This window comes from Myodes glareolus, chromosome 7 (assembly GCF_982192425.1).
Source record: "Myodes glareolus chromosome 7, mMyoGla1.1, whole genome shotgun sequence".
NCBI classification, from domain to species: Eukaryota; Metazoa; Chordata; class Mammalia; order Rodentia; family Cricetidae; genus Myodes; species Myodes glareolus.
The window spans coordinates 87,925,795-88,214,152 of NC_142032.1; the positions used below are offsets into that span (position 1 = coordinate 87,925,795).

At 43.1% G+C, this 288,358-nt stretch overlaps 3 protein-coding genes, 2 long non-coding RNA genes and 1 other non-coding gene across 13 annotated transcripts in view; 5 read left to right on the plus strand and 1 right to left on the minus strand.

The window, feature by feature from the left end:
* Positions 1-33,400: 33,400 nt before the first annotated feature.
* On the plus strand, positions 33,401-44,831 carry LOC148121494 (uncharacterized). The gene is made up of 3 exons (XR_015738281.1): positions 33,401-33,479; positions 39,260-39,353; positions 41,920-44,831. It is a non-coding gene; the product is annotated as an uncharacterized LOC148121494 (long non-coding RNA).
* Positions 44,832-54,069: 9,238 nt separating this feature from the next.
* Pik3c2a (phosphatidylinositol-4-phosphate 3-kinase catalytic subunit type 2 alpha) lies at positions 54,070-163,939 on the plus strand. Its single transcript, XM_048460528.3, has 33 exons — positions 54,070-54,226; positions 74,142-75,273; positions 96,862-96,965; positions 103,072-103,229; positions 106,826-106,946; positions 107,742-107,853; positions 110,133-110,212; positions 110,334-110,397; positions 125,924-126,067; positions 128,092-128,137; positions 128,213-128,423; positions 130,428-130,550; positions 131,336-131,503; positions 133,924-134,035; positions 137,885-138,030; positions 140,218-140,406; positions 141,123-141,216; positions 142,104-142,198; positions 142,537-142,717; positions 144,590-144,694; positions 145,805-145,897; positions 147,870-147,999; positions 149,037-149,173; positions 151,371-151,540; positions 152,618-152,774; positions 153,385-153,494; positions 154,347-154,554; positions 155,796-155,920; positions 157,699-157,816; positions 157,903-157,975; positions 158,535-158,644; positions 158,729-158,854; positions 161,031-163,939. Exons 2-33 carry the CDS (start codon positions 74,197-74,199, stop codon positions 161,211-161,213), a joined length of 5,070 nt encoding a protein of 1,689 aa, XP_048316485.3. The 5' UTR covers positions 54,070-54,226; positions 74,142-74,196; the 3' UTR covers positions 161,214-163,939.
* Positions 163,940-166,583: 2,644 nt separating this feature from the next.
* Rps13 (ribosomal protein S13) lies at positions 166,584-169,042 on the plus strand. Its single transcript, XM_048460529.3, has 6 exons — positions 166,584-166,643; positions 166,797-166,845; positions 166,961-167,039; positions 167,651-167,820; positions 168,269-168,369; positions 168,963-169,042. Exons 1-6 carry the CDS (start codon positions 166,621-166,623, stop codon positions 168,994-168,996), a joined length of 456 nt encoding a protein of 151 aa, XP_048316486.1. The 5' UTR covers positions 166,584-166,620; the 3' UTR covers positions 168,997-169,042.
* Positions 167,464-167,552, plus strand: LOC125417245 (small nucleolar RNA SNORD14). Its single transcript, XR_007237093.2, has one exon. It is a non-coding gene; the product is annotated as a small nucleolar RNA SNORD14 (small nucleolar RNA).
* Positions 169,043-192,138: 23,096 nt separating the features above from the next.
* LOC125417045 (uncharacterized) lies at positions 192,139-203,131 on the minus strand. Its single transcript, XR_015738448.1, has 3 exons — positions 202,968-203,131; positions 200,488-200,561; positions 192,139-194,953 (listed from the first exon to the last, which is right to left on the minus strand). It is a non-coding gene; the product is annotated as an uncharacterized LOC125417045 (long non-coding RNA).
* The window catches only part of Plekha7 (pleckstrin homology domain containing A7), a 187,110-nt gene continuing 101,664 nt past the window's right edge, over positions 202,913-288,358 (plus strand). For 4 of the 8 annotated variants that reach the window (XM_085692974.2, XM_085692966.2, XM_085692967.2 and 1 more), the window contains exons 1-3: positions 202,913-203,019; positions 203,123-203,199; positions 203,289-203,346. In XM_085692974.2, the coding sequence (XP_085549100.2) occupies positions 202,937-203,019; positions 203,123-203,199; positions 203,289-203,346 (218 nt within the window). In that variant the 5' untranslated portion in view covers positions 202,913-202,936. Of the gene's footprint in view, positions 203,020-203,122; positions 203,200-203,288; positions 203,347-226,130; positions 226,202-275,076; positions 275,224-288,358 lie in introns of those variants that run through there. The other 4 variants (XM_085692970.2, XM_085692971.2, XM_048460267.3 and 1 more) reach the window with 4 other exon arrangements.

A 288,358-nucleotide genomic window follows, 5' to 3' on the forward strand; every position in this document is an offset into this window, starting at 1 on the left:
GAGTTCAATTCCCAGCAACCACATGGTGGTTCACAACCATCCGGTGCCCTCTTCTGATCTGCAGGCATACACTCAGACAGAATATTGTATACATAATAAATAATTAAATATTAAAAAAAGAAAGCAGGCCAATAAGCAACACCCTTCCATGGCCTCTACTTCAGCTCCTGCCTCTAGATTCCTGCCCTGTCTAAGTACCTGCCCTGACCACCTTCAGTGGTGAACAATAATGTGGAAGTGTAAACCAAATAAACCCTTTCCTCCCTAGTTTGCTTTTAGTCATGGTGTTTGATCCCTGCAATAGTAACCCTAAGACAGACCTGTGTGTACACACGCGCGCATACACACACACACACTCTCTCTACTAAAAACAATACCACAAATAATAAATAAATTCAATTTCTAAAATTTACAAAAATGAAATTGCCAAATGTGATGGTACATCCCTTTAATTACCAGCACATGGGAGGCAGAGACAGGCAGATCTCTGTGAGTTCAAAGTCAGCCTGGTCTACATAGCGAGTTCTAAACCTACCATAGTTACATGGTAAGACCCTGTCTTCAAAAAAATTGCAGAATAATTTACAGAACGGTTGAGACAATTCTCCTGCCTCATCCTCCTAAGTGCTAGGCATGAGCCACCACATTCAGATATTGTTTAACGTTTTTCATTAATTATTTTCAGTTATGCGTATGTGTGTTTCTGTTTGTGGGTATGTGTATATGCGTGCAGGTGTCCGTGGAAGGCAGAGGTGTTGGATTATCCTGTATCTGGAGTTGCGGAGAGGTGTGAACGTCCAGGGTGGGTGCTGGGAATCAAACTCTTGTACTCTGAAAGAGCAGGGCATGCTTTCTTTCCTTTTTAGACTTATTTATTTTATTTTAAGTGTATGGGTATTTTGTCTGCGTGTAAGCTTGGGTACCATGTGTGTCCCTGGTACCTGAAGAAGCAGGTGTCTGACTCACTGGAACTGAAGTTTGGGAATATTAAGAACTACCGTGTGGGTACCAGGAACCTAAACTTAAGCCTTTACCAGAGCAGTTCTTAAACACTGAGCCAGCCCTGCTAGTGTTCAAATTTATTCCAAAGTTTCTGTTGCGAGCCAGACCACTCCAAGGCTTTCCCTAAGCCGCCGAAGTATGGAGGAGGAACACAGCTCCCTGTCTAAAACCAGGAACATGCTAGTCAGAGCCAGTAATGGCCCGGGGCCAGGGCGTTGGGGGAGCTGGGATACGGAATCCTGGAAACCACACTCTTCCCTCCTGAGGGGCTGTGGTTATCAGTCCTAAGGCTGCTGTGTGCCTGGTCTGTCATGCGCTTGAGATACCCTGTGTTGCTTTTGTGAAGCATTGTTTGGTTACTTCCTGCTGACTTTATCCCGTGTGATGATAGATTTCTGCTGATTCTGTACTCTTTTCCCCTACAAATAGAATAAAAATGCTGTACTTCCTAATGAACTTGCTTGCATGAGCCACCAGCTTGTGTAAGACCTCCTGATTCAAATTTCCTGGTTTCCGTGTGTGTGTGTGTGTGTGTGTGTGTGTGTGTGTGTGTGTGTGTACATGTATTGTTTTGGCTTTTTGAAGCAGGGTTTCTCTGTGTAACAGCCCTGGCTGCCCTGAAACTTGCTCTGTAGATCAAGTTGGCGTCGAACTCACAGAGATCCACCTGCCTCTGCCTCCTGAGTTCTGGGATTAAAGGCGCGTGCCACCGCCTTCCAGCTTCCTGGCTTCCTTATTATTTCTCATCCCCAGGTCCTCCCTCTCAGGAACCTGTCACTGAAGAATGACGTGCTGGTCCAAGTCAGTTTCCATTTTCTATGGACATCCACACCCTTCTCTTACTCTGATTTTGTATACTCTGTCTTCCATAGTCACTTCTCCTCTGAAGCTGTTTCTTCGTAAGGTTGCCTTTAACTGGACATTTTCTATTTTCTTCTTCTGTCTCCTTCTTTTATTTTCTTTCCCTTTGTTTCTGAGCCACCATGATGTGAACTGTTCTGCTCTGCCTTGCCATGGAGAACTGACAGCTCTGAAGCGGTGATCCAGAATCAGCATCTTCTCTCTTAAGTTGGTCTCTCAGACACTTTGGTCACATTGACACACAGTCTGGGTAATACACTCGCCACGGGAAAGTTGGGGGCTTGCTTCTGGAGCCGAGCTGGGAGACACGCGCTTAGCTTGCAGCCTTCTGCTGTTACCTGCTTCAGAGTCCACCTCAGCCTGAGAGCCAAAGTCATGATTTCCCTCGGATGTAGCACTAGTTAGTTACTCTGCCAGGCAGTGAACGAGCAAGCCGGTAGCTCATGCACCCCCTCTGCCAGAACTCTCTAACTACGGCTGTTACTCCGGATCCTCCCTTGGCTGACAGAAGTGTGTTTTACCTCACCATCTGCCAACTCCCAACTCAGAATTCTCCTTCCGCCCTTTCCCTATTCCAGAAATTCCCACCTGCCAGATCTCTAACACCCAGCCCTGTCTCAGCATCTACTTCTCTGCAACCTACTCTGCATTATCTCAGTAATGAATGCACTCGGTTGCTCAGCTGAAACCCTGTGAGTCAGCTCTGATTCTCCTTCATCCCACATATCCAATACATTAGCAGGTTCTGTCACTTCTACCTCCAGAATCAGTCAGTCCCTCGGTCTCTCTCTGCCACCACCATCATTTCCCATGAGTGTCTGACTCCTGCGCTGGTCCACTATAGCCCTTCCTCCCAGCCCCTGGAGAGACAGCACCACTCCTTGGTCAGTAGCTTCTCATCTAAACCCTTTCAACTCCTCCCTGTGTCTACCAAAACCCTGCATGTCACTCTTCATTCTGCCTGACCTCCCGCTACTCTTTCTGAGTCACTACACTTTAGCCATGTTGGTTTGTCTGTCCTTTGAAAACCTTCCCACCTAAGACCTTTGACCAAGCTCGTCCTATTTCAGAAGAGTGACTAGTTCTTCTCATTCACTGGAATTCAAGTACTGTTATCTCAGGCTAGCCCACAAGCCACCAACCCAGTTTTCCTGTCTCCTTGATTATATACTCACTCACATGCATGGGGGAAGTAATTTTTTTTTTTGATACAGAGTTTCTCTATCTCTCCCTGGCTGTCCTAAAGTTGACTGTGTAAATCAGGCTGGCCTCAAATTCAAAGAGATATACCTGCCTCTATCTTCTGGGTGCTGGGACTCAGGTGTGTGCCAGCATGCTTGGCTCCTTAACTTTTTGTCTCTTTCTCACTAGTATAGTATATAAGGTTCATGAGGGTATAGACCATATTTGGTTTATCACACAGATCCCAGCTGACACGTTATTTGTTGAATATATAATGGATGCAAGAAATTTATCTCAGCTGGGCATGGTGGTGCACACCTTTAATCCCAGTACTCAGGAGGCAGAGGTAGGCGGATCTCTGTGAGTTCGAGGTCAGCCTGGTCTACAGAGCAAGTTCCAGGACAACCAGGAGAAATCCTGTCTCAAGAAAGAAAGGAAGGAAGAAGGAAGGAAGGAAGGAAGGAAGGAAGGAAGGAAGGAAGGAAGAAAACATTATCTCAGACAATGCTTTTTTTCTTTTTATAATATTTTGACAAAGAAATATCAACTTTTCTTTCTTTTCCCCTTTAGAAAGAAAACAGAAAATTCAACTTCTCCATTTTGCTACTATGAAGATTAACCTGTAGGAGATAAATATTCATAGCAATAAATCCTATTTAGATCTATTTACAGTGGACATAATTACAAGAGATCCTTTGAAAGTCATGTTATCCCTGCCAGAAAAGGTTGCTAACATATTAACAACAGCAATCCTGCTCCCTATTAGCAATCTTATCAAACCTGCTCCCCCTCAAAAGCAAAAAGCGACAATGACAACAGCATACTGGGCAGCCTTCCCACCTGTCCTGAGACCAGACTGACGGACTCGCTGGCAGTGGCGGCTGGAGCGCAGAGTTCCAACAGCGGTATCAAGACTCAAGTCAGGGCAAGCAGAGTGTTTCCTCCGCTGTTTGACCGAGCTTTGCTTAAAAGCAGGGCAGCTGAATCTGCAGTCGAAGATGATGTTATGCCCCTAGAAAAAGCTCCAGGAAAATTATTGCGAACAACCAAAGTAGCTGTGCCCAGAACGTTAGAGAGATTCAACCAGTTAGTGTGACAGTCAGAGACAAAGTTCTGCTCCCAGAATATGGAAACAACAAAGTTGTTGTAGATGGCAGGGTCTGCTTCTCGTTTAGAGCCAGTGGCATCCTGGGAAAGCGAAAACGTTGAACTGTTTCATCCTGTGAATCATCTCTTGCCTTCCTTTTATGATAAACCAATGATGTCTAAACTAATAGCATCCATTGCCTCAAAAGTTTAGTTTCTCTATATTGTTAAAACATTTCTAGATAAAACAATAAAAATTTAAAAATGTGTGCCCATAGAATAAATGAATCCCAGCATTTTGAGAGACTGAGACAGGAGAATTTAAAGTGTAAGGCCAGCCTCAGGCACAGAATGAGTTCAAGGTTGGCCTGGACAACTTAGTCTCAAAAAAAAATTAAGCCTATGAATATATCTGAGTGGCAGAATGAGCCTCTCCAGTGAAATACACAACACACACACACACACACACACACACACACACACACACACCTCAAAACAGAATCCTGAAGCATATTGTATTCACTACATTTCTCATTTTATGATACAACACCTGACAAGCAACTCAAGAAAGGAAAAATTTATTTTGGCTCACAGTTTACGAAGGGACCCAGCCCATCTTGATGGGGAAGGCATGGCGCAGGAGCCTGAGGTGGCTTCTCACACTGCATCCACAGCCAGGAAGCTGAGAACAGAAAGAGCCAGGCTATAAAACCTCAAGATCCAACCCCACCGACCCACTTTCTCCAACAAGGCCCCACCTCCTAAAGGTTCCACAACCTTCTGAAACAGCGTCATCAACCGGGAGTCAAGTATTCAAACACGTGCGCGTGAGTGGGAGCACTTCACATTCAAACCTCGATATAGATAGTTCTACCAATTATAAGGACTGCAACAATTTAGAATAAAGTCCAATCATGCAGTAAGAAACGTTACCCAATAAATCTTATATGTTACAGTCGTAACTTCTGTTTTATGCCAAGAAAAGACCACAGTGAGAATATACAACGATCAGCTTCATAAACCTTGATCCTAATCCCAGGATCTTCATTCCACAAGGTTAAAAACTATGATTTTCCTCTTCCCTTAGGAATAGACAGTATATCCAATGAGTCAGTTCATCAGAGAATGCCTGTCATTCTTCACTGTGATAGAAGCTGGGCACTGGGAAAGCAGAACAATTGGCAGAGGTTTTCCTAGTGTGCATGAAGCCCTGGGTTTGCTCTCCAGCCTGGCATAAACCGGGCATGCTGGCATGCTCCTGTGACCTTGGCATCAAGCATAAACCAGGCATGCTGACATGCTCCTGTGACCTCAGCATCAAAGAGGCAGAGGCAGAGAAATAAGAAATCCAAGACTAGCCTAGGTTACATGAAATCTTCCCTCCATCTGAAGTCAAGTGTGGTGGCCCATGCTTGTACTTCCCGGAGTCTGAGACAGGAAGACTGCCAAAAGGATGGTGCTGTCCAAGTTGGCATCTGGTTCAAAACTATGTTGGCCAACACACAAGATTTTGTGTTTCCTTTCTCCTAGTTAGTTGTCATGTTGGGGGTTTCTGGAATAAAAGCGAGGATTTTGGGGTTCTCTTGAAATGCTGGAATCCTAACAGCCGGTGGCCTTCATTCCTCAGGGCAACAGTTAGCTGGGACAGGGAGTAATGCCCATCTTTGCATAAGACAGGTTCTGTTAGTTTACCACCATCCACCCCGTAGCCTATACGCTATCTGACTAGTGGTAACAGGAGATCAGTGTTTGGAAATAAACAGAAGAAGAGGAAAGAAATCTATGAGGAAAGAAGGGAAGCCTAGATTAGAGCCCACTTTGGCTAGAGTGAGCCTGCAGCCTAGCCACAGATAACATCTTTCTGCCATTATGCTGAAGGAACACACGCCACCGCAAAAATGCATTGCTTCATCATACTGGCAATTTTGAATTGAAAACACTTAAAAATCCCAGTACTGGAGGCTGAAGAGCTGGCTCCGTGGTTAATAGCACTTGTTGCTCTTGCAGAGGATCTAGGTTCTGTTCCCAGCACCTACATGGTAGCTCACAACCATTTGTAACTCTAGTTTCAGGGAATCTAATGATTTCTCTGGCCTCCATAGGTATAAGGCACACATGTGATGCACATGTAAACACAAGGGCAAAAACAGTCATTCATATAAAATCTTAAAAAAAAAACAGCAGTACACTGAAGACTGGGACATGGAGAGTACCAAAAGTTGCCAGATAGTGGTGGTGCGTGCCCTTAATCCCAACACTTTAATCCCAGAGGCAGAGGGAGGCAGGTGGATTTCTGAGTTTGAGGCCAGCCTGGTCTACAGAGCAAGTTCCAGGACAGCCATTGCTACAGAGAGAAACCTTGTCTTGAAAAACAAACCAACAAATAACAAAAAAGAATACCACAAGTTTCAGGCAACCCTGGACTACACAGTAGATTCCAAGCCAGTCAGCATTACAGAGTGAGACCCAGGCTCAAAACACCAAACAGAATAAAAGTGCTTGGGACAATTCGTAGGTTAAAGATGACCCTGGTATGTTTCTTTAAGTCTTATTTATTATTTTCTATGTATAAGTGTTTGCCTGCATTTATGTGTACTGGCACTGGCATGCATTGCTCGTAGAAGCCTGAAGGGGGTGTCAGATCCCCTAGAACTGAAGTTAGAGGCAGTTGTGAGTCACCTTGTGAGTGCTGGGAACCAAGCCCTGGCTCTCCACAAGAGCAGCAAATTCTCTTAAACTGCTGAGCCTTCTCTGAAGTCCCCACATTCTTTTTCTTAAAAGCAGAGATGAAGTCATGATTTCTATAAGAAAATACCCTTTCTATAAAGTTTTTTTGTTTTTGTCATTTTGGTTTTTTTGCTTTTTGAGGCAGAATGTCTATGTGTAGCCCTAGCTATCCTGGAATTTGCTTTATAGACCAGGCTGACCTCATACTCAGAGATCCACCTGCCTCTGCCTCCCAAGTGCTAGGATTAATGGGGTGTCTCACCACTGACTGGCTTACTATTTTTTATTAATAATTTAATTAAAATACAATTATATTATTTCCCCCTTCCCTTTCCTCTTTTGAAGCCCTCCCATGTACCCTCTAGCTTTCTCTCAAACTCATGACCTCTTCTTCTTTAGCTTGATATATATATCAAGCTAAATATATATATATATATATATATATTGTGTATATATAAAATTAATAAATATAATTTGCTTAGTACATATAATGCTATATATATACATATATATGTATATATATAATTTCTGAGCTGACCGCTTGGCATTGGATAACCAATGGAGGGAGGACTTTTCTTGGAAGACTATTTCACCCTCTCTCAGCATTCCTTAGCTGCCTGTAGTTCTTTGCCTATGGTCGGGGGCCTGTGAGATTCCCCTTCCATGTTAGCATGTCTACTGTGTCATCCTTGTTGAGGTCTTGCTTGAGCAGCCATGGGCGTGAGACTCTATGAAGCTCATAATGAAAGATGGAAAGAGCATTCTGCACATCCATACTTCGGGAAACAAATCACCATCCTACTAGTCACTTAAATGGATTGACTCAAGAAACACCCAGAGTACTGAGTCACACCTTGGGGTCACACCTTGGGGTGTGACTCAGAGTGTGTTCATGAGGACTTCCAGTGAGAATTAACTGTGGAGGGAAAGTCTACCCTGAATACAGGGGTTTGCATCCCAGTCTGAATAATAAGGGAAAAGACAACCAGGTGGCATATGACTAGAATCCAGCACCTGGGAGGTAGAGACAGGAAGGTCAAGTTCAAGGCTAGCCTGGGCTACCTGAGAACTGTTTCCTAAGACAAATTCACTGTGTAGTTGAAGCTGGCTTCAAACTTACCATCATATTCTTTCTGCCTCTGCCTTCCAAATGCTGGGATGACAGGCACATGTTGCCACGCTGGCCCAAGAAACCATTCTTCCATCATGTATCCACTGAACTTTGAAGGTGCCTTTATTATAACTTTGTTGTACTTACAGTGATCTATTAATTTATTAATCTCCTTTCATAGAACTAAAGGCAGTACTTTTGTGCCTCCAAGGCCTCGCAATGTAAAGCTAGCTGGTAAATATTTGTTGAGTAATGACCACAGGCAGTATAGAAACCTACTAGGACATAGGTTATAGGGTGGGACCAAGCTGGGACATTTCATTACACAACCTAAAAATTGCATACGTGGATGAAGCAAAATATGTCATGAGAAAAAAATCTGTGATGTTATTTGATGACACAATTCTGGAAGTGTTGGTTTACTTTATTTAGGCACTTGGAAGATTCGAGCTTCGAGGAAATCCTCCCACGTCCAAGCCCCGGCAGCTACGACAGCATCCAGAGCACTGAGTGCTGGCAAATCAACTCATGAGTGTGAGAACAGATTAGCACATCCTAGAGTTTTGGACCACGCTAAGCCACGCCTTAGCTCTGATCGGGGTTAGTCTGAGGGAGTTTAGTGCTGTGCCAAGCTGCACAGGAGAGCGTGACTGTATCAGGCTGGTCTCTCAGTGGAAGTCAGGCAGTGTTGTCTGGACAGTGGATTTCTGTGGGACCGCCAGCCTATACCTGGATCAATAATGATCTCTTCTGAACCAATGTGCTTAGAATGATTTTCATAGGTCTGACCTTTAGTATGGGTTTCACTTTGAGCCATGGATTGGCTGGGCATTTTGCTCGGTTCTAGAATTAACTGAGATAGTGAGTAAGGACAAACCCCAGAAAATGGGCAGAATTCAAGGATAAAAGCATCACACACTATCTGCAGCCAGGGCTGACCTTAAACCTTCTGATCCTCCTGCCGCATTTATCAAGTGCTAGGATTATAGACATATGTCAGCATACTTATCTCTTGAACATGGCCTTTGGCAGACAGACAGACAGACAGACAGACACATACACACACACACACACTGCATAAAAGTCTAAAAACTTTTTTTTTAATATTTATTTATGTATTATGTATACAATATTCTGTCTGTGTGTATGCCTGCAGGCCAGAAGAGGGCACTAGACCCCATTACAGATGGTTGTGAGCCACCATGTGGTTGCTGGGAATTGAACTCAGGACCTTTGGAAGAGCAGACAATGCTCTTAACCTCTGAGCCATCTCTCCAGCCCCCAAGTCTAAAAACTTTTAAACAAACATTAAACTTGAGTTGATTTTTTTCATTGTTTTACATTTAACAACTAGTAATTCTGAAATGACTTTAGGTATCTTAGGGTAGAGAAAATAAATACATGTGAATTGTTTTTAGAGTCCTCACTGTCAGCAAAGGCATAGAAAGAAAGCACAGAATAAAGTCCTCAGTACTTACTGGAGGTATTGGAGAAATCAATAGAACATGTGTATTTTTATATAAATTGATGGGTAGACAGGTGGCAGGTTTTCCGAGGCCTCTAAAAGCAAGTTCTGTTTTTTGCTGGTTTCTTAATTTGTTTTAGGTTCGTTTTAGGGGGTTTTGGTTGTTGTTGTTTTGGTGTTTTGGTGCTTTTGTTTTGTTTTGTCCTGTTTGTTTTGTGTTTCAAGGCAGGGTTTATCTGTGTAGCCCTGGCTATTCTGGAACTCACTCTGTAGACCAGGTTTGTCATTGGTTTTTTTTGTTTGTTTGTTTGTTTGTTTCTCTTTGCTCTTTGGGCCCACTACCCAGATCCCAAGTAAATACATGGAGTCTTATTGTTACTTTAGAATGTCCGGCCTTAGCTTGGTCTGTTTCTCGCCAGCTTTTCTTAAATTATCCTGTCTACCTTTTGCCTCTGGGCTTTTACCTTTCTCTATTCTGTATACTTTTTCTTCCTTCTGACTCTGTGGCTGGCTCTGTGACTGTGTGGTTGGCCTCTCCTCCTTTTCTTGCTCCTCCCTCTTTGCTCTTCCCTCAGCCCAAGTTTCTCCTCCTGTGTGTTCTCTCTGCATGCTAGCCCGAACTATCCTTTCTCCTGCCTAGGTATTAGCTGTTCAACTCTTTATTAGACCACTCAGATATATTAGGCAGGCAAAGTAGCACAACTTCACAGAGTTAAACAAATGCAACATAAAAGGATGTAACATATCTTTGCATTGTTAAGCAAATATTCCACTGCATAAATAAATGTAACACATCTTAAACTAATATTCCACAACATAATCTGGCCTTGAACTCAGAGATCCACCTGCCTCTGTGTGCCAAGTGCTGGGATTAAGGGCTTGCACCACCACTGTCTGGCTCATTTTTGTTTTCCAAGACAGGGTCTCATGTAGCCTCAAACTTGTAATGTATTACCTTGAATTTCTGATCCTCCTGCCTCTACCTCCTGAATGAGATTGCTGCCACCAAGCCCACTGAATTCAAGACTTTGTGCATGCTAAGTACATACTCTACTAACTGAGCTATATGTCCATCCCCTGTTAAAAAAAGCTTTTAAGATTTATTTTTTGTTTAATGTGTATGCTTTTCTCACACACTCCGCCCTCTCTGTCTCTCTGTCTCTCTCTCTCTCTCTCTCTCTCTCTGTGTATGTGTGTGTGTGTGTGTGTGTGTGTGTGTGTATGTGTGTATCTGAGTGTCACGGAGGCCAGAAGAGGGATTTGGATTCCTGGAGCTAGCGTTAACAGGCAGTTGTGAGCCACCCAATGTAGGAGCTAGGGTTGCTTTTAACTGATGGGCCATCTCTCCAGCACTCCCACCCCTATTTAAAGATTGATGTGAAAAATATAAAGCAATTAAGGATTTTTTTCAGACTACATATTTGTTGCTTCTTTTTTTAAAAAAAATTAATTTAAACTTTGTTTTATATATTGTTATTATGGGGAGGGCATATATGTGCCACATCAACTTTCTTCTTCCGTCGTGGATTTTGGGAACTGAACTCAGGTCATCAGACTTGAGCAGCAAGCACCTTTATCCATCCCATCACCCCCTCATTTACTGGTTTGAGGTTGGGTCTCATGTAGCCCTGCCGAGCTTTAACTCTGTGTGTAGTGGAAGATGGCCCTGGATTCTCGATCCACCTGACTGTTCCGTGAGTGCTGGGACAAGGCCTGAACCACCATGTTGACCTTTTGACAGCATTTGGTGCTGTCGAGCTGATTTCCTTTTGGTGCTTTGACCTCCTGGCTTCCCTGATAGAGTATTCTTCTTTACTTTCTTTTTGTCTTTGTTTTTGTTTTTGTTTTGTTTTGAGGGTTTTTAGTGTCTTGCTTTATTTTGTTTTTCTGGACAGGGTTTCTTTTTGTAGACCTGGCTGTCCTGGAAGTCACTCTGTACACCAGGCTGGCCTCGAACTCATGGAGATCGACTTTCCTCTGCCTCCCAAGTGTTGGGACAAAAGGTATATGTCACCTATTCTTAACTTTTTCCTTCAACCCTGACTTTTCCTCCTGTCTCCTTCCCCATCTCCTGCCTATCACCTAAACATAGAGTTTTTCCAGTGTTCTTGGGCTAAACAGACATATTTATTAGCAATATCTGGGACTTTCCTCCCTCTCAGTCGTAGCATCAATTTCATTTGGCAAGGAGAAAGGTAATCCAACAGAAACAGATTTCTACACAACTTCTGAACCTGTAGATTGAGGCCTGCCCTGGAGGATGCTCAGGGCCACAATATGGGGTACATGACTAGTGGTAAAAGAAAAACCATTAAGGAACCTCCTGGTATTGCACAGCCCCCTAGAAATCTAATAACTCAAGCTGAGGAAGGCAGTGAATGACAATAATCCTAGCACTAGGGTGGTGGAGCCTGTATGTTACTGGCCCCTAGAACTCTAAGCCATCCCTAGAGGCAAATAAATGAGAAGGTACTAAGTATGACTTTTGTCAAATTTAGTTCCTTAAGTTCTAAAGTTCAACAGAGTTTGGCTAATTTGACGTTTTTCCTGTGTTAGAAAAAAAATCCATAGGTATTGCTTAATTCAAGACAGTATAATCAAGAGGGCGGTGTGTGGAGGCATCGTGGTACACACCAAGGACCCAGCACGCCTCAGGCAAAGTTTGAGGCCAGCCTACATTATGTAACAAGCACCAGGCTGGCCAGGGAGACACAACAAGACTGCCTCAAAAACAACAACCAGCGTGCTGGGGCTGGAGCTCTTACCTAGTGTGTGTGAAGCCAAGTTCAATGTCAGTCCCATAGAAACAAGAACGGCAGCAGTTAGAGTACAGACCTAGGTCCCTGGCATAGTTCCTATCCTTGGAGGAAGTCCCATCCATGAGCCCCAGGAAAGTCTACTTACAGGGCTGAGTGGCCTTGAGAGTTCCTACTGCAGGTTGAGCAACCCCTCCTGAGATGCCGTTCCAGTATGTTTGTCTCCCTAACTCTACCAGGCTATTCCTCTGCCTCAGACCTGCCCCACCCGCAGTACCAGTGGGAGAAGGCCCTAGGTACAGAACTCTGTCTTGCTGGTCTCACAAACAAACCAGGCAGAGCTTCTGCCCTCAGGTCATTTGCCTATTGCAAAGGTACTGTGTGGTCTCAACACTCCTTTTCACCACGCATGAGCACTTGGCCCACTTTGATGTGGCTCTGCAGCCTCATTAGGAAGAAGCCTGTGACCACAATAAGTTAGCTATGACTTAGATCAAGCCACCCAGAAAAATGACTATTTCCTTAAAGGAAGTTAATCTTTGCCCACGATCTTCTGTGGGTTTCTCCTGGTTTAATGTCGTGTTTAGAGTAGGGAAGTTATCTCTGAAGAGAATGCAGGCCTGCGTGACGCTGTGGAAAGCATCTCCAACTCGAAGCCAGACATCATAGCACTTAGTCCACAGCCTGCTGCTCTGACACCAGGCGTGGGTGGGTAACTGCTTCACATCCCTGGGTCTTGTCTGGTTTTCTGACAATTACAAACAAAAGTGGCTTTTCATGGCACCGATGGAACATCCAGGCTGTAAACCAGGATGCCCAATCCCTGTCTCGGCAGAGCAGGAAACCGAACTGAGTGTGGGTGAAGTGGTGTGAAAGGTCAGGCTTCTAGCAGGGATTAAAGTGGGTCAGAGTGGACTGTGGTGGAGAATTAAGCCAGGCTCCAAGCCCTGCCATGCCTGCGGGATGCGTTAGTAAACAACAATGTGCTTTGCCTAATACATGCTGTTCTTCCTTAATTTAGACAGTTCCCTTTGAAGAAAATAAAGTTCTTCCGTCGGTCGTGATTTGCCTTGAAGGAGTATAAGCTTTTATTTGAAGTTGCTGGTTGGCATAACTAAATCCCCACAGCTTTTAAGTGTTTTTTTTTTAATGGGAAACAAAACAAGTGAAACTTTCTAAAAGATGAAAATTAGCTAATTTTGTAATTCAGCAAGACGCTTAGCATGAAGCAGGGGAAAGGCTATTAAACTGCCTTGTTTTTAACTTAAGAGTTATAACAGACCCAGGTGTGGTTGTCCATGCGAGGAATCCCAGAAACTGGGAGTCAGAGGCAAGAGGATCAGGAGTTCAAAGTCAATCTTGGATACATGGAGAGCTTGAGAACAGCCCTAAGCTATATAAGACCCTGTCTCAAAAACAAACTTCTCTTAAAAGAAGAATAAAGAAAGAAATGGCTGGAGAGATGGCTCAGCGGTTAAGAACACATATTGCTCTTGCAGAGGACCCGTGTTGGCTTCCAGCACCCATGTTGGGCAGCTCCCAACCACCTGTAACTTCAAGGGGATGCAGTGTGTCTCTACTTCTGTGCACAAACCCACACAGACACACATAATTCATAATTCTAAATCAGAAAAAAGTAAAAAAAAAAAAGAAAGAAAAGAAAAGTTATAACATGATTTCCCTTGTGAGGAAATGTATAAGTACAGATCTTCAAAATTTGAAGATTTCCTAAATAACTAATAACTTACAAGAATACCACCATTTGTCTAAAGATTATAGGCAAATTTAATTTTGTCTGTGATTAATTTTTTATTTATTTATTTATTTATTTATTTATTTATTTATTTATTATGTATACAATATTCTGTCTGTGTGTATGTCTGCAGACCAGAAGAGGGCACCAGACCTCATTACAGATAGTTGTGAGCCACCATGTAACTGCCGGGAATTGAACTCAGGAACTCTGGAAGAACAATCAGTGCTCTTAACCTCTGAGTCATCTCTCCAGTCCCTGTGATTAAATTTTTTATAATTCATTTCTCTTAATTTCCAGATAAACCAGTAGGTTTTTGTTTGGTTGGTTTTGGTTTTGGTTTTTGTTTTCTTTTTTTAGGAATAAGCTCCTCCCTAAAACACAGGGGCTGAGTGTCTGTGTAGTTCAGCGGGAACTGTTTGTTTATTGTGTCCAAGGCCCCCTGGCTTCAATCCGTAGACTGACTTAAAGAAGAGAGCGAAAGCTCCACATTGCGGCATCCTTACTTCAAGTTGACAAAAGTTTGTAAAACCTGGTATGGTGGTGGATACTGTAATCTTGGTTTTTGAGAGGTAGAGATGGGAAGAACCCCCACTGCACATTCCAGACCGGCATGGTTTATAGAATGGGCTCCAGGCCAGCAAACATGGCCCTATCTCTAAATAAGGTTGATAAGAGGTTCCTAATGCAAATATCGCTTTCCATCTAAAAGAAATGAAGTCCGTGCCAGGTACTAGTCCAGGGCCTCCTAGACCCTTTCTTGATTTGGAGGTCTGGGGAGAAGGGAGTTGCATTTAAGAGAGGGTCTCATATATCCAAGCTGGCCTCAAACTCAGTATGTAGCTGAGGATAACCTTGGGCCCCCCCCATCCTCCTGATCTACCTCCCAAGTGCTGGGTTTACAGGTGCACACCACCTCTGCAGCTGGTCCCAGACCTTGTCTTTCTAAACTAAATAAGCAGAATTCTACAAACTCCAAAGACATCACCACCATTCATGGGCACCATTCCCACTCCCCTAGCTCCTGACCAGACTTTCCAGCCAGTTTCCACTCAACAGCCCGACTGTGGCTTTATGCCCCTCTCCCTCCCAGGACTGTGCTCAAGCACCTACCCACTCCCCCACCCCCATGCCTGCTTATCTCTACCTTGGGCAGGATCTCTGACTTAAGCAGCAGTTGTGAGTGCCCCTGCTTAATTAGCCTTGGACTAGAGAAAGGCAAAATGAGACAGACATCATTACCCTCTCCTGACCTTGGTCTAGGTCTAAAAGACAAAGGAAGCAAATCCCTGGATAAAGAATGTTTGGAGAGCTTGCTAGGATCTCAGCTGGAAACTTAGGACAATAAATACACATAAATTCCTGTTGAGAGCAGATGTGAGCAGGGTGTTATGGCACACACGTGTAATCTTGACACAGGAGGATCATTACAAGTTCAAGGCCAGCCTAGAATACATAAGGAGATTCTATTTAAATAAACAAATAGAAAGGAAGGGAGCAAGGAAAGTTGAGAGAGAAGAGAAAGATAGCAGCTGTATCACAGGGAGAAGTGGCAGTTGCCTATACTTTACACTTCCAATTGTGATCTTGGCAACAGTGGCATTGGTGTCACACGGGAGCACTTAGAAATCAAGTCACCCACCTCAGACCTAATAAATCTAAGTCTTCATCAATTTTTTTTAAATGTTTCAAGTTGTTTATTTGAGAGGTGGTTTTATTCCGCAGCTCAGGCCGGCCTTGAAACTCAACGCATTTAGCCTAGCCTGACCTTGAACTCACAGTAATCTTCTGTCTCATTCTCCCAAGTATTGGAACTATAGGTCTGCACTATCATACCTGGCATAAGCCTGCATTTTTATTTCATTTATTTATGGATGTCATGTGCATGTAGGCACACTCTTACCACAGCGTGAATGTCCAGGTCAGAGGAGAACTTTTGGGAGTTGGTTCTCTCCTGTCACCACAGGAAAGAATCCTTGGATCAGACTCAGGCCATCAGACTTGGTGGCAAGCATCTTTACCCACCAAGCTGTCTCAAGAGCCTAAATCTCCATTTTAACACCCCACCCCCCGGGAATCCTGGGCACGCATTCTGTATCTGTCTGCTAGGACTGTCACAACAACATATCACAGACTCAATTGTCAGGTCCGACTCCCAGCAGTTAGACAAAAGCCAGCATCCCACTGGAATCTATAAAGCTGGTTCCCCTGTGCCACAAAAGCCAGTTCTCTTATCCCTGGCAGGAGGGACAAATGGCTATCCTTGGTGCCTATTAGCATACCGAAGCACATGCTGACCTCTCGGCTCCCCAGATGGCCTCTGGGCTCCCTCAGTATCACAAGTACCTGTCACACATTTCAGAGCCCATGCAGGCATCTTGGTTCTTCTCACCCCACCCCTATCCTAAACTCCAGGGCTTGGACTTCCCTCCCCTCCGCTTCTCTTTGTCCTTATAGCCCTGCTAGTTCGGCTCTGCGCTCTCTCCTTTGTGCCTCTCTCTTCCTTGTCTCTTTCTCTTCCACCCTGGCTTCCCCTAATCCCAGACCTCATGGCCAAGTCCAGACTGATGGCGTGTTCAGTCTCCTGCTTTCTCTCTGGGCTCTGGACTCTCCCATATGCCTCTGCCAGTTCTCTCCTTTATACCCACGATAAAAGTTTCCCTCTTAACCATGCCTTCGAGTGGCCATGCCATTGTCAGCAGTTAATACGCAATGATCTGAGCAAGGGGAATTTTCTGGTGGAGGCTTTAGAGGCTGAAAAACCAAAGCTCACAGTGGGCAGGTTCAGCCTCTTGAGGCTTCCCTCCCTTCTTGGCAAATGGCTTTCTCTTTACCATGTCTCAAATAGGTCTAAGCCCCTCTTCTTATACAGTCATCAGCCAGACTGAGTGAGTGGCCTCGAACAGCCTCCTTTTATCCTAATCATGTTCTTGAAGACCTTCTTTCCAAACACAGATACTTGGGGAAAGGTCTTTAGCATGTGAAATTTGAGGATGATCCAGCACTCTGTCTACAACCACTAAGCTAAGTCTGTCTTGATTGGTCCTTTTCTTTGAAAGGGCTCAGAGTCACCATAGGTGGGGAAACAAGGCTCAGTCTTTCCAAAATGTGCTACAGAGATGGCTTAGTTGGTAGAGAGCTTGCCTTGCAAGTGTGAGGACCTGGGTTCAATCCCTAGCACCTAGATGTAATACATTAGCCAGGTGTGGTGGCATGCACCTTTAATTCCAGAACTTCGCAGACAGAAGCAGGTGGAGCTTCACAAGTTGGTGGTTAGTCTAGTCTACCACATAGTAAGTTCCAGGCCAGCCAGGGCTACATAGTAAGACCCTGTCTCAGGAAGTAAAGCCAAATAAATAAAATAAATAAAAGCCAGGTATGGTGGCATGAATTTTTTTAAAGTTAAAATGCAGTTTCTAAATTTCCCTCTTCCTTTCCTCCTTTCAACTCTTTCTATGTACACACACACACACACACACACACACACACACACACACACTTGCTTGCACACAAATTTATGGCTTCTGTGTCTTTTTAGGGGGAGGGTTGGTTTTTCGAGACAGGGTTTCTCTGAGTTTTGGAGTCTATCCTAGAACTCGATCTGTAGACCAAGCTGGCCTCAAACTCACAGAGATCCGCCTGTCTTTGCCTCCCAAGTGCTGGGAATAAAGGTGTGCGCCACCACTACCTGGCAGGCCTCTGTGTCTTTAATTACTGATGTGTGTATGTGTGTATCACAACAATGTTATTTTCATGTATTCTTTCAGGGCTGACCACTTGGCATTAGCTAACCAATTGTGTGGTGCTCTTCCCTGGGGAGACTATTTCTCCCACTCTCAGATCCCCTGCAGATCTTTGTCTAGGGCTAAGGTTCCATGAGATTCCAACCCCCTCCGTGTCAGCATGTCTTTGGTGTCCTTGATCAGGTCTTCGTTCGAGAGCCATGTTGATGAGACTTCATGGATATAGCTTCTCTGACATTTCTGGAAGACACAGTCTCACAGCAAACTTCCTATTACTCTGGTTCTGATCATCTTTCCACCCTCCTCTTCCATAATGATACCTGAGTCTTCAGGAGGAACTGTGTTATAGACGTGATTGTTGAGACCGGACACCCATGATCTCTTGTTCACTGAATTTTGATCAGTTGTAGTTTTCTGTAATGAATGGTTCCTGTTACAAAGAGAAGTTTTCTTGATGAAGAGTGAGAACTACACTGAACTGTGGATATAAGGACAAATACTTAGAGTGTAGTTAGGGTTTATACTGGTTTAGTAAAGTGTTGGTTGTAGATTCTCATCTAAGATCCGTGACTTCACTAGCTCTGGGTTATTGGCTAGATTTCCAGTACCCAGGATGGTTTCCTTCTTCTTGAGTTGGTCTTAAGTTCAGTTAGAGAATTATTGGTTACTGCCAATCACTGAGTGCCACTCTTGCACACTTGGGGATTTTGCACCAGAGCTGTAGTTTTTTTTTTTTTTTTTTTTTTTTTTTTTTTACCCCAACTACTGTAGAGCAGAGACAGGCGGAACTGTGGTACTTGTTGTCCACTCAGCCTTGCCTAAGCAGCAGGCACAAGGCCAATGAGACAATTTTGTCTCCAAAAAAAAGTGTCTAAGGAACAATATCAGAGTTTGTTAAGCAAACACACATGTTCTCATCCAGTCATAGACAGAGATTTGTCACTGTCACAGGGGTTACACACTGGAAGGCAGACGCCTCAGTTTCTCTGTCACCTTCCTTACCTGAAAGGCTGGCTCTTGTTCAGGGTAGCAAGTGTACCTGGAGTGTTTCCCCACTCCTAAATGACCACATTTCCCACTAGAGACTTAATGAAAGCATTTGAAGTATCTCCAACATTTCAACCTCTGCTCCGAAGCATGCCCATTTCTCCTGGTTTTTCCCCCAAGGCTGAGAACTTCTGCTAACTCCCAAATAATAGCTTATAACTTGGGCCAGCCCCATGATTTAATTCAATCCTCATAATACACCATAGACACCTTATCCCCACTTTACAAATGAGGAAATAGAACTGTAGTGGTGTTAGGTAACTTGTATAATGTAGAATATTTGGAAATAGGAGGTCTGAATATGAGCTGGCTCAAAAGCCTGTGGTGTTAGTTCCAACAATATGAAAATGATCTCCTTGGCTCTTTCCTCAGGCAAGCCCCAAAGCTGCCTTTCCCACTGTCATCGATGAACACAGGACTGACTCGTTCCTTCTGTATGTAGTTTATAGGTTACTTGTCAATCTCATCAATATGATTACTCTAAATTTTTCACTATCATCAATTAACTAACTTTGAAAGCTCTACGAATGCTAGGTGATTTAACGCCCCACAAGCAATGTCTGGTCTCATATTCTTCCTCTGACTCACTAGGACTAAGCAGAGTGTGGTGGCACTCATCTGTGATTCCAGCCCTTGAGAGGTAGAAACAGGAGAATGAGGAGTTCCGGGTCATCCTTGGTCACATAGTGAGTTGGAGGCTAGCTTTGACTGCATGAAATGAGATCCTTTCTTGAAAAAGATACATCAAAATGAAATAATTTTTGAAAGTGCGAGTGTGGTTACTATTGTCAACTTTACAAAGTTAGGATGCCCTGGGAGGTGGGACTCTGATCATCTGTGGGATTCTCTTGACTATGCTAATCGAAGTGAAAAGACCTGCCCACTGTGGGTGGCGCCATTCCCTGGGCAGGGGTTCCGGAGAGTACAAGTGGAGACAGGGAGCTCAGCCTGAGCATACACAAACTCTTCTGACTGGACTCAGCTACCCCTGATTCTGTGACTTCCCTCTGTGATTGACTGTAAACCTAGGACTTTGAGCAAAAGAAATTAAGAGACACTTGTCACTAGAAAGCAGCTGCCGGGCGGTCCCTTGAGATTCCACAGAGAGAGGAAGTGAAAAGAGAGAAGACCGCCGCGGCACAGGAAACGCTCTTCTTGGTCAACTCTCTGTGCCGGACTGCAGTCCTGTGGGAGCAATAGAGTGGTGGGACTTCCCCTGGTCGTCTTGAGTTTTAACACGAGGCTATCCGCCTTGACACTCTTGCAACCACCTCTGACCCCTCGAGCGTCCCAACACTATATAAGAAGCATCTCAACAAGGGGTTGGCAAGACGACTCACCTGACAGCTGGAGGACCCAAGTTCCATCCCTGAGACCACAGGGTGGGAGGGAGGACTGAGTTCCACATGTTAATCCCATCTGCAAGAATAAGACCACTCCCATATTTTTGAGCCAAATTTGAAGCAAGCTTTACTAAATACTGGCCAGGAAGATGGACCAGAGCCAGGTTCATACTCAAGATTCCCAGAGAATGGCCCCAAATTATACTAGCCAGAGGCTTATAAAGACAAAACCTACAAGGTTACATACTTCCCGCCTTTGTCCAATCAGGAATAAGCATACATCCTGTCATATTTCCTGTCTATGTACTTCCTTCCTACATGTGATCAAGCACATTCTGTACAGCTGAGACAAGCAACTTTGTTTACTGAAGTGAAAACACTTGGCCTGTTATCATACGTGAGCAACAGCCCCTGGCATTCTAGGAAGTTATCTGTCCTTGGACAAGTGGGTTTTTGTTTTACAGATCTCTTAAGCACAGTAATTAAAACTTAAAACACAACTTTAACCCTCACATACACATGCACACTGTGGAGCATGCCGGTACATATACCCATGTGAATGCGCATGCACAAGGACTCACACACACACATACACAAAATCAATCAATCAAAATTCAATAATTTTTTAGAAGAAACTTAGATAGAGAGATAGGAGTTGAGTATGGACTGTGAAAATATTGCTTTTGTACTGTTTGTAATGATTCAGCTGCAATATGGCTGACACTTCCTGGTTCCAGGACCACGCACGTGTGGACAAGCCGTCAAGCATAAGTGACTAATGGCCCCAAGGATGTTAAAGGGCCCCCGTGTGACCCACATGCGATGTGGTTGCATCATCCACGTATGACTCAGCTAAGCCCTTGAGTGCATGCATGAGCCCCGACATCCGCGTATGACATAGTCACGTCAACCCCCTGTGTGCATGCGCTAGGCAGCTTTTAAAAACTGGTCGCGCCACCTCTCTCTCTCTCTCTCTCTCTCTCTCTTTCTCTCTCTCTCTCTCTCTCTCTCTCTCTCTCTCTCTCTCTCTCTCTGCACACTGACTTCCCCAGGCCTGTACACGGCCCCTCTAATAAACTCATAAGCGTGTCTGTTGCATGTTCCATGTTTCCTTCTCACTTGCACCAGATAATTTCACTGTGGACTTCAAGGACTTATAAGGTGTAGGACCGACACTACTGTCTCAAAGTTGGGTGGTTAGTTTGGTTGGTTGATTGGTTGCTTAAAACTTTAGCTTAGTTTTCTTTTAGTCTTCTGAGACAGCATTTTACAATCCAGCTTGCCTCAAACTCCTCATGAACTGTATAGCCAAGAATGATCCAGAACTTCTAATCCTCCTGCCTCCACCTCCAGAGTGCTGGCATTACAGGCATTGCCAACACATTCAGTTTTATATGGTGTTGGAGACTGAAGCCAGGGCATCCTGTGTGCTAGGCAAGCCCTCTACCAACTGAGCCATGTCCCCTGGAAGCCAGTTTGAAGAAAGGAATGTGCTTGAGCCTCAATTTCATGTTCTCTGAACTAACAGAGGGAGGTTTAGAGTCGGTTCACTGAGCACTTCAAGTTCTTCCTTTCGCCGAGATCATTTTTTTCTTTCAGTTTTTTGGTTGCTGTTTTCTTGTTGGAGCTCTGTCTACTGAGCCCTTCAGCAGTGGTTGGAGGGCTGGCCTCCAGCAGCAACGAAGTCATCTGGGAGTGGGAAGGGCAACCTTGGATTTGTGTCATTTCCTCCACGGCAAATTATGCTGTATCGTCGAGTAGAGACCTGGGAGGAGATGTACACTTACAGCTTTATGTAGCATTTCTGTCCTGCACGTTCAGTAGCTCTAAATAACCTTAAGAACACAAATATCTGGATGTGGTGGCTCTGGCCTGTAATCCTAGCGCCCAGGATGCTGAGGCAGGAAGATTGGTGTAAGTTTAAGAATAGCCGAAGCTGTCTAGTGCATTCCAGGCCAATCTGGGCAACAGAGTGAGACCCTATCTCAAAACACAAACAAACTTAGAGACAATAATAAATTTGCCAAAAATAATTAAGAAATGATAATGAACTTCTTGTCTTTGTTCTTAATGTTAAGTAGTTTCCATTCTTCTCAGTTAGTTTGTGACACTGGTGTCACAGTAGGGTGACAAGTTTCCAAAAGTTCAGTAGTCAGCCCTGATGGATAGATGGAAACCATCTCCAGCAATGATGCTGAAACCACGAATCCTGCCAGCTCTCTATTAGTAAGCAACAACAAGTGGTTACCACCGGTAGATAGGTCAGCTTTCCACTACTGGAACAAGTACCTCCAACAATAAAGCAACTTTAAAAGAAGAAAGGTTTATTTTGGTTCACACTTTGGAGTTTTAGTTCATGATTATCCCCGTTGTATTGGAGCACAGCCCGTAGCAAGGGCATTGGCAGAAGAAGCAGTTCATCTCACGTCTGGGAACGAATGAGAGAAAGTGACAAGGGTCATAGAATCCCCTCAATACCAAGCCCCTAAACCTACCCTCCCACTAGGTACACTTCCTAATGTTTGGTTGGAGCCTCTGGCTCACCCCTGCACAGTCTGGGAAACCCCATCCCCACCTCCAACCCCGCCCCCATTTCTTTCTCTCTAAATCCCCGCCTGCCTAGAGAGTCTCAACAATGGAAAGGCACCAAAAGCCCAGTTCTGCATTCTTGGCAGTCACTGCAGCTTCCAGCCTTGATGCTGCCCATCACCTAAGTCCCTGCCTAAGTGCTCAGATTTGACCAGACTTGGACACAAACCCAGCTTCTGGCAGACAGGTCATCACCCCCATTCCTACAATCTATAAAACTTTCCTGCCCTGGTTCGGGCATGGGACATCTCTCTCTTTGAGACCAATGAGCCCACCCAAGAGTTGCTTTGCTCTCAATAAACCGGTTGTTATACTCTTTCAATTCGACTTGATCTGGCTTACTGCATCAGCAGAGAAACTTATCATTTGGGGCAGAAAACCTATTACCTAAAGATTCCATCACTGTCCAGTAGTGCCATAGGTTAAGGACCAGGTCTTTAGCATATGATCTTTAGGGAGACATTCCATATTTAAACCAGAGAACTAGTAAACCTTATTGACCTAAAAATTAGGAATTGGTCCAAAATGATTTTGCTGTAGATTGCATTACCCTCACAGCTTCCTAGATATCATTACCACAGAGAGGTGGGCTGTCAAAGCTTGGAGGTTGGGGATTTGTGAATTCAGACACGGATGACTCTAGAAAAAGATCATTCCTGCTCAGATCTAACAAGCCAATACTAAGTGAAAGCTCTGTAAACTATGCAGCCCACCTGAAGTGATTCATATAGTTTAGAGGAAAGAACTAGAAATACCATGATATGAAAAAATAGGACTGATCTTAGAGACAATGAAAAGACAAGCCACAGAAGATAATGGGGAAACGCTACACACAGAACTCTCTTTGGATTTTGTTTTAGGTTTCGTTGTTCTTACTATTGTTTTGTTTGTTTGTTTTGTGTGTTGTTTTGTTTTGTTTGTTTGTTTGTTTGGGGAGGATGTGTTTTACACACACACACACCCCAGGCTACCAGGAACTTGTCAAAATCCTTTTGCCTCACAAGCACCCGGATTACGTATCTACATCACACTCCCAGGCCAGCTCCTAACATCTGGAGTTCTTGAGTCAACTCCTATTTCTCTAACCACTTCCTCATACCCTCCAACACAGCTCAAGTCCTAACTGAGTCCCGTAATAAAGTGTTCTTAAACCAGAAGCCATGGTGCAGGCCTGTAATTCCAGCGCCTGGGAGGTAAAGGCAGGAAGCTCAGGAATTCAAGGTCACACTCAGCTCCAGAGGGAATTAGCCAGTGGAATTCAGGTGTCACCGAGGAAAGCATGGTTTTGACAGTTCGAAATGAAAGAGGCCTATCTACAGCCATGCTCAAGGAGGTTGGGATGAGTAGCAGACCGAGAGAACAGATTCCTCAGGTTGCAAAGGTGAGGTGGACACGGGCCGTTATGTCCAGAACGTATCCGGAAACTCTGAAACTGAAATCCAGGCAGCTTTTTCATTGCAAGTTGACTTAGGACTTCCTGGGGAAAATAAACTGCTTCCTTTGTTTGTTTGGTGGGTTGGGTCGATTATCTGGTTTTTGAAACAGGGTCTCATATAGCCCAGGCTGGTCTCAGACTCAGGATCTAATTGAGGACGATATTGAACTTGACCCTCTTGCCTCTCTAGCCAAGTACTCGGAATAGAGGTGGGAGCCACCATAGACAGGTGTTTCCTTTGGTACAATCTCAAACAAATTTTCTAATGTTTGTGATTTGAAAAGAAGTTGCCTGAGACAGGGAAAAGGCAGGGGTCGTTGGAAGGAGCTTCCTTAGGACGCTGCATGGCTGCATCACCCATCCCCTTGCTGATGATGCAGGGTGTCACTGCTCTCCCAGCTCAACGGATGACAGGACAGACTGCCTTCTCACACCCCACCTATGCCTCTCACAGGAGCAGCTTGATCACTGACACTTCTGCTATTTCAACCGAGCATGAGGGGTGCAGGCACCTACTATACCGAATCGTTGTAAGAACCGAACAAGATCATTTGTTAAGAGTCGTTATAACTTGCTGCATAAACACTGTTGGGGACAGGCGAAAAAGCACCTTGTCCTAAATACTGCCATTTTGACTGCGGACTCCATTTTACTTGTAAAATGAAAGGAAGTTCGAGTTCCCAGGCTCTTTGGGGTGCTGGGGACTTCCCAGTAGCTGACCACCCTCCTCCTTAAATAATAGAAACAGTCTGTTGTGTATCTTTAGTTCTCTAAAGATGTTCCGGCTATTCTTAACTATAGAAAGAACAAATGAGTCCGATTGGTTGGACTGAAAAGTTTACATTCTATGTCAATTGCCAATGAAGGAACATATAGGAAAAGCCCCTAACTTTTAACTCCTGATTGGTAGAAAAAATGTGACTGTAATTTGGCACAAATGTTTGTGGGTTTTTGTGCTCAAATACTTGCTGCAATAAATGTCCTGGGGCACATTGAGCTCTCAAGTCTATGCTGTAGTCTCTCTCTCTCTCTCTCTTTTTTTTAACTTTTTTATTACTGCTGTCCAATTCAATAAAATTTTGTTTTCTGTGGATTCTGGTGCCTGATTGGGTTATTTGGGATTCTTGCCTCCTAACGTGATGTGGGATTTCCCTCTGTATGGTAAAGAAGCAGGGAACACAACTAAACTGAATGCTGGGAGGACGAAGGTGGAGACAAGTAGAAGCCATGCTGGAGGCTGGAGCCAAAGGGAACTTTACCCGGTAAGCCACAGCCACATGGCGATACACAGATTACTAGAAACAGGTTACATTAAGATATAAGAGTTAGCCAGAAATACGCTTAAGCTATTGGCCAAACAGTATCGCAAATAATATGGTCTCTGAGTGATTATTTTGGGGATGAGCAGCTGGAACTAACTAGCGGCCTGCTTACAACAATAACAATACAATGAATTTTTAAAAGCTATACATGTGGAAATCCAGGAATCAAAATTCTCATCAGGAACACTTAAATATCCCGAGGGGTCTACAGCTGTTAGAAGTCCCACGTGGAGCAGGCATGGTGCATACAGCAATACTGCGACACAGAGAGAGAGAGAGAGAGAAAGAGAGAGAGAGAGGGAGAGAGGGAGGGAGGGAGAGAACCAAGCAGGGTGTGGTGGCACACAGCTTCACCTCTTGTATTTTGGAAATGGAAGCAGGAGGCTCAGTTCAAGATCATCCTCTGACACAGACAGAGCTTGAGGTCATTCTGTGCTGGCAACTATCTCAAGACAAAAACAAAACAGAAAACGAGCAGGGTGTGGTGGCACGTATTTAAAATGAGGACTTGAGTGGTAAAGGCAAACAAATATCTGAGTTCAAGGCCCACCTGGTCCACACAGCAAGCTCCAACCAAGTCAGCCAGAGATCTGTAATTAGGCCCTGTTTCAAAAAACAGGCGGGGGGGGGGGGGGCGGGGGGGGAGAAGATTGTGATTTCTCATGCACTGCTGTAATGATGTGGAATGTGGTGGTGCATTGTTGATTCGGAGACGGAGGCTGAGACCCAGAGCACGGGCTGTGTTCCTGGAGATGTACCAGAGGACAGCACTACAGATACATACATACAAGTATGGTCCTGCCTGGGCATCTTTGCGTCTTTTCAGCCTCACACTGAATTCTCCTTGTTAGTTATGAAAGTTTCCATCTCTAACTATGAAGACAAATTAGGCTTTGAAAAAAGTTCATAAACTTTGTTTTCAAAAAATTCTATCTGAAAGAAGGAATTCCAAATATGTAATGTTTTATGATGAAACATTGATAAAAACATTTTTTGTGTGTAGGGGCTGGAGAGATGGCTTAGCAATTAAAGTACAAACTGCTTCCCTAGAAAACCAGGGTTTGATTCCCAGAATTCATATCAGCAGGCTCACAACTGCCTGTGACTCCAGCTCTGGGCAATCTGACTCTTCTGACCTCTGCAGGCACCTGTACTCGTGTGTGTGAATGTGTGAACATGTGCGCGTGTGTGTGCGTGCGCATGCGCGCGCACACACACACACACGCACACACAGACCGGAGTGGGGTCAAATTGATACTTGCCTTTAATTCCAGCACTCAGGAAACATAAGCAGGCAGATCTCTGTGGGTTCAAAACGAGCCTGATCTTCAGAGCTAGTTCCAAGACCGCCAAGGCTACAGAGAGAGACCCTATCTCAAAACAAACAAACAAGCAAAAACTAATAAAATCTTAACCAAAACCAAAAACAATTTTTTCAAGTGTGGTTGTTCACAATTCTAATTCCAGAACTTGGGAGGCAGAAGCAGGTAGAGCCTGTAAATTAGTGACCATCCTGATCTACACACTGAATGCTAGGCCAGCCAGACTGCACAGTGAGACCCCGTCTCGAAAACAAAGCAAAAGATTATTGTTTTTTTTTCAGATAGGGTCTCATACAACAAAGCTGATCTTAAATTCTCTATGTAGCTGAATGACCTGGCATTCCTGATTCTCCTGCCTCTACCTCCCAAGTGCTAGAATTACAGGCGTGCGCCCCCAGAAAAACATTGGAAGGGTCATTAAGAAGCTTAAATTGCCATAGAGAAGGAACTACCAATTACGGCGTTCTCCTGGATGGGCTGTTTATGCAGTCATTTAAAGGCCGTTTCTGAATAACTTATAAGCCCCTAAAAAAAACACAGGGCAATGTTGTCAATGAGAGATGTAAAACTGGCTGCACACAGTGTCACAAGCACCCACAGACACGAGACACAAGATGGGGAGGAAATAGATCAAATCTCGACCTGCCTTCGCTGCTGTGGGGATGTGGGGGTGGAGACTGTCTTGCTTTGTTCTCGCCACAGTTTTGTCCTTCTCCATATCTGTAATGAGCATGCTGTGTGCTTGCCTAACGATGTCTCTTTGTTTTCATTATCCTGAGTAACTCAAAACCCTGCTCTCCGGCACCTTTGTGGAAACAGCTGTGCTGTGGAGGGATGAGAGTAAGACCAAACAAAAGGAGGCCACACCTCGCCCTTGTACAAACTCAGGTAGGACTGTTCCAAAGCTTACTGTGTCACACAGTGTTCAAAAGTTACTAGACGTCCCCAGTGAAGCACTTTCTAGCAGGCAGGCTGGTGGAGTCGCATGTGGGAGGTATGGGCAGGAGAATCAGAAATGTTAAATGTTTAAGGTCTCTTCAATATCGGTAGCCATCAGAGAAATACGAATAAAAACTAGACCAAGGGGCTGGAGAGTGGCTCAGAGCACGGCTGCTCTTCCGGAAGTCTAGAGTTCTTTTGCCAGCACGCACACAGCCGCTCACAACCACCTGTGACTTTAGGTCCAGTGGCTCCAATGCCCTCCTCTGACCTCTGCAGGCATTCACACATGCACATGCACACGCAAACATACATGCATAGGGATAAATAAACATAAAATAAATATTTTTAAAAAACTACAGTGAGATTCTACACAGTTTGCAAGGTATGGTAGCACTCACCTTTAATCCCAGCAGTCGGAGGGGGCAGAGGCAGGCGGATCTCTGTGAGTAAAGCCAGCCTGATCTGCATAGTAAGTCCTAGGCCAGTCAAGGTTACACTGTGAGATTTGAGGGGGTGGGATGGAGGGATGGAGGGAGGGGAGAGGAGAGAAATCCTCTTCCAATCAGAATGGCAGCCATCAAGAAAATAACAAGAAATGCTAGCAAGGATATGATCAAAAGGAAACCCCTATATACTGTTGGTGGGAATGTAAACCAATCCAGCCACTGTGGGAATTGGTGTGGACTTATCATACAGTCCAACTATGGTGTTCCTGGATAATTTGTTGTTGTTTTGTTTTTTTGGAAAAGGGTCTTATCTCGTGTACCCCAGGCTACCCTCAAACTCAAATTTGCTAGATGAGCCTGTGCTACCATGCCCAGATTTGGGATTATTTTGTTTTGCTGTTTTTGACTTAGTGTAGTGGGCATAGTGGTACACATCTGTAATCCTAGAGTTTAAGAAGTAGAAGCAGGAGAATCAAGAGTTCAAGGCCACCTTTGGGTACATAGCCAATTGAAGGCCAGTTGGACATATAAGACTGTACCTTAATAGAACGAACAAACAGGAAGACGTGTGTGTGTATGTGTGTGTGTGTGTGTGTGTGTGTGTGTGTGTGTGTGTGTGTGTATCCCAGCTTAGAACTCCCAGTTCTCCTGCCTCCACTTCCTGAATGGTGGGCTTACAGGCCTGTATAATGTGTATTTAATTACAATTTAAATATTTTGCAAACTAACAAAATAGCTGAATTTCAAACTGATTATGATGGTTTTATTGAGAATTACCTCCCCTCTTAAACTCATGTGTTTAGATACTTGGTCCCTCGTGAGTAAAGCTGTTTGGGAAGAATTAGGAAGTATGGCTTTGTTGGAGGAGGTGTGTCACTGGGGGGTAGACTTAAAGGTTTCAAAAGACTCTGCCATGTTCAATGTGTTCTCTAACTCCTAGTTTGAGATGTGAGAACTCCTAGTTCTCATGTTCCTGCTGCCATGTCTTTGCTCCACCATCGTGGGCTGATAAAATCCTCTGAAACCATAATCCCAATCAGACTCTTTTTTTATAAATTACCTTAGTTATGCTTAGTCATGGTTACAGCAATAGAAAGGTAACTATAACACTGCCTATAGTCTCTGACAGAAGCTCCCTCCAGCAACCACGATGTGATGGGTGTGCAATGCAGGCAAAGGGAAGGTCACATTCCTCGGTGACACCTGCCAGATAAAGCCTATGCGATGACCTGGAGCCATGCCTGAAAAATCACACAAGTTAGGGGCAAGAGTTGAAATCCTTCTTTACCTAAATATATCATCAACAGCCCAGTAGGAAAATGTCAAAACATTGTCATTGAGAGGCTAGAGAAAATAAGATGGAAATTACTTTTCATTACATTAATTTAAGAATAGATACATAATAAAAATAATTAAAAATAAATACATAAAAGTTATATTAATTTATTTTATATGTGTGCAGGCACTGGTGTGTTTGAGAATGGGTACACATGGAGCCCAGCACATGTGAAGTAGACGAAGGACTACTTTGGGAGTGAGTTCTCTCGTTTCACTGTGTGGGCCCAAGACTGAGCTCAGGTCATCAGGCTTAGAAGCAAGGGCCTTTATGTACCGAGCTATCTCTTTTTTGTTTTTGTTTTGCTTTGTTTGCTTTTGAGACAGGTTCTTATGGTTCAAACTTTCTGTGTAGCCGTGATAACCTTGAACCTTGATCCTTCTGCCTCAACCTCCCAAGTGCTAGGATTATAGGTGTGCACAGTCATACCAAGCTTGCATTCTTTCATACAATGCAAGGGTATATATTCATTACAGGCTCTACAGATTGCAAGTTTAAAAATCTTTACTAAAATTATATCCAGAACTGTATCTTTGTGCAGTGAACATATCCCAGGAAATTGTCTTACAGATAGGCTTTCACAGGTGAGAAATAACAGATCTGTCATAGTCTTTGATTGGAAGTGAGACCCCAGCTCCCTGATACCCTTATATCCAAGGATATAGGGATGACTGATTGAAAGCATCACCCCAGCCCCTGGCATTCATCCTTGGGGTGCCAACAGAGCAGGAATGGAGCAGGAAGCTCCATTTCAATCCCCTCCCCTGGGAGCTGCCTTGGTCTGGACTCCACCTCCAGGAAAGCCCATCAAGCAATGACCTCTCCCTAGGGAGGGTCAAAAAAAGCCTGCCAAATGGTGGACCACTCCCACAAGCTATTTAGCCTACTGCCCAAAAAAGGAACATGTGGTCTCAGGGTTTGCATGGTCTCCCATGCTCTCTCTTTCTCACCATGCTTTCTCGGTCGCCCGAGAGCACTGCATTAAATGTGGGCAATATTTGCATCTGTGGAGAGACTCATCTGAAGAAATATACCTAACAATCTTTAGTTGTTGCTATCTATTGTCTAAATAGAGGGTGATCAGAAACCACACATGGAGTCCCCATATAAAAATATGGAACAGAATAATAGAAGTTATGTCCTTAAGTTTTCAAAGCAAATGTAGAACACTGGGTGTAATATACTGCAGTTTGTGTGATAATAGGGAGATAACAGATGTGTGACGCTGTTGCTTATAAAATGTACATAAGAGGGGCTGGAGAGATGGCTCAGTGGTTAAGAGCATTGCCTGCTCTTCTAAAGGTCCTGAGTTCAATTCCCGGCAACCACATGGTGGCTCACAACCATCTGTAATGAGGTCTGGTGCCCTCTTCTGGCTTGCAGACATACACACAGACAGAATATTGTATTCATAATAAATAAATGAATATTTTTTAAAAAAATGTACATAAGATATTAATAACTTGCCTTGTGGGACAGAACAATGTATTGAATAATAGAAGTAGAAAACAACTGCTCATTTTGACCTTTAAAATTCTGAACCATTAAAAAAAATAATAAGGGGCTGGAGAGATGGATGGCTCAACAGTTAAGAGCGCTGACTGTTCTTCCACAGGACCTGGGTCTGATTCCCAGCACCCACTTGGCACTTTACAACTATGTGACTCCACTTCCAGAGGATTCGACACCCTCACACAGACATACATGAAAGCAAAAACAGTAATGTATTTAAAATAAAAATAAATTATTTAAAAAATAAAACCACAAATGTGGATGTGGCCCTTCACATCCATAATGCCAGTGTGCAGGATGCTGAAGGAGGAAGGTCACTGTTAAGTTCCAGGCTAGCCTGGCCTGCATAATAAGTACTCAGCCACCCAGATCTGCACATCAAGACTCTATCCCAATAAGACACAACAACTGAGCATGGTGCCTCACACCTGTAATCCCTGACACACTTCAGGGACTGACGCAGAGGTACCGTGGCAGGTTTTAGGACAGCCTGGCCACATAGTGAGTTCAAAAATAGTTTGTGCTATGTACAGCATGAAACCTGTCTCAAAACAGAAAAAAATTTTCTTTGAAATACTGAAGTTTTTAGTTTGTGTATACTTACCCTTCGTTTATTAGTTCAACAGTCCTTCCACTGACAATGCTAACATGCCTGACACTCTCTCCATGGACCAAGGAACATTGCAGAAGAAGGAGCAAAAAGACCGCACGAGCCAGAGACAGGGGAGAGCTATGAAATGTGATTTCTGGGTATGGCATGGCTGCTGCAATTATGAGCACACTTCAGCTGTGGCTGCCTGCACGAGACAGATGAGGATGGTGAGCTACGGTGCCTTATTTAGGATTTCTGTTGATGTGATGAAACCCATGACCAAAGCAACTTGAGAAGAAAAGTTCATTAAAGGAAGGCAGGAACCTGGAGGCAGGAGCTAATGAAGGAGAGCTGTTCTTGGCTTGCCCCTCAGGGCTTGCTCAACCTGCTTTCTTATAGAATCCAGGACCACCTGCCCAGGAATGGCCCCGCCCACCAAGGGCTGGGCCCTCCCCGTCACTCACTCACTAAGAAAATGCTCTACCGAGTTGTCTGCCTAGAGCTCTGGCTTGTGGAGGCATTGTCTCAATTGAGACCTCCACCTCTCAGATGACACAACTTGTGTCAATTTGACATGAAACTATCCAGCACATAGGAGAAACCTCCAGGAGATATAAATAACTATAAAGATCTTGCTCTTGGGTAGATGAGCAGCTTCCAAACTGCTCATTACCTTATGAAAAATAAGCAAAGCAAACTAAACTATTAGGAAGCTGTAATGGTTTCAGTGATTAATGTCCCCCGTAGGTTCATGTATTTATTTGAACACTTGGCCCCCGGTGGATGGTGCTGTTTGGGGAGGTTATGGGACTTTTAGGACATGCAGCCTTGCTGGAAGAAGTACATCACCACAGGTGGACTTTGAGAGTTTATTGCCCTGCCCTGCTTCCAGTTTGCCCCCTCTTTCCTGTGTGCAGTTTAGATGTGATCTTGCAGCTTCCTGCTCAGGCCACCTGTAGTTGTGCCTTCCCCACTATTATGGACTCTCATTCTGGAACTGCAAGTCAAAATAAACTTAAGTCACCTTCTGCCACGGTGTTTTATAACAGCAACCAAAAGTAACTAACATGGAAGGTGGATAGTCCCATTTCATGAGGGCCACAACCACCTGTAATTCCAGCTCTGATGCCCATGTCCAGTCTCTGTAAGCACCTGCACACACACACACACACACACACACACACACACACACACACACACACACATAATTCAAAATACATTTTAAAAAATGTTTTGAGACAGGATCTTGCTATGTGACCCTACCGATCTGGAAGTTGGTTCTTGTAGGACAGATTCACCTTCAACTCACAGAGATCTGTCCTGCCTCGACCTCCCTAGTTCTGGGATTAAAGGGAGTATACTAACATGTCTGACTCTAAAATAAAATCTTGGGGGAAGAAAGTACCTAATAATAGCCAAACCCTTGGAATAATGAAGATGACACATGCCATGACTCGAGAAACAGGACCTGGGTACTTATGTGACTCCCAGTTTCCGGTTTCACCTTCTTGATCAGTAGCAAAGAACACCACAAACAGAGACGTATGGTCCCTTTCCGCCAGCATGTTTCTTAGTGTTGGTTTTGGTTCGTTTTCTTTTTAATCAACACTGACCCAGCTCCCTCTGCTGGTTAGAAAACAGTGCAAAAACAATAAATCACTTCAGAAGCTAACCTGTGATACAGTGGTGAAGAAAGCAAAGGCTGTGGTAGCACTGAGAGTCTTACCAGTGTGACACAGTGTGACATGGTTGTGGCTATGACATTCTGGAATCTCTATGATGACCAAAAATGTAACAATCAGTCACCTCATGTATTTGGAGGCAGAGGTGTGACTTTGAAACCCGAGTTCAGGACTACAGGCCAGGAAACTCTGAGCTTAAATTCAGTCCTGGCGACAGCTGCAAAAGTAAGTGGCCTCTGACAATTCGACTGTGTTATCTCTTGACTAATTTCTGTTTTAATGTCTACACTGCAGGCACCAATATGTAGTAAGTTTCTCACTGCCATTGAATTTCTTGAATTAGGCCAGCAACCAGTGGCGTCTAGAGAATCTACACACCATACAACATACTCCCTTCCAGGTTTGGGGGGTGTTTGAAGGAATGTGGGGACTGTCTGTGTTGCTTTGCATGATGCTGACTTACTGTAAGTTCTCCACAAATACTCAAACACTTCGCTCTTCCACCACTGACTCTACCAGGGACTAGAGAGTTTTCCAAGTTTGATAAAAGGTATTTTTAGATATTCAGCTTCCACTGGATTGTCTGTAACAACAGAAGAACTAATTCTTCATTCCAAGTTCTTACCAACAGGCCTTGCAAGCAAAACCTGGGTTCTCAAGGGAATCCATTCTTCTCTTTAAAAAAATTTAAGCCGAGCTGGGGGCAGTGCCACGTGCCTTTAATCTCAGTACTTAGGAGGGAGAGGCAGGTGGATCTCTGAGTTCAAGGCCAGTCTGGTCTACAGAGAAAGTTCTAGAATGGCCAGGGATACACAGAGAAATTCTGCCTTGAAAAGAACAAACAAAAAATATTTAAACTCTCTCTCTCTCTCTCTCTCTCTCTCTCTCTCTCTCTCTCTCTCTCTGTGTGTGTGTGTGTGTGTGTGTGTGTGTGTGTCTGTGCATCTGTGTGCCTGTGTGTATATTTATACCATGGTATATGTGTAGGTCAGAAAACAGGACAATTTTCAGGAGCCAGTCAAACTTGACTCGTCAGACTTGGTGCCAAGTGCCTTTTCCCACTGGGTCATCTCACCGACCCTCCTCTACTCTTGAGTCTCTCCGTTACTTGTTTGCTTTGAAGTAAGCTTTGGGTCATAGCTCAGTTGATAAAATACTTGCCACACAACATGAGGATCAGGGTTCAATGTCCAAACCCATGTAAAAAGCCTACTGTGGCTGAGCAGTGGTGGTGCATGCCTTCAATCCCAGCACTCAGGAGGCAGAGGCAAGCAAATGTCTGTGAGTTCAAGTCCTGCCTGGTCTACAGAGTGAGTTTCAGGACAGCCAAAACTACACAAAGAGACTCTGCCTCGAATAACCGAACCAAAACAAAACAAAAAAGACCAGAGTGGTGACTTGTGCTTATAATCCCAGTGCTGGGGAAGAATACAGGAGCAGATTCTGGGGGTCTGCCAGCCAGCCTAGATAAATATGAGATCTCCAAGCCGGTAAGGAGAAACAGGTGGATGGCACATGGGGAATATACCTAGGTATAAAATGCACACACAGATATATACAAAAATACGCCATGAAGCCAGGTAAAGGGAGTATGAGCCTGTGTTCCCAGGGTGTGGTAGGTAGAGGCAGGAGAGTCAAAAATTCAAGACTAGTCTTATCATAGAGAAAATGTGAGACCAGCCTATTACACAAGATATTATCTCACAAAAAAAAGAGGAGGAAAATATACTTCCTATGACTCAAAATCACTGGTTCCCATGTTGCCTAATTAAGATTACTAGTAGCCCAGCTAATAAAAGTTAGCTCTGTCCTACTCCCTCAACTGCACTGTGTCTTGCCTTTGGAATAGGGGGGAAAAGGCTTCTGAACTCATGAAGAAAAAGCATAACTACATACAGAAATGCCCATTAATCAGAAGGGTGGTAGACCACTGTGAGCTTAAGGCCAGCCTGGTCAAATAGCCAGCTCCAGACTGGCCAGTACTTCATAGTGAGACCCTGTGTCAAAAAAAAGAAAGAAAGAAAGAAAGAGAAAGAACAAGAAAAGAAAAGAAAGAAAAAAAGAGAAAAGGTGGGGAATCGGGGGGAGAGCTAAAGAGGCTGCCAAGGAAAGAACATTCCAGCATTCCAGGCAGAGCAGCAAGTGCTGAGGTTCTTGGAAGATTTGGCAATGAGGAGCGGAAGGAGTGGGAAATAGCTTAGAAAGAAGCAGAAATGGGGGCCTGCACACGGGTGAAAGGAATGTTGGCAGCTATACAAACACAAATTCCGCTGTCAAACTGATTATTATGAGACACTCGGTGATAGTATTTGAAACAACTAGTTCAGTGTCTTTTGTTTAGGAGAGTCCAACAGTTTGCCTGAAATAAACCAATTGGTTCAAGTAATTGGGGTGGAAGCAAGAAGACAAATGGGAGTGGGGTAAGATCCTAGCTGTTGTGGTGATGCAGACATGTCTTTACACAGTCCTTAGTGATAGCTAGGCCTAGGCTGTATATTCCATTCTGATCTTCCAGGGAGGGTAAACGTGGAAAATCCCATCAATAATGAAATTCAGTGAACCCATAACAACAATGAAGTCATTCTTAAGGGAAATATAGCTTCCTGGTAATAAGATCCGAGAGAAATGGTCCCTAACTGTGAGTCACTCTGACACAATGGCCAAAGTCTCAAGAGCAGCCCTGTAATAAACACTACACTAATAGGCCACTTTCAGCTCCGGAGATGAATGCTACAAGATGCTGAGGGCCAGCTCTTATAGTTAATTTCATGCATAAAGCTTCCATGCACTAGCAAAAGCAATCCTACAAGAGGCAAGCTGGCTGCAGGGTTTATTCTAGTGGCTCTTGGAGGAACAGTGCTCTGAATATCCAGCAAACTCCCTAGGTTGGCTGCCTTTCAAATAACTTGCAAGGAATAGTGATTGAAGTACAGTAGAAAATCTGAACTTCTCTGTAAGAAAAGAATGTAGCTGATCCTGGCTGCCAAATAACCATTGGGTTGACAGGCAGTCCATGGAGATAAAGTCAGGACTGACAACGCTTCAGACAATGACAACCCTAACTGCGTGGTAGCTGGAAATCAAAGCCATTCTACTGCCATTTGGACACGGGTGTAAGAAGTTTATAAGTATAGTTGGGTATGGTGACTCACCACAGGTGTGAAAAAAACTGAATGGCAATAGGACTTCAGTTGGGTGTGTGGCACATGCATGTAACCCCAGTAGACAGGAAGCAGAGACTGGGGGATTGCCATACCTTCAAAACCAGTCTGGTCTGCATAGGTAGTTCCCAGTCAGCCAGAGTTATATAGCCAGACAATACATTGTCTCATAAATAAAAATTAGTCCTTCCCCTGCTATCGATAGCACAGAGACTAGAGAAGAGTTTCGCAGCATGTGTGAGGTGACCCAAGGGGTCCAGAGACATAGTGAAGCCCTACGATGAGAGTGCTCTGGGTCACAGCACTGCAGATAGCAGCATAAGTGTGAAATCATTTGAATCTAGAGTCCGACTAGTCAGAAGAAACAGTTTGCGTAGAACCCATTTGTCATCCCAGTGAGAGCGAACATTAGTTGAACATTCACTTTGTGCCAGGCACTGGCTGAAGCACTTCCTGTTCATTGTATTTATTTGTTTGTTTGTTTAATTCTTGAAGCTGAGGCATGAAGCAAGTACAATTAATTTCATTTCACAGGAAGGGAGTCTAAGAACCAGGAAGGTAAAAAATGCTTCCTGCATTTGTTTTTGCTTTCATGTGGTGTTGGGGATTGAACTCAGAGCCTCATGTAGAGTGCATATAGGCTATACAAGCACTCAGCACCAACCTGCTCCCCAGCCCTAATATTTTCTTGACTCTGTTGGTGTCCCCCTGTGTGCCAGCCGCTCTAATGAGAAGATTTGTTGTCTCAATGACTGGACACAACAGAAGTGTGTTTTTCTCATGTAGGCCTAATAAAAAGTTAGACCCAGGTTGCTGTCTCTAGTACTAAGGTTTCTAGTTTCTATCCTAAAGGTGAAATATATCTAGTTCCACTGGCCAGAATCACCTGTGCACACCTTGGCTGAAAACCACAGATTCACTATGGTCTCCAGGAAAAGAAAAATGGCTTTGTCACCAGCCAGACTATTTCTGTCATGCCAAGCGATCAGCTGGCTCAGAATGTGCTCATCCGTGAACTCGAAGCACCTCGAGATAGCTTTGTTCATGGCCTTTTGATAAAAGGGGAAAAAGAATTACTTGTCCTCATAGTAGAAGCATGGCATTATTTGCACTCAACAGGTACTGGGTTCTATGTAATTACTGTCAGAATGCATAGTGTGGCTTAGGTTTTGTTTTAGGGCTCCCCAGCCCACACAAGGTCTCCTTTATCCCAGGCTCTATGAATTTAAGTTCAGCCTGGGCTACATAGTGGTTTTATGGTAGTCTGAACTGCAGAGTGAAATAGATCCTGCCTCAAATCCCTAAGATAATGAAGTTTAAAAGAACAGGCATAGTGGTACATACATTTAATCCCAGCACTCAGGAGGCAGAGTTGGGCGGATCTCTGAGTTTGGGGCCAGCCTGGTCTATGTAGAAAGTTCCAGACCAGCCAGGGCTACATATAGAGGCCCTGTCTCAGAGAGGGAAGGGAGAGGGCAGGAAGAAAAAGTGTGTGTGTGTGTGTGTGTGTGTGTGTGTGTGTGTGTGTGTGTGTGAGAGAGAGAGAGAGAGAGAGAGAGAGAGAGAGAGAGAGAGGAGGAGGAGGAGATGGGAAGGAAAGGGGAGAAGAGAGGAGGGGAGGGGAGGGGAGGGGAGGGGAGGGGAGGGGAGGAGAGGAGAGGAGAGGAGAAGAGAAGAGAAGAGAAGAGAAGAGAAGAGAAGAGAAGAGAAGAGAAGAGAAGAGAGAAGAGAAAAAGAGAAGAGAGTGAAGGAGGAAGGGAGGGAGGGAGGGAGGGAGGAAGGGAGGGAGGGAGGGAGGGAGGAAGGGAGGGAGGGAAACAAAGAGGTTGGCTTTGATTTGCAGATTTACTTGTTGGCCCTGCTGATTTTAGGACGGTGACAAGGCACATATTATGCTTGTAGCACATCATAGAACAAAGACACTCAACTCCAGGACTCTATTCAATAAAGGAAGACAAAGGGACTGGGGACCCATAGTGCCCTCAAGACACCTGAAGATTCCCCATTCGCCTTTTCAACACAGGCTCTTAACGAACACTAAAGAGTCGAATGTAGGCACTGGCTTGTGGGATTTTATACTTAGGCCCTTACCTTGAGTTCTCCTGATTCATCCTCCTCTGAAGTCTCAAAGCACTAAAGCCGTGACAAATGCTCACGCCCACTGAAATGTCATTCACTAGGACAGTGTGATAAGGTGATTCAGGGTCCAAGCAATGGCATCAGCTTGCCTGCTCCGACTGACTGTGTAATCTGGGCACATTAATTACCTGCCCAGGGCCTCATATCTGAAAAACAGGTGTTACAATGACTCTTTATAAGTTTTTCATGAAGATAAAATGACTTAATCTAAAAAACTTGTCATATCCAGCACATGAGAAGCCTTCAGCAAGAGTTAGCTATTTTCCCAAGTGCCTCTTCCAGTGCTTTTATGATGTTTGGGAGGAAGACAGCAGAGGAGAGGAAAGTAGGTGGCCTGGGATAGCTGTTTCTCTTGTGAGTCACATCCCACATGTACTGCCACCTCTTTTCTTTTCTGCCCCTATCATTTGGCTTTGTTTAAAGACAGCGAATTCTCTAAACCTGGAACCGCACAAATAGGTTACTTTTCTTGTTGCTATACCAGCTTAAGAAAGAAAGGTTTAAAATAGGGAAAGGAATTACTTATTTTACCTCATAACTTGATATAGTTTATCAAGTTAGGGAAGGCATGGCAGTGGGAGTGGCCCGTGCCTGTGGTAGCAGAAGCATAAGGATGCTTGTGCACATTTGGGTAGATCGGGGAGAGGGGATGAATGGATGGATGGTAGTACTTATCAACCTTCTTTGTTTCCCTCTTTTATTCAGTCTAGGACCCAGGAGGGTACCACTCATACTCAAGGTGGATCTTCCCCCTCAGTTGAACCTCTCCAGAAACACATTCACAGATTCCCATCTACGGGTATGTTTCCTAGGTGATTCTAAATCCACTGAATTTGTCAATGAATAGTAACTATTACAAGACCACCTCGCCTCAACTTGTCATCTAGACATATCTCTTTTAAACCATAGCATTCTACCCCTAGTTCTCAAAGTCTCATGGTGAGCCCATTACACAAAATGCTTCTAATGTATCTTGAGGCGTTCACTAAGGTTTAAATTAATAGTTTCAACACTGTTCAAAAGCCCAAGTTGAAAGTCTGCCCTCAGACTCAAAGTAACCCCTTAATATTGAACTGTTGTAAAGTCAAAAACATATTTCCAATATACATGGCACAGAACAAATATTTCCATCCTAAAGGGAAGAATGGGGGTACAGAGAGGAAAGTTCAAACCTAAACAAGACAAAACCTGGGCAGGGCAAGCATGACACGCTGTCATCCATAGCTAGGATCTGACCTCCTTCCCCTCAACTCTGTAGTATACAACATCCATGGCTTCTCTCTAGGGCCGGCTTCACTCAGTGTCTGCAACTTCTTTGCTGGGCATCTGTGTTCCTGACATTTTCACTATCCCGTGATCACTGTAATTCAGGCATCATCTCCATAACGTGAGCCCCCTCAGGAGGCAGGGACTACAGCTACAACCCAGGACACGCTGCTTCCACGGCTTTCTAGAGTTTGACACAAGCTTCCATGATCCCCTCACTCCTGCATCTGTCCTGTTTGCAAAACCAGTATCATGTGGATGGTGGCAGGTTCTCCTGCCAGCCTACGACGTAGCCTGATCCCTTTGGACCACAGCTGCGGTAGATTCCGTGTGCCTTCATGGCTACACCTGGCCAAAACATTCCCTAAGCAGTGATTTTCCCTTTTAAAAACACAAGGGGTGTGTGTGTGTGTGTGTGTGTGTGTGTGTGTGTGTGTGTGTGTGTGTGTGTCCGTCCTCTACAATGCACATGTAGAGGTCAGTGAGAGTCAGTTTTCAACTTCAAACCTTGTTGTGAGGCAGGATCTCTTATTTCTTCCATTGTGCTCTATACTGGCCCTTCAGCTTCCAGATGATAATTCTGTCTGTCTATCTATCTATCTATCTATCTATCTGTCTGTCTGTCTGTCTATCTATCTATCTATCATCTGTCTATCTATCTATCATCTATCTATCTATCTATCTATCTATCATCTATCTATCTATCATCTATCTATCTATCTATCATCTATCTATCATCTGTCTATCATCTGTCTATCTATCTGTCTATCATCTATCTATCTATTCATCTATCTATCTATCTATATATCATCTATCATCTATCTATCTATCATCTATCTATCTATCATCTATCTATCTATCTATCATCTATCTATCTATCTATCATCTATCTATCTATCTATCTATCTATCTATCTATCTGTCATCTATCTCCTGGGTCTATCCAATAAGCAGTGGGATTACAGATGTAAGACACTGTATCTAGCTTTTTACATGGGTCCCAGGGATGTGAATTCTGGTCATGAGACTTGTACAGCAAGCACTTTTACCTACTAGGCTAGCTCCCTTTTGTTCTTTTCCTTCTTTCTTTTTGTCTTCGGGTTTTTTGTTTGTTTGTTTGTTTTGTCTTTGGTTTTGTTTTTTTAGCAAAGATTCACTATATATCTCAGTCTGGCTTCAAACACAATTCTCCTGCCTTACCTTGAGTATCAGGATTACACCATACCTTACTCAATATTCAGTTTTATTTAAAGTTTTGAGACAGGGTCTTCATATGTAGCCCCTATATAGCAAGTTCCAGGCTGGTTTGAATTCATGGCCTTTCTCCTGCCTTTGCTTCTCATGGTTCTGAAATTACGGGCATATGAACTGTCACACCCAGCTCCACTTTTTTAGTTGGGAAAAACAAAGCCAAGTGTGATGGTACAGGCCTGTAATCCCAGCACTTGGAAAGTAGAAGTAGGAAAAATCAGGAGTCCAAGGTCATCCTCAGATATATAGTAAGTTTGAAACCAGTCCAAACTACATGAGATTCTGTCTTTAAAAAAAAAAAATTAAGCAAACCAGGTATGGCGGGACATGCCTTTAATCCCAAACTCCAGAGGTAGAGAGAGGTGTATCTGTGTGAGTTTGAGGCCACCCTGGTCTACATAGCTGCAGAGTGAGACCTTGTCTCAAAATAAATAAATAAAAAATAATCAATAAATAAGAAAGAGCTGAAAAGATGACTTAGAGGTTAAGAGCGCTGACTGCGCCTCTAGAGGACCCTAATTCAATTCTTAGCATCTACTTAATGGCTAACAACCTTGAGTGCCAGGCACACGTGTGGTGCACAGATATACATGAAGGCAAAACATCCATATACATAAAAGTAAATGGGCCAGGCCTTCAATACACAGCTTGAATTCCAGTCTGATCTACTTAGAGTTTCAAGTCAGCCAGGGAAACCCAGGGAGGCTGTCTCAAAAAAACAAAACCAAATTAAGTTTTAAATAAATAAATAACACAGGCCGGTGAGATGGCTCAATCGGTAAAGGTACTTGCTTTGATGGAGCCTCCTCGCCCCAAGTAGTGTAATTGTTCCTGTTCCATTTCTTCCAGCTGTTCCTGAGCCTCACATGGTCTCTCTAAGCAGACAGAGAAAGTACGACGCCATGGCCCCACAACCCTCGTGCCTTCATGGTGGCTCCAAACGAGAAAGCTGCCTGCAAGGCAACCGCCAGGATGCTCTGTTGTCTGCATTTCGCTGCGTTAGCGACAAGGCTGCAGAAGCAGTCTGCCAGCTCTTCCACCTCCTCTTCCTCTTCTTCCTCCTCCTCTACTTCATCCTTTGCCCCCTCCCCCTCCCCCTCTCCCTCCTCCTACTTTGAGACAGGAGCTTGTTTTGTAGCCCAGGCTTGACTTGGACTATGGCTCCTCCTGCCTCAGACTCCCCAAGTATTACATTTGCAGCCACAGGCCCTACAAAACCACTTTCCTGACATACAGAGTTGCTATCCAAAAGCACGTAAACAGCGGACGCTTTCCAACTTAATTGTGTAGTAATTCAACTCAGTTTTTCTTTTTTAACATTTCAATTCAATACAGATGCTTCTCAGAACTGACTTACAAAGTTAGGCTTTGTGATTCTGACCAAGGTGGTGTCAAACAGAAAGAATATATTTCATTTATTCATTCAAGTATCAAGCTTTTTACTGAGTATGGTTGATCTTACCTGTAATTCCAGCACATACTTGGGAGGCAGAGGCAGGAGGATTGCTGGGAATCTGAGGCCACTCTGGGTTACAGAGTTAAGTTGTAGACCCACCGGCCTTGGCTAGAGAGTAAGACTGTCACAAATAAATAGCTTGTGCTCTGTGCCAGGCACTGCTCTAAATATTAAGGAATTAGCGATGGACAAGAGAAAGTCCCTGTTGTCATTGAGTTTACTTTCTCATGCAGAACGAGAAACAACTACAATTTGAAGACTGGAAGGAAATAGTTCTTCCCAGAGTGTTGAAGGTGTGTTGCACAGATAGGTCTTCCATGGCTATTTTAGACAGAGTGGTCAGGTGAGTTCTCAGAAAGGAACATTTAGGAGAGATGTGAAGGATAAAGACAGAGCCACCAAGCTCAAGGGAACAGCATTCCCAGCATGGAAATAACTAATACCAAACCATCATAGCAGGAATGGGAAGGAGGCTACTCTGGCTGGGACACTGTGGTCAGAGGTAAACCAGCTCTGTTTGCAAAAGACTTTGGGAGCAAAAGGGAGGGCTACTGTAGGTGGGATGGGAAGGTTCTGGAGAGTTTATCTTGTTTCTGCTTTTGTTTGAGATTGTGTCTTGCTATGTAGCCCAGCCTGACCTCGATTTCACAGCACCTCCTCCTTCCTTGGTGCTGCCATGCTCAGCTTATTGGGGAGTTTTAACCAGTTGGTGAGGAGGTTGGATTTGCTGTTTTGTTTGGTTGGTTCTTCGGTTGTCATTGTTTTTGGAACTAAATCTCATGTAGCCCAGCCTGGCTTCGAGCTCCCAGCAATCTCAAACTCACAGTATTCTGTGTGCTTCACTCTTCCCAGTGCTGGGATCACAGGTACGTACCACTATACTCACCTTTTCTGAATTCTGGGTGGCCAAGCATACAAATGCAAATGCAGGGTAGACAGTTACATAAGGGAGTTCAGAGATGTTAGGGACTAGTTATACAGATTTGAGCATCATTGATCCAGAAGTGTACGTCAAATCGTGGGACTCAATGAACCCCCAGGTGGAAGATATGAACAGAGAAAAAAAAGTTGTGATCTATGTTTTTAGAGCCCACCTACCATCAGAGATCTGATGAAGAAGAGGGAGCAGACAAATAACACAGGAGAGCAGAGAAGCTTAGTATGGTGGTGAATGCCTATAACCTGAGTTACCCAAGAGAGTAGTTGAGAATCATGAGTTCAAGGACAACCTGGGACATATAGGAAGATTCTGTCTCTGCATTTCCAAAAGGAGAACTGGGCAAGCTTATTGGCTGACTTCTCTAGCATGTGTGCCTCAGTTAGATTCCAAGTACAGAAAAACAAAACAGAATTAACTAGCCAGTGTGTAAGAAAGGGGAAGAATAGGAAAAGTTAGGTGACCCTAGAGTCCTGGAAGCCTTCAGAAGGAGTGGTCACAAAGTCAAAAACTGCTGAGAGGTCCAGAAAGCCAGGGTCTTAAAAACCATCTCAGGATATGTAGGGGATGAGGCCCACTAGGGTGAGAAAGCAGTCAGCCGGCATAGGTGATTTGTTTGAGTTTTGTTTTAATAGGAGTTGGAGAAGGCATGTTATGTCAAGAGAGAGCATGGCCCTGGAGGAACGACTTGCCAGTTAAGGACTCTTTCTGCTCTTGAAGAGGACCGGAGTTGTGTTCCAAGCACCCACAAGGAACAACTCACAACCCCTGCAACTCTAGCTTCAGGGGATCTAACACCCTTCACTGGCTCCGCCTGCACCTGCAGAAATGTGGCATATACTAATACAGACACTATAAATTAAAACATTTTCCAGAGAGACTGCGGGGGCTCAGCAGATAAGGGTGCTTGTCACAAAGCTGACAAACCTGAATTCAATCCTTAGGATCCAAATTGTGGAAGGAGAGGAGCAATTCCTACAAGCTCCTACAAGGAGCAATTCTCGTACCTTTGTGCTAGCACCATAGCTAAAATAAAAAAAGAAAATGGGACGGCATACATATGTGCAGGGTTTTGAATGAAGAGGGAAAATTAGGGAGTTTTGAGATGGGGAAGAGTTTGAACTTTGGTTCCTACTCTTAGAAAGGTTATGATAACATCTGGCAGAAACAATACTAATGACAAAAGCTTTATGCTTGACTGGGGCTGCTATTATTCTAGCATTAGGAAGGTGGAGCCGGAAGTCCAGGACAGCTAGGGAGGTAGCTCAGGTGGTAAAGTACTAGCATATAAGGTCCTGATTTTGAACCCCAGCACCATATCAAAACTTGGCATGGTGGCACAAGCCTATAATCACAACACTAGGGTAGTAGAGGCAGGAAAATCAAGGGTTCAGGATCATCCTTGGCTACATAACGATTCTAAAGCAAGCTTGGGAAACAGGAGACCTACCTATAAATAAATACACAAAATTTAGAAGTTCAAGGTCATCCATGGATGCATGAAGGCAGCAAGACCAGCCTGAGCTATATCACATAGTCTCAAAATAAAAACAATTTAGCTTTGAATGAAATCTGTATATATGATGCTGAACAGTCAGAACTCACTAGATGGAGGGAACAATAGTAATAAAACTAACTGAAAACATCAATAATGGAGTAATGGGGCTAGAGAGATAGTTCCGCAGGTAGTAGCACTGGTTACTCCTCCAGAAGTCCTGGGTTTAGTTCCCAGCACTCACATGGTGACCTGCAACAGTAACTCCAGTTCCAGGAGACCAAGGCCCTCTTCTGGCCCAGACACCAGGCATACAAGAAGTGCACTGACAATCATGCTAGCCAAACACCCAGTCATAGTTTTTAAAAGATGGGAGATTTTTTTTTAAGGATTAAATCGAGTAAAAAGAATCAGAACTTCAGAAAAATGGAGAGATTACAGTCAACCATAGTGACTGTACCTTCTTCCCATTAAAAATTAGGACCCATCATATGGGTTAAATTCTATAAACACGGTCATGTGAAAAATTGACAGACTTCAAGAGCTTTAACTAATTCAGGGGTAGGACACTTGCCTAACATACACAAGGCTTGGGAAATTTTTATCATTAATGAAAGAAGAATTTGCCATTTAGTTGAGGCTGACCTGGTGCTTATTTTAACACAGGCTGGCCTTGAACTTGTGGCCTACCTCAGCCTTCTAAGTTTTAGAATTAAGGCTCTTGGTTTGATCAGTAGTACCCCAAAACCATTAAACAACAAATAAAGAACTAGCCATCACAAATATTTAATTTTTTTAAAAAAATTTATTCATTTTATTTTATGTTTTGCCTGTATGTATGTATGTCATAAGGAAGTTAGAAGATCCCCTGGAACCGAAGCTATGGATAGCTGTGAGCCTCTACATTGGTGTTGGAAACCAAACCAGGGTCCTCTGAAAGAACAAGTACTCTTAGCCGCTGCGTCATCTCTCCATCTCCTATTGCAAATACTTTAATAGAGGCAATTCCAAATGTATTCCCTCTGCCTGGTGCAACAGTCTACATCTCTTCCTGTCCACTCGACCCCTTGCCCAGGGTACTTCCTCTAGACTCCTGCTTGCCCCATCCTTGCCTCCAGCTGACTTGGATGTTCCTCCTCTTCTGGAAAGTAGAACTCAATTTTTCTTTTCAGGTTTTATAATTCTATGTATGTGTATATGATGCGTTGATGTGTGTGTGTGTGAGTATGGGCTAGGTTTCCAGGAGTATGCCACCATCCTAGTGTATGGGGTGCTGGGGACTAACCCACTAGGGTTTTGTGCATGCTAGGAACACAAGCCCTCTACCAACAGCTCACAGCTCCAGCCCTCGGTCAACAATTACTGAATTTAACAGGGAGACTTTGTTGGAAACTCCTGGACTCAAGTCCTTGAAGGTCTGATAAAAATCCCACTGCAACTTTGTATCACACAAGAGTCCTGTACTGTTTGTGTTTTTTAATCTTCATTTTTGTTGATCAGTGAGCTTGTAGCCAAACATGTCCACTGTAATCTAAATATACTTCATCCCCAATTACTAAGCTCCCAGACTTTAAAATTTTAAAATATGTGTGTGTGTGTGTGTGTGTGTGTGTGTGCGCAAAGTCAGATAACTTTTGTGGATCCATTTCTCTCCCTCCCTTTACACGGGTTTCAGGGTTCCAACTCCAATCTTTAGACTTGTGCTGCAAGCATCTTTCCCCGAGAAAGCCATCTCACCAGCCTGAGAAGCGCATCTTTTAACATTATGTCATATTATTCTATTTCATAGCAGATTCAATCCATTTCCCTGTTGACAAACATTTAATTTGTCTATTAGGGTTTTCTAGATGAACAAAATCAATAGAATACATTTATCCTATATAACATATAATATGTGAAAAGGGGGATTTGAGCCGATGAGATGAATCATTAGGAAAAGGCACTTGCTACCAAGCTTGATAACCTGAGATTGAACTCCAGGACCCACACATTGTTCTCTGATGTCCACACATGCACCATACATGTGTGGGCACAAATATATACCACACAGTATAAAAAATGTTTCCTAAAACTTTTAAAATAAAAGATGATTATTAGGTTGGCTTAAATGATGTGGTTTGGGCAGTCTAACAATATATTGGGGAGGCTGAGACACTGGATGCTTCAGCGGTCCCAATCTAATGCTGAAAGCCAAGAGGATTCCTGAAGAGACACTGGTCTTCAGTCCGTGTCCGAAGGCTGAAGAAGCTGGGTTCCAATGTCTACAAAGGATGGCCGTGGCAGCAGCAGGGAACACGTGCTCAGCAGCAAGATGCACGGGGTAGATGAACTTGCCAGCACGGCAGGAAGGCAATGACCAGACAAGCAGGAAGAATGCAGCATTTCCCCTGGGACCTCTGTTTATCTGGCTGACGTCGGAAGGCGCAGCCCACGTTTAAGGTGGGCCTTCCCACTTCAAATACCCTAATGAAGAAAAATCCCTTTCAGAGCCTAGAGAGCGGGCTGAGCACTCAGGAGCAGGTGCTGTTCTTGCAGAGGGCTCAGATTCCATTCCCGGTACCCACATGGAAGCTCATAACCGTCTGAAACTCCAGTTCCAGGGGGTCAGGCAGCAAGCATACCGCTAGCTGGTACACAGGCAGACAAAACATACACAAAATCTTAAAAAGAAAAAAGAAAGAGAAAATCCCTTACAGACATGCCCATTGGTTTAGCTGATTTCAGACCTAGTGAAGTTGACAATGAAGATTTATCACAGATTTTTTTTTCCACTCTTTTCATGCCATACAGTCTATGAGTTGAATTGTGTCCCTTGTAGATTCATACATGCAATGCTAAAGGTCTTAGAATGCATACTTATTTGTGAATAGGACCTTTGTGGAGAGAGGTCAAGATAAACTGATATCCTTAAAGAAGAAATTGGGGAGACGGCCCAGTGGTTTAGAACACTGTTTGAATTCTAGTTGTTAAGTTGGGAGCTTAGGCCCCAGCCCCTTGCATCTATCCTAGCCCCCTGACCCTGAGAGTTAGCACTCTGGACTCCAAATTCCAGCAGGCCAGGTCCCTGGGTGGGGGGTGGGTCAGGACCACTCCCAAGAGTATTTAAATGAACTCCCAAAAGAGGAACTTGTGGTCTCTTTTTCTTCCTCCCGGTGGTTGTGTTTGCGGCCCCTTGGGGCCTCCCGAGAGTGCAGAACTCCCATTAAGCCTGGATTTTTTTTAATTTGGCTTGTTTTGATTTGGCTTGATTGGGATTTTGCATCAGCAGAGAGCTCGCGTTAGAAAATATTTCTAACACTAGAGATTCCTACATAGTCCCCTCCTGGTTTTCCCACCTTTGTGTGTTCTCCCTCTCTTAAGTATGGACCGTGCTTCTCCACTCGTAATATAAATACAGTATAGGAGAAGCGACGGGATACCATTAAAATACTGGTTTCTTCATGTCGTTTTATTCTCACATCTGGTTGTTTTTGAGACAACATCTTGATATGTATCCTCGGCTTTTCTAGAACTTGTTAGACAGTTCAGTGGCCTTAAACTTACTCCCAGAGGAGCCAGCACTCTTAAGGGGTCTTTTCATTGTCTCATGAAATAAACTTTGATATTATCTCCCCTACTATTTTTTTTTTGAGACAGGGTTCTCTGTATCTTTAGAGGTTTAGAGGAACTAGCTCTTGTAGACCAGGCTGGCCTTAAACTCACAGAGATCCGCCTGCCTCTGCCTCCCAAGTGTTGGGATTAAAGGCAAGTGTCACCGCCCTGCTTGTTTTGGTTTTTCAAAACAGGGTTTTCCCACCATTTTAAGCCACTTAATGAGATTGACAGCTGAGGTACCAGTTTGAACAGTATTTACATTCCTGACCCAAAGAAATATAAAAGCTTGTTCCTTCAAGCTGCTAAATTCAGGAGTAAACAAACATGAAGGCCACAGATAACTAACAAACCTCCATCTTCCCTGTGTATCCCTCTCGAGCTTCCAAAGTTATTTGCACAGATCTCTATTAATGATCATCCCATGCTACCCATCTGAGTCACTCTCTCCAACTCGATTGTCTCCAAAAAACAGAAACCCTGGCTCAGATGTAGAGTCCAAAGCACAGATATCCCAATTTCCAAGGTAAGCTACTTAAATCCTCTCCAGCCCCCGATTAGGGCATTTTCATACCACACTATGAAATCTTCAAAAAATATGACCCTGATCATTGGAAGCTTCACATCCACAGGGTCTTACTATGCCTGGTTGACTGGTAACTCATTATGTAGACCAGGCTGGCTTAAAACTCCGAGACCCACCTGGTTCTGCTTCCCTAGTGTTGAGAGTAAAGGCATGTGCCACCACTCCTAACTAACTTTTTTTTTAAATCTTGTTTCATTTTTATTTTTTTATTATTTATTTATTTATTAAAAATTTCCACCTCTTCCCCGCCTCCTTTTTCCTCCCCCTCCCCATCTCCCCCTCCCTCTCTTTTGTTTCATTTTTAAAAGTTTGAAATTACATGGTGTTTTGTTTTTGTTTCTTCATGAGCCTATGCTGTGTGTGTGTGTGGGGGGGGGATACACAAAGAGGCCAAAGGCATCAGATCTGGTGTTTGAGTTACAGGCAGTTGTGAGCTGCCTGATGGGCAATTGTGAGTGTCTGACACGGGTACAGAGGACCGAACTCAAGTCTTCTGGAAGAGTAATACCTATGCTTAACCACTGAGCCACCTCTCTGTCCCCAGATTGTCTTGAGACAAAGCTGGAAGTAACCCAGGCTGGCCTTTAGCTCCTGAGCCTTCTGCGTCCACTTCTCGCGTGCTGGGATTACAGGTGTGTACCACCATTTGACAAGACCTAAAATTTTAACACTGTCTTTGAGCTCCAGCATGAGATGCTTGCCTGTCTGTCTCACCAGGGAAACGTCATTTCCCTCTAATTCCCGCTGTAGCAATGACATTGGTCTTTCAGTTCCTCTGCTGAACCTTGCTCTCTCAGGCTCTTTGCACAGTTTCCTCTATGTGGATTTCTCTTTGTTCTCCTTCACTTTCTTTCTCTCCCCTCCCACCTTCTGAGATAGGGTCTCAGGCTGGAGAGATGGCCCAGCCGTTAAAGACTAGGCTCACAACCAAAACATGAGATCGGGTCCCATGTCACCCAGGCTGGTCTTTTTTTGTCCTCAAGACTGGCAGGGAACCTCTAGTTCTCCTGCCTCCATCTTCTGAGTGCTGAGATTACAGGTGAGTGCTGCCATGCCCAACCTCCTTAATTTCTACTTGGTCCAATGTCACTTCCTAGAGAAGGCCTTCCTGCTTTCCATGCTAAATCAGAGAACACTGTAATTTTCCTTCACATTGCTTATCACAATTAGGAGGAAATGATTGCTTAATTGGGTATTTTGTATTCGTTCCCCATGTACTCCAAACTCTGAGGACAGAGAAACACTGTCTTGCTGCCCAGTGTCTCCTCGGCACAGAGCTGTGCTTGACATATAATATAGAAGGTGAGGGCTCAGCATATCCTCCCTATGCTCCCTCAGCCCCAACCCTCCCCCCTTTTTTAATTAAGGCAAACATTTTTCATTACCTCCACAAACCGCATACACCTTTGTTATTTACAAATTTAATATTCTAAGTGTTACTGTGTCGATGTTATTTGCCATGGGTGATAATTTCTGTGTACAGACTTAATTAAAAAAAAAAATAGAGCTAGGATTGGAACCCAGAGTCTTGTACATGTAAGGCAAGTGATATGCCACTGAGTTACATCCCCAGCCCTTTTTTTTTTTTAAGATTTATTAAGTGACTGATCCTGTAGCAGAAGATCCATCAGAGGGATCACCATAGAACCTTCATCTGGCGATGGATGGAGATAGAGACAGAGATCCACATTGGAGCACTGGACTGAGCTCCCAAGGTCCAAATGAGGAGCAGAAGGAAGGAGAACATGAGCAAGGAAGTCAGGACCACGAGGGGTGTGTCCACCCACTGAGACGGTGGGACTGATCTAATGGGAGCTCACCAAGGCCAGCTGGACTGGGAGGGATGGAGCATGTGATCAAACTGGACACTCTGAATGTGACTGGCAATGAAGGCTGACTGAGAAGCCAAGGACAAAGGCACTGGGTTTTGATTCTACTGCATGGACTGACTTTGTGGGAGCCTGGTTTGTTTGGATGCTCACCTTTATAGACCTGGATGGAGGGGGAAGGACCTTGGACTTCCCACGGGGCAGGGAACCCTGACTGCTCTTAGGACTAGAGAGAAAGGGGGAGGTGGGGGGGGATGGAAAAGGGAGGCGGGGAGGAGGTGGAAATTTTTAATAAATAGATAAATAAATTTTTAAAAAAAGGTTTATTAAGTATATAGTGGTCTGCCTGCCTGCATGCTCGTAGGCCAGAAAAGGGCACCAGATCTCATTACAGGTGGTTGTGAACCACCATGTGGTTGCTGGGACTTGAACTCAGGACCTTTGGAAGAGCAGGCAGTGCTCTTAACCACTAAGCCATTTCTCTAACCCCATCCCCAGCCTAATACATATATATTATGTATATATATGTATATATTATGTATATATGTATTAGGCATTGAGCTCTAGCCTTTAGCCTCTATCTCCCAAGTACTAGGATCATAGGTGTGGGTCACCATTGCCCAGCAGGGGCCACAGCTTAAAAATTTTGCAGTACAGTCCCACAGTGGAATCTTCCTATGCGGTTGGAATATGGCATTATGGGAGGAACAGACAACAGAACTATTTATTAATGGCCTTGTTTATTTGAGGTAGGGTCTTCCTGTGCAGTCTAAGCTGGTCAGAATCTCTCTAGATAGACAAAGGGACTTCCAACTTGGTGATCCCTTTGCCTCTGTCTGCTGAGTGCTGGGCTTTGAGGTGTACACCACCACGCCTGGCTACCAGTGGCCTTTTAAAGCTCTTCGGTTAATTTTCAAGGACAGTGAGTTAAAGAGGTCGGGCTATGTTGTAAGATCTGGGTTTGGACTCTTCTTATTTAATGGCTGTGTGGCTTTGAGCAAGTTGGTGCTCAAAGTACTCCACCATAATTCAAGGATTGAATAATGGACCCTTTTCATTCAGCTTGTGGGAGGGATTCCGTAAGCACTGAGAACAGGGTCTGATTTCAGGAAATGTTCAATATCAGCCATTCTTTTCACACATGGCCAAAGAGAAAGATTCCCCATTTCTCATCATTTCTCATTTGGTACTGGAAGAAGTTTGTGGGTGCTATAAAATTCTCTGTGGGAAGTTAAGGTTGGAGCAGTTTAAAATGTATTGCTATCCCCTCAATTTTTATTTACTTTCTACTTTCCAGAGTCTTAAAACTGAAGCGGGGGGGGGGGGGGGAGTAGCTTCTAGCTAGTGTCTAACTGGTTTCAAATAACAGCAGCATGGGGGTCGCACTTTTCTTTCACAAGTCTGTGTTCAGATGGCTTAATCAGGTGCCATTGTCAGCCAGAGAAGGAAGGCTAAGAGAGGGCCAGGGCCACCAGCTCAGTTTCTTGACACCTAGCAATTTGCAATGCTGCCTTTTTTTTTTGGAAAGCACCTAAATCTTTGCCTTTTCAGTCTATTGGCACTTCCTAGGTGACAGAGCCTACCAGTAGGCCACACAAAAGCCATAATAAACCAGAAAGTCAGAACTTCACCAAGGATTTGATTCAGACCAGGGCCAGTTGCCAGAATCCAGAAGAACAATTTCTCCCTCCTTCCCTTCCAGAAAGAGAGAGAGAGAGAGAAAGAGAGAGATAAAAATGTCATTTTATCTTCCCACAAGGCACACTCCATTCCCCAGCAGAAGGTAAGAAGCCAGTCCTGAAAGATTCCTTTTCCTCACCCTTTTAAATCTTGAAGAAGAGCTGCCAAGTGTATAAATTCCTCCTTTGATCGGAAGATAAAGCAGAACAATGCTGTAGAGCTGAGCAGATTCCTGAGGGACATTCTTCTGGGGTGTGTAAGCTTCTGGTGGAAGTGCCAGTCTACAGAGGAAGGTGGGGTTTGTGGACAGCTAGGGGCTGGGAGGGTGGTACAGACATAAGATCCTCCTAGACTTCCCCATGGAATAGCCTTCTGCTTTGCTTAGTTGGTACTAGAGATTGAACCTAGACCTCACACATGCTAGTTAGGTGCACTACCACGGAGCTGGTCTCAGTCCTATTTCTAATTTTTTTGAGACAGGTTCCGAACTGCTGAGCTTAAGTAATCTCCTGCCTTAGACTCAGCTTGGACTACAGTAAGATGCCACATTCTCTATCTTGGCTTCCTTCCCCTTAATGTAGAACTTCATCCAAACTCCAGAAGTGCAGGCATGTTTATTGAAAAGAACAGATCAGAGATCTCCCGTTTCCTACTATAGGTAAGGAGAAAATGTTGGGAATAAGCTTCTAAATTCCAAAAGCCAAATCCAGTTTCTTTTGCCATCCTTCTCAATGGTTACCGGCTGTCCGTCCTCTTTTGCAATCCGTAAAACGGGAATAATTTTCCCATCTGCTTCACTTTTGAACCAGACAGCAGAGGACTAAACGCTTTACAAGCACAATTCCATTCGGTGCTCACGAGAAAGGTATGATTACTTCGGGGCCTGGGTGTGCTGTCTGACCGAGCGCTGTTATTACCAGGCTGCCTTCCTCACCTGGCCCGCGCAAGCTTGTCAGCAAAGAGCGACGTGAGGACGCCGCACACGTTCAGCCCTTTACGGGACCCACGTGACGAGCTGCTAATTACAAACTTCGAAGCACCTGAAAGTCCGCGATGAATGCTGGAGGGAATGAAAGATTTCGCCTTGACTGTTTACTTCTATCTTCCAATCCAAACTCATCTCCGGGCGGCCTGGGGCCAAGATCTCAAAGCCCGCAGCCTCAGGCCAGAGGTCGTCGGTGCGCAGGGCTGAGAGAGGACCCGGGAACAAAGGGCGCCTGGGAGTCCGAGGCGGGCCAGGGGGTCCCAGAAACCAGAGAGGCCCCAGGCCGCGACTTTACACCCACTCCCCGGGGCAACCAGTCCAGCCCGCAACCTCCCTGCCGCTGCCTTACGGCCCCGCCTGTGCCCCGCCCACCGCCCCAGGTAGGCCGTCTGCGCCAGCCAATCGTCAGGCGCCCAAGCCCGGGGGCGGTGCTTGTACCATCGGAAGTGACGTGCGGTGCTCGCCTGGCCGAGGAGTCAGTCGAAGCTCTCCTCGGCGGCCGGCTGAGCCAGCTGAGGCGGGGGCAAAACATGGCTTGGACCTTGGAAGGCGCTAAGGCTCGGGTTGCGGTGGAGACCTAAGCTCCCGCGGCGTGAGGTGAGGGGCGGCGGGTGCGTGTGGAGCCAGGCCTGGCGCTGTGCGGCCGCCGAGGGACCAGAGGGGAGGGACCGCGGCCGCGGTGCCCCTTGGTCGCTCCATCCTCTCTGGCTCGTTCCTCGGGGCCCCGTCCCCCACCCGGCGGTCGCCAGCGCCCCGCGCCAGGCCCCTTTGTCGCAGAGCCGCCGGGCGCCGCTGTCCCTCATGGGGAGGGGAAGCCACCCTACGGTCCCCGGGACAGTGAGGGAGCTGCGGCGGCGGGTCTCAGTCTCCGCTCCGGACTTTTCTGGAGAGTCGCTTGAACTTCTGCTATGGCCTCTTCCTCCTCGCCCAGCTCTGTCTTTGGAGCCTCGGGTGGTTCTTTTTCTTCTCCTGGGATCCTTCACCTCCTTACCTTAAAACAAAACTCCAGGACCTACTTGCTTTGGGAATGCAATAATATTTATGTGTATTTAACGCATCGTCTTTCTGGGAAGGCATTAGAGTAAGAATATTTAACTCTTCCTGAGTGACTGCGAACAAGAAATAATAGAAGTGGAGGGGAGTGCTTTCCCTGTGTTGTCCTGATAGAAGACGAAGTTCTAGTTATTGTCCTTTTATTTTAGACAGTACGTTTTTGAAGGAAACTTCCCTGTTTGAACGAGATTACTTGTTAAAGAGGTAGCCCAAAATCTTTCTAGGTGGGTGTCAGGAGGAAAACTGCCTTGGGGAAAATTATTGAATGCATGGGCTCATCACAAGCCACAAGGACAGGGAAAAAAAAAAAAGCTAGCCTTAGAGTGTTGGTGCAGTAGCATCCGGGAGGAGAGGCTGCACAGAGGTCCTGGAACACTGATTCCAAGGAAGACTTTGTACTCTTGCCTCCCTGATGATGGTTCGGTCTTCACGAGAAACTGTTCAGCAGCCGCGCCGGCGTTGGAGTCGGTGTGATCATGCAAGGTTACAAACCACACTGAAGTGCCTTGGTTGAAATTTTCAAATCTTTGTAGCCGTCTGCGGGTTTGACAGTCAGTGTTTTGAGCACTGAAAAGCACTGTGATCGATATAGAGATATTTGTTAACTCAAACGTAGTTCCAAAGTGATTTTAACGTAGGTACAAAATATAAACAGAGCTTCCACAAATTCCGTCTGCGTTGGCTAACTTAATTCAAAAGCAGTTTGTTTTGGGAAAACGTCTGTTGTCTTGGGCATGGTGGTGCATTCTGTAATTTGCAGTGCTTGCCTGTACCACAGAGCTGTGGTAGGAGGGTCAAATTTAAGGCCAGCCTAGGCTACCTAGTGAGACACTGTCAATAAATAATAATAATAGGAAATTTTCTGTTATAATTTGTTTTGTGTCCATGTTGCTTGCAATTTAATTTGCAGTCATACTTTAATGGTCTCAGTCTTTTTTCGATTTCAGAGAGCTTAAAGTTGGGCATATTTGCTTTCAGGATTTTAAAAACAACTTTCTGTAATCAGCTGTGTATTGAGTGTATGGTTCTTTGTTGCTTCTTCTATTTAGCGCTCCAAGTTTTCCATTCAGTTTAATGTTGCTGTGTATATTTCTGTGCCCAGAAGTAAGACTGGCACATTGTTTTGAATGTAATAAGTAGCACATTTAATTAGTAAATTTGTACCTCATGAGAGTCTGATTTCTAAGAGCTCAGAGTTCTTATCAGAGCATCAGACCAACCCCTGAGATCAGGAGAGGTGCAAAGCACGTTCTTAAAATGCTTTAGCAATGCACTAGGAGAGATGAGCCTGAGCTACAGGAGACCCTGTTTCCAAAGACAAAAACAAAGCAAAATGACAAAGTTTTGTGAGCTGGGCATGTAGCTAAGAGTTAGTGCTTGCTTACCACAAGGCCCTGAGTTTGGTTCTCAGTACTTTCAGAATAAGTTGAAATTTATCTTGCTTTGATAAGACAACTTAATCTTTTTTACTAATTAATCATATTCCCAAAAGAAATTTAAGACAAGCAAATGATGAAGGTGTTTTAGTATGCTGCATTTACAGAATTTGGTGATTTGTTTAATCTCAACAGTCCACCTCCCCAGTACTAGGGACTGAACCCAGGGCCTAAACAAGGCTCTACCACTGAGTCATATCTGCTTTAGTTTGGTGGTTTAATTTGATAGTTGTAACTGAGTTGGGCCACAAACCCACCCTAAGAAACTGGGGAATGAGGAGAGGAGAGAAGGTAGAAAGAAGTTGTTGTCTGTTCTCCCTGGGCAGACAGTTTAACAAGTTCTAACGCTTATAAGTTATAAGGACAGTGGTGGATTCAGCTGCTAAGAAGGATGTGATCAGGGTGGGGAGATGAAGGGATGAGTGGGGTCTGATGAGAAGACTGCTCAAATTGAGGCTTACAGAATGAGTTCTCTCTATTAATGAGGGCAGGATGGGTAAAAGTAAGGTAATTGAGAAAAGTCTCAATAATTCTGGTATTTATTTGATAGCATTCATATACAATGTTTTTTTTTTAGTGGGAATCATGGTTTCACTTGGGAATACTGCTCCAGATAGATGTCTTGTACGTTATTCATAGGATTGTGGTCGAGGCTAAAAGAAACCTCTTAGTTTTTCTTGCATATGTGGGAGTCACAGTTTTGTATGTTTGCTTGCTTGCTTGCTTTTGTTGTTGTTTTGAGACAGGGTCCCTCTGTATATACCTGGCTATCCTGGAACTCACTTTGTAGACCAGGCTGACCTTGAACTCATGGAGTGGAGCCTCCCAAGTGCTGAAATTAAAGGTGGCATGCACCGCCACGGTTTGTGCATTTATGTATGCCCTGTTTCTTTTTTTTTACAATGTTATTTCTTGATTTAAAATTTCAATATCTTGCCTGGCAGTGGTGGTGCACGCCTTTAATCCCAGCAGAGATAGGCAGATCTCTGTGAGTTCGAGGCCAGCCTGATCTACAAGAGCTAGTTCCAGGACAGACACCAAAAACTATGGAGAAACCCTGTCTCGAAAATCCAAAAAAAGAATTCTATTTCTTATATATATGTAATATACTTTGATATTTCCATCCCCTCCCCTTTTATTTACTCTTTTTATTTCTTCCCAGTGAACCTCTTCTTCCTCCTTTTTTGTAGTCCTTTTTTTGTGTAGTCCTTTTTCCCCTTTTGTGGAAAATTTTAATTAGGGTGTCTGCTTGAGCTTAGATGGATGGTTATTTACTTGAGTAAAGGCTGCTAGCCAGGGGTTGCACCACTGAGGAATATGACTTCCCCAACCCTAGCAACCATTTCTATAGCTCACTTGGGAGTGATCTTATGAGTCCCTTCCAAATCCATGATGGAATGTTAATGGACCCGGCCTTATGCAGGTCTTGTGGCATTGCTTCTGTGAGTAATGGGTGCAGCAGCCATGTCATGTTCCATGGCCTCTGAATCTGCTTCTGCCTCCAGGTTCCTTCCCTGTTTGAGTTCCTGTCCTGTCTTCTTTCAGTGGTGAACAGTGATTTGGAAACATAAGCTAAAACCCTTTCCTCCCCAGTTTGCTTATAGCAATAGTAACCCTAAGACAACAGCAATGCCACTATTGAACCAGTGGGCACATCTTAGCTGTAAGGTTGATATTAAACCTTACAGGATCCACAGCAGAGGAAGACTTTCTTTCTCTTCTGATAACCTGCATAACACCTCCTGACACAGTAAAAGAAAGGTAGGCAGCTCAGTTGTAGCTTGATTTCTGTATGTCCCGCAACCAGTTGTTTGGTGTCTTCAGCAATAGTGTCTTATTACCTAGTTCTGGTTGGTAACCAAGAGCAATAGCCTGAATGGGGGGTGTGGTGGAGACTTCCATATTCAACATACTTATTAAGGGTACTGTATACCATCCCTAGCACTAGGGTTTTTTGTTTTTAGTTTTTTGGAACATTACCCACTCAGGGTCTTTCTGTGTAGCCCTGGCCTGGAATTTGCCATGTAGAGAAGCTTCAAACTCACAGAGATCTGCCCTCCTCTGCCTCCTGATTGCTGGCTTTACAGGTGTGAGCTTCCATGCCCAGACTTTATGTTGTTTCTGATGAGATGTATACAGAGACATTTTGGCAGTTATAATGGAAATAAATGCAACTGTGAACTACTTTCTGAATCTCTTTTTGCTTTTGTAGGTAGTACCTCATGAGGCCTATGTTGGCTTTAGACTGTAACTGAGGAGGACCTTGAAGTCTGACTCCTCCTGCCTCTATCCACCAAGTGCTAGGATGGCAGGCACAACCATAGCCCACCTTAGATTTCTTAAAAATTTAAATTTAGCTATTTGAGTAAAAATACATGAAATTTTAAAATAATTTTTGAATAGATTTGAATGCAACTTTTTGACTTAGTTTTTGGTATTTTTCTCTTAACTTTGAGCATACATTAAAATATTATTTAATCAACATCTTTAGTGTTAAACAGTAATGCTTTCTGTAAGTCTTACTGTGAAATGGGGTCTTATAATTTAGTGCAGATTGGCCCAGAACTCACTATGTAGGCCAAATTGGTCTTGACCTCAGTGGTAGTTCTCCTGCCCCAGCCCTCCAAGTGCTGCATTATGAATATGAAGCACCATATCTATCTTTAGTATTGAGATCCAGTCTTGTTATGCAATAAAGAATGTCCTGAAACTTGCTGGCCTGCCTCAGCCTCCTAAGTGAATGGAATTACAGGCTTAACAGTTACATTATAGAAAGAATCAAATAGCATATAATATTGTTTAACTTTATTTGCTATACATTGAGATTTATTAGAAACAAATACTAGGAGATAGTTCAGAACAGTGCTTCTTAAACGACCCTATAACTGCGTTCACCTAAAACCATCACGTTACAATTTATATCTAGCGAAACTATAGTTATGAAATAGCAATGAAAATAATTTTATGGTTGGGGTCACCACCACATGAGGAATTGTATTAAAGGATCACAACATTAGGAACCACTGACTTAGACCAACAATAATTAAAAACCTATGTTTGCATTGATTGCTGATTATAGCTTAACTAATGTTTTTGTCCCTCAAGACCTACTATTATTCAAATAAATAGTAAGTATTCTTGTTTTCTCAGAGAAGAAAATAAGTCCTAAATATATTTTGACTTATATAACTTAGTGTCTAGAAGGCACTGCTTGAATCCAGGTCCTATAGTACTGGCCCAGTGTTCTTTTCACTGTGTTTCTTAAGTTGGTGTTTTAATGTTTACATGTGTAAAATGCAGCACAGTTTTGGAGTGTTTATTAAAAGATGAGCAACCCGATAGACCAGTTATAATCCATATGATAATATTTTTCTGAGATTGGGTCACAGAGCCCAGGCTGACTTCGTGTGTGTGTGTGTGTGTGTGTGTGTGTGTATACTATAAAGTCACAGAACACAGATGGTCTTGAACTCTTGATCTTACTACTACTTCCCAAGTACTGGCATTGCAGGTGTGCACACCTGCCTGTCTAGTTGGTTGGTTTTTCTCTCCCCCCCTTTCTTTTTCTCTCCCTCTTTTCCTTCCTTCCTTCCTTCCTTCCTTCCTTCCTTCCTTCCTTCCTTCCTTCCACCTACCTACATACCTACCTACCTACCTACCTACCAAGAAATCTTCTCATAGTGTAGCCTGTGCTGGGCTTGAACTTATAGTAATCCTACTGTTTCAGCCTCATGAATATTAAGAGTTAATGTGTATTGGACCACTACATATGTCTAAGAAATTGTTATTAAAGTTCCACTGTGTAATAAGCAAAACCACAACCTTCTTTCCAGGTGAAAGTATATGAAAATGAATCAGAGGAGATCAGTGCTAGTAATGCTTTCTGGTGAGGAGGGACTAGAGCATGAGTGGTTTTGTTTCAAAAAATGCAGTCTAATTAGGAATCAGGAAAATACTTTTTTCAAATGTTCTATTTTCAGTTTGGGAGAGTAAGTAAACATGTATGCTCTTCCTACAAGATAAGCTCTGACGGAGACCTAACTATTCTTAGAAACAAAACCACAGTGCTGTGAGTTACTGTAACTGCGTTGGTTTATTTATTAAGTCACCTTATCTATGTTTATAATAGAATTTATGACTGTTCTGATAAACACTTTATAGTTTAATGTATAAATCTGTTTTAGACTACAGTGCTAAGTGGAAAAGGGTGTTTTTTTAGTTCCAGGGAATACACAATTTGTCCTTTTTTTTTTTTTTTTTTGGAGGGTGTGAGAGACAGTAGACTTGAACTCCCTCAAATCCTTCTGCCCTAGTCTCCAAATGCTGGAATTGCAGGTATTTACCTGGCTTGGAATGACCCACTTTTGTCTGACTAACCCTCCTCCCCTTCCTCTTTTGCATGCTAGAATACTAGGGGAGTACTCTGCCATGGAGTTCTCAGACTAGAATTCTATGCATATTGAAATGCTTGACAGTGCTTGATTTTTTTTTTTTCAGTTTTTGCTTGCTCGTTTTTTGTTTGTTTTTTGAGTTGGCCTTGAACTCACAACACTCCTGCCTTGTAAGTGCTAGGATTACAGACGTGAACCACCAACACCTACTAACTGCAGCTGATTATCTTTTTCTGTTCATAGTTACTGGGGTATGTTTTAAATATAAAATCCGAAAACCCATCCAACCAGACATCTGTGCATAAATGAACACTTTATGGAATATGGAAAATAGCAGTCCCAGAACTAGCACCACAGCAGCTAGGACAAAGAAATGTAGGGCTGGGGTTCTGGCTCTTTCTAAAGTGCTTGCCTAGCATGCGTGAAGTTCTGGGATTAGGCTAGGTGGCTTACACCTGTGGTCTTAATGCTCAACAGATGGGGGAAGTAGATCAGAAGGAGTTCATGGTTATCCTTTGCTACTTAGTGTAGTGAGTCTGGGCAACCTGAGCTACATAAGGATCCTTTCAGCAAAAAGAGGAGAAAGAAAGGTTGTGTTTGTTTTGAATTAGAATCTAGTTTTGTAGATTAGGCTGGTCTTGAACTTCTTGATCCTCCTTCCTCAGCCTCTTGAGAGCTAGGATTAAAAGCATGTGGACGTAGACTCAGTGAGTCCATGGTACTGGGACTTGAACTCAGGAACTTGTACCTACTAGATAAGAATTCTGCCACTGAACTATACCCCTAAATCAGTCTCAATCTCTCTGTCTCTGTCTCTGTCTCTCTCTCTCACGCACACACACACAGAGGGAGAGAGTCTTTGCTCATTTGTAGTTTAGTAGGATTAGTTACAATGTTGTCTGTCACCACTGTCTACTTTAGAAGACTTTTATCACTGCAAAATGAAACTCTGAACATTAAGCAGTAACTATTCCATCCTCCCAGCCCCTGCTTTCCTTAATAACCATTACTCTACTTTTTGTCTGAATTTTCCTATTCCAGGTATTTCCTGTAAGTGGAATTATACCGTATTTGTTTGGTTGGTTAATTTCATTTAGTATAGTGTCTTTAAGGCTCATCCACAGTGCAGTATTTGTCATTTCTTTTTGTAATTAGATAATATTCTGTTCTATGTCTTTACCACATTTTGTATATCAGTTCATTGATAGATACTTGGTTATTTCCATCTATTTGATAATTGTAAATAATGGCACTTATACTAAGATTGCATACTGTTTGGTAAGCATAGTTTCCTTAACACAAACTGATGTGTAAATATAAGTGTCTTTCCAGTTCTTTTGAGTGGGAGTAGAATTGCTGGTTCAAACAATAATTATGTTTACATTTTAGATGAAACACACAAAAGTGTTTTTCAGTGTGGCTGCATCATTTCACATCACTTATTAGCAAAGTATGAGAGTTTCAGTTTCTTCATATATTTGCCACCACTTCGAATTTTCCATTAAAAATATTATAGTTGTCGAGTAGGTTTGAATTGTGACTGGTTGTGGTTTTGATTTACATCTCCCTTCTGAATATTATTACTCAGCATCTTTTCACGGGCTTGGACTTCTTAGTGTTGGGGGCATTTTGATGCTCGTTTCAGCATTTGAACACAAATACACACACACCTATATGCAAACATATTCATGCATGCTAGGTAAACACATTCTCAACTTGGCTCAGTTTTTTTACTTATTACTGTTCCTTCCTTTGTGATTCTTAGTTGTGTTTCTCAGTTTTAATTTTTCTTCTCTTAAGCCATGTTGAAAATGGAAGCATATACTACCAAAACACTTAGCACAAAAGATTTACTGTTATTTGTCGTGTTGAAATTTCAGTAACGTCAAGGTATATTTAATGATTCATGTCAAATGAATGAACAGAAAAGTAGTCCAAAGTTCAGCAATTATCTCCACCAAATACTTCTGTTGAGAAACCAAGTTAGAGTGCAGACTTTGTGGTCAGCATGTTGCCTTTTAGAATGAGCTTTTTTCTTCTATGACCTCTGTCTTCTCTTCATTGACCCCTTCCACTCATACGCAATAAGACTCCTGTCTAGAAACAGAAGGTTGTGGTGGCTGTATCCTGGATGTTTAGAATGTTGCTCTTAAGGGCTAAGAGTGGAGCAATGATTAATGCGTATTCGGTTGCTTTTTGCCAAGATAGAAGACTTTGGCTCTTTATTAATATAATTGTACAAAGCATTTTAAATATTAAAACTATGGACTGGCAAGATGACTTAGTAGGTAAAGGAACTTGCCACCAAACCTGACAACATGAGTTGAATCCTTAGGACCCTTGTGGTGGAAAGAGAGAACCAACTCAAAAAGTACTATGGCATGAGCTCCCCTACACACCTCATACACACAATAATAATAATAATATAATAATAATAATAACTTAAATAAAATAAAGTCAGGTAGGAATAGTTTCCTCTGACTCCATTCTTGAACTTCCGTGCTCCTCTCTTGACAGTTCATGTGACAAGCACTTTATCCACTGAGTCATCTCATTGACTCTGACCTGGCAGGTGCTGGAGCTCTGGAAATTCTTACCTGCTTTTTCTTCCTTTTGAGACAGTGTTACACTATGTAGGCCTGACTGGCCTGGAACTCTCTAGGTGGAGCAAACTGGCATTAAAATCATAGTGTGCCTCTTGAGTGCTGGAATTACAAGTGTGAGACACCCTGCCTGACTTTCCCTGCCTTTAAGATCATGAAGAATCTTGGGGAAGCTCTTCTTAGTTTTCCCATGCCTTATTTGTTTTCACTGACTAAAAATAACATGTTTCCCCAATCTAAATGATTTTTTGTTTTTCTATTTCACTTGCTAGCTAAACTTAGCATGTTCCATTTAAATCAAAGCACTTCTAATACTTCCACTGCCACCATCCTTACTCCAAACCATAGTTAATCCCCTAATTTTATTTATCTGCTTATTTGTCTCTTGGGTCTCCCTATTTTCCGCCCTCTTTTTGCCAAGACACCGACAGCCCTTTCCATGCTAGGCAAAGCTCTCTACTATTGAGCTACATTCCAAGCCCTCAATTATTTTATTTTTCATTCCATTTCTTACAGAACAGTAGGGGTTTTTTGAACAGTGTAAACTTGTGCATGGAGTCTTTCTCTGTCTTCCTGTTACACTGATAAGTACAGTAGATAAGTGCATCACACACTCTTATTGTCAGATTTTTCGAGGTTCTTTGAAGGAGGGCAGGGAGGTTTGATGTGTAGTCTTAGTGATTGAACTTTTTTTTCTTCTGTTTTGAGGCTAGGCCCAAAGCCTACAGCCTCAGCTAACTTATTCTCCCATCTTTTTCAAAAACATTTCACCAGATCTACAGAGTAAAATTAAGTTTGTTTCAAATGAAAATATACATTGTGTCAGACTGTAAGGCAGAAATACTACTACACATTTATATCAGTTTGGAGAAAAGAATTAAAATTTGCAAATCAAGTTTGATGTTGAATTGTTGATGTTTGAGTAAATCTTACTATTCAATATGTAACCACTTGATTTACTTGAGAAATAGGTTCCCTGAGAGGTGAAATGCCTAATCAAAGCTGACGTGCCACTAGGATAAGAACCCAGTAATCGTTCTCAGTGTCAGTCAGTTCCCTCCCCAGCCTCCCCTTTGCTCTCCTCTCACAGCATCCTACTTTCTCATTGGCATCTCATTCTGTTTCACTCTCTTGCCCAGGCTGACTTAGAGCTCCATATGTAAGTTTATGGGTAGCCTTGAAGTCATGGCAGTCCTCCTCTCTCAGCTTCCTCACTGCTGAGATTACACATGTGAGCCTCTATGCCAGTGGTTCTCAACCTTCCTAATGCTGCTATCCTTTAATCCTTTTCCTCACTTTGTAGTGGTCCTCAGCCATAAAATTATTTTGTTGATACTTTATAACTGTTATGTTGCTACTGTTGTGTCTTCGGCAACCCCTGTGAAAGGGTTGTTCAACACACCCATAAACACCTGCAAAGGGGTTGCTACCCATAGGTTGAGAACAATTGCTCTATGCCCTGCCGTCAGTGTTATTTGATTCTTTGTAGTTGTTGTAAGGGTTATATAATATATGAGCCGAGTACTGAATGCAGTAATATAGCTTATTATAAAAAATCTAGTACTATTCTGATTTATATTGATCTAGAGTATTTTTTTCTGATTCTCCATTTGATTTTATTTCTAACAAAGTTGAGTAAAGAATAATAGCCATATAATGCACTGTTCATATTTAAAATGTGCACTTTGGTATGCTTTGAAGTGAGACTGTCACCCCGATCTAGAGGATTTAAAAGTTACATAGATCTACTCAAACTGCAAATAAATAAATAGATAGAATAACTTTGGAGAAAAACCATGACATATCATCAGCAAAATATGAATTTTTTTCAAAATATGGATTCTGAACACTGACATGATTCTATACATCTCTGTTGTGAGCCTCACTAACCAGCTTATCCTGTCTCTAGAAAGTTCTTCAGTTCTGCTTCTTGTCTTTCTGTATTTCAGATCTGCCTTATTGTCTCTATTATTACCTCACCTCTGAAGACATAATGGACATAAGACTACCCTGTTAAACATGAACTGCACCTTGAAAAGCAGAGTTACCCAAACCACCCTTAGGCTTGACAATCTGTTAGGATACATAAAACTTACTGAATGCTGTTATACTTGTGGTTAATGGTTTATTATGGGGAAAGGATAGATTAAAATCAGTCAAGGAAAGGAACCTGTAGAACAAAGTCCAGGAGTGTTCCCAACGTGGAACTTCTGGTAGGTTTTTCCCCGTGACATCCAAATGTGTTGTGCTTCCAGTATTCATGTGTACAGTATACACGGAGTCTTGGTAGCCAGGACTCTCACATGAGTTGCAGGGACCATATTTTTTTTCTCAGTATGTCTTCATTACATTGTCGTGGTTGGTTGAACTCATTCTCCAGGTTGAATTCCAATCACACTATCAGCCATATTTTTCCTGTCATGTTGGTCATTTTTTTGTGGCCAGTTGCACTAAGCAATGACATTCCTATCAGATATGCCAAAATAAACTTCTTTTTGGACAATGCTAAATTATTTATACAGTGTATAAAATTACAGCTTACTTCCAGTCAGGCATGGTGACTAGTGCCTATAATCCACTCAGGAAGTGGAAGCAGGAGAATCAGGAGTTCAAGGCGAACCTGAAATACATGAGATAAACACACAACCCTTCACAAACAACCCTTTACTTCCTTAGTTAAAGAACGTACCATCTATATAATAAATTGATTTGATGCTAACTTCATACATATTATTAAGGGAGTTACAGGTAGTTGTGAGCTACTTGACATGGATGCATTGGATATCATAATTTCTCTTTAGGAACTGAATTCCAGCTCTTTGCAATAGTAGTGCATACCCTTAACTGCTAAGCCATCTCTCCAGCCCTGTAGATGTAATTTAATGTTTTTTTTTTTAAATAAGGACTCACTGTGTAGACCAGGTTGACCTTGAACTTACACAGCTCTGCTTCCTGAGTGCTGTATCAAAAACATGTGCCACTACACTTGGTCTGAGTGAATGTGTGTGTGTGTGACAGGTTGTGTTATGTAATCCTGGCTGTCTTAGAACTCTATATAGACTAGGCTGTCCTTCAACTCACAGAGATCCTTCTGCCTCCCAAGTGCTTTGATTAAAGGCATGAACTTTTAGCAGGATGTATTTCAATAAATATGTTTCTCAAAGTTGCTGAGGTGCTTTTAGATTTCCTTATGTGTTTTTTTTCCATTCCTTATCCTGTCTCTGTATTGTCCATTAGAGCATTCCTGTATTTCATTATCATTCTTTTCCTGTTTTTGTTTCCTACTTGGGTATTATTGATTTCTCCCTTTTCTTTCATGATTTCTCCCTTTTCATTCTCTACATTCTCTAAGAACAGCATCAATTGCTTTCATGTCTTTAGGTCTTTAGATGTATAAAGATGTCACCCCATTATTTATTTTTCTTACCTTACTGTACTGTTTAGAACTGGTTAAAATGTTGAATTAAGGTGATAGTTAACATTCTGCTTTTGTTTATGTTATGGCCATAAGGAAAATTTCAAGGTTTCCCATTAAGTGTGAGTTGCTGATACATTCACTAGAAGAAGGCGCTTCCCTTCTGCTCATCCCATATTAACTACCGTAATGAGCACATGTTTTATTTAAAATATTTATTTTGTTTTAAATGTTTTGCTTTGAGACAGGTTCTCATATAGCTCAGACTGGCCTTGGACTCTGTTGTATATAGTTGAGAATGCTGTGGTTTGAGTCCCAGCCCCCACATGGCAGTTAACAACTTTATATAATTCCCATGCCAGGGGGATCTGACGCTCTCTTCTGATTACCTACCATGAGTACTGCATGCATGTGGTTGGTACACAGACATGCATGCAGTCAAAATAACTCATACACATAAAATAAAATAAATACATAGCTGGAGGCGACCATGAACTCCTGACCTTCCCTCCACTTTCTGAGTTCTGGGTTTGTAGGTGTGTGCTACCACACCAATTTTAATTTTTTTTTTTCTGATCATTATTGCCAGATAGATTATCAGTTTCCTGATATATATATATATCCATGTTACTGTTTTCTTCTCTGGTCTTTATTAATCTCATCTATTTTACTGTAAATTTTTAAATTTTGTAAAATAGTTTCTTAGTTCATCGTTTCCTCATTCATAGGTTGGGGATATAATTTGGTATACAGGTTTAGTATAGTTTAATTGCTATTGTCTCAATAAGATGAAATGCATTGGGCATCTTTACTTTTTGGTGAACTGTTTATTCAAACTCTTTCATTTTACTACATTGTTATTGATTTTTCCCGGTAATGATTCTGTGTTATATATTAGGAGGATTGATTTCTGCTGTACGTTGTAAGTAGGAAATTCTTTCTTCTTGGGTTATTGCTTTCCATAGACATTTTATAATTAAACTCTTTATTTTGCTTTTCATCACTGAGAACAGTGCAGGGTACATAGTATACATCTAGGAAACATTGAAATGAACACATAGTGCTTTCCTTTGTCATGATATTTATTAAAACCAGACTGGAGAGATGACTGAGTGGTTAAGAGTATTTAGTATTCTTAAAGAGAATCTGCTTCAGTTTCCAGCATCTTTATGGCAACTTACAATCATCTATAACTCCAATGCCAAGAGATCAGATATCTTCTGGCCTCTGTGGATACCAGGCATACAAACAGTACACATACATGTATGTATGTATGTTGGCAAGCATTCACACACATGAATAAAAATAAACCTTTTTAAAAAAATGTATGTACTCCCAAAATTTTATATGGTTTATAGGTTTTGAACCAAGCTAGGGAGGCCTTCTGTATGCAGGGACTATACATAAACTCTATTCTTTTGTCTTTTCTTATATTTAAATATATATTTATTTTTTTGTTTTGTTTTTGTTTTTTGTTTTTCAAGACGGTTTCTCTGTATCCTTGGCCATCCTGGAAGTCACTCTGAAGACCAGACTAGCCTTGAACTCACAGAGATCTGCCTGCTTCTGCCTCCTAAGTGCTGGGATTTCAGTGTGCACCCCTACTGCCTAGCTTTAAAAAAAAAATTATGGCTGCGAGTTTTCATCTGTATGCCTCGTGCCCTCAAAGACCAGAAGAAAGCATTGGATCCCCTAGAACTAGCATTAGAGCTAGTTGTAAGTCACATGTGGGTTCTGGGAATTGAACCCAGGTCTTATGCAAGAGCTTTTAACTGCTAAATCATCTCTCCAGCCCCCACGTATAAAATGTGTTGATTGTGAATGCATTCTTTGTGTGGGGCTGTGTGTATTTGTGTATGCATATGCAAAGGCCAGAATGTGTCATGAGCTGCCTTCTTTTCTCACTTTCCCACCTTATTTTAAGGAATAGGATTTTTTACTGAGCCTGTATCGAGTACCTTGTTTATGCTAGGTTGGCTGGTTAGCAAGCTCCTGGTGTTTGCTTGTCTCCACCCCAATGTTCTGGTTATAGGCATATGCTACCATGCTCAGTTTTTGTTGTTGTTGTTTGGTTTTGGTTTTGTGAGGTAGGGTTTCTCTGTGTAGTCCTGGCTGCCCTGGAATTCACTTTGTAGATAAGGCTAGCCTCCAGCTCACAGAGATCAGCCTGCTTCTGCCTCCAAAGTGCTGGAGCTAAGGACATGTGCCACCATGCCCCACTCCGTGCTCAGTTTTTATGTGGATGCTAGGGATTTGAACTCAGGTACTCTTGCTGAGCAAGCACTCTTACCCACTGAGCCATATTTCCAGGCATAAATAATACATTGTTTATGGAATGTTAATTTTTACTTTAAAAATACAAAAGTTAGGAAGAGGGCTAGCAATATAGCTTGGTGATAGAGCAACTGCCTCACTTGTCTTTGGTTTGATTTCTTGTGCTACAAAAAATAGAATAAAATTTATGATAAGTTACAAAAGATAAGGTAGTTTTTATGTAAAGACCTAGATTATGGACTTAAATGAAAAGAAAATCTGTTCTCTTCTCAAATAATAAACAATTTAATTGCTTTTCTGACTTGAGGAAAGAGATGGCTGTTGGAAACTGTTTCATTATATTACATCCACTAGTGTGCAGAAGATATGATGCTTGTTTGCCTTTTTATTCCCTCGTTAAACCTTTCCTTCTAAACTGTGACCCTGGACTGTGTGCACATGTGACTAGTTTGTTGGGTACGGTGATGCAGTACTGTAATCACAGTAGCACTGACCTGTAATCTCAGCACCTGGGACAGAGAGGCAGGAGGATTAGAAATTCATCCTTAGCTACATAACATGTTCAAGTCCAGCCTCTACTACATGAAACTCTGTATCAAAGAACCTAAAATAAAGGTAAACTAGTTCATTTGTGATGAGTAAATATAAAATAAACATCAAATTTCAAAAATTCAGTACTTAAAATACTAAATACTAAATTTTATATTGATTATCTGTAATATGATAATTTAGATATGTTTGAATAAAATATACTGTTAAAGTGATTTCATCTATTTGTTATTATTAATAAAATTGTTGAAATATTAAGTTTTCATTTAAATTCTGTGCATTCTGTGTCTTCCATTTTATCTTTTTGTGTGTGTGTGTGACAAATTAGTGTTTAATATCAAAGTTCTTGGCTTCTCTTTTTAGATGAGTTCTCCCTTCCCATGAATCAGAGATAGAATATTCTCTTTTCGTCTTTTGATATTTCAGTCTTTAACAGAGATGTAACACTATTTTTAGTTCGCTGTTACCATATTCCTTCTAGTTTTCAAGATAATTGCCTCTCCCTACTTATTCTAAACCCAACCATGTGATTTTTTTTTTTCAGTAAAGGGCAAATTGTTAATAAATGAGCTCTTTTTGCTTGATTTCTGTTTTCCAATTTGAGTTTCTCTTTGATAAAAGGAAGAGTATGTCTGGTCATTAGAAAACTGATTGTAGAAGTGAGGAAAAATTCTTGCCCTCAGTGAAATTATAATGTGCCAGTCATTTGTTGGTAGTAAATTGTGTGTGTTATAACTAAATAGCAGTGTTGACTCCCTCATGATAGGACAGAAGCAGAATTTATCAGTGGAATAGCCCAAGATTGAGGAAGAAATTTGATATTTGTGATGGATAGGTTATGGTGATTTAAACCTATACTAATTCCAGGTAATTTAAAAGTGTGTCATGTAAATTAGTAGTGCTTGGATCCATTCCACACTTGCTACCTGCTATAAGTTTATTTTTATTTTACTTTTAAGATTTATTTTATGAGTATGAATGTTTTGTCTGTGTGTATGTATGCACACCTTGGAGATCAGAAGAGGGTGTTGGATCCCCTGGAACTGGAGATACAGATGGTTGTGAATCACTGTGTGAATTCTGGGAACCAAACCGAGGACTTCTGAAAGAGCAAGTGCTCTTAATTGCTGAGCCATTTTTCGAGCCCCTGCCTGCTCTAACTTTAGGCACATTATATAACTGCTTATGTTTCTTCATTTATGAACCAGAGATATTAGCAATAGGACTTTGTAAAAATTTCTAGTCGCTCGCTAGGAAGTTAGGCTGACTGACCAGTGAGCACCAGGGATCCGTCTACCTGCAACCACCTTCCCAATGCTGGGATCACAAGTCTGTGCAACCATACCTGGGTTTTCACATAGATGCTGGAGATCAAACTTAGGTCCTCATGAGGGGCAAACTCTTTACTGACTGAGCTGCCTTCCCAGGTTCATAATTTTATTTCTAATAATGGCATAATTGGTTCTATATTATTGTCATATTAGAATAGTGTCTAGATTTTTTAAAGTGATTTTATTGCTTGAGTATTTAAGACATATTTATGCTACTAGAGCAGAGGCCATGAATTACTCATACTCCAATTGAGAGGAGACCTGCTTAGTTTTATAATAACAAGCCAGTGAAATTTGTCTGTTTTTCACAGTCTGGCAGAATTTAACATTCCTATCCTTTCTGATCCTCAAGATGCTTTCTGACAGCGACTGCCTTCTTAATCAAATGGTAGAGACACTCAGGAATATCAGGGGACTTTGGATTTAAGAATTCTTAAAATTTTATTGCCAGTTACAAAAAAGACCTGTGACACATCATGAGCCTCTTGGGATCACACCAATTTTTGAGGGTTTCAGGCTTTTCTTGGCCAGTTTGTAAATCTGATCCTTGACACTGTCAGATAACACCATCAGCCAGGTTGGGGATCTAGGCAGTAGAGCAGAGCCTACTGGAACAGGCCCCTTCAAGGTGCATGCATGCAAACCATGACGGCACCTGATAGCAAAGAGATTGTGTCTGTTGTTGAACTACAACCATTGCTTCTTTATTTTCTTAGTTATCTTGTTACTTTAAGTTTTAAAAATTGTGTTTATATGTATGTGACAGAGTTAAGAAGACAACCTGTAAGAACTGGCTTTCTCTTCAGGAACTGACTATTTTTTTTCCTTTCAGTCTTATGGGTACTGATAACCTAACTCAGGTTGTCAGGTTTGGCTGTAGGTGCCTTTACCCACTGACCCTGTTTCTTACTGGGAACTCATAGCTGCTCCCCCATCCCCCCAAGCTCTCTGGAACATCATCCTCCTGTGTTTAGAGTCAACCACACTTGGCTAGGTATCTTGAATTGTTAAGATCAAAAAGCATTTAGATGAGTAACAAGACTGACCTGTATTATTTTTCCTGAAGTTTAAATTTAAATTGTAAATGAATGCACAGAATGATCAAGGAACTTTTAAATTAATTCCTTTGTTTTAGGGTATGCAAATGGTATCCAAAAGTTTGATTGACTAATATAATCACCCACTTTTAGAGAATTTTAAGTAGCTACAGCTTTTGTGATCAGCAAGGGGTTACCGTTAAAGTTAGTAATAAATAATTGCATTATGTCTTTAATCTGACTTTTAATTTTTTAACTTTAAAATTAAAGTGATTCTTATTGAAACATTTTCACTTACAAAAGATTATATATCTCCTTCCTTCCTTTTTAAATTAGGGGCTAGAGAGTTGGTGGCTCAGTAATTTTAAAGCACTTTTTCCTGCCAAGAACCTGGGTTCCATTCCCAGCACCTGCATGGCTCTAACAACCAACCATCTGTGACTCCAGTTCCAGAGGACCCAGTGTTTTTTCCCGAACTCCCCTGGGTACCAGATATGCATGTGGTACACAGATATACATGCAGGAAAAACACTCATTTGGATAAAAATGATGATGATGATAATAATAATAATAATAAAGTTAAAGAATTAAAAATTTTATTATATGTGTAAAGGTGTTTTTTATACATACATGTGTACGATTGTAGAACTTGATACATTCAGAGTGCCATAAAAGGGCGTTGGATCCTCTAGAACTAGAGTTACGCTTAGTTGTGAGTCATTGTGTTGGTGTTAGGAATTGAACCTGGGTCCTCTGGAAGAGCAGTCAACACTTTCAACCATTGAGCCATTACTCTAGTACTCCACCTCATCTTTTTTGACAGGGTCCCATGATTTTTGTTTTCAAAATCAATAAGAAAAGTAGATTTTTTTTCCTTAAATAATTTATCCTAATTAAAGTTTTTCCTCCCTCTATTCTTCTTGTTCCTCCCCACTCCCCTCTCACCTGGATCACTCCCTTTCTATCTCTTATTAGAAAAAAACATAAAATATGATAAGATAAAAACTGTCACATCAGAGTTGGACAAGACAAAGAAACAGAAGAAAAAGAGTACAAGAATCAGAGGACAGTCTCATGTTAACCCAGATGGGCCTTGAACTCATATGTAGCTGAGGATGATCTTGAATTCTTGATTCTTTTGCCTCTATCTGTAGTGTTTGTCTTAATCAGAAATGTATTTTTTTTCATTTACTGTTAAGGAGAAGGCTTAAAATAAACTAATTTTTTTACAGAATAAGTGTAGTATTGATTTAACTGCAAATAAATTGAATAAAAGTATAATCAAAACTGTAGACAGATTTTTCTTTGGACTGCCAGCTCACCAAAAACAGCACGGAGACATTAATTATGAAAGCTCAACCTTAGGCTTGTTTCTAACTTGCTCTTATAACTTAAATTGACCCATTTTTATTAATCTATATCCTCCCATGTGGCTCATGGCTTTTACTTCCTCCTGCATGTCATGTTTTCTCTGCCTTTGACTGGCCACTCCACCTTTCTTTTTCCCAGAACTCTCTCTGTCTAGAAGTCCTGCCTGTATGCCTCCTGTCTACCTTTTGGCCATTTAGCTTTTTATTAAACCAATCATAGTGACAGTGTAATCACATATCTCAAAACCCAAAACTATATGATGAATTGATTTATAATAAAATATTTGAGTAGAATATTACAGCTTTTTATAATTTTAAAACTTGTCCTACTCTTCTAAGCTATGATACTTTATACATTTTAAACATTTCTGGAGTATAAGAAGTTTCTATAAGTTTTTCATAGATTTTGATCAAGTAAGAGTTGTTTATTTTATTTTGACTGATAAAATTTGCTCTTGAGCAGTGTAATAGCAAGAAGATTATGACATTTTGACTTTTTAGCTACATAGTCATAAGCCCTGTCTTGGAAATATGTGAATGGTACTTAAGTCATTTCATGTCAGGAATAAAGCCAGAGTGTCAATGGGAAATGACAGGCATTATGACAGCTGATATGAAGCCTTGTTAACTTCACTTACTCTGCCAAGTATTTTGATAATTTAACAAGTGGGATAAAGTGTGTGTTTCAGTGTCTTCTGAACCCAACAGTGGATAAAATGTTAACATGCTTTTCCATTAGGATTTCATGAAACCTCTCATTGTGTTTTATTGGTGTGTATTTTTGTGAGTGGCTTCAAAACTTAATATAGGATAGGTTTTATTTAATTTATTTGTTTGTTTTTTGAAATGGCATGTTACTATGTATTCCTGGTTAACCTGGAATTCACTCTGTAGACCATGCTAGCCTTGAACTCAAAGAGATCTGCCTGCCTCTTCCTCTTAAGTGCTGGGATTAAATGTGTTTGTCACCACATTCAGCAGGGTTAGGTTTAAACAAAATTACTTTGTGTTTAGGAAATCTTAACAGAGTGTTATGTTTATTTTTATGTATAGGTCCTGGTATTTTGGAAGCTACAAGAAAAAAAGATTAAGAGGTTTGGTCTGTTTTATGGACATGGCTCAGATTTCCAACAGCAATGAATTTAAACAATGTTCATCTTCACATCCGGAACCAGTGAGAACCAAAGATGTGGACAAAGCAGAAGCATTACAGATGGAAGCAGAGGCCTTAGCAAAACTTCAGAAGGATAGACAAATGACTGACAGTCCTAGAAGCTTTGAGCTGTCTAGCAGCACTAGACAAAGACCACAAGGTTTTAACAAACAGGATTATGATCTCATGGTGTTTCCTGAGTCTGATTCCCAAAAAAAAGTGGTAGATATTGACGTAGAAAAGCTCACCCAAGCTGAACTTGAGAAGATATTGCTGGATGACAGTTTTGAGACTAAAAAAACCCCCGTGTTGCCAGTTACTCCTGTTCTGAGCCCTTCATTTTCAGCACAACTGTATCTTAGACCTACTGTTCAAAGAGAGCAGTGGCCCCCTGGATTATCCGGGCCTTCCACATATACTTTACCTTCTATTTATCCTTCAGCATACTGTAAGCAGGCCACATTCCAGAATGGCTTCAGTCCCAGGATGCCCACTTTTCCATCTACAGAACCTATATATTTAAGACTTCCAGGACAGTCTCCATATTTTTCATATCCTTTGACACCTTCCACATCATTTCATCCACAAGGAAATTTACCAGTCTATCGGCCAATAGTCAGTCCTGAGATGGCAAAACTGTTTGACAAAATAGCAAGTACATCAGAATTTTTAAAAAATGGGAAAGCAAGAACTGATTTGGAGATTGCAAATTCGAAAACTTCAGTCTGCGGTCTACAAGTATCTCCAAAGTCTGAAGACATCAGTAAATTTGACTGGTTAGACTTGGATCCTCTAAGTAAACCTAAAGTGGACAGTGTGGAGTTGTTAGAACATGATGGAGAGACAAAGAATCCAGTTTTGGTAGCAAAGGATCCTTGGGACGCTGTTCTTCTTGAAGAGAGATCTCCAGCAAGTTGTCACCTAGAAAGAAAGGTGAATGGAAAATACCTTTCTGGGGCAACTGTAACAAGAAGCCAGTCTTTAAACATTCGAACGGCTCAACTTCCAAAAGCCCAAGGCCAAGTATCTCAGGTATAGTCTCTGCTTGCTAGCTTCTTAAATTTGGTAGTAAAACGGAGTGCATCTTAGTGTGAATCACTTGCTTTAGGGGAAGGTAATCTTGCTTTTCTTTGCCTCCAAGGCTGCTGTTTTTTTTTGTTTGTTTGTTTTTTTAGTTTTGAGGCAAAAGATTAAATATGATTAAGTCAACTGAAAAATTGCATAATTTTTTTTGTAAGACTATAAATAAAAACCTAGGTAAGTCTATCTAGTCGCACTCACCTCTAATCCCAACCGCCAGGAGACAGAGGCAGGTGGATCACTGAGTTTGAGACTCCAGCCTGTTCATTCTACATAGCATTACCAGACTATCCAGGGCTACACAGAGAGACCTTGTCTCAAAACACAAACAAGCAAGCAAGATAAGCCTAGTTGAACATCTGTCATCACTGAGGTGAATTGAAGACTTGGTATTTCTGTCTTATCTTATAAGTGAACCTTTGTTTTTCTTCTCATTTTCAGGGCAAGCAAGGATTTTGTCTGTCACCCATTATACAAATTTGAACACTTTACTTTTGTTCTTAATCATGAAAGACACACAAAAAAGCATAACTTCAGAAAGTCAGGAAAAATGCCATTTAAAGGCTTTTCCTTAAATACCTGTATTGATAAAGGAGAAGAATGGAATGATAGTGTAAAGATTATTGATAGTTTATATGTTTTTTTTAATTCTTTGAATTTTTTTAAAATTGGGAACTTTTTTTAAAGATTTACTTTTATGTGTGGGTGTTTTGCCTGCTTGTATGTCTGTGCCCCACATGTTCAATGCATGTTGTAGAGGCCAGAAAAAGGCATCAGAATTACAGACAGTTGTAAGACACCATGTGGGTGCTGGGAACTGAACCTGTTCACCGGTTAAAAAAAAAAAAAAAAAAAAAAACCCGCCAGCGCTCTCCAGCTCCATTATTTGAGACAAGTCTCAAACTGACCTTGAATTTGGAATGGCTGTCCTACAAGAGCCTGCCAAAGTGCTGGTATTATAGGTATGAGACATTGTTAGTTAAGAGGTAACTAAAATAGTATGTCTTTACTCAGAAGAGAGTCAGGCACAGTTTAGAATTTTCCTTTACAAACATACCATTCCAAATATTATAATATCTGTAGATCTTGGAAATGTCTCAGAACTAAAAAAGAAAAGCACCCATGCATGATAGTTCATAGTACAAACACTTAGGAAGCAGAGACAGGTAAATCTCTGAGTTTGAGGCTAGCCTGGTCTTGAGTGATGATATAGTAATTTTGTGTATAGTTTGTTGCTTTGTTTTTGGTTATAGAGTCTCTCTCAATATGTAACACAAGCTAGCCTTGAACTCATGCTCTTCCTCCCTCAGCCTTCTACGGGCTGCTGTTTCAGACGGGTGCTGACATGCCCAACTATGCATGCTGTTTTCCGTAACATTTCACCATTTACATTCCTACCAGGGATATATGAAAGTTCAGGTTTCTCTACATTCTTTCTAACACTTACTATTTTCCAGTTTTTATATTGATGATGATTATTCTTTAATGGCTTTGCTTCTCTGGTACTGTGCATCAAACCCAGGGTCTTATGGAAGCTTAGCAAGCTTTCTTCCACTGAACTATACTCTAGCCCTCCATTTTATGCTTTTACTGGCATGACATAGTCTCATTCCATAGAACTCACTATGTATCTCATGCTGGCCTCAAACTGTTTGCAATCTTCCTGCTTTAGCTTCCCAAACATTAGGATTACAGGCTTAAGTCATCATGGCAGGCTGAGAAATATCTATTTTAAATCTGTCTACTTTTTAAAAAATGAATTATTCATAGCAACCTATTCATAAAGATTCAAAGTAGAAGCAGCCCAGATGTTGAACTGATGAATGGATTAACAAATGTTATGTAGCCATACAATGGAATACTTTTCCCTTAGAAAAAAAAGAATGAAATTTTGATACTTACGTACACCTTGAAAATATGCTGAGTGTGGAATTGAGGGTTTAGCTCAGTGGTAAAGTACTTGAACAAGGCTCTCTGGGTTTATTGACCACCAGCAGGAAAAACAAACAAACAAAAACCACACAAGTTGATTGAAAGAAACTAGATCTAAAAATTTCATACATAGCTTGGCCTGGTGCCAAATGTCTGTAATCTCAAAATTTAGGAGGCTGAGTCAGGAGGGTTGCCAAAAATTCTGAGGCCAGTTTGAATTACATAGTGAATGCTAGACCAACCAGAGCTTGACCTTGTTTCAGAATAAACAAAACTCCTCTGTGCATGTATTATATGAATGCTATTTATATGAAACATTCTTAAGAGGCAAATGAGTCTGGAGAAGTGACTCAGTGGTTAAGAACACTAGTTGCTCTTCCAGAGGACCTCAATTCCCAGCACCCATATGGAGACCCACAATGGCCTATAATTCCATTCCAGAGGACCTGGTGCCTTCTGACTTCTAGAGGTACCAGGCACGCACATGATGTACAATATATATGCATACAAAACACCCATATGCATTAAATGAATAAACAATTTTTGAAGGGGCAAATGTGTAGAAAAAGAAAGCAGATTAGTGTTTACATGGACTTAATTGCTATATGTGGGATAATACAGGCTCTTTAAAGTAATGAAACTGTTCTGAAATTGTTGGTCATTGCATCAAATTTTGAATGTCCTGCGGAATTATACAGTTTTAAATGATTTAAATTGTGACTTTTATGTTTTGTGAGTTTTACCTAATTTTTTTTTAAGTGAGGGGAGGGAAAGGAGGGAAGTTAGTCATCCCCAGACCTTCCACCTTGTACTGTAGGGCACTGATGAGTTCCTGCTTGTTCTAATAGGTTTAAACATGCTTTTTTGTAGGTTAAACATGATAGAAACTAATTCTGTGTATGATGCTACTAGTCAGGGCTCAAGATGTCAGATGTTTGTAGTTGGTTGTTTGAAAAGGGCAGCTGCCTAGAAAGTTGTAATGTCACTGTCAAAGAAAAAGTGAGCCTTTGATCTTAAAGGGGATTTAAATGGTTTATCATTTATGGTGAAAAAATTGAAATTCTTTCTTGACCTTTGGAAATATTACTACATTATCAGCTGTAGTACTCACTCTGCGTTTGTGAATTTACCCCTAGTTTAATTCCCATTATTCACCCTTTCTCCTCTTCCTCTCCCCCTTGTTAAAATACAATAATCAAGGCCTGGCATGGTGGCACTCTCCTTGAAGGTAGAGAAAGGAGAATCTTTGAGTTCAAGTTCAACCTGGTTGGTGATGTGAGTTTTAGGACAGCCATGGCTACAAAGTGAGCCATGTCTAAAAAATAAAATAAAATTTAGGCTGGACGGTTGGTGGCGCACACCTTTAATCTCAGCACTTGACAGCCAAAGGCAGGTGGATTTTTATGAGTTCGGAACCAGCCTGGTCTACACAACTAGTTCCAGGAGGTCCAGGGATACACAGAGAAACCCTGCCTCAACAACAACAACAACAAAAACAATAAAAAATAAAATTTAATAAATAAAATAAGATGTATATTCAAACTTTTTCATTAGGACTATCAACTCCCCAATAATGACCCAGAGACTTATTACTAGCTATGAAAGCTCAGTCAATAACTTAGACTTGTTTCTAACTAGCTCTTATAACTTAAATGAACCTTTTCTATTTATGTGCTGCCATGTAGCTCATGGCTTATTGCCTCATCTCCTGCATGTCATGCTTCCTCCATATCTTCTCATGAATTCATCCTTCTTCCTGGCATCTGTGGCAGGAAAGCCTGCCTAGCTATTGGCCATTCAACTTTTTATTAAACCAATCATTGACACATCTTCACAGTGTATACAAAGATTATTTCACACCAGGTGGTGGTGGTGCACACCTTTAATCCCAACACTCGGGAGGCAGAGGCAGGCAGATCTCTGTGAGTTCGAGGCCAGTCTGGTCTGCAAGAACTAGTTCCAGGACAGGCTCCAAATATGACAGTGAAACCCTGTCTCAAAAAAAAAATTATTTCACAACATTTGCCCCCTTTTTATCTAAATAAAAAAGGTTTAACTCTTAACACAGTAAAACTATACTATATACAATATGAACAATTATCAGTTAAAAATCACACCATTCACACAAAATGTCCAATCCATTTGTATTTGGCAAATTTCAGAGAAAATACCCCATTAACTAACTATCCTCAATGAGTCCAGAATTTTGTATCTAATTTACTTTTTATCATGACTAAGGAAAATTATATCTAGTCTTCAACTTCATCAGAGACCCAGGAAGCATATAATATTGCAAACAGGAAGTGCAGAGAAAACAATTTCCTAAACTATGACATGACAGAGAAATCTGATTACCCCAGGGTTTCTCTGTAACACTGTGACATTCATCCTTGGCCTACATGCCAAGAATATCTGACAGACTTTTCTGTGAAGCAGGAATTTTTGAAGAACTGTTCTACCCTGTCTTGGCAAAGTTTGGCACTCACTTTCTTTTGTGTCCTGCTTTTCCAATTTGGACAGCATACTGTCAGCATTTAAAGCAAGGGCAGTTTCTTTTCCAGTGACTAATTGCCACAAAGAAATTTAACTCCATATGGAGGTTCTTTGATGCCCATAATCTTTTTTGAAGTAAATTGATGCTGTCAGGAGCAGACATGTCTCATTGTTATAAAAAGCCTTATGTTATTAAGACATTTTAAATGTCATAATGAGATCTGGTGCCCTCTTCTGGGGTGCAGGTACACATGCAGGCAGAATACTGTATATATAATAAATAAATAAATCTTAAAAAAATAATAATAAACTGTATTTCTTTATTATTCTAAATAGTTTTCAAGGACTAAAACTTTACATTTTAAAATGAGCTGCATAGGTACAATAACTTAAGAATAGAAATATATAATATAGTATAACAAAAATATTAAATTTTTATCAGTATACAGAAATCCATGCCAATGTAAAATATTTGAGACTAGTAGTTGTTCAAAAGTAGACTCAACAATCCACCCTTTTATGCTATCATTTCTATATTATATCCCCCATTTTTCTCTTCAGGAGATCCCCAAGTCTAATCATTTTTGTTCAGGTTTTGTTTTTTTCTGACTGTTACCAATAACAGTTTGTAAACCCCCTAAACAATGGCAAATATCCGCAGCACACTGAATGACCAAACATCACCCACTCCTTCTCTTAGGAATGTGGGCATTGTGTTCTCTAGACTGCTTTCTGTTGTCTGGGTGCACTGGCAATCCCTTAAGGGACCCTGAACAAATTAAGATAATGGTCAAGTCTAGGAGCATTAGCTGTTGTCCAGTCTCAGTGTGACGAGATAATGAAAGGCTTATCTAAAGTTTTGACTAGAGAAGTCTGTGAGGCTAGATCATCTCAGCCAGCAATCTTTAAGCTGTTCTGGATACAGAACTTGAAGGAAACTGCAATAGAGGCATTCTGAGAGACTGAATTTCTGGGCTACCTGTTTTCATTGGTGTCTAGTCCTCTTGCTCTGAAAACACAAACTTTCAAAAGTAACATACATATGTGCATTAACACAAGTATGAACTGTGTGTTGTACACAAGCTAGCCAAAGATGATTTTTTGTTTTATGTTTGAGCAGGTAAAATATATATCACCTGTCTTGTAGGTTTTCTAGGTTTATTTCTTTATGTGTACAGCCAGGATTTTCAGGGGATCTCACCCCATCAAATCTGATCTCTGTCAACCTTGAACGAATCCATAGCCTGTTGTTTTCTGTGGAAACAAAAGCATAACCTCTTCTTCAGTATAACATATTTCTTGGCTTCCACTTTGGAAAGTTAAGATATTTGTAAAATATATAGGTTAGTTTAATTTTACAGTTCCTATAATCCAATGTCTTAGCAGCTGTTGCTCACTCATCAACAATGGAAACATTTAAAGTCAATACAACACCATACAGGATCCAGACTCTGTGTATTTCCCACCTCTACAGCATATCCTTTTTAATATTATTTTATTTTCTCTCTAAAGACTTTATCTTATTATTTATAAATTTTTTTTCTATGACTGTCTATACCCATTTTTTACTGTGTCTGTTTAATGGTTTTCTCGGTCTGGACTGCTTTACTGTGTACCTGCAGCCTTCTCTCTGCATGAACCTAATAAACTGCTAAGTGGCAGCTAGGATCTCCAAAGTAGCTACACTTTGCTCTTGGCACACTGGCGGCTGGCTCCACCCCACCCTTAGTTCCCTGATAGCCTAACCTCATGGTGGAGGTGCCACCAGGAGCCTTGTTTACCATCATCCCAGCTTTGGGATGTTTCTGGGTCTACGCTGATGTAGACATTTCTACTGCTGAGTAGCACACTGCCCACTGCTTATAAACCCTATTCAAGTACTCGGTAGCAAGGCCTCTAAGAAGATCCTCACCTATATATGCCTCCCCAAGAGACTACAGTCACCAGGAAGAACCGTTTAACTCCATGTTCCAAACTTTTTTTTAAAAGCTTTCTCAGGCCTTATGTGAATATTCATGGCTAGACATTAGGTGCCATATATTGTTGGACTTTTTTGTCACAATTGTTCACTCCCCAATAATGACACATTGTAGGATGTTGCTTGTTCATTCCCAGCTGCCCAGACCACGAAATAATTACACAGAAACTGTATTAATTAAATCACTGCTTGACCTATTAGCTCTAGCTTCTTATTGGCTATCTCTTACATCTTAATTTAACCCATTTCTATTAATCTGTGTATCACCACTTCTCTCTGGTTTACCGGCAAGGTTCCGTCCAAAGTCTGTCTCTGGTGACGCTAAATGGCTTCTCCTGACTCTGCCTACTCTCTGTATATATCTTTTTTAGCCTTGCTATATTCTGTTAAGCCATTGACCAAAAGCAGCTTCTTTATTCATTAACCAATAAAAGCAACACATACAGAAGGACTTCCCACACCGTTTCCCTTCTTCTGTTTAAATAAAAAGAAAGGTTTTAACTTTAACACAGAAAAAAATTACATATAACAAAACAGGTATCAAGCAAGAATTACAGTTATATTTATATCTACTTTATCTTTTATCATAGCTAAAGAAAACTATAATTATCTATTCTTCAGCTTCATCAAAGACTCCAGAAGGATATATAATATTACCTAAGTAAATAGGAAGTGCTTTGTAAGCAACTTCCAAAACTCTAGAAATGACAGAGACATCTCGCTGCCCAGATAATCACCCAAAGTTCTCCTGTATCATTGGAGCATCCATCTTCAGCCTATATCTATATCTTCAGCCATAGTATCTAGCAGACTTTTCCAAGGAGCAGGAAATTTGAAGATCGGTTCTGCCTTGTAATGGCAAAGTCCATCAGTTGCTTTCTTCTGTATCCTGTAGAATGTCTGGCAGACTCTTTCATGAAACAGGAACCCCGAAGGATCGTCTCACCTTTAGGCAAGTTCAGCAGTCATTTCTCTGTGGGTCCTGTCCTGCATGTCCAGTTCATACAGCATAGCATCAAGCAGTCCAGGCAAGAGCAGTTTTTTGCCCAAATGGCTAACAAACTCCATGAAGAGTTTCTTCGATGTCCATCTTCCTCTTGAAGTAATTGGTGCCTCCAGGAGCAGATGTATCTCAGTATCATGAAAAAGTCCTAAGTTATTAAAACATTTAAATACCATATTCTGCAGGTCTCTGAAAGATTTGAAGAATACCTATCTAACTGAAATATATCTATCTAGAAAACCTAATTAACTTGACTACAAGCTTGACTATTATCTGTTAACCTGTATTTGTTTTAAAACTATACATTACTTTCTTAAATGAGCTGCACACACACTACCTTAATCAAGAGCAGAAATACACATATAACAAAATTAACCTTAAATTTGTATCAATAGACCAAGATCCATACCAATGAAAGATATTCATCTCTATATATTATCCCCCTTTAAATGTAAACAAACATTTATAAACAGTCATTTAGGGAATTTGGATGTAGTTCTCTCCAAACTGCATCCTGCTTTTTGTTGGGTGAAGTATTTTCATTTTGGAGGTTTTCACAGAGACTTTTCAGGTGGTCCTGGTCCATCAAACCACATTAGTGTGTAATTAATCCACAGGTTCTCATCTTCTGTGGAAACAAAAGCAGAACCTCTTTTCCAAAGCAACAGATCCTTAGACTCAAATTTTGGAATCAAGAAACCTTAAAATATATAGGTTGGTTTAACTTAGCAGCCCGTACAATGAAATGTCTCTCTGTACTTAGCTTCTTTACAGTCAAAAAAAATTCAAAGAAAACACAATGTTATACATAATCCAGACTCTCCATGTATATTTCATCTTTACAAGGCATATTTGCTTACTCTGTTACTTTTTATACAAGTTTAATGTTTATTATTTTTACTCCTTTAATTTCTGACTGTACTCTTTTATATTAAATTTACTGTCTTTTTATTCCTTTTCTTCTCTCTTCCAAGCCTATGTACATTTTTTTAAACAGACTGTATCATGTTTAGAGGTCTATTAGGTCTGAATCTGTCCTGTTGTGTATCTGAAATCATTTTCTGTCCAGGAACGCTTTTTAAATGGTAAGCAGCTTGGTTGCAGCAGCCCTGGATGCTGGCTCCTCCTCTCTCTGCCTTTCAAAATGGCGGGGGTACCTTTGCCGCCAGCTCTGGGACCTCCAGATAGGAGCTGCACTCACCACTTTAACTCTGAGAAGGAGCATGCAGCACATAAACCCTTTTTATCTGAGTAATAGCTAAATATGCCATGCAGAGCACTGCATGACCTGGAAATATCAAATATCTCTGTGTATGGCAGCAGGAATCTGCCATGCTCTCCTGCCTGTGCACTCCTAGCAGACCAATCCCATTGCCTGCCCAGGCCCTGGGGGTAGGGGGTAATGAGCTACATCATGGTCTCAGCCACTTTCCTCCTAACCCCAAGGAGGGATAGAAGCACCCGGACCCACAAACCCCATTCAAGTACTCTGTAACCGAACCTCCCAAAAGAGTCAGAACAATTTGTGCTTGTAAACCAGGAAGCTGTAGCTTTGAATCTGCATGGGGCAGGGAGGTTGCTAGTACTGCTGAATCATTAAGACCTCTCTTAAAGGAGCTGCCAGCAAATAGAGCAAGAAGCTGCGTTAAATTTTTTGTTGTTGTTGTTGTTTTGTTTCTAGAATTCATTTTCAAGTTTTCTCAGGTTTTATGTGGATTTAACTGACACACATTGAAGTGCCAATTCATTGTAGGAGGCCACTTGTTCATTCCTTGCTGCCCAGACCATGAAATAACCACACAGAAATTATATTAATAAAATCACTGCTTGACCTTTTAGCTTTAACTTCTTTTTGGCTAGCTCTTACATCTTAATTTAACCCATTTCTATTAACTGTTTTTCGCCATGTGTCTGTGGTTTACCAGCAAGGTTCCATCCAGAGTCTGTTTCTGGCAGGGCTACATAGCTTCTCCTGACTCCACCTACTCTCTATCTATATCTTTTCTAGCCTGGCTCTATTCTGTTAAACCAGTGGCCAAAAGCAGCTTCTTTATTAACCAATAAAAGCAAGACATATACAGAAGGACTTCCCACACCAACACAGACTTAATATTAATTATGAAAGTTCAGCCAATAGCTTTGGCTCATTTCTAACTAGCTCTTATAACTTAAATTAGCCCATTTCTATTCATTTGTATGCTGCCATGTGGCTCGTGGCTTGTTATCTCCCTCCTACATCTCATGGCTCCACCCTTCTTCCCAGCATCCTTTGTGCCTGGAAAGCCTACCTAGCTGTTGGCTATTCTACTTTTTATTAAAACAACCAGAGTGATACATTTTCACAGTGTACAAAAAGATCCCACAACAAAGATGTAGTAATTATCTCAAACAAATAAAAGTTTCTGGGTAGGCAGATTATATGCTGTTCAAGACTGGGACTCAGAATGTGAGAGCATATATATTTTACCTGAGTTGTATATGTTCAAATGAAACTCTTTTTGTGTTTTGTTTTATTTTATTTTTAGAAAGCTCCTGAGATAGTTTCATTCAGAAGGACAGGGCGGGTAGTATATCCCTATATTATAAAAAGTGAAAGAAATTGTGATGTAAAGAAGTTAAGGAATTATGTTATTATTTTGGTATAATACTGATATTATAATTAAGTCAGTTCTAGATAGATAAATGGATGGATATATGGATGGATTGGTGGATGGATGAATTTGTAAATGGGCCAGCAGGTAGGAGTGTTTGTCACCAAGCCTGATGACCTGATAACAAGGATCTAAATGGTGGAAAGAGAGATTAGATTCCCTCAAGTTGCTCTCCGATTTCCACATACACACTGGCAGGAGTGTGTGAGCACACACCAAATTAATTCATTAATTTTGCATGATTTGTAAATTACATGTAACTTTAAAACCAACTGAGGTGTTGTGATAGGAAGAGTTATGAGGAAATAAGATTGGCTATATGTTAATAGTTGTTGAAGCCAGACACATAGGCATTTCACATTATTTTCCTTTTGTGTGTTTTTCAGATTTTTCCAGAGTAACATTTTCTAAGTTCAAGGGAAGGAAGGGAATTACTTGTTTGAAGCAAAGATCTGATGTCAGGATGTTTTGAATTTCCTTGTTACAGAGGACATTCAAACATATACTCCTTAGATCTGCTTGTATGTCATTGTGTCCTGCAAAGTTTAGGCCACTCAGTTCTGATTTGGAGTTCTGGTGAAAGAATGTGGAATTTGAGGGGAAAGATAGTTTTTCAAAATTTCCCCTAAATGGTCCGGATGATGCCTAGATCACTTGGATTCTCTTGATGGAAGACTTGGAAAGTTTCCTCATGCCTTAGGATAAGAGTCTATGAAGCTAGGGGTATGGCAAGGAAAATAGCACACTGTAACACACTGGAAATAGTTTCTTTAAGGCCCCTAAGCCCATAGTTAGACTGCAAAGAATGATCATTTTCCAGCCTTTACTTTGATTAGGGAAGGGGTATGATATTTATGCATGTCTGCCCACGTGAGTCTTTTCCTGCTTGTTTTAAATATTTTACATTTTCAAATGTATTCACCATCAATACTACCCTGATATTTTCCCTATGTGGTTCTCTTCAGAAAGCGTCCTCTAGGAATAACGGGAATGAATAGTTTCCTAAATATAAGGTTGACCCTGTCTGAGCCATGTGGTCAAGTGGTTGTAAAAAAAGTTCAGGAATTAACTATTGGAACTGTTCCATATAAGCAGAGTTTGTTGTTTCTGCGGATTATTGGTGACAAGAATTGACATAGGCAAGTGCTGTACCACGGAACTGCATCCCTAGCCCTTTTTTGTTTTCTTACTCTAGCGCAAACAGGCCTCAGACTTCCGGCTGCCCTCTTTTTCTCAGCTTCCCAAGTGCTGAGATTACAAGTGTGAACCATCAGCTGGGCATGGTGGCCTACACCTTTAATCCCTGCACTCAAGGGGTAAAGGCGGGCAGATCTCTGTGAGTTTGAGTCAGTGCAAGTTCCAGAACAGCTAGAGCAATACAGAAAACCCCTGTCTTGGGAAAATAAAAAAGTGTGAACCATCACACCTCACTTTGAGCAGTGTCAGATGTTTTAAATTAGTTAAATTGAGAAAGGATTAAAGAATAAAGAAATAGGTTAATGAGAACTATTGGTCAAAGCCAAGGAGATAAAAGTAACATAATTGGCCAGCTGTTGAGTTAGAAAAGGAGCTGACGTGGGCAATGTTGAGCACCCACAACTTGACAGTAGCACACCATCTGCCATGAAGTAGCTTAGCCTAGCTGCCAGGCCTTAGAGTAACTGAAACATGGCTGAAGAGGCATAATTTTGTTTATCATTCCATTCTGAGAGGGGTACCAGTAAACAAGTGTTGTAAAAAGAAAAGACAGTAGTTAGTCTTCAGCACCTTAAGGCTTCTGAGAACTGTTGACAAAATTACATTTCTCCCAGAAGAGGAGGAGAGTATTAATTAGATTTAAAGTCACTATTTTGGGTCTGAGTGTTTTTTTTAAAAAAAATATTTATTTATTTATTATGTATACAATATTCTGTCTGTGTATATGCCTGCAGGCCAGAAGAGGGCACTAGACCCCATTACAGATGGTTGTGAGCCACCATGTGGTTGCTGGAAATTGAACTCAGGACCTTTGGAAGAGCAGGCAATGCTCTTAACCTCTGAGCCATCTCTCCAGCCCCGTCTGAGGGGTTTTTAATTTGTTTGTTTTGGTCTTTTTGAGCACGATAGCCCTGGATGACCTTGCTATATAATCTAGGCTGGCCTGGGATTTGATCTTCCTGTCTCTGCCTCCCCAGTGCTGGGATTAACAGACTTTCACTACTTACTATACCTGGCATTGATCTACATTTTTTCATCTATGAAATAGTTATACTAGATAATTTCTGAGATCCTTTTGGAAATGATATTTAAAATTTGGAAACTTGTCATTTTTTAGTAGTTTTTGTTGTTGTTGTTAGTATAATAGTTGTGTTCATGCTAGGGATTGAAGACAGTGCCTTGTACGTGCTACTGAGCTGCTTCCCTTAGGAGGTTTTGTGTTTTGAGTATATATTTTCAAACTAATGCATAGAATAGGAACCCTGAAAGGTATGGTGTCCTTGTAAAGCAAGATGAAGTAATAGTATATCAAATTTTTAATGTTTTAAATATTTTAAGTTTTCCTTTGTGCATGTTAAGTAAAATGGTTTGTGCTAGATTTGAATCAAGACAAGTGCTTGCTGCTGAAAGTTTTTTATAGAAAAATCCTAAAAATCAAGCAAATTCTACTTTTTTTCCCTGTAAATTGAGAATTTAGTTTAGTAACTTAATTTTATAGTTCAGTATCCCAAAAAGTAGAGCAAGTTCAAATGGGGAAGAAAATCAAGAAGGCAGTTTGATATCTAATTATCTATAAGTAATCTATGAATAGCTATTTTATAATAGCAACTCTTGGGTTGCAAGCATAATTATTAGAAGCATTCAATAAGAGTTGATGTACAAATTTACAAATATTACAGGAAAGACTTTTGTATTAAAGTTTCAAGCCTATTATTTACTTAAAACTTTAAAATTTCATTTATTATTTATTTGTGCATATGTGTGCATGAGTGTTTGCAGGAGTTTGCATATGGGACTACTATATCCTGTGTATCTAATGCAAGTGGTTAGTCTTGGCAGCAAACACCCTTACTTTCTAAGTCATCTTACCTATATCTTACTAGTTTTTTTTGAAATAGGGCCTTGATAGCTCAGGCTAGCCTCAATCTTTCTCCATATGCCAAGACCTTATTCTGTCTGTGAGATCTTATACTGATTGTACATGTACAAGAACAAAAGTTGGGGCTGGTGAACCTAACAACATGAATTCAGTCCCCAGAACCTGTGTGAAGATAAAGAGAATTGACCCCACAGTGTTGTACTCTGATCTCCACACATGCACAGTGACACTTACTACAGACACATACACACACACACTGACATCATACACATGCACTATAATAACAAAAGAAAGAAAAGAAAAGAAAGTTTGGTTTATGTAGACCAAAAGGTAAAGAGAACACCAATGCAGACTAACTTTGGAAGCTATTGACCTGGTGCTTCACATGCTCTTATATCATTCATCTCTGGCTACTTATAAGTATTTCCCTGCAACTTAGGCTTTCTGTTGGGAAACAGCATTGCAGTGCCTCTTCTCATAATTACTGTATGTACTTACGTGTTCATTTCCTGTTAGAAATTCTGTGTGTCACAAACCCTACTCTAAAGGGTGTTTTTCTTCTCACTCAGCAGGCTTACTTCCTGTTTCCTCCTACTGTCTTTTGTTTGGCTAATAACAATCTAAATATTTGAGTGTAGTTTTTGTATGTGACCAAAACCAGGAAAAGGAATGACATTAAAAAGATCTTTTGGTACTTTAAGCTTAAATCAGACTGGTAGTCAATACTGTTTTAGCTAGTTTGAATACTCCCATGAGTATTAGCCAAAAATGGCATATCAAATTGCAGTAAGTGCCTCTCCATGTGTTAAAGCTGGGCAAGGCAACCCAATATTAGGAGTAAGGTACCAAAAGTCAGTGAGCCTGAGACAGCCTCTGTTCCCATGGTTAGGAGTCCCCGAGAGGATCAAGCTACACAACTGTCACATACATGCGGAGGGCCTAGGTCAGTCCCATGCAGGCTCCCAGGTTGTCAGTTCAGTCTCTGTGAGCCCCATAAGTCCAGGTTAGTTGATTCTGAGTTTTCTTTTGGTGTCCTTGACCCTTCTGGTTCCTACAATCCTTTCTCCTCCTTTTTGCAGGATTCCCCAAACTCCACCTAATGTTTGGCTGGTGACACCCTATTTTTAAAAACAAAAATTTGGTTTTATAAATGTTGATACTGGTGTTTCTAAAAGTTTATTGTATTAGTAGTCTAACTTTATATAATATTGACAGAATGTTTAACATCAATTTCATGTTATTTCTTTTTCTTTTTTCTTTCTTTTTTTTTTTTTTTATTTGAGGCAAGGTCTCATGTAGGTGTTGAACTCACCATGTAGCTGAGGTCTTCAACTCCTGATCTTCTTCCTTCTACCTCCCAAATGCTGGGATTATAAGCATGTATCACTGTACCAGTTTCTACCACTAAGTTTATTACCTCTTCCCCCCTCATTTTTCTCTGATTAGTTATACAGAAGGAAGGGTCAAAATGTTTTTATTGTATAGCTAATCACATTTAATAACTCACATCTCTGGGAAATTGAATGTAAATAAGGAAGCAATGCTTTTAGTTCTGAAGAATAGCAAATATTCTTAGAGTGCATTTACTAATACAAACTGTGCTTTTATCCCATTTAATTTCTGAGTAGTGTGTCAGGAACTTTAAAACTCATGTTAGCATGAAGCTTTCTCATACATTATCCCTTTTTTCTTGGTTTTTATTGTTTGGTTGGTTGCTTGGTTGTTTTGACAAGATCTCAGTCTGTAGCAAATACTGTGCTATTTACTTCTTATATAGCCTGGGCTGACTTTGACCTTGTGCAGTCCTCTTGCCTTAGTTTTCCAAGTGCTGAAATAATAGGTGTGGGTCCCTAGGCCTAGATTCCCACTTAATATTCTTTTGTTGTTTTGAGACAGGATCTCTCTGTATGTAGCCCTGGCTAGCTAGGACTTTTTTTTATAGACCATGATGACTTTAACTCACAGAATTCTACTTGCCTCTGCCTCCCTAGTGCTGAGATTAAAGGCGTATGCTATCAAACTCAGTCCATACAGTATTCTTGACATGACTTTTTGTTTGTTTTGTTTTTTGTTTTTTGAGAAAGGGTTTCTCTGTGTAGCCCTGGCTGTCTGTCCTGTAACTCACTCTGTAGACCAAGCTGACCTCAAACAGACAAAGATTCACCTGTTTGCCTCCAAATGCTGGGTTTAAAGGTGTATGCCACCATTGCCTGGTGAGATAGCTTTTCTTAAAGATATACCGATAAATTTTTGTGCTAAATTCATCCCATTTAGGGCCAAGTGCCCCTAAGTCTCTTACTCTCCGCACACTGTCCAGTTATAGGTCTCTATGTTAATTACCATCTACTGCAGGAAGCTTCCCCATGGAAGGTTAATCTATGAGCCAAATGTCATTAGGTATTGTTTTATTGCTATGTTTGTTTAGCAGGATAGTAATGATAGGTTTTCCTATGGGGTCCATTACCAATCTAGTCTTAGGCCCTATTTATAGTGTCTGGTATGAATTTCATCTCACAGAGGAGACCTTAAATCCAATTTTTTAAAAGATGGCTGGTTACTCCCTTAATAGTCATACCACTATTGCATTAGTGGACAAATCCCGCGGGTTGGTCACTGTTGTAGCTCACAGGTTTTGTAACTGGGAGAAATTGATGATTATTTTTCCCCTCCATTAGTGTATATATTACCTTCTAAGACTTTGAGCACTAGTCAGTAGGGTGAATCATCTAGTTGAGTACCAGCTCCATCTTTCCATGTTCTATGATATAAGTATGTTGTGTTCGTAGCGACAGGTTATGGAAGGTAACCAATAGCATTGTCAAAAGCCTGTACTGTTGGGGTGGGGGGTGTCTACTGGGACTCCTTTGGCCAATGTTTCAAAAAAAAAATGTAACCTATTTGGTACTGTGGGTTTATTTGGTAACATATGATATCATGGAATATTTTTGGAGTATTCTCTTCCATTTCTGTGTTTTATCTTGATTAGATCATGAACTGCTCAGGCATCTGGGCAAACATTATTCTGAGCATGTCTATTAAAGTATTTTCGACTGAAGCTAGCGCTTGAATTGGTAGTCTAGGGAAAACAGATTGTCTGCTTTTTCTGTGAATAGATCTTAACCCACCAGTTGAGGACAAAAAGACTAACCCCATGCTTAGTCTATAGTGATATTTTGTGTTTTAATAAATAAAGCTTACCTGAAGATCAGAACGTAGAGCTAATAGAGGCCAGGGAGTGGTGGCACACACCTTTAATCCCAGGACTCAGTGCCACCATGGAATAGACCACATGAGATTGAATCTGTCCAAAAAGAAAAATTGAACTCACACAGGTGTTCCCAATATTCAGGAGTCACACGCCTTTAATACCAGCACTAGGGAGGTGGAGACAGGAGTGATATGACTGGGTGGAGAAAGTTATATAAGGCAGGAGGAGACAAGAGCACTGCAGTCGGAGGTTTGGTAGGGAGCATTGCAGCATACACTCTGAGGACAGGATCGCCCCCTTTGTCTGAGCCTTGGTAGAGGCAGAGTTCCCTTTGATTGAGGGGTTGCTCTTAAAATGATCATAATGGGTGCCAACAATAATCAGGAGAACATCCTTTAGAGAATTCCATAAGTAGGATTATGCCCAAAACTGTTTTTATCTCTGGAATTTCTCTAATATGGCATTTCTAGAAGAGAACATTTGGGTGATGACCTAAACATTTACTTGAAATTCCAAACATATGCTTACTTTAAAACTCAATATCTTCTCCTACAGACATTTTTTTTATTCTATGTATTGGCTAACAGCATTAACAATTTTATTGATTATTGTATCTTTTTTATGTGTTAAGAAAAAATGATTGAGTGGAGAAATGGCTCCGTGGTTAAGAGTACTTGTTCTTGCAGAGGAACTGGGCTCAATTCCCAACACTCACATGAAGTCTCACAACCATCTCCAACTCCAATTCCAGAAGATCTGATGCCACAAAAGAAAAGTCATCAAGATTAATGGAAATAGGCTAGTTGATGCTTTTGGTTGTTCTCGTAACACTTAGGGATATAGTGGAACATGGCTCAAAGGGATAGGTATAAAATGGTGGTGTTCCAGAGAGACAGAAGGACTCAAGTGGCTGCATATAATGGCACATGCCTACAAGCCCAGCACTTGTGAAACTGAGAAAGAGGAGGAGTATAAGACTGAGGTCAGGCGGGGCTACATAGTGAGATCCTGCAAAAGAGAGATAAAGTTGATGTTAACATTTGAAGTAGCCTAGGTAGCTTTAAAAAAAAAAAAACCATTGTGGACATAAAACTTTTGTAATTATATTATCTTGAAATTGTTCCTGTCTAGTCAAATTCAGTGACTTAACAAAAGGAAGGACCTCGTTAATGAAAGGTATCATGAAAAATACACACTTTAATTAAAAATCTAAGCATACCATTAAGGAGATTGGGAATCTATTCAACAGAGCAGGTTTCATGTCATTGTCTCCAAAAGACCACAGTATTGTTTTGTAGTTTTCTCTGGTTTGTTTGAGTTGTTTGGGGGAGGGGGGCAGGTATTTACTCTCTCTCTCTCTCTCTCTCTCTCTCTCTTTTTTTTTTTTTTTTTGGTTTGGTTTTGTGTTTGTTTTTGAGACAATTTTCTAATCTCAGGGCTATTCTTAGACTTACTGTGCAGCTGAGCCTGGACATGAGCCTCTGATCCTTCTGCCTCTATCTCCCACATGCTAGGAGGGAGTGATTACCCCCTCCCTAAGTGCTTCCCCTGCTTTTCAGGGAGCCCTTTGAGTGTGAGTCTAGTCTTCCATATCCCCATCTGTAAAAACTTGTTATAATAGTACTAATCTATTGAAGCTACTTGATAAATAAATGCATGCCGATTTTATACAGAAGAGTTTGATAGAGTACCTATCAGTATTTGTTGCAGTTATTTTTAAAATAATACTAATAATTTAAAAAGCTTATTTTAGGGAATAAAATATAAAGTTGCTACTACTCTTTTAGATTTTTAAAGAAAGCAGATTCTTAAATTCTTTAAATGCTTTGTGGTGTGTTTTTTAGAGGAAGCAAAATATCTAATAAATTGAACTGATTGATGGTTGAGTACCTTTTCAGCTGGGTGTTAAGTTCTATAAACATGCAAAACTCAGTTTGGTGCTTGTTCTCCAGGAGGTTTTCACACCAAGATTCAAAACAGGATGTGATGGTCAGCGTTTGGTTCAGACTAAGCAGTTAGAGGTGGTGGGTGGAGCTGGAAAGATAGCTCAATAGAAAATTCTTGGTCTGCAAGCATGAAGACCTAAGTCCATATTCCCCATCACCCATGTAAAATGCTGGCTTGTAACCCCATTGTGGGTTACAAGTGGGGGAGACACGTGACCCACTGGCAGAGATTACAAAAATGAGCATTATTGCTCTTCCATGGATGCTGAGGACCCAAACATGGATCATCAAACTTGGGGAATGGAGGTGGCATCTGGAGCTCTGAATTCTGTAGAGAATTGAAGTCTTGTCTGTTACAGTGCTTGTTTCCATAACACAAGTTAGCAGTGCTAAAGAAAACAGTGGACTTCTGGTTCAGTGAGAGATTCTGTCTCAAGAAAAGAAAAAAGGTGAGAAATGGTTGAGGGATGGCATCAACCTCTGGTCTCAACATGTACATGCACATGCACACACATACATGAGTGTGCCAAGAGCTGGGGCAGGGGACACTTGCGCTATAGTAAGCGTGTAGAAGTGCTATTCACTGTGCCCTAAAAACCTGCTAGGTTTTTTACATGTTTTAAGGGTAGATTAAAAGGAAGACGTTTTTGGCAAAGAGAAAGTTCAGAGCCAGGGTAAGTCCCATTGTGTTTTGTATGAACAGGATATGATTCAAGCTAATTGAAGCATAGAAGTCAGTGGAAGCGTTAGACAAGTAAGGCCGGAGCAGACAGTAGTTGACTTAAAGAGTTTAAGAACAAATGATTTTTATTTTTAATTTAATTTAATTTAATTTTGTGTGCATGTTCATGTGTGAGAGCCACCCATACCATGGTACACATGTAACACATGTAGAGGTCAGTGAACAGCTTTGTGTGTCCGTCCTCACCTTCCACTGTTTGAAGCAGGGTTTCACTACTGTGTACACCAGGCTAAGTGACTGTGAACTTAGGAGGGATTCTGTCTCCACTTCCCATCTTCCCATAGGGGCACAGCGATAACCGGCATGAATGCTAATACTTTTACCTGGGTGCTGAGGATCCAAACTTGGATCATCAGACTGTGGGAAGGCAGCATTTTACCCATTGATCCATCTGGAGCAGAGATCAGATCTCATTCTTCAGAGAACTGAAGTCTGTTTGTTTCTGTAGCTCAAATATGTTATTGATAAGTGCAGATTGGTGTCAGTACAGCAGAAACTTGTGCTAGTTCAGTTTTCCTAGCATGTTATTATTTTGTAGCAATCCTGAGCAAACTTTTCTTACAGTTTAATAGAGACCTTTAACAATATGACAGGTTTTATGGAAATATTGAGTATCTTGCAGAAGACTCTTCTTTTAGTGAAAATACAATTTCAGGAGTAGTTCGAAGTCCACAGAATTGAACTGGTGAAACTGAGTACAAAGCAGCTGGGAAGGACATTGGCCTTAGAAGAACTTTGTCTTCTGGTTAATTGAGACATCTACATCCTCTTTGTTCATTATTCAGCAGTCTTCAAGGGAGTAAAGCCCTGAAGAACTTCCATCACAAAACAGAAAGAAAGACAGGCTTCAAAGAATTGAAGACCATAATGCGAGGGGTAAATAAGGATGAATATTTAACTGTTAGTTTTGTTTTGGTGTACTTTTGTCATTTGAGACAGGGTCTCACCCTGTAAAGCCCATAATGGCTTGGAGTTCCAGTTCTTCTCCTGTTGAGAGCTACTATGCCTAGCTGTGTTAGGAATTTTTATTATAGAGATTATTTTTGTTTTAGGGTTGTTTTGGTTTTTTGTTTTGTTTTTTGTTTTTGTTTTTGGGGTTTTTTTTTTTTTTTGCATGTTGAATACTCTCTCTTAACTTATGTTTCCTAGGAGCGGTGCTATTTTTATTTGTGATTTTGTCAATTGCCCCCCTCCATCAACTGCACTATCTATCACATTCTAGCAGAAAGGTCTCTGGTGCCATTTCAACAAAGAAAGCTCTTAAAGTAATTATTGCCCTTAAAATTTTAATGTAAGCATCTTTGTAGGCACCAAGATCATCGAAATCTATTGACTTTTGAAGTTTTATGCTGCTTATTTGTTTTTACATTTATTTATTTTGTGTGTATGTACTCAAGCACAAAAACCAGCAGGTGGTTTTCAAGAATAATTTATCTCTTTCCATCATGTGAGATTGAACTCCGGTTTCTATATTTAGCAACAAGTACCTTTACTTGCTGATCCATCTTTCTGTTCCATTAATTTTTTTATTATTCATTTGCTTATTGGCATGTAGAATATTGAACCCAGGTCTGTGCCATCTCTCTGCCATTTGGGCTAGCTAAAGCTTTAGCTCTTTAGTCACTTAGTTTAGATTGAAACTATTCCTAATTTTAAAGGAAATTTATTTTTGAAATTTGTGCCAAATCAAATATTTCATGTTACATATCAAAATACCTCTAAGTGAACTCTACTGTTTCACTGTTAATGGTTAGTAAATTGATCTCCCTAAATAGCTAACAAATCCTGACCAAATTTAACTTATAAAGGGTTATTAGAATATTTGTGTACATTTATTAACATAGGAAAACAATAAATTCTCCTAAAAACTCATTCTCTACCTAAAATGACAGTTCTTGTAACTTGAAGCTTGAGTTGGGTGTGAGGATGTCCTGGTTTATTTATTACACGAGTCTCAAATGAGCTCGATCTCTTTTCTTAAAACAGACGGCAGTCCTTTAATTTCATTGGGCTGCTAGCTTACTGAAACATTCAGAATGGAAAGGTCTTCACTGTTCTAACTGATGAGTATGACATGTTCTTAGTTTTTATCAATTAAAACAATGAGTTAAAACTGGACTTAGTTGGTACTTTGCCAGGATAGAAATCTTCTTTTTCTTGTGTTGCTTTGTTTTCTGAAATGGGTTCTTGATTACATACAGGCTGGCTTTGAGTCGGAGATCCTCCTGCCTCAGCATTCTGGGTGATGAAATCCCAAGTGTATGCCAAGAAATAGGTGTTTTTAGCCAGTTGTAATCCCCATGTTTGTGAAGCTAAGACAGGAGGATCACTTAAAGTCTGAGTTACAGGATAAGGCGCTAAGTTAAAGAAAGCCACTTTTAAACGCTCTGCTACTTAAATGTTTTATCTCTGCAACTTTGTATAGCTTCATAAAATTAGTTTATGAGGTACTACTATGTAGCATTTTGGAGATCTTTCACTTTTAAAATAAAATCACTTTTTTAATTACAGAAAGACCCAAATGGGACCAGTAGTTTGCCAACTGGAAGTTCTCTTCTACAAGAATTTGAAGTACAGAATGAGGAGGTGGCAGCTTTTTGTCAATCCATTATGAAGTAAGGAATTTTCTTTATAAATTAGAGTCTTTAAATTAAAATGGTCATTTAAAAGATATACTTCATGTCTCAAAAAACAAAACAAACAAAATAAGAGCTGGGCAAGGCAGAGGCAGCGTATCTTTGAGTTCTGGGCCAGCTAAGGCTACATAATGAGACCTTGTCTCAAAAAAAAAAAAAAAAAAAGAACAAGACAAAATCCAAAACTTGCTACTTCATGCCAATCCTAAAATTTTTAACTTTTTTTTTTCTTTGGGTTGCTAAATTTTGAAACAAACAGTTAATTGGCACATAACCACGGGCTTCTAAGTAAGACCAGGAGTGAGCTCTTGATCCTCTATTAACAAGTGAAAATCTGGGTTTCATGTGTGTTTCCACATACCTAGAAGGTGCCTTCTTTTGTTTTTAGACAAGCTTTCATCTCCTCAAAAAAATAAAAATAAATAAATTATATATATATATAGTTTTATTTTTGGAGATACTGTTCGGTTTGTAGTCTAGGCTGGCCTCAAACTCTCAATCTTCCTGCTTCAGCCTCCTGAGTTCTAGGTTTCCAGACATACATAATCCTGCCCATTTTCTCACAAACTTATCTACCATTCACAAAACTATCCCACTTATTTAATAAAAATATATTTTATAAATATTAGAAAAATTTAGTTCTTAAAACTTTTCTTGCTCTTGTATGTCTTAGACAGTATTGGTTTTTGTTTTGTTATTGCTGTTTCAGAGATGGGATCTCTAGGCCAGGCTGACCTCAAAGTCTTGGTTAACTGAAGATGATCCTGAACTTTTGTTGTTGTTGTTTGAGACAGGGTTTCTCTGTGTAATAGTTGTGGTTGTTCTGGAACTCGATTTGCAGACTGGAGTGGCCTCAAACTCATTGAGATCCTCCTCCCTCTGCCTCCCAAGTGCTAGGATTAAAGGTGTGCAGCACCACTGCCTGGCTGTTCTTGAACTTTGGGTGCTCCTGCTTTCTTCACCAAGGGCTAGAATTATAGTCATGAACTACCACTTCCAGTTTTATGCAGTACTGGGGATGGAACTCAAAGCCTCAAGCACATTAGGCAGGTTCTCTACCAACTAAGAGTACATTTTCAGCCCTTGTATCATATTCTTTATAGATGGAAAAATTGAGGCTTCAAGAAAATACCTTAACAAACTTTTCTCTGCTGTCAATACAGTGTCACATCATCTGATCAAATGTTTGTTTTCCTTTACATGATTGTATCAGTTAGGGCTTGTGTTACATTCTGTGGGTTCTGGGGATCAAACTCAAGTTGATAGGTTTGTGCATCAAACACTTGCCTACTAAAGTATCTTGCCATCCCTATTTTGTTTCGTGAAACAGGGAAGGCCTCACTTGTAGCCCCTGGTAGGCTGCAGTGTATTATGTAGGCTATACTGTCCCTGAACTCATGGCAATCCTTCTGCCTCTGCTTCCCTAGTGCTGGAGTAACAGGTATGCATTAGCATGCCCACCTTGAATTCACCTTTTTTTATTTGAAATATGGTTATCTTTTATAAATCCAAAGGTGACCTTGGATTTGGATCCTTCTACTTGTACATTTCAAGTCCTGGGATTACAGACTTGCTACCATGAAGACTTAAATTCACAATTTCCTGCTCTCTTCAGACCTCCTGCCTTTCCCTTTCCTTTACTTCCTTTTCTTACCACACTCATCCTCCGTGTGGTTTATCTTTATTTTTTCCTATTGTAGATGGGACTTCCTAAGACAGGGCACATAGTCACTGACTCCATATTCTGATGTTTTTGCTAGCAGAGGGAAAATGAATCTTAGCCAGTCAGACAGAGAAAAGCTATGCAGAGGGCTGAAGTAGCAAACTTGAAGGCAGAGGACAAAATCTGCTCTCTCATGAAGGGAAAAGTGATCATCACCAGGAATTTATTCTTAATCCAGAGCTATCTTCAGTAAAAAGGCCTCCTTTTTAAGCAAGTCATGGGGACCCCCAGATCATTTTTGAGTATGTATGCCATACTTTTTGGTTAATGCTTTAGAAGTAATCTTTTACCTTAATTCTTTGGAAATAATGTTACATTTCTTACATAGTTTCTTTTTCCCCAAACAAGTACTGTATAGTTTCTGAAACTCCCCCAGCTTAGCTAAGTGATTACAGTAGTCCTTCCTTGGTTAGGACAGTTACATTCCATAATGCCTCAGTGGATATCTGAAACTGAACGCTGAGTCCTATGTAAACTCTGCTTTGTAAAACAAACACATCTGAAAAAAATTAATTTATAGAGGTCTTTCGCTGGCTCTGTAGGTAAAGGTGTTTGCCATCAAGCCTGATAACCCAAGTTTGATTCTTAAAATCTACGCCCCATGGCTGTCCTCTGGACTCTGCCTATATGCCCCTTTCCCACATAAATTAATTTGCTTATTATTTTATGTGTGTGAATGTTTTGGCTGCATGTATATAAGTATACCATGTGCATACCTGATGCCAGAAGGGGGCATTGGATACCCCAGGATTAAAGTTGTAGGCAGTTGTGAGCTGCCATATGAGTGCTGGGAATTGAACCTGAATCCACAGCAAGTGCTTTTAATCACTGGGCCAACTCTCCAGCCCCAACAGATTAATTTTTTAAGTTAAAAAAATCATAACTTATAACTGACAGCAGTAATTTACCATAAATCTTAACAGCCTGAGCACGTTTTTTTTTTCTTCCCTTATTTCACCAAGATTTTTTTTGTTTGTTTTGTTTTGTTTTGCTTACTGGACTTATTTTCAGATCATAGTTGATAGGGCAGTAACTGCAACTGAATAAGGATGCTACTGTATTTAATTACATATATGCATATTTATACTCAGAGTGGCTTATTTAATATGTAACTCCAGATGAACCAAATAGAGAATGAGGTTCTTTTGTTTTGTTTTTTTTTCTGAAACAAGGATTCTCCCTTGCTGTGAGTTGAACCCTGAACCTCACATATGCCAGACGATCGCTATAACACTAAGGTTTTTGACTCTCTTCCCAACTCCCCTTTTGAGACAGAAACTGACTTTGTAGCCCATACTATTGGCCTCATTTATAATTTTCTACAATGTCTAACCCTTTGGGGAATTGAACCCAGCATGCACACAGGTGCCATGCTATATGTAGTACCTATTTTATGCTTTTTAAAAGTCTTCTAAAAATTATTCATGCCATCATTTTGATTTAGCCGTGAAATCAGCGTCTGACTATTAGATTGCTATGTGTGCTTACAGTTGAAATTACTTAGAAGTTTTAACAATTCAGTGCCAATTTTAGGCCTGGGCTTTTGTTACTGTTTTGTTTTTTTTTTTTTTCAATGAAGTTAAAGAATTGAACTAGTGAAGGTCTTTTACTTTGACTCAGGACTGCCATTCATTATTCATTATATTTGTTTCTTTTTCTTGATAAAACTTACTAGATCTAATAGTTGTGATCTAGAGAAAAATTTTTAAAAGAATGTTGTTGTGGTAAGGCTTTTTTTGACATAATGAAGATTGAACTCGGGGAACTAGGCATGGCATCTAGCACTGAGCTCCAGCCCAGATCTGTGGTTATTACTGCTTTCTCTATGTTTCTCTAGCACAAAATGAGAAACTATATTTTATGCCTACCTTTTCTTTGTATGTGATTTAGATCTCATATTTATGGCATATAATAATCTTTTTATTATTAGGAAATGTACAGAAAAAGATTTCATCACATCAATTTCATACATGCAAATAACATTGAGCATTCTCCCTCTGCCCCATAGTATCTTAATTCTAAAACATCCCATATGTTTTCAGAGATTGAGTTCATCTTTCATTAATAATTATTTGCTAATTAGGCATTGTTTCCTGCAGCCCAATCTCACCTTGAACTTGCCATAGAACTGAAGATGATATTAAACTGTCAATTCTCCATTCTCAGTTCTCGGATTAGTTAACTATGTGGTTTACTTTATCTATTTTATGAGTTCTATTTCTTAATTTATTTATTTTTGGGGGGCAGGATCTCACTATGTAACTATGCTTACATAGAACTCTCTTAGTAGACGAGACTGGCCTCAACTCAGAGAGATCTGCCTACCTCTGCCTTCTGAGTGCTGAGATTAAAGGTCCAGCTTTATTTTATGAATTTTAGCAAACAGTACAATGCCAAGTATGTGTGAAATAATAAAAATAAGCCGTTGCAAGCTTACTATGTTATGAAGGGATAAGCTTAGCAGCAACTAAATATCTTACAGTGTCCATATCTGAAGGTAAGGTTCCAATATCAACTCAGCTTGTATCGCTTTGATCACATTTCAACTTTTTAAAAAAAATTATTTGTAAATTTTGTATATATAGTTTATGTGTGCTTATTTATGTACACATTAGCGTTGTTGTCAGTAAATGCCAGAGACATTGGATTATCTGGAGCTGGAGTTATAGTAATTGTGAGCCATCTGACATAGGTGTTAGAAACCAAACATAGGTTCTCTGCAAGAACAGTATACACTTTTAACCACTGATTCATCTCTCCTGTTCCATATTTTATCGTTTTAGTATTGGATCACAATGTAGAAACCACATTTATTCTTACACTAGTTCATTTTGTAAGACATTTACAGTATTTATTATATAGTAGGCACTGTTTTATAAACTTATTTTACATGGTATTATGATAATCCTGAGAAATCAGTGGTCATATTACTTTTAAGCAAGAGAATGTCAGTAACTTAACTGCATTTATGCAGCTAATAAATAATAAAAACAAGAATCAAATTCAAATAGTATGCCTTACAGGTTTTGTATTGACTGTTGAATTTGCTCATCATCTCAAACTGTTTTATTCTGTTATTTATGCCTTGAATAGTTTAATATCTGTAGAAGCACATAGTATTTCCAGCACACGTTCCACTTAAGGCCTCATGAAAAACAGATGACTACTAAATATATAGCTCAGTACTAATAGTCTACGTGCCTAGCATGTGTGAGGCCTTGGGTTCATCCCCAGCACTGCAAAAAAGGTGGAAAAGAGAAAAACAGATGCGATGAGGGGACTGGAACCTTTTGTCAACCTCTAGGAAAAGGTGGTTACTGGTGCCTGTGAAGTTGACAGTATTAAATCTCCCCGTTCTTAAAGATGTTTATTTATTTGTTCATTGTGTTGTGCTTACGTGTGTATGAGTGAGTGAGTGAGTGAGAGTTACGTATGGGTGGGCATGCCATGCCAAGCATGTGGAGGCTAGAGGACACCTGGCAGGGGTTGGTTCTCTTATTTTATTCTACCCTGTTAAGCCCCAGGAATTGACTCAGATTTTCATAATGGCAGTCATGTCTGGAGATGAGCCACATACTACACTCATGTATTTAGATGTGACTTTGTTGTTCCTATGAATACCGTAATGTGTGAACCCCTAACTTTACTTTTCTCTCTCTCTCTTTCTTTCTGTTTTCCTTTTTTTTTTTTTTTATTTTTCTAGACAGGGTTTATCTGTGTAATCCTAGCTTTCCTGGAACCCTCAAGAGATTTGCCTGCCTCTGCCTCCCCAAGTGCTGGGATTAAAGGCATGTGCCACCATGCCTTGCTTGACCCCTAATTTTTAAGGTACCCTTGCAGCATTGTAAAGGTCTTGTAGCTCTATGGAATTCCATTTTCCACTTTTCCTTGTGTTGAAACCACAAACAGTGTTTATAGGGAAAAAAAGTTCTGCTTAGAAAAAAATACTTTGAAAAGAGAAACTTTTTATCCTTCTGGTATTTACAATTTTTAGTTACATTGTTTGTGCTATCAACAGTTTATTTTAAACAAATAATTTATTTAATTGTATTGTGCAGCCTAAGAATCTAAAGCTCATTTTATGCCGGCCATCTCTCAAATGCCTAGATCTTGTTGACAGTATTACCAAAGATATTCTGGCACAAGTAAACTTCTTCTTTTTCCTTGGTTCCCCTTCATTTAAAAGGCACATGCTGCTATTTGGAGTTTTAACAGGAGTTCATTCATTGCCATTCTCATGAGCTACTCTGGAGTTGGACAAAGATGCAAATATTGAGTAGCTGAAAGCATGTAAAGCCTTGTTCAAGGCTCTCAAATGCAGCTTTTAAAAAAAGTATTAAATATCTTCTTTCTTGTGAACAGATTGAAGACCAAATTTCCATGTACAGATCACTGCACAAATCCAGGCTATTTGTTAAGTCCAGTCACAGTGCAAAGAAGTATGTGTGGAGAACATGCCAGTGTGAAGGTCTCCATTGAAATTGAAGGATTTCAACTACCAGTTACTTTTACATGTGACGGTAAGTTTTGCTTTGACCGGGAAGAAAATGTTTCAAATGTCAGTATATCCTTTCTTTTCATAAACCAAATTTGTTTTCATTCAGTATCCTTTTAAAACATTTATGTTCATTTGGGAAGTTTTCTGGTTGAGTGAACCAGGTCACAGTAGGACTATTTCTGAGTATAATAAATTGGTTCTTAACTAAACCCCAAAAGCATTAACTATAAAAGCTAATTATAATACTTCCTCTGCTTTTATGGCAAGAAAGTGCTTTCTTACAGAGAGCTATTGGTGACACGAACCTTCAGATCACTTCCTACCCTCTGCAGGGAAGGCAGTTCTCCTTTGGGGTTAACTTTCCCTTCCACACTGGGTATATCCTCTGTAGATCTATGTCCTGGGTGTCTGTAGCAGTTTTCTGTTAGGTTTGTTTTGTTTTTTAAACTACATTGGCTTTCTTTTAGTTTATTTATAGTGTATATTATTTAAGTAGTATTTGAATGTAGAGTAAGTTTTTCGTCTCTAGTAATTTAGCCTAAGACTGAAGCCTTTTTCGTTTTTCTTTAGTGGTTGTAACTAGCAATGTGTCCAGTATTTAAATATCTTCTGGTTTTGTACTTTTAGATAGCCTTTTTAAAAATGTTAATTTGAGTCGGGTGCTGGTGGCACACACCTTTAATCCCAGCCCTTGGAAGGCAGAGGCAGGAGGATCTCTGTGAGTTCGAGGCCAACCTGGTCTACAGAGCGAGTATGGTGACAGGCTCCAAAAGCTACACAGAGAAAGCTTGTCTCGAAAAACAGACAAACAGACAGACAAAAAATGTAAATCTGAAACAAAATGTTAGCCAACTATAACAGTCATGCTTTATTTTCTAAAGGAAAACTTATTCTTTTTAAGTTATTTTAATTTGGTATACAGTAAGAATATTAAATTTCTAAAGTGTCAACAGGTACTTTGCAATAAAGCATGAGTAAAAATTGATAGCAAATGTTGGTTTGCATCAAGTCTTAACTTACATCAAAGTCTGACTGACTTCAGAATGTATTGTCAGTGTCTATTGGTTAGTCATAAATGCATATTTATTATGTATGTCTCTATTAAGTGTAACTTGACTAAGGGCATAGGTCAGTGGTACAGTATTTACCTAGTATGAATAAGACCCTATGTTTAATCCTTGGAACTGGAAAAAAAATAAGCATTTTATGATAGAAGTATAGACTATACGATCAAATTATATGATTTTATTTGTTTTGGGTCTGTTCAAAAATAGAATTGTGTTACAAGATATTTTAATGCATAAAAGCTTTTAATGCCAAGTCACCAGTTTCTGTGTATTTTTAAGAGTAGGCTTATTTTTTAAAAATTGAACAGGCTGCCCAGATGGTGGCTCATGCCTGTAATCACAACATTTAGAGACTGAGGCAGGATTGTTATGATATCAAGACTTGCCTGGATTACAGTGTTAGACTCTGAGAAGAAAAAAAAAATAGATAATTTAAAAAATTTTAAACTTTAATTTGCATAGTTGGCTCAGCAGTTAAAAGCACTTGCTGCCCTTTTAGAGGACTCGGTTCAATTCTTAGCACCCACATGGCTGCTCACTGTCTAACAGAACTAATAGAGGCTGTAGAGCCTTTGAAATATGATTTCAACTCAAGTCTCAGGCGATCTTACACTGTCTTCTGACCTCTGCTGGCACAGGCGGGCACATGGTACATGTATATATATGCAGGCAAAACACTCATTTAAAACATATCTAAGAAAAAAATGAAAATTTTCATCTTCTCTTCATCGTCATATTAGTAGCTCAACTTTGCCAAGAGTAAGACTGCCTACTTATTTGCTCTTTTTATTCTTCATTGGAGAATTCACTATACAAATACCTGAAGTAGTAATTCTTTTTTCCTTGTAATTTGTTTTAAGACACTGCTCTCTAGGTATTGCTGACTACTGCCCTATTTGAAGGAGTCCATAATATGGGTGTGTCTTAGGGTTTCTATCGCTGTGAACTCTTATAAAGGAAAGCAGTTAATTGTGGCTAGCTTTCAGCTCAGAATTTTAGTCTATTCATGTCATGGAAGGAAGCATGACAGTGTGTGGGCAGGCATAACGCTGGAGAACGAGCTAAGAGTTCTATATCTTGATCCCCAAAGAAGCCAGGAAAGACTGTGCACCATACTGGGTGTAGCTTGAGCATATAGTATCTCAAAGCCCACCTTAATGGTGACATACTTTCTCCAACACAGCCACACATCCAAATAGTGCCACTCTTGAGGGTTGTGGTGGTATACACCTTTAATCCCAGGAAAGGGGAAAGGCAGATCTCTATAAATTTGAGGCTAGCCTGGTCTACAGAGTGAGTTACAGAATAGCAAATGCTTTACGCAGACAAACCCTGTCTTGAAAAACAAAACAAACAAAAAAATAGTGCCACTCTATGGGCAAAGCATTCAAACACTGAGTTTGTGGGTGCCATTCCTGTTCAAACTACCGCAGGATGTAACTTTCTTTGTTTAGGCCTTCACTTCTACCAGTTAATAGAGGCTGTGGAACCCTTGAAATATAGCTCATCTGTATTAAATGCTGTAGATCCAGAATACACACTATAAAGTTCAGAGCCTTGGCCCAAAAAATACTGATAATGCTAGCATCATATATCTACATAGTTTATTAAGATAGGGCCTTGTTATATAACCCAGGCTGGACTAAACTTATGATCCTCCTGCCTCTAAACCAATGTTCTTGATACATTAGACTAAATAAAATATATTATTAAAATTAGCTTTGCAAGTTTGGAGTTGTAGATTAGTTGGTAGAGTGCTTGTCTCGAATCCATGAGATAGGCTTGATCCTCAGCACCACATAAACTAGGCATAACAGTGCATACTTGTGATCATAGCATTTGAGATGGAGAAACAGCAGTATCAGAAGTTCAAGATCATCCTCTGCTTTATAGTTCTGGGCCAGCCTGGGCTACATCAAAACCACCCACCCACCCACACACACACACACACACACACACACATCTTTGCCTTACAGCTTATTTCCAAAATTCGCCTTTCTCTGGCTGTTTTCAGTGTGGCTTGTAGAAAAAATTTAAATGGCTGAGTGTGATAGTGCACACCTTTAATCCCAGTACTTAGGCAAGAGGCAGAGGTAGATGGATCTCTTGTCTCTTGTTTTCTTCTTCTTTTCCTCCTTCTCCTCCTCTTCTCCTCTTCTTCTTATGTTTTAAAGCCTATGTGTCTGTTCACCATTTTGCATGCCTAATGCCCTTGGAGGCCAGAAGAGGACATCAGATCCTCTAGAGTTACTGATAGTTGGAAATTGTCATGTGGTGCTGGGAACTGAACCTGAGTTCTTTGGAAGAGCAGCCAATGCTCTTAACTGCTGAGCCATCTCTCTAGCCTCTCTGTGAGTTTGAGGCCAATGTGGTCTACATAGTTAAGTTCCAGGCCAGCCAGGGCTATATAGTGAGACCCTGTCTCAAAGAGAAAGAGGCAGAAAAACGGGGGTAGGGAAAGTATGCATTATATTTCTGTTACACAGTCTTCTCTTAGATTATGAGTAATATTTACAGGTAATTGAGCAAACTGAAACTAACTCTCTTTCAGTGAGTTCTGCTGTAGAAATAGTTATAATGCAAGCCCTTTGCTGGGTGCACGATGACTTGAATCAGGTGGATGTTGGCAGCTATGTTCTGAAAGTTTGTGGTCAAGAGGAGGTTCTACAGAAGTAAGTTTATTTACTCATTTATGACTACTGAATGGTGTCTTTGGAAATTTCATTCTTAATGTCTTAAATTAGAATTTTTTTCAATTTAAATTTGTAATCTAAAAATATCTTTGGATATAGCATGGTTTGACATGCCTTTAATCCCCCACTTGGAGACAGAGGCAGGTGAATCTCTGTGAGTTCAAGGCCAGCCTGGTCTACATAACAAGTTCCAGGCCAGCCAGAGCTACATAACAAGACCCTGTCCCTAAATTCATTCATTTATTTTTTATGTATTTTATATTTATAAAATATAAGAAATATATTTGGTCCTATTGTTGGAACATGTGTTGAGATATAATAGTGGGATTTCAGAAGTAAGAAAGATATGGTATTCTCTTAAGTTTCGTAGCCTTGTACACTAAAAGTTGTAGTCAGTTGGTTAAAAGGGAAATAAAATAACCTTCTAAAAAGTCCGTAATCACATCATTTGTAGATTCTATTCTCCTTTGCAGCATGCAGTTGCTATATATACAGAGTCAACAGTTACTGTCTTTTATTTGCCTGATGTAATCATTGCATGAACTTCAGTAATTTCTAAAGCTTACAATTAGTCCTGTTGTTTTCTATTTCCTTTCATCCTCACTGACGAACATAGAAAAATTTCTGTTTAAATGTTCACAGTTGGCTTTAAAACAATGTGTTTCTCCTTTTTCTTCAATTTTTCATACAGATGCAATTTGTACTTTATTTTTATCTCTTTAACTTGTGATTTGAATAGAATAATACTGATGGATAATTAATGTATTTTAACAGTAATCATTGCCTTGGAAGTCATGAACATATTCAAAATTGTCGTAAATGGGACACAGAGATTAAATTACAACTCTTGACCTTCAGTGCAATGTGCCAGAATCTGGCTCGAACAGTAAGTGTGTATGAATTGCATTTAGTGAATCAGAATAATTTCATTCTGTTTATTTTCCATTTTTTTCTGCACCAGGCTGGGTTGATACATTTGTTGTTTCTAGCAGAAGTCTTCTCAGAAGATCTTTAGTCATGGAAGTTTAGATAGCACATTCCTCAGATCTAGAAGTATAAATTGGAAAAGTAAAATGAAAGAATGAAAGTTTGTCTTTTTTTTTTTTTTTTAATGGGAAGGAGATAGTCTCCTGTATCTCCGACTGACTTTAAATTCACTATATAGCTAAGGGTCACCTTTGGCCACCCATGACCAGCTTTATGTGGTACTGGATACTGAACTGAGGACTTCATCATCATCCTGAGGACTTGCTACATCCTTAAACCCTTGATTTTTTCTTTTCTTTTCTTTTCTTTTCTTTTCTTTCTTTCTTTCTTTCTTTCTTTTTTTTTTTTTTTTAGAAAAGGCTAAATTTACTTAGTTCACTGCAATCATGCAGCAGCCAAGGGCAGTAACAGAAAAACTGCCTGTCCAAGTCTCATATTTAATAGCCTTACACAAGCGTGAAAATTTCAGGGTTAGTTAAGAGGGAACAAAGAAGAAAGGGGTATTGAATACTAAATAAGGGTTTTCAGTTTCTCTTGAATATGTTTGCATAATGTGGAATGTAGGAGAGACTACTTTTCTCATTGGTGGTGAGCAGAGAATGGGACAAAACTTACTGAGGGCAAAAAAAAGCAGAAATTCAAACGATCTTGTCCCCATCTGGTCCCACCCTAGTTTTTACCCAACCTCTTCCTCCATGATTATTTGAAATGGGATCTTGCTTCATAGCTCTGACTTGCCTGAGGTTACTTGTATAGACCATACTGACCTCAAGCTTGTTGCCATACCTGGATTATAGATGTATACCATGTGGCCCAGCTTAGTTTTTCCTTTATTTGATCACCATAAACTAGATTTAAGAACATTTATCTTTTCTATTTTTTAAGAAATTTATTGCATATATTTATTTTTTGTGTGTTTATATATGTAAGTATGCCACAGTATGTGTGTTTAGGTCAGAAGATAACTTGTGAGATTTGATTCTTTCTTTATACCATGTTAGTCCCAAGGATGGAATTCAGGTCATTACGCTTGGGGACAAAGGCCTTTATCCTCTGACCTATATTGTTAGCTCTGTAAAATATGAGTTTATGGCTGCGTAGAGGATTCCAGGGTTAAGAGCACACTGGTTTGTTTTTCCAGAGGACCTAGATTTGATTCCCTGTACCCATGTGATAGCCCACGACCATGTGTAACTTCAGTTCTACAGGAACTGACACCTTCTGATTCTGAGGTCACCAGGCATGCACATGATACACGGATACACATGAAGGCAAAACACCCATACATACAAAATAAAATTGTAAAAATAGAAGTTTTGGTCAGATTTGATGATATGCTTCTATAATCCCAGCAAAAAGACAAGGGTCAAGAATTCAAGGCCAGTCTGAGCTACATGAGACCCTCTCTTTAAAATTAAAGGGTGCTGGAGACAGGGTGGAGGAAGTTGGCAATAACTCAATGGATAAAGTGCTTGAGGGCTTGAGTTGGAGCCCCAGTACCTGTAAAAAGCTGGGTATGACAGAGTGTTTCCATAATCCTAGCACTAGGGAGAAAAACACTGACAGATCTCCCAAACTGGCTGACTAGCCAGTATAGCCATTTTATTAGCTCATAGTTCAGTGAGGGAGCCTGTCCTTTCTCAGAACACAGCTGGAGAGCAATAGCAGAAGACGAAATACATTGACTTCTGACCTCTGTATGTACACACACCCTAGTACACACATATGCAAAATAATGTAACACTTAAAGATTTATTTATTTCTATTTTTATGTACTTGAGTGTTTACTTTGTGTATGTATATGTACCCCATGCATACTTAGTGTCCATGGAAGCCAGAACTGGCTATCACATCCCTTGGAACTGGAATTACAGATGATTGTGAGCTACCAAGTGGGTCCTAGGAACCAAATCCAAGTCTTCTGCAACAACAGCAAGTACTCTTAATCTCTGAGCCATCTTCCCAGCCCCAAATAATGAAACATTTAAAACAAAATGAATTTTTCGTACTATTGATTAACTTTTTAGTCAGTTAAATAGTTGTTTAGATAGCATTATGTCTCCAGTTCTCAAAAATTAGTCGAAAGATTTCATCATTTATTTAACTTACTTACTTTAATTGAATGACCAAAGAATTATATTTGATTATTCTTCAACCTGTGTGTATGTGTTTATTTAGGCAGAAGATGATGAAGCACCTGTGGATTTAAACGAATTCTTGAATCAAATAGAAAAACCTTATAAAGAAGTCATGACAAGGTATAGCATTTAAAGTATCTATTGCAAGTTTTCAAACTTTGTTTTGGATGTAAATATATTTATTTTCTGTGATCAAAGCAACTGTTGTTATTAAAAATATAATACCTGTTTCTCATTTCAGACACCCTGTTGAAGAACTCTTAGATTCCTATCACAACCAAGTGGAACTGGCTCTTCAAACTGAAGTAAGTTTTGGCATGGGGACTTAAAGATTGTTTCTGTTTTCTCTGAAATACTAGTTTTAGAATTAAATGTTTTAAAACTATATTCTTGGTGTTAGCCACCCACATGGCAGTGGGTGACGGGTAGTGAGAGCTTTAGAGAAAGAGAAAGTCCAAAGCATACTTAGGCTTTAGTCAGCATATAAAAGAAGTGGTCAAAAGAGAAGACAAAGCAATAGTTAATACCTTTCCAAGTTCTGACCTAGAAAAGCAGTCAGACCTGGAGGAATCAGGCACATAGGAACTGTCTGGTAACTCTTAAACAGTTAGCTTAAAAAAGAGTTGAGAAGAACCTGTAAACAGAAGTGTATATACATGATACATGGAAGTAAGCAGTTCTGTAATAGTATGTAAGTGTGAAATGAAGTGTTTAGGAAGGGTGCTGAAGAGAGGGCTTATTGGTTAAGAGCACTGGCTGCTTGCTTTTGATTTGCTGGATTTGATTCCCAGGACTCACATAGTGGCTCACTATGTAACTCCAGTCTCAGGATACCTTGCACCTTTTTCTGGCTTTCTTGGGTACCAGGCATGCAAGTGATACACAGACATACATGCAGGCAAAATACCCATATACATAATTTTAAAAAAAAAGGTAAGGGTACAGTGTTAGAAATGACTAGACATAAGTTACTACCTTATAGTTCATATTAAGGAGTTTCTCTCTATTCTGAGTTAGAGGACCATACTTAGTTTAATTTCTGAGTTTGTAAATAATTTTTTTTTTTACCCACCAAACCTATTTGATGTCATTTTTGCTTTATATTCCAATATTAGCGTCTACTAGGGCTGGAGAGATGACTCAACAGTTAAGAGCACTGCTTGCTCTTCCAAAGGTCCTGAGTTCAATTCCCAGCAACTACATGGTGACTCACGATCATCTGTAATAAGATATGGTGTCCTCTTGAGGAAGAGTTGTCCTCATCAACTTAGATCATGAAACCCAATATGAACAGGTTCAACAGAACTGCCATATATGGGCTGCCCATACATGCTTTAGCATTACCAGGGCATAAATTTCATTTTTTGTTTCAGTTAGAATGTACACTTTATTTCCTGAAAAACCTAAACTATTTTAAGTTTTTAAAAATTTATTTTATGTCTGTGAGTGTTTTGCCTTACATGTACGTGTACCATTTACATGCCTGGTGCCTTCAGAAATCAAAAGAAGACATCTGGTTCCCTGGAACTGGAGTTACAGACAGTTATGAGCCACCTTGTGGATTCAGGGAAATAAACTCAGGTACTCTGCAAGAGCAAGTGGTCTTAACCACAGAACCATCTCTTTAGCCCCTTATTATTTGATCCCTTATAGAAAAAGTTAGCTGATCTTTTACAGAATATTGGATCTAGCTACTTAAGATGTTTTTAGCCAGACTCAGACTATGGGAATTGTTTAGCCCTGTCTTCTGAAGTTAACTTGAACATAATGTAGAGGTTAGGTATAAAACTGGCAGAATTGATTTCAAAGGGAAAGATTTTTGTAACAATTCAGGTAAAAGATAAGCATTATGACTGCTACAGAGAAAGCTGATTAGTAATACTTGGAGACAAAATTGATTAAGAGTTAGCAGGACATGAGAGATAGAAATGTAAAATGAACAGATTGCTAATTACTAGTACATTTTTTCCCGTGTGGGTATATTTAGGTATGCACATGTCACAACACACTAAGAGGACAACTTGCAGGAGTTGGTTCTCTCCTACCATGTGTGTTCCTGAGATTGAACTAAAGTCTTATGTCAGGATTAGCAGTGAGTTCCTTTACCTACTGAGTTATCTTGCCAGCTCTACTACTAGTATATTCTTATCAACATATAGAAATACTGAGTATCACATCCTGAGACAATATTGACACACTGAACCCTCTGAGACAGTGAACCCAAATAATTACCTTCCTTAAGCTGTTTCTGTCAGCTCTTTAGTCGCAGTGACAAAGAAAGTAGCTAATTTGGATGTCTGAGATAGCTTTAACTATCCAAAAGAGACACTGAGTGAGTAGTTGATATGAATCTGGAATTTAATGCAAGAGGTCCAAGTAGAGATACTACACTTGGGAACTATCAGAGTATAAATGATATCTTACAGCTATAAGATTAGTTGAATTACCTCCCCTCCACCCCAATGTGAGCGGCCAGCTTTTTGGGGTTTCTGTCCCGCCCGGTACCCCACAGCGGGCAAGTCCCAAAGAAAATCACAAAGAGTCTACATTAGGTTATAAACTGATTGGCCCATTAGCTCAGTCTTCTTATTAGCTCTTGTAGCTTATATTAACCCATTGTTCTTATCTATGCTAGCCACACGACTCAGTACCCCCACAGCTGGGCAGTTTACATCTTGCCTCTTCAGTGATCTGGGCAGAACTGCGAAGGGAGCTTACTGCTTCCCAGAATACTCCCGTTCTCTTTACTTCCTGTCTGGTTTTCCCACCTATACTTCCTGCCTGGCCAATCAGCATTTATTTAAAATATGATTGACAGAATACAGAAAATTCTCCCGCACCACCACCACCCCCCTTCCCGCAAAAAAAAAAAAAAAAAAAAATCATTGCAAGACAAGAGTTACCTCATCAGGTAAGACTCATCTGGTAAGACAATGACTGCTTTTGTAGAGGACCTGGGTTTGACTCCCAGCACCCACATGGCAGCTCATATCCATCTGTAACTCCAGTTCCAAGGGATCTGATGGCCTCTTCTGGCATTCTTGGGTACTAGGCACACATGTAGTGCTCAGATATACATGCATGCACGAATGCATACATACATATACACACACACATATAATGAGAATCTGTGATCCTGTTGTCATCCACACCACTTCTCTATTCTCTTTGCAACAAAACTGAAAGTATGTAGTTTTGCTACTTCTCTTCCTTTTCCTATTCTCTTAGGTATCCACTCCAACTATGCCTTCCATCACTCCTTTAAAAAAAAACATTTTAGTTGTTTCTTCTGTAAATGGACAAGGATATGTCTGTAAGTATGCATGTGGAAGTTAGAATACACTTGAAGGAGTCGCTTTTCTCCTTTTATCATGTGGATTCCAAGAATCAAACTCAGCTTATCAGACTTGGTGGCAATCACCTTTGCCTGCTCAGCTAATCTTGCTGGCCCATTACTAACACTTAAATGAAACTGTACTTAAGGTCATCAGACATGTACATAATCCCAATCTAGTAGTACTTATTTTTTTTCCTAGTCTTTCTGTAGATTTGTTTACACCTGCTTTTTTTTAAGATTTATTTATTTTGGTGAATTTTGTTTTCTTTTGAGACAAAGTCATGATATGTACCTTGGCTGGACTAGAACTTTCTATATAGACCAGATTAGCCTCAACCTCATAAGAGGTCCATATGCCTCTGCTGCTCAAATGGGATTAAAGGTGTGTTCCACCATGCCTGGCAAAAATTTGTCTGTCTGTCTGTCTGTCTGTCTGTCTGTCTATCTACCTACCTACCTACTTACCTACCTATCTACTTGTTTGTTTGTTTGGTGTTTCAAGACAGGGTCCCTTTGACACGTGTAAACTTGTATGTATGGTGCCAATGGAAGCCAGAAAAGGGCACCAAATATCCTGTAACTGAAGTTATTTACTGTTATGAGCTACCATGTTGGTGCTGGGGAGGGTGTGTCCTCTACAAAAGCAGCAGGTGTTCTTAATCTGATCATCTCTCTAGCACTTTAAGTAACTTTTACATACACACACACACACACACACACACATACACAAATTGGAAGGGGCTGTGTAGGCATGCCTGTGTGGAAGTTAGAAGACAACTTGGGTAATTAGTTCTCTCCTTCCACCATATGGCCATGTGGGTCCTGGGGACTATACTCAGATTGTCAGGCTTGACAGCAAGTGATTTTACCACTGAGCCATCTCTGGGGGTGGGAATGGGGAGAATACGAATATGTGTGTTTACACATGCACAGTACACAAGAGGTCAAACTGCTGAATTTTTTCCCCCATTCCATCATGTGAATTTGGGGCACTGTACTTGGATTATTAGGCTTGACTTTAAATACCTTTACCCACTAGGATATCTCAATGGCCCAAGACTATACTTTAGGAGAAGTTTTGGATTCAGAGCAAAATGAGAAAATAGCCCATATATACACCCCCTGGTACTACCCAGATGTAGCCTCCTCATTTTAAAAATTACTATTATTATTTTGCCTTAATAAATAGTAACTCTGTTCTCCTGTTTGCTCAGGCTAAAATCTTGGTTTTATCCTAGACCTTTTAAGAAAAAAGATCTTTCATCTTCCATATTAAACCTAATTTTTACCATCTCTGCCATGAAAACAAATGGAGAATGTGACTATTATCATTCCTAAGTCAGTTGTGTTATTCTTTACTAGTCTTCCAAATTCTTTGCTTTTCCTTCTGTAACCCCACCCCCCAGGCAACCAAAATGATACTTTAAAAATAACTCACTAAATGATGTGTCCTGGGTCATATCCTGGAACAGAGCAGGAAAGGGAGTTAGTGGAAGCACTGGCACGGCTGATTGTGTGCCACGGCTCCAGTCTTCGTTGTGTCAAATGGATCGTGGTTATGCAAGCTGCTGCTTAACTGGTTTGTATGGGAACACGCTGTACTATTTTTGTAACTTCCTACAATTCTAAAATTATTCCAAATGAAAAGTTTACTTTAAAAGTGAAATAGGAACAGAAAGCAGATGTCAAATTAAAAAAAAAAATACAAAAAAGAACTTTTAGAACCAGGTAGATGTGTAGTAGAACACATTTTTAATCCCAGTACTTAGGAAGCAGAGGCAGGTGGATCTCTTGAGTTTAAAGCCAACCTGTTCTACATAGTGTGTTCCAGGAGAACGAGATCTTGTCTTCACAAAAAGATAATTAAGAATTATAAATTGTGTTGGGCAGTGGTGGTGCATGCCTTTAATCCCAGCACTCGGGAGGTAGAGGACAGCCTGGTCTACAGGGTGAGTTCCAAGACAGTCTCCAAAGCTACACAGAGAAATCCTGACTCGGAAAAACAAACAAAAAATTAACAGTAAAGCAAAGTGAGCTCTTAAACTAGTTTAAAGTTACTGTTGAGGCTCAGCTGGCCTTGAACTTGTGAACCTCCCTCCTCAGCTTCCTATATCCTAGTATTTCATCTAAAACCTAACTGTTTGGAGTGCCAAGGTGTGCTCCCCAGCAGGGAGCCTGGGACCTGTACTCTCTAGTGCTCTTCCCTTAGGTATTTGCCTGGCTTTCCCTTCCTTAAGTACTTAAATGTTATCACGGTGCATTCCACTGACCTCTTTGTCTAAAATAGCAACTCTATCGCTTATTCTCCTTTAAAGTTTAATTGAAGTATTGTTTGTTTGCTTTAAGACAGTGTCTTCCTATTTAACCTAGCCTGGCCTCAAATTTTTTTTTGTTTTGTTTTTCAAGACAGGGTTTCGCTGTAGTTTAGAACCTGTCCTGGAACTAACTCTTGTAGGCCAGTCTGGCCTTGAATTCACAAAGATCCACCTGCCTCTGCCTCCAGAGTGCTGGAATTAAAGGCGTGGCACCACCACCACCCAACCTGGCCTCAAATTTGCTGTATAGTTTAGGCTATGGAATTTAGAATTCTCTGGCCTCAGGCTTCCCACATGCTAGGATTATAGGTAGATGCCCATAATATATTATACTCACTCACCTTAAGTATAATTTATTTTCCTTTAATCTGCCTTTTCCCTGTGTGATGGGGTCTCATTCAGCTCAGGCTGACCTTGAGCTGCTGTGTTGCCTAGGCTGACCTTGAGTTCTTGATCTTCCTGAGTGCAGGCATTATTAGGCGTGTACCAGCATTCAGAGACTTACCAAATTCCCAGAGCTCTACCAGCATCACCCAGTCCGGTTTTAGAGCATTTTCATGTATAGTTTGCAGTTGACCCTCCTTCCAGCTCTAGCTTCAAATAATCGCTGAGCCAGTTCCTGTCTCTTTCATGATTTCCTCTTTTGCGTGTTTCCTGTAAATGGAATATAGTGATTTTTCTGTCTGTTTTACTTTTTTCAAATACTAAACCATTTAATCTTTTATGGTTTGTACCTTAAAAAATTTTTTTGACATTGTGTGGTATGTGTGTGTGTGTATATATATATATATATTGTGTGTGTGTGTGTGTGTGTGTATACACACTTAATTTGTGTGTGTGTGTTGGTTTGAAAGAAAATGGCTCCCAAACAAGGTGGCACTATTTGAAGGTATGGCCTTATTGGAGGAAATGTGTCATTGAGGCTTTGAGGTCTCATATATGCTCAAGACATGCCCAGTATTGGAACTCACTTTCCATGGCCTATGAATCAAAGATGTAGAATTCTTAGCTCCTTCTCCAGCACCATGTCTGCCTGAACACGCCATGTCCCACCATCATGATAACGGACTGAACTTCTAACTGTAAACCACCCAATTAAATGTTCTCCTTTATAAGAGTTGTCGTGGCCATAGTGTCTGTGTATATTTCTTAGAACTGAAATTACAGTGGTTGGGAGCCACCTCACATAGGTGCTGTGAACCACACTGAGGACCTCTGCAAGAGCACTTTCTTAACCCCTGAGCCATCTGCTCTACAGCCCTACATCCAGCTTTTCACATGGATGCTAAAGATCCAAACTCAGGTCCTTATGTTTGCTCAACAGACTTTACCAACTTAGCCATCTCCCTAGCCCTACCAGTGGTTCCTTTTTATTGAATACTAGTCCATTGAATGGCTATAGCACATTTCATCTATACATCCAATAGTGTATATCTGGGCTTAAGTTAATAAATTGGTTATCATGAATTATGTTGACATAATGAGATATATATATATTCCTAGTTTTTGTATAGATTAATGTTTTACAGAAATTTTTAATTTTCTTGACTTTATTTTTCTAGAAATACTCTGTAAAATACTCTGCTAAAGTGGCAATATGGGCCTTGAGAAAAGAAATAATGGCTTGTAATACTCTAAGGGAATGCTGGGACTGGAGAGATGACTCAGCAGTTAAGAGTATGTATTGCTCTTATAGAAGACCTAAGTTTGGTTCTCAGCATTTATATGGAATGACTCACAACCATCTGTAACTCCAACTCCAAGGAGATCCATGTACTTCAGAAAGCAGCCAAACTCATATTTGGTGCTGGCAGTATGACTGTTCTGTGTAAACTTAAAATAGAAATTCAGATAAATACCCAGAACAAAAGTATACCATGCTATGGAGAACTGACCACCTATCTGTACTAATGTTTATCAGTCACTGACCAGTCAAGGCAGTATACTATATTGGATTGTTTTGTTTTTGAGTTGAGGTCTCATTTAGCTCCAGTTGCCTGAACTTGAATTCTTGCTCTTTCGTGCCTCCTCCTTCTAAGTATTGAAACTACAGACTTGCATGCACATATGTATACACACAATTGAAACCAGAGTGACACATGCTGACACTTGACCAGAACTATATTACTAGCCTCTGTGCTGGCTGCTTGATAAGAAATCTAAATAATCATTAGTGAATGGGCAAAAGATGGTTTGTTCTTTTTAGTAAAAAGATTCTTTTCCTTTAAAAAATAAACTTTAATTATTATTTATTTTATGTGTACAGATGTTTTGCCTGCTTCAGTGTCTTTTCAGTGTTTGCATGCCTGGTGCCTTCCAGCAGAGGCTGGAAAGGAGTGTTGGATCCCCTGGGACTGGGGTTATAGACAGTTGTAAGCTGCCACATGGATACCAGGAATCAAATTCAGGTCCTATAGAAGAGCATCCAGTGCTCTTAACTGTAGTGCCATCTCTCCATCTCATAAAAGAGGATTTAAAGCAAAAATTGACATCTGATAGTTCACATACCAAATTTAACCTACTGCCTGTTTTCGTAAAGTTTTTGTCTCTTATTTATTGTCTGTCTTCACCCTTAAAAGGCTAGAATTGAATCTCACCAGAGAATGACTCACAAAATATAAAATATTTACTTAACTAATATTTGTTTGTTTTGTGTGTGTGTATTTTGATTTTGAGACAGTCTCAGTATTGCCACCTCAGACTTTTAAGTCACTGTTATTATAGATGTTGTCTTAGTTAGGGTTTTTATTGCTGTAAAGAGACACCATGACCACAGCAACTCTTATAAAGTTTAAACATTTAGTTGGGGTGGCTTGCTTACAGTTTCATAAGTTCAGTTCATTATCATCATGGTGGGAAGTATGGTGGTGTGCAGGCAGACACGGTGTGGGAAAATAGCCGAGTCCTACATCTTGCAGGCAACAGGAAATCGACTGATAGTCACACTGAAGGAAATTTGAACACAGAGACCTCAAATCCTGCCCCCACAGTGACACACTTCCTCCAACAAGGCCACACCTCCTAAAAGGCCACTTTCTTTGGGGGACCACACAGATGTGTATGTATCACCATACCTGACAATTAATGACTTTGAGTGTGGCAGTAGTAGGGGGCAGGGTTTTCCTGTCCTTGCTATATAGGCCTGGATGGCCCAGAACTCACTGTATAGACCAGGATGACCTCAGATTTTTCACTCTTACATTTACTTCCTAAGTACTGGTATTACAGATAGATGTTACCACACCTAGATACTTTGTTTTTGTTTTTAAGAAAATTTGCTGGTCTTTATTTAAGAAGGACTCAGAGGTTGCAGATGTGAAAAAGCAATTGCCATGACTAGGCTGTAGAGAAATGAACAGTTTAGGACATAATGACTTCTCATAAACCTTCTCCCAAGACTGAACTTTAGCATATGGCTACCACAGGAGGATAGAGGCTGCCCATGGTAAAGAAACTTCCCAAAAAATTTTAGCCAAAGTGGCCTAAGGGTACAGGTAGGGCTAGTCTTTGAGAACCACTGAGTTCTCCTAGTAAATTGAAAAGAAAGGAATAAATGCATACAGGACTGGAACCTAGCCCTGTTGCTTTTTGTTGCTTTTTTTGGTTAAAGTGTCCTTTTAGTGCCCTCTAGTGCCAAAAAAAAATGTTACTGTGAGTTTAGTTCTGGCTCTACAAAGAGCAAAAGAAGGGTGGATTTAGAACTGTTAGACTATACACTAGTTCATCACATGTTAAGAGTAATGGAGAATAGTGCAAGACATTGTTACAAACCTTCAGATTGGAAAGTTTTTGCATGAAGGTGAGTTAAAAGAAGCAGAAATATAAATTAGATATCTAAAAAGGGGGGACTTGAAAGCTGATCTTCAGTTCAGGCCCTGAGAACTGCACCATAATTGGCTATTTAAGAAAATGAGATGGTTTCACTTAAGCTTGAAGGTAAAAGAAGCATTTGGCTTATGATAGCCAAGCCTCAAGAATAGAAAAATATACTAAAAGGGAAGATGCTGAGCTTAGTTGCAGCCTTTCATAGTTCTTGCCATAAAAGTGTAGCATGAATGTTCTGTGAATCTTTAAGCTGTGTATAGTGCACAATCACAGTAATAAAGGAGGAAAACGGAGAATTCCCCTGAGCTTATAAATTTGAGAAGAGCGTAGGCGATACAGTGAGTCTCTAAGAGAAGGGAGAGGGACATATGAATGCTTCTGTTGCTCAAGTCTTTAAAGCTACATTTTGTGAGTGAATATCTGTATGTACAGGTGCATGTGTGTGTGCAGGCCAGAGGATAACCTCAGGTATCATTCCTCAAGCATGTTGTTCATCTTTCCTTTGAGCCAGAGCTTGAGCTCACCGAGTAGCCTAGTATGGCTGTCTTATTTACTGTTGATTGCTGTGTATAAGCACCATGACCAAAGCAACTTATAAAGTAAGGTATTTAATTACAGTTTCAGAGGGCTAGACCATAACCTTCATGATGGGAGTATGGCAGCAGCAAGGAGGGCATGGTGCTGGAGCAATAGTTGAGAACTCGCATTATCTTCAAATTGCAGACAGAGAGCTTGAGAGGCTGGCCCTGAAGTTTTTGAAGTTTTGTAGTTTCAAAACTTCCAAAGCCCACCCCAGTGACACACCTCCAGTGAGGCCATACCCGCCAATCCAATAGTCTGCTGCTCAGGAACCAAACACTGAAATATATTAGCCTATGTGTGCCATAAACATTTAAACCTCCACAGTGACTGACCAGGTAACCTTAGGGATTTTCCTGTCTCCTCGGTACTGGGATTACAGTCATATACCACTATGTCTAGCTTTTTTATGTAAGTTCTTGGAGTTGAACAAAGATCCTCATTCTTGCAAGGCCAGGACTACACTGTACTGACTGAGCTATTTCTGTAGCCCTGAAAACTTACAGGTATCTGATACAAAATAATTACATACATTTATGGAATGCAATGTGTAAAATGAATAATGTTCCATGCCAAGGCAGGGTAATATACTTCAGCAATCCTATCACTGCACAGACTGGAGAAATTTTACATTTGAGGTCAGCTGAGAGGCTTATATTAATTATAAATGTTTGGCCAATGGCTCAGGCTTATTATTAGCTAGCTCTTACATTTAAATTAACCCATATTTCTTATCTATGCTTTGCCATGTGGATCATGGCTTGTTACCTTATTTTTTCACATGTCTTGCTTCCTTGGTAATTGGCTGGAGCCTCCCAGACTCAGCCCTTCTTCTCTTGTATCTCTGTTTGGATTTTCCACCTGGCTCTATCCTGCCTTGCCATTGGCCAAAATAGCTTTATTTCTCAACCAATGAGAGAAGCATATATTCGCAGCATACAGAAAGACCATCCCACAGCATTTTCCCGATTCTTTTTTCTAAGATTTTCTTTATTGTATGTATAAAGTGTTCTCTCTGCATATATGCCTGCATGCCAGAAGAGGGCAGCAGATCTCATTATAGATGGTTGTGAGCCACCATGTGGTTGTTGGGAATTGAACTCAGAACCTCTGGAAGAGCAGCCAGTGAGTGTTTTTAACCTCTGAGCCATCATCTCTCCAGCCTCCAACCTCCTTTCTGTCTAATCAAAAAGAAAGATTTTTATTTTAACATAGTAAAATTGCATATAGCAAAACAATTATCAAGCAAGAATTACAGTTACAATATCTAGTCTATTTGTGTGTGGCAAAATTAAAGAAAATACTCTATCATCTGTCCCATCTTTGTGAGTCTAAAGTTTCATATCAAATTTTTTATCATAACTAAGGAAAATTATAATTATCTAGTCTTCAACTCCATCAAAGACCCCAGAAGGACATAATATTACCTGAGTAAACAGGAAGTACATGTAAACAACTTTCAAAACTCTAGAAATGGCAGAGACATCTGACTGCCTGGAAGGTCACCCAAAGTTCTTCTGTAACAGTGGGGCTTCAATGCATCTTCAGCCTACAGGTGTAAAGTATTTAGCAGACTTATCTCTGAAGCAGGAAATTTGAAGGACTGTCCTGCCTATTTTGGCAGATTTCATCAGTCATTTCTCTCTGTGTCGTCCTAGGTGTCTGGCAGTTTCTTCTGTGAAACAGGAACCTAAAGGACCATCCTGCCTTGTTTTGGCAAAGTTTAGTGGTCATTTTTCTGTAGGTCCTGCATGTCCAGTTTATACAGCATGCTGTCAAGCGTTCCAGGCAAGAGCAGTTTCTTGCTCAAATGACTAGCCTTGCCACATTAAAAGCAAAGTTTCTTCAATACCAATCATCCTCTTTGAAGTAATTGGTGCTGCCAAGAACAGACATGTCTTACTGTTGAGAAAAGTCTAAATTCTTTTTTTTTTTTTTAATTCGTTTTTCAAGACAGGGTTTCTCTGTATATCTCTGGCTATCCTGGAACTCGCTTTGTAGACCAAGCTGGCCTTGAACTCACAGAGGTCCACCTGCCTCTCCCTCCCTGAGTGCTGGGATTAAAGGCATATACCACCACCACATGGCTAAAAGTCTAAGTTCTTAAAACATTTTAAATGTCATATTCTATAGGTTTTTGAAGTGTTTGAAAATTACCTATATAATTGAAATATATCTTTGTATACCTAAAAAAACTAACTATTATAGATGACTATTAATCTGTATTTTTAATTATTTATTACATTTTAAAATGAGTTGCATAAGCATAATACCTTAAACAAGAGTAGAAATATACATACAGCATAACAAAGTTGACCTTAAATTTATGTCAATAAACTAAAATCTATACCAATGTAAAATATTTTCAGATTAACTGTTGATTTTTGAATAAAAGTAGATTCAATAATCTATCCTTTCCTCCCATTATTTATATGTCATACATTTCCATTCATATCCCTATTCCTTCTTTTAGGAAGAGATTCACTGTGATCAATAACAGTTTATAACCAACCCCCCCCCTTAAATGAAAACAACGTTTATAACCAATATTTTAGGAGTTTGGGCATAGTTCTCTAGACTATTTCCTGCTGATTGGTGCTGGTGATCTTAGGGGGACCCTGAGAAAATTTGAGGTACTAGTCAAGTCCTGGGAAGACCAGTTATAACCTTTGTTGATAGATATCACATGTCAAGGTTCAGGAGGTTTCCCTTTATCAAACCTGGCCCATCTTAACCTAGAACAAATTCATAGCCTCTTGTTTCCTGTGGAAAAAAAGTAGAGCTGCTTTTCCAAAGCAATGCATCTTTTTAAGTTTCATTTTACAAATTTCATGTTTTGACTTTTGGTTTAAAGTTAAGACATTTTAGAAATACTTAGGTTGGTATATTTTATCAGTCTCTCTTTCAATCCCATGTCTCCGAGTAGCTGTCTCTTACCCATCAGCCATCAAAAAATTCAAAGCCAACATAATAACATACAGGATCCAGACTCCAGGTGAATTTCCTATTTTTGCATGGCTTTTTTTATTGTTTTGCTTCTATCTTAAAGACTTTATTATAATTATTTTTTAAACTATTCCTTTCTATAACTGCATACTCTTCTTATTTTTTCTTAAACCTACACATGTTTTGAACACTTTGTGACCCATTTAGAGGTTTCTTTTTATCTAAATATGTTTTTATTGCATATCTGTAATCCGTTTTTGACCAGGAGTCTTTAAACTGTCAAGTGCGAGCGACTAGGGCCAAACCGGCAGCTTTGGTTGCTGCTCTGCCCCACCTGGGTTCCCAACATGACAGAGGTACCAGTGAGAGTCACCACCAAGTATGCTGCCCACCAGCCCACAAATCCCAATCAAGTGCTCATAGCAGGACTCCCAAAAGAGCTATCAATACTGCCAGTACCAAGGTAGGAAGCCATCTCTTAAAGGAGCTTCCTGCTCACTACCAGTAAACAGAGCCTATTTGAAAAAATATGGCTACCAAGTAGCTGTTTTTGACTGTTTTTGTGTGTCTAGAACCTTTTTTTTTTTTAAGCTTTTTTCAGGCTTTATGTGGATGTACATACTCTACGTTGGACACCAAATGTAATCAGAGGCTTTTTTTTTTTTGTCCTGCCCTGTCCTGCCCAGCTTCTCAGCTGCTTTTGAAATAATCACTCAGAGGCTTAAACTAATTATATATGTTTGACTGATGGCTCAGGCTTATTATTAGTCTTTCATTTAAATTAACCCATATTTCTTATCTATGCTTTGCCATGTGGTTTGTTAACTTATTTTTTACATGTCTTGCCTCTTTGGCTGCCGGCTGGCTAGTCTCTCAAACTCCACCCTTCTCCTGTATCTCTGTTTGGATTTCCTTTTTGGCTTTATCCTGCCTTGCCATAGGCCACAGAAGCTTTATCAACCAATGAGAACAAAACATATTCACAGCATACAGAAAGATATCCCACAATCACTGCACACTCCTTTCCAACAGTTCTACTCTCTGGTGACTAAGGATTCAAATTCATGAACCCATGGGAGCCATTCTTAGTCAAACTACACAAGTGCCCAGTACCCACATCAGGTAGCTCACAAATACCTGCCGTATCCAAGGGATCCAACACTCTTCTGGTCTCTGCTGATAACTACACACAAATGTGCCATCCTCTTACATGGATACACAACACACACAAATAAAAATAGATACAAAATTTTTAAGTGGAGAAAGATCTCAGCATGGTTTCTAATGGCAGAACAGATCACTAAAATCAACACAGCCCTGTACCACAGCACAGGCCACAGACACTATCTGTGGTCTGTGTTGTTGCTAGAGACCGTGTGTAGGTCCATGATCTGTGCTCCTGCTGACTGAAGGGCAGGGAAGCTACTTTTGTGATTGTGTGAAAAATAGCTCAGACAGGAAGTCATCAGAAACTTAAAAATTGTGATAACGGTGCTGAGGTGTAGCTCTCCACAGTTGATGGCCGCGGGCAGAGGTGCAGCTGAGGAAAAATTCATGTTTCTTTGTGTGGCTGATCACTGGGAGTTTGATCATGCTCTGGTAAATGTGTAGACAACACAGATTGAACTTGTGTTTCTTTTCCTTTGGGAGGATGCGGGTGGGGGCATGGGGAGTAGACCCAGGAGGACTGTGAAAGTTCCCATATGGTCAGTAGGGATATTGTGTTGGAAAAAAAGAACAGAAAGGAGAGAGAGAACGAGAGAACGAAAGAAAGCTGACCCAACACTGCTAAAACCAATCTTATTTTCTTTTAAAAAATTAAGCATTTCTTTTATTATTTTTTGTTTTTAAGATTTGTGTATGGGGCTGGAGAGATAGCTCAGCGGTTAAGAGCATTGCCTGCTCTTCCGAAGGTCCTGAGTTCAATTCCCAGCAACCACATGGTGGCTCTCAACCATCTGTAATGAGGTCTGGTGCCCTCTTCTGGCCTGCAGGCATATACACAGACAGAATATTGTATACATAATAAGTAAATAAATATTTTTTTAAAAAAAGATTTGTGCATGTACGTATGGGGGAGCACATGCCTGTGTACATGTGGAGCTCCTCAGAGGCAGTTATAGGCATTTGTAGGGTGCTCAGCTTGTGTGAGTGACAGAATCCAAACTCAGGTCCTCTTGATATTGTTTGTTCTGTTGATTTTTTTTTTTTAAAGGCAGACTCTCTCTATGCAGTCCTGGCTATCCTGAACTTGTTATCTAGACCAAGCTAGCATTGAACTAAAGATCATCTGCCACAGCAAGTGCTCATAACCATCTCTGTAGCCCCTCAAGGATGTTCTGTTTGCTTTGTTTTGTTAGAACTTAGTTTTTAATACCAGTAATTTTTTTTTTTGCAGAAGAGGTTATTTTCAACATGAAAATTACTTCCAAATGAGAATTTAAAAGATAAATCTAGTTGTGCTTATTTTTTAGATTTATTTTATTTTAAATGTATGAGTGTTTTCCTGGATGTATGTATGTATACCACATGTGTGCCAGATCTTGTTTTTAAAAATGATTTGGTAATCTGTTTCTCATTGGTTTTCTTTTGATTCTAATATTAAATTTGTAGCATTTGCATATGAATGGTTGTGTCAGAGCGAAAACTGTCTTGCTTTAATACATTTCACAGTATACCGTATAATTGAGAAGCTATCTTATTTCTTTTCTTTTTTAATAGAGAATATCTGTTATTAGAATTGTCAAAGATATCTAGCTTCTGACTTCATCTTTGACATGGGTCCTACATTGTACCTAGTTATTTTTATTTTATTTTCTATTTTTAAAGAACCAATACCGAGCTGTCGACCAAGTAATTAAAGCTGTAAGAAAAATCTGTAGTGCTTTAGATGGGGTGGAGACCCCCGCCGTTACAGAAGCAGTGAAGAAGCTAAAGCGAGTGGTTAACCTTCCAAGGAACAAAAGTGCTGATGTAAGTATTTGTATCACTTCAACAGGAAGATGTTCACCTCTTGGGAGATAAAATATTGTCGTTTTCACTTTGGCTTTTACTTTTGAGTTGATTGAATTGCTTTGTTGGCGAGGTAGGGATTCCTTGATGAAATGATGAAAGAGCTTTGTGAACATTGATATCAAATAGTGGGCTCGAATTGCCTTCTATAGGTGAGACCCTTGCCTCTCTATAGGGAGCCTACAGAGTAGTAGCTGCCAGTTCTCTCTTACACTTGAGTCATATCCCTGACCTGTGGAAGTGGCCTTGCCTTAGAAGCAGCCAGTTGTTGAGACTTCTATGCCATATGTCAGCTTTTAATAAAACTATGTTCCATAATACTTCCTTCCATGGGGCCTTAATAAATTCAGTTTATAGAAATGTTTATATCTTCAATTGGAAGGAGTAAAGAAAAAGTGACTCCTACAAGTTACTTTACGTTAAAGGAGAAGCTATATCTTTGACCTGCTCCTCCATCTCCGTGTCTAGGTGCTCACAAGGCTACTCATTTTCAAAGACATTCTAGCTACATGACACTTAATTTGGGTTTCCTTTTGTTTTTTTGTTTGTTTGTTTATTTCATTGTTGTTGGTTTAGTTCAGTTTTATTTTGGGGGTGGGAGTTTTGTTTAAAAATTATTTGGAAACTATCACCATATGCCCTAATGTCTGAAATGACTGTTCTTTTTACTCTTTTATCGGATAAAGGAGCATTAAAGTGTAGTTGAGAGAGGAGTTTACCTTAAATAATTATATATAAGAATTTTCTTCAGTCACCTAATGGTAATAGTGTTTAGATACTTTTCTTCAGTATGTTATTCTCATGCTAGTAAAAAATATTGTACTGTGTTACAAAACAGTTATAATTCACTTAAAATAAAACTGCTGATTTTGTTCTTTTTTCATAGTAAGTTTTAGGTGCTCTGATTTGTTTGACTTCCTGAGACAGGGTCTCATATTTTCCAGCTGTCTCTAATTCAGCTAAGGAAATCCGGGAAATCCTGGCCTGCTTTTATTCACAGGTGCTGAGATTATAGGCATGAACTACCATGCCTGGCTTTTATTTCTTTCTTGCTTTGAGTCAAGGTCTCACTCTGGCCCAGGTGATCTTGAACTTGCTATATTCCTCTTCCTCGGCTTCCCAGATGCTGTAATTACAGGCATGAACTCCCACTCCAGCTTGCCTTAATTTTCTTATTATTAAAAATCATTTATTGTCAGGCATAGGGGCACACATCTTTGATCCCAGGGCAAGCAGATCTCTGAGTTCTAGGCAAGCCAGCGCTGCATAGTGAGACCCTGTCTCAAAAAAACAAACAAACAAACAAACAAACAAACAAACAAAAAAACCAGTTTGTTTACTTGGCTTTATGTTTTCACTTTTGTTTGTGAATTTGCATTTGTGTGTTTATGTGGGTGCAGATATTCATATGAGTGTATGCATATGTGTTGGGAGTAGGCACATGTCCATGTGGAAACTGGAGGACTACATCAGGTATCGGCTACTCCTCCCCACTTCTTTTGAGACGGGATCTTCTGCAGAACCTAAAGTTCTGATTAGCTAGATTAACTGGCCAGTGAGCTCCAGGGTCCACCTTCTACCTCATACCCTACTGTTCCCCTGTGCTGGCATGATAGACTAGCTCTTAGTTGGTGCAGAGACTTCTAATTCGTGCTTTCTTGGCAGTTATTTTACAGATTGAGGCATTTTCATAAGCATTTCTTCGCTTACTATTTTAGTAATTTTTCAGACATGTAGCACAGATTTCTTCTAAGGGTTTCTTTGATGTTTAAAGAAATGTATCAAAAGAAAAGTTTATTTAAAACAAAAGCAAAAGTCCAGTGTATTGATCCACATCTGTTATCCCATCATTTTGGATGTGAATCAGGAGTTTAGCAAGTTTGAGACTAACCTGGGCTACACAAGACCCTGTCTCAAAAAGGAAGAAAAAGTAAACATTTTATGTTAAATTATGCTCAATTTCTGACTAATATATGTGTATACAGGTGACTTCATTATCTGGAGGAGATACTAGCAAGAACTCAACCAGGGGTATGTCTTTAGATTCTTTATATTTTGGCAATGATTTTTGCTCTTTCAGAGAATTAACAGTTTGTTTCAATGTAGACTCACTGAATCCTGAAAATCCTGTTCAAGTAAGCCTGGATCACTTAACAGCAGCAATTTACGATCTTCTCAGGCTCCATGCAAATTCTAGTAAGAGTTCTGCAGACTGGCCTCAAAGTAGCCGGAGCATCAAGGAAGCGTGGACTGCGGCAGAGCAGCTCCAGTTTACTGTCTATGCTGCACATGGAATTTCCAGTAACTGGGTGTCAAAGTAAGTAGCCGCTTAAAGGACTTGCACAGCGGCACCCAGAAGCTATGCTAATCTTAATGTTGTAACTACTTTTATTTTTTTTTTTTTGTTTAAATGGGTGATACAAAGATACAAAGTTACCCCTTTGTACCTTTGTGGTTTTAATAAATTTATAGAGATATCTGAAGTTATTGAGTGAAAAACATCATTCCTATGACATGAAAAAAGAGCAAGAGAGCCAGGTGTGGTGGTATACCCAGGAGGTAGAGGCAGTCAGATCTTTGAGTTCAAGGCTCGCCTGGTCTACAGAGCTAGTTCCAGGACAGCCAGTATTACACAAGGAAACCCTATCTCAAAAAATAAAATAAAATAAAACAAAACAAGAAAATATATGATGAAACTATGCAAAAATTTTATTTAAAAGATGAATTAGATTAAAATTGCAGCTTTTCTGCCTTCCCTTTAGAGTCAAGGTAATTTGAAACAGAATGTAATGTGACTAGAATTCAGGCCCTATCCCCAGTTAATAGCTCACAGTCACAACTGCTAATCTTTGAATTCTACATGGGCATATTTCTTCCACTGAAGGGTTTTCTTTTCTTTTTTTTTTTGATTTATTTATTTATTACATATACAGTGTTCTGCATGTATGCTTGCAGGCCTGAAGAGGGTACCAGATCTCATTACAGATGGTTGTGAGCCACCATGTGGTTGCTGGGAATTGAACCCAGGACCTCTGGAAGAACAGTCAGTGCTCCTAACCTGAGACATCTCTCCAGCCTGATAAGGGTTTTCTTCTTTTGATTTTTTTTCTTTTGTCAGTATCTTTAAAGCATAGTATTTTGGGGGCCAATTTTAATTTACTTTGGAATAATTACTATAAACTGAAAAGTCTGAAAAGAATATTATTGAAATAGGTTCATAATGGCTTAGTACTGTAAAGTTTACTGAAGAGTTACCAAACAAAAATTCCATGTGAATTAAGCTTCAGATTAAAATGATGGTGTGACTTGAAAGTGGTTTTTGTTTTTGTTTGTTTGTTGTTTGTTTTTCTGTTTTGATTGGTTGGGTTTTTGGTTGGTTGGTTGGGTTTGGTGTTTTGAAACAGTAGGGTCTCCTATGTAGTCCTGGCTATTCTGGAATTTGCTTTGTAGACCAGGATGGCCTCGAACTTACAGATATCTACCTGCCTTCCAAGTGCTGGGATTAAAGGCATGCACCACCATGCCGAGCTGAAAATGATTTTTTAAGTCATGGAATTAGTGTTTATTGAGCCTCATCTATAAACAGAGTTCTCAGTGCTGGAAATCTGGTAACAAACGAGAACAGTGCCTTTCTGGAACTTCCATTTAAATGGCTAGTAGTGCTTATTTCTTTTTGTCCACTGTGCTTTTGAGATGATGGCTCGCTATGTTGCTCAGGCCGGTCTTGTCTTCAGAGACTGAGGGAACCTTCCACTGCAGCCTCCTAAGTACTTGGGTTATAAGTATGTGCCAAAATACCTAGCTAAAAACGTGGCAAACTTATATACTTAGCTGAGTATTTCAGTGATATAGCAAAGGTAAGTAACATCTCCACCACTGCCAAGAAACTAAACAAACTCTAACAAAAAGCAGGAATGTAATGAAAGTAGCACCAAGGGAAGATAATTGGATTTTACGTAGGAATGGATAAATGCATAGTCTGTTGTCATTTACCTGTGCTCTGACGCTAGTAACTTACTGAGCACAATACCTGCAACAGGTTATTGTACAGGTTATATGTACATGTAGTATCATTACTACAGTCCCCTTGAGACTGACACTTAGCGGCATAGGCTCCCTCTCTACTTCTTTTTGTTTATACCACTTCCCACTTTATAGAATTTTTAAAGGCTATATTTCAGAAATTTTTTTTTGAATTTCAAAAAAATAAAATTAATGGTGACCAGTTTATTACAGTTTATCGCTTGGGGGAAATCGCTAATGTACTTGTGTTAGGTAATTATTACTAACCTAGAAGTCAAATTAAGCTTTCTTTTCTTAGTTATGAAAAATACTACTTGATATGTTCCCTGTCTCACAATGGGAAGGATCTTTTTAAACCTATTCAATCAAAGAAGGTTGGCACGTACAAGAATTTCTTCTATCTTATTAAATGGGATGAACTGTAAGTGAAATTTTTTGCTTTTATAATTATTTCATAGTTCACTGTGCCTTGTTCTTTAATTTTTTTCAATGTATACATTATTGTTTATTATTATCTCAACTGAAATCCAATAGATTCTTACTAATATGTTAAAATATTTTCTACATAACATTCTATAAAATAAACTGAAATTAACATGAAAATTTCAGAAGTGTTCCTTTAAACAGCTATATCTTAAAATTACAATAACATGGTGTTAATTCTTCCTAGACTTTGTCATGCCAAAGATTAGAAATTTACCCAGAACTCTAGAAATAGTGTTTAATAAACTGTTTAAGTATTTTATTATATAATAACACTATACAAGAATCTCACTTTTGATTAATAGACAACCAACCTAAATTTTAAATCTGTATACATGATGACATTCTGTAATGTTAATATTTTATAAATACTGATTTTTTTAATAGAGAGACCTCATAATTATTTGGGTAAATAGCTATTTGCAGAATTAAGGTCTAATTTATTTTGCCTGATTATTGAACTGCATATCTTTAGGTACTTAGGCATTTTTACAGAAAGAACTGTGAGATTTTTGAAGTTTTATGCTTATAATGACATTTAAGACTTAACAGTACAAGTTATCCATACTTGTACTTAGCTAAAAGTTACTCAAAACTAAAAATTGTTTTATAAGTGAAATAAAACACCTAAAGTTAATCAGTTTTCATTAAATGATTACTGAGCCGCACTTTTAATCTAATTTTTTCTTAACACAAATGAATATTTTTTTTTCTGTCCCATAGAATCATTTTTCCTATTCAGATATCACAGTTGCCATTAGAGTCAATTCTTCATCTTACTCTGTTTGGAATTTTAAATCAAAGCAGTGGAAGTTCACCTGATTCTAATAAACAAAGAAAGGGGCCAGAAACTTTGGGTAAAGTTTCTTTGACTCTTTTTGATTTTAAACGGTGAGTATTACTTAATTGTGATTCTAGGGCACATCTCTGCATCACAAACAGGCTGGGGACGGGCTGGGAACAGTGATGCACATGATCTTTGAGCTTAGCAAGTGGTCTCAGTGCAGTATGGTGGGTATGTAGAGGATTACTTGTCACTCATTGTTCCGGGGAAAAGCAGTAACCAATGGCTGTCATTTTTGTAAAGTATGTTATAACAGAATGCCATTGCTCTGTCAGTTTTTCTTGATACTAAAAGGACCTTGTTTTTCCTATTTCCCACCTTTCTCCATTTTCAGAGAAGCAACAGGATTTAACTATTCTAACTCACTAACCAATCCTTAGTGCTATGGGCCCTTGATCTAAGAGTTCTGAACATCTCACCTGTGAACGGTAATCTATTTGTGCATGTGGAGGCCCAAATGCAGCCACGATTGCCTTCTTCCAGAAGGTGATCCACCTTATTTCCAAGGCACAGGGTCTCTCATTGCCTGGGGCTTATTAATTAGGCTAACTTGGTTGGCCAGTGAGCTCCAGGAACCCACCTATGTCTGCTTCTCTCCGCACTGTAATTGAAAGTGTACACTGTCATACCTAGCTTCTTAATATGAGTTCTGGAGATCAAACTCAGGTTCCCATACTTGTAGAGCAAGCACTTACCAACTAAACCATCTCCCCTGCCCTGAAATTGTTTTTTGTTTTTGTTTGTTTGGTTTTTTTTTTTAAATACGAAACAGTTTATAAATGAAATAATGTAATGATAATTTGGAGTTTATTTAATTTGGAGTTTGGACTCCACTGGAACTGGAGTCACAAGTGGTTGTGAGCTGCCCAGCATGGGTTCTGGAAACGAAACTAAGGTCATCAGGAAGGGTAGCAAGTGCTCTTAACCAATGAACCATCTTTCTAGCCTTTATACATTCATACACAAAAAGGTTTAGAGATTATTCTTGGAAAAAAGAAATTTTATCTATGTAACAATTTATCAAAGTCTGTAAGTAAATGTTTTAAATAAACCATAAGTTGGTAGGCGAGGATGAGGATCAACATACATGAGCCCCACTGCCTTTTTTTTTAACATTTATTTATAGTGTGTGTGTGTGTGTAGGTAAAAGGATGGTTTGCAGGAGCCAGTTCTCTCCTGCTACTGTGAGGGTCTTTGGAATTGATTTCAGGTTGTCAGGTGTAAGACCAAAAACCTTACATGCTAAGACATCTCACCAATCCTATTATGTGCTACCATGTCCAGCCTTTTTAAATTTATTTATTCATATATTTTTGGTGTGTTTATTTTATTTTATGCATATGATTTTTTTGCCTATATGTGTGTCTGTGTACCATGAACATGCATGGTGACTACAAAGATCAGAAGAGAGTGTTAGATTCCCTGGAACTAGAATTACAGGCTGTTTGTGAGCCACTGTGTGGATGCTGTAAATTAAACATGGGTATTCTGCAAGAGCAGCTAGTGCTCTAAGCCACTGAGCCAACTCTTTAGCCCTTAGTTTTTATTTAAAAAATTTTTTTAGGCAAGTCACTATGTAGCCCAGATTTATGGTTCTCCTCCCCAGCCTCCCAGATACTGCGATTACAAACACATGCTGGCTCCCAAATATTTATTGTCTAATCTTTTAGAGAAAAAAAATTCATTGAGGAGCTCTCAAGTATATCTTCCGTCAAATAATTTGTGCTTCAGTGCAAAGCAGTTAATGATTTTCTTGGCATGTACTTTTTATTATAATGGTAAAAATCAGGGTGTAGTGAACTTCAAGTCATGGTCTCTCAAAAAACTTTGGAATTTTTTTCACCTTCCTGCTTTAGAGTGTTTTGGGGACAGCAGTTGTCCTTTTCCCTTCTGTGTTCTGTCCTCAATGCCATTCTTTCCAAAGTGCATTTTATTTTCCCTTTCTTTGTTCTGATCCTACACATTAATATTTTTTAATTAATTTTTTTTCATTTATTTTACATGCTGACCATAGTTTCTCCTTCCTCCTCTTCCCTACCCCCCTTAATATTTTACCTAACTTCTCAGTAAAATATGGCAGCTGATTCCTTCTTTTCCTTTCTTTCTTTTCTTCTTTTTTTGTTTTTGTTTTGTTGTTTTGTTTTTTCAAGATTTGGAGCTTGTCCTGGAACTAGCTCTTATAGACCAGGCTGGCCTCAAACTCACAGAGATCCACCTGCCTCTGCCTCCTGAGTGCTGGGATTAAAGGCGTGTGCCACCACCGCCCAGCCAGCTGGTTCCTCCTAGTATGTTCTTTTTTTATTTTTTATTTTTTTATTTATTTTATTTTACATACCAACCATAGTCCCCCCCTAAAATGTTCTTGAAGACTATACTATTTTTTACTAATATTTCAAATTGATTGTCATAATATATTTTAAGTTTGAGATTTTTGAAATGAAAACAGTATTCTTTTATGTTCATGAAGGTTTTTAACATGTGGAACAAAACTTCTCTACCTTTGGACTTCATCACATACAAATTCTGTTCCTGGAGCAATCCCCAAAAAAGGCTGTGTCATGGAAAGAATTGTGCTACAGGTAATGGTCGTTCTTGACACATAGAGGGCCTTACATGTGAATGTCTTTGTAGAAAGTGTTTGTGTATACCATGATGACTTGGGTTGTATTGAAGAAGCCTAATTAATCTTATCTAATTAATTTGATATCAGAATCTGTCTTCAATTTAAGTGTTAAAAAACCATTTCCTAGGCTCATTCTCCTGTATGCTATAGCTGATGTTCTGCAGGGCAAAGATCTTAATCTTCAGATCTAAGGTTTTGTTTTCTTCAATCTCCACTGAAATGATCATGATAAGATGGCCTTCATTTTAGTTCGTTTGTTTGTTTGTTTGTTTGTTTTTTAGTTAAGAATTTTTAATGCAATCTTTTCTTATTTTACATAGCTATCCCCGCGCCCCCCCCCCCCCCCCCCGCATTGCGCTCTTCAAGAAAGAATAAGGCTTCCCATGGGAAGTCAACAAAGTCTGACACTTCACTCCCAGGAAAGATCAAGGTCCTCCCCCTATATCTAGGCCGAGCAAGGTATTCCTCCAAAGAGAATTTGCTCCAAGATACCAGTTCAAGCACTAGGGATAGATCTGGTTCCACTGCCAGTGACACTCACAGCTGTTCCCCATATTCAGTGGTCCTAGTTTGGTTCTATGCAGGTTCCCCACTATCGATCCAGTGTCAGTGAAGTGTCAGTGAGCTCTCACTAGCTCAGATCAGCTGTTTCTGCGGGTATCACGGTCTTGACCCCTTTGCTCATATTATTGTTCCTCCCACTCTTGGTTTGGTCTCCAGTAGCTCAGCCCAGGGCTTTACTGTAGATCTCTGTGTATGTTTTCATCAGTTTCTGAATGAAGGTACTATGGTGACAATTAATGTAGTCATCAATTTGTTTACAGGGAAAGGCCAGTTTAGGTGTCCTCTCCACTGTTGCTTAGAGTCTTAGCTGGGGTCATTTTTGTGGATTCCTGGGAATTTCCCTAGTGCTATATAATCGCTAGCCCTTTAATGGCTTCTTCAATCAAGATGTCACTTTCTTTTCCTCTCCTTCTCTGTCCTTCCCCCTTCTTGAGCATCATATTCCTTCATGTTCTCCTCCTTACTACCCTTCTTCTCTTCCAACCCCTGTTTCTTCCCTCCCTTCTCTCCCCCACCCACACTCCTAAATTTTCAAGAGATCTTGCTGGGGGCTGGAGAGATAGCTCAGAGGTTAAGAATACTGGCTGCTCTTCCAGAGGTCCTGAGTTCAATTCCCAGCAACCACATGGTGGCTCACAACCATCTATGAAATCTGGTGCCCTCTTCTGGTGGGCAGGCATACATGCAGACAGAACATTGTATATGTAAAGCATAAATTAAGTTTTTAAAAAAAGAGAGAGAGAGAGATCTTGCCTTTTTCCCCTTTCCAGGGGTATCCATGTATGTCTCTCTTAGAGTTCTCCTTGTTACCTAGCTTCTCTGGGATTATGGACTATAGACTTAGTGGTTATCCCTTGCTTTACATCTAATATCCACTTATAAGTGAGTACTTACCATGTTTGTCTATCTAGGTCTGGGTTACTTCTCCCAGGATGGGTTTTTTTTTTCTAGTTCTATCCATTTACATAAAAATTTCAAGATGTCATTGTTTTTTATTGCTAGTACTCCATTGTATAAATGTGCCACATTTTCTTTATCCTTTCTTCAGTTGAGTGGCACCTAGGTTGTTTCCAGGTTCTGGCTATTACGAATAATGCTGCTGTGAACACAGTTGAACAAATATCCTTGTGGTATGTGTATGCATCATTTGGGTATAGGCCCAATAGTGGTATTGCTGGGTCTTGAGGTAGGTTGATTCACAATTTTCTGAGAAACCGCCACACTGATTTCCAAAGTGGCTGTACAAGTTTACACTCCTACCAGCAATGGAGAAGTTTTCCCCTTACTCTGCATCCTCTGCAACATAAGCTATCATTGGTGTTTTTGAACTTAGCCATTCTGACAAGTATAATATGGTATCTCATTTTGATTTGTATTTTCCTGATGGCTAAGGATGTTGAGCAATTCAAATTGAAGACCCTGATATTAATTAATCAACACACCTATGAACACTTGAATTTTGACAAAGAAGCTAAAATTATACAATAGAAAAAAGAAAGCATCTTCAACAAAAAGTGGGGGCATAATTGGATGACAACATGTAGAAGAATGCAAATAGATCCATACCTAGCCCCATGCACAAAACTTAAGTCCAAATGGATCAAAGACCTCAGCATAACTCCAGCCACACCAAACCTCACTGAAGAGAAAGTGGGAAGTAGCCTTGAGCACATGGCCACAGGAGACCACTTCCTAAATATAATACCAATAGCACAGTCACTGAGAGCAACAAAAATGGGACCTCTTAGAATTGAGAAGCTTCTGTAAAGCAAAGGACACAGTCATTAAGACAAAATGGGAGCCTGCAGAGTGGGAAAAGAGCTTCACTAACCCCACATTGGACAGAGGACTGATCTCCAAAATATATAAAGAACTTAAGATCAAAAAAATCAAAAAAATGGGGTACAGATCTAAATAAGAATTCTCAGTAGAAGAATAGCAAATGATCAAAAGACACTTAAGAAATTTTAGTTTTTGTATTCACAAATTAAATAAAATGGGATTTTACAAGATTTCTTATGCCCTTTCAAAATTAAAATGCCATGTATTGATTTTTTTCTGTCAGCTTTTAATGGCTAGGATTGTGTATATTAATAATGTGCTTCCTAGTAATTAATTTGCATTTCTATTCCCAATTTTTGCTCCAAATAATTTAGGTTAAAATGTCAAATAAAGGGATATTAAACAATCTGCTTGTATTTCAGGACAGATGTCTTATTAGAAGTCTACCAGATAATATAAATTGCTAAAGTAGATAATATAAGTAAATTAATTAAAAAATAATGTCTTTCATAAAATTACATTAAAATCTAAAACTGAAGCTTACCTTAGTGGTGAGGACAAGGGAGAGCTAGTGAGTTGACCAACCCTTCTACTACCCAGGCGCTGAACCAGGGTTATGAGTTGGGCTACCTCCACATCCACCCATGTATAATCTGCTGGAGCACATGAAGGTGCTGGTCTTACGGATCCGAAACTACAGGATTTTCACGACACAGGGCAACAACAGGATATCTAAGGGGAGTCCAGTGAGGGCTCAGCATCGATAGTGTAGCAGAAGCCAGAGGCCGCAAAACAGACCAGTGACTCTTTGCAATGCTCACTTGGAAGTAAAGATATATGGATAAAACGGTTTACTGCATGACTCACTGTGTCACACTACAACTTCCATGACGAGACGGGTTTTTTCGCTCTTAAATTTGACTTTATTTTGTTTTAGGGGAGTGGTTGCAAGGGCAGAGGGCAGATACAGAGGGACAGGAAATGAATGGGATCGAGATGCATGATGTGAAAAACACAAAGAATAAATAAAAAGAAAGTTTAAAAAAAATTCCAGTTTCTGAGAGAGGAAAACATGCCCTATATCTTTCCTACGAAATGTATACATGCTTTTGAGAATGACCAGCTGTTGGCAAAAGAAGAAAAGAAGCACCAGGTTTATACTTAAAATAAACTTACCTAGATTGTTATGAAAACTCAGTTTCCTGAAAGAGATGCTAATATGAAAATGGATTGTAATTTGAGCAACTTCGCTGGGTGATGGTAGTGCACACATTTAATTGCAGCATTCAGGAGGCAGAGGCAGGCAGATCTCTGAGTTTGAGGCTAGCCTGCCTAGTCTACAGAGCAAATTCCAGGACAACCAGGGTACACAAAGAAACCCAGTCTCAGAAGAAAGAAAAGAAAAACAACAACAAACAAAACACACACACACAAAAGTGGTTTCTTTAATTTTTTTTAGGTTGATTTTCCTTCTCCTGCATTTGACATTGTTTATACATCTCCCCAAGTTGATAGAAACATTATTCAACAGTACAAATTGGAAACACTTGAGAACGATGTAAAGGGAAAACTTCTGGATATTCTTCACAGGGACTCATCATTTGGGTATGCTTTGTTTATTATTTTCTTGGGGATCTTCTGTGGTGTAACAGCTCAGGTTCAGGACTTAATATTACAGCCCATGATTTAGAAGTGCTCTTGATATGGAGGAAGCTGTACGGGACTAAGAGTACAGCTTGATCCCAGCACTACCAGTGGAAGACTGGCTATATACAAATCAGGGGATTATATAAATCTGTGTTTTAGTCTGCGCACGTGTGTGTGTGTGTCCATGCAGAAAGAGGTCGACACGGGTATCTTCTCTGTCTCTTTAGCTCATTTTTTGAGACAGACTCTTACTGAACCTGGAGCTTGCTAATTTACAAAGCCAGGGAGCTTTAGGGGTCCTCCTGGCTCTTCATTCTCAGTGCTGGGGTTACAGATGTGTACCACCACACCCAAGTTCTATGTGAGTGCTGGGGATCTGATCTCAGGTCCTCATGTTTGCACAGCAGGCACTTCATCCACTGGGCCATTCACCCAGACCATTTTTACTGTGTGTATGTACATGTATGTGCATATAGAGTACAGACATCAACACTAAGTATCTTCCTTAATCACTTCCCACCTTATTTTTCGAAACAGAGTCTCTGACTGAATCTGGAGCTTGCCAGTAAGTTGAATAGACTGGCAATCCATCAGACCCTAAGAATCTGCTTGTCTCCACCTCTAGTACCCAACAGTTTTAAAACAAAACTCATCAGCATATTAGGATAATGTTACCATCAGCCCAAAGGAAATAAAACCTAAAACACCCATGTGGATACTTATGTATGACTAGACCATCTCTGGAAGCACAGCAGATCCTTGTCTGTAAAATTAGGAAGACTTCTGTCTTGGGGTTACTATTGCAGTGATGAAACACCATGACCAAAACAGCCTGGGGAGGAAAGGGTTTATTTGACTTGTGCTTCCACATCATTATTCATAACTGAAGGAAGTCAGGACGGGAACTCAAACAGGGCAGGAACCTGGGGGCAGGAGCTGATGCAGAGGCCATGGAGGACTGCTGATTACTGGCTTACTACCAATGACTTGCTCAGCCTGCTTTCTTATAGAACCCAGGACCACCAGCCCAGCGATGACCCCTTATCAATTGGTTGAGCCTTCCCTCATCAATCACTACTTAAGAAAATGCTCTATGGGCTTCTAACTATAACTTGGTCAAGTTGACTTAAAACTAACTAGCACAAACTGGGCAGTGGTGGCACACACCTTTAATCCCATCACTTGGGAGGTAGAGGCAGGTGGATCTCTCTGAGTTCGAGGCCAGCCTGGTCTACAAGAGTTAGTTTGAGGGCAGGCTCCAAACCCTGTCTTGGGCGGGGGGACCACTAGCCAGCACATCTTCTTTAGGTACTTTTTTGTCATATTTGTGGTTTTTTTATACTGCACATGAGATGAATACATTTTGCAGGTGTGCTGTATGCACAAAGTGGAGTGGGTGAGCCAGACAAGCTGTTGCATACCTGTAATCCTAACACAGGCAATGGAGGCAGGAGGAACAGGACTTGAAGCCATCTTTAGCTGCATGGCAAATTTGAGGCCAACCTGGGCTATATAAAAAACTGCCTCTAAAAAAAAGAGTAAATTGGGTGCTGGCGCATGCTTTTAATCCCAGTATTTGGGAGGCAGAGTTTTTAACTCTGTGAGTTCAAGACCAGCCTGGCATACAGAATGCGTTCCAGGGCAGCCAGGGTGACACAGTAAAATTCTGTCTCGAAAAAAAGAATAATAAAAGTGAAATATTTCATGAACATGTCATTGAACTTAACTCACAATTTATCTCTAAAAATATTTTTTCCATTTGTTTCTCAGTTTTCCCCACTGTTTCCACAACTTTTTCCACTGCTTCTCAATTCAGCTGTCTAACGTTTCCCTAAAGATCCATGGCAGCATTTGTTTTCTCCATAGCGTTTCATTTTACTTGTATGGATGCACTCTGCTCGTTCAGCTCTTGCTGTGTTTGCCGGGCACTTGTTGGGATTACCCTTCACTTTAACAGCTATTGTACTTTTGTCAAGGCAGAGCAATTTCCATCTTCAGATGAGGGTAGATTAGTATGTTTGCTGTACGTTGAATATTTCCGTTTCATATTAGTATTAGCAGCATCAAGTACTAGTCACTTGTCACGAATACATTTCTTCTTTGACTTTTTAATTATTAAGTAACTTAATTCTATTATATATGCAGACTTTCTAAAGAAGATAAGGTCTTTTTGTGGGAAAAACGTTATTATTGCTTCAAACATCCAAATTGTCTTCCTAAAATACTAGCAAGTGCCCCAAACTGGAAATGGGCTAATCTTGCCAAAACTTACTCATTGCTGCACCAGTGGCCGCCCTTGTGCCCATTAGCTGCATTGGAGCTTCTTGATGCGAAGTAAGTCAAATACATTTATTTGATGTTTTATTATCAAATTTTCCAGCAGTGTGTTATGCTATAAGGATACTTCCCTTTTAACATAAAAACAACATGATAATGTAAATGTGTATGTGTAATTTATATAAACATATTCTTTTTTATTGAAATGCTCAAGAAGGCATTTTGTGTCATTTAAAGCTTACCTAAAGAAAGAATTAAGTATCTAATTTTGGATAATTCTTTTTCTTAATTGTTTAATTTATGATTATTTTTAACAGTTATATAGTTGTAATAATTTATGGGGACAAAATTAATTTTTATGAAGCTAAAATTTTGAAATAATCTGGGAACTGAATCTGTATTTACACAGTTAAGTTTTTGCTCATTTATAAAAAAAGAAAGGTATTAAGGGAAAGGTGGAAGGGTAATAGAAAGTAGAACAGGGAATAGTAAGAATGGAAGGGTTTAAGTGGAGATTGTCGTTGTACTTAGTATGTATGAATATTCCATTAGGAGCTTGCTATGTAGACTGGGCTGGCCTTAGACTCAGAGACTGGCTGGCCTCTGCTTCTAAGAGCTGAGGCCAGAGGCATGTACTGCCATGCAGCACACTGGTTTTGAGTAAGGGCCATTTGATTCTTCTTTCTCAGGGGACAGACTAAAATTGTGTTTTCAGTTAATGAAACTGCACTTGCAAGAAATCACTGTTATATATTGATTTTCTGATACTCCAGATTTGCTGACCAGGAAGTGCGATCCCTAGCTGTGAGCTGGATTGAGGCCATTAGTGATGATGAGCTAACAGATCTTCTCCCACAGTTTGTACAGGTGGGAGTTTTTACTAGGCTACCTTGCTTCCTACTCACCCACCTAGTTTCAGTTAGTAAGGAACTGGCTATGGGACCCCTTCTCTGTCTTAAAATGCCATTGCAGTACAGCAGAAATGTTGAGGGCACTGAGGGCACTGTGTCAGAACATAGTATGATCTCCCATTGCTGCCATAGGTAATATAGCCATGTGAACTTGTCATTTTTAGACTTTTTTTTAATTTTTCAAGACAGTTTTTCTCTGTGTAGCTGTACTATCCTGGAACTCACTTTGTAGACTAGGCTTGTCTCAAACTCAGAGATCTGCCTGGCTCTGCCTCCTGAGTCCTGAGTACTGGAATTAAAGGTGTGCACCTGGCAATTTTCAGGAATTTGACAGATTTGAGCTTTTCTTTCTTTCTTTCTTTATTTTTTTTTTTTTTTGCTTTGCTGGTGAAACATAGCTAATATAATACATAGTATTCCTTTTGAGTTCAACAATTTAACCTATATTCATAGACTTATTTTTTGAGACAGGCTTTCTCTATGTAGCCCTGGCTGTCCTAGAAGTCATTTATTCAGGCTGGGCTTGAACTCACAGAGATCGACCTGCCTCTGCTTCTTGAGTGCTGGGAATAAAGGCATGTATCATCATGCTAAGCCCCTGTAGTATTGGGGGTTTTTTTGTTGTTTTTTTTTTTTAATATTTGCAGTGCTGTGGATTTAAAGAATGGCATTGCTTCTGCTAAGCAAGCATTCTACCTCTGGGCTATAAAACCTAGCCTTTTTTTTTCCATAAGTGTCATCTTTTCACCAATGAGTAGCATTTAGTTTACATATTTAATGCCTTTATCTGAGAAATTTGGTATGATTTGACTTCTAATAACTCTTATTTCCTCTTACACATAGGCTTTGAAATATGAAATTTACTTGAATAGTTCACTAGTGCGCTTCCTTCTGTCCAGGGCCTTGGGAAATATCCAGATAGCACACAGTTTGTATTGGTAAGACTTAAATTTTATTAAATTAATTTTATTTTTGTTTTGCAGACACTAACAGAGTTGGCATAATTATTAAATATAAACAGTGTGCTTATGATACTTGTTGTGGGTAACCAGCTGTGCAATGAATCTATTAGTTTAAAGAAGCTGAAGGTTTTGCCGTTAGAAATAAAACAAAATTAATAAAACAACATCAAGCTTTTTATAATAACAAATGAACCTTTTCCTGATTATATGACTTAATTTCCTGAATATCCAAAATAGAACTTGTTAAACTGATCTTTGAGGGAGCTTTATCCAGGTCTCAGAAGTGACTGACATGAGTATTTTTGTTGCATTAGGCTTCTCAAGGATGCTTTGCATGATACACATTTTGGAAGCAGATATGAGCATGTCTTGGGTGCTCTCCTCTCAGTAGGAGGAAAAGGACTCAGAGAAGAACTTTCTAAGCAGATGAAACTTGTACAACTTTTAGGAGGAGTGGCAGAAAAAGTAAGACAGGCTAGTGGATCAGCCAGACAGGTATGTACCTGTGAAAGAGAACACAAGTATTGTTTTGTTTTTGAGACAAATCTCTGTATAACTGGACTAGCCCCTATATCTGCATAGACCTCCTAAGTGCTGGGATTGCAGATACTTGTCACCACATTTGGGCAGTTGGAATTTTGATAAGAACTATATTAAATTGGTAGATCAATTGTGGAAATAATATGATTATAATAATATACTTTTATTGTGTTTGTTTGGGGGTTTTTTGGGGGTTTTTTTGGTTTGTTTTTTTTTTTTTTTTAAAGACAGGATGTCTCTATGTAACAGTTCTAGCTGTCCTGGAACTAGATCTTGTAGACTAGGCTGGCCTCAAACTCACAGAGATCCGCCTGCCTCTACCTCCCGAGTGCTGGGATTAAAGGTACACGCCACCACTGCCTGGCTATTTATTAATTTTTTGAGATAAGATCTCTCTATAAAGCCCTGACTATCCTTGATCTCATAGTTAGACCAGGCTGGTCTCAAACTCACAGAGATCCTCTTGCTTCTGCCTCCCAGTGCTGGATTAAAATGTTCACCATCACATCTTGCCATAATAATGTATCTTAATTCTTGAACTCAGCTTGTCTTCCAATTCATGAACACAGGGGAAGAATATATTTCTATTTAGATGTTCTTAAATTCTTTCAAAAATTGTTGGGTTTTTTGTTTTGTTTTGTATTTTTGAAAATAGCTTTTCTCACTTTTATCTTGGAGAAGACTTGTCAGTCTATACAATTACACTTAGCATTCAATAGGTACACAACATCACAAAGTATTTAGTGTATCATTTATGAGCCTCCATATACATTGTTTATATATTTTTCGTTTCTCAAGTAATGCTATTGTGAACATGCATTATTGCACATACCTTTACCTGTCTTGTAGCATTTCTTCCTTATTTCTTTTTATGTTTTGAAAGGATGGAATCTTACTATGTTGCTCAGGCTGGTCTCAGAGTACTGAGTTGCCTTGTACTCCTGTTTCAATCACCCTAGTAACTCCTCTGTAGATACATGTCACTGCTCCAGGCTTGCTTTAGTTTCTTTATGGAATATTCCTATGGACAAAATAGTTGAGTTGAGAGCTATATAGATTTTAACTATAATGACTTCATTAGATTGTTAGATTGTTTTTTCTAAAACTCTACACTAGGCATGATGGCACATCCCTTTAATCCCAGCACTTGAGAAGGAGAGACAAGCGGATCTCTGTGAGTTTGAGGCCAGTCTGGTCTACAGAGGGAGTTCTAGAACAGCCAGAGCTACATAGTGAGACCGTATCTTAAAACTAAATAAAATAAAAGATAAATATTAGGGGGTGGCCACTGGTAGGTTTCCTATGACCCCACACCCTTATGTATATGGGCATTCCTAATTGGACTCAGTGAGTTATATAGGAAAAAAGAGAGTTCATGATGTTGGGAGGGATATGTGTTAGGGGATGTAGGAGGAGGTGGATATGAGCAAGATACAGTATATATACATAAATGAACTTTTCAAAGAATAGATCTTCAGTGCTGGAAGATGGCTCTGTCAGCAAAGTGCTTGCAGCACAAACTTGAATTTGGATCCCTACTAGTACCCACGTAAAAAAGGCAGCTCAGTGATACCCACCTGAAATTTTAGTGCTGGGGAAGCAAAGACAAGAGGATCCCTGGGGCTCACTGGTCAGCTAGCCTAGCCTAATCAGTGAGGTCTAGGTTCAATGAGAGAATCTATCCAGAAAAATAAGTAAAGAACAATTACAGAAGAAACCCACTTGACCTGTGGCTTCCATGAATGTGTACCTGCATAGACACGATCATTCTCAGAATGAATAATCTTCATTTTCATAATGTACTTACAGAGGCAATCTCTTCCATAGGTGGTCCTCCAAAAGAGTATGGAACGAGTACAGTCCTTTTTTCTGGGAAATAATTGTCGTCTTCCTCTCAAACCAAGTCTAGTGGCAAAGGAATTAAATATTAAGGTAACACAGTACTCTCAAGTTCATATAAACATAAAATAATGCACAAGAAGGAGAGTTGTTAATGCAGATGAGGGTGAGACTGCAGTTTGTAAGTGGCTAGGGAAGGCGCCCTTAGCCCTGTCTTTCTTCATGTTGTTACCTGACCAGAGTCCCTGAAAGACATAGTGACAGACTCTTTTATTACTTTGGGTTTTGTTTGTGTTCTTAAAATAGGGTTATGGTCTTACACTAGCTTTTTGTAAGTTTTATCTTAAGGTAAGATTTGTAGCTCAGACTATATGTTGAGAGCACTTCCAGTGTTGTTCTTAGGTGTCTCTGGGCAACATGAGAAGAAGACCACACAGAACCTCCCTTCACCATAGCCATTCAGGGAAACACTGGAGAAACTGCGATGCTGCAGGCTTCTTTAGTACTGATCATTCCTGTGGAATTGTGTTCCAGTTGCCCCGTCAGCTGTGGATCGTCTAGTACCCTTAAACCTTTAAAGATGTTTGAGTTTGGTTTGGTTTATTTTTGTATTTTATTTTCTTTACATGCTATTCATCTTGGTGTTGGCTTTCTTTCCCTAGACATATTAAAACTCAGTGAAGGAAAAAAAAAAAAAAGATTTGTAGCTCAGTGGTAGAGCACTTGTCTAGCATGTGCAAGGCCCTGAATTTGATTCCCAAAATAAATAGATAAAATGTGATTTGATCTAAACCGTGAAATTATTAAAGTGTTAGTATTTAATTACATAGTAATGAATTTCATCAGTACTTATGTGAAAGTGGAGCTCTTGTCCCAGAGTCAGGATGAGTGTCACACAGCTGTGTGTTCTGTTGAGGGATTCAGATACTTAGAAGTTCAGGCTGGCTTTAAAGGGGTTTGCACCAAGTTTTTAGATTTTTGTTTTTTCTGCCTTTATTGAGTAGCTATTTTACTGACATATACTGTTTAAATTTCAAGAGCCATTTACATATTCATATTGTTGGCAGATCGTGTTAACATCCATTGTTTGATTTGCTGTAATTTAAAGCAGTAAGCAAAAAGGAAAAATGTCAGGCACAGTAAATTCAGAATTCGCTTTCATGCTATCATCAGCCTTTCTAATGCTCAGTGTTGTGTTTGCAGTCATGTTCTTTCTTCAGTTCTAATGCTATGCCTCTGAAAGTCACAATGGTGAATGCTGATCCTATGGGGGAAGAAATTAATGTCATGTTTAAGGTGAGATGACTAGAGTTATTCTGTGTTTTTTGTCTCTTGGGTTCTTTCAGAGGGGATTGGTTTGGTTTGGTTTGATTTTGTTTGTTTGTTTGTTTGTCAATTATGAGACCCTGTCCCATAAAAAAAACAGACAATAACGGAAACAATTTGAGTATTTCTGTAAACTTAATACTGACATAAAGTCTTCTCAGATAGGACTGGGGCAACTGCGGCCCTTGGCCAGGCTGGTGAGCATAGTATCACAACAGGCAGGCTCCCCCAGGTTTGCCAAGCTGCAAAACTAGAAAGGGTGATGTTTCTTAGGGAATTGTGCAAGACAACATCTCACAGTATAGTCCTGGTTGGCCTTGAACCCTGGATCATCCTGTTACAGCTTCCCACGTGCTGAGATTGTAAGGGTATGCCACCATACCTGACTATTGGTTTTAGAAGCATAGAGATTACCTATGTGAATCAGAAGGACTGGAGTATTAGAAAAGAATCTATTACCTGTTGAAATTTTGTGAGTTATAATCATACATTGAAGAAAAAATGGGGAGTTCTGGTTAATTCATTGAGTTGATTAATTGAAGGTTCATAAAGATAGATGATAGCTAAAATTGAATCTTGTTTGATAGAGGTTTCTGTTTATTTTACTGATATTTTTACCTTTTCTTAAAACAATACCATCTATTTTAATGATAGATATTTTACAAGTTGTCTCAATATTTGTTAAGGCAAATCCTCCTTAATCTTTTTCATAATTTTCTTGGCTAGCCTCAAAAATATATTTATGATTGTTTGTGTTAAAATTTATTCAACCAGGTGTGGTGGTACACATGTTTAATCCCAGCAATCCAGAGGCAAAAGCAGAAGGATCTTTTGAGTTCAGGGCCAACCTAGTCAGTATAGCAAGTTCTAGGCCAGCATTTATTTATTGTATATGTATGAATGTTTGTCTGATTGTGTGTACATGCATGCTGGTGCCCTCTGAGATCTGAAGAGGGCATTAGATCTTCTGGAACTGGAGCTATGGACAATTGTGAGCCACTATGCATAGGTGCTGGAAACTGAACTTAAGTCCTCTGCCAGAACATCAAATGAGCCAGGCAGTGGTGGCCTTTAATCCCAGCACTCAGGGGGCAGAGGCAGTCGGATCTCTGTGAGTTCAAGGCCAGCCTGATCTACAAGAGCTAGTTCCAGGACAGGCTCCAAAGCTATAGAGAAACCCTGTCTCAAAAAAAACAAAAAAGAAAAAGAAAAAAAAAAAGAACATCAAGTGATCTTAATCTTTGTGTCATCTCTCCAGCCCCAAAAGGACTAACATTTTTTAAGTGACCTTTATTTTGAAATGGTTGTAGATTTACAGCTGATTATAAGAAATTACCTAGAGATTCTTGTTGACCTCTTATATAACTGTAATGCAATGTTATAGTCAGAATATTAGCATTGATACAATCAAGAAACAAACTATCATAAGATCACCGTGATTTCCTTTTTTGTTTGTTTGTTTGTTTGAGACAGGGTTTATCTGTGTAGCCCTGCTGTCCTGGACTCACTCTATAGACAGACCAAGCTGGCCTTAAACTCAGAGATTCCAATGCTCTGCCTCTGGAGTGCTGGGATCAAAGGCATGTGCCACTGCTGCCACCATCTTCCTTTTATCTTTTGATTGAAGGTATTTTACATACTCTAAAATTCAGCTTTTTAAACTTACTGTTGAGCAGACTGTAACTCAGTGGTAGAGTGCTTGCCCAGTGTACCCAAGGCCAAGGACTCAGTCCCTAACACCTCAAAATTAAAATAAAGTTCACTGTACATTAAATGGAGGCATGAAGTATTTGAAATAGTTTCTCTAGGACATCACAGAAGAGTACAGTGCAGCTCTGAAAATCCCTTCTCTCTGTGCATGCCCTTCAAAACAGCCCTCAGATCTTATGGCATGTAACAGGTGTTTGGGGAAAGGTGTAATTTTTATTTCTTTAATTTCAAGGTTGGTGAAGACCTTCGACAAGATATGTTAGCTTTACAGATGATAAAGATTATGGATAAGATCTGGCTTAAAGAGGGACTGGATCTGAGGATGGTGATATTCAAATGCCTGTCAACTGGCCGAGATCGAGGTATGTCTTTTAATTGGAACTTGATTTCTTTCTTTTGTCTCATGAACATAGCTTACTCTTGAACTTACTTTTGGTTATATACTTACAACTCCTGGTACAGGCTTGCTGGGGTCTCAGTTATTTATATCTAGTATTGCTTTTTTGTTTTGTTTGGGGGTTTTTGTTTGGTTGGTTGGTTGGGTTTGGGTTTCGGTTTTTTGAGACAGGGTATCTCTAGCTTTGGAGCCTGCCCTGGAACTTGCTCTGTAGATCAGGCTGGACTTGAACTCACAGAGATCTACCTGTCTCTGCCTCCTGAATATGCCACCACTGCCTGGCTAGTATTACTTGTGATTGGATTATTTTTGGTTAAATCCTTTTAAAAACAGCCACAGCCGGGCGGTGTTGACTCACGCCTTTAATCCTAGCACTTGGGAGGCAGTCTAGACTACAGAATGAGTTCCAGCAACAGGCAGGGCTACACAGAGAAACTGTATCCCAAAAAACAACCACAAAGTGTTTAATAGAACTACTAAGAAAACAGCTCAGTAGGTAGTCCTGTGTAGCCCTGTCCTAGAACTCACTTTGTATATACAGGCTGGCCTCAAACTCACAGAGATCCACCTGCCTCTGCCTCCCAGTGCTGCAATGAAAGGTGTATGCCACCACCACCCAGCATTATTTCTATTTTTACTTTGTGTATATGGGTGTTTGGCTAACGTGTGTTTGCAGTATGTGAGTGCCTGGTACCTGCAGATGCCAGAAGAGGGCATCAGATCTCCTCGCACTGTGGTTACAGATGATTGTGAGCTAGCTACCTTGTGAGTGCTGTGATTCAATTCTGGTTCCTCTGGAGAGACGCTAGCATTCTTAACTGCTGAGTCATCTCTCCAGCCCTTGGGTACTTTTAAAAAATTAGATAATAATTTTGATTGCTTACATTTTTAAGCATGACTTGCCAGATTTGATGTCTTATTTCAAGGACTGAAACATATAAATATTTTTGAGACCTACTTTGGGGACACATTTTCAAACAGCTGATACTTTGTTTGTTACAGGCATGGTGGAGCTAGTTCCTGCTTCAGATACCCTCAGGAAAATCCAAGTGGAATATGGTGTGACCGGATCCTTTAAAGATAAACCCCTTGCTGAATGGCTGAGGAAGTACAATCCTTCTGAAGAAGAGTATGAGAAGGTAATCAGCATGCTTCTTTATCCTAGAGAACTTGGTCAAAATATATTCTGAAAACTAGTGGTGCTTGAGTCCTGTTATGTTGTTCATATGGTTTAAGGAAGACTCACAATTACTTTGAACAGTAACCTAAGACCAGCTTTGCTTAGTTTCATTTAATGTTTTATTAGCTGGTGAAGAATTATGTTTTGATATGGCATTTCTCGAACGAACTTTCCTTTTGTTGTCTGCCCTCCCCTCTTCTCTGTCCTCTCTTCCCTTGTGCTCTCTGTTTGAAAAGACTCCAGTTTTAATGTCATTTAGATACCTAATTTAAGTGCCGTTAATATGTCATTTTTATAGCTATTAAATGCTATCCTGTCTGTTGACTTGTGAAGGAAAAGCAAAAGAATTTCGTGCTTTGTTGGTCTTTTAGAGTGGTTTAGTTAGACCACTCCCATTTTTTAATTCTTTTTGACAGGGTCTCTCTACATAGCCTCTGGCTGTCCTGGAACTCACTGTGTAGACCAGGCTGCCCTTGAACTCACAAAGTTCCACCTGCTTCTGTCTCCCTAGTGCTGGGATTATAGGCCATCTTATCTGGCTCCATTTTTTAATTCTTCGTAGTCTTGGGAAGCAGTATGGCAGAAGACAATATTTCTTCATTTTAATATTGACTTGTGATATCTGATAAGATGTTGCCCCAAAATGCTTGTTGAACAGTGTATACTAAGCACCTTATTTGCATTTGACTAAGAAGGAGTGTAGCACAATAGAGCCCCGTTTCCTGTGTTGGATTCTGGTTTTGCCATCTCTGCAATTACATGATCTTGATAAACATTGAAGTCTGGCTATATCTTAGTTTCGCTTGTCTTTAAAATGGCATTAATCTTAATACCTAAATTAGTGATTTGTGGTGGGTCTTTTTTAATATTTATTTATTCTGTGTATATAATTGCTCTATCTGCATAGATGCCTACACACCAAAAGAGGGCATCTGATCTCACTAAAGATGGTTGTGAGCCACCATGTGGTTGCGGAAATTGAACTCAGGACCTCTGGAAGAGCAGCCAGTGCTCTAAACCTCTGAGCCATCTCTTCAGCCCCTTATGGTGGGGTTTTTAAATAAGTAGTTGTATAAATAGAGAGATTAGTATTAAGTATTATATATATATAAATATTTTGCTGTTATCATCATTATTGTCAATGGTGTCTGGAGGATTATAAAATAAAATTAACCACAAAGACCAATAGAACTGTACCACCTAAAAATCGAGTATTTCACTAATATTAGCATTGTGCAAACCTGTAGTCCCTGTCCAAAAAGATTGAGACAGGAGGATTGTGAATTTGATTGGGATACAGACTCTTGTCTGAAAAAGAAGAAAACAATCACGGTATTTTGAGAATAAATGGGCATGATTTAAAGTACTCATCATGTGCATCTTACATGCTGTGTGTCCTTCTGTGTTATGTTAGCAGTCCTCAGGAATAGCAAGCCTAACTGAACAAATGGACATACCCTTGAGACTCTAGAAGACACAGGGAGTCATCAGATGCTAACACTTTAATCATGTTATTGTTTTAAGATATAAGTTGACTTTGTGTTCTTCTACATACTAGATAAACAATGACTTATATATACTCTTACCCCATACACTGACTTAGTTTTAAAATTATGTTTATCTATGTGTATTTTATGTGTGTACCCTCATGCACCTTTGGAAGACAGAAGAGGGTGTCAGATCTCCTGTAGCTGGAGTTACAGGCAGTTGGGAGCTACCTGCTATAGGTGCTTGGAATCAGAAAAAGCAACAGTTGCTAATAACTACAGAGCCATCTCCAAAGCACCAAGCTGACTTTCTTTACATGTGTTCTCTATACTATTTGAGAGGAAAATTAATTTGCTCTGTTAAAAAGTATTCCATTTCCACTGAACCAGAAATAAAAAATAATAATAAAAAAAATAAAAAGTTTGCTTTCCTGCCAGGAGGTGGTGGCGCACACCTTTAATCCCAGCACTCGGGAGGCAGAGGCAGGTGGATCTCTTTGAGTTTGAGGTCAGCCTGGTCTACAAAGTAAGTTCCAGGACAGCCAGGACACAGAGAAACCCTGTCACTCCATCCCTCCAAAAAAGTGATAAATTATTACTACACACAGGTAAACCCTTCCTCCTTTAAGACATTTTTTTCTCACACATAATTTTATGTCTTTATTGCAGGCTTCCGAGAACTTCATCTATTCCTGTGCTGGGTGCTGTGTAGCTACCTATGTCTTAGGCATTTGCGATCGGCACAATGACAATATAATGCTTCGAAGCACAGGACACATGTTCCACATTGATTTTGGAAAGTTTTTGGGCCATGCACAAATGTTTGGTAGCTTCAAAAGGTACAAATGTTGTTATTATTGTCAGTGAAGGGACGTGTCCAGATTTTGTCCTCCTGTTGTGCTTTGCCTTGTGGTTCTTTTTTAACATAACTGGGAATGAAAAAGGCCCTAAGATATGCCTTTACCACATAATAGACAAAACCAGTGTGCGTGCACTTCGTTGAAGTAAATGGACATGTATTCTGTTTAATCTAGGTTATGTCGTCTGCTAGAAATGGTCCATTTGTATAGTGGTAATGAACATAAATTTAACTCTGCATATTTTTGTAACCACTGTTGAATCTCTCTTTGGTCATAAAGATTTATAAGTAATCACTCTTGTGAAAATTTCATATTTAAGTTCTGTCCCAATGCTGAAGTTGCTATGTAATAGTTTTCCTCAAAATGTGAACATTCAAGGATTAGGGAAAGGCAAAACTCCTGGTGCTGTTATAAAAGGAAGCTTTTCTGTCCTGTCCATTTTTGCAACTGTTTTAAAAATAATAATTCAGTTGCCAGGTGTGGTGGTTCACACCTTTAATTCCAGCACTTGGGAGACAGAGGCAGTTGGATTTCTGTGCATTCAAGTCCAGCCTGGTCTACAAAGTGAGTTTCAGGACAGCCAGGACCATTACACACAGAAACCCTGTCTCAAACAAAAAAAAATCATTCAGAGGCTTAATATTAATTATAAATGTTTGGTCGATGACTCAGGCTTATTTTTAGTTAGCTCTTACATTTAAATTAACCCATATTTTTATCAATGCTTTGCCACATGGATTACGGCTTGTTACCTCATTTTTTACATCTTGCTTCCTTGGTGGTTGGCTAGAGTCTCCAAGACTTCACCCTTCTCCTGTATTTCTGCTTGGATTTCCTGACTGGCTGTATCCTGCCTTGCCATAAGCCAAAGCAGTTTTATTTATCAACCAATGAGAGCAGCACATATTCAGAGCATACAGAAAGACCATCCCACAGCATGCTGTTTCCCACTTGAAAATTATTGTAGCTCGCGTGGCTTATTTAATAACTTAACAGCAATGGCAGCATTTATTTTGAGTATGTTCTGTAATTATGCTCTGTGTATACTTTCAACAGGGATCGAGCTCCTTTTGTGCTTACCTCTGACATGGCATACGTCATTAATGGGGGTGAAAGGCCCACCATTCGTTTCCAGTTGTTTGTGGACCTCTGCTGTCAAGCCTACAACTTGATAAGAAAGCAAACAAACCTCTTTCTTAACCTTCTCTCACTGGTAACTGTTCTTTACTGGCATTGAATTGTATACTAAAACCTCTGTTTTGATATTTTAAGAAGGATATTTTATGCTTTTGGAATAAAATTGGCTATAGTCACAGTTGTCAAAATTTTAGTTTAATATTTTTAGATTACTGATAGAAGTACTCACTGTCTGATTCCACTGATTAAAAACTACGAAAAGTCAGGAGAGTGGTGATGCCAGAGTGGAAAGGGGCGATAGCTGCTGGTGAGTGAGTGCACGTGTGTCTCTAGATTCACGTGGCCAACATTCATTAAGCTGTCTGGTCAGGATCTCTGCACTCCCTAGGATAAGTAGCACACCTAAGTAAAAAGAACAGAAACAACCAAAAAGTGCTATAATGGTTGTGACTGGAGTTGTTATAGTAAACAAGGGCCTAGGAGGGAGAGCGAGAGTGTATGTGTTTCGTTCCATAAATGGACTCTTCTTCCAGCGAGGTGTATGACTTCATTAACTTTACTTTTCTCATTTGTAGGAGTCACTTAGATACCCACAATATCAACCAACTCAAGTGTTTGATAAATTTTGTTTCTTTAATTCTAAGTACTTCACCAAGAGAAATTTTAATATTTTTTTTCTCCTATAGATGATTCCTTCAGGTTTGCCAGAACTTACAAGTATTCAGGATTTGAAATATGTTAGAGATGCACTTCAGCCCCAAACTACAGATGCTGAGGCTACCATTTTCTTCACTAGGTATGACATGTTTAATTATGTCAGAATGCAAAGGGCTAGGGGTGTAGCTCAGAGGTAGAGTGTTCATCCTACTCTGAAAGATCCAGAGTGTTCATTCTCCAGCACTGAAAGAAGAAAAGCTACTGAGAGTTGCAGCAGTGCTTAGAAAAATGTTTGTTCCTTTCTAAGTGTAATGTCAAGGTTATTTAGTATGATTTCCACTGGATGAATCCTGCTTCTAAGTGTATTTCTAAGAAACATGTTTTCTACATTAATGATAATGTGCTTTTTAAGGTTTCTTTTTGAAATGATTCTATTTTCAAGATTCTACCATAGTAGTTTCTATGAATACCACAACACAGCAGATACTCTAGGGCTGTAAACTATTTCTTCATCATGGTATTTGAAGTGCATGCCAGTTAACAGCTAGCATTTGGATATCATTGCTGCTTTCAATAAAAACAGATCTTTTTGGCAAACATGCCCTAAAGACCCAGTGACCATGTTCACTGACTTCTGCTGTCATGTTTCTCAGCAGGGAAGAATGAGCTTACATTGACATGTCCTTTTTTCTCTTGCCTCCTTCCTTTCAGTAGAGAGGAGGTTTAAAGCACTGACCTGGCTGGGCTGTGGTGGCGCACGCCTTTAATCCCAGCACTCAGGAGGCAGAGGCAGGCAGATCTCTGTGAGTTCAAGGCCAGCCTGGTGTACAATAGCTAGTTCCAGGACAGGCTCCTAAGCTACAGCTGTTTCGAAACCCTGTCTCGAAAAACTTTAAAAAAAAAAAAAAAGGAATTTTATCTTTTATTATCTTGAATTTAGCATGTGTCTCCATGTAAGCTTACTATTAACAAATTTCTGATTCTTTTATAGGCTGATTGAGTCAAGTTTGGGAAGCATTGCCACAAAGTTTAACTTCTTCATTCATAACCTTGCTCAGCTCCGTTTTTCTGGTCTTCCTTCTAATGATGAACCCATCCTTTCATTTTCACCGAAAACATACTCCTTTAGACAAGATGGTCGAATCAAGGAGGCCTCTGTTTTCACATATCACAAGAAATACAACCCAGATAAACACTATGTAAGTTTGTTCCATATGTGTAGATTATCATATATAAATGTTTTGTTGTCATTCATATATTTTTCACTGATTGCTGAAGTTCTGAGCTTTGATTTTGTTTATGCTTTGGACCATAGATGGTCCAAAAATAAGTAAATATACTTAAAGAATTACTTTGTGGTTTTTTTTTTTTTGTATTGTTAAATTTGCTTAAAAATCACGAAGGTCAAAATACATTCTTTCTTTTAGTGTCAGAGTATTTTCTTTTTCCTTCCATTTTCTTAGTTTCAAAGGTAAATCTTGCTTGCTGAAACATATTTAACCAATATAATTCAAAAAGTTTTAAAGTTTCATCAGGGCATGGTGAAGTACACCTTAATCCGAGCACTCAGGAGACAAGAGGCAGGCACATCTTTGTGATTGAGGCCAGCCTGATCTATATACCTACTTCCAGGACAGGCAGGGCTGATTAGAGAGACCTAATAAAAAGTCTTAAGTTCCCATTGTACTTTTCAGTCCAGTATTTTCCTGTTTGTTTGTGTCACTGGCAATCAAACCGAGGGTTTTAACCACTATATAGCATTTATTAAACATACGCATAAAACTTGCTCTTTATTTTTCTCTGAAGGGGTCTTACTATGTAGCCCTGATTGTCATGGAACTCTCTATATAGACCAAGCTAACCTCAAACTTGGAGAGCCACATTTGTCTTACACCCAAGTGCTGGCATAAAGACTTTTGCCGCCATGGCCTACCACCTTATATTTAAACAAATCTATGATTAATATATTTTTAGATAGCCATTTCACTTTAATTTTAATCACTTTGTTGAGGTTATATTGCCGTTGATTTATAATGGCACTGGAAAGTGTTCTCAGTTTACATACACATGTGCACACACGTGCCTCAGGCTTTCTATGGATGTACCTGACTCTTCTTGCAGCCGTATTCAATACTTTCTTTAAAGAACCTTTTTCCTTTTTGTTGGAAATGCACTAAGTGTATATGTTTGAGAAGTACATTATATTTAAGCATGGAAACAAAGTGCTCACTTCCAAGTTCTTATTTGAATCTTCCAGTAGTTAAGTTCAGCCTCAGAATGCAGTGTGTGCTATATAAATACAATAAACTCTATACACAACCCTGTTTCCTGTTAGTGACTTATATTCCCAAGGGTAAAAGCACTTACTTGTACTAAAAGTTTTGTGTCAGGAAAGAAATTTTATTATAATGTAATGTGCCTGTCATTGATTTCCTTCCAGATTTATGTAGTCCGAATTCTGAGAGAAGGACACCTTGAACCATCGTTTGTATTCCGGACATTTGATGAGTTTCAGGAACTGCACAATAAGCTCAGCATTATTTTTCCACTTTGGAAGTTACCTGGGTATGTTCCTATCCTGGCAAAAATTCATTCTTATTTTTCTATGTAGAAACTATTTTTACATGCAAGTGGAAAACTTGGCTAACACTCAGTTACAGTTAAAATAATAAGTACCTCGTACAGTACTGAACATAGATAAGGAGCTTGAATTTTGTGTTGAATGAACATATGACTAAAATCTTAAAGCTAGGCCTGGTGGCACATGTACACTGGAGGCAGAGGGAAGAGGACACTGCAAGTTTTGGGTGGGTCTGGTTTCAGAGGACTATTTTAAGTATGTACCCATTGTCTTAAAAACCAAAACAACAAACAAGATGTGAGCTTTGAAGACGCCAGTTTTGTCACCTTGGTTGTATGTATCAACTAAGATAATGGAATCTTGGTTTTAAAATGTCACATGCTGCATAAATCATCCATATGAGCCATACTGATCTCCTGTGATAAATAGTAAACCTGAGTCAGATGTTGTGGCTTAGCTGGTAAAGGCTCTTTCTTCCAAACCTGACAACTCAGACCTCAACATGTGCCATGACATAATGCTGACCCCTTGCCAGTTACCACTGAAATTCTTAGATGTAATTTCAGGACAGGGTTTCTCTGTGTGTACAGTCTTGGCTGTCCTGGTCACTGTGTAGACCAGGCTGGCCTTGAACGCAGAGATTTACCTGCCTCTGCCTCCCAAGTGCTAAGATTAAGGGCACTGCCTCACAGATGTTTTAATCTTAATGCTTAGCTTTTTTTTAAAGATAATTTTTCATTTTAAATTGTATATGTGTGTTGTGTATGTTTACTGTGCTGGTGCCTGCAGAGGCTTTGATCCCATAGAGCTGGAGTTACAGTGGCCATTGTAAGCTGACCAATGTGGGTGCTGGTAACTGAACTCAGGTTCTCTGCAAGAACAGTACATGCTCTTAGCTGCTGAGCCGTCTCTTTTGCCCCTAGTGCTTAGCTTTTTATCTGACTTCTTTTGTAAAACCTCAGATTTACTGTAGTTTAAAGCTTTCCTTTGCCATATTCTTGTCATACAAGATTTCAAAAACATGGAGACAAGATGGGTATCAAAGTATGTTACTGTTGGATATGAATCTCTGAGTAAAAGGCCAGCCGGGGATACATAGACCTTGTCTCAGACAATAAGAGTTTGTTACTGTGTGTACTCTCATTTTCTTATCATCACCAAAGTAAGAATTAAGATAATGGGTTGGGCACCTGATTTAGGTTCTATGTCATTGTTTGTGTATCTTTATGATTATTGAGTAATGATTCTTTTAGAGACAAGATCAGGTAAATATTTGTGAATGATTAAAGTTGAAACCAAATAACAGAAAATTAGTAACAAATACAGGAAACTAGTAAGGCATGCGTAATTTTTCTTTCCTCTTTTCTCCCGGGGAGGGGGTTGTTGAGATAGGGTCTTCTTTTTTTTTTTTTTTTTTTTTTTTTTTTTTTTTTTTTTTTTTTTTGCCTGCAATTTGCTATGTAGTTCAGACTGTCCTTCAGCTCCTGATCTACCCATCTCTATCTCCCAAGTGGTACTGACATTACAGACATGTGCCACCATGCCCAACTAACACATGCATTTTGATGCCAAGACTTAAATGAAGAAAATGAATAATTGAATAGTTTGTCCTAGTGTTTTGAATCACTCAGGCAAAAACATAATAGGTTAAAACCACACTTTTGTGTCTTAAAAATATATTTCTAGGTAAATATTGTGCATGATACTCTACAAATATTTTCTGATAAAATAATTTAAATCTGTTTTTCTTTATCTTTTGTAGCTTCCCTAATAGGATGGTTCTGGGAAGAACACACATAAAAGATGTAGCAGCCAAAAGGAAAATTGAATTAAACAGTTATTTACAGAATTTGATGAATGCATCAACAGATGTAGCAGAGGTGACTTTCCAATATAAGTAAATAACACAGTCTACCTTTGTGTCATGTAATATTTAACTAATGAACTTTTTTCTCTTTTATCTTAGTGTGATCTTGTTTGTACTTTTTTCCACCCCTTACTTCGTGATGAGAAAGCTGAAGGAATAGCTAGGTCTGCAGGTGAGAGTATGCTTTTTCTCATTGGTTGATAACTCATGACTTTTGTGATAGGTGGGGGTCGATGTGTGTTAGCACACATGCATGTATGTGGAGGCTAGAAATCCGTTTGGGGTGTCTTCAGGTGTCTTGGATTTTTTTCTTTTGAGATTTATTTTATGTACCTGAGTATTTTGCCTGAATGTATATATGTATACCATGTACATGCTGTAGAGGTCAGAAGAACGAATTGGATCCCCTGGAACTAGAGTTGTGGGTGGTTGTAAGCACTCTGTGGATACTGGGAATCTAACCCAGGTTCTTTGTAAGAGCAATAAATTCTCTGTCTGTCTCCTCCCTTCCCTTCCTCTCTCTCAGTAGGTTAGTCTTTCTAAGTTCTAGAAAAACTTAGCATTCCTAATAATTAGCTTGTGATTACAAAAAAAAGTACAAATTAGTGGCAAATGAGGTTTTCTTTTCCCGTCCACTTCCCCTCACCCTGCCCTGGTGCAGCAGTTCTTTTGTTGCAGTGTGGACCTTTGCAGGCACGTTGAGATAAAGAGGAAAGTATTTCTGTTTTCAGGTGCAGGTCCCTTCAGCCCTACTCTGGGCCAAATAGGAGGAGCAGTGAAGTTATCTGTGTCTTACCGAAATGGCACCCTCTTCATCATGGTGATGCACATCAAAGATCTTGTGAGTGGTTACAAATGATGACTGCTGAGCAAATCTGTACCCTGGTGGGAAGCATTACTGTTAAGAGACTGCTTTTCTTTATAGGTTACTGAAGATGGGACTGACCCAAATCCATATGTCAAGACATACCTACTTCCAGATACCCACAAAACATCGAAACGTAAAACCAAAACTTCACGTAAAACTAGGAACCCAACATTCAATGAAATGGTAAGCTAAACTTCATTTCTCAAAATTTCCTAGAGTTTTGTTTTGAGATTTCAACGTTTTTATTTAAAATTTATTTATTTTATTTTATGTGTATATATTGATTTGCTGTCGTGTATGTAAGTGCATTGGATGTGAGCCTTGTACACACAGTGTCCAGAGTTACAGGAAGTTGTAAGCTGCCATGTAGGTGCTGGGAATTGAACTCAGGTCCACTGCAAGAGAAAGCATCAGTGCTTTTAATTGCTGAGCCATCTTTCTAACCTTCCCCGCATGTTTTATTCTCTTAGTATCCTCTTACAAAAATGAAGTGTCAGCTGAACAGTAGAGAGTATAACTGTGACTGAGAGCTGGACAGTGGTGGCACAAGCCTTTAATCCCAGAACTCGGGAGGCAGAGGCAGATGGATCTCTGTGAGTTCGAGGCCAGCCTGGTCTACAAGAGCTAGTTCTAGAACAGGCTCCAAAGCTACAGAGAAACCTGTCTCAAAAAAAACCAAAAATAAAAATAAAAACAATAACTGTGACTGAGATACTCAAGGCAACTAGCAGATCCACAATCCATCAGTAACCAGTTAAAACCTACTTCCAGATACCCACAAAACATCAAAATGTAAAACCAAAATTTCTCATAAAACTAGGAACCCAACATTCAATGAAGTAGTAAGCTAAACTTCATTTCCTAAAAGTTCTTAGAGTTCTCTCACTTTGCTGCCTTGCTTAACTATTTTGGGAGGCAGAGTATAGACACATTATTTATGGACCTTAGCATTTAATTCACACAAAAAATGTCTGGATAGAGATTGGAAGACAACTTGAATTTTTTTTGTTTTGTTTTGTTTTGTTTTTGATTTTGAGACAGGGTCTCACTACTCTGTCCTGGAATTTAGCTAAGTAGACCAAGCTGGCCTTGATCTCACAGAGATCCACCTACCTCTGTCTCCTGAGTCTTGGGATTAAAAGCATATACCACCACACCCAACTTGACAACTTTTTTATCAAGATTATAAATGTATCAAGACCTGTAGAAAAGTCAGGCATGGGGCTAGAGAAATGGCTCAGCACTTAAGAGGACTTGTTCTTTCAGAGGACTGGAGTTCAGTCCCCAGCAACTACACCAGGGGACTTAAAATTGCCTATAACTCCAGTTTCACAGAATCTGACATCATCTTCTGACTTCCTCAGGCACCCACACATGTATGACATACACGTGAATTTTTCTTTAAAAAAAAAATAAGGTAATAAATAAAATTTAAAGAGAAAAATGTCAGGTGGACTGGTACATTCCTGTACTTGTAGCACTTAAGAGTCGAGGCAGGAAGATTATAATGTGAATTTAAGGTTAGCCTGGGTTACATAGCAAATTTAAGTCAACCTGGGCCATGTAGATACAGAGACCCTGTCTCAAATACATACACACACAGAGCCCTCTAGAGGGTCAGCCACTCTTTAAAAACACATGCTGCGCTTACCAAAGACCACTTGGTGTTAGTCTTATAAAACAACAGTGGGGTTTTTAGTGGTCCTGTACTGTCAAGACAAAGACATACAAGCAAGTGTTCTTGTGGTTGTTTTAGTCAAACCCTGACAAGGTCTAAGTTAAAGAAACATTTTTCAGAACTTACTGTGAAGTTTTGTGGAAAAATAAACATTTTAAGTGCTGCAATGAGGATTTGAAATAGCAATAGCTTTGAGCACTGCAGATCTGCTGCAGACTACATTCCCTGTGGGTTTGTATCTCCTTGTGAATAAAGAGTTACCACTTCCTGGATTTGACAGAACAATGAAATTTCAATCTGATTTTGCAAAATAACTTTAAAATTATATTTTCCAACTTGCTTTCCTTTCATCCTCTTTTTCTCCAGCTATTAAATCATCTTAAGGTAATCACCAGGTAATCTCTTTTCCCTGCCCCATCACTTCCATCTCTCAGAGCCCATATCTGAGGATTTGGGGGTTGTTTTGTTTTGATTGGTCCTGCTTTCTACAGTCTTTGTTAAACACTGACAGAAATGATAGTTCAATCCAGTATTCCAGAAATTAAAACTTACTCCTGATACATTGAGACAAGCCCCGCTTCTATATTCACTGCCATTCATTGTATCACTCTTTGACTGATACCTTCATATTTTACTGAAGATATTCTAAGAAACCAAATCTTATCATTTTTCCCCCTCTAGCTTGTGTATAATGGATACAGCAAAGAAACCTTGAGACAAAAAGAACTTCAACTGAGTGTACTCAGTGCAGAATCTCTGCGGGAGAATTTCTTCTTGGGTGGAATTACCCTGCCGTTGAAAGATTTCAACTTGAGCAAAGAGACAGTTAAGTGGTACCAGCTGACTGCGGCCACATACTTATAAACCGTGGATTTCTGAGCTTTGGAAGCAAGGAGTTATAAACATATGCACATGTGTGTACACACAAACACACACTTGGGAACTTTGTATATTTTTATACATGGGCAGAAATTATAAACTTAAATATACTTGCAGTGTTTCAACACATCTGTTGGACCAACTGTCACATAACTAACTTAAAGATTTGGGGAAGCCATTGCTGTTTCAAAATCATTCTGTTAAATGCTACCAATCCCAAACTTAATATATAGTATATAGTAAGTCCTGAAAAAGACTTTGAAATAATACTGTATCATTTCGGCCACCTTGTCTGCATTCTTTCTACACAGACACAGCAAGTTGGTTTTCCTGTTATGCACCTCACAGCCTTTACCACTGTGTATGTTCACAGACACCAAAGGAAAGGAAAGATGCAGCTGCTACTCAACAGGCTGAAAAGCAAAGCACAAATAGTAGGCAGAATGCTAAGAACTACTAAGTAGTTATAGAAGTAGAGGAAAAAATACTATTTTTATTCATTGTTAAAGCCTTTTCAGAGTTAAGTGCCAATCCCTGGAGTTGTAAATAATGGTGCCTTACTTAACTTGATATGCTTCGTTGGCACTTCATTCTGATTAAAGAGTAAGTAGTTTCCATTCATTGTCACCTGAATGAGGACAAAATATCAGGTACATTTACTAATAATTTTCCCACAAAAATACTGTTTTCTCTACTTCTGATTGTGACTTAGTTATTTTAACTATTAAGCTATTTGATTTAATGTTTGTTGCCCAGTAACTGATTCATTGATGTAGTTGCATTTTAAATTCTATCATTCCATTATAATCCTGTGTTTATATGTAGGGGTGTGAACTGAAATTGAAGTTTCACTTCTATGTATTTATACTTTACTCCCTCATTAAACAAATGGAAATTGTTTGGCCTTGTGCCCATTTTTGTTTGGTAAGAGGCCCGGGAAAAGAACTGTAGGATCCAGACTGAATTTTAATATAAACTTTTATGGAAGGTGTTGTGTAAACTGTCCTGTATTTGTAAACATTGTACATTCACATAAAATAATTATTTTCTGTAATACAAGGAAATTCAGAATTACAAGGGAGGAGTTTGAACTTACTATGGTGTAACCATTAAAATAAGATTCATTTTTATTTCTCCTTTCAGACATAACTTTGTTTAGTTTTAGTAAACATGTAAATATAACAGACTTCATGGTTAGAATAGAATTTCAAATATTTTTACAGCGGTAATAGAGATGTAGCAAGTCTGGTAGTCATGAGAAAACTGACAAACTACTTAGTGAAGGGTAATACCAAGAGAGGACAGTCTGATTCAGTTTGTTGAATGAAATTTTTATAAAGTGTACAAAGTGATTAGCAAAAATGATGATGCTTACAGAGCTAAATAAGTCAAGGGTGTTATCGTTGGAATAGATTTTTAAAGAAATCAAAACTTGAAATTTTTGGTGCCTAACACTATGGTCCACTTTTAGGGAAATCTGAGTATAGTATATGAATTTTTTATATTAAAATGTGTTGTCTACTTGATAAATTAAAATGAAGATCAAAGCACCGTTGTCTACTTTTTCCACAATTAATATTTCCTTAAATTGTTTTGTAAATGTAAGTAGCATTAGAATTGTTTTTTCTTTTGAGAGAGACCTAATTCCATTCCATGAGTCACCTATCTACTTCTTTAAAAAGATGTTCTTTTTGAAAGGTTGCCTTTGATGGAACTCAGCGTGGACTTTTGTGATCTGTTATAGCACATCTTAGCACAATAATAGAACTTGGAAAGGTAATGTCACTTCCCAGTGACAAGAAATCTGATTCATATCTAAAAGTATATATTATGATTAATATTGTATAGTTAAGAATTCAGAAGAAAAGATAATATTTTTCTTAATTTAACTCAAATTGTGCCTCCTTTGGTCGTTAAAACACGTATTCTAATATAAGTTATTTCTTTGTAAAATGCTAATCTTCAGCCCATACCAAAAATAGCGATAGGGAGGAGAGAGCAGCCTCTTTGCACCACTGCAGCCAATTATAAATCAGCTCGCTCTCTGCAAGCTTTTTAACACTGACCTTAAAATACATCTGAAAACAAAACTCTAAACTGGCCAAGACACTAACTTTTATGTATAATCATTTATAACTACCTTTGTCAAGTAAAAATAATTCTGCTACATAGAAGTCCTGTGCCAGAATTCTTTGTTCTTGGCAGTGCTCTAGGATCTGAAGATGATGGTTCATTCCAAGAACCTGTTGTCTCTTAGGAATCCACTGAGAACTGGCACCAATGCTTTTTAGTGCTGTGTTATATGAATCGAGTTGTTAAAGCATGTGTCTTTTTTACATATTCTTTTTTTTTCAAATTAAAGTGTATAAAAACTTCAAAATGTTGCCTTAAGCTGTTTTAATTCTTTCTAGGATTCATGAATTGTGTCATTTAAAAAATTCACTTTTGATAATTTAAAAAAAAAAACACTGAAGCTCTGCTATTAAAATACACATTTACTTACATGCTGTTTACTAGCAGTGCAAATGTGGATGTGATTACTGGTGTCATTTATAAGAACCAAATGCTTTAATTATATCAGCATAGTGAGTGAAGATGTATAATATTTTTATTAATACTTGGAATATATTCAGTGTCTTGAATGTGACTTCATAACTATACTACAATTATATTAAAATATTTCTGAAATAAACAACTCAATCTGTCTTTTCTTTCTTGTTTTAATGTTTTGATTTCAAACTTTTATTAACAGTGTTCTTTGTATCTCACCCAGGAGTTTATAAAGTTTAGTAATCCTGGATTTCAGATCTGTCAGACTTCCCTAAAATGTCTAAAAAGAGAGTTTGAATTGCTAAGTGTGATTCTTGGAAGGTTTGGATATCATTTTTCTACAGCCCATCATTATTCCTGAGATATGAATTCTTCTGTAGATGTGGTTCCTGGTCTCTGATAGTTCACTTAAATAGTAATAGAGCAATAACCACATTCAATGCAATTTCTAACACCGTACCTTTACTCCTGGGTATGGGCATGAGACTGGGTCTCTATACCGTGAAAAGGAATCTAAACACCCTGAAAGGACAATTAAAGCCCAATAAATATTCATGATGCCTATGAAAACTGACTTATGTAGGTTTATTCTTTGAATAAATAAGTGCCTGCCTAACTTCCTGCCAGGCTGTTTGGAGGTGCTGGCGTACAAATAGTATTGTAGGTAGGGGGCTGGAGATGACACAGTGGTTACAATGGCTTCCTGCTGTTGTCAAGGACTAGAGTTTGGTTCCCAGTACAAAGGCACAACTGCTTATTACTCTAGCTCCTAGGGATCCAGTGTCCTGGCCTCTGTGGCCTCTGTACTCAACATGCACAGCCATATACTCGTGTAATAATCTTTAAAAAGTCCTGGAGGCTGGAGAGATCACTGAGGTTAAGAGCTTATTGCTCTCACAGAGGACTTGGGTTCAGTTTCAAGCACCCACCTGGGAGCTAAGAATTCTGTGACTCTAGGTCCAAAGGATCTGATATCCTCTTCTGGCCTCCATGGGCACTGCAGGTACTGCGGTACAAAGACATGAATTCATTTAAGTGTAGACTGTTCGTTTGTTTCCTGGCTGCCCAGACCCGAATAATCACACAGAAACTATGTATTAATTCCAATACTGCTTGACCAATGACTCAGGAGTATTTCTAGCTAGCTAGCTCTTACATCTTAATTAACCCATTTCTATTATTTTATCTTTTACCACGAGGCTCATGGTTTACTGGTAAGATTCCAGTGTCATCCTCCTTTGGCAGCTACACAGCGCCTCCTGACTCCACCTTCTTTCCTCCTCTATCTCTGTTTGATTTCCTGCCTTGCTATATTCTGCCCTGCCATAGGTCAAAGCAGCTTCTTTATTAGCCAATGGCAATAAAACATATTCATAGCATACAGAGAGACTCCCACATCAAATATATATACATACACACACACACATTTAAAAATATAATTTTTTTTCAGGTAGACAACATGTCGCTATGTATAGGATCAGAAATGTGCCTGGAATGTTTAGCAATAATGGCAAAGCGGGAGGACATGAGGCCATCTCAATGCATATTTCGGATGCACTGAGAAAGTGTATAAAGGACCCCTGGGATGGCTTGCTATACACTGACAAGCTTAGTTTTGATATCCAAAGCCAAGTGAAGGTGAAAATATTGAACAGACTCCATAATGTTGTCCTCTTATATTCCCCATACTCAACATTTTCTTAAAAACTTTATATTTTATGCAAATATACTTGCATGCCGGAAGAGGGCATCATACTATTATAGAAGGTTGTGAGCCACCATGTGGTTGTTGGGAGTTGAACACAGAACCACTGGAAGAGCAGCCAATGCTCTTAATCCCTGAGCCATCTCTCCTGCCACCTCACCACCACTTTAAAAAAAAAAATTAGAGGTATTTACACAGGAGCAATGCATTTATTTGACCACTAGGTGGACAATGGATTGTATAAAGAATGGGGTACCATTTAAACCACCTGAGAAACGATGGATAGGATGGGGTATCCGTGGAAACAAAAAAAAAAAAAAAAAAAAGAAAGGAAAACACGAAAAAAGGCAGCAATGTTTCAGTACTATGTTGTTTTAAACTTCTCGCCCGTCACTTGTCAACAGGATCTTGTAGATTTGAGTTTCCTCCTTCCCAAACCCTTGCTTTTTATTTTCCGTTGCATTTTAACAAGTTGTTCCATTCACCCATTCTTGGAAGGCATTAATGGTGGACCGGCACTAGGTCATCCTTAAAAGCTAAATTCCCTAGGGATGCCCTTTCCCCCTCATCTTCTCCAAACTGCTTTCCTGGTCCCCAGCTCTTCTCAGTCGGGTTCGCGGCTCTGCGCTCCCGTGCAGACAGCGAAGGACAGGGCCAGGCTCTGCCTAGCCTAGGGTTAACGCTCTGGAGAGAAGGGAGGCGCCGGCTGCGCGGAGGCATAGGCACGGCGGTCTCTTCGATGCACGCTCACGCCGCACCGCTCGAGTCTGGGGCTGTTAAGCGAGCCCTAACGAACCGCTGACCCTGCAGCTTACCCAAGTCCTCCAGCCCGGGGCTCAAACCCACCCTAGGTTCTCAGAAACAGCCTCCAATTAGGGGTTAGGCTGACTTCCGGATCTGCCTCTGAGTCTGGCCAGAGGCAGAGGTTCGGCGGGAAGCAAACTCAACAAAAACTGAGGCGTGACGTCTCGCCGCAATGCCTTCTGGGACGCGTAGTCTCCGGGCGCCCGTGGCCGCGACGTATAGCCCCGCCCCGCGTTGGATGAAGCGTGTGCGTGTGGCGTCACTTCCTGCGTATCTTGGCTTCCTGCGGAGTTTCCTCCCTCGTTCTCTCTTTGCTGCCAGACCTCCGCCATCATGGGTCGCATGCACGCTCCCGGGTGAGCCACGGCGCCAAACTGGGTTGTAGGGCTGGAGCTGGGGCGCTCGGGCGCGGGGCAGTGAGAGGAGGAGGAGGATGCGGGCTGCAGGTGGGGAGACCGCGGGGCTTTTGAGCATCGGGCCGCCATTTCACACCCTGTACTTGTTCTCAGGAAGGGCCTGTCCCAGTCGGCGCTGCCCTACCGCCGTAGCGTCCCCACGGTGAGTAGAGGCGGCGGGTTGGGGGGCAACATGGGGCGGGGAAGGGATCTGAGGCCCGAGGGGAAGATTACTGTCGTGCTTCTTACGCTGAGGCCGATTTCTGTTCCACGTACAGTGGCTGAAGCTGACGTCTGACGACGTGAAGGAACAGATTTACAAACTGGCCAAGAAAGGCCTCACTCCCTCCCAAATAGGTGAGTGTTGGTGTCGTCTCTAACTTCTGCTCTCGTGTGATCTGGAAAGACAAACGTGTCTAATCCATGCGTCGGACACGCTTTTCCCTGCTTCCACAGCTAAACGGGGAGCATCTGGGATCGAGTCACATCTAGCTGTGAATTGACTGGGACTTTGTACAAACGGCAGATAGTTTATTTCTGTTAATGTGGTTCCGGGGTGTAGGATAACTGATTATAGGAAAATATGCTCGCTAAGGCTTGAGTATACTACAGATATGGAGTAAAAAGAATTTGATAGAGACTCAGCTAATCAGAAGTAATTTAAGGTTTAAAAGAAATAACGTGCAGTTTTCAAAATGGGTATAAATAAACGTTAAGGCGGTTTTAGTTAGGGCAAGATATAAAGGCGGAGATTTCTTTGGTCAGCTGTATTCTAGCAGCCTCACTGTGATGATGGTGTTCCAGCATTCGCGGTTTCCACCAGAAGGGCTTCTTCCGTGTTGGGTAGACCTTCCTTGGATGTCTGAGTGAGCTGTTAGGTTGGCTACTTGCAGGAAATTTGAAGGGCCTTGCTATCAGGGCTTTATTACATGCTCAAGTTTGTGCTAGAAATTATTTGCTTTCTTCAGGTGTGATCCTGAGGGACTCTCACGGTGTGGCCCAGGTCCGTTTTGTAACTGGTAATAAAATCTTGAGAATCCTTAAATCCAAAGGCCTTGCCCCTGATCTTCCTGAGGATCTCTACCATTTGATTAAAAAGGCAGTCGCTGTCCGAAAGCATCTTGAGAGGAACAGAAAGGTAAGTGAGGACACAAACCTGGTATTGTGTAGCGGTGCTTGTCCTGGTCTTCAGGAGGCAGGATGCATCTGAGTTTAATTCTCTCAGGTGATTCTAGGCCCTAACTAATCAACATTCTGGTTCTTTGAAATGGATAGGTTTTTTTTGTTTGTTTGTTTTGGTTTTTTGTTTTTCTCTCCCTTAAACATAACCAGTTGGTTCCAAATGTTGGGGGCTTTTGTAGTTTTGTGACCATTACTATAGACCTTATTCTGGATCCTCAAATTGCCTCTGGGTTTGGTGGTGTGTGCCTATAATCTCAGCAAGGCCAGTGGATCTCTTCGAGTATAAGGCCAGCCTGGTCTAGCAAGTTGCAAGACAACTAGAGACTGTTTAAAAAGCCTTAAGAACTTAGCTTTGGAAGGTGTTGAGTTACTTATTTGGTGGTTTTTTTAAATCCTATTTTTAGGATAAGGATGCTAAATTCCGCCTGATTCTGATAGAGAGCAGAATTCACCGACTGGCTCGTTACTATAAAACCAAGCGGGTACTCCCACCCAACTGGAAATAGTAAGTATATGCATTTTTGTTAAAGAGTCAGCCAGATAAAAAATAACGATGGTAGTAGATAAGGGACTTGGTGGTACATATTTTGCCTTTCTGGTCCTATGGTTAATTGCCACTTCAGCTCTTCCCTGTCATAGTGGGATAGTATGTATGGGTGATAGATTTAATCAAATGGTGATGTTCAATCAAAATGTAATTTAGAGCTGGCTGTAGAGGCAAGCTGGTCTGCATGAGATCCTGTCTTATAAAGGGAGAAAAAAATGTCACACAAGCAATAAAAGGATCATAGTTGGCAAATTCTGGTCTGTCTCAGAAATGGTCCTCTACCCCCACCCCTATGGATTATTCGCCCCTATGGATCATCCAAACATTCAGAGTTCTGCCAGGATAGGTATTTCCTCATGACCAGTCTTGCTCAGATGTCTGATGGAGCATTGCCATTCATCTTTCTGTTAAGTCTGTGGAGTTTGGGTCCTCAGGTTGATGCGTTGTATGCGGTTAGGTATTTGAGCTGTTTGGGGATAGCTCTGGTAGCAAAGTTGTGAGTGGATCCCAAAATCTAGTATTAATCCCAGTTTCTGTTTTCTTTTTTCCAGTGAGTCATCCACAGCCTCTGCTTTAGTGGCATAAGTTCCCTTGTGTACACGAGCAATAAAATCACTTTGAATAAATTCAAGTGTGTGTTTCTTTTCTCTGTTGACCTTTTTTGGTGGGAAGTGTTTTTGACAGTTACTGATCAGAGGGGACAGAAAGCTGGTGTCTGTTTACTTGATGGTTTTTCTTAACTGCTATCTACGAGTAGAACTGGAAGGCACTAGGAAGTGGGAGTGTGCTCTGTGGGGGTGGGCAGAGTTTGAGTCCTCTTGATACATTTGATTTTTATGGTGTGTCAGGCATGACCATGGTTAGCATCAGAAGTGTGCCCGCTTTGTACAGGCTGCTGACTCAGTCTCCCTAGGGGACTCTTGAGGAATGGCAGCTTTTGGAATTATTTTTATTTATGTGTATGTGCGCCTGTTCATCTCCATATATGGCCGCAGTACTTCCAGAGACCAGAAGAGGGTGTTGGTTACTCTGGGGTTGGAGTTAGAGAAGGTTTTGAGTTTTGTTGGTCCTGGGAACTGGACCTAAGCCCTGCAAGAGCAGCCAGTGTTAACTGCCTAGTAAACTACCTGTCCTGCTCCTTTGGTGTTAGGATATAAGTATGAATATATATAACCAGGCAGAGGCAGGTGGATCTCTTGAGTTTGAGGACAGCCAGATCTAAAAAGTTCCAGGACAGCTGGTGTTACACAGAAACCTTGCCTCAAAAAAATAATTGTAATCTTACTGATAAACCAACAAGATTCAGGTTTTTTTGACATTCAGTCTTTTGAGTATAGACAACAGGATGGAGTCAAAATTTGCTTTCGGAAATAGCCCTGACACTACCTCTAAATACACTAGATTATATTTAGGAGGTAAATAAGTAAAATCAGTCTCAAATTATAGACTGAACATGTTGCCAGAACTATTAACTAGGCTATAATAAATGTTTAGCCTTTGGGCCAGCAATATAGTTAAGTAGGTTAGGGCACTTGACACCAAGCCTGGCAGTCTGGTTACTGGGAACCATTTGGTGGAAGGAAAAAATTTTTTACCTTTTTGGGGGAGTGTGGGGGTTTCGAGACAAGGTTTCTCTGTAGCTTTGGAGCCTGTCCTGGAACTAGCTCTTGTAGACCAGGCTGGCCTCGAACTCACAGAGATCCACCTGCCTCTGCCTCCAGAGTGCTGGGATTAAAGGTGTGCGCCACCACTGCTTGGCAGCATTAGATTTTAAATTATTATTCCTAGAAATAAGTTTCTTTCTTAGCTTATTTAACTTAACATGCCTCAGAGTTAAATCTTTTTTTTTTTTTTTTAATTGAGCAGTGCAGTGAGTTCCAAGACAGCCAGGACTGTTAACACCAGAAAAGGGTGTCTCAAAAAACAAAACATTTTAATCTGGATTTGGGAGGCAGACAGACCAGTGAGTTCAAGGTCAGTCAGGACTACACAATGTGACCCTGTCTCTAAAACTTTTTTTTTCTCTCCCAGTATTTCATCTGTTCTCTACTTGCTCCTTCACTATTTTGAGTCAGGGTCTCAACTGTAGCATAAATTGGCCTGAACTATGTAGACCAGGCTGGCCTTAAATTTACAGATTTATCTGCCTCTGCTTTGTGAGTGCTGGGATTAAAAGTGTGTGCCTCTCCCAGCTAAGTACATTTACTCTTGAAAAGCATTTCATATGTGGTCTGGAGAGACGGATCAGTGGTTAAGAGAACTGGCTGTTCTAGAGGACCCGAGTTCAATTCCTAGCACCCACGTGGCAGCTCACAATTGCCTGTAACTCCAAGATCTGACACACAGAGATACTTGCACATCAATGCATAAAACAAAAATAAACCTTTTTATATTTGTAACATCTATTTTAACACAATTGGAAATAGCATATACACAGTTATTTGTCCAGATCTTTTCCTGTGAGAATCTAGTGTTGGTATGTTTTTTTCAACTGTTTTCCTTTTGGAAAAAAAAAATTCAAGTAATCCATATCCGCTGTTTACCTTAGACAAAAATTAAAAGTCTTTTTCATTTATTTTTTTCAAGACAGGGTTTCCCTGTGTAGCTCTAGCTATCCTGGAGCTCTGTAGGCTAGGCTGGCTGCTAACCCACAGAGATCCACCTGCCTCTGCCTTCCAGTTGCTAGGATTTCCAGGTGCCATCCCAGGTGTACCACCACCCAACCAAAAAACCTTTTTAGAGGTCCAGGTTCATGAAGATAACTATCCCAAGGTTTGTATTTCTGACATGCCTTGCTTTATTGAGTGATTCGCTGGCATTTAGTATTTGTTACCTTTTGCTTCCCCACAGTGAAATACACATGCCCCATGTGTGAGTGCAGGCATATGCATGCCAGCCACTTTGTGGTTTTAGAGACAGGGTTTCGCTGTGTGTTCCTGGAACTTGCCCTGTAGACCAGCCGGGGTGGCATCTCTTATTTCTTGCCCCTGTACTGAGCACGCAGGCTAGCTGGCCTTTGAACTTCTGAATTCTCCTTTCTGTTTTCCATCTCGACATGGGACCGCTGGTCTATGTAGCGTTTTTACAGTCATCAACCAGGAGGCAGAGTTCAGCCTGATCTATATAGTGAGTTCCAGGCCAGCAACAGCTACATAATAAGACCCTTTCTCAATAAACAAGTCAGGATGAATGGGTTCAGCAACTGATCGCTTGCAGGAGTTTGGTTCCCAGCGATCTTGTTGGACAACTCATAACCGTCTACCTGCAGTTAGGAGATTGAATAGCCCCTTGGCCTCTCTTAGCACCTCCATACACATATTTTTTTTTTAATGTTTAAAAAGAAAAGTACTGCCCTTAAATTTTCAGGGTGGAGCTTGTGAGACTGCTTGATGGGAAAAAGCACTTGCCACCAAGTTTGGGTATGATATGATAGGTGAGAACTGGAGTTGTCTTCTGATCCTCCCCTTAAACAATGTCAACAAAAAGCTGTAATTAAGGGCTGGAGAGATGGCTCAGAGGTTAAGAGCACTGGCTGCTCTTCCAGAAGTCCTGAGTTCAATTCCCAGCACCCACATGATGGCTCACAGCCATCTATAATGAGATCTGGTCATCGTTCTATAATGAGATCTGGTGCCCTCTTCTGGTGTGTAGAGATGCAGGCAGAACACTGTATATGTAATAAATCTTTAAGAAAAAAAAAACATAAGCAAATAACTACTATCTCCTAGTTAGTAGCCCAACTCTTTCAGTATGTTCAAAAGATCTTATAATCTTATTGGACAAGACATGACAGCATCTTGTGTTCCTGGCAGGAAACTGATGTGTAGTGTACTCAAATTGAAGAATGGTAGGAAAAGGGGGATTTGTTTGTTTTGTGACGGAGTCTCTGTATAGCACTGGCTGACCTGGAACTCAGTCTTGGACACTGCACTGCCCTTTTCTAGCTCCTGCTGCTGATTGGTGGAGAACTTAGTGCTAATTGCTCCTGACTTGAAGAGCAAGCAGATAGGTGTTGCTGTGAAGTCGGGTGCCGTTCCAGTTCTAGCTCCTCCTAACCTGGCTCCGCCCATCTCCTCTGCCCTAAGACTCACTGCTCAGCAGTGCATGGTTTGCAGCAACGCTTGGCTTTTTACTTCTTTGTTCTGCACGGTGCTCAGTACCATCTCAAGCCAGTGGAAACTTTCCTGAATTACTGCTTTGATAACTTCCCCCCACCCCTAGTGTCACGTTTTTTAGAACTGATTCTTTGCACAGTAGACTCTCTGGTCTCCTAATTTTCTTTTTACCGACTGCCCATCTCTTTGGCAAGTTTGAACATTACCTTCTAATATTAGAAATTTTCTCAGTTTTACTTTCTTGTAGTTCCCAGCCTCGGGGATATACGGTGTCTTTGAGACAACAATATTGACTCCGATCAATAGTGCTTGCCTGTTGCTACAGTGTGAAAACCCTCACAATGCCCACGTAACAGTTGGCTCTTGTGAGCCCTCAGAAGCCACCTCCAGCATACCACCGCTCAGAGTTGATCTCTTTCTCCTCAGTGATTTCCGTAGAGGCCTGTAGCGTCAGTGTAGCATCTGGTCATCCTAGAATCACACTTCTGAAGCTGTCCTTGCCTCTTCATTATTTCTTCTGAGTTCCTTTTAGCGACTGTTTCAAAAATTACATTAGATTGTGCTGGGCTTGGTGGTGCACACTTGGGAAGCAAAAACAGGTGGATCTCTGTGAGTTCAAGGCCAGCTTGGTCTAAAAAACAAGTTCCAGGGCAGCCAGGGCTGTAACACAGAGAAACCCTGTCTTGAAAAAAACTTTAAACAAAAATGAAAAAGTAGAGGTTATTCTCAAATATAGCAACCCGTGTTTACCTGCATTCAAGTCCTGTTGTAGGCATCCTACTAGGATTATGTTCTTTCATTGTAGGTGCTGTATATTGCTGCTGTTGGCATTGACCCAATACTCACAGCTGCTTGGAATTTGAAAAGTCTCTCACATTTATTGTTTCTTTAATTTTGTAACTTCCCTGAAAGCTGACTCCAGACTCTTTTTGGAAGGAGGCTAGATCTAAATTCATAAATGAAAAAAACTGTACCTATTTTAACTTTTAAATTATATTTATGATTATGGATTGGTTACATATTTATTTATTGTGTGTATACGTGTGCATACATGTGCACGCCAAGGTGACTGGAAAGGCTAGAAGACAACTTATGGGAGCTGATTCTCTCCCACCATGCGGGTCACAGGAATTGAACTCAACTTTTTAGGCTCCGTGGCATGTGCCTTGCCTGTTAAGCCATATTGTCAGCCCCACCCCCATTTTAAATAAATGATGTATTTTATTTTATGTGTATGGGTATTTTGCTTCTATAGATGTCTGTGTACCACATGTGCGCAGTTCCTGGAGAGCCAGAAGAGGTCGTTGGATCCTCCAGGACCGAAGTCGCAGACAGTTGTGATTCACCATCCGTGTGATGTGAACTGAATTCCAGCTCTCTGGAAGGAGAGTTAGTGCTCTGAGTCATCTCCAGCCCCAGCCCACCCCCCTTTTAAAGACAATAAAATTGCCAGGTGTAGTGATGCATGCCTGTATTCCAGCCCTCAGGAGACAGAGGCACAAGGAGGAGTACAGCCAGCAAGTTTGAGACCAGCCTGTTCTGCCAGGGCTACATGATAGAACCCTGACTCAAAAAGTCGATAGATAGATAGATAGATAGATAGATAGATAGATAGATAGATAGATAGATAGATAGATATTAAGGTGCAAAGGCTGAGACTCAGGAAAGTAAGACTCAAACTCGAGTCACTGACGTTCAGCGTTCCTATCACGACAGCTTTATTCTTCTTAGGATTCTTTCTGGTTTTGTGAAGAAGGGTATCTGGTGAGTGCCTTTGTCTCAGAGCCAGCCTGTGTAGTTCCACACAGTAAAATCCTGTCTCAAACAAAACGAGAATTAGAAATATTCTTTTTGGGGGTGGGAGAGTTGTTTATTTTGGGTTTTTTGTTTGTTTTAGTTTTGGTTTGGTTTTTCAATACAGGGTTTTTCAGTGTGACAGCTCTGGCTGTCCTGAAACTCACCCTGTCACCCAGGCTGACCTTGAACTCACAGAGATCCACCACTTGTCTTTATGCCTCCTGAGTCCTGGGATTAAAGGTGTGCACCACCACCCTGCGTTTGTTTGTTTTTCAGACAGGATCGTGTGGACTCTTTTTTTTATTTTCTTTTTTAAAACTTATTATGTATTATTCATTCTGCCTTCATACATAACTGCAGGCCAGTAGAGGGCACCAGATCTCATTAGCGATGGGTACTGAGCCACTATATGGTTGCGGGAATAGAACTCAGGACCTCTGGAAAAGCAGGCAGTGCCCTTAACTGTTGAGCCATCTCTCCAGCCCTCTCCCGTGTACTCTCGAACTGACTATGTAGTAGAGAATAAAGAACTCCTGATCCTCTTGTCTCCACCTTCCAAGAGTTGGGAATGCAGCCGAGTACCACTGCACACAGCCAGTCCCTTTTGTCTGGGGTGGTGGGGTACAGGGGCTGGGGTTCAGAGACTGCATTGTGTACCATGTTCTACTGCTGAGCACCCCTGCCTCCCCCCGTTACACTATCCATCTGTCTAATATTTTTACTAACATGTACAAGTTCGAGGTCTCTTTAGTTAGAAATGGGGTTGCTTTTCACCTCCTTGCTGGCACTGCTTTTGTCACTGCAGCCTTACCTCAGCGGCATTCCTTCTTGCACCATTGTGTGTTGCTGCGGCTACAAACCAAATGAAATATTTAGCTGAACTCCCAAGTCCGGACAGCGGTCCCTCCTTGAGCTTTAGGCAGGCCGGCCGGGGAGTTTGAGCCGTGGCTAATGTTGCAGCTATAAGCAAGGCGGCAGGGCTTGGTCACGGCTCTCTCCATAGGGGTTGGTTGTTTTCTTATTGCCAAAATTTCCTTTAAATCTCTGCGGGGTCCAGAATTGTGAAAGCAGTCCATTCACCCAGCAAATGTTTCTGAGCTTGTCACTTTTGTGACTGGTGCGCTTCAGTGAGCCCCATTTTAGGACCTGGCTGCATGGCTAATTAACTCAACACATTTATTGGATGCTTGCTATAAACAAAGCTGTATGCTAGGTGCTAATAAGGCGATCACAATGATCATGTGCCTCAGAAGGTTCACAGACCGCTGGACATGGCGGCAAACACCTGCAATCCCTGCAGTGGTGAGGTACAGGCAGGAGAATTAGGAGCGCAAGCCATTCTTGACTACATAGCTAGTTGAAGGCTACTCTAGGTAACGTAAAAAAAAAAAAAAAAAAAAAAGACTGGTTGGCGCATGTGTGTATGTATGTGTGTGTGTGTGCTTTATTCATTAAGTGTGTATGCCTCATGAACTTCAGAAGAAAGGTGAAAGGTGACAGTAGATGTTAAGAAAACACCACAGCTTTAAGGCCTCCAGGGAGACCCCCGTTGAATCTTTTTTTTTTTTAAAGATTTTTTTATTATGTATACAACATTTCTTCCATGTATGCCTGCATGCCAGAAGAGGGCGCCAGATCTCATTATAGATGGCTGTGAGCCACCGTGTGGTTGCTGGGAATTGAACTCAGGACCTCTGGAAGAACAGTCAGTGCTCTTAACCTCTGAGCCATCTCTCTAGCCCCCCCCCCCCCCCCCCCCGTTGAATCTTGAAGGACACTGGGGAGGGAGGGACGCACTCCAGGCAAAGCGCCTCCTGTGCAGAGGGAGCAGCGAGAGCAGAGCACGGAGAAAGGAGGGGTTGATGAAACTAATGATCACTTTAGTTTGGCTCGTGACTCTAACGGGGAAGAAGAGTGGAAAAGCAGCGAACTCCCAAAGGCCTGGGGCCAGACTACTGCTAGCAGCGTGTTGCTGGGGCTTTCTGCAACAGGCCACAGTCCGTTGCTCTTATAGTCACCGGTAGGGCAAGAAGTGCCAGGTTGTTTTCTGCAGCCTGGGTGGGCTTAGTAAGGGCCAAAGCATAAAGAGACAGACTTAGGGACAAGTGGGCCCCATCTGCTGCCTATGCTTGGGTCGGTCCTCTCAGATGCCTGTTCGGAGTTCCTCAGGACAGGAAAGTCAGAACTTGGGAGGAATTTGGTTTCTCTAATGGGTAGTATCCCACGACCCCAACAGGCCTAAAGTGAACACCACTTCACAGGACAGCAGTGAAGTGAGGCTAGAGGGGTGTCATACATCAAGAAGCCTCTGCCAGGAACTGCTTGTCTCTTGTCCTGATAGTAGTGTGTGTTTGAGATGAACAGAGCTGAGGGGATGGGGGCGGGGCAGAGTGGCCAGAGGCTGCTGGGTGCTTAAATCTGCACCAGGCAGTGAGCTGCATACTGGAGTCTAGGCGCCCGGGTTGCCTCGGTAGCGCCTGTATAGGGATACTGTGGACCTGGAATGCCAGGCCCGATTGGGGAAATCCAGACACAGAGAATGCTAAAGCTGCAGCTGGGAGATGCCCCTGCCTCAGCCTGGGTCCCACTAGGCCAGCATCTCCTAGAGGAATGGCGCTTTCAACTGCTCTGGGACTCTCCACGAGTCTCACCAGCATGCCCAATACAGTGGTTTGAATGAAAAATAGCTCAGGCATTTGAACATTTAGTCCCCTGTGGGTGCTGATGTTTGAGGAGATTTAGGAGCTGCAACCTTTCTGGAGGAAGTGTGACATTGGGGACAGATTCTAAGAGTATGGCTTTCTCCTGCTTCCAGCCCCTTTCTTCTTCATACTTGCCAATGTGATAGCAGCTTCCGGGTCTGCCCTCCTGGGCCTCCCTGACATGATGGACTCTAACCCTGAGGAGACATAAGCTCAAATAACTTCTGTAAGTTGCCTTAACTGTGGCATTCTATCACAGCAACAGAGAGGCAATACACCTTTACCCGCATCCACGTGGTTTTATCAGCCAGTATTCTTCAAGGACGCCTGATCACAGCAGACAGAGCCCAGAGCCTCCCCCTTATATCTCTCACTAACTTGCTTCAGGGTCTGAATTCCTGTCACTGGAGAAGCACATAGATGTCTTAGAGGCTGGCACCTGTGTGAGGGCTGAAAAACAACCCCAGTGATAGGTTCACAGACCCAAACGGAGTGGAAATGTAAGTTGGAAAGCCAGTACTAACTGAAGGACGGTTTGTTATGGTTTAAGTAAAATGCTGCAGGTCCCCGAGTGGCAGCAGTGGGCAGAGGGCCATGAGACCACGCTGTTGGTCCCCAAGTGGCGACCTTGGCAGCAGGTCCTGAGATCACAGCAGGCCATGAAGGCAGCCAGGTCCTGGGCAGGAAGCTTCCGAGTGCCCTGTGGGCCATGAGGGGCAGCAAGTCCCAGGCAGGGAGCTGCATGGTTGGTGAGAGATTGAGATGGATAGATATGCCACAAGACCATGCCGCAGGTCTTGGGCAAGGAGCCAGGCAGCGGGGGAGAGACAGAGACATGGATAGGCTCAGGCTCTCCATGTTTCCTCCCGCCTTTGGGCGGGCTGGCTGAGAATGCATGGAACCCTGGGCTCGGGAACCAGGTTTCTTTACAACAGCGCTCCATTCCATCTGCCTGAGCGTGACTTCTACGCACACCACCGGCTTTGATTGGTGAGCTTGCTCACTCTGGTCAGCTTAACTATTTCTCCAAACCCAAGGAATTGGCTGCTGAGCTCCCGGCAATCTTCTGGTGTTCCTAGAAGCGGGGTGGCATGGCACGGATGACACAGCCCCAAACCACAGTCTTAACGGCTACGGTTGAGCCCTTCGCTAACATTCAACTCTGGATTGCTTCCCTTAGCTGAAATCATGTTTAGACAACCCGGGGTCAGTCCTCCCGCGACTGGGGGCCCAGGGTCCCTCAGATTTTTCTTTCTTCTTTTTTTCTTTTCTTTTTCTTTTCTTATCAGTGGTCCCCGCTGTGGCCTCTCTGGCTGCTGAGTCGCCCCAACCAGAGCCAGTCAGGCTTTAACGCCCCACCTGTAGATAGAGGATGCTCTCCTACAAGCCCTGCAGTGTTCACCGCCGCTGCACACCCTGCCTATAGAGGGGAGACGTCCTATAAGCCTTGTGGTGTCACCGTTTTCGTGGGTTTTCATGTTTTCGGCTATGGTATAAATCCTCACTCAGCTGGTGTCCCACTGGCTCCACTTTTCCTCAAACTGTCTCTGCCACTGCGACTGCTGCCAACAAGACTGGTCAGATCCACGAGGTGGCTGTTTTCAATTCCAGCCTTTTGTTCCCTGCCGCAGCTTGTGGCATGGCGGCTTGGCAACAGGGCAGATCATGCCTCTAGGTCTCTCTTCCATACATGTGACCACTGCCATTTTGACTGAGGTCAGGTGACCAAGTTCCACCATCTTTACTGAGGTATTCCCTGCCTGGTCCTGGTTTACTTATTTTTTTTTTGTCTCTAAATTTCTCCTGCTGACTCTGTTGCATGTGTGTTTTGCACAGTTGCACGCCTTTGGTAGGGCCCACCAAGAGCATCCACTTTGTCCAATTCCTGTTCACTCTGTGTGTGTGTTCATTCATGTAACTTAAATGCACCTATGTTTACCGTTAAATGTTATAATTGTCTGATCATTGCATCTCATTTCAGACTACAAAAACAGTAAGTCTCATGTTTTAAACTGGTATGTAGTTATAAGTCTCTTACAAAAAATACTTTATATTGGGGACTGGAGAGAAGGCTCAGAGGTTAAGAGCATTCCAAAGGGGGCTGGAGAGATGGCTCAGCGGTTAAGAGCACTGCCTGCTCTTCCCAAGGTCCTGAGTTCAATTCCTGGCAACCACGTGGTGGCTCACAACCATCTGTAATGAGATCTGGCGCCCTCTTCTGGCCTGCAGGCATACACACAGACAGAATAATGTATACATAATAAATAAATAAACATTAAAAAAAAAGAGCATTCCAAAGGTCCTGAGTTCAATTCCCAGCAACCACATGGTGGCTCACAACCATCTGTAATGGGATCTGGTGCCCTCTTCTGGCCTGCAGACATACACACAGACAGAATATTGTATACATAATAAATAAATAAATAAATATTAAAAAAATACTTTATATTAAATCCAACCCTCATTTAAAATATATTAAGATGTTCTCTACTATTGTCAGTTCTGCTGTTAACCTTCTATTGCAAGCAGTTTTTCTTCTGTCTTTTTACGAGGGTAAATCTTACCTGTTGAGAGCCAGCACAGTCAGGCTCAGACCCAGCTCTCCAGGCAGATGCTATACTGTAGCTATACCTGATAAACAGCCCTTGAATGCTCAGAGATCTGGGGAATATAGTATTTCAATATTTAATTATTTAAAAACTTTTCGTAACAAAAAGAGACAGGTTGGCTCCTAGCATCAGCACTCTAGTTCCTCCAAAGAAGATAGAAGACAAATGGGGACAGAACAACATCCATCTGCATTTGCTTCAACTGCCAAGTGCTGACCACTGGGAAAAGCTGCCTTTCATCTAAGCGGAAGATCACCAGACTGTGGAAAGAATCGCTGGAATCGACAGCCTAACTGCTCAGGTCAAGATAGGCTTGTCTTCCTATAGATTTCCAGCCCAGAGGATCTTCCGGAGCCCAGCAGGCCCTGCGCTAAACAGCAAAAGACAAATATGACCTTCAGTGACCATGGAGGACCCTGAAGAGTAGCTCTAGGTGCCAACCAAGTAAGTTCTCTGTTGTTCTTTTTATCAATAACTCAAAATAAAATTTTATCTTTCTCAAAGATCTCTAATGCAGTTTGATAGCTGAGAGGTTTTGTCAATTTAAAAAGACAACCTCACCAAACGAATTCAGCAAAGCACAAATACAACTTATTTGTGTACCTGCAAGTTATAAAGGTGTGAGGATAATACAAGTTAATAAAATTCTCTCTCACGCTGCCTTCCATAGTTTTAAAAATACTTTTCATTATACAAAAACATCTGTTACAGTCTTTCTAATATAAATATGCTTCTCTTTAAAACTTATGTTTTCATAAACCCAAAGAATTCTTGTGAGTTCCAGGGAACTGAGTTAAAGGATCCACCTTAAACAGGGCAGATACACTCCTCTCAATTCCCTGGTCCTAATTTTTTTTTTTCTAAACTTAACTTTGTCTTCTGTTCCGCCAATACCTTAAACAGGTATAAGAGACACCAGACATTTCCATACCACAAATAGCAGACAGGAACAAAGAGACCAGCTACCCCAGGATGTGACCAGCACTCAGCTTTCTCAGATTCCCCTCCCCAAAGACGACGCCCATAAATAAGCAGGAAGCAGTCTTGAGAATCCGCCACCTCAATTCCTTTAATCTGTGGTGCCTAACCTCCTGCCTTTTTATTATAAAAAAGAGATGGGAATGTAATGATCTGTCCTGCCCCTTTAAGTCCTGCCAACTCCCCTCTCCTTCCCCTGTCTGCTGAGGCAAGCTATCTTCAGCTTCCAGCCTGAATCCCTTCTTTTTCGTCTCTCTTTTGAAGAGGCAGCTTCTGTCTCTCCCTTCTCCCCACTTCTCCCTTCCCCCTTCTCTGCTTCTCTCTCTCTTTCTCTCTCTCTCTCTGTCTCTCTCTGTCTCTCCTCTTCCTCCTTCTCCCTTCCATAACCCACTAAATAAATATCCAACTTAACTCTGCATGGTGTATCTATCCATGTCTCTGTCTCTCACCTGCCGTGTGGCTCTCTGCCCAGGACCAGCTGCCTTTGGAGACCTGCGGCATGGTGTTGTGGCATGTCTCTTCATCTTAGTCTCTCACCCACCATGTGGCTCTCTGCCTGGGACCCAGCTGCCTTTGTGGCTTGCCATGGTCTCAGGACTTGCTGCCCGCCGCTGTTCAGGGACCTGAAGCATTTTACTTAAACCGTAACATTGTTGTTTATAACAATATTTCCTCCTCAGGAGCATTCCCACCCAACCTCACTCATGTTTAGAATTCACAGATTACATCTGTAAAAGTTCATTTCTTCTGAGCCTTACATGAAGCCTGTGTAGCAGAGATTAATAATCTCTTTGCCACCACTTCCTTTTCTCCTTTCTTTCTTTCTTTCTTTCTTTCTTTTTTCTTCCTTCCTTCCTTTCTTTTTTTTCAAGTCAGGGTCTCTTGTAGCCTCTAATTCATGAGTAACAACCAAGGATAACTCTGAAATCCTGATTCTTCTGCCTCTCTACTGCTGCTGGATTACAGGCCAAGGCAAACCCTATAAAAGACACAACCTGGCAGGTGGCAGGCTTTGAGCTACCTAGGAGCCCAGTGAAGGGTGGGCAGCAGGCAGTGGAGGGCAACAGGATCTTGGCCCAAGCCTCCCTCCTCTCCATCTCTCCAGTGATTGACTGGGCATTCTCCTGGAGGAGAATTAGGTTCAATAATCATGAAGGGGGGGTATAAAGGATCTTCTGGGCTTGGGAGAGGATGGCCTGCATAAACAAGAGGAAGAAGAATTAATACATGGAAATGTGTAGGGGTGGGAATAGAATACTAGGCCAGTGTAGGCAGGGCCTGTTCTGAGTACATAGCTAATTGAATAGTGCCTGACACAACAATACTATTTTTTAAAATATATATGTATTGTGTATACAGTATTCTTTCTGCAAGCATGCCTTCAGGCCAGAAGAGAGCACCAGATCTCATTACAGATGGTTGTGAGCCACCATGTGATTGCTGGGAATTGAACTCAGGACCTTTAGAAGAGCAGGCAGTGAAACCGCTGAGCCATCTCTCTAGCCCCTGACACAGCAATACTTAATGAAATTCAGGAACGGTGGCACAGCTGAGGGAAAGAAGTGAGGACAGGAGGCAGATGTAGGTGCTTGAGTGGAGCACAGGAAAGCGATATTTTTACTGACAACACCTACTAATGTCACTTGATAATAAAAAGTTATTTCAATTCATATTTTTATTATTTTTTAATTGAGAAGAGTGGTATGCTATCTAAATAATATTTTAAAATATGTTCTAGTAATTCTTTGAGGATTTTATATGATGTGTTTTTAAGATAATGATTTTTTTTTAATTTTTATATGCATTGGTGTTTTGCCTGCTTGGTGTCTGTGTGAAGGTGACCTCAGGTCCTCTGGAGCCGGAGTTACAGACAGTTGTGAGCTGCCATGTGGGCGCTGGGAATTGAACCCAGGTCTTTGGAAGAATAGTCAGTGTGCTTAACCCCTGAGCCATCTCTCCAGCCCCCAATAATGATTATTTTTAAGTGTGTGCATGTTTTGCCTATGTGTGTGTGTGTGTGTGTGTGTGTGTGTGTGTGTGTGTACCATGTGCATGCCTGGTGCCTGCAGAAGCCAGAAGAGGACATCAAATTCCTGGAACTGGAGTAACAAATGGTTAAGAACTGTTGGGGGCCAGCCTCGACAAAAATACCCTCTTCCAGAGTGGAGGCAAGGGAATTTAGAGATATAGTGAAGAATACTGTAATGGTTGTTCTGTCTCTTTAAGAGACAAGCCACGCCCACTCCCTCCCCCATCCGCTGAGGCAGGCTGATCTTCAGCTTCCAGCCTGAGCTCACTCTCTTTTCCGTCTTCCTCTCGGAGAAGCAGCTTCACTTCTGCCTCTCTCCCCACTTTTCCACTTCCCCCCTTCTCTGTCTCTTTCTCCTCTTCTCTCTCTCTCTCTCTCTCTCTCTCTCTCTCTCTCTCTCTCCCCCCCCCCCCTTCTCCCTTCCCCCTCCATAACCCCTGAATAAATATTCAACCTCATTCTGCATGTCATGTCTATCCATGTCTCTCTCTCCTGCCCGCCTACCATGTGTCTCCCTGCCTGGGACCAGCCATTGCTCAGGGACTGGCAGCCTTCTCTGCCTGGGACTGGCTGCTCCCAGAGCCTGCTGCTTGCCACCACATGGCCCGCCACCACCACTTGGGCCACCGCTCTGGAACCGGCAGCCGTCTCTGCCTGGGACTAGCTGTTCCCAGTCTACCGCCACATGGCCCGCTACCACCATTTGGGACCTACAGTATTTCTGCTGCCTACTGCCACCAGGGATCTTGCAGCATTTTTTAAAAAATCATAAAAAATCCGAAGACACAAATGAAAAATAATAATGCAGAAATATATAGGATAGCATCGGGAGGGAATTTTTCAGTGAGTACTGAAAATTCACCCATGTTTAATTTCCAACTGGTTAATATATCCCTGACCCTAAAATGTAGGAGTAAAACAAAAGACTGCATTAACATACAAATTGAAAGTCATGGGCTACATTCATTGCTCATGCCCTAGACCAAACACTGTAGGCAAACCACTCCCTGGGTGGAATTTCAAGTTATTTCCATAAAGGGAACTGGAACTTAGTTGGATCCTTAGACTTTTGTTTTAGGTAGGAACCAACTACTTCCCTATTTCAGGAGCAAGTGGTCTGGCAACTAGCCACACCTGTTGACAAATAGCCTTGAGAGAGCAGAACTCTGATTTACAACTAGGTGGGACCTTTGTTTGAGTTAGAAACACAACAACCTAGAATGAACTAAAAACAAGTCCCAAACTCTCTGACCTTTGGCCTCTTTGGGCCTCCACAAAGAACCACCATGGAGATACTGGGAATCAAACTCAGGTCCTCTGGAAGAGTGGCAGGTGCTCTTAGCTGTTGGTTCATCTCTCTAGCCCCATGTCTAAGTATTAAACAATAAACTGTCCTCTTAAAGTTTGAGGGCTCAAGCTGTAGCTCATTTGGTAGAGATTAGAATACACAAAGCCCTGGGTTCAATGCCATGCACCACGTAAAGCCAGGTGTGGTGGGAAACAGCTGCAGTTCAGGTGGAGGCAAGACGATCAGAAAACATCCTCTTCGTTCATTACATCAAGAAGCATCCTTGGGGTTGGAGAGATGGCTCAGCGGTTAAGAGCATTGCCTGCTCTTCCAAAGGTCCTGAGTTCAATTCCCAGCAACCACTTGGTGGCTCACAACCATCTGAACTGAGATCTGATGCCCTCTTCTGGCCTGCAGACAGACACACAGACAGAATACTGTATACATAATAAATAAATAAAAGAATCATCCTTTTCAATCAGGAATCATTATCAGGGTCATCCTCAGTTACACCCTGAGTCCGGGCCAGCCTGGGCTAGGCTAAATGAGAAGGAAAAAAAGATTCATACATATGTATTGCTTTTTCTTTTTTTAATTATTTACTTATGTGCATTGGTGTTTTGCCTGTATGTGCGTCTGTGTGAGGGTGTTGGATTCCCTGGAAATGGAGTTACAAACAGTTGTGAGCTGCAGTGTGGTTGCTGAGAATTGAACACAGGTCCTCTGGAAGAGCAGCCTAACAGCTGAGCCATCTCTCCAAATCTGCTCTACCTCTGTTTTTTGGAGACAGGGTCTCACTATGCTGACCTAGAACTCCCTGTATGGACCAGGCTGGCTTCAAACTCACAGAGATCTGCCTGCTTATGTCTCCTGAGTGCTGGGAATAAAGGCCACCATCCCTGCTCTTGCGTATACAATTATTATGAATTGTATAGAATTATTATGTGCATGTCCTTTGGTGAGGCATCTGAAGCCTCCTGCTTCTCCAGTCTTCAGCAGCATTGTTCAAACTGTGATCTGTGACCACCTTCAACTGTCACCTTATTATCCAGAGATGAATGTCAGCGAAGGGCTCAATTGTCCGAAGTTGGGGGCTGTTCCCCCGTTTCTAGGAACACCAGAAGATTGCCGGGAGCTCACCAGTCAATTCCTCAGGTTTGGAGAAACAGTTAAGCTGACCAGAATGGGGGAAACTCACCAATTGAAGCTGGTGGTGTGTGTAGAAATCATGCTCAGGTATATGGAACACAGGGTTGTTGTGGAAAAATATACCTGGTTCTGGATCCCGACCCTGGGAGAGGGGCTTGGGGCGGGAGAGTCTCCCGAGTCTCAATGTAATGGATTAATAAAAAAAGTGCTGCAGATCCCCAAGTGGCTGCAGCAGCAGAAACACTGCAGGTCAAGAGGCGGTAATGGGTAGTGAGTCCTAAGAGCAGCCAGTCCCAGGCAGGGACAGCACATGAGACCACACTTCAGGTCCCCGAAGGCGGCTGGTCCTGGGCAGTGAGCCATGGGGCAGGTGAGAGACAGATGGGCGCGCCATGCAGAGTGAGGTTGAACATTTATTCGGTGGGTTATGGAAGGGCAGAGGGAGAAGGAGAAAAGAGCAGAGAAAGAGAGAAAAACCGAAGGGGGGGGGGGAAGAGGAGAAGTGGGAAGAGCCAGAAGCTGCCTCTGCAAGAGGGAGATGGAAAAGGAAGAGACTCAGGCTGCACGCAGAAAGGAAGATCTGCCTGCCTCAGCGGACCGGGGAGTGAGTGGGCGTGGCTTGTCTCTTAAAGAGGCAGAACAGATCATTACAACTAGCAAGGCAGAACCTCAGGCCTCACACTGATCCCCCAAACAGAGAAAGAGAATCTGTATTTTAACCAAGTGTCCTAGGAATTCTGATGCCAGTTAAAAGTATGAGACATGTTAGGCTGTGGCCGTCGTGCACACCTTTAATACCAGAGCTTGGGAGACAGAGGCAAGCAGATCTCTGTGAATTTGAGGCCAGCCTGGTCTACAGACAAAACTACACAAAGAAACCATGTCTTGGGAAAAAATATTTAAGACATATTGGCATAGTGATTTTCTTGTTGCTTAGTCTCTAGCCCAGGGTAGCCCTGAACTTCCTCTTAGCTCAGGGTGGTAGTGTCCCTCAGCCTCTTGAGTGCTAGAATTGCAAGTGTGAGTCATCACATTCAGATTATAAGAGTTCATTATATATTCTGTATTGTTTGTCAGATAAATCCACATTTTTGGGGGGTCTCTGCCTCTCACGATTTCTCTCTATATAGCAACAAAATTTGAGGTATTCCCACCTTAGTCTTCCATGTACATTCTGGGATTATAGGATTACAGGCATATGGCATATGTCTTCATTCTTGATTTTTTTTTTTTTTTGCTTTTTGAGACAAGGTTTCTCTGTAGTTTTGGAGCCTGTCCTGGAACTAGCTCTTGTAGACCAGGCTGGCCTCGAACTCACAGTGATCCGCCTGCCTCTGCCTCCCGAGTGCTAGGATTAAAGGTGTGTGCCACCACCGCCTGGCGGATCTTTTTTTTTAAGACAGGGTGCTATTGTGCAGCCCTGGCGGGCCTGGTTTCTGCCTCCTGAATGGATTAATAACAAATGTCATGCCATGCCTAGTGTTTTTTTTCTTAAACTGGTAGCCTCTTAAATAATTTATTTTAAGCCGGGCGGTGGTGGCGCATGCCTTTAATTCCAGCACTCGGGAAGCAGAGGCAAGCGGATCCCTGTGAGTTCGAGGCCAGCCTGGTCTACAAGAGCTAGTTCCAGGACAGGCTCCAAAGCTACAGAGAGACCCTGTCTCGAAAAAACCAAAAAAAAAAAATTTATTTTAACTTTATGTGCATTGGTGCGAAGATGTCAGATCCTGAGGAACTGTGAGCTGTCATGTGGGTGCTGGGAACTGAACCCTGGGTCCTCTGGAAGAGGAGCAGTCAGTGCCTTTGTTTTGAGACAGGGCTTCTTGGTGTAGCCCTAGCTGTACTGAAACTTGCTCTTGTAGACCATGCTGGCCTCAAACTCACAGTGATCCGCCTACCTCTTCCTTCCAAGTGCTAGGATTAAAGGGGTGCGCCACCAATGCCCAGTGTTTTTCTTTTTCTTTTATTCTTTTAAAGATTTATTTATTATCATTTAGTATTCTGCCTGCATGTATGCCAACACTACAGAAGAGGGCACCAGATCTCATTATAGATGGTTGTGAGTCACCATGTGGTTGGTGGGAATTGAACTCAGGACCTCTGAAGAGCTCTTAACCATCTGTCCAGCCCCATGCCCAGTCTTTTAAAAACTATTTATTATTATTATGGTATGTGTATGAGTGTTTTGCTTGCATATGTATACCATGTGTGTGCCTGATGCTCACAGAGGCCAAAAGTGGATATTAGATTTAAAACTGGAGTTATACAATGTTGTAAGGAGGAGGCCACTTATTTGTCCTGGCTATCCAGAACCAAAGTAATCACACAAAAAACTACATTATTTAAAACACTGCTTGGCCCATTAGCTCTAGCTTCTTATTGGATAACTCTTATATATTAATTTAACCCATCTCTATTAATCTATGTATTGCCACGTGGCTGTGCTTTACCTGGTAAAGTACCGGCGTCTGTCTCAGAGGGCTACATGGTTTCTCTCTGACTCCACCTCCTTTCTCTCAGCATTCTGTTTAGTTTTCCCCACCTAGCTCTATTCCTCTATAGCTCTGTTATAGACCCTTTATTAACCAATGATATTCACAGCATACAGAGGAGAATCCCACATCAATACAAGTTGTATGCTGCCATGTGGGTGCTGGGAACTGAACCCTGGTTCTCTGGTCCTCTACAAGAGCAAATTAACTGCCCTTAATTGCCAAATCATCTCCAGCCAGGAGTTTGTTTTTTTTTTCTTTGGTTTTCAAGACAGGGTTTCTCTGTGTAGCTTTGACTGCCCTGAAACTTGCTTTGTAGACCAGACTGGCCTAAACATCACAGAGATCCACCTGCCTCTGCCTCCTGAGTGCTGGGATTAAAAGTGTGTGTTAAGAAAAGCCTCTCCACCTGCACAAAGAAATCCAATCAGACCAGATTAAGACAAATCAAATGCCTGTGTTTAACAGAAGGAGGTTCCGGGTGGCTGGGGGCATGGCAGGGGAAAGACAGAGGGAGTGCACACACAAACCCAAAAACCATATGTTCTTCTTTCTGGTGCAAACCTAAATAGCCTGGGGGAGTGGTCCTGACTCTCCCCAGAGAGGGGTCAGCGCTTGGCATGCTGGGAGTTGGAGTCCAGGCCAGGGCAACTGCCAGGCCAGGGACTTCCAATCATCCCAGACTTCTTGGATATAGGGTGTTAGAGGGCTGGGGTGATGTCCTCAGCTTAATATTACATTTCAGACTCTTTGGATATAGAGGTGTGACAAGGAACTGAGGTGATATTTATGACCAAACATCCCAGAATGGATGCCAGACACTGGGGTGACACTTCCAATCATCCCAGACTCTTTGGATATAGAGCTGTCACTTTTGACCAAACAGTGTGTACCACCACTACCCAGCTCTAGTAGGGCTTTTAAATAAAAGATTCTGTACGTGTGTGCATGTGTGTGAGTGTGAATATGAGGTGTTTTTTGTTTCTTTTTAAAGATCTATTTGTTATGTATAGAGTGTTCTGCCTGCCTCCACACCAGAAGAGGGCACCAAATCTCATCATCAATGGCTGCAAGCCATCATGTGATTGCCAGAAATTGAACTCAGGACCTTTGGATGAGCAGTCAATGCTCTTAACCTCTGAGTCATCTCTCCAGCCCCCTGAATATGAGTGTTTATGCGTGTCTGCAGGTGCTTACAGAGAACAGGAAGGGACACAGAATCCTTTGGAGCTGGAATGAAAGGTGAGCTGCCCCGTGTGGATGCTGGGAACAATACTCAGGATTGTAGGAAGAACAAGTAAGCAAGCACTCTTAACCACCAAGCTATCTCTCCAGCCCCCTTGGTCCTTTGGAGAAGTAATCTTCCAAATATATTTTTAATTCCTGTTTCAGTTGAATGCACTTGAGCTGTAGGAAGCAGTAGGGAGCCCAGACTTTCCAGAGGATCAGGCTGCATCTGTGTCCACAGTTGTCTTGGGAACTCTCTCTGGCTGCTGCTACCCCTCCAGACGGAACAATGGAGTTGTAGGTGAAAACTCCTCTCTCCCTCCTACTGCCCCATCTTCTTCCTGTCTGCTTCTCTTTCCTATCCCCTCCTCCTTCCCCTCCATCACCCTCCATACCCGCATCGCTCTGTGCTAGGAACTGAATCCAGACAAATGCTCTATCCCTGAGTACCCAAGCTCAAGATCAAAACCTCTAAAATATGCCCAGGCTCACAGACGGAAAGAAAATACCCAAGGCATAGGGGTGAGAACACCCTTCCTCAGTGAAGTGTGTGAGCTCCAGAGGGCCCACAGACATGTGATTTAATCCTCTCTCTTTTCTTTCTCCATAGGAGGGATGGAATTGGGAGTGTCAGGATCCCTGACAAAGGCTCTGGCACTGGGCCTTAAGCACCTCTTTGTGAAACATTATTACTCCCATTTTATAAATGTAAGTGTATGTGGGATACAGACTTGAGAATGGCCACGGTGGTGGTGGTTTGAATGAGATGCCCTCTTATCTATGGCATGTGAAGACTTAATCCCCAGATGGAGGACTGGTTTGGGTAGGTTTAGGAGGTGTGAACTTTCTGGAGCAAGTATGTCCCCAGGGGCAGGTTTTGATGTTTCAAATGCCTTGTGCAATTTCCAGTTTGTTCCCTGTGCTTCCTGCAGGAGGTTTAAGATGTGAGTGCTCAGCTGTTGTTCCAGTTACCAGGCCTGCTGCTGCAACACTTTCCAGCTGTGAGGGTAATGGAACCATAAGCCCAAAATAAAGCCGTCCTTTATGAAAATGGTCAGGATTTCATATACATAATTTAAATTTATTTTATGTGTATTGGTGTGAAGGTGTCAGATACCCTGGAATTGGAGTTGTTACAGGCAGTTGTGAGCTGCCATGTGGGTGCTGGGAATTGAACTGAAGAGCAGGACCTCTGGAAGAGCAGCCAGTGCTCCTAACAGTTGAGACATTTCTCCAGCCCAGTAGAGTCACAGTCACAGCAGTGTCAGAGTGACTAAAACAGTGTCTATATGACTTATTTAAAAAAAGTCTTTATGAAAAAGACTCAGTTATTTTTCTGCATAAATGTTTAGCCTACATGTTTATATGTGTACCATGTTGTGTAACTGCTGCCTGCAGAGGTAATAAGAGGCTGTCAGAGTCCCTGGAACCGGATTTCTGACAGTTGTGACCAAGCATATGGATATCGGAATGTTAACCTAGGTTGTCTACAAAAGCTGCCAGTGCTTTCAACCACTGATCCATCATATATACTTGCCCACCAGAAGAGGGCACCAGGTCTCATTATAGATGGTTGTGAGCCACCACGTGGTTGTTGGGAATTGAACTCAGGACCTCTGGAAGAGCAGTCGGTGCTCTTAACCTCTTAATCTCTGAGCCATTTCTGCAGCCTGAAACCAGCACTTGTATCCACATAACCAAACCAAACCAAACCAAAACAAAACAGTTGAGAGCAGTAAAGAGTGCTTGCTCTCATCCAGAAGACCCAGGTTAGGCTCCCATCACCCACATTAGGTGGGGTAAGCCCAACTCCAGGAATCTGACACCCCTTTCTGGTCTCCACAGGCACCACGCTCATGTACACACACCCACAAAGCCCACCCCCACCTGCACATAAATCTTCAAAAACATTTAAAAAATGCCCACACATTGTCTGTTGGTTTCCATTCTATAACATATTGTAGACATGGGTATGGTACCATAAAATACCACCTAGTGACACTATAGTCATCTTTATTTTGTTTTATTTATTTATTTTGGTTTTTCGAGACAAGGTTTCTCTGTGTAGCCCTGGCTGTCTTGGAACTCACTCTGTAGGTCAGGCTGGTCTTGATCCACCTGCCTCTGCCTCCCAAATGCTGGGATTAAAGACATGTGCCACCATCACCACCACCCAGTAATCCTATTTATAGAAGCCACTCTAGGATGTTTGTACAGGATGAAATGAAATCACTCAGATGTCTGCAGACAGCGTGCATCCCTTTGAGGTAGCCCAGGCTGCCTTCAACTTGTAATCTTTCTGTCTGAGTCTCAGTCGTGCTAGGGAGAGAGACACCTATCTGGGAGGTCACCTTTCTTGGAATCTGTCTCCATTGCCTAGCAAGGCATGGCTATGACTTTCTATGGTGTTCCATTGCTTCCCACGAGAGAGCAGTTGCAAAGCAGGAGCATTTTCTATGAAAAGGCATTAGGGACATTGGTTTTAGCTCATGTAAAGCGCTTCCAAAACAGCAACTGGACTTTGTAGACTGCCTTGGTGATGTCTGTGGGTCCTCTGGGCATAAGGATAGGGTGTTTCCAGTACTCTGGAATCCGGAGTCACTGAAACAGTGTGACAGGCAGCACATACTGCACCAGGTCACAGCTCAGAGGAACTCTGGGGCCACTGCAGTCTTGTACAATGTGTCAGCCTTACGGTCTTGTAGTTCCCTGTGACTCTGGAAAGCTGACTGATTAATAAGCACAGACGTGACAATAGGGTACCAGCCTGCTAAGAAGTGTTCAGGGCTCTTAGCTTTTCTCTTTTCCTCTTAACAAACAACAGTCTAGAAGACGTTAGGAGGGTCTGGGAAGGCAGTGCATGCTGGACGTGTACATGCGGAGGAGCAGGAGAAGAAGGGGAAGCTACTTGGTCAAGAACAGGGCACCAAAGAAGCCAAGCAGGGTAAGGAGGATGTCTCTTGAGAGATGACTCCGGGAGGTGGAGTGGGAGTGGGAAAGGCACAGGGCCCAGTGAGAGGGGGTTCCTCCAGAAAGAATGGATACATGAGGAAAGTTCAGGATTAGAAGGAAGCCAGCCTGGTGATGCACACCTTTAGTCCCAGCTCTCAGGAAGCAGAGGCAGGAGGGTCTCTGAGTTACAGGTCATCCAAGACTACATAGTGACAGCCTGTATCAGTCGAACAAACAGATTCAAGGGTAGTAATCTGGTTACAGTTTGTGGCTGTTCTCAGGGGCCTCTCATTGAAGCTTATGTTCACTGTCTGTTTCAGTGAGCTATTGACTGCTATTGACTGGAAGAAGTATGTAGCTAAAGAGGAACCATGAAAAAGAGCACCATTAAAAAAAAGCCTGATTTTAATCATAGAGGCTTAAACTGCTCATATAGGAGGAGGCCCTTGTTCACAGGAAATTCATCTTTTTGTTTTGTTTTCCAGTGCTGGGATTGAACATAGGTCCGAACACGAGCTAGTCAAGCACCCTACCTCAACTTATCCCAGTCATGGAAATACCTTACAGTGTTGGGATGCACTGGGTTGGGTGGTCCCAGGACATAATGTGGGCAATGTATGTGCAAAAAGATTTGAGAAAATTTTTTTTCTTTGTAATTTGTAAATGAAAGAGAAACACACACACACAGACACAGACACACAGACACACAGACACATACACACACACAGAGAGAGAGAGAGAGAGAGAGAGAGAGAGATTTTAGTTTTTCCTGAACCTAAATGGAAAAAGAAATGCAGAGAAGGCAGGAAAGCTGAGAATGGAGGACCTGCAGGAAGACACGAGGACAATCTTCACCTTGGCTATTAAATTTTTGGAGACAGGAGTCACTACGCATCTCTGCCAGACCTCAAACTTCTTGATTTAAGCAATCTTCCTGCCTCAACCTCCACATTGCTAAGATTAAGTAGAAATCATCTCCCACACCTTCTCCCTCTTCTTCTCCCTCCTGCATCCTTTCTCAAGAATTCTCAAAAATTCGATCTTGGGAAGTCTCAAATCCTTTTGCTTTTCCCTGTTGTTCTAAAATTTTAGCCTCATTCCTGAAATAACATTTAAACATCAACTGGGGCCCATCATCCAGGACTGCTGAAGCTAACTGGAGCCAGTCATGTGATATAGCCTTAATGCTTTAGAAGCCCATGTCTGTATTATCTCCCTAACAAATGCAGAATGCAAGCCATAAATTATGACAGTTTGCTTAATTTCTTTTAGATAATTCATTTCTATAGATATCCATCTACCTTCTTTGATCCTTTCGGGCCTTTAGTACTTGATGCTTTGTCAGAGTAGATTACAGGGTAGGAAGCTAAAACCCTGGGTAAATCATCTCTGACAGCCACTGATGATGTTGAATTCTGTCCTTGTACCTTCTTTCCCTGTTCATCAGCTCCAATAATTTCCTCAATCATTTCAAATCTTTTTACTACTGTCTTTTGTAATGCATGAATCTTCTGGCCTGTATATGTTTCTAGTGATTTCATTGAGGCACCTAGCCTCTGGTCCTCATTCTGCACATGTGGTTCCAAGGTCTGAAGTTTCTCCTTTAAAGATAACACCTCATCCTCGGATATTATTTGAATAGTGTGTAGACTGCTATCCTGGAGAGATGCTTTATCTACTAACCTATCGTAATTTTTAACAAATTTTGATTGTCAAATTCAACAGTATGAATTCTTTCAGATAATTTCTCAGTACCCTTAGACATGGATTCAATTTTGTCTGTCAAATTAATGTTACCCTTTTCAATAGTATTAATTTTTTTCAGGTAACTTTTGATTCTCGATGATATTAATCCTGTCAACTAGGTATTCATTATTAGTCTGTAAAGACTGTATTATTTCTAAAAGTCCTCATTCTTGGCTCTGTTATCAAACCATTTTCTTAAGGATATAATATGAGGAAAAAAGCTGAGTCCCAATATCCAATAAGTGGATGTATCACCATAACCATATAAGCCTTGCAGAATACAGTCCATAGTACTAGCAAAAAAAGTTACTAAAAGTTTCAATGTTAATGTAGTCTGTCACATTGAGATCCAGTAAATTGTTTTAGGTGTAATAATCTTTATTGTCCAGCAGGTGTCGTGGTTGCAGAGTCACGACTAGCAGTGATGCAACCCAGAGACCCTTAACTAAGATACTTATTTTCTCACTTTCCCCTTATGTGTCTCTAACTCTGGACTAACATGATAGTTTCTTAGGACAGGGTAGAGGTTTTGTATTTTTTTTAAAGATTGATTTATTATGTAAACTGTATTCTACCTGCATGTATGCCTGCATGCCAGAAGTAGATACCAGATCTCATTGTAGATGGTTGTGAGCCACCATGCAGTTGCTGGGAGTTGAACTCAGGACCTCTGGAAGAGCAGCCTGTGCTCTTATTCTCTAAGCCATTTCTTCAGCCCCGATTTTGTAACTTTTTAGATAGGATCACAGTGTCTTAGCCTGGCCTTGAACTCTTGTGTAGCCAAGAAGACCTTAAACTTTTGATCCTTCTGCCTCAACCTCCTGAGTACTGGAATTACAGGTATGTGCTGCCATGCCTAGTTTTTTCTTTTTCTTTTTCTTTTTCTTTTCTTTCTTTCTTTCTTTTTTTTTTTTTTTGTGGCACTTGGGATTGAAACCAAGGCTTCATACAAACTAGGCAAGCACTCTCCCAACTGAGTCATGGAAAGGGATCTTAAAAGAAAAGCAGCAACAGAAATACAGCGGCTCATATCAGAGAAGTGAAGACGGGCTGAGGGCTGAGGAGACCTTCTGTGGGGGGGAGTGGGGGGAGCTGATTCACTACAGTGGGGACCTTGACGGCTTAGGGGGAGCTTAACAGCAGGTGGGCAAGGTGGGGCTTTATTAGGCACCTGGCTGGAATAGTCCATGTTGGTGTTCTAGCTTCAGGGTGGGGGTTTATTAGGCACCTGGCCAGGATAGCCCATGTTGGTGTTCTAGCTTCAGGCTCTGCAGTGGTTTCAGCCTCCTGTCCTCCCACATTGAAAGGACTCATTTCTAAGCCCTTATTCCAGTAGTGAGAGCTCCAGATGTGGGTTCCAGGCTGTGTCACAGTCTGCTACCATGCCCCACAGTTTGCTGCGGAGAGCAGTATGTGGAGCCACAGGGCTGACTCTAAAGTCACCAGGCCATGCTGTCCCTAGAGAGAACACAGGGAGTAATGGATCACCTGGAGGTAGAAAATTCTTTCATACACATTTGGTTGACACAATCACATTTTTGTTGCTTATTTGCGAAAGGGTCTCACTACTGTAGCTCACGCTGACCTGGAACTCAAGATCCTCTTGTCTCAGTCTCCTGAATCACAGCTGGAATTATAGCTTTGACCCGCCATGTCAGCCCTAAATCACATTTGGACTCACCTTTGAATATGGATTTCTGCGCACTTAAATTGAGGGGACAGTGTTGTGCTCAGCACGAGGGCCAAAGGAAAGAGCCTCTGGGAAAAAATTCCATTTACCGTAGCTGGTGCTTTATCTGGAAACAGATATGTAGGCAGGAGTTCATGGAAGCTATCTCGAGAGTGGTCCAAGCCTAGACTCCAGCTTCTGAAACCGTGTGCCATGACATCATATGGAGATGATAACTCAGGATGAGGGTCCCAAAAGGGTGACAATGCAAAAAATGGTTCTGAGTGCAGAACCACCAAAAATTAATTTAAAACCAAATGTGTAATACTTCTGAGATGTTTCTGGAAGTTCTTCCCGTGCTGCATCATGTGACCTCACCAGAGTCTTCTGAACACACATCAGGAGCATTTTGCACTGTGTGTGCACCATCATGCCATGCAGTGCCAACCAGCATGGCCTGAAACATTTGGTTGAGGTCCAAGGTTACCCAGCTATGAACTATGGTGTTGCTGCTGTACATACTGTTCTCTGCTTTGAGAGAAATGTGATGGTTTCACTATGGGAAACAAAGACTTTAATATTTTCATAGGATTCATCCCTCAAGATGCAAGTGTCAAATTAGCATATCTTTGGGTTGTATTGTGTTAGAATATTTGATATAAAATTTTATTTTAGGGACTCACAACCATCTATAACTCCAGTTCCAGAGGATCTGATGCCCTGTTCTGACTTCCATGAGCACCAGGCATGCATGTGGTCCACAGACATACATGTGCACAAGACATTCATACCCATATATAAATTTAAAAAATATTTTATTTTATACGTAAGGGTGTTTTGTCTGCATGTATTAATAGGTTTTCTGTACCCCACAGTAGGTTTCTCCACTGATGCAGTAAGTCAGATCAAGCCAAATTGAAAAAGTATAGCAACAGGTTTATTTGAGCAAAGCAACTCCTGGGCGGGTTCTCCAGTCCCAGAGATTAAGGCAGGAGAAGCCACATGCCTGAACTAAAGTAGCGAGCTTATATAGGTTGTAGGCAAGGGGGTGATGATGTGTCCGCCACAAGCTGGGTTTATGCCCAAATATAATCAAAAGCTGAGCCCTTTAGGTGGGGACTTGGGCCCCTGGCAACTTCAGGGGAGAAAACTCCAGTAGCCACCAAGAATTATTAATTTGGGAACTGAGCTTTTCGGTGCCTTTTCTTTGTTAGGAGATTCTCTGAGTGGGCGGGGTTTGGCGAGGGAGACAGGAATGGGGCTTTCCGAATCATGCAGGGGCGAGCTGGAGGTTCCAACCATCTGCAGTACCCACAAAGGCCAGCCCAGAAAGTGACAGATGGTCGTGAGCTGCCTTGTGGGTACTGAAATTGAACCTGAGTCCTCTAGAAGTTCAACCAGTGCTTTTAACCACTTAGTCATCTCTTTAGCCCTAGAATTGCTGATTATAAAAACTACTATTTGAAGCCAGGCAGTGGTGGAGCACGCCTTTAGGCCCAGCACTCCGAAGGCAGAGGCAGATGGATCTCTGTGAGCTCAAGGCCACCCTGGTCTACAGAGCAAGTTCCAGGACAGCCAGAGCTCTTACACCAAAAAAACCCTGTCTTGAAAAAACCAAAAATACCTGGCTCAGTGGTTAGGAGCACTGACAGTTCTTCCAGAGGACCTGGGTTCAATTCCCAGCACCCACATGGCAGCTCACAACTTGTAACTCTGCCCAGGGGATCTGACACCCTCACAAAATACCAATGCACAGAAAGTAAAAATAAATAAATAATTTAAAAAAAGAAAGAAAAAACCAAAACCAAAACAAACAAAATTATTAGAGTTCTAACATGGATTTTCTAACAAAATCATTAAATGAATTTTGGCTTGGGGTTGGTACAGAATTCACAATTTCTGAAAAGGCCTTAAACATCCTTCTCTCGGTTTGCATTATGAATTCATGCAAAGCAGTATCAACAACAATTAAATTCATAATATTCTTAAAAACATCATAGATTCTCAGCCAAGATGGAATTTTTATGTAAAAATAAACACATCCATTTCATTAGCATGCAAGTTCATCTTTAACTTTAATAAATAGTAAAATTATAAATATACCAAATAATTTTTGTTGTTGTTGTTCTCAGGGTTTCTCAGTGTATCTCTGGCTGTCCTGGAACTTACTTTGTAGACCAGGCTGGCCTCGAACTCACAGAGATCCACCTGCCTCTGCCTCTAGAGTGCTGGGATTAAAGGCATGTGCCACCACCGTCTGACTCCAAATAATCATTTTAAAATAAGTTAATGGCCAGGTGGTGGTGGTGCATGTCTTTAATCCCAGCACTCTAGAAGCAGAAGCAGGCGGATCTCTGAGTTCCAGGCCAGCCTGATCTGTAGATTGAATTACACAGAGAAAGTGTTTTGAAAAACCTAAATAAATAAGTTTATGATTTATTATCAGTAAAATTTTTACTGTCCATCTGTCTTACATATCTATGTATTAGGAGTCATAAGTTTAAAGGTTTAAGAGCCCTGGCCTGGACTTCTTTACATGCTAAACCATGTGGCTTTGGACAACCCACTTCCCCTCTCTGGGGGCTTTGGTATCCTATTCTGGAAACAGAGACAAGAGTGCTCATCTTGCCCACCCCAGAGAAGCACTCAAGTTCCTATGTATTCAAGCAATCTTAAGCCCCATCCCCATAGAACCAGCCCAAGTGCTGATACATGAACTCAGGTAAAGAAAATATAAGTCTCAAAATAGCCATTCTTTGTTTTTCTTTCTTGGAAAGATTCCTGTGACCAGACATGTGCTGGGGAAACAGTACTTTTTCTTCTGATTAATCACATCCATCTAGGATGGAACGACATGGTCTCTCTGAACCCAGACTTGATGTCGGTTCTTAGACTGTAGTGTGCCTCTCCTTAATCACAGAGAGCGAAATGTGAAAAAGTATGTAGTGGTGGTTATTAACTAGTGTGCATTAGAAATACCTGGGGCTGGAGAGTTGGCTCAGCAGTTAAGAGCACTGGCTGCTCTTCCAGAGGTCCTGAGTTCAAGTCCCAGCAACCACTTGGTGGCTCACAACCATCTGCAATGATATGAGTGCCCTCTTCTGGCTGTTTTCTGTGTGTCTATCTCTCTCATTGTACTGGGGATGGTTCAGGGACCCACACGTGCTAGACGAATGCTCTACTGATGAGCTATCTCCTCAGTTCCTACACCTTTTTGGGGGGTGGGGGTGTAGTATGAGACAGGGACTATATAGCCCAGAGTGGCTTCAAGCTCCTTATGTAGCCTGGCTTTGAACTCCCCATGCTTCTGGCTCCACTTTCCAAGTGCTTGGGTTACTGATGTGGAACACCATGCCAGACCTGGTGTATATTTTTCACAGAGAGGGCACTTTACCTAAGAGTGTTTTTATATTTAAACATTTAAATGTGAAATGAAGTTGAAGCTGTCATGCATCATTTCCCTGCAAAGTCCTGTGATTTTCATCATCATAGCTGTGACTTATACAACTATATTTTATTATTGCTTTTGTTTTGTTTTTGAGACAAGGTCTTGATATGTAGCCCGGACTAGCTTGAATTAGCGTCTCCGACCTCAGCCAGGCAAGTGCTGTCAAGTGATCACCGAGTTACCTCCTCAACATTTCACTGCTGTAATTTTAAAGAATAAATAATTTAAATTACATTTAGGGGACTGGAGAGATGGCTCAGTAGTTAAGAGCATTGGCTGTTCTTCTTGGGTTCAATTCCTAGCACCCATATAAAAGCCAGCAGTGGTCTATACCTCCAGTTCCAGGAAATCTGATGCTAGCTGCCAGGTAGCTCTAAGGCTACCACATGTATATGACACATAGACACAGATGTCAAACACCCATACACATAAAATACATTTTTTGGACTGGAGAGATGGCTCAGCGGTTAAGAGTACTGATTGTTCTTCCAGAGGTCCTGAGTTCAATTCCCAGCAACCACATGGTGGCTCACAACCACCTGTAATAAGATCTGGTGCCAACTTTTGGCCTTCAGGGGCACATGCAGGCAGAACATTGTTTATATAATAAATACATAAATCTTTGAAAAAAATACATTTCTTTTTGTTTGTTACAAGGTTTCTCTGTGTAACAGCTCTGGTTGTCCTGGAACTCACTTTGTAAACCAGGCTGGCCTCAAACTCAGAGACTTCTGCCTCCCTAGTGCTGGGATTAAAGGCATGTGCCACCATACCCAGCCCTAATGATTTTTTTTTGGATCCCTAATGAATTTTTTATGATTTATTTATCTTTATTTTATGTGCATTGGTGTGAAGGTGTCAGATCCCCTGGAACTGGATTTTCAGACAGTTGTGATCTGCCATGTGGGTGTTGGGAATTGAACCCGGGTCCTCTAGAAGAGCAGTCAGTGCTCTTAACCACTGAGCCATTTCTCCAGCCCTCCCTAATGAATTTTTAAAATTAATATTGGATATTAGATTTTGAGAATGTTATAGAGTCAAATGTGAATTTTTTTAGGTTGACTTTGCTCTTTGAAAACTTGGTATTAACATCTTCGTTGGTTTTGTTTTGTTTTTTGATACAGGGTTTCACTGTATAGTCCTAGTTGTAGGCAGACTTTTCTGTCCCACCAGCCAGTTCCCAAACAACCAGAGACTTAATATTAATTATAAATGCTCAGGCAATTGCTTAGGTTCACTTTTAGCTAGTTCTTATTACTTGAATTAACCCATTTATATTGATCTAGGTGCTTCCCTGAGTCTTGTTTACCTCATGTATGTACTTCCCACCTACTCTGTGTCTCATGGCCTCTCCTGAGACTCCACCCTCTTTCCCCCAGCATTCTCTCTGTCCAGAAAATCCTGCCTAAGCATCGACCAATCATCTTTTTATTAACAATGAGAACAACAAGACTTCACAGTATACAAAATGCTTATTCCACAGCATCTGGCTGTCCTGAAACTAGCTGTGTAGACCAGACTGACCTCAAACTCAGAGATCCACCTGCCTCTGCTCCTGATGCTGGAGTCATAGGTGTGCACCACTACCCAGCTGGTATTAACGTCTTGAGCTCCACCCTCATGGCTGTATGCCAAGTTTTTGTTGGGAAGTCAAATTCTGTGGCATAGGAGAGGGACTGGTTATTTAACCAACCACCTTTAAGAGGCCATTTCTAGTTTTTGTTCTTATAGATGAAGCTGCTGTAAATGTTCATACACACATTTTATGAGGAAAAAACCCACTTTTTTTTCTGGAACAACTCCTCATGAATATACTTTCAGGGTAGTATGTGATCAAAATATTTTTTAAGAATATTTTTTATTTTATGTACTTACATTTTGCCTGCCTGCCTGCATGTGCACCACATGTGTTCCATGTGCTCAAAGTTCAGAAGAAGGTATACAAACCCCTAGAACAGGAGTACAAATATTTGTGACCCACCAAGTAGGTGCTGGGAACCGAACCCAGGTCCTCTACAACAGCAGTAGTATGCACACTTAACACTGAAGGGACATCATTGTGCGATAATCTTCTGGTGGTGGAGTTTCCTGGTCAAAGTAATGTGTACTTGTAATAGCTGCTGCCAAATTGCTTTCAAGAAGGCAGAATCATTTTTATAGTCCCAGCAACAATGAACAAGAGTGTTTGTCTATTTATTTATTTATTTATTTATTTATTTATTTATTTATTTTTGGCTTTTTGAGACAGGGTTTCTCTGTAGCTTTGGAGCCTGTCCTGGCACTTGCTCTGTAGACCAGGCTGGCCTCGAACTCACAGAGATCCGCCTGCCCCTGCCTCCTGAGTGCTGGGATTAAAGACATGCTCCACCACCGCCCGGTCTGAATATTTTTTTTAAGCCAATCCAACGTCTATAAAATAGAATTTCACTATAATTTTTACTTGTATACTTGATATTATGTAAGGACTAATTATCTTCCCATTTACTTAAAAGTCACTTGTGTTCAGTTTCTATTAACTGTGTCTTCATATCCTTGCCCATCTAATATATTCTTTTTAAATCAGTGTTTAATAATAAAGATGCTATTATTCTGTGTTCGTTTGGTCAAGAACTGGGTCAGAGACAGAAGGCTCCGTATCCCCAAGCACAGCAACTCTCTTCTTATTAACTTCTTCCGAGGAAGGCTCCCTTTGTCTTCCTAGCACTCCACACCCCTTTCATAGGTCAGCCTGTGCTCCATTAGGTTCCCCTGGAGCGCTCCAGCCGTGCCTCCTTCGGGGTCCAGCCTACTCCCACCTCTCTCCTTCCAGGGCCCACTGTGCAGCCCTACTCAGGTGAGCCTTTGCAGACCTGCAGCTATGTCCCTGCAAGGCTGGCCTGACCCTTGCCCACAGCCTAACTTCCTGCTCCACCCACTTCCAGTGTGACCAGGACAGGGTGTCTGAGGGTTTTCCATTCTCCTATCGAGGAATTACTAAAAGCATGACCCAGGATTGTTCAGGCACCCAGGATCGTCCCTGTGGTTTGGGACAGACCAAGGCCCCTTCTCTTGTCCAACTGACACATTTAGTTTTGGGGAGAACAAGAGAGTTACACACACAAATGTCAGTTAGGTGCAAACAAGTGAGTTAAAGCAGCAGAAGGGTCTCTTGTGCTCTGGGGGTTCAGGAGAGACCCCCCAAGAGTTGAATACTTAAAGAGGTAAGTGTTACAGGCTGCGGACTGAGTAGGGAAATCTAGGCAGCGCCTCTTTTTGTCACTCTTGAGAAGTGAAGGCAGATGCAGCCTGTGATCTCGGCAGTTTCAGATGTGTGGGAGCATGAAGAGGACCAAGGTGGTCCTGGCCCACGGCCCTGCTGTGAGCTGGGGAAGATGAATGCCAGCTTGCCCTGGGGTTACTAGAGCGCCCACTGTGTGCCAGGGTTCAGCGAAGCTGCTCCACCAGCTCTGCTCACAGCCCCTCCTAGACCCCATTCTTAAACTTTACTTTTTGTTTTTTATGGCAGTGTCTCATAGTAGCCCTTGCTGTCCTGAAACTCTTAAACAGCTCTGGCTGTCTCTCGACTAGCAACAATCCTCCTGCTTCAGTCTTCCCAGAGCCGGAATCACAGGCAATTCAGTCTTCCCAGAGTCGGAATGAGAGGCCAGCCTTTCACTTATTTTACAGAAGCCCTGGAGGCTGCTCCGGAATCCAGCAGAAACCTGTTCGGTGCTCCTAGGCTAAGAAAGAAGCATACTTCCGGGGAAAAGGGAAAAGAAGCTGCGGGTGTGCAGGTCGGCTGGTTTTCCTGAAGCAAAGGTGTGTGTGTGCGTGTACGTGTGCGTGTGTGTGTGTGGTGGGGTCAGTCTGTTCCATCGCCCGCAGATCTCAGGGGACAAAGGCTGAGGGGCCCTGCGCTCCGGCCGGCCCCTGCACCAGGGAACTTTGGAGTCACCAGCCGCGACATCTCGGGCTCAGACACCAGACCGAGTCACCAAAGTTGGGAGCCCACGCAACATCCAGCACGGAGGACACAGTGAGGTCCAGCCAAGTCGCTCGTATCTCAGCCCCTTCCCACTTTAGCCTCGCTCCCTCACTCCTTCCAACTTCTTGGACCCCTCTCCCTACCCCTCCCCACATTTTGTCCCTCTCCTCCCTATTCCCATCTAACTCCTTGCCCCTCACTTCTTGCTACTCCAGCTCCCTGTTTCTTATCCTTCCCATTCACTCAGTCCTAACTTCGTGCACCCCTGTCCCCCACCCCCGCCGCCGCGCCCCGCCCCTTACCCCGCCCCTTCACCCCTCCCCCCCCTCCCCCGGCCCGGGGCTCTGGCGCTGGGCGAACATGGCGGCGGCGGTCGGGCGGGACACCCTACCTGAGCACTGGTCGTACGGCGTCTGTCGGGACGGCCGTGTCTTCTTCATCAAGTGCGCGAGGGGCGGCGGCACTCGGGTGGGGTCGGGCGCCGGGGGCTGGGGCCCGGGGCGGGCGTGTGAGGCGGTGGCGCTAACAGGTGCACCTCTCCCGCAGTGACCAGCTCGGCTGCACGACCTGGCTGCACCCGCGGACCGGCGAGCCGGTCAACTCGGGTCACATGATCCGCTCAGGTGGGCGCGGGGCCGTCGGGGGGCGGTGTCGGGTGTCGGGGGGCGCCACGGCCACGGGAGTTTGACCGACTTTTCTCGCCTTCCCACAGACTTGCCGCGCGGCTGGGAGGAGGGCTTCACGGAGGAGGGCGCCAGCTTCTTCATCGAGTGAGTGAGCCCGCACCGCGGCCGCACCTAATTCGCTCCCGCGCAGCCTTGGCGGGCTCGGCGCTCGGGGTTTGTGTGCCCGAGGGTGGCGGGCTCGGGGACGGCCGCGCACCCGGGCTCGCAGCGCCGCAGGGGGCCTGGCCTGGTCCCGCCCGCCCGCGGTCGAGCCAGCAAACTCCGCAGCTCCCGGGACACGCCTACCCCCGGGCGTGCGTTGGGCACAGTGGCGGGTGTCAGGGAGTGGGGCTCGTGTGGGTCGGGAATGTGGCCTGAGGGCTTGGGCGTGGGGGAGGGGGAAGGGGGCCCGCGACGCTAGTGGAAGGTGGTGTCTGGCCACGCTGGCTGAGATCGCCTGGGAGAGTTGGAGCGCGACCCCGGCGACTGCATCCCTGTTCTCCGGTGATGGGATGGGGGTGGGGCTCCCGGTCAGCCAATGATAATCCTGGAACTCTACCCGCGAGTCTTCGGCGGGCGCCGGTCGCAGGCGAACGCGCACTGTCTGCTTTGCCTGGGCTAGTAGAGTGGGAGCTTTGCCGCCTGAGCCGCGGGGTGCTGCTCCACCAGTTTCTCTGGGTCCGTTGGGCTGTGTGGATCGATCTCGAAGCCACAAGGGGCACGCGTACAGTCTTAATCTTTCCCGCTCCGGGAAGGTACCTGTGTGTCGGTGTTCCTCGCTTTGCTTCCTGTGGTTCCTGGGAGTCAGAACTTGTCTTTGATCCTTTGCCCCACTGGCATAGAGTAGGAGCTCGGTAAATGTTTGTTTATCGAATGAATGAACTAGCCAAAGGTCTTCCGGCGGGTGGTTTGACTAGCACTAGGTGTATGTACTGTGGGGGACTGTGATTCAGAATTCATATCTTCACCAAGTTGGAAACACGGTTTAGACCTGGGTCAGAATATGTGAAGAAAGTCCCCGAACCTCCTTCACCACTTGGGACTCGCTGGGACTGATGGATGAGATTTATGGAAGGGAGGTGCTCACTGTTCCTGCCCGCTGATTTGATACCCACAGGAGGAAAGAAAACAGAGCGAGCAGGCAGCGGCGACTGCTGTGCAGAAAATTAGCACGAAGGGATGTGAGGAGTGTTGGATGACTTGTTGGATTGGAAGGTTGTGATGACGTTTTCTGAGCAGGTGACATTTGGAGTTTGAATGACAAGACGGATCCTTGCTGTGGTGGCCAGTAGGGGCAAATCAGTTCAGAAAAATGTTTAAGGCAGAAAACCTTCAAGTTTAGCAAGCGACGAGGCTCGTGTGGCTTGAAGGTGGTGACCAAGGGAGAGTGACGCTAAGGGAGTCCCAGGTAGGGAGGTAAATGGTGAAACTGGACCAAGGTAAAGAGCTGCTAAGCTCTCGTCTGGGCACAGGGAGGAGACTCAGGTTTTTAAATGGGACAGTGGCGTGCTCTGCTTGGCCGTTTTAGGCAGAATGGGGTCTGGTGGGCAGCTGTGCCAGGCAGCAGAGAGTAATAGGAGGCTGTGATTGTGGTCCAGAGAAAACTAATAGAGGGTGGAGAACAGACATGGAGAACTGTGTTTAGATTCGGGCTGTGCTTTGGATGGAGGGTTTAGACCTTTCTAACGGATTGGATGCTGTCTGAGAGAAAGAACATTCAAAGACGACTCAACTCCTAGGAGACTAGGGAGAGAGCTCACTCAGTTCCTAAAGTGCTTGTCACACAGGCATGAGGACTCCTCCTAGAGCCCATAAAAATCCAGCGCAGTGGCGTACATTTGTAATCCTAGCTCTGGGGAGGTGGAGACAGGAAAGCCTGGGGCTTGCTGGCCAGTCATCCTAGCCTAGTCTGTAAGTCCCAGGTCCCAGGGAGAGAAGCAATCTCCAAACCCAAGGTGGGCATCTGAAAAGCAACACGTGAATTTGACTTGGCTTTTATATCCACGCATACATACACACTCACACACATGTGCACATGTACACACAAGAACGCACACAAGTATACACGTACAAACTCACACATGCCCATAGATGACTTCTAGAGGTACCTGGATGGTGGTACCCATATCTGTGAGATGGGAAGGCTGGGGTAGAAGCAGGCTTGAATAGATGACAAAAAAGATTTATGCCAGGCAGTGTTGGCACACACTTTTGGTCCCAGCACTGGGAGGCAGAGGCAGGTGGATCTCTGTGAGTTTGAGGCCAGCATGGTCTACAGAGCCAGTTCCAGGACAGCCAGAGAAACCCTGTTACACAGAGAAACTCTGTCTTGAAAAACAACAACAAAATGATCTCATTTTGCGGTTTTATATTTAAGATGGGACTGTGGGGGACTGGAGAGATGGCTCAGGGGTTAAGAGCACTGGCTGCTTTTCCAGAGGCCGTCAATTCAATTCTTAGCAGCCACATGGTGGCTCACAACCATCTGATGCCCTCTTCAGGTATACATGCAGACAGAAAACTGGATACATAATAATAAGTCTTTTTAAAAAAAGTTGGAATAGGCCATATAGATCGGTAGTTCTCAACCTGCAGTCATGACTCCTCTGGGGTCTGACAACTCTTTCAACAAAGGTCACCAAAGTCCATTGGAAAACATGGATATTTATATTGCAATTCATCACAAGAAAGTATTGATATTTACATTACAATTCATAACGACAAAATTACTGTTAGGAAGTAGCAATGAAAATAATTTTATGGTTGGTGTCACCATAACATGAGGAATTATATTAAAGTGCTGCAGCATTAGGAAGGTTGAGATAGATGTATGACTCTGAAGCTTGGGGCTGAGAGTGAGCGAAAGTGTGCATGTGCACTTGCACGCTGTAGTGTGCCATGGGGTGTGCAGAGGTCAGAGGACAATCCTGGGGAGTCTGTTCTCTCCTGGCATCATGTGGTTCCTGGAGAAGGGGGGTCAAACTCAGGTCATTGTCAGGGTTAGTAGTGAGCACCTTTTGCTCACTGAACTATCTGCCTGACCCTGCCTGCTTTCTTAGACTGAGAATTTTTGGATTTGTGATTTTAGGGGTAGGAGAAAAGCATCTTCTAAAGAGTCAGTAAAGTCAGAGGGACCGAGCAGAGTCATGAGTGACTTTGTTTCCTTACGGGGGAAAGACGTGTGGTATTTTCAGGATGCGACAGTTGTTCCTGCTACTTACCAGAGATGGGTTTTGTTTTTCTTTTGGTTTGTTGACAACGCCATCCATGAGTGCCTTAGTTTCTTTCCTGTTGCTGTGATCCAGTGCCTGGACAGGAGCAATTTATTGAAGAAAGTTGTCTTAGTCACTGTTCTATTGTGAAGAGACACCGTGGCCATGGGCAGTTCTTCTAAAGGAACCTTGGGGCAGTTTCAGAGGGTCAATCTGTTCTCATCATGGTGGAAGCATGAGGCAGTCATTGTGCTGGAGCAGTACATCCCCATCCGCAGGTGGGGAGAGAGAGAGAGAGAGAGAAAGAGAGAAACAGATACAGAGAGACAGAGAGAGACTGGGCCTGGAGTGGGCTTTTGAAACCTCTAAACACACGCCCAGTGACACACTTCTTCCAGCAAGGCCACATCTCCTAGTCCTTCTAATCCTTTCAAACAGTTCCACTCCCTGGTGACAAAGCATCCAGAACTATGAGCCTATGGGGGCCATTCTCATTTGCATCACCACAGAAGGGAGGGGCTTATTCCCGGCTCACAGTTCAAGGTCACAGTCTGTCATGGCAGGGGTCAAGACAGCAGGAACCGAAGCAGCCGCTCACACTGCACTGACAGACGTGGAAAATGCTTGCACTGCTGACGTTCTCCTTTGTAAGCCCAGGAATAATGCTTCTTACTTTTTAGGTGGGTCTTTCTATTTTGATTTACTTAATTCCAATAATCTCTCACAGGCATGATCTGAATAACTGAATCACAGATGTTTCTGGAAGCATGCCCCCCACCCCCGCCAGGTGATTCCAGATCCTGTCCAGTTGTTTAATGTGTTCTGATCACCCCCTCCCCCCCCCACACACCGCATTACTCCTCCTACCCACTCCTACTCCCTCTGGATCCCTTCTTCCTCACAAGTCCCCTCCTCCTTTCATTGTTTTGTTTTGTTTGTTTGTTTTTAAAATTTCTTTGGAAGTATGGAGGCATGAATGCAGGAAATAGCACATACTGGACAAATGTGTCATCTCTAAGCCTCGTCTAGTTTTCTGAGGCAAGATCTTGCTGTGATCCTTAGACTGACTGGTCTTTTTTTTTTTTTTTACGGTTTATTTAACTTTATTTTATGTGCATTGGTGTGAAGGTGTCAGATCCCCTGGAACTGGATCTTCAGACAGTTGGGAGCTGCCATGTGGGTGCTGGGAATTGAACTCAGGACCTCTGGAAGAGCAGTCAGTGCTCTTAACCACTGAGCCATCTCTCCAGCCCCTGACTGGTCTTTTTTTTTTTTAAATTTATTTCTTTATTTTATGTGCATTGGTATTTTGCCTCTGTGTCTGTCTGTGTGAGAGTGTCGGATCCCCAGGAGCTGGAGTTAGAGACAGTTGTGAACTGCCATGTGGGTGCTGGGGATTAAATCTGGGTCTCCTGGAAGAGCAGCCAGTGCTCCCAACTGCTGAGCCATCTCTCCAGCCCCCTGACTGGTCTTGAATTCAGAATCCTCCTGTCTCCGTCTTCCAAGGGCTGGGAGCCCAGGTGTGTGCCATTGCACCCTGTGTAGCAGAGATGTTAATCTAGCGTCTGTTTCTTAAAGCAGAAAACCTTGAACTATGAGATATGGATTTTAGTTTATTTCTGCACTTTTGGCTATGTTTTACATTAGTGATTCTCCCAACTACAGGTGAGATGGTGTGACCATCCCCTTTAAGAAAGATTTTGTGGCCAGGCAGTGGTGGTGCACACTTTTTATCCTAGCACCCAAGTGCATTGGTATTTTTCCTACATGTTTGCCTGTGTGAGGGTGTCAGGTCTTGGAGTTACAGGCAGCTCAGCTGCCATGCAGGTGCTGGGAACTGAACCTGGGTCCTATGGACGAGTAGTCAGTACTCTTAACTGCTGAGCCATCTCTCCAACCTTTTCCTTCCTTCCTTCCTTCCTTCCTTCCTTCCTTCCTTCCTTCCTTCCTTCCTTCCTTCCTTCCTTTCATGATTTATTTATTTTCATTTTATGTGAGTTGGTGTTTTGTTTGCATGTATGTCTGTGTGAGGGTGTTGGATCTCCTGGAGATGGAGTTACAGGCAATTGTAAACTGCCATGTGGGTGCTAGGAATTGGACTTGGGTCCTCTGAAAGAACAGCCAGGGCTCTTAACCATTGAGCTATCTTTCCAGCTCCTGTTCTTAATGATATAAGGTCTCACTATGTAGCTCTGGCCATCCTGAAACTCACTTTGTAGACCAGGGTGACCTTGAACTCATAGGGATCTGCACCATCTGCCACCTTTGTTTTTTTTTTTTTTTTTTAAGACAAGGTTTTGCAGTGTAGTCTGGGCCCTTGCTGGCCTTGAACTTTCTAGCTCCCTAAGAGCTAGTTAAGTACCACATGGTGCTTACTTAATCTTTTTGAGTTCTTAGAAAAAATACAGGAACTGTTACTGGTATTCATAGCTGTTGTCTGATTTATTTACTTAGAGACAGGGTCTCACTCTGTAGCCCTGCTGGTCTGAACACATAATCCCCCTACCTCAGCTTTCTTAATGCTAGGATTATTGGCATGTATCACTGTACCTAGCTTTTTGTTTTATTTTAAGACATAGCCTCATGTAATGAAGCTAGGTACTCAAGGCTGTTACTCTGTCAGGAAGCTGTGCACACCCCCCACCCCCAGCCTTCTTTACTCTTCATTTTGAGACAGACTCTCACTGAGTTGCCTAGGCCAGCCTTGAACTTGCAGTCTTCTTGCCTTAGTTCCCAAGTAGTTGGGATTTTACAGGTCTGAGCCACAGGCTCAGCTCTAGGGCTGCTCTGTGAGTAATCCTCCTTAGGCACTTGTGTGCTGGGGGTCAGGGGGCACATCCCACTCTGCTCAGAGGCTGCTCCTTGAGGGCAGACCTGTCCACTGCTTCTGAGGCTTGACACCCAGTCTGTCCTCTGGAGTCATGGAAGAGGCTGTGTCCCCAAGAAACCTTGGGTATTCATGGTATTCATTAAGTAGTCCAGTCTTCTAAAATTCCTGGCTAGTGAGAGGACTTGTGTATGGAATAGAGGCAGGGAAGCCAAGAGAAGACCTGTTGGGGCTGGTGTTTGGACCCAGGCATCTTGGATGCAGTTACTCATTGTCAATAGCAACACTCAAAGCAGGATCCTGGCCAGTAGGGCCGAGGCAGCCTTTTCTGGCTCCTTGATCATATGAGCTCAGCACTTCTCATCTGGGGATGTCCTCATATATTGGCCATTGGACCAGATCCCCCACTTTCCTTGACTTCCCTTGGCATCTTCTACCTTTGTTCCAAGGTCTAAACAGAGACCAACTGATTACACAAGGTGCCACCTAGCTCAGGTCCTCTAGCCTTATCTTTGGGGTGTTGTGGGGCCATCCTGTGCAGATGCCATTCCCTAGGTAGTAGGACTCGAGAAAGACACGCTGAAGGCTTGGAGTGGAGCTGGTTTTTTATTGTTTCCCCCGGCTCTGTAGCCTGAAACATCCTAGGGGCAGAGCCAGTGACGTAGGTAGCTTCTAGGTCCCATGCAAAATGAAAAGGAAAGGCCCTTTATTGAAAGGTAAGGGGGTGTCAATGAAGGTGCTGTAGTCAAATGGGTGTGGTCACACTAATCTTTGCACTTGGGAGTAGGAGGTGAGGCCAGCTAGAGTCCAAGGTCGTCCTTGGTGACACACTGAGTTAGAGCCCTGTCTGCGCTACAGGAGTAGGACCTATTGGAGTCTCTGTCTCCAAAACACAACAACAAAACAAAGCTGCAATGTAAGACTGTGTTCAACCAACAATTCTGGCATTCTGGAGGTGGAGTCAGGAGGTTCAAGAGTTCAAGGCCATCTTCAGATATAATACTTAATTGTTTAAGAAGCCAGCCAGGGTTACTTGAGCCCCTTTGTCAAACAAAAGGAGATAAATCAACAAACCTACAATATAAAACTTGTTCATATTTTTTTTAGACTTGTCATGTTTTTTTTTTAATTTGCTATTTCATTTTTTTTTTTTTGAGACAGTTTGCATAGCCCTGGCTGGCCTGGAATTTGCTTCTTACACCAGGCTCGCCTCAAACTCAGAGAGGTCTGTCTGCTTTTGCCTCCCCAGTGCTGTGATTAATGGTGCGCATCACTATTTTCTGGTTTGTTTAATATCATTCTAAGTAAAGGAAAGCTTAAAGTATATATTATATGTTTTATAATTCATATCTATTTATATCAAATATCAATATTGATTTACATGTAGATATCAGGTCAGTCACCTCTGATGCTGAATGACTCATCAGCACCATGCCCTCCTATAAAACACAGTACGGGAGTATGCAGACTCAAGGCCCACTGGACAGGATGAGGGGAAGGGAGGCCACGCGGCGCATGGGGACATAGGCTGGGAGAAACGGGAAAGCTGGGCTAGGCGAGAGCCATGGCTTCTAGCCTCCTTCAAAGACACCGTGCTGTAGACCATGGTAAAAACCATACCATGGTTTTTAGGATGTGCCTTGTGCATGTAGCACCTCATCTTTCAGACAGTTTAAAGAGGAAGTGAAGAGTCAGCCAGGTGTGGCAGATGTTGAGGGGGATGTCCCTATTAGCTGGAAGGCCCTTGAGGAAAGCTATTGAAACTTGGATACAGCATTTCCAGAATTTTATTTCAGACCAGAAATTGACAGTCACACAATGAATTCTGGGTGCTAATGACATACGTGTATTTGAAGTGGACCTCCCGAAGCCTCATTGTTGGAGGGTGAGCAGGCTCTCCCACTTGGCTGGCTTGGGTATAACCCCACCCTTTACCTTGCACTTCTGGTGACTTTATCAGGGGGGAAGCCGGATCACGGATTTAGCACTGGATCTGTGGGAAAGTGCTACCAGTTTTCTGTGAGAAGCTGAGGGAAGGATTTAAAGCTGTGGTTTGTGGCACAATCTCAAAACAGGCCCTCCAAAGAGCTGGAGAAACCTCTAAGAAAATGGTTAAAGCTGCCAGGCTCTTGACCCACGGGGGAGCCAGTTACCCCTGCAGCAGGTAGGTCTGTGTGAAGAGGGTGGGTGGGAGTCTCTCCTGCACTGAGTCTCTCCTGTGTTGAGTACTGGATGGAGGACAGGTCGCTCAGAGGACTAGGTTCCCAGCACTACCAAAGAGAAAATAATAAGAAACACTTGCTTGTGCCACGGGACAGCCTTTTCATTCTCTTTACATATCAAGGGGACAAATTTGGCACTTCTTAGACTTTTGACAAGAAGGTTATGAGCAGGAAGCAGGAGGATGGCAAATCCCAGATCTTCCTGGGCTACAGAGCAATGGAGTCCAAAGCCGGTGCAGGTTGTTTAGTGAGGCTGATGCAAACGTAAGGGCAGGGGGATGGGGGAGTTCCCGTTCAGTATTGGATCATTGAATTGCATATACAAGACTCTAGGTCAAGTCACAGTTTTGGAGAGTGGCAGCTAGCAGGACCTACTAGGATGTGGGATACTGGGTTGCTTACTGTGATGCCCACTCCAGCTTAGTGTAGGAGTCAGCATCTCAGACTGGTGTGGTGTTGTGAGTCAATATTGGCACAGGGAAGAACCTGGAGGAATATGGTGGTGCTTGCCTCTTGTCACACGGCTGTCAAAACATTTGTTTTTTGATTTCTGGGGAAGAGAAGCATTTTTGAATGAATGTTTTTGTTGTCTGCAGAGTGTTCCATGAACATTATCTGGTTCAGTCTTAACGTGATTTTATTTTGACTGTAGAGATTTGGTCCATAGGGTAAAGTGATTTTCTTACAGTCACCTGTTAGTTCCCTCTTTCCAGACTCAGAGGGGAGAGGCCTGGAGGTATTTTTACCCAAGCGTGGGCTTCTCAGACACAGGAACCACAGATTTAATGACAGAAGGGAACATGGAACCACAAACTTAATGACAGAAGGGGAAGGTCTGCTTTCCTAGGAGACTGGGATAGAGAAAATGTCATACATGCAGACTTCATTTTGGCTGTGCTGGACTTTGGAACTGCTGCGCAAGCTCTCTACCACCGAATGACTTCCCACCCTTGGTGGTCAAAACAGGGTCTTACTGTGAGTCCCAAACTGGCCACACTGCTGATCCTCCTGCCTCTGCCCCCCAAGTGCTGGAATAACAGGCCTGCACCACCACACCTGGCTTCTGCAGACTTTACAATTGATTCATCCTCCCCCTTACCTATCTTGGGATCACTGCTTTGGTAAGCTGTATCAGGTTTGCTGTATGGAGCTTTACATTTTTCCAAATAAAAACATCTGCCCCAGGAGGTGCCAGCTTCTCTCCAAAGTCCTAGGTGACAAGGAAGTATGGGGAGACCAGTCTTTGGCTTTCTGGTCTCTTTGGGTCTTAGTCCCCAAAGCACTGTTAGTGCCCAGAGGAAAGCCACCCAGAAACTGCTGTGACCTCAGGTCATCTTCCTTCCTTCCTTTCTTCCCTCCTTCCCTCTTTCTCTCTCTCTCCCTCTGCCTCTCTCTCTTTCGAAAGGGAGTTCTTATGTAACTGTGATTGACCTGAAAGTCTCTGGATTGACCATACTGGTCTTGAACTCACAGAGTTCTTTCCCTCACTACATTCCCACATGGTAGAGTGGGTTCCTGGGAGCCATCTGGTATCAGCCTTGGCCACTGGAGAACAGACAAGGTGTCTGGTGTTTTTCAGACCATAGGTGTCAACCTCTGACACTTTACAGTTAAACGACTCCTTAGAGACAGGCATTTCAACTGTCATTTGTACAGATCGGGCATTTGAGGCACAGGTGGGGAGCTAAAGAGCTGCTTGTGACCAGAGCATCAGGTGGGACTTGAACCTGAGTCATCCTGACTCCAAATTTAGTGTTGTTTCTACCCTGGCCCATGGTGCCTCCTGTTCCAATTCCCATTCCTTCTCTGCACTTTCTCAGAGGATCCCAAGGCAGAAGCATCTTGGGCTTCCCTCATAAAGACCCTGAGGAAAAAGTGAGTGAGCTGCGCTTCTCAGGCAGGTAAGGGTGATGAGGAGATTCCTGGTGCTCTGGAGGTGTGGATCTCTTCATTTTTAGTACACCCCCCCCCCACACACACACCTTAATCCTTTCCACCTCTCCTTTTCCCTCCTCCCCAGATGCCAACTGACCCAGCTTAGGGCTGATGAGCCTCTTAAGCCTACTTAAAGAGCCAGGCTGTCTTTCAGGGCCTGCCAGAGAGCATGTCCACATCCCAACCGGTCTCAGCCAGTGCTCTTAGGGGCTCTCCAGCACTTCTTATCTAGGTCTGGCAGCTTGGAGTTAGCATACACTCTCCTGGGCCTCCCAGGAACCCACTCTACCATGTGGGAATGTAGTGAGGACATTCCATCCTGTGCTCAGGCCAATGCTGCCTGGCCTTCCTATGGGCTAGGACCAGACAAGGTCTCAAAACTGCCGTATTTGTGTTGTCTACATTTGTAAATTGAGTTGGCCATAGTTGTTCGTAGATGGACCCAGTGGGTTGTGAAGAGGCGAGTGCCTCATTAGAGAATTTAGCCAGAGGCTGGGTGGTTTTTGGCAGAGTCATCTATTCAGTTACAGGGTTGGAAGCGGAAGGGTCTTCACACTGGGCTCTGTGGACAGAGACAGAAGACACTCTACCTGCTTCCAGCAATGCCCAGGGCAAGAGCAGAGAGGATCCTGACCAGTTTCAGTCTGAGTGATGGGGGCTTGGCTCTGAGAGGAGGGACTTGAGGATCTTCATGGGAAGATTGAGGAAGGCAGACAGCTGTGCAGTGGGCCAGTGCTGACATGTTCTGGGGAGCAGGTGGTGTGGGTCATAGCATCTGTGTGAGGAGTGGAGGTGTTGGGTGGGCCCTGGATCAAAGCCTGCAGTGGCAACTTGGCTTCAGGAAAGCCAAGTTGGGGATAGGGATGGTGGAACATTGCCCAAGGGGCTCCCATTGCTGGTCTGAGTCTGAGCCTCACAGTGGTTGTAGAACCAGGATGCTGGCCTGGGGATGGAGCTCGAATGGTGAAGTGCTTGCACAGTCGGCGTGAAGCCTTGGGTTTAGCCCCAAGCACTGCCTAACCCTGGCGTGGATGACACACTTCTGTAGTCCTAGCACTGCAGAGGTGAAGGCAGGAGGATCAGAATTTCAAGGTTATCCTTAGATATACAGCAAGGTCAAGGCTAGCCTGGTCCATGAAACCCTGTTCAAAAAGAACAAATCAGCGATGTTATAGTCTGAGTGCTGGCTTGAAACCCTGATTCTGTCTCTAGCTTGGGCCACGTCAGTCTCTGTGTCCACATGTTTCTTTACCTAGAAAGTGGGGGTAGTGATCACGATCGCTTAGTGGACCAGCTAGAGCAGGGCACATGCTGAAAATTAACCCTTAGCATGGCTGCTTTGTTAGTTCTGTGAAGGACATGCCTTGCTAGGAGAGGTGCAGTGCTTTTGGCCAAGGGGCTGCTGTACTGTCCTTGGAAAAGTCTCCTGAGGCCTGGCTAGAGAGGGAGATTTGTGCCTATTTGCTTTCCCTTTTCATTCTTTGTTCTTGTTGTTTAGACAGGATCTCATTTTGTAGTCCAGGTTGGTCTTGAACTCATGGCAGTTCTCCTATCCCAGTATCCCAAGTACTGGGACTGCAGGCTTGCCAGCATGCCTCACTGAAAACTATGATTTTGTATTGAGACGGGTCTGTAATTGAAAGATGGGAACTAAATGATTGGTGCTGAATACCAAAGAGCAGTTATTGATCTTGGAAGATTTGTGTGACTGTGTGTATCCAGAGGGAGCATGAACAGGCTTCCTGGGCTCGGGATTGGTATGTCCTTTTCACTCCCTGCTCTCTGTGCTGCCCTTGTGGAAGGCTTCCTTGGGGTTCCTGCTTGGACTATCAGGCAGGGCATCTTGCTCATTTGCAGGTAGGCAGTAACTTCGGTGTCTCTATTAGACACACTTAATGAGCTGCTTCAGCTAGAACCTCAGTCCAGGATGTGGATCCAAGCCTCTGGGGGCAGAGCTGGGAACCCGCACAGGTGCCACAGGTGGTTCTCATGGTGCTGAAAGTGAAACCACATCTAGTTTCAGCTTCTGCATCTGCACAGCAATGATGCTCTTTTCCTCCCAGTGTCATTTGAGAAGGAAAAATGATAACCTAGCTGCAGGTCCGTGCCCACTGCTCTGCACATTGTAGGCCCGTGGGCATGTGTCTTTCATCACAGAAGCTCCTCATCCATGCCAATCAGTCAGATAGAACTGGATGAAAGGTCTTAGGGGACAGGCCACAACTGTCTGTCAGTGTCCATGCTTTTGCTCAGAGGAAATTCTGGGAGCAGGAGTCTGGTCTTGTTTCCTCTGTGGAGATGGACTGCACCACTCTCACCTCTGCCCAGGTTATGCCCCCAGTCTAATAAGGATCTGGTCAATCTCAAGGGTGGCCATAGAGTGGGGACTATGTCTTCCTGAGGGTGGTGATCTCCCACCTCAGAAACTACAAGTACGTAGAGTTTCTGAGGGCAGAGGAGGCCTGGCTGGTGGCAAGCAGGCTGCAGCTCAGAACCAGGGATGACTGTCTTGTGTGGGAGTCCGAGTGCCAGCAGATGGTGGTGATGGTAAGTGACAGTACCATACTGTTGTATGAGGCGTCTTGTTTGTTCCCGGCTGCTCAGCCCCGAAATAATTACACAGAAACCATATTATTTGCTGTACTGTTTGGCCAATAGCTTAAACATATTTTTGGCTAACTTGTATCTTAAATTAACCCATCTCCCTTAATCTGTGTATCGCCATGAGGCTGTGGCTTACTGGCAAGGTTCTGGCTTGTCTGTTTCCTGTGGTGGCTACATGGTGTCTCTCTGACTCCGCCTTCTTTCTCCCAGCATTCAGTTTAGTTTTCGCCACCTAGCTCTACTCTGTAGAGCTCTACTCTATCACAGGTCAAGGCAGTTTCTTTATTCATTAACCATTAAAAACAACATATATACAGGATGACCTCCCACACCACCATACTGGTCTTGTCATCTCTGAGCTGGTCCTGGGGGATCCTAACGGGACTAGGGTTGTGTCCCAAACAGCTCCCCAGCTCCCTGTGGACAGTGTCAGGTACAGGGTCAATGTTTAGCCAAGTAGATATGCAGGTTTGCTGATTTAACCTTTGACCTGTCTCCCCAGAAACGGGCTGATTTACAAGGAGAAGAGTAGGTTAGAGTTGGGTGAAGGTAAGACTTTGTGAGCTGAGATGGGAAGAAGAACCAGAGCCCATGGTCAGGGTTCAAAGGAGGAGAATTGCTTATGTAGCCTGGCCAGGGGAGTGCTCAGAAAAGTATGTTTCTTAGCACATTTTGAGCTGGGATTTAGAAAATAATAGACAGACGGCTGCTGTGAGCTAAATATCTATAATCACTGTACCCATGCATGCATTTTTAAATGGAACTGGTAGTACCTAAAATTACATCCATTTATGTAGGCTTTGAATAATTACTTTTTTTCTCTTTGATGTGTGAGCAGGAGCTGGAGAGAGCTCAGCTGGTCTCTCTGAGCTGGTTGCCTTTGGTTTTTTTCCAACCCTCCTCACCTGAGACTGTAGGTGTGTCTCTGTGTTTGACACCAGATGGGTTCTGAAATGCAGGGGATATTAATTCTTTGAGGGAAAGGAAAGTAATTAGCTTCAAGTTCTGGTAATAGATATTTAAATTAGAACCCATAGTGTACCCCTTTATTCTGAAAGCAGCATGGGTGCTCAGTGCTGGAAGATGATACTGTGTTGAAGATCATCTTGGCATCTGAAGTGGGGGTACTAAGTTGGTACTGGTTACCTCCTAGACTAAGCAGGAAGGTTTCGGAGTTTGTTCTTAAAAGTGAGCTAGGCCTTAAGAAAACCCACTGGCTTTCCTGATTTACTTATTTTGTGTTTGTGTAGGATTTTGCTGTTGTTTTTACTTTATTTTGAGACAAACTCTTACCATGTATTGTAGTTGGCTTGGAACTCCCTACATAGATTGATCTGGCTTGGGACTTGCAGGCAGTCCTCCTGCCTCTACCTCTTGGGTGTTGGGATTACAGGTTTGTAACACATATCTACTTATTTGTTTATTTTATGTCTGTCTGTCTGCACTGACATGCACACCAGACTTGACAGGAACGACTCTTTTAATCTCCCTATGACACAGGGAGGAATTGGTGCCCTTGGATTAGGTAGCAGAGCGAGCGCTGCCTAGCAGCCTTTATTTGTGTGACCACAGCCCCTTTCCCTGCTTGGCCTGCCTCCACCAATCCTGACAGTACGTACTGTGGAGGCCAGGGAGATTTGTTTCAGAAAAAACATTCAACCTGTACAAGTTCAGTTAGAGGCTAGGGCCCGTGAAAGAGAGGTGTGTTACACTTGGTAACACATGGGGAACAAACTTGGGAGTCTTTTGTTGAGGAAGCTTCTGGGCAGAGTCCCACTGGTGGCAGACATTGCCCCCTCTCCCCATAACAGGGGGACAGTAGATGAGTTCCTGACCTTTGTGGGGGTCTGGACTATGCTACACTGGGGCCACAGCTTGTCCAGGCAGGCCTGGGGTCTGACCATGCTGCCCCCTGCCTGACACATGCCAAGTACCAGGTGCAAAGGGTACAGGACACCTGCCAGCATCTAGGGTCGTCTCTCCCTGGGTTGTTCCCCTCTCATATCTGGCAGACTGAAGGTTCTTCCACAAGGAGAGCAGTGTCTGGGAGAGGAGACAGCCGTCCTGGTTCACGTCTGTAACTTTGGCTGTCTGTAGAGATGGAGTCTCCTTTCCTAGTGCCACCTGAAGTGGAGATAGGATTTCAAAATTGATGGGCCCATGAGATGGCTCAGGGGATAAAGATGCTTTCTATGTAAGCCTGATGAAGCAGGCTTGATCCCTGGGACCCACAAAGGGTGGAAAGAGAGAACTTTCTCTATACAGAGGTGTTCTCTGACGTCTCTGTGTACACACACACACACACACACACACACACACACACACACAAATAAATAAAGTAAAGCTAAAAAAGGAAAAAAAAAAAAAAACAAAGTGTGTCCCCAGGGAAAGGATCTGCCCTCTTGTAGAGCTTTCCTGCTACTTATGACTGGGCTTTGGAAGTCATTTCAGAGGTCATTTCTCAGCAACTTGTCTGTGGACACTTCTTGTGGGAGGAGGACTGTAGGAGGAGGCAGAGAGAAGGTGATAACTTTTCTGTCCTAACACCTTGTTCTGACAAGGGGCTGGTGATGGAGCAGTGGCCCCTGGGGTGGGAGCAGAAATGTCCTCTCTCGGGAGTTGAAACTCAGGGAACTCTCCAGGTTCTAATGCTTCATCTTATGGGGAAGGGGCTTAGCAGGCCTGGTAACTCAAACAGGGGCCTAGCTGAGCTTGAGGTTGGCACCTGCAGGTCTGGAACCTGTGTGTAGGTGGGTATGGATGGGTGGGTGTATGCATATGGGAGGTTATATGTGCTTGTGTGTGCACTTGGGTGTGGAGGTTAGAGGTCAACATTGGGTGTTGTTTCTCAGGAACTATCTACTGTTTTATTTTGAGACAGGATTTCATTGGGCTTGACCTGCTGCTTAGGCTGAGATGGCTGACCAGGGATGTCCAGGGATCTACTTATTTCTTCTGCCCGAGTACTAGGTTTATAAGTTTGTTCCACCATACTCTACCTTTTCCATGGGCGCTGGGTGTGGATCTGAGGTCTAAAAGCCTGCATAGCACACACTTACTGACTTAGCTATGACCCTGGCACCATCTTGTTTGTTTTGCTGAGTAGTCCTGGCTGGCCTGAAACTCACTATAGACAGGCTGGCCCTGAACTCTCAGAGATCTGCCACTGCTGGGATTAAAGGTGCACACCACCATCCTGGCCTTTTGTTTTGTTTGGTTTGGTTTTTTGAGACAGGGGTTCTCTGTGTAGCCTTGGTTGTCCTGGAACTTGCTCTGTAGACCAGGCTGGCCTCGAATTCACAGAGATCCGCCTGCCTCTACTTCCCGGGTGCTGGGATTAAAGGTGTGTGCCACCACTGCCCCGTCATGCTGGCCTTTTTTAAAAGACAGGTTTCACTCTGTGATCCAGCAGCTGTAGTCAGGCTGCTGTGGAACTCACGGCAGTCCACCTGCTTCAGCCTACTGAGTGCTGGGATTATAGGTGTGAACCACTATGCCAGGTTCAAGTTCATTTTCATTTATTCATATTCATTCTCCTCACAACCCTGCTGTCTTAGCCAGGATTTCTATTGCTGCTAAAAGCACCATGACCAAAAAGCAAGCTGGGGAGCAAAGTGTGTATTTGGCTTACTCTTTGAAGTCCTGTTCATTACTGAAGGAAGTCGCGAGAGCAACTCAAACAGGGCAGGATTCTGGAGGCTCGATCTGATGCAGGGGGCTTACTGGCTTGCTTCCCACGACCTGGTTTCTTTTCTTCCTTTTTTTCCTTCTTCCTTCCTTCCTTCCTTCCTTCCTTCCTTTCTTCCTTCCTATTTCCTTTCTTTTTTTCCTGTTTTATTATTCATTTATTTGTGGGTTTTTTGGGTTTTTTTTTTTGAGACAGGGATTCTTGTGTAGTCCTGGCTGTCCTGAAACTTGCTTTGTAGACCAGGCTGGCCTCAAATTCAAAGATCTGCCTGTCTCTGTGCTGGAGTTAAAGGTGTGTGCCACCACCAGCCCAGGGGTGGCACCACCCACAATGGGCTGGACCTACCCACCGATCACTGATTACAAAAATGCCTTATGGCTGGATCTTATGGAGACGTTTTCTCAGTTGAGTTTTTCTCCTTTCAGATAACTCTAGCTTGTGTTAAGTTGACATAAGACCAGCCAACATACCCACTTTTTCTTAAATGTAGCCCTGGCTGGCCTGCAACTGTCTATGAAGACTGTTGTGTTCTTGAACTCATAAAGATTTGTCAGCTTCTGCGTCTGAGGTTAAAAGCTTATGCCACTAGAGAAAAATGTAGAGCTCAATAAAAAACAACAACAACAACAATAATAAAAAAACCTTATGCCACAACTGGTCTGCCTCAAGTTCTTGACTTTTTCTTACTGGTGTGCCTCAGTCTCCCTTTCCTGACTATCTTTATGAGCTTATGTGGTTCACTGGGCCCCTGTGGTGTGCTTCATTGTGGCACTCCTTCACAGGGGAAAGTCTTCTGGGCCTGCCTGGTGTGTGCTCAAATGGGAGAGGAGGAACCACCACTCAGAGTTCCTGGCTCTCCCAGTACTGAGGCCTTAGCCGACTTGGCCTTACACCCAGCTTCAGCTGACTTACTCTAGACTCAGTTAGCATGGCTGTGGGGTCATGAGAGAGCATATGGGCTGTGGAACTGGGTGAGTTATTAATCCTCTGTAAAATGGGATGAGTGTTGGTATCTTTCCCAAGGTTCTTTTGCCTTGATTAAACAAGGATAATATGGCCAAGGGTGGTAGTGTTCACCTGTAATCTTGCACTTGGAAGGCTGAATCAGGAGGATTGTGCACGTAAGAGCACCATGAGCAACACCGTAACACCTTGTCTCAAGAAAATTAAACAAAATCACTCCCCTAAAAGGCAACAACAAAAGTATGTGGGGTATTAATTCCCAGAACACAGCAGAACTGTTTAATACCTCTGGCGCATATTTGTATCCACAGGCGGTTTATCCTCTGTAGCAGTTGTGCTGCCCAGATGTGGGTGGGAGATTCCTCAGTTCCTTGACTCCAGTCATGCAGACCTGCTGGGATCACCTGGGTGTCTTGTCCAGCCAGCTCAGCATCTTCGTGATGGGCATTTTCCAGACGACAGCATCAGTTGTCCTGTCAGGTTTAACCAAGCGGATAAAAAGGTCCAGTGTCCAGTGCTGCATCCTAATTGTGACCTTGGCTGGGAACACTTGTGGAAGCAATCTGAGTATAATTTGTAGCACAAGTCATGTCTCTCCTGAGCCCTGCCTTCCTTCCTGTGGCAAGGCAGAAAAGGCTCCAGTAATGATGGAGGAGTTGGAGGGGGTTCGATCTCAGTTTAGCATTTTTTTTATCTACCTTTGCTGTCCTCTGGGGAGTATCAAGTGTCCAGGTAGCTGGGGAATTAAAGTATCCATTCAGCTTCAGGTGAAGGGATGGCCAAAGAGTGTGGTGAGACCCCAGGGTAAAAAGCGTGGGTGCTGCACGGAGGGAAGTACCCAGGAGGGAACAGCGTGGTGGCTGACTAGCCAGGGAAGCTTTGGTCTCAGGCTGGGGTGGCAGGGAGGACTGATCCAGCATCTGTCATTGAGGGTCTCTTCCTGAGGTGGACTTTCATTGAGTCCTTGATGTAATAACATACAGCTAGCTCAGGCCTAGGCTCTGTGAGCATCCAAATGGGAAGAAGAAGCAGATTGGACAGAGGTTAGGAACATGGGTTCTGATGCAGGGTTGTCTGTGTTTGAGGCCAGCCCTGCCACTTCCTGATTTGTGGTGTGATCCTGAGCAGGTATATAATCTGGGGCCCCGGCTTCCTCATGCACAAAATAGGAATAATGATAAGTGTGATGGGGTTTAAAATGTGGGGTACTCAAGAGGGTCTTGAGTGTAGAAACTATTTGTGCATGCTGGCTTTTTATTAGTACTAGAAGGTCAGTTCAAGGTAGGTATTTTGTCTGGATCGTTCACTGCTATATGGTGCTCCCAGAAACTTCTGGTGAATACATAGCAAGCACCAAGTTAATGATTCACAGCCCCGCTGGTGTGCCCAAGGAGCCCCGAGCCTGGGCTAGACATGACACAGCTGTGTCACCAACTAGAGGACACCATGCAAGCGATTTGATAAGGGGACCCTGGGAACTTTGGTGAACAATTGGCAGGCAGGTCAGCGAAAGCTTGGGATGCCGGTCCACCTCCAGGTTGATCTTGAAAACCACGTGGGGGCTTATTGGAATCTTGGGTGTTGGAGGGAGAGGGTGAAGGTTGAACAGAGCCATGTGAAGCATGTCAAACTGGTGACACTGGGAGAGTTGAGGCTGCAAAGCTGGTCACTTAGAGGTTTTGTAGCTGCACCCTGTGGGTCATGAGGCTCCCTGGAAAGGGTCTGCAGGGGTGTGGCTGGGCCTATCACTGGAGGAACATAGACTATAGGGGATGTAGGGAGTGTGGAAGGTGGTTGTCGTTCTAAGACAGCTCGTGCTATTGTCCACAGGGTGGAGCTGGTGAAAGCAGGTGGTGCCTGTGAGACTCTACCTGGCAGGTGAGGCCTGGCCTCCGAAGCAGACAGCTTGTAACACATACCCTGCTTGGCAGCGCTTCTGTCTTAAAAATAGAAGGGACAGAGATAGAGAGGGTAGTGTGCTTGTCCTAGTGGTGGCCTAGTTAGAACCTCACTCCTGGCAACACGACAACCGTCCTCACCTCCACTCACAGGCTGGTACCTTCCTCTGCCACCTCCTGCCCGTCCCTCCTCCTAGCACGCAGCAGAGGGATGGATTGAGTCCCCAGAGAGACCCCAGAGAGTCTGGTGGTCATATAGAACCCTTGTTGAGTCATCCCCGCTCTCTATGTGTGTTGGGGGTACTGTCTGCAAACAGACGTTGCTATTTTGCTTGTGCACAATGACCAACTACAGGGAAGTAAGGCAGGGTGGCCTAGTAACTAACTGTCGGGAGCGCTCTGTTCTCGGTGAGTTCTAGGAGCCTAGACATTCCTGTGGTCATAGATGGTCCCAGCTGTGCTTTTTGTGTGTCCCTGTAAGCAGCTGTGCACTACTAGTGTGTCTAGGTAATATGACTGAGCATCTAGGGTGTGAGAGACAGAAGGTGCAGGCAGACTTCGTAAGCACTCAGTAAATTGTACAGGTCAGGAAGGAATGTGTCATCAAAGAGCAGCTGGCCACAGAGTGAGAAGCCTGGGCCTTCTTTTATAGGGCCTAGAGGAAGAAAGTGGTTACTAGGGCTGTAGTTTGGGAGGTTCCTTCCTTTCTCTCAAGATTTTGAGTTCTAGGCCTTCCAGGGCCGTGCGTGCGTTCACTGCCAGCGGAGCTTATCAAGTGTGGGGTGGAGGCTGCAGGTTGTAAATGCCCTCTGTTGCTCTTCTGTTCAGAGTCCCCGAGTGTCACTGTCCCTCTTCTGCGTGGGCGTGTGCCTTCTAGAGGATTCTCAGGATCATCTCTTCAAGCCCAGATCTCCAGTTTGTTCCTCGAGTAGCCAGATTACATGTGCAGGGAACACGCTGGGCTAGAACCAGAGTCAGAAGCCTTGGCTCTGAGCCTTGGCTTTACCTCCTGTAGCTGTGTGACCTCCTAGTAAAACCCAGAGTGACTGGGGAATGCTTTGCAAGGTGAGCAGGCCAGGTATGCAGGCCCCAGAGAAGTGGTCCCAGGTCTACTAGAAGAGATCGGAGTTTAGCTTACGTCCATTACCTCAGGTCTGGGCAGAGATTTAGGGATATATTGCGAGCCCCTGTTGTTTGTTTTTTGTTTTGTTGTAGATTTGATCTCTTACAGCTCAACCTGACCACACACTCACTAGCTGACTTTGGGTTTGGACTCTAACCTTCTTCCCCAATGGCCCCACTGTGATTACCCACTTGTAACTTTTCAGTGAAGGACTCTGCTCCTGAGGCCAGCTGAGGAAAGGAGGCAGGAGAGACTGGGACTAGGGTTGGGGAGGGAAACACCAGGAAGCCTTTACCAAGGAAGTTCTGTGTGACTGTCTCAGAACTCTGTCACCCAGGGAAGGGGGACAAAGGTTATCACAGAATCAAAGGTCTGGGACATCAAGGGGCTGCAGGGGAGAGAAGACGTGGGAACTGTCAGGGAACCTCCCGTGGGAGAGGCTCTCTTCTGCTTCCCACCCATTGCTTGCAACCCTTGGGCTTCTAAAGGTCAGGTCAAACCTAGGTCATAAACTGGTAGAGAAGTTCCTGACGGCTGTGTCACATTTTCTTCCTTCTTTTTTTTTTTTGGAATCTGAGAGCCAGAGAAGGGCAGGTGGCTTTCCTTTCCAGCAGGGCTGAACTAGTTAGAACCTGGCTTCAGCCTGGGCTGTTTGCCCCACACCCACCCATAAGGGAGCCTCTGTCCAGGCCTGGTCGGCCCCAGCTTTTCCTGGTCCACTCCTCCAGGCCAGTCAGCTTTAGGCGGAAAAGGTAGAGGAAGCAAGTCTTGTTTACCAAAGGGGCTGGTTGAACAGGTCTGCTTTGCAAGGTTAAAAGCTGAAGGGGAGACCAAGGTTGAGGCCAGGTTTTCTCTGAGGGTTCCTGGTGGAGGGAAGGTGAAGGTGAGTGGAGGCAGGCCTGAGCCAGCTGAAAGTTCACCACTGGGGAACTTTTTTTTTTTTTTTTTCCAGAGGGCTGAGCAGTTTCCAGCTCTCACATTCTTCTTCTGGACAGCAGGACTGGGGAGATTAGGACATACACAGGAGGCTGGAGGAGGCAAGTTTGGGGCAATTAATTTGATGGATTGCAACCCAGCTCCTGCTTCCTCTAGATCCTCCCTGGGCTAGGCAGTAATGGTCTGATCATGTGCATGGTAATGCCCCCTCCCTGCCTCCTGTGTTACCTGCTGGGGAGTTCATGCTGGTTCAGATCTGAGCACACAGTAGGCGCTCTCTGAAAGCCATGAGTGTATGATTGGAGCCTTTCTAGGAAACTATTAGCTGGAGGAGGTCCCAGTGGCCACTTTGTTTATAGGTACAACTAAGCCTCAGCGGTGAGCTCACCTGCCCAGGGTTACTCATGTCGCTGGTGACAGCTGGGACTCCAGCCAGGTTCCTCCACTGCACTTGCCTAGTGTGTTCAAAGGGAAAGTGACTACACAGTTTAGGATTCATGTAGATTTTCCTGACTTCCTCCTGGCCCCTGCTTGTCTTGGGGATTCCTGTCAGCATCTCCCCTTGCTGGTTTTGCAGCGTCTACAAGGGTGCTGAGGGCTACACTTTTGTAGCTGTATTTCTCCTTCTATTGTTGTTGGGTGGGGTTTTTTTGTTTGTTTGTTTGTTTGTTTTTTGTTTTTTGTTTTTTTTCCATTTCTGGTTCAATTTTGTTTGTTAAGATTTCTGTTCTTCCACATGTCAATAAGTATGAAAGGTACTACGCAAGCAGGTTATAAAGAAATCACAGTGTAAGGGCATACCAGGAGCCTGGGGCTTATTCAAAGCTCTTGCTGTGTGCCAGCGTTGGGCAAGGTGCTGGTTTACAATGATGGATGAGGCATCTGCCCGAGGAGCCCATTTCTCCTTAGAATTAATCTCCTTCTCTGAGACAGAGTCTCATTATGTAACCCTGACTGGCCTGGATCTTGGCTATATAGACAATGCTAGTCTCAGACTCAGAGAGATCTGCCTGCCTCTGCCTCTTAAGTGCTAGGATTGAAAGTGTGCACCACTCATACAGTTAGAGTTATTTTTTGTTTAGCATATAAATAAGTAGCTTTCACTGTGGCTTTTTGTGGGGGAGGAATAAGGTCTCATGTATCACAGACTAGCCTTAACCTTGAACTTTTTTCTACCTTCTCAATGGTAGGGTTCCAGGTACCCACACACCAGTTTAGATGGTGCTAGGACTCACACCCAGGGTTTCGTGCATTCTGGGCAAGCCATCTTGACGTTCTCATAGAAACAGTTCCTCATACTTTGTGTCCCTGCCCCTTTCTGAGTTTCAGTTTCCTTTTGTAATCAGCCTCTAGGAAGAATGCCTTCCTTACTGGTCACTGGTCCACTGACTGAGCTTTATTGACTTCCCGTGGCAGCCAGGCATTGTTGCAGAGGTCAGGCTGGGACACGTAATCCATAAACTCTGGTCTCATTGGGCTTACTTTGTAGTGGAGACAAAGATGGTAAACCAAATGGTTACGCTCTGCGGTCGGAGGATTGCAGGTGTGTGAGGTGGGTGCTGGGGAGCAAGGAGGACTGCGGTGTGTAGGAGGTTTGAGGTGGGGTGGGGGGTTGGTGAGTTAGGAGAGTGGCTATAGGAGAAGGTTTGAGGGAGGCCTCTTTGAGGAGATGGTATCTAGGTACCGGGAATAGAATCTAGTCTTCTGGAAGAATAGCCTGCGATTTAAACCACTGAGCCATCTCCCCAGCACCCTTGCTTTTAGTTCTTAAACAGCCTCTCTCCATCTTCTCCTACCCATTTGCTCCACCCCCAGCTCCTTTAGGGGATAGTTTCCCAAGAAGCTCAGTTCGCTTCTTGCTGTGTTACTTGGAGCAATCCCCTGGGTGGGTGGGGAGGCAAGGGAGTCTTCTCGGAGCACCGGAGGCTCGAGGGAGGTCCTTGAGCCAGGAGGCAATATCACATCTTTCAGTGATGCAGAATCCTGCAGTTGGAAGTGGTAGAGCATCACTGGAACTGTCAGCTTGTGATGCTTGTGCCTGTGTGCAAGTGTTGGGGCAGGGAGGGGTGAGGCTGAGAGGTAACAGGTGGCCAGAGCACGTGGACTCCCTCTTCAGCCCTGTGTGCCTGAGGTCAGCAGGCTACCTGGGAGAGCGGGTTTTAGAGCCTGTTTGTTTGGGCCCTGCCACCGTGAATCTCACCCATAAAGACCTCTGGGTTTGCAAGTCTTTCTTTCCCACTCTGGATGGTGTTATTGATTAAACCTATCTTGGAACCTGTACACATAAAGCCAGAACAGGCCAGCATGGTGGATGTGGATATGAATCTCACCATTTAGTGTCGATGAGCAGGTAGGTCTAGGCCCTTGCCTCTGGAACACACTTTTCCTGGGTTCTGTGGCCCTGGCTGGCTGGTCTTCTGTCCCTTAGTTGGCTGGACACACTGCCCTGCAGGTTATTTGATTTAGGCAGAGAGTCTGCATTAATAGGAACCTGGACTTGAGCCCTTGGCCAAACATTCCAAATTCTTTGGACATTAAGATTTTCTAAAGGGGCTTGGGGCCTTTCCAAGGCTCCGCAGTTTCTGTTTACATCCCATGCGTTATTCTGTTGGGTTCCCCAGAGCCCTTTCCCAGTATCCCGGGGGAGACCTGGTTGGGTCTCTGGGACCCTTCTCTCAGCCTGGCCTCATCCCACTGTCATACGAGTGTCTGCCCAGCAGCGCCTGTCCTTCTCCGGTGCCATGACGCTGAAGGGCTGAGGGTGGAGTGGAGTCTTTTGTTTTGTTTTTAAATAAGGGCAACGTGGGTAAACAGAGCAGCATTTCTGGTGCCGTCGGAGAGGGCCAAGACCCCGCATTCCGGCTCCATGACGACAGGCTGTGGGCAGTGGCAGTTGAGATGGACAATGGTGGCTCTGTTGAAAGGCTGACGCTGGGCTCTGAACAAATGCATTTTAATTGAGCACTTTCCACCCTGAGATCTGTGCGGATCTGGTGGCCCAGTCCTCGCCCATTCATTTCGTCTTTGCAGCTTCAGAGCCAAGTTATTACAGCCCCCTTGTTCCCTTTCCAGCTTGGACTGGTTTGTGTTCTACAATGGTAAGAGGAAGGCTGGGTGATTGCCAAAGGGGTCCGTTGACATCCCTGTAACCTGGCTAGCTTGAAAGTTAAATGGAGTGGGTTAGAATCCTGGTGGCAACATTTCTTAGTTAAACCCTGTGCCTCAGTTTCCTCATTTGCAAATTATGTAGAATGACATGTCTCATGTGGGCTGGGGAGATGACTCAGTTCAAGTGCATGCCATGTAAGCATGAGGGCCCAAGCTGGATCCCCTAGAACTGCTTGAAAAAGCAGGGTGCCGTGGGGGTGTGTTGTAGTTCCAACACTGAGCAGTTAGGGGCAGGTAAATCTCTGGGGTTTGCTAGCTAGTTATCAATCTGGCAGAATTGGTAAACTTCAGATTCAGTGAGAGACCTTTGCCTCAAAAAATAATGTGGTGGCACATGCCTTTAATCCCAGCACTCAGGAGGCAGAGACAGGAGGATCTCTGTGACTGTGAGGTCAGCCTGATCGACATAACGAGTTCCAGGACAGTCAGAGCTGTTTTGAAACCCTGTCTCGAAAATAAATAAATAAATGAATAAGAAAGAAAAAGAAAAAAGAAAAAAAACAAAACAAAAAAACAGAACATACACACAAAGAAATTAAAAAAATAAAAGGTAGAGAGTGATTGAGGACACCTGACCTTCCGTCCTAGCTCCTGGCCTTTACGTGTGCTTGCACACCCAAATGCGTGTCCTCCCCCATGCCTAGCTCAGGATTATTATGAGGATTAAAGAAATTTAACAGAAAGTTATGAAGATGCTCCCTGGACTCCAGCAAACTCCGCAGCTGCATTTCTTTTTGCCTTGTACCGCTTTAGTGTCATGTCGCCATCACCGGCATTTTATTCACCTCAGGAGCTCTGAGGACTAGCACAGCATGCCTTCCAGAATGCAGATTTGATTTCATTGTTTCAGTGTGTCTCATTCACCTCTCTGTGTAAACTCCGTTTATTAAAGCCCACTGTGAGCTGAGTACACGACACTTACACCTATTGAAGACCTACTGTGTGCTCAAGACTCTCATTTAGAGACTGAGACCCTTGTGTGACTCTATTTTGTTCATTTTTCTCCCTCCTTGTCCTAAGTCCAAACCAAATAAGAACATACATGTCTCAAAGAACAGCTTTGTCCAGACTCATGCTCAGCCTGCCATCTTCCAGGTTTGTTCCCTCCCCACCATCCCCACTAGACTCATCTATACAAAAGCCCACTTGCCAGCTTCTGTCTATGGAATCAAATCTTTGCATCCTGTCTCCACTTTGCCTGTGGCCTCTAGACATGCTTAGCAGCAGTGGGCCCCAGGGAAGCTGCACTTCTGTGTGCAGAGCATGGCGACATGTGTCTAGCTGCTGGGAGAGCCCCACAGATACCAGCCTCTCGCTACCTTAGTTCTTCCAAAGGCCAAGGACATTTCTGTTGGATTTTATTGTCGTAGGCTTAATTGGACTGAGTTCCTTTAGGGGAACCAGCAATTGAGGATGTTCAGGGTGTGGGTGAGGTCGTACATAGGTCTGTGTTCCTGCCCTTCCTGCGGTGATTGGTGTAGATATATTCCATAGCCACTTTTGCCCCCCTCCTACTGCTTGTGGAAGGACCTCTTGTTTCTCAGCCTCTGGTGCACTCCTTATAGTGACAGACACAGAGTGGCCTAAGGAGATGTGGGGATCTGGCCTGTGTGCACACATACCTGTTTGCTGCTGAAGGTCTTCCCTGCTGTGAATGGGCTGCCAGAAAAAACGGTCCCTGCTCAGGGGCAGGACTTGGCTCCTCTCTAATCCTGGCTTTATAGGGCAAAACTCTCAAAGATTATCTTGAAAATAGCTCACATTCTAAACAACAACCATGGTGAGGGGCCTTAGGAAGGTAAAAGTGGGGTGTGGGAGAGTGGCTAGGGAGCTGCGACCATGGGCATGGTTCCTGGCACCTCAGTTCTGATTATAGGAAAGCCAGGCATCATCTGTGCTGTTAGCAACTAACTCACTGGCCTTTGAGCAGTGGGGCCTTTGCTTTTGCTCTTGTGAAGTGGTGGACTCGCCTAGCTGTACCTACCTCCCACAGGTGGCTTCAGGAGCTAAGGATCTTGCATTCTGGCACACACTGGGTTCCACAACTATGTACCTAAGGATGACTAGAATATAGTCTCTTCTGTCCTGGAGCCCGGAGAAGAGAGTGGGGGAGGGTAGTGTGAGTGTCTGGAAACTCATTGCAGTTTGCTGAGCGTTCTTATAGAGGCATGAAGAGAGGGCTGTGCTATTTAGCTCCGAGAGGTCAGCGCAGCATCCTAGAGGACGTGACTCTCCAGTAAGTCATAAATGGACGGGGGATGCTATGACCAACAGGCTCAGCACTGTGGAAATCTAATGAGGGCTGGAGGTTGTGGGGCACGTGGGAAAGAGGCTGCTCTGGGACCAGGCTCTGGGTGGAACAGAGTGACTAAGGCCCCTGTAGCACATGGTGGTGTGTTGAAAATCTTATTCTGATGGTTCCAAGGAGGGAGAACCTAACAATGTCAGGGAGACCTGCTAGACAACTACTAGGCTGGTGTGTATGTGTGTGTTTATTTTATGTGTATGAGTATTTTGCCTATTTGTTTGTATATATGTATGTATGTATGTATACCATGAGTAATCCTGGTGCCTGCAGAGGTCAGAAGAAGTCTCAGATTCCCTGGAACTATAGTTACAGGCACTTGGGAACTAATAATGTGGGTGCCTGGGAACTGAGCCCAGGACCCCTACAAGAACAGCCTGTGCTTTCACCCATCTTTCTTTCTTTCTTTTCTTTCTGTCTCTCTCTCTTTCTTTCTTTCTTTCTTTCTTTCTCTCTCTCTCTCTCTCTCTCTCTCTCTCTCTCTCTCTCTCTCTCTTTCTTTCTTTCTTTCTTTCTTGTGTGTGTTTTTTGTTTTTTTTTTGAGACAAGGTTCCTCTGTAGCTTTGGTGCCTGTCCCGGAACTAGCTCTTGTAGACCAGGCTGGCCTCGAACTCACAGAGTCCGCCTGCCTCTGCCTCCCGAGTGCTGGGATTAAAGGTGCGTGCCACCACCGCCCGGCTAACCCATCTTTCTAATCCTATAGATTTTGCTTTTGTTTTGAGAGAGGATTTTGCTAGTCTAGGCTGGCCCAGAATGTACAATACCTCTGCCTCAGTTTCCCAAAATGCTGGGATTACAGGTTTTTGCCACTACACATGAGCATCTAAATGAAACACCATGCTGGCCTGAAGTGAGACCAGGGCATCCATGGACAAAGACAGGGGATGCAGGTGTGTGTACGTACACGTGTGCGCGGAGGCCAGAGAACAATCTCAGGCATCATTCTTCTTCAGGTACTTTATTTTTAAATTTTTATTTGTTTGTTTTGAGACAGGGTCCCTTACTTTTTTGGGGATTGCCAAATAGGCTAGACTGGTTGTCCAGTGAACCCCAGGGACCTGCCAGTCTCTACCTCTTTAAAGCTGGGTACCTGACATGCCACCTGCCTGTCTTGTTTTTAATGTGAGTTTTGTGGCTCCAACTCAGGTTCTCCTGCTTTCAAGACAAGTCTTCCCCGGGTGAGTATTTCTCCCGCCTTTGTAACTCTTTGTCGCCGGCACTAGCTGTGTTATGTCTGATCCCTATGAACAGTGTTGGGTCCTCCCTCAAGCCACCCTCCCTTGTTTTCATCAAGAAATGGGTAGATAACTGCTCACTAGTTCCACATTTAATCGAGACCTGTGGCGGGAAGGCCCGGTTCAGGCTGACTCGACCTGCCCACTTGCAAACACAGTCAGTGTGTCTGGCCCATAAAGAGGCCTTTAAGCAGCCCCAGTGTTAACAGAGACTTCTAAAGACCTTGCTTGAGTGGGGCAGAAGTAAAGTCAAGCTTTGTTTTCTTCTGCTTTAGGAAGCCAACTGGCAGCCAGGGGATGAGGTGTGTCTGCTGTCCAACCGGTTTTCCGTGTGTGTGTGTGTGTGTGTGTGTGTGTGTGTGTGTGTGTGTGTGCAACACTCAAGCCTGGGGGCTTTGGTGGGTGGCAGAGGGGAGAGGAAGGCTTTTTTTCATGTGTACTGGAGGCTGGGCACCTTGCCTAATCTCTATTTATCTTTGGGAGATGAAGAAATGTGTGGCTCTAAATGGTGGAGCCAAGATCTGCCCTCGGATCTGTGTGCTTTACTCTAGCTGCCAGTCATCAGAGAGCAGGGGCTGGGCCACATCCAGGGAGGTGAGTACTCCTGCAGTGAGGGTGTGGTTTAGTCATGATGGGCAGTCAGATATTCCTTCATATTACTGTGTGTAGATAGCAGGTCCTGAGGGGATGCAGAAAAGGGGCCAAGATGACGCTGTATTTTTGTGCTCAGCCATCTGGTTGAAGTCACTTGTTTTATCTGGAGAGATAGGGCAGGGTGTGGGTTGGTATAAATAGAGGCACAGAAAATAGGAGATGGAGGTCATCAGCGTAACAGCTGGTGGGACCAAGGAGCACTGGGAAGGCTTCATCAAGGTAGGGAATAAGCAGCAGTGTAGAGATAGGGAGCTTGTGTGAATACGGGGGTCTTGAAGGTGAATCTTGGATACTGACTGAAGAGTTCCACCAAATTCTCTGGGAGACAGGGAGCAGCTGTTGGGTGCTTTTGACGAGTTGGCACATCAGTGATGTATCTGAAAGAGGAGGGGAGGAGGTAAGCCGTGATAATGGGCATGGGAAGATGCGGACATGCTGGCTGAGTAGAACCTCAAGCATTGCCCTGGGTAAGCAATGGTCCTGACAGTGGGAGGGAACAAATAGCCATGTGCATATTGTGTCTTTGAGTGTAACAGCCACTGCCGTGTCCTCGTTTTGAAGAATGCTGAGGTGTGTTTGTCTATGCAGATACTCGCTATCCACCACCACACTGGAGCCAGGTGTATGGCAGACACAAAGCTCCTTCCTGGGGTTCCCTTTGGATGTTGGTGTGGTATAAGAGGACAAGTGACAAGAAAAGCTTGTGAACCGCTCGCAGAGTGCACTTGCTCCTCCAAGTGTAGCTGAAGCTCTGTTCCTAAGACAAGATCTTCGCGGATGCTCTGGACAGATGGGCTGTCCAGAGGCGTAGAGTTTAGACATCTACAACAACCTACTTACAGGTTTATAGGCAAGAGGAATGGGTGTTAGACAAGTTGGGGGATTCCTTCCAGCTGTTTGCCATGTTCTCTGAGGTCTCCACACGCTTCCAGCACTCCTGCCCCATGCCATGTTGGCTTTGCTGTGTGGTTGAGCCAGCTTTTCCAGACTGCTTGCTATCTTGGGTGGGTGAAAAAGGGCTCTGCAGGCAGGGGTGAAGCTTAGTTGGAGAGTTCTTGCCCAGCACACACAAAGCCGTGGGTGACTGATCCTAGCACTCAGACGGTGGAGGCTAGGTCATTCTTGGCTACACAATGAGTTTGAAGTCAATCTGGACTGAATAAGATCATGCAAAGCGTGGGGGTGGGGGAGGATGAGAAAGGGTAGATGGATGAGTTACAAGCCACGTGGAGGCACGTGGCAAAGACCCCACATTAAGGGTTCAAGACAGCTTTGACTGGCCTCAGGCCTTCATCAGTTCCTCAGTGGTGGTAGCTTTCTCATAGGGCTTATTTCTTAAGATCCACTTTTATGAGGAGCAAGAAGTTGCTACTTTTTTGAAGGCTTTTCTTTAGGTCCCCCAGCTCTGGCTAAGCACCCATGGTGTGGCTGCAGGTTCACTCCCTTGGCGAGTGCTTGGATTTCCAAGGGTATTAGCGAGGTGGGCAGTGAGGACAGCCCGCTTGTAGGAGATGCCTGCTGGGCTGAGCCTTGAACGAAATGTGTCCCAGAGTGGAGGCCTAACAGCACCTGCCAGCTGGAGGAAGGCCATGATTCTAGCTGGAAGCTGGGAAGGTAGAGAAATTGGATCTTTACTCAAAATCTTTTTCTAAAACAGTGTTTGTTTTATAAAGTTATTCATGTTCCTTGTGAATTTAGGCAATGTAGATAAGCAATAAGGAGAAAACAAACGCCTCGTAATCCTGTTAACTCAGAAATAATCACTGTGGAATTTGTGTGTGTGTGTGTGTGTGTGTGTGTGTGTGTGTGTAACTTTTGAGGCAGCATTCTGCTCTATAGCCCAGGCTTACCTGTAATTTACATGTAGCTCAAGCTAGCCTGAAACTTGTGTTACTTCTACCTTAGCCTACCAAATGTCAGCATTATAGATGTTGTGTCTAGATCTGTGGGCACGAGTGAACAAAAATGGGATAACATGGTATATTGTTATTTTTTCACGTAAGTATAAGAAAATTCTTGTCGTGAATTAATACTGCATCATTGGTTTTAATAGCAGCACACTAATTCACGATGTAGTTTACCATGCTTTACTGGCTGTAATGGATGAGATCTGGGGGAAAGGAGTATGGAAAGAGCATCTTTATTGCAGGAACTCACTGCGATACATGCTCAGGCTGAGTAAAACTCCAGCCTCAAAGCTTGCATATTGTTCTTTTATTTTTATTTTGAGACAGAGTTTCTCCGTGGAGCCCTGGCTGACCTGGAACTTACAAGGTAGACTAGGCTGTCCTCCAACACGCAGAAATTCTCCTGCCTCTGCCTACCAGGTGCTGGGATTAAAGACATCACTTATATCACTTAATTCTTAGAGTCTCACTCTGTAGCCCTGACTGATCTTTGACTCCTTATGTAGATCTGGCTGGCCTTGAACTTGTGATCCTCCTGCCTCTGTTTTTCCTGGTACTGTGACTACAGATGTTCATGAGCCACTGAGCTAGTCTGTAACTTCTGTGTGAGTCCAAAATTACAAATGGATTTAAGTAAATGCTTACTTAAGTCAGGTGTGATGCCCCGTGCCTGTGATCCCAGGACTTGGAGATCTGAGGCAAGGGAATTGCCAAGAGTTCAAAGTCAATCTAGGCAGCATCATGAGTTCCAGGCTAGCCTGGTCTATAGAGTAAGACCCTGTCTCAGAATCCCCTCCCCTCCCTCCATGCTTACCTGCTGTGCTCTTCCCATATCAGGAGGGACTGTAGGCAGCCCTGGTGGGAAGTGGGCCCTGATGTCAGATACTGAGTGTGTAACAAAGCTTGGGGTGGGCCCTAAGGAGAGGGGAGGAATTGGAGAACAGGCTGCAGTGGGGACTTCACTAAGGCTGAGTAGGGCCTTTTTCATACAATGGCTAGGAAGACCCATGGGCCTGGAGTGAGACTGGGAGCCTCCAGCACAAAGCCTGGGCTCCATGGGGTGACGCACGCAGTCTCAGTGTCTGTCCCTCACTCTATATCTGCATGCAATGGATGCTTCTCTTGGGTCCAACACTCTCCAGGCATGATTAGAACCACCTGGTGTTTCTGATGCGTGCAATGCCTGGGCTTCTTTCTGTCATTTCATGAGCCCTTGGCTGTGGTTTCTGCTGGTTTTAAAGTTCAGCCAGGGTTGGTAGCTCTGTGCGCAGGCTCTAAAATTGTCCCCTTTATTTTGGGGCTTGGTATAGCACATGCCTTAAGGACAGACACAAGGGAAGCCACTGTCGTCAACCCTACTGCTGCCTGGGAGTGTGAGATGGCAGCCGATGCTATGCAGGTGACCTGGTAGTCTCTCTATGGATTGCTGGTTGGATTCTGGTGCCATGCATCTTGTCATGTAGAGCACCTCAGTCAGTGACTTCCTAGTTGCTGAGTGCTGCCCATTCAGGAGGAGCAAGCGCTGACTGGCCTGTCTGAGAGAGTTGGTAGATTAGAGGGAGACCTTGGCATTCCCTAAGTCTTCAGGTACTGTAGACACTGCTTTCAGATGTGCTTATACTCCAACCCCAACAGCAAGCCCGTAAGGCAGACAGGCTGGTCAGAAGCAAGGTTGGGGTGGGTCTGGGATGGTGGTGGGGACCTGGGTTGGAAACTCTTTTGTTATGACCTGATGTTTCCCATTTTCCAGGCATTTCTGAAGAGCTAGTTGTGAATCCCAGCATCCCAGTGCCCACTCTGCAGAGTAATTAGAAAAAAGGACAGAGACAGGTTTCACAAATATCCCTTTTATCTTTTTGCTTTGTTTTGTTTTGAGATAGAATCTCTCTATATATTAGCTCTGGCTGTTCTGGAACTCACTATGTAGACCAGGCTGACCTCGAACTCAGAGACCCATCTATCTGCCTGCCTCCTGAGTACTGGGATTAAAGGCATGCACCACCACACCTACCCATGCATTTTTATTTTGATGTTTCGGATACTTACCTCTATCACTAACGTCTTGCTAGGTTCTAGGGAAATATCTTCAAATACCTAAACTGTTCAGCTGAACCTTGGGTGTCCCACTGTAACTGGGTTGATAGCAGTTGTAGTTACGGCAACCGTAATAGTTCATGTTTACCAAGTGTGTACTATAGGAACTCCCCCACAGTCAGAGCTTACAGCCTATGGAATGTTTCCCTTCAGAAATAAAAGGGAAAACAAACAACAACAATAATTTAAAAACCCTCCCCACCCTTTGCTCAAACCCATCATGGTCAGTGTCCAGTAGACTCCTGTTTATCTGTTATATTGACCAAGGATATGGGCTATTCCCCTGTATGCCAGGAGAGAAAAGATAAACGTGAACTAGGCTGCTCAACCCTCTATACAAATAAGGTGATGTGCTCAGCCTCCTGCCTTACTAGAGGAAATCCTCACGGCTGAAGGTCACATGGAATGTGAACCTTGACCCATATTAAGATTCATTTGTTTTTCTTTATTAAAAAATAACAATTCTGAGGGCAGTTGGTAGAGTGCTTGTCAACCATGCAGCATGCCCTGAGTTCCATCTCCTGAGCTGCATGGCGCTGCCGGCCTGACCTGTAATCCTAGAATTTGGGAGATGGAGGCAGGAAGACTAAAGTTTAGAAGTTGTCCTCAGCTGCGTCGTGAGTTTGAGCTAGACTGGGGTCTGTGTTTGAGTCAGAAGACATCGGGGAGGCCGTTTGTCACTGCACCATTGCGTCTACACTCCCCTTTACAAGCGGCAAAGAATATCATTCGGAAAGAAAGCCCCAGGAGGAACACATTTCTAATTCTACAGGACTGATCACTGCTACATTTCTTCATCCTGCCTTCTTACATTTTGGCAAATGTAAATTTCATAAACTTTGATCATTTTACACATAGGATTTACTTACTTAGGTATTCACCTTTTTATTTTTGAGAGATGGTCTCATTTTGTCACCCAGGCTGAGGCTGACCTTGAACTCATGGCAATTCTGCCTCAGCCTCCCAAATGCTGGGATTATAACATTCGTCACCAAGTTTCTTTTTAAGGATTTATTCATTTTTTGTGTCTGAGTGTATGTTATGTGCTGTGTGCAGTGACTGGTGCCCACAGAGGCTGGGAATTGAACTCAGGACCTCTGGAAGAGCAACCAGTACTTTTAACCTCTGAGTCATCTCTCCAGCCCCTGTACACTTCTTAAAGAAAATTTGGTTGACTCTGCTTGACTCTTGGGCCCACCCTGGGAGTGGGGCGTGATGACTGATGGGTAGCTTGATGACATGGGATGTGGTTTTGTCCTTGGAGAGACGCTGGTCAGCAGTGTGTTCCATGTGTTGTGATGTGCAGGGGTGAACAGCATGCCTAGTAGTGAATGGTCAATCCAGAAGAGTATGGGACCATCATCTCCATTTCTCAGAATTATTATTATTATTAGTTATTATTCCCACCACTACTACTACTGTGAGATGAGATCTGGTTCTGTTGCCTAGGGTGGCTCGGATTCCTGTGTTTAGGTGATCCTTCTGCCTCAGCTCCTCATGTAACTGGCATTACAGATACATGCATCATGCCTGGAAGTATTATAACTTTACTAATGCAGCCGGAAACCTATCGAGGCCTCCATTGCTAACGAATCATAATAAATGCTTTGCCCACCTGCTACGTCTGTTGGGAAACCACTGACTTCAACTTAGATTCATGTGGCTGTTTTGAGTCCAGAGAGTCAGCCTGTTAAAGTGCTTCCTTCTCTTTCTCTTTAATATTATATATTTTCAATTTGGTCTCATTGTATTGCCATGGCTGCCTTCATCTATAACTGAGTATGACCGCAAACGCCTGATCCTTCTGCCTTTAGTTCCCAAGTGCTGGGCACACAGGTTGGTGGCCATGCCACACCTTGATGCCTTTGGCCCCAGTTTGAACTCTGCTTCCTGTTGACCCCACTAAGTCCTGTGCTTCTATAGTCTAGTGGTAGGCTGCCAGTGATCTTGAGGGGAGGGGAGATGGGGGAGACTGCTCCAGGTGGTCAGCTGCTTTGGAAGGGCCAGAATCTACTCCCATCATCTGCGCCCTCACACCCACCAAACCCCTATGGTTTTCTTCCCTTGACCCATGAGTGCAGTCTGCTGGGTTTCTGGTATATCAGAGATATCCACCAGGAAGGATATCTCTCCTTTTCTTAAATTCCTTTTTGTTTCTCTCTTCCTCTCTTTTTCTTTCCCTTCCCCTTTCTCTTCTTTCCTTTCTTTTTTCTCATCAGGGTCTTGCCATATAGCTCAGGCTGGCTTCAAATTTGTTATGCTCCTGTCTCAGCATTTAGAGTTGATTATAGATGTCTGGTCACAGTCACCTTTTCTACCGAGGCACCAAATGGATAAGTAGGAAGACTGACTAGACATTATAAATGCCCAGGCATAGGTGGCATGGGAGGTCTATAATAGCAAGCTGCAGTAACTACACTGCTGGACATGGCCAGGTGCTGGCACACAGGTTTCTGAGACACAGCATGGGTTGTGTGAGGTGTCCAAAAGGATTGGAAGTCTCTGAGCCTGAAGTTTGCAGGCCATTCCTGCTGCCTGCACACACAAGCACTCATGGTGGAGGGGCAAGGGTGTGCCGGGTGACTTTGGGCTTTGTGGCTCAAGACTGGGAACAGTGTCATTCAGCTGCTAAAACAGTTTTCTTTCTTGGTAAGCAAGAAGCACAAAGCAGCCCTTCAGAAAGGGTGGGCAGGAACTTTTGACCCTGTGTCGAGTTAATCTAGTGCAACCCTGGGGCAGGCTCCCAGATTGCCTGGCAGAAGCAGAGCTGGACAGCAGTAGCCAGAGGTCTCCTGGGGGACAGAGAGCAGTGGTAAGCCCTTCCCTGGAAGGCTGTGAGTCTGCAGATAGCCAGGAGGGAGTCCTGGGCCAGCCCCTGACTTGCTGGGCTGGGCCTGGAACAGCCTTTTACCTACAGCCCCTGGGTCTGCTGGAATACCTTGAATGCTGTGGGCTGTCTAGATCTGCTTCAAGCAGTTCCTCTCCTTGTGTCTGGGAGGAGAGAGAGGGAGATCTCTGTCGAATGAGTGTTGCAAGGATGAGGCCACCTCACCCCAAGGTGGCCTTGGGAAACCCCTTGGTATTCTAAGCCTCCATCCATTAGCACCCAGAGGATGTCTTCTAAGCAGAGCCTCGTAGCTCTCCTTCCTTGGCCTGCACCAGGTCATGGTTGGTGTTTTGGTTTGGCTTGGACTAAACAGAATTCTATCTACTCTCTTCCCTTCCTTTCTCTATTCCTTTCTCGCCTCTTCTTTTTGCCTCTTTCCGGTATGCCCCCAAGATCCTAAGAGAGGTTGAGAGGTGGTTAGACAGGTATTGCCTTCTTCATCCTCGGATGGTCCTTTCCAGGGTAGGGAACAAGACACAAGGATGTATATAGAGTTTGATGTTAAGCTTGGTTGTGTGTTGTGTGTTGGGGGTGAGGCAGGAAGTGGCACATCTGAGTATCAGATGACAGTGTACAAGCATTTTTCTTGGACTAAGCTGAGCTGTGGGCTTGTCCATTCAAGGACCTGATTTGGAGAGTACCTGTGTGTTGGGGAACAGGTATGAGAAGTGGGAAGTGGGCACAAGAGTTAGGCTTTAGGGTTCTTTCTCTGGGATTTTGGGTGCTGTGGGAGCAGTACTCCCTGGGGCTTGGGATGTTCCCTGGCCAGGTTGATGCATACCTTGCTGCAGCTTTGAGGGCTGGACGGCCTGTGGCCTAGCAGACCTTCATTGTCCCCTCCCTTCCCACCTAGTCAAGGTTCATGATGGCGGGCACCTGCCAGTTCTTGGCAACCCAACTTAGGGTTTTTGAATCACTCGAGTTGTTGTTGGTTGTCTTTGCTACAGAAAAGCCGGAGCGTGCTTGGGAAAGCCTGATGTCAGCTGGGGTGGGCTGGGGGCTGGCTGGGGCTGGCCTGACAGACTGCTGTGTAGAGGGCCGCTGGAGAAATTGTGCTCTGATGAGAACGCTCTTACCTAAACTTTAACTAGCAAAGCCACGGAAGCATCTGCAGTTAATAACGTACTTGGCGAGTTGCTGAGCTGAACTTTAACAGGCGGTTTAAAAACCCAAGGTAGAGAATTTAACAAGTAGGTCACTGAGAGCACGTGTGTCCTGGAGTGATTTCCGTCTCTGACTTTGTGCTGACTGGGGGTTCTGGCTGGCTCTTCTCCAGGAGGTGGTTATCCCCACGATTTGTCTCTGGAAAGTAACAGTGTACAGCCTCCGTGCTGATAAACTGGGGAGCTGTTTGAGAACTCGGCAAAGCCGCGGAGTGCTGCTACTCTTCCCAGAGCGGGGCAGTCCAGGAAGGAGGCTTCTGTGGAGAAGGGAGTCAAGGAGTCAGATTCATGATGTCCCTGCTGTAGCAGGCATGGGCAGCAGCACAATCCTGGGCCAAAGCTTAGGATGTCCCAAGCAGGGTGTGGCTGGCCCCATGAATAAAGCAGGGAGTGGAGTTACTGCTCAGATATCTGAGATGACAAAGTCCTTCTGAGGAGTTTGCTTTAGAAAAGAGAAAAGATTAAAAAAAAAACAGAATGGAAAATTTAAGGGAGCTGAAACAAAGGCTCCCCTTGGATTCTGAGCCATGTGTGTCACTGTTGGAGACGCACCAGTGGGGAAGGTCTGGGGTCCAGTCAGGTCTCGCTTCACTCTCTGGTTAGTGACTCCGGGTGTCTCTAAGCCTTGCTTGCTCTTCCTGGGACCCTGGTGGCCTTGTGGTTTATAGCATGAGGTCCCAAGGTTGGACTCTGACTCATGTCTGTATCTTTCAAGATGTAGATATTAGTAATATACATTAGATATATACATTAGTACTGTGCAGCATGGGCACACACATGCATGCCCTCACTTATGCATCTCTATATACACACATTCATACACATATATATGCACATACATACATGCATACATGTATCTACATATATACACACATGCTCACATATATATGGAACACACATGCACTCATACACATACACATCGTCATACACACATGCATACACATGTACCCACATACCAATGTTTCTACACATATGCATATCCATACATATATACTCTGTCCTGCCATGATTTGATCTCCACTACCTTCAGATTTTCCTTCAGCCTTTTTGTACACCTTCATTCCTATGTGTTTGGAAGAATAGCATGTGACAGGTAGGCTATGCCCACTAGTTTTGCATGCACTGCTCAGTGAAGTAAATGCTGTTATCATAATGCCCTTCTTTTTCAGATGAAAAGAAAAAGTAGTAGAAAAAGAGCTAAAGATTCCATGGCTTGTATGTGCATTCCCAGCACCCTGGAACTGGGACAGAAGTTTTGCTGTAAATTAGGGCTAGCCTAGGCCACACAGTGGAGTTAAAGATCACAACAGTTTGTAGCTATCCTGGGGTACAAGAGAAAAGCTGTTTCCTGGGACTTGACTACAACTCAGAGGTTATGAGGGTATGGAAGTTGGTTCTCATGCATTACTGTAGGAGTTTAAAGTAGGACAGCTGCTGTAGAAAACAGTTCGGGGCTCCTCAGTCATCTAAGCTGAATCATCATGTGGTCCAGCAGTTCCACCTCTAGGTATAGACACAAAGGAATTGAGAGCAGGGCTCAGGCCATTGTGCATCGATTCTCTTGCAACGTGCAGTAGCCCAGAGATGAAAAGGTCCAAGTGTACATCAGCAGGTGAGCAACAAACAAAATGTGACATTGACGTACAATTGAATGTCATCTGCCGCCCCACACAAGAAGGAAATGCTTCACAGTATTTCATCCACAGCATGAACGAATGCAAAGACACTGTGCTAAGTGGAATAAGGCAATTACAAAGACACATATAGCAGACTACTCCATGTGTCTGAGTCACATAGAACAGTAAATGTGTAGACACAGAGTGGATCCAACGCCCCCAGGGTTGGGTGAGGCAGAAATGGAGAGCTGATGCTCACTAATGGTAATAGAACCTGTTTGTCGAATGGAAACTTTTAGAAATAAGCTGGTTTGGGGCTGGAGCAATGGTTCTGTGGTAAAAACATTTGCTACTTTGTACAGGGCCCAGGTTCACGTCCCCTGCACACACATAGTTCCCTAAACTCACATAGGCATATGCATATACATATAAATAAATAAATAATCATTTTAAAAAGAAAGAGTGCTGGGTTGGGGATGTGACTCAAATGCTTGCTTTTGTTTACAATATCTTGGGTTCAGTCCTGGACTATATAAACTAGGTGTGTTGTTGTAGACTTGTGCTTGGGAGGCAGGAGGATCAGAAATTCAGGGTCATCCTTAGCTACTGTCCAGGGACAGTCTAGTATACATAAGAGCACATATCAATAAACAAATGCCAGGCCATGTTGATATATGCCTTAAATCCCAGCACCTGGGAGGCAGACATAGGTGAATCTCTGGGTTCATGGCTAGCCTGATCTATAGAATAAGTTCCAGGACAGACAAGACTACACAGAGAAACCCTGTCTCAAAAAAAACCCAAAACAAACAAACACCAAAAACAACATGCCAAGCCTTGTAACTGATAAAACAGAGCACCGAGGGGGGTCTGGGCTGTAGCGGAAGGCCATGTCATTAATTCTTTTGTTCAAATGTGGAACAGCTGCCAATCAGATGCCACAATGTCCCTATTCCTGTGGACACTTTCTGCTGGACACCAGGGCTACTAGAATCGGACACCTGCGGCCACGCCCTGTACATTCTGGTTGGCTGTACCAACAGCTCTCTTGTCTCCCCAAGGGGAAATGGTCTCGATTTAGGCCAGTAAGTGCAGCCATTTGTCCCCTTGTCCTCTTCCCCCTCTCAGCTGATTGTAGCACAGACTCTGTAACTCAGTGCCCTGTGGTAAGGGGCATTGCCCCGATGGTCCAGTGTCGGAGCTCTGATGTTCAGAAACATGTGCTGGGGTCTCTGCAATCCTCAAGTAGGACAGGAAAGTGTCTTTGGAGTTATATTTAGTGCTTAGCATAACATGATGGGGGAAAAAACCCTAACCTTACCTCCACCATCAAAGATGAAAGAAAACGTCCTAAATTAAACAAGGTCTGAGGGATCTACACGTACCTCACCAAACTGGAACACATGCCTCTAAAAATAAAAGGTGTTGAACTCTGGGAAATACAAAATATGGCTGCTTGGTCACATGCTTATCCTCGATTATCTGTGCTTACCACCCCTTATTGCAGTGTCTGGGCTGCACAAGAGGAAGCTCATGGCTCAGCCCCCTTCTAGGAGGCTGGGCTGGGACGGAGGTCTTCAGACCTGGGTAGGCACGGGATGCAGGCCCAGCCTGTTTCTAGGCCTGCACAGCTGAGGAGGGAGAGCATAGCTGGGACTCAGTCCCACTGCTCCTGTTTGGGACAGAAGGCAGAGTTAAGGTTAGCTTACTTGCCCCCCTGATTCCCTTGTGCACTGGGGGTGGTGTCGGGCAGACTTTGTGTGGTGCACACTTTGTGCCTGGTGCCTTTGGCCAACCAGAACACACTCCTGAGCACTGCCCTGCTGTAGACCTTCCCGCGGGTTTCCTCCTGTGTCACCACGACAGTGAGGTGGATGTTACTGTTCCCAACATGCAGTGGGCAGTGCTGAGACTGAGAGGTAACTTAACTTAGGCTGTACAAGTTAAATAGCTAATATTGGCAGAATCTTATTTGGATGTCAGGGCTGAGAAACCTGTGGTCTTGCCACCCTGGCCCAGGAGGGTGCAGCAGGGAGGCCGTGGCCCTTTCCCTCCTGGCTCTGCTAACAGCTGGTCTTCTGTGATGGGAAGGAGGGTCGGAGGACCAAGGCTGAAACAGCACCCGACCTCTCCCAGGGCAGAAGAACAGCTGCGGATGTCCCCTTAGGGTGTGGCCAGCCATGGGTGTGGGGCCTCTTTTCTGGGCCACTTCTTGGTTCTCCGGTTGCCTGCAGCTGTAACTGTAACCGCTCTGGAGCGCTGACTGCCTGGCGGGAAGCTGAGGCTCAGTGCCTTTGCGGGGCCAGCGCAGGTGTGAGACGCAGGTGTGCATCCCCCTGAGACCCGGCCTCTGGTGAGCCCCTCACAACGCAGGGACCGCCTTAAGAAGCTGGGGTGCCTTCTACAGCCTTCCCGGCTTCGCTATTGGGATTCTGCCCTTTCATCTGGACCATACATAGTCCCAGTGAGTGTCTGAGCCATGACTTAGGAGTTGGGTGGTTCGGGGACCTCAATGAGAAAGGTTTTCTGAATGACTGATTTCCTATAACTTGAGGACTTTGTGTTTGGGGAGGGGGGAAGCTGTACCCAGAAAATGAGAAGGGACAGTTCAGAGAATGAAGTTCCTCAGCCCAAGACTCTGAAGGCACGGGGACAGTGGCCTGTCTGGGGAAAGGAGGGGCCGCTGCTGGCTGGGTCTGTCCTCTGGAGGTCAGTCCAGGGCCACAGGGGTCAGAGTGGTGAAGGGAAGCCAGAAGTTTGAGAACTGGTGTGGGTTCAGGGAACTGGCAGGGTACTGGAGTATGAGCTGCTCCTCCATCCTTGACCAGGCCTTGCATTCCTCAGTGTCCCCATCTGCATGTTGGGGATTAAGTTGCCCGCAGGCTTTGGGAGGCCTCGGCTCTGGGCATAGCTGTCGCATAGCCATTGTTGTTGATATTTATTATTTAAGTGCTTCTTCTGTGCCTGAGCTCCTGGTGTGTGTGTGTGGGGGGGGGGAGCTCTCCTTAAGCTGTGGGCTCCCTTTGCTCCCTGCTGTCCTAAGTTTGTAGGTTGCACCTGCCCTTGCTGGTGACACTGGGCTCCATTCCTCACATGAGCTAGCGTCATGGGACTGAGCAGCTTCCCCAGGATCCCCCAGGAAAATTCTTCCCTCGTCTTCTGATTGTAGCTTTCATTTCTTACCTTTTGGGGTGCATGCCTCCCCCACTCCAACCCCTCACTCACCTTGAGGGCCTAGCTGATCCTTACCCTCACTGCCATGGTGCCAGTCCTTTAGATATCAGGAAATAAGGATTGGGGCATTTAGAATCTAGTGTGTTGGTAACTTCTGTGCTCAGCTCATTCCTATGTCCTGGGTGCTTCTGCTTCTTACAATGGTGCCTAATGCTTAGGGACAGTAACAGGCTCCCTTAGGGCTGTTGGGACTTGAGACTGTGAGCTAGCCACAGGAGCAAGGGCCGTGTATTTCTGGTCAGAAGGGACGGAAAGGATGTGGCTCAAGGTAGAGGGAAGCCAAGAGAACAGGAGGGCATGAGAGCAGGTGTGGTCATGAGGGCGTGTGGGGTCCACCCTTGGGGGACAGTGGACGGGCCTTGTCAGTGCTAGTATTCTGGTCTCAGAGGGTCCTGGGGAGAGCAGGATGGAGCTCCAAGAACCCACCAAGCTTCAGCTGGCTCCTTCCCTAGGTTTGTCCAGAGTGTCAGGCTCCGCCCCCCCTGCACCTGAGTATCCCTTCCCCCCCTCCACCTCCCAGTAAAGTGACTACAGCTTCCTCCATCCAGGAGCCAGGTTTGTGGGAGAGCTTGAGCCAGGAACCACAGGCTGATAAAGATGTTTTTCATTCTGGGGGCGTTAATTAACACAGATTAGATTTCAGTTGAGTGGGCCTTTTGTTGCAGGAGCCTTTGTAATCAAGATGGTTTCAGTACTTTTGTGGTTTCTCAGAGTCATTTCAGGTTCATTACCTTGGTCTGTTACTGCCCTGGGCATTCAGACCTGATGTTATTACTTATGGCCTTGTTAGGTCCAGTTTTTCAAACTTGGTTTACTCCTGGGCTGACAGTCTCCCTCAGATATCTATACCCAGGGAGGATGCTGGGCCTGGAATAAGGCAACTCAGGCATGTAGGCACACTGCTTGGCTGTGGGATTTCATTAAACATTTACAAACATGTTTTCTGCAAATTCCTGACATAATCTGGCACAAACACGATGGGATTTGGATTCTCTTCCTCTAGTCATGTTTATTAATAATTTCATCAGCTCCCACTGTGTGGAGAGAAAGTAATCAGAATGGTACGGGGGGTGGCAGGCTGGAAGTGGGGAAAGGGGACAGTGGCTGGCGGTTTGTGCCTGGTGGCCTGTCCCCAAGAGTAAGGGAAGAGCTGGCTGGCTGGGCTGGGACCCTATGGCCAAGCCTTGACTCTTCTGTTGCTGCTTGGGCCTTCACACTGTTTCCTTTTCAAGATTTCTCTGTGGTTATACCTGCGAAATTCTAGCAAGTTCAGAGAAGACAACAAACCATCTACCATCCAACCACTCAAAATAATAACTAAAATTTTGCATTTTTCCTTCTAGATTTTTTTACCCAGTCAAAGTAGGATTTGGGGGGGTCTTCACATTTTCCACATAAAATCTTACAGAATAGCTAATTCTCTCTCTTATTATAGAAATAATGCACATTTGAGTTAGACATGCTGGTGTATATTATAATCTCAACACTTAGGAGGCTGAGGCTGGAGGATGGCAAGTTTGAGGCTAGCTTGGGCTACACAGCAAGACAATAAAACAAACAAAAAGGAACTAATATATGAGTATGGGGAACACGGAGGAGAAGCATAGAAATGGACAAGCCCTCTGCTGTGTGCACACACTCACAGATGAACACAGTCTCTCCTTCCCGCTGGGGCCACGCCTGTGCAGACACCCTTCCTCTCCTGTTATAAAATGTCTGATAAGTGTGTCAAGGTCTGAAATTTTCTTCTGAGACACGAGCTTTCAAAAATAAGTTATTGGGGCTAGAGAGATGACTTCAGTGGTTAAGAGCAGTGGATGATCTTCCAAAGGATCCATGTTAGATTTCCAGTACATTCTTGGCAGATCACAAGGGTCTGTAACTCCAGGTCCAGGAGATTCTATACCCTCTTCTGGCCTGCACATGGTACTCAGACATACATGCAGCCAAAACAGCTACCTGATGATGATGGTAAGTTGAGGGCCAGTGAGATGTCTCATCAGGTAAAAGCACTTTGCCCCCCAGCATGACCTGAGTTCAATCTTTGGGACCCACATGGTGTAAGGAGAGAACTAACTTCTATAAGTTGTCCTCCTCCTTCCCATGTGCACTGTAGCATGCACATGCATGTATAGACACACGTACAAAATAAATAAGCCAGGCAGAGTGGCACACATCTTTAATCCCAGCACTCAGGGAGTAGAGGCAGGTGGAGTTTAAGGCTGGGAACTTCCAGACCATTTGGAGCCATGTACACAGTGAGATCTTATCTCAAAAACAAAACCAAACATTCAAATAAACAAGAAACTAAATAACTGAAAATAGTCTATTGAAGTGCTAGAGAGATAGCTTACTAGTTAAGAGTGCATAGTGTGCTTTTGGAGGACCCGAGTTTAGTTTCTTGCACCCACACAGACTGCCTGGAACTCCAGCTCTAGGAGATCTGATACCTTCTTCTGGCCTCTGTGGGTACTGTGCCAACATACACACACTCTTCTTCCTGACATCCACATAATTAAAATATTTTCAAAAGTCACCAGGCATGGTGGTAGCACACACCTTTAATTCCAGTAGAGGTAGATGGATTTTTGTGAGTTCAAGGCCAGCCTGGTCTACATAGTGAGTTCCAGGACATAGACCCTGTGGTTCCCCCACCCCACCACACACACATACACACACATATTTTTCAGAAAAGTCTTTATTGAGATGAAATTCAAGTAATATAATAGTCTCTCATTTTATTTTTTAATTAAAAAATTAAAAATCATCTATGTTGTGTGATTTGTGTTTTGCCTAAGTGTATGCCTTTGCCCACAGAGACCAGAAAAGGGCACCTGGAACTGGAGTTACAGATGGTTGTGAGCCACCACATGGGTGCTGGGGATCAAAGCTAGCTCCTCTACAGAGTAGTTATTGATTTTAATTGCTGAGCCATTTCTCCAGCCCTATTGTGTTTGTTTGTTTATTCATTTATTTATTTTGAGGCAGGGTTTCTCTGCGTAGTCCTGGCTGCCTTGGAACTCACTCTGTAGACCATGCTGGCCTTTCACTCAGAGATTCACCTGCCTCTGCCTGCTGAGTACTGGAATTAAAGGTATATGTCCCCACCACCTGGCTTTAGTTTTTTGTTAATGCCTATAAGTTATAATGTGCTTAACATATTTATGCTCAATACGCTCTAATATCTCTCATATCCCATATGCAATTTAGTTTGAAAATGGTGGTTGCAGACTCTTGCTCAAATGCATGTGTGCTCACTCACTCCATCTTGCCCTGTCTCATTCTCTAACCTTTCACTCCTTTATGTGGCATGGGAAGTCTTATCTCCTTTGTCAAAGCAGTTCCTTAGCAAGGGTGACTAATGCTGACTGGAACCAGGAAGGTGATAATGCCCACTTTACACAAAGGTAGCACTTACATTCACTTCCAGTATTTTGGGAGTGTCTGCACTGTCTGTTGGCTCTTTTTGTTCTTTAAGTGAAGCATAGCTTTCACACAGACAAGGGACACTGTATGTTCTAGAGACTGGGTGGTGGGCACTGGTTCCTGTCTCTCGCCTGGATGAAGTCAAGTCTAGAGTTAGGCTGGCTGTGGTGTCCTGTGCAGACAGATTGGGGTTAGGGCTGCAGCTAGGAGGTGACTGTGGATCTCCCACAGAAGCCAACCAAGAGTGAAGCTTTTCCCTTTTCCATATCACAGGTCTGGCTTATATGTAATTAAAACAGAGCCATCTCTGAACCTCACAGAGGCACTGTCCTGTGGGTCAGCAGAGGAAACCGCTGAGGTGGCTGATGGGAGTGTGATGAGCTGTGGGTCTCATGTTGGTTGTGTAACTTGACCAAGATGTCCATTTCCTCTGGGAGTCCACACTATCAGTTGGTGCTAACTTGCCTGGAGTATTGCAGATCTCTGCAGAACTGCATGTTGGGCCATCACTGGTACCTCTTCCCTAAAAGCCTAGCACAGTACCTGGTGCTGGGTGAGTATTGTGTGTGTGTGTGTGTGTGTGTGTGTGTGTGTGTGTGTGTGTGTGTGAGAGAGAGAGAGAGAGAGAGAGAGAGAGAGCGCGCTAGAGAGAGCGATGTATGGCAACAGGAGCAGGAAGCTGAGAGCTCACAGTTTAAATCACTAGTAGGAAACAACAAACTGGAAGTAGGCGAGGCTTTTTACTCTCAAATCCCACCCCCAGGGACTCCCTCCAGCAAGGCCATACCACCTAAACCTCCCAAACAGCACCACCAACTGGAGACCATATTTTCTAGTGTCTGAGGCTTTGGGGGATATGGGGGACAGTCTCATTCAAACCACTATAGCCTCTAACCATCTCTCCTATGATCTCACTGAAGTGACCGTCATCTTACATAGCCAGGGACGTCCCTTAATCTTTACTCCCTTTACCCCATTCCAGAACTTTCTGAAGTTATCTTCACTGTCCTCTCATTACCTGGCTCATGTATAATGTGTTCTGAAGCCTGAGACCCCAGACTCAGGCTAGGGATAGTCGCTACCCTTCATTGATTCTGAACTCGTGTATCATTATTTCTTTTCATATACTGAAAGCAAGTGACATATTCAATTCAGTCTCCAGCCAGACTGCTTCTATATGCCAGGCCCTGTGGTAGATGCTGAGGGATAAAAATAAATAAATAAGTTATGTCTCCTAAGATGCACCTATGGGATGAAAAGTGGAAACAACCATAAGACAGCAAGTGTCCCCATGGGCTGAGAAGGAAAGGGGCTGTCCCACGGGGGAAAGAAGAGGGAATGCTGGTCAGTTGGCCATTTGTTGGATGGGCCCCAAGTGTGGGTGGAAAGGTGTCACAAGAAGGATGGCAGAAGGGTGCTCGTCACACCCGTTCTGCTTCCCTCCCTCCGTCCTCTCCTGTAAGCCTGCTGTATCCTATACCTCATGGGTCACTGTGAGTTTAGTTTCCTTTTTGTAGAGTGTTGTCTTAGTTAGGGTTTTCCTTGCTGTGAAGAGACACCATGACCACAACAACTCATAAAGGAAAATGTTTAATTGGGGCTGTCTTATAGTTTCAGAGGTTTAGTCCATTGTCGTCATGGTAGCATGCAGGCAGACATGGTGCTGGAGAAGGAGCTAAGAGTCCTACATCTTGATCCACAGGCAACAGAAGCAGCAACTGTGTGCCACACTCGGCGTAGCTTAAGCATATGAAAAGCCTGCCTCCACAGTGACACACTTCCTCCAACAAGGCCACATGTATTCCAACAAATAGTGCCACTCCCTATGGGCCAGACACTCAAATGTGTGAGTCTAGAGAGGGGGGCAGAGGGCATACCTATTCAAACCACTGCAGGTACCTAGCAGAGTATTTTCTATGCAATAGTTTTGAGAAATACTTGAGTAAAATCTCAAACTTTATCCGTGAAGTCAGGGAGACAGACATGTAGAAATGGTTTCTATAAAAACAAAGAAGATCGAGGCCAGCCTGGCCTACAAGAGCTAGTTCCAGGACAGGCCCCAAAGCAATAGAGAAACCCTGTTACTAAAAAACTAACGAAGAAGAAGAAGAAGAAGAAGAGGAGGAGGAGGAAGAGGAGGAGGAGGAGGAGGAGGAGGAGGAGGAGGAGGAGGAGGAGAAGAAGAAGAAGAAGAAGAAGAAGAAGAAGAAGAAGAAGAAGAAGAAGAAGAAGAAGAAGAAGAAAAGAAGAAGAAGAAAAGCAGCAGCAGCAGCAGCAGCTAGGCAGTGGTATCACTTGCCTTTAATCCCAGCACTCAGGAGGCAGAGAGGCAGGTGGATCTCTGTGAGTGTGAGGTTAGCCTGGTCTACAAAGTAAGTTCTAGGACAGTGAGAGCTGTTGTAGAGAAACCCTGTGTAAACGGAGGTTTCTCTGTCTCACCCTGTCCTGCAGTCACTTCTAAATAACCACCCAGAGGCTTAATATTAATTACAGACTGTTTAGCCTATAGTTTAGGCTTATTACTAACTAACTCTTACATTTAAATTAACCCATTTCTATTAATCTGTGTATTGCCACATACTCATGGCTTTTACTAGTCTGCTGGCATCTTGTTTCTTCAGCATCTGGTTTGAATCTCTCCCCTGACTCCACCGTTCTTTTTTTTTTTTTTTTTTTTTTTTTGCTATGTTCAGTTTGGCTTTACTGCCTAGCTATAGTCTGCCTTGCTATTGGCCGAAACAGCTTTTATTATCAACTAATGAAAGCAACATATATTCGCAGCATACAGAGGGGTTATCTCATAGTAACCCTGTCTCAGAAAACCAAAAACAACAACAATAAAAACCAACCAAATGAATAAATAAGAAAGCAGAAGCCAGGGATAGGGTAAGTAGTCAATATATCAGGTTTTTGTTTTGTTTTGTTTTTAAATTTTATTTTATATGCACATTTGTGTGAGGGTGTCGGATCCCCTGGAACTGGAGTTATAGACAGTTGTGAACTGCTGTGTGGGTGATGGGAATTGAACCCGGGTCCTCTGGAAGTGTAGCCACTGCTCTTAACCTCTGCACCATCTCACACCAGCCCCCAATATATCATTTTTTGTTTGTTTGTTTTGTTTTGTTTATATATTAACTTGTTTTATTCCTTTCCAAATAATGTTCTTGGTCATTTCTGTTTCTGTGACTTTTCAAATAATCTTAGATTTTCATTAATTCTTTTTGTTTTGCTTTCTTTTTGAGGCAGACTGGACTCAAACATTCAAGTAGCCAAAGATGACTTTGAACTTCTGGCCCTCCTCCTGCCTCCTGAGGGCTGGAATTACAGGTGTGCTTCCCTGTTCCTAGTCATGGTTTATGTGGTGTTGGGGATGAACACAGGGCTTCACCGTGCTAGATAAGCACCTATCAGTTGACCTCCGTCCCCAGCCCTCATTTCTAGTTCTTCATTCTTCAGTAGTGTCGCGTAAGAAGATAATTATTTAATAACTCTTGTTTTCTTTAATAAACTATCTAAGACCAGGAATTCTGCAAGCCCTTCTTGGCCTGCGATGTTCTCTCCATGTGTTGCAGTGTGCTTTTTGGCTGTCACAGCCCAGAACTTTGAGTCTGACTCCCTGGTAGTGTCGATGCCTCTGTGTCTACAGAGTCAGTCTCCAAACTTTGTCCAAGACTCTCTGATCCAATCAGTTTTGTAATCAAGGACATCTTACTGTTTTATAAACTCATTACAGTCCTTAACTCAGCTTCCTGGAGCTGGAAGGGGAAGGACACAGACTCTAGTTTGCTTTACATTTTCCTGCAGAGTAAGCAGGACTTTTATATATTTGAACAGGAAAGTAAAACTAGAATGGCGTGTTCCTTTACAGACAGCCAGGTGAGTTTAATCCCATTAGTAAAGAGTTTGTGTTGAGCCCCAGATGAAGTACTAGTTGCCCACTCGTTAGCATTTAATCAGCCCAGCACACTTGGTGTGAGCTTTGTCAGCGTGAGTTCTGTTGATGCAAAAATACACAGAGCATAAGATGACAGCTTTGTATCAGGGGTGTGAGTGTGATCCTGGGGCTGTTTTACTGCTTTTGATTTTTAAAATTTTATTAATGTGTGTGTGTGTGCGTGATGTGTATACATGGGCATAGCACACATGGAGGTCAGAGGAACAGCTTTGTGGAGTTCTTTCTCTCATTCCACTGTATGTGGGTTCTAGAAATCAACCTCAGGTTGCCAGACTTTCCCTGAAGGGCATGTCTGGTGGAAGCTGTCCTTCTCTGCTCAGCAAGGGTTTACTGGCCACTTCTTCTCTCCCACGCTCATGGGGAGTCTGACCTGAGCAGTGAGACTGCCTGGGTTCCTGTCTTCAGACCCTGTCCTAGCTGTGTGACCTCATGTGTATGACTTAATGTCTCTAGGCTTTGCTTATCAAAACTATCATAACCTCTGTGGGGTAGGAAGAGTTAAAGAAGTGGTACAGAATTCCCAGCATTGCTTGTGGCAAATAGCAAGTATTCAGGAGATGTTATTTAAAATAGCGAAGGGTTACTGGGGATAGAAACAGGATGCTTTCCAGCTCTTCAGGAACTGACAGTTGTGTGTGGGAGGCAGGCGTGGAAGGGGTGATTTCTGCGTGTGTGCTGAGTGCCAAGAAGGATTCTCCAAGTGTTGTGAGAACGAACAGGCCAGGGGTAAGTAGGTGGGAAGAAGTGAACATGGAGCTGGCAGGGAAGATGTGTGTGTGTGTGCGTGTGTGTGTGAGAGAGAGCATTTTTGCCGTTATGTATGTATGTGCACCACCTGCACACCTAGTGTCCATGGAGGTCAGAGGAGGCACCCGATTCCCTGCAACTGGAGCTATGAATGGTTGTGAACTATTATGTGGGTTCTGGGAACCAAACCCAGATCTTCTGGAAGAGCAGAAGATGTTCTTAATCACAGAGATATCTCTCCGTTCCTGGGGGAAGAGGTATTTGATCTGGGGCTTCAGGGCTAGGGAGTTCAGCAAAGATGCCAGAGTAGAGGGTAAAGAGGGTTAGGAGGACATTGCCAGAGGCATTGGCCTGGGGGTGGGAGGCCAAGGAACCCAGAGTTAGGATAGGCACGTGGGTCTAAGGCCAGGTTATGGGGTGAGGATAGGCATGCCCCTGAGGTGCCTGAGAGACTGTGATGAAAGTCCAGTTGGACTTGAACTCCTGATTGTGAAGGGCCCCATAGGCCATGCTTAGGGATTGGGACTATTCTACACCAGCGCATATTTCCCTTCCTTGCCCCCTTTCTTTCTTTGTATATGTGTTCATGGGTATGTACATGTGTGCATGCTGGTATACATGTGAATATAGAGTCAGAAGTTGACATTGGATGTCTTCTCTTCTTTGCACTCTATCCTGTTCCTTTTTAAATATTTATTTATTTTATCTCATGTGTCTGGGTGTTTTGTCTGCATGTGTCTCTGCACACCATCTGGTACCTGAAGAGGACAGAAGAAGGTCCTGTATCCTCTAGGTCTGGAGTTACAGGTGGTTGTGAGCCTCCATGTGGATGCTGGGAATTGAACATGGGTTCTCTTTAGGAGTAACAAGTGCTTTTAACTGCAGAGCCAACTCTTCAGCCCCCCTCCATCCTGTTTCTTGAAAGAGTCTCTTATTGAACCTGGAGCTCACCAGGTTAGCTAGCCAGTAAGCTCCAGGAATCTACCTATGTTCACTCTCTCTGCACTGGATTATAGATGCATGCTCCCCATGTTCTACATGAGTGCTAGGGATCAAACTCAGGTCCTCATTCTTGCAAGGCAACTCTTTTTCTAACCGAGCTATCTTTTCCCAGGTTGCCTGCCTGCCTGTCTGTCCATTATCTGTCTGTCTGTCTGTCTGTCTATCTATCTATCTATCGTATGTGGGAGTGCACACACGAGTATCTGAGGGATGTGTGTACCATGGTACCCATGTGGAGGTCAGAGAACAACTTTCAGGAGTCAGCTCTCTCCTTCCACTGTGTAGGTCCTGGGGATCAAACTCTGGTTGTCAGGCTTGGTGGCAGGTGCTTTCACCTACAGAGCCATCTTGCTGGCCCTTGTCTTTTTGATAATAGTTTTTATCACCCACTTGTTGAAAGTACAGTAACTTTGTCAGTGGTCACCAGAGATGCTTAAAATACCCCGCTCCCCAGGTCCAGACTCTGTTTTTTGCTCCCACGGATTACTAGCATAGCTACATCTTGAACAGGATTACTTAGCCCTCTACTTTTCACATATAGTTCAGGAGTCTGCAGTTCCCTCAGGATGGGGTATGGTTTAAGCCTTTGGAAGCACAATGGCAGCTTAGGAAGTGAATGTGACTCTCCTCCTCTGTGTGGCTGTGTGTATTCTGCAGCCCATGTGCAGCAAGTAGGAACGTGACACTAGTGAGTCCTCTAATGCTGTTTTCTACAGAAACCTCACTTCAAAGCCTGGATGGAGCCTTCACACCGCCTGACTTACCATTTTCAAACAGCAGTGAGGAATGCTTTGTAGGCAGGTTCATGGCATCCCTAAACATCAGACTCCGGAGCCTTTGCAGAGGCCCTTAGAGTGTAAGTCCTCAGTAGATCAGAACAGGTGCCGCAAACAATTCACACTCTGTGCTTTCCAAACCCTAAGTGCAGCCAAGTCCAGGGCCAAAGTTCTTTTAGCCTTCGCTTTAAGACCTGTATTATCCTAATATATGATACAAAATAAGGGAAGGGGGCTTCCTACCACAAGGGGAGCCGAGAATGGGGGTCTTTGGCAGGAGACCTAGCATTCCTCTTGTGGACTGGGTATGTATGACGGGATTGTCTGGAAGAAGGAACTGGAAGGAAGCCCAGGAGGCTCAACCTTGGGCTGGCTTGACATGCATGACTGCTGTTGGTGCAGCTTCCCAGGCTGCTGTGGCCCGAACTTTAACCTCTAGCAAGATGGGCCAGGGAAGCCAGCCGCCCTCATGGGGGAAGAGCTGTGGCCACCACTGCGGGTTCCTGCTGCCGCCATGAGGACATACTGAGAAGGGAGTGACTTGCACACTAAGGGAGGACAGTAGGCTGTAGGGGAGGGAGGTTGCTATCAGGCTTCTTATCTGTCTGCTTTGATCTAGCTGGGGTTCCTCAGAGGCAAATTGTGCTCCCCCAAAACAAAGTTAGCATCACTAGGTGCCTGAATAAGTGGACAAAGTAGTAGCATCTAAGGCCAGATTGACAAGGGACCAATCTTTGCAGGACTCCTAATCCTGTTCTGTTCTTATGGAGCCGCAATCCAACCTTCTTCTGAGTCCATTCCAACTGTCCTTCAGTATGGCTGGCGCTGCACTTGGGTGCTGAGTCTCTTCCCAAATGTGCTGTCTCAACTGCCCCTCCTCCATGTCCCCTTGCAGTCCTTTATGTCCAGAGAGTTCAAGATACCCATAGACGAGGGGTTTTTGCCTGCTTCCTGCTCAGAAATATGATGGAGCCTCCATTTGCAAACTGATAATGTCTGACTAACTAGCCTCTTTCTCCCAGCAGGCATCTGTTGTGTAGCCTGTTGGTAACTGAGACAGCATCAGAATCAGCTGGGAAATTCCCCCAAATTCATATTCATCTGCTTCCCTCTCATCTCTTCCCTCTTCCCACCCCACTTCGAAACCAGGCTCTTGGGTGTTGGGGTGCATGTGACAGAGAGATTTGCCATTCTTAAGGAACTCTTGAGATTGTTGGGAAAGTGGACAATAGTCAGTTGTGTGCTGAGATAGCAGAGAAGGGGTGTCTATGTAAAGGCAGGAGGCTCTGCTGTGGATGCCAGAAAAAAAACAAAACAAACTGGCGATTCTCAGTATGAGGAGGAGCAACGATGATTTTATATTATAGAGATCTATTTCATGTTAAGTTTGATGGACCGATTGAAAAGTGTTAGCTGGGGCCGGGCAGTGGTGGCGCACGCCTTTAATACCAGCACTCGGGAGGCAGAGGCAGGCAGATCTCTGTGAGTTCGAGACAAGCCTGGTCTACAAGAGCTAGTTCTAGGACAGGCTCCAAAGCTACAGAGAAACCCTGTCTCGAAAAGAAAAGAAAAGAAAAAAGTGTTAACTTGTAGTGCACTCCTTTAATCCCATCACTTGGAGGAAGAGTCAACCCTGGAATCGTTATTTTTGGAGGGTTGGGAATTGGGGACAGCAGAGTCTCCATATATAGCCCAGACTGGCCAGAAACTTCTTATGTAGACTTGGCTAGCCTTCAGCTCACAGAGATTTGTCTGCCTCAGCCTCCCGTCAGTGCTGGGATTAGAATCGTGTTATGACACCCAGCTGGAGTCCTTTGCAAACAGCAGCCTCAAAGGATGGAAGAGGAAACGCAGTGTCTAAGAGTATTTGTGGGAGAGCCGGTGCTCAGCTAACACTGGCTATTGATTGAGGCGATTATTATCAAGGAAGGAGGTATTTTCTCCAGGATTCTTGTAGGAGATACTGCAGTGTGTAATAAAATGTCTTCAGCGGTTTTCTCAGTGTGTGTTCAGAGGGTTTTACAATCCTATCTGTTGTATCACGCCTCAGCGTGAGCAAAGGGTAATTTCAGTTTAGTGAATGAATGGAGTCTTGGATGGGGGGCTCCTGGGAGATAAGGCACATTGCTTAAGTGGTTTTCTTATTATCTTTTATTGGCACATATTCATTGTACATAGTGACGGGTTTCATAAAGGCATTTTCATGTAAATACACCAGGTACCCTGTCCCCCTCTTCCCATTTCTTCTTGTAGACTGGAGGTTCTCAACCTTCCCAATGCTGTGACCCTTTAATACAGTTCATCATGCTGTGCTGACCTCCAAACATAGAATTATTTCGTTGTTACTTCATAACTGTAATTTTGCTACTCTTATGAATCGTGGTATAAATATCAGATATGCATGATATCTGATATGGGATCTCTAAAGTGTCATGACACACAGATTGAGAACCTCTGTTCTAGATAGTTTTGCTTCTATTCATGTCATATATATAAATGATTTTATGTTGATACAATCTAGAATCCACAAACTAGAGAAGACATACCTGTCCTTAATCTGTCTTACTTCACTTTTTTTGTTGTTAGTTTTTGAGACCCACTCTCTCTCTATGTATATATATATATGCATATATATATGTGTGTGTATATACTATGCATGTGTATGTGTACACACAAACACATATATCCCAGGTTAGTCCAGAACTCAAAATTTTCCTTTGTTAGCCTATCAGGTTCTGGGAATTACCTCCCCTCTCCCCCAAAAGAGGCATTTTGGGCTGGAGAAGTTGGTTTACCTGTTAAGAGCACTGGCTGTTCTTCCAGAGGACCTGGGTTCGATTCTCAGCACCCACATGGCAGCCCACAACTGTGTAACTACAGTTCCAGGGAATCCAACACTTTCTTCTGGCCTCCAAAGGCCCCAGGCACCAATGTGGTGCACACACATACACATAAAATAAAACAAGGCGATAATTTAATATTTGCAAGCCAGTTTAATGTAGCCTCTTTCCAAACAGAGACTGCACCAGAATTATCTGGGAAATATCTTTTAAGATACTTTTCAGTGTATCTCATTAGGCCGCAGCATTTGTTTAAAGACAGGGTCTCCTGTAGCCAGGCCTCGAACTTGCTATTCAGGGAAGGATGATCTTGACTCTCCTCGGCTTGCACCTCCCAAGTTCTGGGATGACAGGCTTGTGCCACCTCCCCCAACTTATCAGTGTGTATTTTAAACATCTTAGGTAGTTTTGCTTTTGTGACTGTTTGGGATCCCTGGACACTGTTGGACTCCCTTCTGCTGGTGCTTCGGGCTGATTTGGTCACTGGCCTTTGTTATTTAAAGGTCCCTGTACGTGGGTGTCCGATGAGAACTGGTGGCCTCTGAACATGAGGGGTTACCAGTCTTTCTCTCAGTCTTGCTCCTGCCCCGGAACTTAATCAGGACCACACTGAGCTTTTATCGTCTAAGCCTGCAGTCGGCCTGACAGGATTTAATGTTGTAAGATAAGGAGTTTGGCTCAGTAGCAAATTCTTGATGCTCAAAAATCCTCTGACTTGGGGTTTGGGAATGTGGCCAGCTGGTGTAGTGCTTGCCTGGTATGCATGAGAACAAGCCCACACCTCTAATCCTAGTGCTCAAAAAGTGGAAACAGAAGAATCAGAAGTTCAAGCCAGCCTGGGCCACCATAGACCCAACCTTTAAAGGAAAAAAAAGGGAGAGGAGAGGGGCTGGAGAAACAGCAATTAAGATTATTTAAAATTGCTCTCACAGAGAACAAGGGTTTGATTCTCAGCAGCCTCATTGGGTGGCTCACAACCACCTGCAATGCAACCCCAGCTTCATGGGATTCCATGTTTGATTGTTCACACCCGTGCTCCCCCCATGCAGATGCACGTACACATAGATAAATAAATAAATAATAAAATAAAATAAATCTTAAAAACAAAAGGTGGCCTCCCCATGCGTGGTGGAGGGAGAAGCTATGTGCGTTTAACAGTCAGACTTGAAGGTGTCAGATTCCTGCTGTCCAAAAAGTCACCACTAGCCTCAGAGTGGCCGTGACCACTCATGTTCAACTGGTCTGGTTTGATATGCGCTGTCAATGTGAACTAGCATCCTGAAAAAATAAAATGAAATCAAGTATTGAAGTTGTACCTTGATCATGTGTTGAAAATGATGTTTTTAATATGTTGGATCAAGTAAAATATATTAAAATTAATTTCATTTTTATGTTGAAAATGTGGCTTCTTGCAGATCTGTGACATTCTGTTTTGTCACGCGACCAAGTTAGTTTCTTAAGTCAGTTTGGAGAACCAGATTAAAAAGTCAGCAGTGGGACGGAGAGAGATGGCTCAGCTGTTGCGTGCACTTGCTGCTCTTGCAGAGGCTCTGAGCTGGGTTCCCATGCCCAGGATGGGTGACTGTCAACTGTCTGTCTTTCTAGTTCAGGAGATCCTGCTTCTTGCTTCTGTGTGTACCTGCCCTCACACATCCATACATATACAGGCACACATGTATGCTAATAAGGCTACAAAATAATCCTTTTTTTTGTTTTGTTTTGATGTGGCAATCCTGGAACTGCCCTGGAACTTGCTATATAGACCAGACAAATCTCCAACTCACAGAGATCCTCCTGCCTCCGTCTCCTGAATGCTGGGATTAAAGGTGTGCGCCATGTGACTGGCAACTGATTGCCTTGCTGTTCGCTTGGTGCTCCTGAGGGATGTTTTGGTCCCAGGCTGCTGTTTCTAGGGCTGCTTTGGAAAGGCAGGCTTTTAATCTGAGGCAGGCGTCCAGAGCAGCTGTTCTGAGCCAGCCGACTTGACCTTGAAGTTCTGCGGCTGTTACCACTTCTTTGTTTGGAGTGGGAGTTTCAAAGGGTGAAAAGTTTCTGCACCCCGATAAACCTCTCTGCCGGTGAAGTAATCCAAATCAGACCAAATCAAACTGAATTAGAAAAGACCCAGGTTTAATGGATACCAACACTCCCGGATGACCTTCCAGCCCCTCAGAGAGGAGAAGACGGGAAAACCACGTTTGTTCTGGGGGGGGGGGCAGTTTAAATACCCTTTGGGAGTGGCCATGAGTATCTCTGGGGAGGGGTTATCGTTTGGCGGGCTTTCTTGGGGATGGAGTCTGGACTGAGGCAGCTCCCGGGGAGGGGGGCTTGGACTGGAGCTCCAACCCAAACATTCCATACTCTTTGGGTATATGGATGCCGGGGGCTGGGGTGAAGCCTCCGTCCAAACAGAGGGCCGTTCATAGTTTCTGTTATTTTAAAGGACTTTCCCAGTCTTCTAAGGGCTCTGGGAGGACCAGGAAGGTTGCCTGAGTGGAGAAATAGCTCTGCTCAGACTGAAGCTTTATCGCAGTACTTTTCAGAATTTGTTTTTATTTTGTGTACAAGCATTTTGCCTGCATGTATAAGTATGTGCACCATGTGTGTGCCTGATGCCCTCGGAGGTCAGAAACGGGTGCAAGAAACCTTGGGACTGGAATCCAGCCAGTTGTGAGCTACCCTGCAGGTGCTGTGAACTGGGGACAGTCTGCGCTCATCTTGTGTGAAGACCTCTCCTCAGGCCCCAGGCTCACTTATAAAGCCAGGGCTTGAGATAAACCTGCTGCTGGTTTCTGACGCCTCCGCCGCTCCTTCTTGAGTGTCTCCGGCATTCGGCTGCCCTCTCTTTCCCTGCTTAGGGATCACAAGAGAATGGCACCCGAGCACTCTCCCAGCAGAATGAGCCCATTCAGTGCTTGGGTGCCTGCTGTGAGGTGGGTGCAACCCCCCTGCCTTCCTGTCTGGTGCTCCAGAACTCTGAGAGTTCTTCTCCAAAGTGGCCACCTGTTATATGCTCTGGGCAGTGTGGGAAGAAGAGAAAAATTAAAAGGATTCTAGAAGTAGAGAACTTGTTGGCAGTACCAGCTAGGCCAGAGATCAGGGCACTGCCACTAGCTGTTTATGTGACTTTAATGAGTCCTGTAGCCTCAGGACTTCCTCCTGAGATCTGGCTAAGGAGTGGATCAGTTCTGTATGGTCAGTGAAATAGAGTCTAAACCCTGGATTTTGAATTTGAATTCATCCATGTGACCTTGGGAAAGCCACTTGAGCACTGTGCCTCAATTTTCTTATCTGTAGAATGGGCATAAGGAGGGTTAACTGAGCTCATATATGATTTTGTTGTTCTTTATTTTTGTTTCATTTGTTTTGTTTTGTTTTGTTGACAGGATCTTTACATAGGCTATGCTGTCCTGAAACTTGCTCTGTAGACCAGGCTGGCCTCGAACTCACAGAAATCTGCCTGCCTTTGCCTCCCGATTGCTGGGACTAAAGGCTTGCACCACCACATCTCTCTCTCTCTCTCTCTCTCTCTCTCTCTCTCTCTCTCTCTCTCTCACCAAGAATGACCTTGAACTGATCCATCTGCTCTGCCTCCTAAATGTTGAGTTTTTAGGCTTAAGCCACCATCCCTGGTTTGTGTGGCAGTGGAGCCTTGAACCTAGGGCCTCCCACATGACAGGAAAACTCCACCAGCTGAGCCACATCCCTAGCCCCGTGGGCTAATAATAGTGTGAGGTCCCTGGAGGACTGAGATCCTAGGGGCTGAAAATCTCTGTACACACTGGAAAAGCTTCCCTCGGCACAGCTGTGAACAAAGCTGGGGAGTCCATTAGCAGCAGTTCTCAACCTGGGGGTCGAGACCCTTTGGGGTCAGATATTTACATGACGTTCCATAACAGCAGCAAAATTACAGTTATGAAGTAACAGTGAAGTAATTTTATGGCTGGGGGTCAGCAAACATGAGCAACTGCATTAAAGGGTCGCATCCTTAGGAAGGTTGAGAGCCACTGTGTTGGAGCGTGCGAGAGGTCCTTCCCCAGAGGAACCGTAGGTACTGCTTTCGGCCTTTCACCAGGGTGGTTTTGATATGAGGGGTTTGTTGTTGTTGTTGTTTGGTAAGATTGTACTGCTAAACAGAACAGAATAGAAACTTGTTTCTTTTTTTAAAATTGAGTGTACTTTTGTATGTGTGTGTGTATCTCTGTGTGTGTGAATGTCTACCTCATTGATCTCTCTCTGCCTTTCTCTCCTCCCAGCCCCAGACAGGGTTTCTCTGTGTAGTCCTGTCTTGGAACTCGCTCTGTAGACCAGGCTGGCCTAGAACTCAGAGATCCATCTGCCTCTGTCTCCCCAGTGCTGGGATTAAGGAGTGCGCTGCCCTGCCTGGTAACTGCTTTGTTCTTTTGAGTCAGGGTCTCGCTGCGCCTGGAGCTCGTGGACTGACTGGACTGGTTGGCCAGCGAAGCCCGCCATCCTCCTGTCTCCCCGACACTGTGCTGCCCAGCCTTTTCCATGGGTGGTGGAGATTCAAGCTCATGCTTGCACAGCCCCAAAGTTTACCCTCACCTTTCCTGTACCGAGCAGGCTCCTCAGAGTTCAGAGGCCTTCTGTCTTCATGCACAGAAAGGCAGCGAATGATACCGTGCGAAGGAGATCTGAGTACTAAATACTATATTAAATGAGCTGACACCTGTAGGCCCTTGGCTGTGCTGGACCCATAGTGAATGCTCTTAAATACTAGCTGCTTGCATCACTTCCCATTCCAGAGATTCGAGCCAATGGCTCCAAATTGGAAGCTCCATGGGCTGCTGGGAGGGAAACTGTGGTCTTGTGATGCTCGAGTGCCTGGGAAACAGTCTCCTCTGGAGGAAGACAGTAAAGACCCACGCCAGTACTAGTACTGTTAGGAGACAGACGTGGGCTTTCCTGAGGGTCATCAGCGGAGAGCGTTCCAACAGGATCTCACTGTGGGCATCCTGCAGATGAGCCGTGGCCTGTGGTTCTTAAGGCTGCATCCAGCTCTGATTTTATGGACATTAACATTTAACCCAGCTGGGTAAAGACACGTTGTGGGGGTTGTACCTGTTTCTGATATGTACACCTGTCCAGCGTGCACTGATGTAAATCAGGTGCCCTTTTCTGAAGGGCATCTGCGGTCTCGAGTATGTGTGTCACTTTGATCTTGCTCTTAAAACAAAGTTTTTCCCTGGGTGTTTTTATTTTATTTTATTTTATTTTATTTTATTTTATTTTATTTTATTTTATTGAGTTCTACATCTTTCTCTGCTCCCCTCACTTCCTCTTCCCTCCTCTTCTACCCTCTACCATTCTTTCCATGTTCCCAATTTACTCAGAAGATCTTGTCTTTTTCTACTTCTCATGTAGATTAGCTCTATGTATGTCTCTCTTAGGATTCTCATTGTTGTCTAGATTCTCTGGGATTGTGATTTGTAGGCTGGTTTTCTTTGCTTTATGTTTAAAAATCACTTAGGAGTGAGTACATATGAAAATTGTCTTTCTGGGTCTGGGTTTCCTCACTCAGTATGATGTTTTCTAGCTCCATCCATTTGCCTGCAAATTTCAAGATGTCATTATTTTTTTCTGCTGTGTAGTACTCCATTGTGTAAATGTACCACATTCTTTGGTCGAGGGGCATTTAGGTTGTTTCCAGGTCCTGGCTATGTCAAAACTGCTATGAACATAGTTGAGCACATGTCCTTGTGGCACAATTGAGCATCCTTTGGGTATATACCCAAAAGTAGTATTGTTACTGGGTCTTGAGGAAGGTTGTTTCCTAATTTTCTGAGAAATCGCCATACTGATATCCAAAGGGGCTGTCCCATCTTGCATTCCCACCAGCAATGCAGAAATGTTCCCTTTTCCTCACAACCTCTCCAGCATAAGTTGTCCTCAGTGTTTTTGATCTTGGCCATTCTTACAGGTGGAAGATGGAATCTCAGAGTTGTTTTGATTTGCAATTCTCTGATGGCTAAGGATGTTGAACATTTCTTTAAGTGTCTTTTAGCCATTTTAGAGTCCTCTGTTGAGAGTTCTCTCTTTAGGTCTGTACTCCTTTTTTTTTTAATTGGATTATTTGTTCTTTTGATGACCAATTTCTTGAGTTATTTGTATATTTTGAAGATCAGACCTCTGTTTGATGTGGGGTTAGTGAAGATCTTTTCCCATTCTGTAGGCTGTCGTTTTGTCTTGTTGACCATGCCCTTTGCTTTACAGAAGCTTTTCAATTTCAGGAGGACCCTGGGTGTATTTTTTAAAACTAATTTTTTTTTCATTTTCAGCTAGTTTACAAAATAGTGGGTTTCATACGTGTGTATCACTAGCATTATACTTTGCTCACACCCGCTATCACGTTCTCTGGACTCCTTCTTCCATTTTGTTTTTGAGAGAGTCTCCCGATGCAGCCTGGGCTGATCTTGAACTCTTGGTCTCCCTGTTTCAGTCTCCTGAGTGTTGGGATTACAGATGCTCACCACTGTACCCAGTCTTAGTGGAGTTGCTTCTTGGAGCCAGGTGGTAGGATTGGAGAGAGACATGCCACTTCTTGGTGAAATGCTTTGCTAGGGGTCCACTGAGTGCTGGTGCCTCTGAGGTTAAACTACCTTACTGAAGAGACTCCTGGATTCTCTCCCCCCCACCTTTTTTTCCTTCTTCTTCAGTGCTAGGTACCAAACTTAGGACCTTGTGTGTTCTAGGTAAGTCCCATGCCATACCAAGGAGGTGTATGGCCCATGCTATCTTAATGATGGTAATTATATTAATTTAAAACACAATTATGTCAGGCAGCTTATTTGTTTTTTTTTATTTGCAGATACAAATGATAGCCAGCAGGGGGCAGGAGAGAAGAGATTCTTCTGTCCTGTGTGTCACTGCTGGAGCCAAAGACGCTGGGTGAAAGAGCTTGGTCTCATAACATGAGCCAGCAGGGTGAATAGTCAGCCCCACAGAGGAAAGCGCTAAGCTCTGTGGGTTTGTGAAGGAGACAGATCCACACAGATTATTTTTCTGGTGGCCCTGCCCTCAGTTCTTCTTGTCCTCTAGGAGCTGTCTGTAGTCTCATGGTTTCCAGTTCACTTCTGCCTTATCCCGGTCACCGCAGATCTGGGTGCTGGTATAGTGCAGCTGGTCCTTACTGCTCACCGCAGTCAGTCACCTCTCCCGGGGCAGTTCCTTCACCCTCTGGCCTCCCAGGGCAGAGTCTGCCCTTCGTTCTTTGCTTTATGTGACCCCATGTGACTGTAAGCCCTTGGTGACTGATTCTGGTCCCGTCTTCTCATAAAATCAAGGCCCTTTCAAGAGAACACACTCACACGTGCCCAGAGAACTTTACCCCTTCTCTCAGCTCATTTTCCCCCACCTCCAGTGCCCTTCATAGTGTTAATAACGATAACATCTCCCGGGGTGGTGGTGTGCCTGCAGATGGCCCCGTCCGGGGTGGCCATGCTGTGCACATTGCCAGTGGTTGCCACAGGTGCGGAGATGAGACACAGAGGAGGGAATCCCTGATTGGAGCTGCTCTGAAGCTTGTCTGGCTAAAGCTTGTATCTCTCCTTGCTGCTTGCCCCTTCTGAGCTGGGATCTCTGCTTCTTGGGGCTATCGCAGCAGCTCAGTGCGGGTTTTCCATGGCTGCTTCTAACAGCTGCTTCGTTCCAGTCTCTCGCCAGTCTGGGGAGAAGAAAGCCCGCACCTGGGGCCGGCAGAGTCCTCAGAACTCATTCTCTCTGGTCTCTGCACATGGTGAATGTGTTTATTGGTCTTGTCACACCGTCTCCTGAAGTGAAGGCACATTAAAGATGGATATTATTTTCATAAAAACCAGTGGGGAGAAAGGGAAAGGAGAGACAGAGTTTGGGTATTTGAAGGAATAATTGGATTTATCCAGTAATTGTGGGAAGTAACAACATGCCAAAAAGTGCATTGGATGGTGCTTGTAGGGCTGGATTTGTCAGGCATGTGTTTTTAATTACTTTGTCTCTGTTGTCATTTTTTAAATAGAGACCTAATTTTGAGAATGGGGTTCATTATTTAATTAAACATTATTCAACAGGGTTGGCAAATGAGTCTATCTTGTTGCTTAATGTTGCCCCCTAGTGTGTACTGTGTGGATTGTCAGTCTTCAAAAATACCAGGCAATAAAACACATTTCAAATTACATCAAGCATCAATTAATGCTTCTACAAGGATGCCAGAACCCAGGACAAACATAAGCATCTGTCATCACTGTGTGTTCAAGCAGTGCCAAGACACTGGTTCTAGTGGCTTCTACTGATTCACAAATGCTAGGCAAAAACCATCCTTTTCCTTCACTCCCCGGAGAGGGAACCTCGTCATAAGCACGCGCAGCCAGCACATGGGATTGGAATAATTGCCGCCTTTGGGTTTGTTAGGGACGATGAGTCCCTGAGGAAAGGCCCTGGTGGTGTTTGTACGTAAGACGGGTGTTTGGTGCTATCTTTGGCCTACTAGGCTCGGGAAGGGTTTTTGGCACAAGACAGCATTGAGAAAATCTCTTAATTTTTATGGCTGCGAAGTCGAGCTGCCAGGCTGCTGTGCGCTTCACGTTTGCCAGCTTGTGTCTGCGCTCAGAAAGACTCTTGGGAAGAGCAGCAAAGGCTCCAGAAGAGAATGGGCAGAGCCCCCAACTTGCGGGCGGGCGGATAGACTCAAAGGCAGTCTGTGCTTGCTTCCCTGCCGTGGCTTTGACAGGTCTCACTGGAAGATGAAGTAGCCAGTGTTGATTGGTGACCTTGAGAATGGCGCCAGCTACAAAGTCACCACACCGTGCGGGTGCTGAGTGTTTGCTCTTTTCCCACTAGATTGCTGTTGAGGTGGTTAAGGAGAGGGAAGAAGGAAGAACAGGAGCTAAATGTTTGTTTTGAGACACAGTTTCCCAGTGTAGACCAGGCTGGCCTCTAGCTCACACAGATCTGCACAGATCTGCCTGCCTCGCCTCCCAAGTGCTGGGATTAAAGGTGCCCGCCTCTACACCCTGTTGCAGACTTGTTTTTCCTTTTCAAACATAAAGAGATCAAAGTATTAGGGATCTTACCTGCAAACTGGGGTATTTCCTCCTGCTAATCTTTATTACTCTCTGCATAAACAGCCTTTGTTGATGAAATGGCTCTGATGGAATAACATCCGGGGCTATAGCAGCTTCCGTGCCTTTCATTCGAGCGTTCTTTGTTCATTTATTTCTTCATGCTGTTCCGCCATGGATTCCAAGCAGCTTGTGGGAAGGGGCAAATGACTTAAAATAACACAAGATTGTACATCTACTTCGGAGATGAAGCCCTGGGCGGGGGGCAGGAGGGTGGGAGCAGCACCTTAGGTTGAAGCGTGCACGGTTCTGGAAGGCTGTGTGAAAACATGGCTGCCTGATGTGCGGACAGCCCTGCTGGGTCTCAGAACTGTGCCCTCCACAACCCTTTTTAGCACACTCTCTCTTTCTGAGATTCCAGAAAGTGTCAGGAGGAAATGGTTTTATCAGGCCTGTGCTGTGACCTGGGTGGCATCAGGCATTTGGAAGGGACCCTTGTGGGGAGCTTATTTTAAGAAACTTCATTGTCCTGACACTCAGACTTGCAAGTGTCCTCAAGGCCTCACACTCTGGTGGGCTGCAGTGATAAGGGAACCAGAAAGGGTAGTGTTGACTTGGAGGGGATGCTGGGGGGATAACCTTGTGCCCCAGGGCCACGGTGAACTATGTTGCCTTCTGGAGGTCCTCTGGACGTGTACTGCTGTCCCAGCTCCTGGGAAGCTGGCCCAGAGCACGGAGCTGAGATGCAGATCTTGCTGGGTTACCAAGGGTAGGCTGGGCAGGTGCTGTGTGCCTCAGAGTGAGTTCTTGCTTGTCACAGTCAACCACAGGTCCATAGCCAGGAGAGCCACTCTCCTCTTCCCACTGTCACTCAACTGCTGCCACCAGCCACCTCCGTGACTTACCCTACTCCCACACCCACTAGACATGTCCAGCTCATATAGATTTGAACTCCCCTTTGCCCCTGTTCCCATTGTCTCAGGACATAAAATTGACTTCCATTTCTCAGCCAGAAACCTGGAGGTAGCTGTGGTTTTCCTTTACTTTGTCCTTGTAGTTTACATCAGTAAGCCTTGGTTGCCTTGGTTCTAGCTTCAGGCTGCTGGGCCAGTTCCCAGCCTCTCCCACTGCACACTCTGGGGCCTCTTCTCCTCTCCCTGCTTTTCCCTACTCTGTGCTGTCCCTCACACTGCGCGCAGGCTGCCCTGGAAGACTAACAGGAATGGGTTAGTTTCCTTATTTCACTGTGCCTTGGTTTTGTTGTCTGTAAAATCAGGGCAGCAGTAGGGCTCATACCAAAATGCTTCCCAGAGGATTAAATTCCTTCACATACAGAGTTCTTGCGCAGCCCAGAGCACACAACTGAGCACTGAATAAATAGTGGATTTTTCCTTGTTGCCGCTTGTGGCCATTCTCTGTGTAGAAGCTACAGAAACCTTTGTAAGAAACAACTTTGGTCTTTTCTCGTATAGTCCATCTCCTGGTTTGGAGGAGAATTGAATTGCCACAAGGTATTACATGGCCATAAGTACCTCCCACTAACGTGCCTCCCCAGTCTTATATTTTATGGCCTTTTCCACAAGCCACCAGGTTCTCCTGCTCATGGTATTTCCTTTCCATGGATACGTTTAGTGTCTTCCCACCTCTTTTTATGCTTGGACCAACCTTTAGAGCTTGGAGCAAGTGCCACATCCTAGGCCCTTGCTGATGCTCACCTGACCCCACGTGTGGCTGCTGCCTTATAGTCTTTACCTGCCCTTCTCTATTCTGTCGCTACCGTGTCCCAGTGCTTTCTGGGCCTTCCTTGGAGAAGCCCTAATTATCCTTACCAAGACTGAATAATGACACCACCACTTCTTCTAGATTTTATTTTATTACTTTGTGTGTATGAGTGTTTGTCTGTGTGCCTGGTGCCTGAGGAGGTGGTGAGCAGCCTCCATATAGGGAATTCAGCTCGGGTCCTTGGAAAAACAAGTGATCTTAACTGCCCCAGTGAGCCCATCACTTCTTATTCCCTGTGTCCCATACACTTCCCAAGTTCTATTATTAAATTCTTATTACCCTACAGCAGGGGAAGCTGTTTAAGTTCTTTTAGAGTTGAAGAAATGAGAATCTAAGAAGGAAAAACAGCTGATACCAGGTCACCCAACTGTGAAGAGAATGAGCCTAGATTTTACTCAGGTCTAAGTCTGTGGACTTTTAACTATGGTGAGATGAGAGAGTTCCTTCCTGGCTGTGGGTGCCAGCTGAGACTACCCCTGTCTGAAAGCGAATAGTCTTCTGTTCATGTGTTTTTTGAGCATCCATCATGCTGTAGCGTGGGGTGAGAGCTCAGAACAGGTACCCATTAGATTCTGTTTAACTTTGATTATGAATTGATCCAAGACTGATCTGGGTGATCACTGCTAAGGGTGGTCTGTGTGTTAAACTAATTTTTTTTTTAAGCTTAGAAAGTCTCATAATTGGGTTCCAGACTGCAAGATAACAAATCACGGCTGTGGGGGAGGTGGCTAGCCTACTTCACACTCCAACTGGGAATAGAACTAAGCGCTAGAGAGTAGCTTGCACAAGGTCCTGAGGAGCTCGCATAAAGCCCTGGGTTTGAGCCCACTACCACCACATAAATATACAAATAAATATAAATAGAGTAAATAAAACAAGGGCTGGTTTCTGGGTTTCCTCTAAACTTTTTATTTTAGATTCTCTGGGAGTAAGTCCCTGGTCGTATATTACCCCAAAGTTACTCCAATCAAAGTGGAAGGAGATGCTCACTGGCATTGTGTGTTCTCTAGCTGACTGGATGTCCTGTGCCCTTTTTTTTCCAAATTGAAATATTCATGTGTTTGTCTCCAGTGTGTGTGCATATCCTGTGAGTGCCGATGGAGTCCAGAAGAGGGAGTCAGATCCCCTGGAGCTGGAGTTACAGGCGGTTTTGAACCACCTAACGTGGGTACTGGGAACCAACCTTGAGTCTCCTGCAAGAGCAGTAAGTGCTCTTAAGCACTGAGACATCTTCCCAGCACTCTTAATTATTAATTTTATCAGAACTCTTTACTTGGGTGGCTTTTGGTCTTTGACCATGGAGCAGGGTGACGTTTCAGCCCAGATCCCACATCTCACGCATGTTAGTCCCCTTGGTCACTTGTTCAGTGTGTCTTCCGTCTGTCCTGGAGTCAGCTCTCCTGCCCTCCTGAAACTACTTTTAATTCAGGATTGGTTTGTGTTTTCATAAGAGTTTCTTTGTGTTGCAGCCCAGGCTGGACGGGAGCAGCTCCTGATTGCCTGAATCACAGACTTCACATCATCAGCCTGATGCTGTGTTTGTTTGTGTTAACTTCTTCCCAGAAACAGCTCTGGACTAATCAGTTCCCAGCATTAATGGCTCTGCTTTCCTCCCCTCTGTTCTCTCTCTAAACAAAGGCTGCGTGTTTTAATAGGCACAATAACAGTAAAATTAGCTTTTGATTAGGCTCCAGGTGGATTTAAAATGTAACCTAATGGCATCTCTGTCTGGCTTGGAAGCCATGCGTTTCATTTTGTGCATAGGATGTGAGTGTCGCGGTGACTGGGGTATGGGAGGATGATTGAATTAAAGTGGCCATCTTTAGATCCTGCTTCCTGGCTTTTAGCCTATTAAAATCTGAGAACCCTGGACCCCAGCGCGAAGCGCAGTTCTTCTGCCTTCTGTCCATGGTTGATTATACCACAAGTGTTAGCACAGTCACCCTCCACCTCTACTCACGCCTCTGAGAACCTTCCGGGTTCCTGGAGAGCTAGAAATGGGAGGCAGGCCTTGTGAGATGCCTTAGCAAGCAAAGATGCCCACTGCCGGCCAGAGTTTAGTCCCCAGGGCCCACGTGATGACAGTAGAGAAACCCATGCGGGTGCTGTCCTCCAGCTTCCTCGTGCACATCATGGCACACATGCCCTTCTCTCAGATAAGTAAGTGTAAATGTTTTTATTTGTTAGTTGGGACAGGGTTTCTCTGTGTAGTCCTGGCTCTCCTGGAACTAGCTCTATGGAACAGGCTGGTCTCAAACTCCCAGAGATTCTCCTGCCTCTTGAGTGCTGGGATTAAAGGTGTGCACCACCACTGCCAGGCATTTTTTTAAAGTTTTTTTTTTAAGGTAAATAATTATAACTGGACACCTTTTGCTGAAAACCCACAGCTAGCAGCTCCCTTCTTTACCTGTAAATCCCCATGTATGCTTTTATTAAGTAGCAAAGCTCCATGCTAGGGTACAAGCTACTCCAAGTGCTTTTTCATCCCCCCCACACACAAAAGGGAACCCTGATCTGGTAGGCTGTCTAGTAAGAGGAAGCGGAGGCACAGAGCACCCGCCTACTTACCAGCTGAATCTAGTTTAATGTGTGACTTGCTAACTAGTCTTTATCTGTGTGCTTCGTAAACCCCAAAGGTCTTGGAAAAGCAGGGTTTTTGTTTTTTTCCTTTGGATCTAGGGCATAAGCTTTATATTCCTTGAGCTCACTAGGAACCCAGAATATCACACCTAGTATTTTAATATTATAATAATTAGCATACAATGGTAACATTTGGGAGCAGGTACAGAATCATTAGCTCCTGATCATGGCTGCTTCATTTGGAGCCTTTACAAAATTCCTGGGCATTGTTATAAGCACATCCCAGGAGGTAAATGTAAAAATAATTTTCTTGCCAGTTTTTTCTACATGGTATCCTAGCGACCGTGGTCTGGCTGTCCTTGGATGTTGGGGCACTGGCTGGGACAGTGTCAGCACTCACCAAAAGGGGGGATACGAAGGGCACAGTCAAAGCTGGCATTTTAAAAATCACTTCAGGGGCTGGAGAGATCACTCAGTTGTTAAGAGCACTCCTTGAGCCTCACCCCGAAGTCCATGTTTATCCTGAACTCATAGCAATCTTCCTGCCTCAGTCTCCCAAGCACACACCACCCAAACCTATATTTTTAAAGTTTCCCTAAATTCAGTCATTTTAAATTAGCATTTTATGATCTGATCATCAAAGTAATATATGTTAATTGCCAGACAAGTTAGCCACACCAGAAAATCTCAAGAAGATACAAACCTATATGGTTCTGACATTGTTACGTAGTGGCTCACACGCCCGGTTGTCTGCTTTACTGAGCCATGCACTGATTAGGTTCTCAAGGTAGCATGCAAGGTTTAAAAAAAAAAAATCATAAAATCAGACATAGCCCACACCACCATGGACAGTAATCTGTGCACATTAAGTTTGAATACCTCTGAGCGAGGGTAACTGACAAATCTCTACAAGAAGGCTGGGAGCAAAGTGATTCCCCCTTTAAGACAAGAACCAATCCCCAGTGGCCAGTGTGTGCAGGTGAAGAATTGATCAGTATTCTTGTTTGCCTGGGAGGTTTGTTCCATTCTGCTTTAACATTAGAGTTTTACAGCTCTAATATGGGATAATAAATTTACTTGTGAGGCTCTTGTGCCGTAGCAGCAACACATTTGCCGCAGGGCATGGGTGAAGTTAGTTATTAGGAAAAATGAGCATCAGGCAACTCCATGGAAAGTGCTTCTCCCCACCCCCACCCAAGTCAACACATGCACACGGTCAGGATCGTTTATCTTAGAATCTTTTGTTTAGTCTGCAGTAAATATTATATGTGTATTTCACTATGTAGACCAAGCTGACCTCAGACTCACAGAGCTCTGCCTGCCTCTGCTTCCTGAGTGCTGGGATTAAAGGTGTGCACTGCTACACCCAGCCCCGAGTATATGATTTCTAAACTTGGGGCGTGTTTTACTGTAAGGATGCACCATATTGTATTAGCTAGTCTCTTCTGTGTTTAGGTCATTGTAATTATGAACTGTTATGCAAATGGTGGCGCCAGTGACTGCCTTTTGTGAATAAATACTTCATCGTGGAGTGGAACTGATGACTCCCAGAAGCTGAGTGATTTTAAGGCTTTTATTTCATATTGCCATATTGTCTCCAGGAACACTGTACCATCTACAATGGGTCTATTTCCCTGCACTAAACTTGAAATTATTTGAAAGACTCTTCCACAGCATTCCTCTTCTTTATTTTGGATGGCCCAGTGTTTTTGTTCATTGCTTGGCCAATTTGTATGGGAGAGTTTTTTAAATGAAGCTAGAGATAAGTGAATACTGGTGTCTGGCTTCTTGTGGAAGAGAGAGCTTGATGTTTTTTTCAAACTGACCTTCATAAACATCTAAAAATAGGAGAGTAATACTTAAAGGGCACATGTAGCTTTAACAAGTGTGTTTTTGGTATGATTTTTAAGGTTTCTTTTTTATTTTTAAAGGTATTTTTAATTTTTTGTGTGTGGGTATTTTGCCTGCATGTCTGTACGCTACAGGCATGCCTGATGCCTGAGCAGACCGAAAGGGCATGAGATCTCCTGGAACTGGAGCTGGAGGTGGATGTGGGTTTAGGATTTGAACCCAGACCCTTTGGGGAAGTAGTTGGGGCTCTTGTTCCCCCAGGACGGAGTTTTTCTGTGTAGTCCTAGCTGTCCTGACTCTTACTTTGGTCGCAAACTCAGAGTTCCGCCTGCCTCTTCCTCCCGAGTGCCAGGATTAAAGGTGGGAGCTGCCACCACCTGGTGCAGCTGGTGCTCTTAACCATCTTTCCAGCCCCAATTTCTTTATTCTTACTTTTGTGTGCCTGCATGTGTGTTTGTGTTTGCATGCGTGGACACACATGATGTGCATATGGAGGCTGGAGGTTGATGCTGTCTTTCTCAGGTGTTTATCTTTATAAGGTGTTGATGCATCTTATAGATCACCTCATTGAGCTGGGAGGTCATTGGTTCAGCTAGTCTAGATAGACAGCTTGGAGCCAACTTGGTCCCAGAACCTCTTCTTTACCTCCCTTGTCCTGGGATTATAGGCAGGCCACGACACCCACACACCATTACACTGGTGCTGGGGATTGGAACTTAGTTCCCACTGAGCAATATGATTTGATTTGGAAAATAGTTCACTGTCTTGTATCATAGAGGTGCTGGAATGAAACTGACATTTGTATACTTATCCAAAGGAGACAGGAGTTAAACAGATCTCAGGAGAAGGATTGTCCTAACCCATCCCTGCCCTGTAGAGAAAACACTGAGACCAGAGAGCAAAAGTGTTTCTGAAGAACCATGTAGAACAGTGATGGTGGCACTGGAGCCATATGCGAAGGTTCCCAATTCTCTTCAGTGTTTGCTCATTGAGGTGAGACAGCCATGGTCAGGCGAAGATGAGAAAGCTCTTGAAGGTCTCAGGACAGAGAGGTAGACTGTTTTCCAGGGCCTGTGGGCTGCCTCACATGCTCTCTGGACAAAATCAGTTCTCAGGCATCTCTGCCCAGCATCTCCACCTGTTGACAGGAGCGCAAGTAAGCCTTAGTTATCAGTGTACTTCCTCAAGCCTCTGCTTCTGCGTCACTTCCCCAGAGAAGACTTTGATTGCTGAGTCAATTTGGGGTCCTTTGCCTAGTGTCCTGCGTGCCCCTGTACTTCTGAGACCACTATAACGAGCTTGTTCTACGTTTAAGATCTCATCCTGACAGTATTATCCTGGCTGTGAGTGCAGGAACTTTATCCTCTATGTGTATCTGCAGGCACATTCTGAGCCTTATTTTTATTTGAATATTTAGATACTAATGAATGAATTAGAAGTGTGTGTGGGTTGCTGGGCGGTTCTGTTTCTGACTGCCTGCAGAAGCAGAAGAGAAGTCCCTTATTACTAAGGGCTTTGAGAGAAGAAAAACACAGTTGGGGCTGCCAAAGCCAGTGGATATGGTCTACTTCTCTGGTGCCTGTCAGTGGACCCCTAGGGTATGGGGGTGATCAGCCACATCCAATCAAGCATTCTTTCCTGGCTTACCAGAATCAGCTGGACAATTCTCCGGGGGTTTGTTGTTGAAGCGGAGCTTCCAGAAACAGTGTGAGGAAGAATTCAAGGTCAGGGCTCTCAGAGGGTTTTTGGCGGCGCGTGGACATCACACCACGTAACCTACAGCCTGGTTCTCACACAGTTGATGGGTGCTTGCTGCAAGGGCTTGGCAGGGCTTTTGGTGACTGGCTGGGTGCCAGAACGCCACTGTGGTGAGGCCGTAGGTCCTGCCCTTCCCGCGCGCTTGCCTCTCTCCCCTCCTCCATCTCAGCCTTCTCCAGCTTGCAGCATCCTCTGCAAGGAAAGGAATGTGCCAGTCTGGGACGCGCCGTCCTGGCCGCGAGGCAGCACCTAGGGCGCCCTCTGGACTGCTAGGGGCCGGCGTCTGGCGCTGCGCGGCGCGCTTGGGTCGGCGCTGATGTCAAGTGGGTGTGGGCTCTTCGTAAAGGCCCCGGCGAGGACGAGGAGGGCGCACGATGTGCGGTGGGCGCTTGGAGGCTCAGCCACGTTCCGTGGCCCAAAGCTGTTGACCAGTGGCCCACCGGGGCCGGAGCGGGCGCATGGAGCCTTGGCGCTGCCCGCCCCGGGATGCACGGCCCGCCGCCCTGGAGTACTGGGGAGAACCGCAGGCAGGCTGCAGGTGTGTGCACGCACGAACTTTCTCGGGCAGGACGCGGGGATCTCGCGCGGGCTGCGGTCTGGTGCTTTGTGTTTGGGCGCGGTGTGTTAGGAGAGAATTCAGCTGGCCCCTGGCTTCTCTCCTCTTGGGAAGGGCGCGCCGGTAGATGCCCAACAGGGTTAAAGAATCGCATCTCCAAGTCCTGCCTGTGTTCATGGTAACAGGATTCTCTCTCTGCAGACAGTATGGCTTTCCAAAAATCGCCGGTGGTGCGTGGGAACTGAGAGGCCCTAGAGGCGTGGGAGCTGCAGGTCGGAGACTGGCTCTGAAGGAGGTGGGAGGTGGTCAGTGCTTTTGCACCGGGTGGGCCAATGATCCTGCCTCCCCGCCCTCCCAGAGCCTTTCCTTGTCCGCTTTCTGGAGAGCAAAAGCCTGAAGCTGGCTGTGGAAAGGTCAGGGGTCAGCCCCTCGTGAGTGACATCTCACATGTCAGATACATCTTCCTGAAGAAAGCCAGGGCTTTGTTCCAGGCTTCCTTTGCACCCCAAGCCTGGAAGCCTGGGGGGTCTAGGGCTAAGGCTCGCGGTGCTGTCACTCATCTTTCTTGGCAACAGCAGCTCCTGGTAGGCAGGTTAATTATTAATATGTATTGGCTGGCGACAGAGACTCTGGAAATGAGATTGGTGGTTTGCACCACCCCCGCCCCCCCAGCTTGCTGTTTCAGTCCGTGATACTGCAGTGTATTTCCAAGGAGAATGTGGGCATTCTCCCAGGAAACCAGTATTCGGGAGGGAACCCCTTTTCTTTCTTGTCTGTGAGACAGCCAGACTCCCTGGGGAGGGCAGCAAGACACTATCCCTCCATTTTTATCTCTTTATTTATTTGAGCATATGCACCTTTTCTCCTTCCTTTGGAAGCCAACTGCTCTCTAACAGCAGCCTGAGCTCTTTGAGTGTGCACCCGGGGTGTGAGCTGCGAAGCTGCCTGCAGTGGCTCTCGCTCTACAAGTGCCTCCGATGCTGCTTTGAGAACTTGGATCTGTAGGGGGACCTCTGGCAGGACCCTGACAGGTGGCACCCAAGCTGTGCCTCCAGCAGAGAGGAAGACAAGCCTGGGTGGAGAGCTGTGGGGGTGGGGCGGAGGGGAGCGCTCCCTCAGGCAGTTTCAGTTTCCTTCCTGGCCTTGGCAGTAGGTGTGCTGCAGCTGGGGTGTTTCTACCTGGGCCCCAGGAACAGAAGGGGAAGAGCCCAGGCTGCTCTGGGGACAAATGGAAGGGAGCCTGAGGTCAAGTTCAGCCTACCTGGCAGTTCTGAGTCTTGAGACCTGGGAAGCTGTGATGGGCTGCTTTTCCAGCTTAGGATAGGATACTCGGTCTGGGAAATGAAGGGTCCAGGGTGCGGTGTGGGGAGAAGGACTGTTGGAAGTGGGGGGGGGGCAAGGAGGCCAATGTTAACTCTGCCTGTGAGCTGTCTGCTAGGTGACAGGCTCTGAAACAGGCCTGGTGCCATCTACATTCCAGCTCTCTGAAAACTTCCTCAGGAAGCTGGCTCATGAGGTTCCTCTCCCCTCCCTCCAGCTCTGTGGGCTGGCCTCTCCAGTGGCAGATTAGACAGCCATCTCACCTCAGACTTTCAGACAGAAATAGAGGGCTTGTCTATGAGGAAACTGCTATTCCCTAATATCCCGGATAATTGGGGAAATTGAACCATGGGTTTCTTCAGCAGGGAGGGCCTGCTGGTCTGTACACTCTGGGTGCCACTGCCAGCACCCAGGAGCATTGTCATCTCCAGTGGTGACCCGAGCTATGGGTGCTGTGTAGAGCGTGTGGAGGCAGCTCTGATTATAAGCCAAGTTTTCCTCTATTTAGGAAGCTGGCCCAAACCTGCCGTCTTTTGGCTTGCTGTCCATGTCTCAGTATCCACTGTTAATGGCCCCATCTCTATGTGGTGAGGCTATCCAAGGGGACTCCATAAAGCAACAGTGAAAAGCAGTGTCTCCTAGACACCGTGAACTGAATAGGGGCCAGAGAGTAGAGAGTTTGGGGGAAAGCAAAGCAGTTTTCAGGGAGGCTTTGGGATTATGGGATGGGTTGTGGGGTCAAAGGATGGGGTGTGACTGTTTGGTGTTCTTGCGTTGTGGGTTTCATCCCCCCATCTCCCCTATGTTGTTCCTTATCTCTACTCTGAGTGAAACAGGTAGACTTGAGTCCAGCAACAGCTGAGGCATCAGCTGGACACTGACTCCAGGAGCCTTTGAGGGCAAGAGGGGAGTGTTCTGAAAGTTTGTTCTGAGTCAGGAGATAGGGGAAAAGATTCCAGCAGCCGTGTTTGCAAAAACACAAAGATCTTTCTGGGGATTGCACTGTCTCTTGTGAGGGGCAAAAGGGGCCCTTGTTCTAGGCCTGTAGGCATGCCGAAATGGGGAGAAAATGGGGGTGAGGGGTGGATTGAGGAAGGGTGTGGTGTGGTGTGTGTGTGGACGTGTGTCATTTTCTCTGTGAACTTGGGTTTGAGCTCAGTCTCTGCTCTGTGTCGTGAGACTGAGTCAGTTTCTTCACCTGTGAAATAGGAATGAGGAAACCCTGTCCCAACCCCACACTTGGGAGGATTATAGGAGATGTTTGGAAAGGATTTAGCACAGTGCTGACTTATGGGTAGGCTAGAGGATCACCGGATCATCAACTGGGGGATCAACTGGGGGAGCTGTTTTTACACAGGAAGTAAGAATGTTAGAAACCGTATCTGGGCTCCTAGGGATCAAATGTGGCAACTGTCTTGGAAGGGTTTAATCAGACTTGAACATCAAACTTAGCTTCCAGGCTCCAGCACTGAAGGAGGCCTCTGGAACCTCTTTAGCAGGACTCAGATGTCAGGGCCACTGAAAGGTGTCCTAAGTTAGTCTTAGGACCGACCAGCCAGTGCCTGTCACCCACTCAGGAAAGACAGCCTTTGTGATCTAATGAAATCCTAGGTGCGAATGTGGCTACCTGGGGCTGTGTTGTGTCATTGAAGTCTTTACAGTGTTGGAGGCAGATACTATTGCTCACGTTTTATTGATGAGGAAGTTGAACTGTTAGTAATTATTTGATTACCTCCATTGAAAACATCATTTGAGAATCTTTGAATTCAAATTTCCTCAAATGTATTTCTTCATTGACCCGTTCTGCTATTGTAGGCAAAATCAGGCATAAGTTGTAAAATGAGTAGAATGTTCTTACTGGCCCCTTGTTCTTTTGGGGTCTCTCCCTTCCCATCATCCCACAGGCTCTGGAGCTAATGTACAAACACGTTCTTGTCTCTAACTTTTGAATGTCTCTGTGTGTGACTCTTACCCCTCGCCCTCACTTTTACCTTTTAAGAAGTGTTCACTGGCTGGGGAGATGACTTGGTTAGAGAGTGCCTGCTGCTCAAGCATGAGGACCCAAGTTCAGATCCCCAGCACCCACTAAAAGCTAGATATGGCTGTGGGTGTCTGTTACTTCAGCTTGGAGGAAGGAGACAGGCTAATATTGGAGCTCTCTGGCCAACTTCTGAATTCAGCCAGCTTGGTTTCAGTGAGAGATTTTGTCTCAAGGTAAGGTGGGAAGGTGACTTTGACCTCTGACCTATATACTCACATGTACAGGTGAGTGCATCTGAACACACACACACACGCATACATATACATACCTCCCAGGGGGAGGAGGTGACGAGAGAGAGAGAGAGACAGAGAGAGAGAGAGACACAGAGAGAGACACAGAGAGAGAGGGCAAGAGAGAGAGAGTTAAAAAAAGGTATCTTTTTGATTTGGTGTTGGGCAGGATGAGTCTGGTCTTCGGACTCAGCACTTCCAAAGGTTCCAGGTCTCTGACTCTTCAATGAACGCTTCTCCCCTCATTTTGCCTTTGCTTCCTACAATCTACCAGGATGCACTGTGGTTTGAAGTTCCCAAAATGTTAGAGGAAAAAAAAAATGTCAGAAAGAAGAAAGGAACAGAACACCCTGGGAAAACAAGGGCTCACAGCTGTGGTGTTTTCGACTCAGAATTGCTCAGCACCAGAGTAGTGCTCAGGCCCCACTTGTTTTTGTAGTTTGGTAGCTTGCTCGGAAGCAAAGGCTGCAGCCTTGTGGACTGTTCTCGCTTTAATGATGAAAGCAACATGATGAAGGTGTGACGTGAAGCAATAAATTCTGCTTTGGAAGGAAAAGTGAAAGCAACAGGTAGGACTCAGGAGTAGGGAAGGTAAGAGCTCTAGGAGGCACAGTGACCCTCCAGTGTGTTCCTGAGCCTCCGCCCACAGCAGCCTGACGACCTATGTCCTCAGAGCAGGTGACATTCCCTTCATTTCATGGCAAAATGCAGCGGCTTGCCTGAGACCAGATGCGCCCCCCCCCAACACGCCCAACCTCTGACCTGGCTTAGGTCAAGGTCAGACTGCAGCAGGCAGTCTTGCTTAATAGTTTTACTAATTTTCCTTTCAATAATATATTGTAAAGCCTCAATATTACAAAAGGAGATAAAAGGGAAGAACTGTGGATAAGACTGGAGATGAGCACTTTTCAATTTTTTTTTCTCTTAAGGAAGTGGGGGCATTTGTTTTTGTGGGAGGAGAGATTAGGTCATTATTACCTCTGGGCAGATTGGTTTTGTGCCTTGGCACAGGTAGTCTTTCAGGTACTCTTTCTATAAGCCTTGTTTCCGTGCAGAGTCAGGTCACTCTGTCTCTTGCACCGTGGGCGGAGAGAAAGATAAGCAAGACATTCAGAGTGGAGTCTGTGCAGTCTGCTGGTGACCACAGGCACACAGTGACACCCAGTATCCAGGCCATCCATTCTTTTTAAAGAAATTCACTACTTGGATTATTTTGCTTGTTTTGGTCATTTGATAATTAATATCAGACTATCAAAACTGGAAGGGATAGAAAAGTGTTGACTATTGCCTTTATCAGTAGGGGAAACTGAGTCTCAGAACCGACTGGAACATACAGAACATTTCTAGTTGATCTAAGACCTTTGGAGCTTAGGCCCCCCTCCCACTCGTGTCTCGGGGCTCAGTGAGATGCCGTCATACAGGGGTTCATATTTATTTTAACAGTTGCCTATATTAGGATTTTTTTCCCCCACGTGATTTGAAAAACAGTGCAGCTAAAACTTGAAGCTTCTCATTTGGCAGTTATTTTGGCTTTGGATGTGGCCAGAATCTGCAGTCTATTTAAAGAAAATAGTGGAAGTACAGGTTGGACAGGCTGAGTACAGACTGAGATTTCAGAGGCGTGTGTGGGTGAGGTGTGGTTAGCACTCTTCCAGCGAGGGAGGGGCTTGCCTGCTGGCTTTAGTACTTAAGGCACCGGAAGAAGGAACTAGCCCTTAGTGAACACTGTCTGCGTGCTGGGTGTCTTACTGTGAGTCAGCGAGAATGGCCTTTCATATTCAGAAAGCTCCAAATTTGTCCCTATGCCCAAGGTCAGAGGGGACGGGGAAATGGAGTTAGGGTTCAGCTCTCAGCCTGCTCCAGTTACTCATTTAGGCATTTAGTTTTCCACAGGTTGTGTGCTGGGACCCAGCCATCCTTTTGTGTGGGCTGGACGCCTGTTGAGATCCGACTTCTACAGTACCAGGCTCAGGTGGCAGTGAATGAGGCTGGGTTGCTAGGTTGCCGTCATAGCCTGTTAATTTAAGGCTTCATTTTGATAGAATTTCAAAGACTGGAATTTATCAAATCTGACTCATGCGCTTAAGTGATAGATTACTTATCCTGCTGACATTTGACTTGTGTTCCCGTTGTGGTGATGCCACATGACTCCAGGAAGATGAGGTTCGTGCCTGTCAGTTTCTCTAAAGGGTAACTGTTACATGGGTTTTGAGACTCAGTCATGTGTCTGTGTTTCCAGCATTCAGAGAATCAACAAGAGCCTATGAACATCGGTTTGCAGTTTTGTACCCCACCTAGCCCCGCCAAGAAAGGGCTGCCCGTTTCTGGTGTAGTGTCTCAGTAGAGCACAGTGGTTATTACAGTGGTCAGCTCAGCTCACCAGCGCAGATGAAAGGGTTTTCACTGTGACGTTTCCATAGTGCCTGCCACCGAGCTTTCGTCACTGCCCGCGTGCTACACACAGCTGTTGTGACAGCTGGACCAAGTGGCCCCAAGATGCCCAGGTTCTAATCCTAGAACCCATGGATGTGCTGCCTCTCTTGGTAAAGAGAGTTACGGGTGTGAGGGAGGAAAGGAGTTTGGATTAGCTGGAGCCTAGACAGAGCAGAGAGAAGGAGGTATGGCAGGTGGTGGAGGGATATGGGCTGCGGGTCCAGGAACATGGGCAGCCCCTGGAGGCTGACAGAGGTCAGAGGTGGATTTTGCCCTTGCCCTTCTGATAACCGCTGATACTTTTGCCCAGTGAAGCAGATTTTGTATTTGTGATCACTGGAGCTTTGCATGCACGAGTATAAGTGTGTTGGGTGTGTATGAGTGAGTGTGTTTTTGTACTCTTCTGTTAGTAGACCTTTATTGTACTTTATCCATAGAGAAATTCAAGTTTGTTTATGAGAAAAGTAAGATATCTAGTAAACCCTTCTTTAAAAAATTAAAAAATTAAGTTTGATAAAATTAAAAATTTTTAATTAAATTTATTATTGTTACCATTATTATACCTCTATGGAAAGATCATGAGCCCAGTGTAATAGGCTTCATCTTGTTGAGTGTGATCCTTGGAGCAAGACAGCCCTCAACGTCATTGAGAGCAGCTGTGACTGTCTAGAGCTCTCCAGAGGCCAGACCTGCTGATGTTGACACTTGCTCTTAGAGGAAGGGGGTGAGAAGCACCCCTGGCCCCTCACCTGAGAGTCCAGACCCCCCTCTTCTACATCCTGGCCAGTTGTATGGGATTCTTCCCAAACTGTAGCCCCACATTCTTGGGAGGAGCTTAGAGCAAGAGTGTAGATTAGCTGAAGGAGGGCTCTGTCTTTATAGCTATGGGGAATATCATCCATGCTGGGGTGGCCCTTACATGTGGTACAGATGCTTTGGGGTTACCCTTGCCTTGTAAGTCAACCCAGTGAGCTCATTGCCTCTCCAAGTGGACTTGCTAGGTTTGCCCTTTGCCTTGCAGTTGGGGTTCTATAGAGTTTACAACTTTTCAGCGCACCTCAGTTCTAGTCCTAGGTCTGCTTCTTTATAGATTCTTTATAGATTCAGAGAAGCCTCAGTTTTCCCATCTGTAGGAAAGCCGAGAGGTCTGCCGTGAGTGGGAAGGGGATCCTGTTCACAGGCTCTGTGAACTCCAGGACACAAGCTTCCCATGTATATCCAGAGTGGATGCTCACAAGCAGCTCCACTCCTGATGCTCAGCATCCTTCAGTGTCCTTGAGGAGGGTTGGGGGACTTGACCACAGGCAGCCATTGAGGTATCCATGGAGAGCTACTGTTCTACATCTGTGGAGAGAGTGAGGCAGCCTGTCTTACAGCATCAAGAGGATGAAGTATAAAAGTATAGAGGGAAGGTGTGAGCTACGCCATGCTCTCTGCATGGACGTCCTTGCTAGGAGTGGCTGAGAAGACACTTTCCCTGAAGTGGGGAGCTTGAGCAGGATTTTATCCTTGCCCTGCCACTTAATTTCCTTTGGTGTGACTCAAGGCAAAGTACCTTGAATTTTAGAGTTGCCTTTTTTTTTTTCTTATGGAATGACGCCAACAGTTTCTACTTTGAAGACTGTGTGAATGAGGCCTGCTGTGCCCCTGGCTACACTGGGCAAGCAGTTGGCAGGGGCCGACTCTGACTCTGGAATGTTCTCAGGGTCATTCCAGGAGGCCCTGCTCAGCAGACCCCTCCTCCCTCTCCTGCTGTTCACCCCCACACTGGGTGAGATGAGCAGAGGGGCCAGACAGGAATTGGGCACCCCAGGCTCTCTTGAGGAGACCTATGCCTCCCAGAGGAGCGACGATGTGAGTTTCCAGGTGCTTCAGTGGGCATGCCAGGCCGTTCTGGAAGGCAGACTGTGCTTGTCTTGCCAAATACAAGATCGAGTGTCAGCCTTTTGCTTTCTGGGAATAATGTCTGTGCCGATGAGGTGGACTCAGTCATGGACTATTGTCAGGGACCAGGCTCTCCACCTTCTCTGCTGTTTCCCACTTTGGGAATGGTTTCTGGTTATTCTTACTTTATAATATTTGGAAAATATCCAAAAGAAGAAAATAAGAATATATACCTCCACACCCAGAGATTGTTACTGCTAATTTCTGCTGTTGTGTTACCCCCTCCCTCCCTCACCCATGGTGTGGCTGTTTTGGGGTCACTCACACTTTTGTAAGTAACCCCTCACCTGTGCTCTGTAAGTCAGCCCAGTAAAGTCATTGGTGCCTCAAGTTGGGTTTTAGTGGCACTGTCCACCCCACCCCTGTCCCGGGTAGCCCAGGCTATCCTTGAACTTGCTGTGTAGAGGATGGCCTGAACTCCATTCTAGTCTTTCTGGGCTAAGTGCTGGGTCTAAAAGTGTGTGTGACAGGCCCGGTCCTCCCTTCTCCTCATCTCTGGAGGTTGAACTCTTGTATACTGTGTGCACCCTGCCACAGCCCGCACCGCAGCACCTCTGTTCTTGTCTAAAATGCACAGCTACACATTTTGGCAGAGCACAGCTTTTAATGAGTCTCACACACTTGTCACACAGCCAGGTCATTGCAGCCTTGAAGCGTTTCATCTGCTTTGTGATGGTGGTTGGTGCTCCCTGCTCAGTAGACCTTTGTTCCTGAGTGGTTGGTGCTCCCTGCTCAGTAGACCTTTGTTCCTGAGTGGTTGGTGCTCCCTGCTCAGTAGACCTTTTCTCCTGAAGGGCATAGAATATTTGACTTTCTCCAATTTTCTTCAATTCTCCGAACTTGATTTTCTAGTTCGTGCATGTCAGTGGTGAAGCAACTCTTGGCAGTCAGGGTGAGGCCCCTGCTTCTGACCATTGTGCACCGATGCTGCCTCCTTGTTTCTTACCCCTAGTCCTGGCGGACAGTACAATCAGCCTCTTGTGGCTTGCCAGTGAAATTTAAGTAATGGGTCAGCCTTTCCACTGCTTCCCTCTTAGTCAGGAAGTTCGCCCGTGAATCTAACCTAAATCTCATCTGCTGCATTTTAAATCCTCACTGCTGCTGGCTCCTCTCAGTGAAGTGGAGCAGAACAGTGCACACCATCTTCGAGCAGTCCAGCTTAACTGCGGCCACCAGCCTTATGTTACCCTGGAGGGGACTTGAGGGGCTCTGGCTAATGCTGTCACGACTGGGAGGGCGGTCTCCGCATCAAGTTGCCACTGATAACACCAGGTAGGGTTTCTGCATCCCAGAGAGGCCTTTCTGTAGAGGCCACCGTCCAGACCTCCCCTGCCATCCACAGAGCTTACGGGGCAGTTATCATGCAGGCGCTGTGTGACGCTGTGGGAAAAGATATGGTTGGGGCAGCCGATGGAATTGACTCCCAAGCTAGCTGACTGAGCTATCGGTATACCTTGAAGAAGGATGCTCCCAAAGGGATGGGCGTAAGGTTCGTTCTGGTCTCGGGACAGCTCTTGTAAATGCAAGAAGCTGGGTCCAGCCTGGGCCACCCACCTTTTCCAAATAGCAGCTGGAAACAGGCTGGGCCAACTCTCTTAGCCAGTGTCCTTCATCAGGAGACCCCAGCTTTATATCCAGAAAGGAACATGCTATTGTGGAAGGGAGATGCTTGCAGAAAGCTGTAACTTCGAGGGCAGCCAGAGTGCCATTTGTGGTCCACTTGGGCATTTTAGAATTGGCTGACAACAGCCCCATCAGGGTGGAGCAAATCTCTGAGGATAGAGTTCAGGACTAGAGGCCCCCAGCCCCTGGGGGATTACCTGCTCTAAGAGGTGGAGTCAGTGTCCTCAGGGACCTGGTCCAGGCTGGCTAGCCTCCTCCAGCTGCGTGCTGCCCTTCCCTACCTGGGCACCAGCAGACGCCGCCTCCTTGTGAGCACACTGATGCTATGCTTGGGTAAATAATCCTAAAAGGAGATGCTAGTTCTTACAAGGTACTATTTCCTACTTTGGTGCTTGGCACAATCTAATGCTGGGCTGAAATAAAACCAGTGTCTCCTGTGCTCCCACCTTAACCAGCCACACCAGGCTGTCACCCCCCCTTTCAAGAGTGCTCCTTTCTGCCTCCTTTCTTTGTTAGCCCAGGGTCACTTCTATGCTGAATGTCCCTGGTGCTTAACTCTGAGTCGGAGCCCAAGATCCCCACTGCAAAGTCTGTGCCCATAAATGCTATCTCTGGCTATACTATACTTAGGATCCCTGGGGAAGATGTCTGGGACCTGTTGCAGAGGTTCTGTTTTGGACTAGGGTATCGTTTTACCAAAAACAAAAAACAAAACAAAAAAACCAACAAAAACAACAACAACAAAAAAACTCTCAGTGGTCCTAATGCACTCTGATTCTCCTAAAGTTATGAGTAAGGAGTGCCTGCCACCTGCCACATCCCATCAGCGCTGTCCTTTACGGGAAGACGAGCATCTGAGACCCAAGTTGCCTACAGCAGAAGTTTGTTTCATATGAACTTGGGAAAAAGAAGGGGGAATGATAGGTGAAAGCCCAGGCTTTCCTGAGTTGCGTCGGCTTGCTGGGATGCCTTTGTGGATATCCCCTTGGAGGCCATGCTCCAACTGTGTTGCTCTGCCTGGCAATTGAGCAGGTGATGTGGGCAGGATGAGGATGCTTAATTCAGGTCAAAAGATGAAAAAGAAGAAATAGGATATCCATTTGCCTCTCCGTGGTTCTTCAGCCAAGACCTGGAATCCCTCCCCTTTTCTTTTCTTTTTCTTTTCTTTCTTTTTCTTTTCTTTTTAGCTCTTTGGAGGGTGAGGATAAAGCTGTAATACCAGACCGTAAGTTTTTGATTTGTGCCTTAGAGAAAAGACAAGTCAAAGGATTGGGTGCCTGCAGCGTGGTGGCACTCTTCCACCCTGAGGCTCGGGTCAGCCAGCTTCCTGGAGAATGTTGTGGATACCTTTCCCCAAATGAGTTAAGGGGGGCAAATTACTGCATGGGTGGTGTCCTTTGCCATGCTTGGATGTGTCCACGCATCTTTCTGTGACTAGCTCATGACTGTTCTCCATGGCTGAGCATCTCTGAGTGCTTGTGGCTGGAGCTTTGCTGTGTGGACTGTTTTTGTAGGCAGCGGCTCCTTTCATCTGCTGGGCTGCCCCAGCCCTCATAGCCTTGCAGAAGCTGGCACTCCCTGGAGGAAGAAAGCCCTTGTCACCTCTAGGCTAGCAGTGGGGTGCCAGTGTTCCCAGACTTGCAACTCTTGCCTAGAAAGATTGAGAGTCACCTGCCCACCTGCACCATTTCAGGCTGCAGTTTGCCGGTTACCTGCAATCACAGCCAATGCCCCGGTGGTGGTGACTACTGCAGATTTTCTAGGAATAGATTTTATATTTTAGGGAGACTCCAAAGCCATTGTTTGGGCCCAAGAACGTTTGAGAATTACTATGTCACATTGTCCCCTATCTTGTTTTATAGTAGAGAAATGCAATGTGGTTAACTTGCCCAAGAACCTGGAAGACTAACACCATCATATCAAATTTGTGTAATGTTCACACCTTTGAGAAGCCTGGTCCATCTTTCTGCTGCTCTTGTTTGCTGAGATCATTGTCTGGAAGCAGACTATTCCCTGTTGTGGGGAGCTGCCCTCTATACTAAGGAATGATGTGTGTGTGTGTGTGTGTGTGTGTATACACCATATATTTGTAAGTATGAAAAATGTCTCCAGTGTTGCCAAACATCCACTGGGTGAAAATCATCCCAGTCAAGACCACTAGTTTTGTGGGAGAAGCTGTGACTCTGCTGCTCCCTGATAGCTTTATATTTGGGGATTTTACTTTTATAATTTGCATAATTGGCTTCTTCCCGGCTTGGCTAATGCACAGGGTTGCATACATAAATAAAAGTCACACTGCATATGAGCTCTCCCTTCATCTACGTCTTGGCCCATGGAGGAAGGCATAAATCGATTTGGAAAGACCTCTTGCTTTGGATTCTAGTCTGTGGCTTCTCTGCCAGCCCTGTGCTTCCCAGCTATATGATCTTGGGCAAGTCGCTTCCCCTTCTCCCTGTGTCTTGCCGTAGATGATTTTGATGAAAAGAAGTGTTTGTTGTCAGTGAGAATGAAGTGACACCTTGCATGTGGAAATGTTTATAAAACATTACTCATCTATTAAGTGGCAATGATAAAATTCAGGTCTAATTACCACCACTTGAGATTTCTTAGGTTTGAAAGTGCAGAGCTCAGCACAGTGATTCTAGTTGTGATATTGGCCAAGTATATTACGCTTCATCTTCTGCCCATGGAGTTTTATCTTCTCCCTTCTCACCTTAAATTTAATCTTCCTCTTCTCCCAGGTGACTATTGCAAGGCCCTCTGGAGCCCATTGTCTTGCACGACTGATCAGTTGGTTTTTCATTTGACCGACAGAAACCAGTTTTCATTTTTTTATTTATTTTTCTTTTTATGGTGAATTTCTGAAAGGCTGTCAAATGTCTTATAAAAACCAAGCCACCGACAGACACCTCCGAGGGTCAGGTGAGAAGCCGGCATGAGCCTGCAGAGATGCTCTTAGGTAAACCTGGAGCAGACTCCACTCACGTCGTCTTTCCACTGGCAGGTGAGAAAACAGCCCAGAGGTGGACTGCATCCGAGTGTCACAGGGCAGGGTGGGACGGAGGCCCAGGCGCTCCAGGTTCTAAGGCTCTGGTGTGACAGCGGCACCTTCCAGCTGCTGCGTCAGACAGTGGGGTGGGTCAGGAAGGACATGCAGGCCGCCGTAGCTGCTCTCAACCCCCTCAAGTGCTGCTCTGTAGGTCTTGTGAAACAGTCTTGCTCCAGTAACTTATGGATGGGACTTTATCAGAATATACTTGACACATGTGTGATTGTCTTAGAACATGGGGGAAGGCAAGAAGATAAAAGGGGCTGGGTGGTGGTGGTGCATGCCTTTTATCCCAGCACTTGTGAGGTAGATACAGGTGGATCTCTGTGAGTTCGAGTCTAACCTGGATCTACAGAGAGAGCCAGGACAGAGAAAAACCAGAAAACAACAACAACAACAACAACAACAACAAAGGTTCCTATGAGGATGGATGCCGGGCAAAAATAATGGTCGTGGGAGCTGACATCTTTTCATTCT

Coding starts and splice junctions, on each gene's coding strand:
- Pik3c2a (XM_048460528.3), top strand. CDS start 74,197: ATGGACATGGCTCAGATTTCCAACAGCAATGAATTTAAACAATGTTCA. Junction 138,031..140,217: donor CACAGGGACTCATCATTTGG/GTATGCTTTGTT, acceptor TTATATATGCAG/ACTTTCTAAAGAAGATAAGG. Junction 148,000..149,036: donor GTCAACTGGCCGAGATCGAG/GTATGTCTTTTA, acceptor TGTTTGTTACAG/GCATGGTGGAGCTAGTTCCT.
- Rps13 (XM_048460529.3), top strand. CDS start 166,621: ATGGGTCGCATGCACGCTCCCGG. Junction 166,644..166,796: donor GGTCGCATGCACGCTCCCGG/GTGAGCCACGGC, acceptor ACTTGTTCTCAG/GAAGGGCCTGTCCCAGTCGG. Junction 167,821..168,268: donor ATCTTGAGAGGAACAGAAAG/GTAAGTGAGGAC, acceptor TCCTATTTTTAG/GATAAGGATGCTAAATTCCG.